Here is a 260,971-nt window from a genome sequence, read left to right as displayed (position 1 = left end):
ACCTCCCTGCTCCTGTACTCGAATCCTCTCGCTATAAATGCCAGCATACCATTCGCCTTTTTCACCGCCTGCTGTACCTGCATGCCCACTTTCAATGACTGGTGTATAATGACACCCAGGTCTCGTTGCACCTCCCCTTTTCCTAATCGGACACCATTCAGATAATAATCTGTTTTCCTATTTTTGCCACCAAAGTGGATAACTTCACATTTATCCACATTAAATTGCATCTGCCATGAATTTGCCCACTCACCCAACCTATCCAAGTCACCCTGCATCCTCCTCACAGCTAACACTGCCACCCAGCTTCGTGTCATCTGCAAACTTGGAGATGCTGCATTTAATTCCCTCATCCAAGTCATTAATATATATTGTAAACAACTGGGGTCCCAGCACTGAGCCTTGCGGTACCCCACTAGTCACCGCCTGCCATTCTGAAAAGGTCCCATTTATTCCCACTCTTTGCTTCCTGTCTGCTAACCAATTCTCCACCCACACCAATACCTTACCCCCAATACCGTGTGCTTTAAGTTTGCACACTAATCTCCTGTGTGGGACCTTGTCAAAAGCCTTTTGAAAATCCAAATATACCACATCCACTGGTTCTCCCCTATCCACTCTACTAGTTACATCCTCAAAAAATTCTATGAGATTCGTCAGACATGATTTTCCTTTCACAAATCCATGCTGACTTTGTCCGATCATTTCACCGCTTTCCAAATGTGCTGTTATCACATCTTTGATAACTGACTCCAGCAGTTTCCCCACCACCGACGTTAGGCTAACCGGTCTATAATTCCCCTGTTTCTCTCTCCCTCCTTTTTTAAAAAGTGGAGTTACATTAGCCACCCTCCAATCCTCAGGAACTAGTCCAGAATCTAACGAGTTTTGAAAAATTATCACTAATGCATCCACTATTTCTTGGGCTACTTCCTTAAGCACTCTAGGATGCAGACCATCTGGCCCTGGGGATTTAACTGCCTTCAATCCCTTCAATTTACCTAACACCACTTCCCTACTAACATGTATTTCGCTCAGTTCCTCCATCTCACTGGACCCTCTGTCCCCTACTATTTCTGGAAGATTATTTATGTCCTCCTTAGTGAAGACAGAACCAAAGTAATTATTCAATTGGTCTACCATGTCCCTGCTCCCCATAATCAATTCACCTGTTTCTGTCTGCAGGGGACCTACATTTGTCTTTACCAGTCTTTTCCTTTTTACATATCTATAAAAGCTTTTACAGTCCATTTTTATGTTCCCTGCCAGTTTTCTCTCATAATCTTTTTTCCCCTTCCTAATTAAGCCCTTTGTCCTCCTCTGCTGAACTCTGAATTTCTCCCAGTCCTCAGGTGAGCCACTTTCTCTGGCTAATTTGTATGCTTCTTCTTTGGATACTATCCCTAATTTCTCTTGTCAGCCACGGGTGCACTACCTTCCTTGATTTATTCTTTTGCCAGTACTTTTATCCCAGTACCCAGTATCCCAGTACTTTTCCTTCCCTTAGTAGAACCAGTGTGTGTGTTCTTATCTCTTGCAACCTTAGGCCTAGGCACATAGCTCAGAAACAGACTAACAGGCTGAAAGGATGAAAAGATTTTTCACCAGTATCTAATCTCAATGATGTGCATCAAAGCACATCTCCAGGCTGTCACCACATTCCGGGCTGACACTGTCCTGTCTTACAAAATTCCACTGTGTGGTACACGTCTTAGCAAATGCTGAGGAGAAATCAATTTTAACTCTTTCTTTACAGAGGATGACCTGGGTTGATCAGAGAGAGAAAGGGTCAGAGGGGAGGATTTAATCTTCATGCTATTGGGTTGTAGGCTACTCAAGCAGAATATGAAGCATCATTAAGCATAGCAACTAGCTTTAATTTATTTATTTGGTTTTTGGAGAAGCATTTTGTACCTATGTCCCAAGGTTTCTAATCCATTCCTATTCTGTTTTATCTAATAAATGCAGCTTAAAGACAACAACAAAGCCCGCACTCAAATAACACCTTTAACCATAGCAAAACATCACAAGATGCCTTGGAATGGAAATTCGAAACTGTGCAGAAGGCAGGAGGAATGAACAGTAGAAAAACATGAGAGAAAAAAAATCGTGTCGATCCCTGAGACTGCATGTGCTAGAACGGGGAGCAGAGGAATGAGCTGCCAGAGGAACTCAGTGGGTCAGGCAACATCAGAGGGAGGAACTGGACAGTCTACATTTGTACAGTCTCCTAAACATATTTATTGCCTTTGGTGCATTTTGCATAAGGTCATGGTTAACATTCAATAACCTCTTCTTCCCACTGGGTGTACTAATACCCTGTGGAGTGTGAAAGCCAATTATGGAAATGCATAGCAGTTTAGGAAGCAGCTGAAGAGGGAGAAAAACAGAGTGAATGTTTCACCAGAGATGGGAAAGGATAAGAGATTATGCCAGTGGGGGAAAAGCTGCTGTTGAACCAGCCTGATGGTGGCATCAAGGAGAGGTCACAGCACAGATGGTGTTGGTCCTTAACAATGGGCGTCCTTCCTGAGACATCACCTCTTTACAGTGGGGAGAGCTGTGCTTGTGATAGAGCTGGCTGACTCCACCACCCCAAACGAGGCCATGATGTAACCAGAAGAGCGTTTCATGCCTGGTCCTTGAGCTGTGATTCATACATCTTGCACAGCCCCATTCACTCGACTCTCAGACCTTCACTAAAAAAGATAAGTGAAGCTAAGTGGTTTGTATTTTTGGTTGGATAAATAATTTGCTTGTTTTAATTAATTTATTTAAGTTTATCAAACTTGTATCAAATTAATTATCCAACAAAAAGTACAAACCACTTAGCTTCACTCATTTAGTGTATTAAAATAAATCATAATATTTTTCAATTTTATTTAAGACATCCTTTATGAAATAATTTAAATATTCAATTCCTCCTCAGTGTCTCAGATGAAGAGATATTTGAGGGAGCTGGAACAGCTTTCACGAGCTAAGGAAGACCCTCAAGACAGTCTCTGGATTCATTGTCGGCTTGTGTGCCCGACAGCAAGTTGGTGCTTGCAGCCCGCTCCAACTTGAGGGATGCCTGTGGTGACAAGATTTCCAAGGTGTATATATAGATCACGGGGGTAAGTTCTTCAATCCACAATGCATGTGCTGAACACAATGCTGAATTAAACTGAAGATCTTCTGCCTGCACATGTCCCATATCCCTCCATTTCCTGCGTATCTGTGTGTCTATCTAAAAGCTTCTTAAATGCCTCTGCTACGTCTGCCTCCATCATTACCTCTGGCAGCTCATTCCAGTCAACATCCAATGTCTGTATATAAAAAAAAATAAAGCTTTCTCCATACATTTTCTTCCTCTCTTCTTAAATGCACATCTCTAGTGTTTTATGGGGTACCACTGTAGTGTATTGATTAGCGCAATGCTGTTACAGCTCTGGGCGTTAGAGTTCAGAGTTCAATTCCAGCGCCATCTGTAAGGAGTTTGTATGTCCTCCCCATGAATGCATGGGTTTCCTCCGGGTGCTCCGGTTTCCTCCCACAGTCTAATGACATACTGGTTAGTAGGTTAATTGGTCATTGTAAATTGTTCTGTGATGAGCCTACGGTTAGATAGGTGGGTTGCTGGGCAGCGCGGTTTGTTAGACCATAACAGCCTGTTACACACTGTATCTCTAAGTAAATAAATACATAATCTAGGATCAAAAATAGAACATGCTGGAAGAACCTAACCAATATAGCAATATTGACTCAAAATGTTGACTGGTTTCTCCTTCCGCAGAGGCTGCTTGACCAGTTGAGTTCTTCTAGCATTTCTGTTTCCACTTTCCAGCATCTGCAGTATTATGCGGTCTCCAGGATATGAGGCACCAAACAACCCCAAAATGTAAGTGCCACGGTGGACATCCTGCAGGAAACAAACGGATTGATCAGGCTGCGGGGGAGGCACTGTGTCTTATTGACTGGTCTTCTTTTTTTAAAAGAATGATGGAGTTTTACAGCTAATAATTCCACACTGACCATCACCACTCTTTTACACCCATCCCTCAATAATCCCATTCCGTACTGCTTGAAGACTATCTTCTGTTTTCATTTCAGATTTCCAGCATTTCCATAACTTGCTTTTGTTGTTAACCTATCCATGTCCCGTTGGAAATAGTCTGAAAATTCAGTTGTACTGGGAATTATGCAAGCGAGCCAGGACGTGCAAGTTTACTGGCACAATCACTCCTGATGTTTATCCTTACCAAAATTCCAGTCAGTTACAACTGTAGCATTTACAGCATTAGTGTAAATCCCGTGGGAGTCACTTGTAGCTTCTAAATCTACCTGCAGCTGATTCAATTAATGACTGCCACTGGTTAAAGGGCAGAAGTGCTGAACGTTCAGAGCACATGTGTTTGTGCTTCGAGTGTATGTGCCTACATACGTGCATGTGATAATTCTGTATTGCAGAGCCTGATCGCCAGCTGCCTCTCACCTCCTTGCCATTGGTGAAGAATTCAACTCTGTCACTTCCCTCATGAGTTTGCTGCTCCCACTTCCATTTCCAACCCCTTGATCACCCTCCAGTCCCTCAGGAACTCACCTTCGTTTCATTCACCCGCAAATGCCTTATTAAATTCTATGCATCTCTCTCACTCATCATCACACAGATTGCCCCAGAATCTGAACAACCACAAGGGCAGACATGATTTATTTACTGTGGTAGAGAAGGAGAAGAATGGAGGGAAGGAGATGATAGGGAGGAGGATTATGTAGGGGATAGAAACATAGAAACATAGAAAATAGGTGCAGGAGTAGGCCATTCGGCCCTTCGAGCCTGCACCGCCATTTATTATGATCATGGCTGATCATCCAACTCAGAACCCAGCCTTCCCTCCATACCCCCTGACCCCTGTAGCCACAAGGGCCATATCTAACTTCCTTTTAAACATAGCTAATGAACTGGCCTCAACAGTTTGCTGTGGCAGAGAATTCCACAGATTCACCACTCTCTGTGTGAAGAAGTTTTTCCTAACCTCGGTCCTAAAAGGCTTCCCCTCTATCCTCAAACTGTGACCCCTCGTTCTAGACCTCCCCAACATCGGGAACAATCTTCCTGCATCTAGCCTGTCCAATCCCTTTAGGATCTTATACGTTTCAATCAGATCCCCCCTCAATCTTCTAAATTCCAACGAGTACAAGCCCAGTTCATCCAGTCTTTCTTCATATGAAAGACCTGCCATCCCAGGAATCAATCTGGTGAACCTTCTTTGTACTCCCTCTATGGCAAAGATGTCTTTCCTCAGATTAGGGGACCAAAACTGCACACAATACTCCAGGTGTGGTCTCACCAAGGCCTTGTACAACTGCAGTAGTACCTCCCTGCTCCTGTACTCGAATCCTCTCGCTATAAATGCCAGCATACCGTTCGCCTTTTTCACCGCCTGCTGTACCTGCATGCCCACTTTGGAGTGAGTGGTCTTCAGAGAGAGACTTTGGAGATTCATTTGGGTAGGTGCTCGGGGAGTGGTGAAGGTTGAGGATGCTGGTAGGTCCAATGATGGAGGAGTGGAGTCAGGAGGTCTCTAGAGATTTCTTTGGGTCGACATGTTGTGTTTACATCTCTCCCTCAACTTCAACTTGAGCTTCTCTGTTCTCTGATATCTCAAAGCCCAGGATAATTTATATGAAACAATCTTCATTGCCAAGTCAAGACAAGACAAATTGGGCTTATTGTCATATTCTCAAGTACTGTGTATGCACAGATGTAGTTAAGAATTTACTTGCAACAGCATCACTGGCACATGGTATTAGAAGCATAGCATTTGAAGAAAAAACAAATTATTCATGAATTGTATAAGAAAATACAGCTGGAACCAAACAAAATAAACCAAGTTCCTTGAAGTGTAAAATGGTTATAGTAATGCTACACTGAGGTAGTGATGATGTTGTGGTTGTTGGTTCAAGAACTGAATGTCTGACGGGAAGTAGCTGTTCTTCAACATGGTGGTGTAGGAAAACAGGCTTCTGTACCTCCTAACAAACGACAGTTGCAAGAAGATGGCATGAACCAGGTGGTAGGGATCTTTGACGATAGATGCTGCTACTTTGAGGAAGCCCCTTATGTAGAGATCACCAATTAGTTAATTTTGCTGAGAGCAAGGCATTCACTAAGCAGTCAAGGTGGCACCGTGAATGTGCTAAATGGGATGGGCAATTCTGGTAGCACGAAACTGTGTGTAGCTGTGGACCAAAGGCATCTGGTAATAAAAGATGATAACATTGATAAGTTCCACATGAAAGCAGGACGCAGGGTTAATGCAGTTGTTGATATAGTGGAGAAATATCCCTCTTTGTCCATCTTTTGCAACTCCACCACATTATCTAGATTGTGTATCAGCATCTTATTGATTAAAAAAAAAGATGGCACCCCTACACCAGCCTCAACCTACGGTGAAATTTCTTATCCTGATTGTTTTCTATACGACCAAAAAACACTGCTGAACATTAATGATACTAAGATCGGCAGGTCTACCTCGCTAGAGAGCAGAATAATGAAGGTGCTGTACAGTTACGTACTAACATGGGGGGTGGGCTCCCGCTCTGTGCCTCAGTCTACTACGGCTACTTGGGGAGGCGGTGCCCTTGAACTCAGAAGCACGGTAGCACACCGGTATTAAAGCGAGACTTAAAGCAGACCCCTGCAGCCGCATGCCCTTGCCGATTCCTGTTGCTGGAAAATAAACTGGATTACCTGCATCTGCATCTGAACCAGTGGAGGGTGAAGGACCGTTGCACATTCGTCCTGACGGAAGCGTGGCTTCAAAACACCACTCCAGACCCGACCATCCAGCCGGAAGGCCTAATCTCCCGTCAGGCAGACAGAAATGCTACGGCCTCCGGCAAGACCCAGGGGAGGAGGTCTGTGTGTCTACATCAGTTAGAAACGGTGTGTGAACGCCTCAGTATTAATGGCCCACTGCTCAGCGCAGATAGAGTTTTCAATTGTATTGTGTAGGCCCTCCTACTTACTGAGGGAGTTCACTGACATTGTGATTACAAATCTCCACCCTTCACTAGTGCTGAGGAAGCATTACAAACTGCCACCCCAAAGCCACTATCCCCTTATGGTTCCTTCATTGTTGCTGGTGACTTCAGTCATGTCAACTTAAAGAACAATGCTGCCAAAGTTTTACCGGCGTCAACTTCACAAGCTGAGGAGAGAATATATATTAGACCTGGTTTACACTCCTGCCCTTGCCCTCACCATGGATACTGAGACCACATGTTCATTTTGCCAACCCCTGCATACAAACCACAGTTAAACGTGCCAAACCAGTTCACAGGAAGATTAGAACCTGGCTAGAAGACGCTGCCTTAGTGCTGCTGGACTGATTCGAAGACACGGACTGGAGCATAGTCGAGGAGGCAGCTACCTGTGATCATCATGGCAAGGTTGATGAACATGTGGGATCGGTGACTGGCTACATAGGAAAATGCTTTGAGGACGTTACTGTGATTAAACACTACACTGCCAGGGCAAACCAGAGACCATGGCTGACTGCAGAGGTTCATGCGCTGCTTGGGGTTGGAATGCTGTCTTCAGATCGGGGGGGCAGGACGACTCCAAGGTCAGCAAGAGCCACGCTCTCCCATACCATCAGGAAGACAAAGCGTGTGTACGCTTTGTGCCACCAGGGACCCACGCTGCATGTGGCAAGGTAAACCGATTACAAGTCCACTCTGCGTGTCAATGACAACAATGCCTCCCTTCCCGATAGGTTCAATGCACAATTTGACCAATTAAGCCCTCTCTCTTCCTGAGGAAGAAGCAGACGAGGTGAGGGGACCCTCGCCAGGGTAAACCACACAAAGCTGCAGGGGTCAGACAATTTACCCGACCAGGTGTTGAGGGACTGTGCAGCCCAGGTAACAGAGGTCTTAACGGACATCTTTCAGATCTCTCTGAAACAGTTCACTGTCCCAGCAAACTTCAAGGCAGCCACCATGTTCAGGGAGGTGGCTGCCTGTGAGGCTGTTCTCAAGAGAGCAACTTTAACTGGCCTAAATGAGTACCGCACAGTGACACTGGCTTCAACAATCGTGAAGTCCTTTCAGCGGATGGTAATGGATCGTATGAAATCCCACCTTCCAGCTACTTTGGACCCTTTCTAGTTTGCCTACTGCTCAAACCAGTCCATTTATGATGCCATAGCCTCGGCCCTCCACTCTATCCTGTGCTACCTAGAAAATAACGTCTCATACACCAGGATGTGCTCATTGATTTCAGCTCGGCGTTTAGCATGACATCCCTCAGAGGCTGGTGGGTAAGCTGTCCTCGTTGGGACTCAGCACCCCTCTCTGTAACTGGATGTTGGACTTCTTGATGGAATCAGTCTGATTCAGCAGCAATATCTCAAGCTCTGCCTTGCTGAGCACTGGTGCCTCCCCAGGGCTGTGTGCTCACTCCACTTCTGACTCACAGCTGCACTGCCAGATTCAGCTCAAAGTTCGCGGACGATATTACTGTGCTTGGCCTCATCAGCAACAATGATGCCTCGGCATAAAGAGAGGAGGTAGAGAGGCTTGTCAACTGGTGTGAGAACAACAACATGAGTCTCAGTGTGGATAAAACAAAAGAGGTGATTGCGGACTTCAAGAAGGTACAGGCCAACTATTCTCCGTTGCACGTTAGCGGCTCTGCCGTGGGGAGAGTGACGAGCACAAAGCTCCTTGGTGTGTTCATCACGGATGACCTAACCTGGACCCACAACACCTCGTCACTAGTCACAAGAAGCTGCAGTAGCACCTGCACTTTCTGAGGAGACTGAGGCACGCAAGGCTCCCCGCCCCCTTTCTAACAACATTATACAGGAGCACCATCCGGACTCGGGCTGCGTCATCGTGTGATATGCAAGCTCAAAGCATTGGACCGCAAGACTCTACAGAGGACAGTAAAAACTGCTGACAGGATCATCAGGGTTTCTTCCTCCCCCCCAACCCCCAAACCTCATTTGTGACATTTACCGGAGTGTTGCAGATGAAAGGCCCAAAGGAATTTTGATAATCCCTACCACCCATCCCATGATCTCTTTGACCCTCTACTGTCAGGAAGGAGGTATAGAAGCACCAGGATTATGACTGCCAGCCCGAGTAACACTGCCCAGGCAGTGTGACTAATGCCACCGCCAAGGTTGTGTCACTAGGACAGCAAGGATTTGAACTTGAACTGAACACATGACCCTCCCCAACCTGGTACTGTCTGTCCATCAGCTACACACTCACCCACCTGGGTTTCCTCTACCATTCCAGTCCCCTTCCACATCTGGTCCTACCCGCCCATCATCCCACCCCTATCTGATTCCATGGCCTCTTTCTCTAAATTTTCCCTCCCAATCCCCCCACCCCCTCTCCTCATCTGGTCCCAACCATCCATCATATTCCCAATCACCACAGAATTCTTTTTCACCCCTCTCTCTCTCTCTCTCTACCCTTCAATACCAGCCATCTTCCCTCTACACTGTCAATCCTGATGCAGGACCTTCCCCCAAAATGGTAACCATCCTTTTGCCTCCCCAGGTGCTGCCTGACCTACAGACGTCCTCTAGCATTTTGCTCTCTTTTTACTCCAGATCCTAGCATCTGTTGTCTATTGTATCTCTGAGCCATATAATTAGCATGACTACAAGAGAAGGTCAGAGGCTAATTAACAATCAGTGAGTAACTGTCCTGTGGGAGTGTGCCTTATTCTGACTGGCAAAAGCTGCTTCCATTGTGACTGGCTAGGTTAGAAGCTGCAGCTGCTTTTCCCATTGGATAGATGCCTGGTGTCCAGTTTCAGATATCCCAGGTATGTAAAATAGCACATGGAAGCATCTTTCTCTCTTCTTCCTTTGTTGAAGGCAAGGATGCACAAGGTCAATGAGAAGGTATTCTCTACACACAATTTAACTAAGTATGCTTGTTGAGTATTCAGTTTGGTAGTGTCTGTTATTGGGGAACATGAATGTCTGGTCGAATTTCTACTGTTTGTAAATGAAACAGTAAATATACCTATGTTTTCTGTATCACTTGGCAGACCCACGAACCTGATTGAACATTGCATTTGGCGTTGCGAGCAGGGTGTGGCTTTTGAGCAGAAAAGCATTTCTTCAAGAGGTTATTTAAATGAGAGGACCCCAGTATGAGAGATGCAGAGTCCCAGATAATAGCACAGGCTTTGGAAGTTTCGCTAACTTACTGATGGGTTGTGGAATGCCAGTAGATTGGTCAGACCAGTTAGGTTTCACCGCAGTTGAAATGGTACATCATGTTGTTTCTATACTTAAATCATTGGGTTTTCCCAAAAGAAAGGATAGCCAGCAAGATGCTTTCTGGCTGTTTGCAACAATTGTAAGCATCAGTATAAAACGATAGCGAGTCTCAACAATGAATTGGATTAATTCAGTCAATGCTGTATTTTTCTGAGCGAATCACTATTGATAGCTCAGAGCAGGGCAATGAAGTTAGAGGATATGAATATACAGATGGCCTGTCGGCTAATGAAAGTACAGAATTGAGAGACCTATTGAGAACCTGATCCCATTAAGATTCGAGACATGTTGAGACGGGGCGGTGATCCTACTATGGGACTGGGAAATGGGGATATAGAAACATAGAAAACCTACAGCACAACACAGGCCCTTCGGCCCACAAAGCTGTGCTGAATATGTCCTTAGAACTACCTAGGCTTATCCACAGCCCTCTATTTTTCTAAGCTCCATGTACCTATCCAGGAGTCTCTTAAAAGACTCTATCATTTCCACCTCCATCACCGCCACCAGCAGCCCATTCCATGCACTCACCAATCTCTGCATAAAAAAAATTTACCCCTGACGTCTCCTCTGTACCTACTTCCAAGCACCTTAAAACTATGCCCTCTCATGCTAGCCATTTCAGCCCTGGGAAAAAGCCTCTGACTATCCACACAATCAATGCCTCTCATTATCTTGTACACCTCTATCAGGTCACCTCTTATCCTCTGTCACTCCAAGGAGAAAAGGCCGAGTTCACTCAACCTGTTTTCATAAGGCATGCTCCCCAATCCAGGCAACATCCTTGTAAATCTCCTCTGCACCCTTTCTATGGTTTCCACATCCTTCCTGTAGTGAGGCGACCAGAATTAAGCACAGTACTCCAAGTGGGGTCTGACCAAGGTCCTAAACTCAATCCCACAGTTGATGAAGGCCAATGCACCGTATGCCTTCTTAACCACAGAGTCAACCCACATAGCAGCTTTGAGTGCCCTATGGAGTTGGACCGCAAGATCCCTCTGATCCACAACACTGCCAAGAGTCTGATCTTTAATACTATATTCTGCCATCGTATTTGACCTACCAAAATGAACCACTTCACACTTATCTGGGTTGAACTCCATTTGCCACTTCTCAGCCCAGTTTTGCATCCTATCAATGTCCCGCTGTAACCTCTGACAGCCCTCCACACTATCCACAACACCCCCAACCTTTGTGCCATCAGCAAACTTACTAACCCATCCCTCCACTTCCTCATCCAGGTCATTCATAAAAATCACGGAGTAGGGATCCCAGAACAGATCCCTGAGGCACAGCACTGGTCACCAACCTCCATGCAGAATATGACCCACCTACAACCACTCTTTGCCTTCTGTGGGCAAGCCAGTTCTGGATCCACAAAGCAATGTCCCCTTGGATCCCATGCCTCCTTACTTTCTCAATAGGCCTTGCATGGGGTACCTTATCAAATGCCTTGCTGAAACTAATATACACTACATCTACTGCTCTTCCTTCATCAATGTGTTTAGTCACATCCTCAAAAAATTCAATCAGGCTTGTAAGGCACGACCTGCCTTTCACAAAGCCATGCTGACTACTCCTAATAATACTATGCCTCTCCAAATGTTCATAAATCCTGCCTCTCAGGATCTTCTCCATCTTCTTACCAACCACTGAAGTAAGACTCACTGGTCTATAATTTCCTGGGCTATCTCTACTCCCTCTCTTGAATAAGGGAATAACATCCGCAACCCTCCAATCCTCCGGAACCTCTCCCGTCCTCATTGATGATGCAAAGATCATTGCCAGAGGCTCAGCAATCTCCTCCCTCATCACCCACAGTAGCCTGGGGTACATCCTGTCCGGTCGCAGTGACTTATCCAACTTGATGCTTTCCAAGAACTCCAGCACATCCTCTTCTTTAATATCTGCTTTTCAGTCCACTGTAAGTCATCCCTACAATCGCCAAGATCCTTTTCCGTAGTGAATGCTGAAGCATTCATTAAGTACCTTCTCAAGGCCGCTTCTGGCTCTCCTAATTTCATCCTTAAGCTCCTTCCTGCTAGTCTTATAATCTTCTAGATCGCTATCATTACCTAGTTTTTTTGAACCTTTCATAAGCTCTTCTTTTCTTCTTGACTAGATTTATAACAGCCTTTTGTACACCACAATTCCTGTACACTACCATCTTTTCCATGTCTCATTCGAATGTACCTACTCAGAACCCCACGCAAATATCCCCTGAACATTTGCCACATTTCTTCCGTACGTTTCCCTGAGAACATCTGTTTCCAATTTATGTTTCCAAGTTACTGCCTGATAGCCTCATATTTCCCCTTACTCCAATTAAATGTTTCCCTAACTTGTCTGTTCCTTTCCCTTTCCAATGCTATGGTAAAGGAGATAGAATTGTGATCACTATCTCCGAAATGCTCTCCCACTGAGAGACCTGACACCTGACCAGGTTCATTTCCCAATACCAGATCAAGTACAGCCTCTCCTCTTGTACATATTGTGTCAAGAAACCTTCCTGAACACACCTAACCAACTCCACCCTATCTAAACCCCTCACTCTAGGGAGACGCCAATCAATATTTGGGAAATTAAAATCTCCCACCACAATGTGGTTATTTCTACTTCCAGATTTTTTTTTTTTAAATGTGCTCCATACTTTCTTTCTTCCTTTTAGATGTTTGTGCTATTAATTTTCCTCTTATATACGCCTTGGATGCCTCCCATACTGAGGACAGTTTTACTGTGGTCCCTACGTTCAATTAAAAAAAAAACGAAGTCAGATCCTCAGCCAATTTATCACTGAAATCCTCATCTTTTAACAGTATAGTATTCATTTGCTATCTACCCCTCCTTCCCCTTTCAGTATTTATATCAATTTGAATTTCAACCAGTGCATGGTCTGATAATGCTATTGGGCCAATTTTACAGTCTATCACTTGTTCTACAATGGATATTAGAAAAAAAATCTATTCTAGAGTAGGATTTATATCGATAAGAGAAAAATGCACATTCTTTTCCAGATGGATTCACCAATTGCCATGACCGATATCTCTATAAGTTGATGTAAGGCAGCCCTGTCCTTAGGTACTGGTGATGTCTGAAATTTGATTTTATCTTTAACAGGGTCCATTACCTGGTTAAAGTCTCCTGCTAAAATTATTTTTCCTTCCTTGGTACCTAAAATTTCATTCACCTTGTTAAGAAAGTCTGGGTCTTCCTTATCAGGTGCATATATGTTTCAAAGTACTACTTTCACCCCATTAATAAGTGCATCTATACAAATTATCCTGTCTTCCTTGTCTTTAAATTCCCCAAGCAATACAACACTAAGTTTTTTGTTAACTAAAATCATTGTCCCATTTTGTTTGCTATTAAGTGATGAATAAAATACCTGGCCCACCCAATCTCTTCTAAATTTCAGTGCTTCAACATTTAAAATGTGTTTACTGGACAAATGCAACATCAATTCATTTACCTTTAAGGTATGATAAAATCTTTTTCCTCTTGATTGGGTTTCCACACCCATTAATGTTCCATGATATGAAATTAACCATTTTCATGTCCTAAATTTCATGCACACATGTGCAAAAATATACATTTACCCAGATGGCTGAGTCTGGAATGCAACAGAATGAAAACTCCAAAAAAAAACCTGCTGTACTCAAACCCCATGCTCAATTATTACCAACAAACACTGCAAGTGCTGCGCTCTCATACAACAGGTAAACAACCAACATAACCCAAAAACATAGAAATAATATATTCCTGCCAGATTAACTAACAAATAAAAACAAACAGGCAGGATAAACTCCACAAGGAAACAGAAAAGAAAAAGACACATGATATGGTCCGCAAAGTGCCGTGCCAACTAGTAAGCCTAGCACTAATCAGACCGCTTTATCCAGCTCCCCACCCACCTTGTTATACCCAAAGAGTTATCTCCACCTATTACTGTAATCATATCCTATCTCTCAGTCAGTACCAGCGCCGCAGTTTTCCTGAACAAATTCCTCTGCTTCTGCAACAGTAGTAAAGAACTTATCAAGACAATATGCCGATGACTTATACAAAGACCTGTACAATTTTAAATTCCAGCTAAATAACATATATAACAAAGCAGAATATGCATTATTTAGATGAAAAACAAGTTTCTACGACGGTGGTAACACTGACCAGGTTAGCTTCATTAAAGGCAGATCCCCAACCGACAATTTAAGGAGATTACTGCACTTAGTATGGCTGAGCTCCCCAAGTAGTTTCCCAGTTACTGCTGTCTCCCTGGACACCGAAAAGGCCTTTGACAGGGCTGAGTGGAGATTTTTAACCGCAGCCTTGTCATTCTTTGGGTTTGGCTCTATCTTTAAATCATGGATTAGAATTTTGTATAAAAACCCTAAGGCTGCAGTTATTACAAATGGTATCATATCCCCATTTTACAACATCTCACGGGGTACATGCCAAGGCTGCCCCCTCTCCCCACTGTTATTTACAATTTTTTTGGAACCGTTGGCAATGATGATTAGAGCAGATCCAGATGTTAGAGAGGTGAAGGGAGGCAGAAAGGAGCATAAACTGATGCTATATACTGACAACACACATCAAAGTTGCTGGTGAACGCAGCAGGCCAGGCAGCATCTATAGGAAGAGGCGCAGTCGACGTTTCAGGACGAAGGGTCTCAGCCTGAAACGTCGACTGCGCCTCTTCCTATAGATGCTGCCTGGCCTGCTGCGTTCACCAGCAACTTTGATGTGTGTTGCTTGAATTTCCAGCATCTGCAGAATTCCTGTTGTTTGCTATATACTGACAATATTTTATTACTGATTAGTGACCCTCCTAATTCCTTACCCCCACTAATGAAAACAATTCAATTATATTCTGAGGTATCTGGTTATAAAATCAACTGCAATAAATCTGAGGCTATGCCAATGTCAAAATTGTGTTATTCAAATTCAGTATCTCAGTTTAATTTCAGATGGCTGCCAGTTGGAATGAAGTATCCAGGGGTCAAACTCAGTCAGAATTTGGATGAAATAATTACTTGAAATTATGATCCATTATTGAGTAGGATAAGAAATAATCTGGATAAGTGGGGGGCACTGAGACTGTCACTCTGGGGTAAAGTCAATGTGGTTAAAATGGTCATAGCACCTCAGTTTAACTATCTTTCTATGATGCTTCCTTTAAATATATCAGATTTGATCTACAAGCAATACAACAAAATTATCAGTGATTTTCTATGGGATAAGAAGCAGCCCAGAATTTAAATGAGTAAGATGTGTATGTCCAGGGACATGGGTGGGCTCAGTCTACCCGATGCCAGGGCATATAAATTATCCTTTGAAATGACCAAGTTAGCTAAACATTGGGACAGGGCTGATGTTGATTTAGATTTGCTATAGAACGGAGCCTGGCTGCACCACATTCTCCCCTTAACATCCTCTCGCAACATGTGGAAAACAAGACTAATCTAAATCCTATACTGTTTCACTCAAGGAGTGTGTGGAGTGCAATTCATAAAGCTTGTAGATTGTTACATTTAAACCAGTTATACTCCTTGCTCTGGAATAACCCTGAGATACGCATTGGGAAAAGAATGGTGTATGGAAAGAATGGAAGATTAAAGGTGTAAATACAGTAGGTGATCTCTATGAGAATGAGATTTTTATGTCATATGTAGATTTGCAGAGGAAATATAACTATAGATAAAGGGAATTTTTGGAAGTATTTACAAATAAGACATTGCATTAGTAGCATATTCAAGAACGGTGACCCACAAAGTAACCCTTTAATTGAATACTTTACATTACCACAGGAAGTTCATAAAACTTCAGTGTTTTATAAAACGTTCAAGCACTCTGTGGGTGAATCGTGTAACAATCTTAAAGCAGTATGGCAGAAGGATCTTGGAAGCCATATTGAAGATAGTGAGTGGTCAAATATTTTATCAAATGTGGGTAGACATATTAGGGAAGCGAGAGGAAAATTTATTCAGTATAACATAGTAGACAGATGTTACTGGACACCAACAAGACATTACAAAATGGGGATTGCTGATAACAATTTATGCTGGAAATGTAAAAATGAGGTGGACACATATTTTCACATGATTTGGGAATGTTCCATGCTCCATCCATTTTGGTGTAAAGTTCTTGATCTGTTGGGGAATTGGTCGGGTTCCACACTGCCCTTGTGCCCACAGCTTTGTCTTTTGGGTAATAGGACAATGATACCTAATGTAAACAATGACAAATTTACTATTTTAAAGGTGGGTCTCATCACAGTTGCAAGAATTATATTACAAAACTGGAAAAAACCCAGATGTCCCATGGTGAAAGAATGGACTGAGGAAATGATTAAGATTTCATCATATGAACACATGTTGGGAAGAATTAACAGTGAGGGAAAAGTGCAAGACACATGGGATCAATTTTGGTTGTATGTTAATTTAAACTTAAATTAGAACTTCTTTCTGTTTCTAAGTTTTATTTGTTTTCCTGTCATGGGATGGCTGTGTAAATATGCTGTACTGTATCTGCTCTATGATATGCTGTGCTGCATGATAAAATAACAATAATAATAAAAATTTGAATTTTATAAAAAAAGTCTCCCTCCACAACAACCCTGTTAATATTACACCTTTCCAGAATCTTCTCCCAATCTGCTCCTCAATGTCCCTGTTACTATTGGGTGGTCTATAAAAAACACCCAGTAGTGTTATTGACCCCTTCCCCGTAGACAACCCCTCCATGACTTCCTCCTTTTCTGCAGCCGTGACACTATCCCTGATCTACAGTGCCACACCCCCACCTTCTTTGCTTCCCTCCCTACCCTTTCTGAAACATCTAAAGCCTGGCACTTGAAGTAGCCATTCCTGCCCCTGAGCCATCCAAGTCTCTGTAATGGACTTGGATGGTGCAGGGGCAGAAATGGATATCTGGATGGATGCTAAAATGAGGAAGAGAGAGCCCACTCCCTTATGTGTCCAAAACAGGATGGGCAAGCCAGTGATTCCATGTTCCCACATCTGCCGTGGTGGTTATCGATCCACAGGTTCTCCTTCTCAGGAGGGAGGGGACCAGGCTCAGGAATGTGTGTGGGGGATGGTGTAATGGACACCTTTGAGACAACAGAGCTCAGAATTCTCTGCTAATTGGCGAGTTTAGGGGATTGGTACAGACAAAAGGTTGGGATGTCTCTGGCTACATGCTTATTGAGGATATGGGATGAGGGGGTTACCAGAGTGATCCTACTTAACAGAGAGATGGGTGCTTTAGGGAGCCTACTGTCCCAAAATGCAACCAATAATGCTCTGAGAACACTGCTTGCTTCCCCTGAGCATAATGGATCACTATGGATTCGGGTAAGGGCAGCAGTTAAACTTGGGTATCTCAGTCTTACTGAATGGAATTTAAAACCCCGTGCAGAGTGGAGCACAGTAGAGGAGGGTACTAAAGTTCTACACCAGTGGGCTCTTACCGCAGAAATATTCCGTGCTGGTCGTATCCCACCAGAGAATGTTGAATAACTTCTGGAATCATGGGACACATGGTTACGGAGGCAGTTTTCCCAATAAAAGGGGTAGTGCTGTCTGTAATAGCAGCAGCCATTGGTCATCCTGTAAGTACAGTGATTCAATTATTACAGGTTTAGTACGTAGAAGAACGCTGCGTGTAGCCAAGTACGAAAGTTAGACAAGCAGACAGGAAGTGGGGGATCCCGCATGTCCCATAAAGACGCAAGCACGAGGAATTCTGCAGATGCTGGAAATTCAAGCAACACACATCAAAGTTGCTGGTGAACGCAGCAGGCCAGGCAGCATCTCTAGGAAGAGGTACAGTCGACGTTTCAGGCCGAGACCCTTCGTCAGGACTAACTGAAGAAAGAGCTAGTAAGAGATTTAAAAGTGGGAGGGGGAAGGGGAGGGGGAGATCCAAAATGATAGGAGAAGACAGGAGGGGGAGGGATGGAGCCAAGAGCTGGACAGGTGATTGGCAAAAGGGATATGAGAGGATCATGGGACAGGAGGTCCGGGGAGAAAGACAAGGGGAAGGGGAACCCAGAGGATGGGCAAGGGGTATAGTCTGAGGGACAGAGGGAGAAAAAGGAGAGTGAGAGAAAGAATGTGTGTAAATAAGTAAGCTTTGCTCAAAGCTGGGGTTCCAGAGGAGCAGCTAAATGGGGTTCCAACCCCTATCCTCTATGCAATGTGGAAATACTGTCAGGAAGAGCAAGAAAGGGAGACTGTTGAGGGGGAAGGGTCATTCTTCAAGTCCTCTGCAGATAAGTGTTCCTTTTGTCCTCTGCCAGATTTCTCACATTCCATTTAGGGTTTGCTGAAAAGGATATTGGTTTGCCAGCAGTGGGAATCGCGGGGGAGGTGAGGGTGGTGGTTAGTACATTTCTGCTTCGACTGTACCTCTTCCTAGAGACGCTGCCTGGCCTGCTGCGTTCACCAGCAACTTTGATGTGTGTTGCGTGACAAAATGAATGTGCTAGGTTCTGCCCAATTGCTTTTTCCTTATGAGTTGTTCTTTGATAAGTGCAGTATCTCTTTGAGAAGTTAGCCGTCTGGCTTTTGCAGTTCTATTGTAAGTTTTAAAGAGGAGTACAGCACTGGCTTTGTGATTTGTGTTTTGTGTTCTAATCTGTTACGTTGTTTCTTCTTTTTGTTTAGTCAGTTATTTTGTTCCTTGTTTTCTAAATCTATTACTTCATTGTGTGTTAGTATAGAAACATAGAAAATAGGTGCAGGAGTAGGCCATTCGGCCCTTCGAGCCTGCACCACCATTTATTATGATCATGGCTGATCATCCAACTCAGAACCCCGCCCCAGCCTTCCCTCCATACCCCCTGACCCCCGTAGCCACAAGGGCCATCTCTAACTCCCTCTTAAACACAGCCAATGAACTGGCCTCAACTGTTTCCTGTGGCAGAGAATTCCACAGATTCACCACTCTCTGTTTTGGTCCCCTAATCTGAGGAAAGACATCCTAAAGTTTTTCCTAATCTCGGTCCTAAAAGGCTTCCCCTCTATCCTCAAACTGTGGCCCCTCCTTCTGGACTTCCCCAACATCGGGAACAATCTTCCTGCATCTAGCCTGTCCAATCCCTTTAGGATCTTATACGTTTCAATCAGATTCCCCCTCAATCTTCTAAATTCCAACGAGTACAAGTCCAGTTCATCCAGTCTTTCATCATATCAAAGTCCTGCCATCCCAGGAATCAATCTGGTGAACCTTCTTTGTACTCCCTCTATGGCAAGGATGTCTTTCCTCAGATTAGGGGACCAAAACTGCACACAATACTCCAGGTGTGGTCTCACCAAGGCCTTGTACAACTGCAGTAGTACCTCCCTGCTCCTGTACTCGAATCCTCTCGCTATAAATGCCAGCATACCATTCGCCTTTTTCACCGCCTGCTGTATCTGCATGCCCACTTTCAATGACTGGTGTATAATGACACCCAGGTCTCGTTGCACCTCCCCTTTTCCTAATCGGACACCATTCAGATAATAATCTGTTTTCCTATTTTTGCCACCAAAGTGGATAACTTCACATTTATCCACATTAAATTGCATCTGCCATGAATTTGCCCACTCACCCAACCTATCCAAGTCACCCTGCATCCTCCTCACAGCTAACACTGCCACCCAGCTTCGTGTCATCCGCAAACTTGGAGATGCTGCATTTAATTCCCTCATCCAAGTCATTAATATATATTGTAAACAACTGGGGTCCCAGCACTGAGCCTTGCGGTACCCCACTAGTCACCGCCTGCCATTCTGAAAAGGTCCCGTTTATTCCCACTCTTTGCTTCCTGTCTGCTAACCAATTCTCCACCCACACCAATACCTTACCCCCAATACCGTGTGCTTTAAGTTTGCACACTAATCTCCTGTGTGGGACCTTGTCAAAAGCCTTTTGAAAATCCAAATATACCACATCCACTGGTTCTCCCCTATCCACTCTACTAGTTACATCCTCAAAAAATTCTATGAGATTCGTCAGACATGATTTTCCTTTCACAAATCCATGCTGACTTTGTCCGATCATTTCACCGCTTTCCAAATGTACTGTTATCACATCCTTGATAACTGACTCCAGCAGTTTCCCCACCACTGACGTTAGGCTAACCGGTCTATAATTCCCCGGTTTCTCTCTCCCTCCTTTTTTAAAAAGTGGGGTTACATTAGCCACCCTCCAATCCTCAGGGACTAGTCCAGAATCTAACGAGTTTTGAAAAATTATCACTAATGCATTCACTATTTCTTGGGCTACTTCCTTAAGCACTCTAGGATGCAGACCATCTGGCCCTGGGGATTTAACTGCCTTCAATCCCTTCAATTTACCTAACACCACTTCCCTACTAACATGTATTTCGCTCAGTTCCTCCATCTCACTGGACCCTCTGTCCCCTACTATTTCTGGAAGATTATTTATGTCCTCCTTAGTGAAGACAGAACCAAAGTAATTATTCAATTGGTCTGCCATGTCCTTGCTCCCCATAATCAATTCACCTGTTTCTGTCTGCAGGGGACCTACATTTGTCTTTACCAGTCTTTTCCTTTTTACATATCTATAAAAGCTTTTACAGTCCATTTTTATGTTCCCTGCCAGTTTTCTCTCATAATCTTTTTTCCCCTTCCTAATTAAGCCCTTTGTCCTCCTCTGCTGAACTCTGAATTTCTCCCAGTCCTCAGGTGAGCCACTTTCTCTGGCTAATTTGTCTGCTTCTTCTTTGGAATTGATACTATCCCTAATTTCTCTTGTCAATATGTTACTCTTTTACTTGGTCCCCCATATAATTGGTTTATGAATGACTCATTTCATAGTGGCCATATGAAATTTGAGTTGAAATTTGGATTTTTGTGTTTCTGGTTTTTTGTGTTGCCTCCGTGGTTAAGAAGGCATACGGTGTATTGGCCTTCATCAAATGTGGAATTGAATTTAGGAGCCGAGAAGTAATGTTGCAGCTATAAAGGACCCTGGTTAGACCCCACTTGGAGTACTGTGCTCAGTTCTGGTCGCCTCACTACAGGAAGGATGTAGAAGCCATAGAAAGGGTGCAGAGGAGATTTACAAAGATGTTGCCTGGATTGGAGAGCATGCTTTATGAGAATAGGTTGAGTGAACTCGGGCTTTTCTCCTTGGAGCGACGGAGGATGAGAGGTGACCTGATAGAGGTGTATAGATGATGAGAGGCATTGATTATCTGGATAGTCAGAGGCATTTTCCCAGGGCTGAAATAGTTGCCACAAAAGGACACAGGTTTAACCATATAACAATTACAGCAGGGAAACAGGCCATCTCGGCCCTTCTAGTCCGTGCCGAACACTTACTCTTACCTAGCCCACTGACCTACACTCAGCCCATAACCCTCCATTCCTTTCCTGTCCATATAGCTATCCAATTTTACTTTAAATGACAATATCGAACCTGCCTCTACCACTTCTACTGGATGCTCATTCCACACAGCTACCACTCTCTGAGTAAAGAAGTTCCCCTTCGTGTTACCCGTAAACTTTTGCCCCCTAACTCTCAACTCATGTCCTCTTGTTTGAATCTCCCCTACTCTCAATGAAAAAAGCCTACCCACGTCAACTCTATCTATCACCCTCAATTTTAAATACCTCTATCAAGTCCCCCCTCAACCTTCTACGTTCCAAAGAATAAAGACCCAACTTGTTCAACCTTTCTCTGTAACTTAGGTGATGAAACCCAGGTAACATTCTAGTAAATCTTCTCTGTACTCTCTCTATTTTGTTGACATCTTTCCTATAATTTGGTGACCAGAACTGTACACAATACTCCAAATTTGGCCTCACCAATGCCTTGTACAATTTTAACATTACATCCCAGCTCCTATACTCAGTGCTTTGATTTATAAAGGCCAGCGTACCAAAAGCTTTCTTCATCACCCTATCCACATGAGATTCCACCTTCAGGGAACTATGCACCATTATTCCTAGATCCCTCTGTTCTACTGCATTCTTCAATGCCCTACCATTTACCATGTATGTCCTACTTTGATTAGTCCTTCCAAAATGTAGCAACTCACATTTAAGGAGGAGGAGAAGATGGCAGCAGCCACTCCGGTGATGAGTATCTGTTATCTGTCAAGTAGGGTGCCGTGCACAATCCTGATTTGATGGAGACAGACGTGAGAGCACGGAGGAACATCTGGAGAAACTTCTGAAATGCCTTCTTCGCTGCCGCTGCTACTGTGTGATCCAGAATCTCCGGAGAAGGCCCCGAGTCCTCGGCTTTGCTTGTTGCTCGGCGGCCGGGGTGAGGTCAAAGCGCTCGGCAGAGGATGGTGCTCAGTGCCCGGTGTCGGAGGGCTGGTCAGAGGCTTGAAGTTTTTGGACAGACTCAGAGCTGGCTGTGGTCGGGTGCTTCCAATGCATCAGCAGTTGTCGGTGCCTGGAGGTTTATGGCAGGGAGAGTTTCTCCCTTTTGTCGCCTGCTATCAAGACTATTGGGAGTCGATCGGAACTTTGAGACTTTTTTTACCGTGCCCATGGTCTGCTCTTTATCAAATTATGGTATTGCTTTGCACTGTTGTAACTATATGTTCTAATTATGTGGTCTTGTCAGTGTTAGTCTTTGGTTTGTCTTGTTTTTTTTGTGATATCACTCTGGAGGAACATTGTATCATTTCTTTTTTTTTTAATTTTATTTTTCATTGTATCATTTCTTAATGCATGCATTTCTAAATGACAATAAACGAGGACTGAGTGTCCTCATAATCTAATCTAATAATCAGCATTAAACTCCATCTGCCATCTTTTAGCCCACTCTTCTAACCGGCCTAAATCTCTCTGCAAGCTTTGAAAGCCTACTTCATTATCCACAATGCCACCTATCTTAGTATCATCTGCATACTTACTAATCCAATTTACCACCCCATCATCCAGATCATTAATATATATGACAAACAACATTGGACCCAGGACAGATCCCCGAGGCACACCACTAGTCACCGGCCTCCAACCTGACAAACAGTTATCCACCACTACTCTCTGGCATCTCCCATCCAGCCACTGTTGAATCCATTTTACTACTTCAATATTAATACCCAACGATTGAACCTTCCTAACTAACCTTCCATGTGGATCCTTGTCAAAGGCCTTACTGAAGTCCATATAGACAACATCCACCACTTTACCCTCGTCAACATTCCTAGCAACCTCTTCAAAAAATTCAATAAGATTTGTCAAACATGACCTTCCACGCACAAATCCATGTTGACTGTTCCTATTCGGACCCTGTCTATCCAGATAATTATATATACCATCTCCAAGAGTACTTTCCATTAATTTACCCACCACTGATGTCAAACTTACAGGCCAATAATTGCTAGGTTTTCTCTTAGAACCCTTTTTAAACAATGGAACAACATGAGCAATATGCCAATCCTCTGACACCATCCCCGTTTCTAATGACATTTGAAATATTTCTGTCAGAGACCCTGCTATTTCTACACTAACTTCCCTCAAGGTCCTAGGGAATATCCTGTCAGGACCCAGAGACTTATCCACTTTTATATTCCTTAACAGCGCTAATACTTTCTTTTCTTTAATCATCATAGTTTCCATAACTTCCCTACCTGTTTCCCTTACCTTACACAATTCAATATCCTCCTCCCTAATGAATACCGAAGAAAAGAAATTGTTCAAAATCTCCCTCATCTCTTTTGGTTCCACACATAGCTGTCCACTCTGATTCTCTAAGGGACCAATTTTATCCCTCACTATCCTTTTGCTATTAATATAACTGTAGAAATCCTTTGGATTTATTTTCACCTCACTTGCCAAAGCAACCTCGTATCTTCTTTTAGTTTTTCTAATTTCTTTCTTAAGATTCTTTTTACATTCTTTATATTCCTCGAGCACCTCACTTACTCCATGCTGCCTATATTTATTGTAGATACCTCTCTTTTTCCAAACCAAGTTTCCAATATCCCTTGAAAACCATGGCTCTCTCAAACTTTTAACCTTTCCTTCTAACAGGAACATAAGGATTCTGTACCCTCAAAATTTCACCTTTAAATGACCTCCATTTCTCTATTACATCCTTCCCATAAAACAAATTGTCCCAATCCACTCCTTCTAAATCCTTTCACATCTCCTCAAAGTTAGCCTTTCTCCAATCAAAAATCTCAACCCTGGGTCCAGACCTATCCTTCTCCATTATTATATTGAAACTAATGGCATTGTGATCTCTGGACTCGAAGTGCTCCCGAACACATACTTCTGTCACCTGACCTATCTCATTCCCTAACAGGAGATCCAACACTGCCCCTTCTCTAGTTGGCACCTCTATGTATTGCTGCAAAAAACTATCCTGCACATATTTCACACAAACTCCAAACCATCCAGCCCTTTTACTGTATGGGCTTCCCACCCATTAGGTGGTCTATAATATACCCCTATAAGTGTTACTACACCTTTCCCATTCCTCAATTCCACCCAAATAGCCTCCCTAGACAAGCCCTCTAATCTATCCTGCCAGAGCACCGCTGTACTATTTTCTCTGTCAAGCAATGCAACACCTCCCCCTCTTGTCCCTCCAATTCTATCACATCTGAAGCAACAAAATCCAGGAATATTTAGTTGCCAATCACACCCCTCCTGCAACCATGTTTCACTAATAGCTACATCATCATAATTCCAGGTATCAATCCATGCTCTAAGCTCATCCACCTTTCGTACAATGCTCCTAGCATTAAAATAAATGCATTTAAGAAATTTTCCACCTCTTACCCTCTTTTTATCACTAACAATGCAAACAACTTTACTATCTCCTTTTTCTTCCTTCTCCCCTACATCTGTTCCTACACTCTGGTTCCCCTCCCCCCTTGTATCAAGTTTAAAATCCACTGGAGCCTCTCTAGCAAACCTAGAGAGAATATTCGTCCCCCTCCAGTTCAGATGTAAACCATCCCGCCAGAACAGGTCCCACCTTCCCTGGAAAACTGCCCAATTATCTACGTATCTGAAGCCCTCCCTCCAGCACCATGTCTTCAGCCACGTGTTGATCTACGCCATCTTACTATTTCTAAACCCGCCTGCACATGGCACTGGTAGCAATCCTGAGATTGCTACCCTGGAGGTCCTGTCCTTTAACATGGCGCCTAACTCTCTAAACTTATGACTTTAATGCAGTGACCTAGGTTGTGGGCTGATTTAAATTGGACATGAAGGTATTAACATATGTGTGGTGGTTGTCAACCATAAGTATGCAGAACAGGCATGTTATTTTTGAATAACACTGCCCTTAATCTAGCAAAACTGAACACACATTCAACATTAAGAAGGTATGAGGAAAATTGATTCCAGATATATTGCTGGAAATAACTTGGAAAATACGTAGCTCAGGTGGATTGAGTTGGTTTTCGATCATGGCAAACATTTCATATGGTGATGAAACGTTTGCAAATGGACTGCCAAGTTCAGAGAACAACTCAAACTAACCAGACACACTATGTTGCCAATTAGTTTACTCTGTCTGAGGCTAGAATTTTACAAGTGTTTTATGCTGTCCAGAATGTTTACAAGTCACAAAAGACTACAGGGAATATGATGACAAGTTCTGAGGGAATTTTTGCTGACATTGCCTTTTGCCACAATACTCCAATGATTTTTTGATAGGAGGGTGACTCCAGAGGACTGGAGAGAATAAAAAGTTCAACAAATAAGGATAACCTCAGCAACTACTAATCTCAGTGGCAGCAACATTTTTATAAACTTAATCCTGAAGGAAACTGGATTAATTAAGGCAAGCCAACCCAGATCTGTAAAGGGTAAACTGTGTCTAACCAAGATGCCAGACATTTTTTGACCAGAAAGCAGGTAATGTTGATGAGGAAAAAGCAGTCAATGACCCATGCCTGGATTTTTGGAAGGCATTTCATGAACTGCCACATAATAGGCTTATCAAAGTATATAATTTGGCAAAAAAAAAGTTTGATGCTATTGATATAAAGTTAACCAAGGTACAGACCACCAAGGAACATGGCAAGTGATTGATTGTCAGACAGAAGCTGTGTGTCTGGTGATGTGCCCCAGGTACTGATGCAATGGCTATTTTTTGCATCAGTATTAATTACCTAAACTTGGAGTGCAACCAAAGTTTGAAATTTCCAGATGACACAAAACTTGTCAGAGTCATGAATCATGAAAATTCTGGTGATAAATTGCAGCAGAATATAAAAGCTGCATGGGATAAAGTCCAATATAGAGACATGAGGTTGGTAGGAAACACAAGTGGAGCAATATGGAAAAAATATTCTGCTCTTAAAGGGATGCAGGAGCAGAGGGATAGCAAGATATGTGTTACAAATCATTGATTGCAACAGGGCATTTAAAGAATGTGTTTGGTAAAGCATATATATTTCTAGCCTTTATCAGTGGCAGGAGGATTAGAATGAAAACTTACAGTTCTCAACTGGTGTATTGTGGTCAATTCTAATCATTATATGTTGAGTTTGTAATGGATTTGATGACAGAGAGGTCATTCACTAATGGGATTCTTCATGAAGATCCTGACATCCCAAGTCTTAAACTTCAGACTTAGAGGTGAAAGTTAATGTGGGATAGCTGATGTACACAGACTTAATGCTACGTTAACTGGACACTGTGTTGACATTATTATAGACTCACTGGTGGGCACGTGCCTTAGGCAGCACTCAGTACAAATGCACTCACTACATATCGAACACCAGTCAGACCACACTTGGAGTACTGTGTGGAGTTCTGGTCTCCCTGTTATAGGAAGAATATAAAGAATATGGAAAGGGTGCAAAAAAAGTTTACCAGGCTGTTTCACAGATTAGCAGGTAGAGCTATAAGGGATGGTTGGCCAAAGTTCAGTTTTTCTTCCTATAGTGTCAGAGGCTCAGAGGAGTCCGAACAGAAGTTACAAAAATTAAGAGAAGCATAAACAGGGTAAACAGAATTTTTCTCCAGGGTAGAAATGTCAAACACCAGAGGACATAATTTTAATGTTAGAGGGGGAAGGTTAAAGGGGATGTAAGGGGCAAGTACTTTTTTAATGTAGAGAGTGGGAAGTACCTGGAATAGTGTGAGGGCACTGAAGCAGGGACCCAATCATAGACCAAGTACTGTGCACACTGTGATATTTACTGAGTAGCAAATCCAGAGAGGCAACAAGTCAGCGTCAAAGTTCAGGTGGAGATAAAAAATTCCAGGGAAATCCAAAATCCAGAATCAGGAAGCAGGCAGAGTTGATATTCGGATGGACAGAGTTCAGATACAAATGCTGGAAAGGCTCAGGAAAACTCACCGGCACAATCTGGCAACAAACAGGTGAAAAAACAGGATTAAAATACACCGAGCAATAAACAGAGAGGCAGATGATAGGTGGAGCACAATGAGACAGAAGTGGCAGCAAAACAGGTAATAATGCGAAACAGGTGAGAGATATAGGGGCTGGAGTGGAGTGGGAGCGGGGACAGTAATATAGAGCCTGGAGTGGAGCGGGAGTGGGGCAACAAAGTAAAGTAAAATATACTGAGCAATAAACAGAGAGGCAGATGATAGGTGGAGCACAATGAGACAGAAGTGGCAGCAAAACAGGTAATAATGCGAAACAGGTGAGAGATATAGGGGCTGGAGTGGAGTGGGAGTGGGGACAGTAATATAGAGCCTGGAGTGGAGCGGGAGTGGGGCAACAAAGTAAAGTAAAATATACTGAGCAATAAACAGAGAGGCAGATGATAGGTGGAGCACAATGAGACAGAAGTGGCAGCAAAACAGGTAATAATGAGAAACAGGTGAGAGGTGGAGTACTCAGTAATACAGGGGCCGGAGTAGAGCAGGAGTGGGGACAGGGGCATGAAAACAAACAAGAGCACATGGCAATACGAAACCACAGACTGACGACTGGGGGAAACACACAAAAAGACAAAGTTCAACTGGAGGTACTGACAAATAGTTACCAACAGTGGTAGTGACATCAGACAGTTTGGTGGAGTTAAAGAGACTCTAGAGTTTTAGGTAGTCACATGAATATGAAGGGAGTTCAGGGATATAGATGGAACACAGGAGAACATTGAGTATATAACGGTACCAAGATGGTTACAACATTATGGGCCCAATGATGTATACAGTGCTGCTCTGCACAGTTCTATATATGCCCAACACAGACTGACAGCAGAGAAGCTGACATTGTCATAACGGGGGCACTAGGAGGCGGACACAAATGCCAGACACAGATACTGAAGTACTAGGAACAGGACAGGAGTAGAGTTAAGGATGTGACTGGATGCAGACTAGGAGCCGGGACAAGAAGACAGACTTGGTCTAGGACAATGGCTAGGCAAGCAGGACCAGGACACGAAACTGGGAACTAGGAGCCTGGGCTTGGACTCTGAGCCAGAGACTGGACAAGGACCCAGAACCTGGGTCTTGACTCGGGCTTGGACCCCGGAACAAGGTGACAGCTGGGCGAGGCTTGGGTCCCTCGAGGCGAAGGCTGGGCGAGGCTTGGGTCCTGCGAGGCGAGCCGAGGCTTGAGTCCTGCGAGGCAAGGCGAGGGCTGGGCGAGGCTTGGGTCCCGCGGGCGAGCCGAGGGCTGGGCGAGGCTTGGGTCCCTCGAGGCGAAGGCTGGGCGAGGCTTGGGTCCCTCGAGGCGAAGGCTGGGCGAGACTTGGGCCCTGCGAGGCGAGCCGAGGCTTGAGTCCTGCGAGGCAAGGCGAGGGCTGGGCGAGGCTTGGGTCCCGCGGGCGAGCCGAGGGCTGGGCGAGGCTTGGGTCCCTCGAGGCGAGCCGAGGGCTGGGCGAGGCTTGGGTCCCTCGATGTGAGCCAGAGACTGGACGAGGACCCAGATCCTGGGTCTTGACTCAGGCTCAAACTCTGGAACTAGGCAAAGACATGACATGGTCTTGAGGACTGGTCGTGGCCACAGGACAAGAACACAAAACCTTGCCTTGGCTGAGGGAGGACGGGAATGCAGAGCCGGGACCCCTCCTTGGCAGCAGGACTAGGGGCCAGGACACATACACAGATTGTTGAACATGACGAGACAGTTCCCAACACTAGGTAGCGGCAAACGGCTGGGCCTACCTAGCAAAGGTGTGGACACAGAGACTGATCCCAACACTAGATGGCGGCAAACAGCCAGACCTACCTAGCAAAGGTGTGGACACGGAGACAGTTCTAAATAACAATAGACAGTTCCTTATCTTGCTCCAGCAGTTGAACTTGTCAGCAGAGCAGGCAAAGGTTGCAGGTGAGGCTTACAGGTGAGGCGAGGCTTCAGACACTGGCTACAGGGCAAGGCTTCAGAAGGAAGGGGCCAAGAAGGGATTCAGACAGGGAGTTTTGACAGGAACAATCCAGCAACTGATGCTGAACCAAGGAGCTATTTATGTAGCCAGCCCAAAACGTGAATCCGCTGCCTCAATTAGAGCACCCAACAGAACAAGTGAAAACCAGAAAACCTGGAATAAGGAGCAACGGACCGGACTGGACCGTGACAGACAGTCTGTTTCAAGCTCTATTACAAGAAGACCTCAAGAATCACTAGATTCTTGAATGATTCCAGAGGACTGGAAAATTGTAAATGCCACCCACTCTTTAAGAAGGAAGGGAAGCAAATACAAGAAATTGATAGAGTGGGCATCGGAAGAATGTTTCCTATAGTAGGGGGAGTTTAGGACCAAAGGGCGTAACCTAAGAATACAAGGATGTCCCTTTAGAACAGAGATGGGTTGGTGGGGGGAGTAAATCTGTGCAATTCATTGCCAGAGACGGCTGCCAAGGCCAAGCCTTTGGGTATATTGATTGGAGGTTGATAGGTTCTTGACTATCAACGGTCACAGGAAGGAGACAGGAGAATGGGGTTGAGATGGATAATATATCGGCCATGATGGAATAGCAGAGTGGACTCGATGGGCCATATGGCCTAATTCTGCTCCTGTGTCAGAAAGATTTATGAGATTAACAAGAGAAGATGCAAGGAGGTAATCAAAGCATCCCTGAACATACCCACATCCTCACCCTTCCTGCGCTTCCCTGGTATTCTAATTAGAGACGTAGTTTTCAAGGTGTGCTTGAGAATTTTGTGACCTTCCACCTGGACTGTGTAGGTGGTGGACCACCTTACAAAAGCAGCCACCGCCCTCCCCCAGCAACTGAGTACATTAGACTCCATCAGCGACAGAATGGACGACCCCACCCACAAGAGCCTCATCAGCAACTTTGGAAGCAAGGCATTCTCAATCCTGAGAGGCTGCTTCTAAATTCAAAAGGTATATATCTCCATTTACTACCACACAACCGACATGCATAAGTAGATAAACTGCAATTACAAAAAAAACAAGTAATAATAATTAGAAATAAATAAATAATAAATAATATCGAAAACATGAATCTGAGTAACGGTTTCACTTCTGGGGCGGATCTTGATTTATCAAAAACTGATTTCCAATATAAGAGTCAACTTACCCCAATTTTCCTTGTGGAAAATCCCATAACTCGTTTTAATTTCACCACATCGAAGTGTGATCCTGCTCCTCCGACCCTCGAATAATCTCTGAGTGGGAGGCGACCACTTTAAAAGTAACCACGAATGCTGCACATTGCTTCTGGGACCGGAAGTGTTAAATTTCCGAACACCTTGCCTCTGGGTGAAGTGCGAGAGCGACGGAAATTAGTGGGAGTGCGGGCTACCTGGTCTGGTCTGGTCTGCCCTGCCCTGCTCCGCAGCTCGCGTTAATGGGGTTCGCCTCGAGTGTCCCGCGCCGCTCCGAGTTACCTGCCCGAAGCTCCGAAAGCTGAACAATGAAGGTGAAGTACAGATTCCAAGCCGGTGTCTTGGCGTTGGTAGGGCTGGCTGTAGGCTGCGTCTGGATCTACGAGAATCATTTGGGCCAAAACCGGGGTAGATTGAGGGTCGGGCGCGGAGTTCCCGGCTGGAACCTGGAACCCGTCTGCGATTCTTTCTTCCAGGGGAAAAATGCCTTTCTTTGGGATGGGAGACGGGCTGCACCTGACGCGGGAGAAGGGGATTCCGCAGCAAATTACTGCCAGCGTCTGCAGCCGCGGCTCCACTACCACGGGAGCCTGCTCAGCACGGAGGAGACCGATTTCCCCCTCGCCTTTATCATCACCGTGCACAAGGAATTCGACACGTTCGAGACCCTCTTCAGAACCATCTACCGCCCCCACAACCTCTACTGCATCCACGTCGACGAGAAGTCGCCCGTGGACTTTCAGAGGCGCCTGCACCTTCTGCAAACCTGCTTTGGCAACGTCTTCCTCGCTTCCAGGATGGAGCCCATCGTCTACGCCGGCATGTCCCGCATGGAAGCCGACATCAGGTGTATGACCGACCTCCTGCAGCTCAAGACGGGCTGGAAGTACGTTCTTAACCTGTGCGGTCAGGATTTCCCCTTGAAGACAAACCTGGAGATCATTCGTTACCTTAAGAATTTCAAAGGAAAGAACATTACTCCTGGCATTTTGCCTCCGGAGCACGTCAAAATCCGCACCAAGTTCGTGTTCAAGCAGTTCCTATCTGCCAATAACTCCCACGTCATCAAAACTCGGGAACTTAAATCTCCCCCTCCTCACAACATAACAATTTATTTTGGATCTGCGTACTATGCCCTGACAAGTGAATTCGTAGAATTTATTTTGAAAGACCAGAGGGCCCTGGATTTATTACAGTGGTCGAGAGACACCTACAGCCCTGATGAACACTATTGGGTAACCTTAAACAGGATACCGGGTAGGTTCCATGTCTCTATTTTCCACGACCAGAAAGAGTTAGTTTAGGGTTTTGACCAGCAAGGACAGGTTCCAATCTTAACTGAGATGGTATCAAAATCGGGTTTATTATCACCAGCATATGTAATGCAATTTGTTAACTCTGCGGCAGCAGTTCAATGATAATAGAAAGAAACTGAATTACAGTCTTCTTATTCTTCATGTGCCTTGGGCGATTCTGTTAGTTCTTTCACTGTGTCCGGACATTTTCTTCTTTGCCTTCCTCTTCCGCGTTTCCCAGGTATACAGCCTTCTATTTCTCCCTTTCTGATGACATGGCCCAGGAATTTAAGTTTCCTCTCATTTAATGTTCTCATTAAAGATCTTTTTGTATGGGCACGTTGGAGTACTGTCTCATTAGTTACCCTCTCTCTATATGATATTTTCAACATTCTTCTAAGAAACCACATTTCTGTTGCTTCTAAGTTTCTTTGGAGTTCTGGTGTTATAGTCCATGTTTCGGAAGCATACAGCAAGATTGACCGGATGTAACATTTTAGTAGCCTAAGCCTTGTTGTCATAGAAATGTGTCTGTCAGTAAATATATAATAGTTAAAATTAAATAAGGAATGCAAAAAGAATTAGAAATAAAAAAAAGGCATGAGTTAGTGTCTATTATTTCAATGTCAATTCAGAAATCAGATCGCAGTGGGGAAGAAGTTGCTCCTGAATCATTGAGTGTGTGCCTTCAGGCTTCTGTACCTCCTTCCTGATGGTAGCAATGAGAACAGGGCCTGTCCTGGGTGATGGGGTCCTTAATGATGGGCACCACCTTTCTGAGGCATTGCTCCTTGAAGATGTCCTGGATACTACATAGGGTAGTGCCCATGAAGGAGCTGACTAATTCTACAACTCACTGTAGTTTACTTCAATCCTGTGCAGAAACCACCCCCCTCCCCACAATACTAGACAGTGATGCAGCCAGTTAGAATGCTCTCCATGGTACATCTGTAGAAATTTGTGAATGTTTTGGTGACATACCAAATCTCCTCAAACTTCTAATGAAATCTAGCTACTGTTTTGCCTTCTTTATAGCTGCATTGATATGTTGGGTCCAGGTTAGGTCCTCAGAAACCTGAAATTGTTCACTCTCACCAATTCTGATCCCTCAGTGAGGACTGGTGTGTTCCCTTGTCTTACCCTTTCTAAAGTCCACTATCAGTTCATTGGTCTTACTGATGTTGAGTGCAAGCTTGTTGCTGAGATAGCACTCAACTAGCTAGTATATCTCGCTCCTGTATGCCCTCTCGTCACAATCTGAAATTCGGTCAACAGTTATATCATCAGCAAATTTATAGATGGCATTTGAGCTGTGCCTAGCCACCCAGTCATGAATGTGCAGAGTAGAGCGGTGGGCTAAGTGCACCCCTCTGAGGGGTGACCGTGTTGATTGTTAGCGGGGTAAAGATGTTAATTCCAATCTGTACAGATTGGTAGGGCAGATGAGTGTCAAGTTTGGTCTCTTGGTGAGAGGATTGCATTCCTTTCTGGTTGCCCCATTATAGGAAGGGCGTGGAGGTTTTGGAGAGAGTGCAGAAGAGGTTCACCAGGATGCTGCCTGGATTAGAGGGGACGTGCTTTAAGAAAAGGTCAGAAAAATCCAGGGAGATATGATAGAAGTTTATCAGCTTGTGACAGGTATAGACAGAGTAGTCAGGAGATGTGTTTTCCCCTGGAATGTATCCTCAAATACCAGAGGACATGCATTTACGATAAGAGGGAGTAAATTTAAAGATGACGAGGCATTTTTTTTTAAACACAGAGGGTGGAGTGTGCCAGGAACGCGCTGCCATTTCCGGAAGTTGAGGCAATTGCAATAGAAGTACTTAAGAGGGTCTCAAGGTACAGAGGATGGAAGGTTCTGGATATTGTGTACAGTAGATAGAAAGGGTAGTTTAAACACAAGAGATTCAGCAGATGCTGAAAATCCAGAGTAACACACACAAAATGCTGGAGGAACTCAGCAGGTCAGGCAGCATCAACGGAAATAATGAACGGTCAACTTTTTGGGCCAAGATCCTTCATCAGGACTGGAAAGGAAGGGGAGCGATGCCAGAATATAAAGATGAGTGAGGGGAAGTAGGACAAGCTGGAAGGTGATGGGTGAAGCCAGGTGGGTGGGGAGGGGGATGGAGTGAGAAGCTGGAGGGGATAGGTGGGAAAAGCTGAGAAGAAGGAATTTTTTGAAGATGGACTATGGGGGGGGAAGGGAAGGGGGTCACCAGGGGAGGTAAAAGGCAGGTGAGGAGAAGAGGTAAGCAGCCAGAGTGGGGAATAGAAGAGGGAAGGGGGGAAATTACTGAAAGTAAAATTAATGTTCATGCCATTGTTTAGTTAGGCTAGTTCGGCACCACATAGTGGGCTAGAGAGCCTGCTTCTGTGCTGGATTTTATAGCAGGTTCAAATCCACTTGAGCAACATGGATATATATAAACCAAGCAACAAAAACCAAATCACTGGAGGAACTCACTGTGTCAGGAAGCATCTGTGAAGAGAAATGTTCGTGACTCCTCATCTGGGCCACACATGTTGTTTGACCTGCTGAGTTCCTCCCGTATCTTGTTCTTCTGCTCCACGTTCCCATATCTGCAGTCTTCCCAGATCTGTGTCTCTTTTATACGTAATACTCTGGTTTAAGACCATGCATTATATTATTAATACAGTTATGCTGTTGGGTATTTTGTTTTTTGCAGATTTTCTCAAAATGCATTCAGTGTTTCTTTAATTACATTTTGCAATCAATTTTTTTTTGCAGTTTAAAATAAATATTGAATTGATTAAGTAGGCTGGTTGGATTAGCCTATAGGATCTGTCTTATTAACATTATTTTTGAGAGAGTGTGCAGGAAAAATAGCAGGATAGCCATTTTCTAGAGAGAGAGAGAGAGTAGAATTGAAGGAGAGGAAGAATGGATATGGCAACAAACATTACAGAAGAACATGGTGAAACACTTAAAGACAGATAACACTGTGGGAAAATTCTCAGGGAGATTGTGCAGCTAACTTTTAGTTAATTAGCACATGACCTTGCAGAAAGTTTGATGCCTTTTCTTTGGACGCTGTGTGAATATTTGTTTCCTGGGATAGTGCAAAACCGTTTCAGTATCGTGAGTAAACTAAGTAAAGAAAACTGAATTGATTATGCTACAACGAGCTCCAATGATTCCATGCAAGATATAGACTCATATTTTATATATGAGTGTAATGCCCTGGTTAAGAATATGTTTTACTGCATTCTTACTGCTATGCTGTTAGTTATTTTATTTCAGCAGCTTTTCTGCGAAGAGCAGTGTGTTCTATTAATTATGCTTCATAGACTAGTATTTTGATCTCTGCTAAGATAAGGAGCCATCTGCTCAGTTTAGAAATGCTGTACCAGCCAGTTGGGTTCTGTAACATTCTGTTCAGTGGAGCATTTGAGACAGCTGGATCTGATCAGATTTCTCAGGGACACTGGGCTGGTTTTGGGTCTTTGGTTGACCGATGTTGGAAGAGGATGGAGTTGTGGGGAAGAGAACAAGGGAAGACGCTCGCAGTATCCCATCGGAAGGGGAGACCCTGTTGCTAGAAGTGCTTTGTGCAGACAAATGGTTCCGAGGAGGAAGTGCCAATACTTCTGAGTTAGATCAAACTGTGGCTGGTGTCATGGTTTCAGCGCCATGAGTAATTAAGGCGATGCACCCAACGAAATGAGCTCCAACGTATATGTGCACTGATTTAACTGTAATGAACCCTTTTACTTTTTCTATTAACTGTATGTTAAAGTCAAAATATCTGTAAATTTTATGCTGGTATACGATTTGTTATTTCCTGGTGAATGGTAGCTTTGCAAGGGGCAGTATTAATACAGCATTCACCTGAGATTTCGTTCCCTCAGCGGAACATTCCAGCTTTCCTGTTAGGCTGAGCCCAAATCATACCAAGCTTAGACGTGTGTTACTTATTGAAGATGGCCTTCTCCCTGTTACCCATGCAATACTGAGCCATGTGGCTGTTTGTCAGAGTTTGCTAAGGAGCCTAGTTTGTTACAAGCCTCTATGACAGACTTACATGAGGGGCCCTTTACTGTATTTTGTATTATATAGTATTATTGTGTTTGTTATAGTTTAGAATAGTTTGTCATTGCAACTTCAATTTAAGTTTATACTGGTGTGAGTTAAATTATTGCTTCCTAGCAAACAGCAAATTTGCATGTGCCTGTATTCATACAACTAATAGTCCTACTTCTGCTTCAAGGGCGTTGTGTTTACCCAAATAATATTTAACCTAGACTGTATTTGTTTATTGGAAATGGCCTTATCATCATTATTCCCCCTGCATTATGGAGTTATGATGCTGATAGGTTGAATTCACAATAATGGCTAACTCATTACAAGCCTATGGTGAGAGGGTTGCATTTTTGGGGGCATTGTTTGTGATCAGATGATGTATGAATGTTGCACTATGGCTGTATAATGATCGGATAGCCAGTTGATTTGTGTTCAAGCTAGTGTTTTTTTTGTGCAATTTAATGTGTGTCATAATTAAAGTAGTGTGATCTGGATGTTGTAAAGATTAAAGGTTGGTGTCATTAAAAAGAGATTATCCACTCGCGTTGCCTGTGTACTGACCAATGTTTCTATTGATGTTTGTATTGACACTTAAAGCCTTGAGTCTTCTGGAAGCTTTGGGCAAAGGTACGCTGATTTGCATTTAAACAAATCAGTTGGCAAATATTTTGTGCTAGTCCAGATCTCCAATAATGTGACTGAACTCTCTGCCTGATGTGATAAGAATAGTGGGAGAGGCAGGGCCATGGCCAGTTCATGTGTTTAGAGTTGCAGACAATACAATTCCAGATGCTGCTGAGGGTGAAGATTTTCAGTTCAAGTTGTTCTCTTTTCTGAGAACCGAAGAGAAAATTCTGACTGATGTTAAAAATCTACCAAGTCCATCAGCTGTTGATCTAAACTCTGAGCTGGTTTCAGAATTGACCACTGCTGAGATCCAAGGTTATTGTAAACTGAGAATATTCTCTGGAGTCAGGCCCACACCCAGTGGAGAAGAAGAATATGAGGCTTGGGCTGAGCAAACATCTCGTTTATGAGATGAATGGCAGTGCTCGGATAATATAAGGAAACAGACTTAACAAGTCCTGCCACTGATATAATGAGGTTCTTAAAGGCAGAAAATCCTTTTGCCACATTGCTAACTATGCACAGGCTCTGGAAAATGCTTTTGGCACTACTGATGATGAACTTCAGGCAGACATTCCAAGATGAAGGGGAGAAGCTCCCTGTCTACATTTGCAGGTTGGAGAAACTGCTGCGTTGTCTGTGCTGTAAAGGGGGTATTCAACTGTCTGAGATTAATCGCTTGAGAGTGGAGCAAGTTGTGAAGGGTGCACTGTCATAAGATATGGTTGTTGTACTTATTCAAATAACCCACAGGATGTCTGGTCCACCATCTTTTACTGAGTTACTCAGAGAAGTTAGAGAGGAGGGAAATATGATTGAGGAGTGAAGTGTTTGCAAAAGCCAAGTAATGTCGTCAGTGGTAGCCTCTGTTGCTAAAGTGACTCCTGATGCCACAGAAGTGGAGTTTTTGAGAAATGATGTGAAAAACACACAAGCTGAGATGACTCGGTTGATGTCAGCTAATGTAGCAGGTAAATGTAGTGTCCACTAGATAGGAAACTCTTCGGAAAGTAAACCAGCGGTTAATCGAACACAAAAAAGATGGGAATCTATGCAGGGACCCAGTAAAGGAACGGCTTGACACCCTGGAGCACTGTCAGAGTAACAGAGGACATACCTTTCCGAGAGAGGTCTTGCTGGTCAACACCTGGGGAGGTTGAAGATGTTAGGCAGCAACTGCTGAAATTTAAGGAAGCTGGAATTATCACTGAGGCAAAAAGTCCCTATGCGTCGCCTATAATTGTGAGGAAAAAGAATGGGAAAATACGAATGTGTGTTGATTATAGGACACTGAACAGACTTGCAATCCCAAACCAACATATAGTTCCATGGACTGAGGATGCTCTGGCCTGCTTAAGTGGAAGCAAATGGTTCAATGTGTTGGACCTAAGAAGTGGGTATTACTAAATACCAATGAGTAAATCTGATAAAGAAAAGACAGCATTCATATGTCCTCCGGGATTTTTTCCAGTTTGAAAGGACGCCCCAAGGCATATCATGAGCACTGGCTATTTTCCAGCGTGTCACAGAGCAGACTTTTGGAGACACGAACCTGCTTGAAGTACTGCTTGTGTACTTGCATGATCTACACTAGGAGAGCATGAGACAAGACTGCTGAAGGTGTTAGATCACTTGAAAGCTGAAGGTCATCTGGGATTTGACAAGATTTACAGATTAGTCAGAGACCATTTCTATTGGACACGAATGAAGCCTGGTTGAAAATGACTGTAAGTCATGCATTCATTGTTTTCAGAGGAAGACACTATCTAAAAGAGTTGCTCCCTTGTTTCACCTACAAAGCACGAGACCATTTGCTCTAGTGTATATCGATTTTCTTTACATAGAGCCCGATTCAAGTAACACTGCAAATGTCTTGGTCATCACTGACCACTATACCAGATATGCACAAGCCTTTCCCACAAAGGATCAGAAAGCATCCACAGTGCAAAAGTGTTGTGAGAGAATTACTTTATTCATTATGACCTCCCGAGAAGGATGCACAGTGATCAGGGAAGGGATTTGAAGGCCGTCTCATACATGAGTTACTGAGCATGCTTGGAGTTGAGATTTCAAGGACCACACTGTATAATCCTCAAGGCAATCGTCAGCCTGAGAGATTCAGATGGGCATTGTTAGACATGCTATGAACTCTGACGTCAGGAAAAAGAGCAAGTGGAGTCAGTATATTGGACATTTGATACACAGTTATAACTGTACTCAGAGTGAAACCACTGGCTACTTGCCATACTATTTAATGTTTGGAGGTGAAGCAAGATTACCTGTGGATCTTTACTTTGGAACCTCTAGTGAGGACCTGCCACAGAAAACAACTTTGAGGTATGTGTCTGATATGCAGAAAGAACTGCAAAGAGTTCATGAACGAGCAACGGTTTCAGGTAGAAAACAAAACCAAGAAAAGAAGAAGGGATATGATCAAATGGTTTCATTTTCTCAACTGATGCCTAGAGATAGAGTTCTAGTAAGAAATTTAGGACTACAAGGGAAGCATAAGTTGGCCTACTGCTGGATTTTTACACCTTATGTTGTGGAGAGTCAAAAATCAAATTTGACAGATTTTTGGTTGAAACCGGAAGATGGTTCTGTGAAAATTCTCTATCGGAACCAACTTTTACCTCTAGGGCAGGGAGTACATATTGACCCGGAGTATGTCATGGAACCTACACCTAGTAAAGGAACTCTGCAATGGAGAAGTAGAAAAGAGGAAAAAACAATCTGAAGATAGTGTCGTTTCAGTGGAAAGACTCGATGATCCATTGAATACTGTGAAGACTCAGAAGATAAGGAAATTGGAATGTGGTATGACTTGACCTAATACAAACTTCCCAAGGGGAGTTGATGAAGAGATGTCAGAACCTTTCAGTCTAGACCTGAGTATAGCGGGGAACACAACCACTGGACAATCGAAAGTGATGTTAGATAGTGAAAGGGAGCTGGACTTCAATATAATTGAAGATGAAGCCGAGTTTAGTCAAAGGACAGGGGGACTTGAATTGCAGGAAGGAACGAATGATGGATAGAACGAGACTTCTCAAAGAAAACATGAGAAGTCACGAGAAGAGACTCAAACTGATGAAGTAGTGACTGAGAATCAACTATTAAGTGAAGAATAAATTGAACCTATGATAAGAAGATCTCAGAGGGTTAGGAAAACTCCAGAAAGGCTGGTATATGATGCATCTGGAAATCAGAGTGTTGTGTCAATCCCAATGGTGAGATATGTTACATCCATTTACAAATTGATTGGAGTTCCTGTAATTACTTAATTTGAATGCTATAAACTGTACATCTGAATACTGTCAGAACATAAGTGTGAACATAGTAGTTATTGTTGCTGAGTATAGGTGTTGTGTTATTAATAATGAGTTTGAAAAGTTCCAAAGGTTTGCAAAGTCATGAGGACATGACTATTTTGGTTGGGGGGTGGGGAGAAATGTAATACCCTGTTTTGAGACCATGCATTATTTTATTAATATATTTATGCTGTTGCATATTTTATTTTCTACAGATTTTCTCAAAATGCAAAATACAGAATTTTAAATTACATTACACAATCGGGTATTTCATTTTTGGTTGGTTAAAATAAAATTTCAGTTGATTAAGTTGGATTAGCCAATAGGATTTGTTTCGTTAATATTTTTTTCAAGACCATGGGAATATAGCAGGGTAGCCATTTTCTAGAGAGACCGCTCGATCAAAGAAGGAGAGAAGGAAAATGGAAAGGGACCATGGACATTGCAGAAGAACATGGTGAAATGCTCAAAGAAATAAATTTGGAAGGACAGTTACTGTTGTGGGAAAATCCTCAGGCAAACAATGGTCTCAGGGAGAATGTGCAGATAACTTTTAGTTAGTTAGCACACAACCTTGCAGAAAGTTCCATGCCTTTTCCTTAGACGTGTGAATGTTTGTTTCCTGGAGCAGGTTCTTCAGCACAAAACTCTTTCAGTATTGTGGGTAACTGAAGTGAAGGAAACTGTATTGATTATGCAACAATGACCTCCAACGATCACATGCACAATGCAGACTAATATATATATAATGTATTTCAGATATTGTGTGTGTGTGTGTGTGTGTGTGTGTATATATATCTCTCTCATATACTGTAGTCATATATGCCACAAATCTCCACATAATATTTATCTGAGGTATACACTTATAGAAAAGAGTGGAAAGAAAGAACAAGCAAAAGGAGAAAACTATGTACAAGTAGGGAGTGATCTTTTTTTTAAAAAAATATATTCATTGATTTGTGAGAATAAAATCAGGCCTGTGGGGTGTTATGTAGTTAAACCACTTTTCCCAGTATGAATCAAATTGTTCCAACTTATGATTAACAGATGCTGTTATCTTCTCCATTTTGTAAATGTCCATTGTAATTTCCATCCATGTGTTTAAAGTTGGGCTCTCCTGTGATAACCATTTCCTTGTAATAGTCTTTTTACCAGCCACCAGCAGTATATTCATTAAATATTTTTTTTTTCAAACATTCTTGAGGTACATACCCAAAATATACGGTCTTGCTTTCTAGGGGTATTTCACATTTAAAGATGTCTTGTCGGGCATTGTGTATCCCACTCCAATAGTCTTCGATAATGGGGCATTCCCAGAAAATACAATGATGGTTTACATTTTGATTTCCACAATTTCTCCAGCAAACAGGGAGGTTACTATTATAATGAGATCTCTGAGAGAATGTAATAAAATACCTTATCAAGTTTTTCCATCCGAACTCCCTCCATTTCTGTGAACTGGTACACTTTCATTGATATCTCCATATTATTGTCCATTCTTCTTCAGATATAATTATTCCTCCTTCTTTCTCCCATTTTGTTTTAATGTATGAAGTCAAATTTGTTTTAAGATTTGACAAACCCTTATACACGCTTGAAATGATTCTACTACAGGTTTCCCCCGTCGTCCAAAGGTACAGCGTTCCTATGTAAGCCGGAATGTCGTAAAGCGAAGAAACAATTACCATTTATTTATATGGGGAAAATTTTGTGAGCGTTCGCAGACCCAAAAATAACCTACCAAATCATGCCAAATAACATATAAAACCTAAAATAACAGTAACATATGGTAAAAGCAGGAATGATATGATAAATACACAGCCTATATAAAGTAGAAATAATGTACGTACAGTGTAGTATCACTCACCGGAATTGGGAAGACAGTGCCGAGTACACTGATGATGGTGTGTTAGGCTGAGTCGTCGGAGGTTAGGGTGGTGCAGTGGACCTCACCTTCCTGGCCGCCGACTGATACCGATCTGCGGAGAATGCAGCAGTCCGACAGTGGCCGGGATGCACCCAGCACATCTTTAAGAAAAAAGCCGAAATAAACAAGCTAATTAATTAGGTGCCACCCGGCACCCAATTAATTAACTTGTTTATTTTGGCTTTTTCTTAAAGATGTGTTGGGTGCGTCCTGGCTATTGCTGCATTCTCCGCGGCAATGTATCGGTCCACGGCCCGGGGGTTGTGGGTGGGACACTGGGGTGTCATCGCATCATCATCTATTTCCATCAGGGCAGGCAGGTCATCTTCTATGTCTGCCTGCCTCGGTGTCAAAGGTCGAGGTTTGTTGTCTGCTGTGGCTGATGTGGAAGGCTTGCTTGACTGCTTAGCCTTGCGCATTTTTCTATCATACAGTTCTTTGTAAGCACTCAAACCATCTTGCAAATATGCCCTAAACCGACGTACCCTTTCAAAATTAAAGTCGTACTTTATCATTGCAGCGAAAATCTCATGCAGTTGCTTCACGTTCAGTTCCTGGACGACTTCACTTGCGGTCCGTTCGCTACTGCATTCAGTTTCGATTGTTATCCTTTCCTCTTCCAATTGCATCAGCTCTTCATCTATCAGTTCTTGGACATGGGATGCCAAAACCTCTTCAACATCATCTTCATCGGTTTCCACAGGCCAAACTCACTTTGTCCTTGCTTCGTTCACCACGATCGAAATGCTTAATTATGTCTAGTTTTACGCTAAGTATAACACCCTTACAAGCTCTTTTAGGTTTTTCTGATACCTTAGAACTCATCTTGCTAACGGCTGCGCACAGGCACGTGTTTAAGCAATGCCGGCTAGAATGCAGTTCCGGGGAGGGAGCTTGGCTGCTCGGGGTGCGCGCTGCCTTTTTTCGTAACCGTGAAAACACCTTCTGTTAGCGAAAACAGGTAACTAATGTAGGTCTTTCGTAACAGGTTTCGTAAAGCGAACGTTTGAAAAGTTGGGGACACCTGTACTCATTATCTGAATTGTATGCTTTTCTAAATAGCTCTATCAAACATGTACTTGCCTCGGTTACATTTTTAACCGTCCTATTAACATGCTGTCGCATCTGTAAATACCGATAAAAGTCTTGTTTTTTCTAATAAGTGTTTCTCTTTAAGCATTTCAAAACTGAACCGTGTTCCTTCTTTCATTATATTGCAAAGAACAGTTGTTCCTTTAGCTCTCCAGTCCTTAAATCTAGCATCCAGTTTATTCGGCGTAAAATCTGAGTCATATGCATACCATTTAAGAATTGCAATAACTCCCTCTAGTTTATATTCTTTTATAATAGTTTTCCATATTTTAAGAGTCCATTTTACCCATGGGTTATCAATAGTATTTATGTACCTTTGTAGGTTGTTATCAGCCAAAATTGCCTGTATGGGGATGGGATGTATCCCCTCCTCAATGTTTTTCCATTGAGCGTCATATGATGGGTTGCACCAACATATCGCGGCTCTCAACTGTGCTGCAAAATAATAGTCTCTAAGAGAAGGTAGGCCCCATCCCCCCTTTTCCTTGGCTAATTGCAAAGTTTTGAGACGAGCTCTAGGTCTTTTACCTTGCCATACGTATCTTGATAACATTTTGTTCCATTGACTTTGATTAATCTCTGTTGGTAGGGTCTGAAGGAGATGTAATAGTTTGGGCAGTATATCCATTTTAATAGATTCAATCCATGAACTGAGACTGAAAAAAGGAATTGGGTTCCATCTTGTTATATCTTCCTTAATTTTTTTTATCTACTGTGTAGGCTGATAATTGCATTCTGATAATTTTGCCAAATCTTTTGGCATGATGATGCCCAGATGTTTGAAAGACTCTGTTTGCCATGCCCAAGGATATTTACTTTCAATTTCTCTTGGTGGGCTATAGTTATATGAAAGTAATTGGGTTTTATCTATGTTGATCTTGTATCCTGATAATTGACCATATTGTTCAAAGGATTGCATCAATTTAGGTAAAGAGTATGTTGGTTGCCCTAGATAGATCAAAATGTCATCCGCATAACAGATCAATTTATGCTCTGTCCCTTTAATAGTAATTCCCCTGATTTCTTCATTTTGTCTGATGTATTGAGCTAATGGTTCCAGATGTAATGCGAAGAGTAACGGTGACCATGCACAACCCTGTCTCGTGCCCCTTTCTAGGGTAAAACTATTTGATAAATATCCATTGATTTTAATCCTAGCAGTAAGGTTGTCATATAGTGCCTGTATAGTTTTAATAATTGTGTCATGGAAACCAAATCTATGTAAAACTCTGTAAAGAAAATTCCAATTAACCGAATCAAATACCTTTTTAGCGTCCACGCTTATCACTATTGCTTCAATTTTTTTTGGTATATGATCCATAATGTGAAGTGTCCTTCGTATATTGTCCTGTATTTGGCATTGTTGTGTAAAACCTGTCTGATCATTATGGTATCAGTATGGGTAGAAACTCTTCTAATCACTTGGCCATGATGGAGGTAAATAATCTATAATCTACATTAAGAACGGATAGTGGTCTAAATGACTGACCCACATTCCATTTTATCCTTGCCTTCTTTCGGTATAGCTGAGATTATCACCTCCTTCCAGCTGGGTGGCATTTGTGCCTATTTTAGAGCCCAGTTCAGTGTGGGGAGTAAGACAGGAATTAACTCATTTTTAAATTCTTTGTACCACACTGCCATATACCCATCTGATCCTGGTGACTTACTTAATTTAAGCCTACTAGTTGCAGCTTTTAGTTCAACTTCAGGTATGTCAGCAGTCATTGTTCTATTTTGTTCTTCATTTAAAGTGGGTAACTGTAGAGAATTAAGGAAAGTGTCAATTTGGTTTATGCTTCCCCCCCCCCCCAGAACTTCGGAATATTGAGCTTTGTAAAACACTTCAAAAGCTTCTTGAATTTCACTTAGCTTATTTTTTGTCATTTTTGTTCTTGGATCCCTAATTCTATGAATTGTATTTTCTGCTTACTTGAGAAAAGAATAGCAACTCCTCTCCTATGTCCTGATATATATGAGGAGAAAAACAAATTAGTGAAGCCCATTCTCTTTAGTTTTCCATGCTCATTATCATTTAAATGAGTTTCCTGTAAATATACTACATAGGCTTGTTCTTTTTTCATTTTGGATAGAACTTTCCTTCGTTTGATTGGATTTAACAGCCCATTGACATTAAAAGAAATGAATTTTACTTTGTCCTTAGCCATGTGTATTTATCTGTCAATATATCATTGAAATTAGCAGAATAAAACTTAATCGATCTACTCCCTGAACAAATAAGAACCAAGAAACGTGAATAATAAAAAAAAGGCAACGAAGGTGTGGCTCCAAGGCCGAGGTCTCTAGTAGATGACCCTGGGTTGAGCTAGAGGAAATGTCTAGCTGTGGGGGATAGCCCCTCCTACTTGTGAGTTGAGGGCCCCCATTGCAGTACCCATAAAAGTAAGTGAACAAATCTATGTCCATTACACAGAAAAGATTTTCCTGTGTATTCCTCCCATATATATACTCTCATTTAGGTGGGTAAAAAGGAGTGAATGAATGAATTTTTAAAAATTGAATAATATAGGATCCACATTATAATGAGTATTTCTTGAGATGGGTATAGCACTGTCATGTACCCTGTGACGGGTTAAGGAACCAGCAGAAATGGAAAACACTTTGGAGTCTGGTATTGCTATTAACTAATGATATTTATTTGTAACTATGCAATACAGTAATATAAATGCAGATAAATCAAACAGGTTAGCAATGATTATATGTAAGTAAGTGTGGAATATATATGAAAACCAAGCTTCTTCAAGTCTAGGGGTAAATAGATACAATCTTACGATGATGAGTAAAGTTCAGTTCAGTTCGTGGTATTGAGTTGCGTAGTGATGGGGAGAGAGAGAGGGAGATTTGAGTCTTCACGTGAGCTGACACCGTGGATCTTCCCGTTGTGCTTCAAAATCCTTTAAAAGTCACCGACTGTGACCACAACAAAGGGGACCGTTCTTCTGTGGTGGAGCTATCGATCCAGGCGAGGGTTGGACACACGGACAACTCCCCACCGGTCACTTCCTTTTCACACTGCAAGAGCCACTGATCAATCCGCCTGATCGATCCTCCAAAAACCCACTTTTTCTGTGGGCAAAACAAAGCTCATTCAGTGTCCAAAATCATGTGTCGCAGGTCTATCATCTGACCTATTTATCTCACCGTACTGAGTACCAACTGTCTCTCAAATACCTCCTCCCTTCTCTGTCTGTGTAAGAATGTACAAGCAGGCAATGTCCCTGGAGAAAGTATAAACAATCCGTGAGCAGTCTTCGTCTCTCTCTCTTTTAAGCAAGGTGTTTGTGTTAAATAACTCTCTCTCTTTTTTCTGAAGCACAGTTCATAGGGGTAATCGTGCACAGTTTATAGGGGTAATTCAGGACCCCGTCACAGCACCGTCTAGTTTTGCTTCCGTTTAGCTTATCAACACTTTTAAAGTTGGCCAAACCTTATGGCTCTTCTGGTGAGGGTGTGGGCTGTCTTCAGAAAACTCAGTCTCTTCCTGATATTCTTCTCTCACCCTCCTCCCGTCCCCTGCTTTCTCTGTTCTTTCACTATTTCCCAAGCAGATCAGATAACTGTTCAGCCAGGCTTTCCCTTGGGTTGACCACGCTAACGGGCAGCCCTCTGTTCCTGATGTCTGTAGTCGCCTCTTCCACTGTCTGATACAGTTGCGTCCCATCTTCATAATACACTCGCAGTTTAGCAGGGTACAGAGTTTAGAATCCAATCTTTCCTTGTTTTAATATTCGCTTTATTTCAGAGTATTCCTTACATTTCTGCAGGACCGCCGGGGGCGGGGGGGAGGGGTAATCTTGTTTGAAATATATTAAGTTCCTGTTCAAAAACACCCTGTTCTCATCCCAGGCCCTTCATAGAATCTCCGCCTTGGCATTGTATCGAAGGAATCTAATTTCTATTGAGCGTGGCTTATCTTCTCTGTCTCCAGTAGGCCTCCGGACTAGCGCATGACGCGCCCTCTCAGTATCAAGCTCCATAGTGGAGGGAATCTCTAGCGCGTCCCACAGCAAGTTTCCTACAAACTCCATCATAGACAAACCCTCTGCTCCTTCGGGAATATTGTATATTCCTGATATTTTTCCATTGTGATCTTCCCTCCTGGTCAAGCAGTTTACTTTCTTGTTGATTTAGTATTTTTATCGTCTTACTTAGCATCCGTTCCGCGTTTTGCACGTGATCTTCCACCTTCTCAATTCGAGTCTCTGCCACTGCTATTTTTTGATTGACATTGGCGAGCTCTGACTTGATATCATTTAGTTGCTGTTTTATATCTTTTTGGAATCCCCATATCTCTTCCAGAATTTTTATGATATTTGCCGCTTCACCTAAACGAGGCCCATCGTCAGCCTCGCTACCATGCTTTCGGGTAGGAGAACCACTCATTGCGCCCCTCTCATCCATAGTCTCTGCAGTGGTGCTTTTTTTTTTATCTCCATTCTTTTTCCCCATTCTTGCCCCCTGATCAATTCAGATATTTTTGATCTTGTATTTGATGGATTAATGAGGCTAAATATGTGTTTTTCCAGAGGAGCTATTGATTTAAGCTGCCATTCTGGACGATGACATCATTGGAAACCCCTGTCAGTGTGCTTTCAATATAAATTTACACTGGTGTGAGTTAAATTATTGCTTCCGGGCAAACAGAAAATTTGCACGAGTGTATCGGTATTCACACAAGTAACAGACTTCTTTCACCTAAAGGGATATTCAAACTTTTATGTTTGCATTTACCTGAATCTTAATGCCCTAAACATGTTTATTTATTGGAAATGTCCTTTTTGTCACTATTCCCATGGCATAGTCAAGTTATGTCACTGTTAGCTTGTATTTACAGTAATTGCTAACTCATTACGAGCCTATGTTGAGAGGGTTACATATAAACCAAGGCTTTGGCACATTACTGAAGTGTCTTTCATGTTATATTTTTGATGACAGTTTAAGTTGTTGCCTCACCTAATTCAGGCCAAAATTTCCCATTTCACCATTTGAAAAGAGCACAGAAAATGGAAATAGCCTATGTTTATGAAAGTAGGGGATTGGAAAGTTTGAGAGAAGTGTACAGGGACGTTAAAAATAATGACTGTAAAGTTTCTAGAAATATGTAGTGAAAGCAGTGGGTGAAGGTAAAAATAGGTTCCCCACTGCCATTAATGGGAAAGTTGAGAACAAACAAACAGCAGAACAAGTGAAGTGAAATTTACTTCTGCCTTAATTAAGGCAATCACAAATAAAGTATCCTGAGAGGCAGGAGCTTGAAGAATAGTGCCAAAGGAATTAATGGAACAAAACCAGACAGTGGACATGATTGGCTTCTATGTTGTGGTTCTCCATGACTCTACCCTCAGGAAGGGTGGCATTACTAGTCAGGGAAAATGTCATGGCAGGCTTCATCAGGATGGACTGGAGAACTCGATCAGTGAGGTGTTATGAGTGGAACTGCGAAATAAGAAATGTATGACCACGTTAATGTGGCAATATTACAGACCACCCAACAGTCCTAGGGATTTATAGGAACAAATTTGTAAAGGGAATCCTGACTTTTGCAAGCAACATCAGCTTGTTATCGTAGTTGATTTTAATTTTCCACGTTTTGACTGGGACTCCCTTACAGTAAAAAGGACTAGATGGGATAGAGTTTGTGAAATGTGTTCAGGAAAGTTTCTTTCATCAGTACGTACGTAGAAGTCCCAATGACAGAGTATGCGATACTGGATCTGCTGTTAGTGAATGAGACAGGGTAGGTGACAGAAGTCTGTGTAGGGGAACACTTTGTATCCAGTGATCATAGAGATGTTGGTTTCAAAATAAATATGCAAAATGATGGGTTGGTCCATGAGCTGAAATTCTAAATTTGATAATGACCAGTTTTGATGGTATAAGAAATTATCTGGCTAGTGTGGATTGGGGCAGGTTGTTTTCTGGCAAAGGTGTACAGGTGTCCCCCACTTTTCGAACGTTCACTTTACGAAACCTCACTGTTACGAAAGACCTCCATTAGTACCCTGTTTTCACTGTTACGAAAAAATCAGCACGCGATAAAAGGCAGCGTGCGCCCCGAGCAGCCGCTCTCCCCCGGATTCGGAACGGCATTGCTTTAACACGTTGCATTGAGCAGCCGTTAGCAAGATGAGTTCTAAGGTATCGGAAAAGCCTGAAAGAGCTCGTAAGGGTGTTACACTTAGTGTAAAACTAGACATAACTAAGCGTTTCGATCGTGGTGAATGAAGCAAGGACAAAGTGAGTTTGGCTTGTGGAAGCTCACGAAGATGATGTTGAAGGGGTTTTGGCATCCCATGACCAAGAACTGATAGATGAAGAGCTGATGCAATTGGAAGAGGAAATGATAACAATCGAAACCAAATTCATTAGCGAAATGAACGTGAAGAAACTGCGTGAGATTTTCGCTGCAGTGATAAAGTACGACTTTAATTTTGAAAGGGTACGTAGGTTTAGGGGATATTTGCAGGATGGTTTGAGTGCTTACAAAGAACTGTATGATAGAAAAATGCGCGAGACTCAGCAGTCAAGCAAGCCTTCCACATCAGCCACAGCAGACGACGAACCTCGACCTTCGACATCGAGGCAGGCAGGCATAGGAGAAGATGAGCTGCCTGCTCTAATGGAAACAGATGGCACCCCAGTGTCCCACCACCCCAACACCCAGGCCACAGATAGATACCAATTTGCGGAGAATGCAACGGTAGCCGGGAGGCACACAGTACATCTTTAAGAAAAAAGCCGAAATAAACATGCTAATTAATTAGGTGCCGCCCCACACGTAAATGTCGGCCCAGAACAAAGGCGATGCAATCGGAAATCGGCACTGATCTGAGCCGACAATTACGTGTCGGGCGGCACCTAATTAATTAGCATGTTTATTTCAGCTTTTTTCTTAAAGATGTGCTGGGTGCATCCCGGCTACCGCTGGACCCCTGCGTGCTTCACGGCAATGTATTGGGTTGCTGCCCGGAGGGTGGGGGCCACTGCACCACCCCAACCTCCGACCCAGCCTAACACACCATCATCAGTGTGCTCGGCGCTGTCCCAATTCCGGCAGGTGATGCTAAACTGTATATACATTATTTTTACTTTATATCGGCTGTGTATTTTTATGTGTTATTTGGTACAATTTGGCAGCTTCATAGCTTAAAGGTTACTGGAGAGTGCTTGCGCATGTTTCTGCCAAGAGCGCTTGCATGTGATTTTCGCTACGGAGAGCAGTGCCGGCAATGATTATGGAAAAGTATTTCTACTTTATATAGGCTGTGTATTTATCATATCATTCCTGCTTTTACTATATGATACTGTTATTTTAGGTTTTATGTGTTATTTGGCATGATTTGGTAGGTTATTTTTGGGTCTGCGAACGCTCACAAAATTTTCCCATATAAATGGTAATTGCTTCTTCGCTTTACGACATTTCAGCTTATGAACCGTTTCATAGGAACACTCTACCTTCAGATGGCAGGGGAAACCTGTACTTGTAAAGAGGAAGGCCTCAAAAATGAAATCTTGAGAGTATAAAGCTTGTATGTGCCTGTCAGAATAAAAGGTAAAGATAACAAGTGTAGGGATCCTTGGTTTTCAAGAGATTTTTTCAGAGAAAAAAGGAGGTGCATAGTAGTTATAGGCAAGTAGGAACAAATGAGGTGCTTATTGAGTATAAGAAATGCAAGAGAACTCTTAAGAAAGATACCAGGAAGGCAAAAAGAAGGCATGAAGTTGCACTAGCAGATAAGGCAAAGGAGAATCCTAAGGGATTCTTCAGTTGTGTTAAGAGCAAAAGGATTGCAAGGGTCAAAGTTGATCTTCTGGAAGACCAGAATGGTAATCCATGTATGGAGACAAAGCATATGGGGGAGAACTTAAATGAATTTCTTGCATCTGTATTTGCTCAGGAGATGGACACGGAGTCTATAGAAGTGAGGCAAAGGGCATCAACTTCATGGACACTGTACAGATTATTGAGGTGGAGGTATTTTCTACCCTGAGGGAAATCAGGGTGGTTAATTCCCCAGGATCAGACAAGGTGTTCCCCTGGACCCTACGGGAGGCAAGTGCAGAAATTGCCAGGGCCCTAGCAGAGATAATGAAGTCATCCTTACATTTACTTGGTCCATCTCTGACACTTCCCTCCCCATCTCAATCTCTGTCTCCATCTCTGGAGGCAAACTGTCAACCGACATCTTTTGTAAACCTGCCAATTCCCATGGTTATCTTGTCTATACCTCTTCCCACCCTATCTCCTGTAAAAATGCTATTCCCTTTTCTCAGTTCCTTCACCTCCACTACATCTGTTCCCAGGACACAGCTTTCCATTCTTGGGCATTAGAGATGTCCTTCAAATAATGGGATTTCCCCACCTCTACTAGTGATGCTGCCCTCACCCGCATCTCACTGTTACCATCAAGAAGGAGGTACAGGAGCCTGAAGGCACACACTCAGCGATTCAGGAACAGCTTCTTCCCCTCTGCCATCCAATTCCTAAATGGACATTGAACCCGTGAACACTACCTCACTTTTTAAATATATATTATTTCTGGTTTTTTTGCACGATCTTTAATCTATTTAGTACACGTATATTGTAATTTATTTATTATTATTTTCTTGTATATTATGTATTGTATTGAACTGCTGCTGCTAAGCTAACAAATTTCGTGACACATGCTGGTGATTATAAATCTGATTCTGATCTCCTCCATTTCTTGAACATCCATGCTCACCCCATCTTCCTGCTGCCTCAACGGTGATAGACTCGCTCTTGTCTCAAATGTTGGTGTATGGATCCCTCTTGGTCCCAGTTGGTGATTCAGCTGTTATGATGGGATACATATTTAAACAGGAAGAAAAGTAGAAGCAGAAGAGTGTCTGAGTGATGGAGGAAAAGCATTTCAGAGGATAGTACAGCCAGTCATGTTAAAGAAAAATCAAGGATAGGGAACAATGACTTGTGTTGCCTGCATCTCCTAAATTTCCCATATATTTGCGCTCACCCCATCTTCCTGCTGCCATAATAGTGATAAAGTCCCTCTTGTCCTTACCTGTCACGCCATCAGCCCTCGCATCCAACATATCGTGTTCCACGACATTGGCTGTCTCCAAAGGGATCTTACCACTAAACGTAATTTTATCTCCTCCGCCCCCTTCCACTTTCTGCAGGGATTGCAGCCTCCGCAATTTCCTTGTCCATTCATCCATCCATCCCTCCCCATTAATCTCCCTCCAGACACTTATCCCTGCAAGCAGCCTAAGTGCTACAACTGCCATTTAACCTCCCCCCTCATCTCCATTCAGGGCCACAAAGAGTCCATTCAGGCGAGAAAACACTTCACTTGTGAATCTGTTGCGGTCATCTATTGTGTCCGGTGCTCCTGATGCGGCCTCCTCTACACTGGTGAGACCCAACATAAATTGGGTGACCGCTTCGTGGAGCACCTCCGCGCCATCCACCAAAAACAGAATGTCCCGGTGGCCAAACATTTTAATTCTCATTCCCGTTCCCGTTCCCATTCTGCCACCTTGGTCCATGGCCGCCTCTTGTGCCAAGATGGGAGGCCGCCCACAGGGTGGAGGAGCCTTGTATACCATCTGGGAAGCCTTCAGACTGATGGCATGAATATTGATTTCTCCTTCTGGTTTAAAAAAATCCCTCCCTTCCCTCCCCTCTTCCTCTATTCCCCACTCTTTCACCTCTTGTCACCTGCCTATCACTTCCCCCTGGATGCCCTCCTCCTTCCTGTTCTCCTGTGGTCCTCCAGCTCTTGACCTTTCCCACCCACCTGGTTTCACCTATCACCTTCCAGCCAGCCGCCGCCTCCTTCCCCCCATCGTTTTATTCTGATATCTTCTGTCTTCCTTCTCAGCCCTGATGAAGGGTCTCGGTCTGAAATGTCGACTGTTTATTCATTTCCATAGATGCTGCCTGAACTGCTGAGCTTCTTCAGCAGTTATGTTGCTTTTATTTTTGTTTTAGCAACTTTATTTTCTATTTAAAATAATTATAGAGCATCTTCAGTTAGATGCCAAATCTAATGCAATTTATTTTCCATGTTGTTGGCAACATACCTTTGGATGAGTAAATCAAGGCAATCTAATGTTCTATAAAGCTTTTATTGTCAGTATTAATTCAATGTCAAACTGCTGCAGTGAAGAACCACCAGTGAGAGACTCACATCCAATAGCATCATCTTTAGCTGAAATGCTGTCGAACAAAATCCGTAAAAAGTACAAATTTTATAAGCTCGTCACAACTTCACAAAACTTCATGTGGCATATCCATATTTCCATTATTGAAAATGGACATGAAAAATTCTTTATGTTTGTAATGTTTGTAATTTCTGTCGACTTTTAATACTACATTTTCATTCTGCAGGTGTGCCTGGTTCAATGCCTGCAGCAGGCTGGAAAGGAAACCTACGTGCTGTAAAATGGAGTAATCTAAAAGACCATGATGGTTGCCATGGTAATTTATTTATTCCTTTAATTTTGGTATTTCAGTAGAAGCTACTAACAATTTTTTGTATGTAAGTGTGCAATCTCATCCTGGATAGTTGGTAGTTTTATCAATTTTCTATAGTGAAGCTTAACCACAATTGTTTGTATGTAACATTAAGTCAATTGCAATTTACAGTTTTATTTTTCCTCTCATGAATTGGGAGATTTTCTGCTTTAGTTACAGACGTAAGCAGCTTTCGTTGGTCAAGATACATTGCTGTTGCTTGCTTCCATTTGTCTTCCAAATAACTCAAGTTGAATCACTTAAATCAAGTTGTGTTGTAACAATCTTGTGCTCTGATCAGAGGAATAATTCAGAGAGCTATCACCCATTGCAGTATATTGCTGTGATATATCTTACTATTTTGTGTCATGTAATCCATTTCAAATAATGAAACAATATTAACAAGGCATGTATATCTTTCTGTTGTGTAAAACATCCCTTCTCACTTCCAATAAAGCATCAATTTTTGTTTCATCTGCAGACTTCACCATTCCTCCTACATTAGGTCAAAATCATTTGTTTTACACCAGGCAAGGCCCTGGTACTTGACTGGTAACGGCCTTCAAGTCAGAGAAACACCCATCAATTATTAACAATTACTATACTTCCTTTTACTAAAGTCAAAGATTAACTTTATTCCATTATCAAGGTACATATACAGTGCCTATAACAAGTATTCCAAGTATTCCAAGTATTCTCTCCCCCCCCCCCCGGAAAGTTTTCATGTTTTATTGTTTTTACAACGATGAATCACAGTGGATTTATTTTGGCTTTTTTGACACTGATCAACAGAAAATGACTCATGTCAAAGTGAAAACATCACTTTGTAGAGATCTATTTTCACTTTGACACAAAAGAGACTTCTTTCCAATAAAACATGGAAATTACAGGGGTGGGGGGGTGAATACTACTTATAGGCACTGTATGTCACCATGTACAATACAGATTCATTTTCCTGTGTGCAAACTCAGCAAATCTATAGAATAGTAACTATAACAGGATCAATGAAAGAAGAGGATAAGCTATGCAAATGCAGATATAAATAAATAGCAATAAATAATGAGAACATGAGATGAGATAAGGAGTCCTTAAAGTGAGATCATTGGTTGTGGGAATATCAACATAGATGGGCAGGTGAGTGCAGTTATCCCCTTTTGTTCAAGAGCTTGATGCTCTTGAACCTGGTGGTGTGAACCCTGAGGCTCTTGAACCTTCTACCTGATGTTAGCAGTGCAATCTCTGATGAAGATGCTGCTTTTCTACAATAGTATTTCATGTTGGGAGGGTTTTACCTGTGATGTACTGGGTCGAATTCTTGAGTGTTTGTAGGATTTTCTGTTCAAAGGCATTGGTGTTTCCAGGTGGTGATGCAGCCAGTCAGTACACTCTTCACTACTCATCTATAGAAGTTTGTCAAAGCTTTCGCTGTCATGCCGAATCTTCACAAACTCCTAATGAAGTAAAGGCGTTGCCGTGCTTTCTTTGCAATTGCACTTGCGTGCGGGGTCCAGGACAGATCCTCCGAAGTAGGAAGTTAAAGTTGCTTCACTTCTGATCCTCCAATGAGGACTGGCTCATGGACCTCTGGTTTCCCTCTCCTGAAGTCTACAATCAGTTCCTTGGTCTTGCTGACATTGAGTGAGAGGTTGTTGATGTGATACCATGCAGCCAATTTTCAGTCTCCCTCCTGTATGCTGATTCATCACCACCTTTGATTCGGCCCACAACAGTGACGTCATCAGTAAACTCTAATATGGTATTGAAGCTGTACTTAACCACACAGTCATAGGTGTGAGGCGAGTAGATCAGGAGGCTAAGCACACAGCCCTGTGGTGCGCCTGTGCTGATTGAGATTGTGGAGGAGATGTTGTTGCCCTTTAGAACTGACTGGGGTCTGAAAGTGAGGAAACATGGTTCATTTGTATTTAGCAATATTTGCTCAAATTTAGGTCAAACTCTTAAAATACATTTAAAACTCACAGAGGATTTCCATTTTATGAAAGATTTTCCATTTACAAACTATTCTTAAAACAAAGGATTTCCAAAGCTAGAGTACAGTTTATATCGGCTAAAAAGACATTCCAATGAGTTATTGACAAAGGAGTTGTCCATTGCAGAAATGGAAGGCAAAGGAATGGATTCTAGTCACCCTGTATTTCTGTCATTGTAGTCATCCCCTGACCATTCCTAACAAGCCTGACAGCTCTTTTACAGTTTTACTGTTTATCTGCAACTTGGTGACTTCACACAGATGGTCTAAAAGCTTTTGGTGACAGAGATCCAAAACACCGAATTTTAATGCTGTGACGGTTGATTCTTTGATTGCAGTAGATCCCAACGATTGATAGATCAGCTATATGGTGTGCTAAGTGATACCAGTCTGGTCTGCAAGCTTCCTTGAATGAAGTAACTTAGCCAGTGTTGTCTGGTTTGATACAGGCCAGTTAACATAACCGCATTGTCTTTCACTGCGTCTCTGAAGTAGTCAGCCCTGTGCTGTGGGCCAGCAGCCTGTATGCTCTGTAGACAGTGCTGTTTGTTTGCTAAGCTGCCCTCTTAACCTCAGACTGATTATTGCTTGCATTTTACATGGAAAGCTGAAGACTGGTTCTTGTTTATGACAAGAAGCTGAGCAAAGAATAGTGGTTGGAAGTTTAACTAGTTCAAAAACAACTCTTTGATCCCTGGAAGTTTCAGCTGTGTTAGAAAGACGAGCTTGGCAAAAAACACCCCCATCCAGCATAGACAATGAATATCCATTACATAGTTTAACCTGTTATTTCCTCTCTCACTAAAATTAAATCATTTGTCTTAAATGTAACATCAGTATCATACTTCTGTGATGGTCACAAAGTTTTATCCTACCATTTCCTTTGCCTCTGTACATTATCATTTTTGTTCCCTAATAGCTCATTTTTTTCATAAATTATCCTCATGTTCTTTTTGTGTTTATAAAATATCCGTGGATTTTCTTTGATTTCACTTGCCAGCATTTTCTTCTATATACAGTATATTATCTTTGATCTCTTAATTTTCCAATTAATTTTTTATATTTTCCTGACATCTTTATTAAGCTCCAAAACCTGGGTCCCTTGTATCTCCTTCTGCAACTGGATCCTTGACTTCCTTATCGGCAGAATCTGCACAGATCAGAAATAACTTCTCTTCGCTGGTAACCAACATTGATGCACGTCAAGAACGTGTGCCGAGCCAACTGCTCTACTCTCTGTACACCTGCAGTTGTGTGGCTAAGCAGGTTAGGCACAGTTCAAATGCTGATGACACAGCAATTGTTGCCAGAATTTTAGATGGTGAATGAGGTGGTGTACAGGAGCAAGACAGATCAGCTGGTTGAGTGGTATCGCAACAACAAAATGCACACCAAGGAATTGACTGTGGGCTTCAGGAAGGGGAAGTCGAGGGAACACACAGCAGTCCTCACCGTTGAGGGATCATCAGTGGAAACAGTGAGCAGTTTCAAGTTCCTGCGTGTTAACATCTCTGAAGATTTCTCTTGGCCCCAACATTTTAATGCAATTACAAAGAAGGCACATCATTGGCTATATTTCATTAAGAGCTTGAGTAGAATTGGTATTTCACCAAAGATTCGCATATTTCTACACCGGTACCATGGTGAGTATCCTAACTGGTTGCATCACTGTCTGGTATGGAAGGGCCACTGCACAGGATTGGAAAAAGCTGCAGAAGGTTGTAAACTCAGCCAGCTTCATCATGGGCCCTAGACTCCCCAGCATCCAGGACACCTTGAAAAGGCAATTCCCTCAAAAAAGCAGCATCCTTCATTCAGGACCCCATCAGCTTGGACATGCTGTCTTCTCATTGCTTCCGTCAAGGAGGAGATACAGGAGCCTAAAGAGACACACTCTCAATGTTTCAGGGACACCTTCTTTCCTGCCACGATTGGATTGCTGAATGGAGAATGAACCCTTGAACACTACCTCACTACTTAAAAAATCTTTTTGCACTGCTTATTTAATTTTTTATATATGCTTATTGTAATTTTTAGTTTTTATTCTTGTGTATTACAATGCACTGCTACCAGAAAACAACAAATTCCATGACATGTGCCAGTGATACTAAACCTGATTCTAATTCTGATTTCTGTAGTGGGGGGAGGGAGGAAGGGAATTATTTTACCTGAACTCCATAAATCTCTTTTTAACTGTCTCTCATTCCTCTGGGACTGCTTTGTTTGCAAGCTGCGGTTCTTCATTTAGCAGTTCCAAATTACTACTTTGCCTAATGGGATTAGTCTTGGCCCAAATTGTCTTCCTGTTTTTCAAAATTACACTAAATTTAACTGCATTCTGACCACTAAACTGACACCACATTTGCCAAAATGTAAATCATTTACTGATTTTTTCCTTTCACATAAGCCACTGTGTGAATGGTCCAATGAGAGGAGGGATCATACTGGACATGGTGTTGGGTGATGAGCTTGGCTTGGTGACTGGCCTTTCAGTGGATGAGCAATTAGGGAACAGTGACCACAACTCCTTAACTTTCAGGATAGCTAAAAGGTAAGGATATGTATGGGCCTTGTGGGAGAGTTGTAAATTGGAGTAGGGCAAATTATGACGGCATTAGGCAGGAACTAAGAAGAGTTAATTGGGAACATCTTTTCTTTGGCAAATCCACATCAGACATGTGGAGGTGTTTAAAAATCAATTGCACAGAGTACAGGAAAGGTATATTCCTGTTAGAAGGAAGGATGGGGATGGGGAGATAAGAGAACCTTGGATGTCCAGAGAGATGATGAATTTAGTCAAGGAAAAGTATGTAAAGCTTCTGAAGTTAGGATCAAACAATGCACATCAGGCGTACAAAGAAGCCAGAAAAAAACTAAAGAAGGGAATGAGGAAAGCCAGGAGGCTTTTGACAAGTAGGATTAAGGTGAATCCCAAGGCATTCTATACATGCATCAAGAGCAAGAGGATAACTAGGGAGAGGATGGGACCACTCAAGGATAAATTGGGGAACATTTGCTTGGATGTGGAGAATGCGAGTGAGGGACTTAATAAGTACTTTTCTTCAGTATTTACCAAAGAAAAGGATATGGAGGGCCAGGGGATTAGTGCTGAGAGTATAAATATGTTATGGCATTTAGAGGTCAAGGAGAAGGAAGCGTTGGGATTCATGAGTATTAAGATGGAAAAGTCCCCAGGTTATTGAAAGAGAAGAGGGACGAGATTGCTGGAAATTTGCATGGGCATTTGGAAACTCATGGCCTAATTAGAGAGAATCAGCTTTGCAGTGCAGGTCGTGTCTTACAACTTGATTGACATTTTTGATAAGGTGATGAGAGAGATTGATGAGGGTAGAGCAGTGGAAGTTGTCTACATGGATTTTAGTAAGGTAGTGGACAAAGTTCCTCAGGGGAGGCTAATCCAAAAGATGAAGATGCATGGGAACCACTGTGAGTTGGTTGTTTGGATTCAGAACTGGCCTGCACATAGAAGACAGAGCATAGTGGTTGAAGGGATTAGCTCATGCTGGAGGTCTGTAATTAGTGGTGTTCTGCAGGGATCTGTGCTGTTTGTGATGTATATAAATCACCTGGATGAAAATGTAGATGGGTGTGTTAGTAAGTTTGTAGATAATACCAAGATTGGTGGAATTGTGGATAGTGTATGAGACTGGCAAAGGATACAGCACAGTATAGATTAGTTGCAGATGTGATTAGAGAAATGGCAGATGGAGTTTTACCCAGATAAATGTGGGCTCAAAAGTTAAGAGTTTATGCTGCAACTTTATAAAACACTATTTAGGTTACATCTGGAGTATTGCATACAGTTCTGCTTGCCCCACTATAGAAAGGATTTTGAGGCTTTGGAGAGGGTGTAGAAGAGCTTTACCAAGATGCTGCCTGGTTTAGAGGGTGTGTGCTGTCATGAGAGGCTGGATACACTTGAGTTGTTTTCTCTGGAGTGCTGGAGGCTGAGGGGAGATCTGATGTACGTTTATAAGATTAGGAGGCATAGAGTAGACGGAGGTCTGTTTCCCAGGGTTGAAATGTCTAATACCAGAGGCATGTATTGAAAGTGAGAGGAGATAGGTTCAAGGAGGATGTGAGGGGTAATTTTTTACTTAGAGATTCGAGGATGCCTAGTATGTGCTGCTTGTTATGGGAGTAGAAGCAAATACATAAGAGGCTTTTAAGAGATGTTTGGATAGGCACATGGATGCAAGGAAGATGGCAGCATATGGACATTGTCGGTAGGAGGAATTAGTGTTTAGATATATTTGCTTTGCTTTTTAGCTGGTTCAGCACAACATTGTGGACCAAAGGCCCTGTTCAATGCTGTACTGTTCTGTTCAATGTTCTATATTTACCCAGCCTCCTTTCCAATGTTCCCTCTAATTTGTAATGATCAGTGTGCGTAAAAAAAAAAGAAGAAATCTTGTGCTGTGAAATTTTTTGCCCAGTGACAACAACATGGGTGCACTGTATAAGTTCTAAATCATCACAAACTCCACATCCACGTCAGAAACCAGGAAAGGAAATGTAATTGTTGTGAATATACTTAACATGCCAACAAGGTAGAGGGTGACAGCCTTTTGTGTGCAGTTTAAATTCCTTTGTGTGCTAGTAACAAAAGATGTGTATGCGCACGTACTTTGGAGGAAGTATAGCTTATTTCCTGAAGTGAAATTTGATCCCTTTCACTTATTGCAGTTGTTATATTACTGGTCAAATAATTTAGTAATCCAACATCTTCTTTTCTGTAAGTAGTTCTTGCATATCGTGGGTGATTGCAAAATGTTAATGCACATCTGAACACTGAAGATTTTTGCCCTTTCTGAAAAGTACTACAGTTTTATTTACATACTGCATGCTCTATAAGAAGGAATGATATGGAGACCTTGGATAGGTTAACCAGGATGCTACCTGTTTTAGTGGCTATGAGCTGTAAGGAGAATTGGATAAATTTGTGTTGTTTTCCCTGAAGCACTAAAGTAAAAGGAGATCTGATAGATGTTTATAAAGCTGAGGGGCACAGATAGACAGTCAATCTTTTTCCCAGTGTAGAAGCATCAAATACCGGAGAACAAGTGAGAGTGGGAAATTTTAATAAAGATGTGCAGGGCAAGTTTTTCTGTTTGCAGAGTGGTGGGTGTGTGGAACGAGCTGCAAATGGTAGAGGTACAAACCAGGTAGAGGGTGAAATGGTAGAGGTGGCTTTTAAGAGGCTTCAAAATAGACACAGATATGCAGGGACTGGAAGGGTAGAGATCATGCACAGGCAGAAGAGATTCAGTTTATTTGTTTATTAAGATAGAGCACAGAGTAGTCCCTTCTGACCCTTTCAGTCACGCTGCCCAGCAATCCCCAAATTTAATCCTAGCTTAATCCCGGGACAATCACCAATTAACCTCCCAACTGGTACATCTTTGGACCGTGGGAGGAAACACGCGTGGTCACAGGGAGGACGTACGAACTCCTTACAGGAGGCGGTGGGGAATGAACCCGGGCTGCCTGTACAGTAAAGCGTTGTGCTAACCACTACGCTACTCTGCCGCAGCACAGTAGTGTAGTGTTTGAATTTGATGAAGAGCTCTTCCTGTGCTGTACTATTCAATGTTCTTAGCCACATTATCAATTCCATATCTGCCTGTTATAAAAAGCATCGTTGATTTTACTCCCTTTTCTGAGAATACACATGCTGATCCTTCAAATAGATGGGCCAGGAAGGGAGAGTTTACTTCTTAGTTGTTGTAATCCCCTCCAGGTCTGTGGCAAGCACAATGTTCCTTGTAGAGAAGTCTGGACTACGTAACTAATAGAACTTTACAGCACAGGAACAGGCCTTTGATCCACAATTCTGTGGTGAACTAACTAAGTTAAATCAAAATGCCCAACTAAACAATAACATTCATAACTTTCCATCTCCTGCCCATACATGTGTTTAGTTTCACAGTATGACTTGTTTTAATGTATTCAATGGTTTTATACTTTTTGCAGGAAAATAGAGTGGTATGAGGAAGTCTTAATGGTACCTCTTGCATAATTGGGAGGTTTATAACCTGTATGATACCTACAGTTAAACAAGTGCGTGTGCCTAAAATTAGATCTCTTTTTTATAAATCTTTACAACAAGTTGCAAAACTTAAAAAAGTTAGTTTTTATTAATGATTTGCAACCCTAATGCTCATACCAAAAGATAAAGAACAAATAGATGAATGTGGCAGACTCTCAGTTGTCACCTTCATGTAGATGGTTAAAAAACATTACCTATAAAGATACAAGAGAAACAGCAAATTGAGTTGATAGTTCTTTTAGTTGAATTATTTTCCCTGGATGCTATCAGCATAAGTAGCTTCTCTTATTCCTATTCTGAGTTTAATCTAAATTAGTCTAGCGAGAAAAGTCTCTTTAAGACTTGCAAATCAGCATACTCCAGAATTCATTAAAATACTTAGAACATAGAACACAGAACATAGAATAGTACAGCACAGTACAGGCCCTTCGGCCCATAATGTTGTGCCGACCCTCAAGCCCTGCCTCCCATATAAGCCCCCACCTTAAATTCCTCCATATACCTGTCTAGTAGTCTCTTAAACTTCACTAGTGAATCTGCCTCCACCACTGACTCAGGCAGTGCATTCCACGCACCAACCACTCTCTGAGTAAAAAACCTTCCTCTAATATCCCCCTTGAACTTCCCACCCCTTACCTTAAAGCCATGTCCTCTTGTATTGAGCAGTGGTGCCCTGGGGAAGAGGTGCTGGCTATCCACTCTATCTATTCCTCTAATTATCTTGTGCACCTCTATCATGTCTCCTCTCATCCTCCTTCTCTCCAAAGAGTAAAGCCCTAGCTCCCTTAATCTCTGATCATAATGCATACTCTCTAAACCAGGCAGCATCCTGGTAAATCTCCTCTGTACCCTTTCTAATGCTTCCACATCCTTCTTATACTGAGGTGACCAGAACTGGACACAGTACTCCAAGTGTGGCCTTACCAGAGTTTTATAGAGCTTCATCATTACATCGCGACTCTTAAACTCTATCCTTCGACTTACGAAAGCTAACATTCCATAAGCTTTCTTAACTACCCTATCCACCTGTGAGGCAACTTTCAGGGATCTGTGGACATGTACCCCCAGATCCTTCTGCTCCTCCACACTACCAAGTATCCTGCCATTTACTTTGTCCTGACGAAGGGTCTCGGCCTGAAACGTCGACTGCGCCTCTTCCTATAGATGCTGCCTGGCCTGCTGCGTTCACCAGCAACTTTGATCTGCATCCTATCGATGTCTCTCTGCAATCTTTGACAATCCTCTACACTATCTACAACACCACCAACCTTTGTGTCGTCTGCAAACTTGCCAACCCACCCTTCTACCCCCACATCCAGGTTGTTAATAAAAATCACAAAAAGTCGAGGTCCCAGAACAGATCCTTGTGGGACACCACTAGTCACAATCCTCCAAACTGAATGTACTCCCTCCACGACGACACTCTGCCTTCTGCAGGCAAGCCAATTCTGAATCCCCCTGGCCAAACTTCCCTGGATCCCATGCCTTCTAACTTTCTGAATAAGCCTACCGTGTGGAACCTTGTCAAATGCCTTACTAAAATCCATATAGATCACATCCACTGCACTACCCTCATCTATGTGCCTGGTCACCTCCTCAAAGAACTCTATCAGGCTTGTTAGACACGATCTGCCCTTTACAAAGCCATGCTGACTGTCCCTGATCAGACCATGATTCCCTAAATGCCCAGAGATCCTATCTCTAAGAATCTTTTCCAACAACTTTCCCACCACAGACGTAAGGCTCACTGGTCTATAATTATCCGGACTATCCCTACTACCTTTTTTGAACAAGGGGACAACATTTGCCTCCCTCCAATCCTCCGGTACCATTCTTGTGGACAACGAGGACATGAAGATCCTTGCCAGAGGCTCAGCAATCTCTTCCCTCGCCTCGTGGAGCAGCCTGGGGAATATTCCATCAGGTCCAGGGGACTTATCTGTCCTAATGTATTTTAACAACTCCAACACCTCATCTCCCTTAATATCAACATGCTCCAGAACATCAACCTCACTCATATTGTCCTCACTATCATCAAGTTCCCTCTCATTTGTGAATACCGAAGAGAAGTATTCATTGAGGACCTTGCTCACTTCCACAGCCTCCAGGCACATCTTCCCACCTTTATCTCTAATCGGTCCTACCTTCACTCCTGTCATCCTTTTTTTTTCTTCACATAATTGAAGAATGCCTTGGGGTTTTCCTTTACCCTACTCACCAAGGCCTTCTCATGCCCCCTTCTTGCTCTTCTCAGCCCCTTCTTAAGCTCCTTTCTTGCTACCCTATATTCCTCAATAGACCCATCTAATCCCTGCTTCCTAAACATCATGTATGCTGCCTTCTTCCACCTGACTAGATTTTCCACCTCACTTGTCACCCATGGTTCCTTCACCCTACCATTCTTTATCTTCCTCACCGGGACAAATTTATCCCTAACATCCTGCAAGAGATCTCTAAACATTAACCACATGTCCATAGTACATTTCTCTGCAAAAACATCATCCCAATTCACACCCGCAAGTTCTAGCCTTACAGCCTCATAATTTGCCCTTCCCCAATTAAAAATTTTCCTGTCCTCCCTGATTCTATCCTTTTCCATGATAATGCTAAAGGCCAGGGAGCGGTGGACACTGTCCCCCAGATGCTCACCCACTGAGAGATCTGTGACCTGACCCAGTTCATTACCTAGTACTAGATCTAGTCTGGCATTCCCCCTGGTCAGCCTGTCCACACACTGTGACAGGAATCCGTCCTGGACACACTTAACAAACTCTGCTCCATCTGAACCCTTGGAACTAATCAGGTGCCAATCAATATTAGGGAAGTTAAAGTCACCCATGATAACAACCCTGTTATTTTTGCACTTTTCCAAAATCTGCCTCCCAATCTGCTCCTCTTTATCTCTGTTGCTACCAGGGGGCCTATGGAATACCCCCAATAGAGTAACTGCTCCCTTCCTGTTCCTGACTTCCACCCATACTGACTCAAAAGAGGATCCTGCTACATTACCCGCCCTTTCTGTAGCTGTAATAGTATCCCTGACCAGTAATGCCACCCCTCCTACTGGAAAAAAAAAACAACTGCACACCATAAAATAACTCAGTTAAAACAGAAACATTAATGTTAATGGAAGTGTAATCTGAAGTTACCGAAGATGTGATATGAATAACAAAAATAGTCTTAGGGAAATGAAGCATGAATACCGGCCTTTCAGCCCAGCAAATCCATGCTAACCATGGTGCCCACCCTGCTCACCCCAGTTTCCTGCATTTGGCCCCTACCCCTGTGAGCCTCACCCTTCATGTACCCAGCAAAGTGCTCCTTAAATGAATCTATGTACAGTACTTGCCTCAACCACTTCTTTTGGCAGCTCATTCCATATGTTCAGCACCCTCTCCACATGGAAAAGCTGTCCCTCGGCTCCTTTTTAAATCTTTCTCCTCTCACACAAAAATCTGTGCCTCCTAGTTTTGTAGAAAAGACTGTTAACACCTACATTATTTCTGCTTTTCATCATTTTAAACACTTCTATCAATCATTCTCCTGGATTCCAAGGAATAAAGACAATCTCAATCTCTCCCAGTAACCTGGGCCCTCTAGTCCTGGATACTTACTTATAAATATATTCTGCACTCTTTCCAGTTCAACAATATCTTTCCTATCACAGGGTGACAAAACCAGTACACAGCACTCCAAGTGAGGCCTTACCAATGACTTGTACAATTGCAGCAAGATATCCCAGCTCCTGTGTTCAGTGCCCTAACAGGCAAAGGCGAGCATGCTAAATGCCCTTTTCACCACCCTGTCTAATGTGACACCTCTTTCAATAAACTATGCACATGTACTTCTCCAGGTTCCCCTGTTCCATCACGATCTTTAATACGTCATTGAGACCTCTGCATTTTGTAGTTTTGATGCTTAACTTCTGGTGTATTGTCTTTTCATTCACCCTCCTAACCCCCCTCCCCACACAGACATACAACATACACAACTTGCAAACTTTTTATAACTTTTTTTTAAACTTTAAATATTATTTCCTTTTTAACTCTAGATGATTATAAGCAGAACTATCATTGTGAATCCATGAACCCAAGACACTACCTTGTTATTCCTTTGCCACACACACAAACTGCTGGACAATTTGCAAGATTGCTATTCCTTTTTTTTACACTTTATTTCTGTAATTTATAATAATTTTGTTTTTGCATTTACTGCTGTCTCAAACTGCAAATTTCACATCATATTGAGTCAGTGTTAATATTTCTGATTCTATAAGACCATAAGATATAGGAGCAGAAGTCGGCCATTCAGCCCATCGAGTCTGCTCCAGAACTTGTCACACTGTCAACTGGGAATGTTTTGTCCCAAATGCCTAGCAAGCATCTCTCTCTTTTTCCCTTTTGACTTCAGAATCAAAATTCACACCCTTGACAATTTTATTGAAACAACTCTGGTGGCATGGTAGTGTAGCAGTTAGCACAACACTATTGCCATCCCAGATATCTGGTTTCAATTCCTGCTCTTGTCTGTAAGGAGCCTGTATGTTCTCCCTGTAACTGCATGGATGTCCTGCCACATTCCAAAGACCTGTAGGTTAGTAAGATAGCTGGACACTTGGGTGTAATTGGGCGGTACTGGCTCGTTGGATTGTCCTTTATCTCTAAATAAAATAGTAATAAATCCTTCCTTTTTGGTTGTTTATCATCTTAATTTGCTATTTGGCCATGAATTTGTCAATGTTCAAAGGCCAAATATTAGTACCACAAAGAGGCTTTTTGTTATGTTTTATGACGTCAAAATATTAAACTTGTTCAAATAAAGACACAGAAGTCTGAAAATGCAGGTCTAACCAAGTTTACCTTAAGCAAGACCCACACGTATCACAAGGTAGCATGATGACATATGCAATTCAATTATTAATACATATAACATGAATTATATGGCGGGAGGAGAAGATGGCAGGGCGCCGTGCGTGGCCAGCTCTCCGGTGAAAAATGGTATCGTATCCGTTAAATAGGGGCCGTGGACAATTCTGATTTGATGGAGAATGGGCGTGAAAGCACAGAGGAACAGCTAGAGAAATTTCTGAAACGCCCGTCCGCTGCTGTCGTTACTTTGTGGTCGGGAATGTTTCGGAGGGTAGGCCTCAAAGTCCCTGGCCTTGCCTGCTTTTGGCGACCGAGAAGGAGGTCGAATCGTTCGGCAGAGATACCGCTCAGTACTCGGTGTCGGAGAGCTGATCAGAGCTCGAAGTTTTCGGATGACTCAGAGTCGGATTATGGTCAGCATGGCAGGGAGAGTTTTTCTTCCTTCTCCCGTCTGCGTGAGATGTGGGACATTTGAGAAACTTTGAACTTTACTGTGCTCACGGTCTATCTTCATCAAGTTATGGTATTGTTACACTGTTTGTAGCTATATGTTATAATTATGTGGTTTTGTCAGTTTTTTCAGTCTTGGTCTGTCCTGTGTTTTGTGATATCACACTGGAGGAAGTAATGTATCATTTTTTAACGCATGCATTACTAAATGACAATAAAAGGGGACTACGTGTCTTCATAATCTAAAAAATTATTTAAACATGCAAGAATGCTTAATCGACCTATATATGTATATATAATTTGTGTGTATGTGTGTGTATATATATATATAATATGTGTGTGTGTGTGTATATACGTATATAAAATGTGTGTATGCGCATACAAGATTTACTGAAACATCACTTTGAAATACATAAGATTTTAGTTTATTTGCATTCTGAAGATTTCTGCCTGATATTTAGGCATAGGGATGCTTGTTAAATGCAGACTTGTTAAATACATTTCTACTGTTCTGTACTTGTTGGCACCACACAGTAAAGTTGATCTTTAGCTTTCTGGTTTGCATTAGGCAACTATCGATCAGTGATAATTTCTCTTTCTTGTGTCAGGGTTGTAGGATTCTATGTTGTAAATAGCCTAAAAGACCAGGTTTATAACTCAGCATGTCAATTTATTTTCAGAAGTAAACCAATTTACACTTGCAGTTTATTCTTCATTCCAGCTTTCCCTTTGGAATGCATCAACAGTACCAATATAACGAAACAATGTTTTACACAAAAAGTACCAAGTAAATTTGTTATCAAAGAACATATTTGTCACTATATATATTTTGTGTTTATTGACCATCTCAACTTGACATTTGCATCTGATTAACCTCCTCTTGTATTTGTACTAGCATTGGATCTAGCCAAATACTTAACTTTGCCTCCAACTTTCACCCTGCCCTCAAGTTTACCTGGTCCATTTCTGACACCTCCCTCCCCTTTCTAGATCTTTCTGTCTCTATCTCTGGAGACAGCTTGTCTACTGATGTCTGCTATAAGCCTATTGACTCTCACAGCTATCTGGACTATTCCTCTTCTCACCCTGTCTCTTGCAAAAATGCCATCCCTTTCTCGCAATTCCTCCGTCTCCGCCGCATCTGCTCTCAGGATGAGGCTGTTCATTCCAGGACGAGGGAGATGTCCTCCTTTTTTAAAGAAAAGGGCTTCCTTTCCTCCACCATCATCTCTGCTCTCAAACGCATCTCCCCCATTTCACGCACATCTGCTCTCACTCCATCCTCCCGCCACCCCACTAGGAATAGGCTTCCCCTGGTCCTCACCTACCACCCCATCAGCCTCCGGGTCCAACATATTATTCTCCGTAACTTCTGCCACCTCCAACGGAATCCCACTATTAAGCACATCTTTCCCTCCCCCACCCTCTGCTTTCCGCAGGGATTGCTCCCTACGCGACTCCATTGTCCATTCGTCCCCCCCATCCCTCCCCACTGATCTCCCTCCTGGCACTTATCCGTGTAGGCGGAACAAGTGCTACACATGCCCTTACACTTCCTCCCTTACCACCATTCAGGGCCCCAAACAGTCCTTCCAGGTGAGGCGACACTTCACCTGTGAGTCGGCTGGGGTGATATACTGCGTCTGGTGCTCCCGATGTGGCCTTTTATATATTGGTGAGACCCAACGCAGACTGGGAGACCGCTTTGCTGAACACCTACGCTCTGTCCGCCAGAGAAAGCAGGATCTCCCAGTGGCCACACATTTTAATTCCACATCCCATTCCCATTCTGATATGTCTATCCACGGCCTCCTCTACTGTAAAGATGAAGCCACACTCAGGTTGGAGGAACAACACCTTATATTCCGTCTGGGTAGCCTCCAACCTGATGGCATGAACATTGACTTCTCTAACTTCCGCTAATGCCCCACCTCCCCCTCGTACCCCATCCGTTATTTATCCGTTATACACACATTCTTTCTCTCTCTCTCCTTTTTCTCCCTCTGTCTCTCTGACTATACCCCTTGCCCATCCTCTGGGTTCCCCCCCCCCCGCCTTTTCCTTCTCCCTGGGCCTCCTGTCCCATAATCCTCTCATATCCCTTTTGCCAATCACCTGTCCAGCTCTTGGCTCCATCCCTCCCCCTCCTGTCTTCTCCTATCATTTTGCATCTCCCCCTCCCCCTCCAGCTTTCAAATCTCCTACTAGCTCTTCCTTCAGTTAGTCCTGACGAAGGGTCTCGGCCCGATAAGTCGACTGTACCTCTTCCTACAGATGCTGCCTGGCCTGCTGCGTTCACCAGCAACCTTGATGTGTGTAGCTTGTATTTCCAGCATCTGCAGAATTCCTCGTTTTAGCCAAATACTTTCCCTGTTTTCAATATCTGTGATGGATTTTAATTGACAATCTACAAGAATGGGTAAATGTGCCACAACCAGAATTCTGATCCATTCCATTATCCCTCTAGGATGAGCAGCCCTTCTTTCTGCAGCCCCACCTCTTACTTGGACATCCTTAACTATGTTAGGGTGGGTATTGTTCAATATCGTTTCATAGTGTTGCAAATCTTCTGGTTCCCTCACTCCTGCTGCTAAATTTGCCTTCATTCAAATGTGTGTTTATTGCAATTTGTCCTGGAATGGGGTAGATCAAAATTTATTGACCAATAATCCTTACAGGTGTACCTTACACTTGGTTTCAAGGTGCAACTCCAACTAACTGTGTCTGAATAAAGTCCACAACCTGATGAAGAATGGTTCATTGCTGAGCAAAGATTGAATGAGTTTTTACGTTAGGTCGGCATAAACCTAATCTCAAGAATCTTGATCGTGGTCTACAACCAAAATTTACCCAAATGTTAATATTTATCCTAGTTTGTTTAATTCTCCACAGAGTAAATTTCCTAAGCAAATTATCTTTGATTTCCAATATCCAGTGACATTTACTTCAGCAACAAAGTTAGTCACCTGGCAATTATTTCCTTAAATTTGTGAGCTTTATCTGTAAATTAAAAAAGAAATCATAGCTTTGCCATCACTCTAAAGCTTTCCATACTGTGATATAAGATCTTGGGTTATACAAATTACTCTACATCTTATCTGATACATTTGTCCTTCTATCAACAATTATATGGACCTTTCCTGATTACTATTTTTTCAGAATCAGACTTATTATCATCAGCATACAGTATATCATGAAATTTCTTAATTTTATGGCAGCAGTACAATGAAATGCATGATAAATAAATAGAAAAAAAACTGAGTCACATTGATATTTAGATATATATGTCTATTATATAATTAAGTTAAAGTAAGTAGTGGAAATAAAAACAGAAATAAAAAAAGTAGTTGGGTAGTGTTCATGGGTTCAATTTCCATTTAGGAATCGGATGGTAGATGGGAAGAAGTTGTTCCTGAATTGCTGAGTGTCTGCCTTCAGGCTTCCAGGCTTCTGTACATTAGGAACAGGACGGTGAATAGGCAGTTAGAGTAGAGCACCCTCTATAATAAGTATACTATTTTGGATACTGTTGTGGGGGGTATGACCTCCCAGGGGAAGTCACGGAGACCAGGTTACTGGCACTGAACATGGGTCCATGGTGCAGAAGGGGAAGAGGGAGAAGAAGGGAGTGATCATGATAGGCGACCCAATAGTCAGAGGAATAGACAGGAGATTCTGTGGAAGTGAACAGGGCACCCGGATAGTATGTTGCCTCCCAGGTGCCAGGGTGAGGGATGACTTGGATCACGTTCACAGCATTTTGGAAGGGGAAGGAGAGCAGCCAGATATCTTGGTATACATTGGTACCACTGACAGAGGAAGGGAAGGCAAAGAGGTCCTGAAGAGAGAATTTAGAGAGCTAGATAGAAAGTAGAGAAGCAGAGCCTCAGGGTACTAGTGCCACGCACCAGCAAGGGCTGAAACGGGATGACTTGGCAGATAAATGTGTGGCTGAAAAACTGGTGCAGGGTGCAGAGCTTCAGGTTCTTGAACCAATGGGGTCTCTTCTGGGGGAAGTACCTGTACCAAAGTGAAAGTTGCACCTGAATCCAGGGGGGACGAATATTCTTGCGGGCAGGTTTGTTAGAGCTGTTGGAGAGAGTTTAAAGTAATTTGGCAAAGGGATAGGAACCAGAGTGAAGGGACTCAGGATAGGACAGATGATAAAAAAGCAAAGGTAGCATGCAGTCAGACTGGCAAGAAGGGCAGACAGATGATAGGAGAAAATTGCAGTCAGCAGGGTGAGTATCAGTGCATTAGGGACACAGAATCAAAAAGGGTAGCAAATACAGTACTCAGTGCTATGTCTCAGTTCTTGGAGTATAAGAAATAAGGCAGATGATCTTGTTGTGCTGTTGCAGAGTTGTCAGGTATGATGTTGTGGTGATCACTGAATCGTGACTGAAGGATGATTGTAGTTGAGAACTGAATGTTGGAATCTTCATTGATGAAGATATTGGAGAGAAAGATGGGCAGAAGGGGTGGCATGGCTCTACTGGTAAAGAATGGCATCAGATTATCAGAAAGTTGTAACATAGGATCGGAAGGGCAATGTTATGATAGTCATGTGAGTTTTTGCCATGCAGGTAGTTTGGGAAAATCAGGTTGGTAACAGATGTTAAGAGAGTGAATTTGTTGAATGCCTATAAGGTGGCTCTTTAGATCAGCTTGTTGTTGAGCCTACTAGGGAATCCGCTATACTGAATTGGGTGTTATGTAATGAACCAGAGGCGATTATGGAGCCCTTGGGTACCCTTAGGAAGCAGTGATCACAATATGACTGAGTTCAACTTGAAATTTGATAGGGAGAAAGTAAAGTCAACCGTAGCAGTATTTCAATGGGATGAAGGAAATGACAGTGGTATGAGAGAGGAGTTGGCCAACGTAAATTGAAAGGAGATGCTGGCAAGGGTGACAGCAGAGCAGCAATGGTGTGAGCTTCTGGGAAAAATGAGGAAGGTGCAGGATAGATGTATTCCAAAAACAAAGAAATACTGAAATGGCAAAATAGTACTATAGTGGCTGACAAGGGAAGTCAAAGCGAATGTAAAAGCAAAATAGAGGGCAAAAAAAGCAACAAAGCAAAAATTAGTGTGGAAGCTTTTAAAAACCTACAGAAAGCAACTAAAAGATTCATTGGTGGGGGGGGGGAATGAAATATGAAAACAAGCTAGCAAACTAGCAAATAAGATTATTAAGGGATTGGATGTGCTGGAGGCAGGAAGCCTGTTCCCGCTGATGGGTGAGTCCAGAACCAGAGGCCACAGTTTAAGAATTAGGGTTAGGCCATTTAGAACAGAGTTGAGGAAAATCTTTTTCACCCAGAGAGTGGTGGATATATGGAATGCTCTGCCCCAGAAGGCTGTGGAGGCCAAGTCTCTGGATGTTTTCAAGAAAGAGATGGATAGAGCTCTTAAAGATAGCGGAATCAAAGGTTATGGGGATAAGGCAGGAACTGGATGATGATCGTGGATGATCAGCCATGATCACAGTGAATGGTGGTTTTGGCTCGAAGGGCCGAATGGCCTGTTCCTGCTCCTATTGTCTATTGTCTGTTGTCAAACAATATCAAGGAGGATAGAAAAAGCTTTTTAAGTATATGAAACAAATAAGAGATCAGAGTGGATATAGGACCACTAGAAAATGAGACCTGAGAAATAATAGTGGGGGCCAAGGAGATGGCAGATAAACTAAATGAGTATTTTGCATTCGTCTTCATTGTGGAAGACACTAGCAGTGTCAGATGTTGAAGGGTGTGAGGGAAGAGAAGTGAGTGCAGTTACTAGGTAGCAGTAGAGATTGTGGCGACGTTAGTAATGATCTTTCAAAAATCATTGGACTCTGGCATGATGCCAGAGGACTGGAAAATTGCAAATGTCACTCCACTCTTTAAGAAAGGAGAGAGGCAGCAGAAAGGAAATTATAGACCAGTTAGCCTGACCTCGGTGGTTGGGAAGATGTTGGAGTCAATTGTTAAGGATGAGGCTATGGAGTACTTGGTAACGCAGGACAAGACAGGACAAAGTCAACTTAAGGAAAAACATTGTCTGATGAACCTGTTGGAATTCTTTGAGGAGATTGCAAGTAGGATAGATAAAGGGGATGTAGTGGATGTTGTATATTCGGATTATCAGCAGGCCTATGACAAGGTACCACACACAAGGCTGCTTTCCAAGTTGGTATTACAGGAAAGTTACGAGCATGGTTAAAGCATTAGCTGATTGGTAGGAGGTAGCAAGTGGGAATAAAAGGATCCTTTTTCTGATTATTCAAGGAATGAAGGGGTTAACATATGAGGAGCGTTCGGCAGCTTTGCGCCTGTACTCTCTGGAATTTAGAAGAATGCGGGAGGGATCTCATTGAAACCTACCGAATATTGAAAGGGCTAGACAGGGTGGGGGTATCGAGACCTAGAGGGCACTGCCTCTAATTTGAGGGGTGACCCTTTAGAACAGAGGTAAGGAGGAATTTTTTTTTTAGCCAGAGACTAGTAGATCTGTGGAATGCTCTGCCTCAGAATGCGGTGGAGACCAAGTCCGCGCACATATTTAAGGCGGAAGTTGATCTCTTCTTGATTAGTCAGGGCATCAAAGGATATGGCGAGAAGGCAGGTGTATGGGGTTGAGTGGGATCCGGAATCAGCCATGATGGAGCAGACTAGATGGATGAAATAGCCTAATTCTCCTCCTCTGTCTTATGGTCTTTTCTGGTTGGCTGCCAGTGTCTAGTGGTGTTCTGCAGGGGTCGGTATTGGGACTGCTTTTTATGCTGTATATTAATGATTTGGATGATGGAATAGCTGGCTTTGTTGCCAAGTTTGCAGATGATATGAACATTGGTGGAGGGGCAGGTAGTGTTGAGGAAACAGGTAGACTGCAGGAGGACTAAAGCAGATTAGGAGAATGGGCAAGAAAGTGGCAAATAAAATAAAATGTTGGAAAATGCATGGCTGTGCACTTTGGTAGAAGAAATAAACGTGCAGACTATTTTCTAAATGGGGAGAAAATCCAAAACTCTGAGAAACAAACGGACTTGGGAGTCCTTGTGCAGAACACCCTAAAGGTTAACTTGCAGGTTGAGTCGATGGTGAGGAAGGCAAATGCAATGCCAGTACTCATTTCAAGAAGTCTGGAATATACGAGCAGGGATGCGATGACGAAGCTTCATAAGGCACTGGTGAGGCCTCACCTTGAGAATTGTGAACAATTTTGCACTCCTTATCTAAGAAAAAATGTGCTGGCATTGGAGAGGGTTCAGAGGAGGTTCACAAGGATGATTCTGGGAATGAAAGGGTTATCATATGAGGAATATTTGATGGCTCTGGGCCTGTACTTGTTGGAATTTAGAAGGATGAGGGAGGATCTCACTGAATCATTTTGCATGGTGAAAGGCCTAGACAGAGTGGATGTGGAAAGGATGTTTCCTGCGGTGGGGAGTCTAGGACAAGAGGGCACAGCCTCAGGATAGTGGGGTATTCATCTGAAACAGAGATGCAAGGACATTTCTTTAGCCAGAATGTGGTGAATTTGTGGAATTTGCTACCACAAGCAGCTGTGGAAGCCAGGTCTTGGGTGTACTTATGGCAGAGATTGATAATTTCTTGATTGGCCACGGCATCAAATGTCATGGGGAGAAGGCCTGGGATGAAAAATGATCAGCCATGGTGAATGGTGGAGCAGACTCAATGGGCCAAATGGCCTAATTCTGCTCCTATGTCTTATGGTCCTGAGGTCTGAAATATCAAGGAGAGAAAGCAATGGTAGAACAGTTAAACAAGTACAGGTTTCCCCCGCCATCCGAAGGTAGAGTGTTCCTATGAAACGGTTCGTAGGCTGAAATGTCGTAAAGCGAAGAAGCAATTACCATTTATTTATATGGGAAAATTTTGTGAGTGTTCGCAGACCCAAAAACAACCTACCAAATCATGCCAAATAACACATAAAGCCTAAAATAACAGTAACATATAGTAAAAGCAGGAATGATATGATAAATACACAGCCTATATAAAGTAGAAATACTTTTCCACAATCATTACTGAACTGTTCTCTGTAGCAAAAATCTCACGCAAGCACCGTCGGCAGAAAATCACACGCAAGCGCTGTTGGCAAAAACACAGCGCAAGCGCTCTCCAGTAACCTTTAAACTATGAAGCTGCCAAATCGTACCAAGTAACACATAAAAATACACAGCCTATATAAAGTAGAAATAATGTATGTACAGTGTAGTATCACTTACTGGAATTGGGAAGACAGCGCCAAGCACACTGATGATGGTGTGTTAGACTGAGTCGTCGCAGAGTGGGGTGGTGCAGTGGCCCCCACCCTCCCGGCCGCCAACCAATACATTGCCGCAAAGCACGCAGGGGTCCAGCGGTAGCCGGAAGGCACACAGCACATCTTTAAGAAAAAAGCTGAAACAAACATGCTAATTAATTAGTTGCCGCCCGACACGTAATTGTCGGCCCAGATCAGTGCCGATTTCCGATTGCGTCGTCTCTGATCTGGGCCGACAATTACATGTCGGGCGGCACCTAATTAATTAGCATGTTTATTTCAGCTTTTTTCTTAAAGATGTGCTGTGTGCCTCCCGGCTACCGTTGCATTCTCCGCGAATTGGTATCTATCCGTGGCCTGGGTCTTGGGGTGGTGGGACACTGGGGTGTCATCTCGTCATCTGTTTCCATTAAAGCAGGCAGCTCATCTTCTCCTGACTGCTCGCCTCGATGTTGAAGGTCGAGGTTCATCGTCTGCTGTGGCTAATGTGGAAGGCTTGCTTGACTGCTGAGCCTTGCGCATTTTTCTATCATACAGTTGTTTGTAAGCATTCAAACTATCCTGCAAATATCCCCTAAACCTACATACCCTTTCAAAATTAAAGTCGTACTTTATCATTGCAGTGAAAATCTCACGCAGTTGCTTCACTTTCTGCATTCGGTTTCGATTGTTATCCTTTCCTCTACCAATTGCATCAGCTCTTCATCTATCAATTCTTGGTCATGGGATGCCAAAACCTGTTCAACATCATCTTCGTCAACTTCCACAAGCCAAACTCACTTTGTCCTTGCTTCGTTCACCACGATTGAAACACTTAATTATGTCTAGTTTTACGCTAAGTGTAACACCCTTACTCTTTCAGGCTTTTCAGATACCATAGAACTCATCTTGCTGATGGCTGCTCAATGCAACGTGTTTAAGCAATGCCGTTCCGAATCCGGGGCAGAGCGGCTACTCAGGGCGCGCGCTGCCTTTTATCGCATGCTGATTTTTTCACGCACTGATTTTTTTTATCGCGAGCTGCCTTTCTTCGTGACAGTGAAAACACCTTCTGAAAGCGAAAACAGGGTACTAATGTAGGTCTTTCGTAACAGTGAGGTCTTGTAAAGCGAACGTTTGAAAAGCAGGGGACACCTGTACTTTGTGCTTATCTTCATGGAATAAGAGACCATAAAGCTGCCAGAAATATTGAAGAGCAGGTTACAAATGTAATCTCATTGTTTCAGAAAGAAAGAAGAGAGAAAACAGGATCAACTGTTTTATTCATCTGATACTGTAGTACAGATAAATTCAGCAATTTATATAATGCAGAATGTAACCACACAACTCTTCCAAGTGTAACGGGAACTTGCAGAATCAGCAAGAATATATGAAAAGAAATTCCTGCCTGACCCAGTCTTCTGGAAGTGAGAATGATGAACTGAAGGAAACAATATTTATTCCAAAAAAAAAGTACTAGAAAAGTTTGAGATTGAAAGCTGATCAATCCCAAAGTCCTAATGATGTACATCCCAGGGTTTTGAAAAGGTTTTGATGATGTGGTGCTCACCGAGCTTGGCAATCAGCTTGCAGATGGTTCATCTCCAGTCAAGGTGACATCCTCAGTGCGCAGGTTGTTGGTGTTTCTCTCTGGGAGTGCTCACATTTACGTAGCCCCCCCCCCCCCCCCCGGCACCTACCCATTCACTTGCCTCGGTCCTGATTGGCTACCCCTGAAGTTGACCCTTGAATTCTATTGGCTTGCGGTATTTTTTGCCACTTAGTGGTTCATAGATAGTGTCTATTTCTATGTGTTTGCTTATGGAATTATCAAAAGAGAACCTCGCCATATCTGAACTGACTATGTTACGAATCTACAGTGACTAATCTTATCTGACAGATTAGTCTGTAAGTCTCCATTTTCTGCCAGTTCACGTGTCAGTTTAAATGACTCTGAAATGTTGCTGCCTACATTTATGAAGAGTCATGCAGCAGACTATTGCGGTTTTACTGTAGAGGGCCCTCTAGTTGTTCTGTACGTTTCAGTAGTTTGGAGTTTAGCAAATGTGACCCCCTGCTTAAAAATACTGACTCGCCTGACATAAATCATAAAGATAAATTCTGTAATCCATATTGTAACAACAGAACATTTCAAAGAATAGTGAGATTTAGCAGAAGTCAGCATAGTTATATGAAAGGAAAATTGCTGGGATGAAAACTGTCAATAGTGACATTTCCAAGGATATTAAATAGATTTTTTGATGCATGTTTTGGCTCCTATAAACCCAGTTAATATTATGGTAGTTGAAATCTCCCTTTTAATACTGATCTAGTGCTTTTACACGTCAAAAATGTGCTTTCAAATTGGATGTCCTATCAGTACACTTCCAAATGGAGTGGAGGCTTTGTACTTCAGACAAGCTTTGTTGCAGAAGGGATTGTGTCAATATTTTGGGGCCTTGTGGCCTCAAACCTAGTGTTGTTACCTTGATGTGGTGGGACATGACATCTGTGAATGCAGGCTGAAGATGTAGATAGTGTGCAGGTAGATAGGATTAGTTTGGATTGGCATGGTTGGCATAGTCATGGTAGGTTGAAGATCCTTTTCCTGTGTTGTACTACTCAGTGAGACTGTGGGTAAGCTTCTTGCCCTTTTCACATTAGTATAATGGAATCATAAACTTAGAAACTGAGCATGATGTGACTAGGGATGGAAGATTTTTAAGGAAATCAAAGGGATACAGCAAAGGCTCTGGGACCAAACATCATCCCAGATGGAGTATTGACAGCTGTGCTCCTGAACTAGTTGTGTCTCTAGCCATGCTCTTCCAGTACAGTTATAGCTGTACACAGTGTTTTGTACCATAATGACCATCCTTTTCCTTGAAGGTACACTGTCTTTTTCCCTGGGGCTAGGGAATCAAGAAGCAGACACCATAGATTCAAACTGAGAAGCAAAATACGAAGAGTGATTGATAAGTTCGTGGCCTAGGGTAGAAGGAGTCAATTTTAGAAAACCTAGCACATTTAATTTGTCAACATAGTCCCCTCCTACATGTACACACTTAGTCCAGCGGTCGTGGAGCATACGGATCCCTTCTTTGTAGAAGTGGTCCACAGTACGGGTGATTGATAAGTTCGTGGCCTAAGGTGGAAGGAGATGAATTATTAACATCAAACTTTCTGCATTATCACTCAGAGTTGGAGATGAGTTATACAGCTCTTGTGACATGCATGTGCAGTTCAACTCTTTGAGTGAAACTGCAGAAAGTTTGAAGTTAATAACTCATCTCCTTCTACCTTAGGCCATGAACTTATCAATCATCCCTGCTCTGGACCACTTTCTGGAGGTCCAAGATGCCGATTTCTACAAAGAAGGGATCTTTATGCTCCACGACCACTGGACTAAGTGTGTAAATGTAGGAAAAATAAATGTGCTAGGTTTTCTAAAATTGACTCCTTCCACCCTAGGCCACGAACTTATCAATCACCCCTAGTATTCAATACCTTTTCACCCAGAGGGTGGTCCATACATGGCTGTCAGAGAAAGTCATTGAGGAAGTTTAGCTACATTGACAAGTTTTAAAAGATACTTGGAAAAGTACAGGGTTAGGAAAACTTTAGCGGGATATTGGCCAAGTGCAGGCAAATAGGACTAGTTTAGGAGGGCTACCCTGATCAACGTGGACCAGGAGGGTTGAAAAGTCCATTTCAAAGTATGTATACGTTATACAACCATGAGGTTAATCTCCTTACAGGCAGCCACAAAACAAGAACTGATTTTAAAATATGGGGGGGGAGGGGGAGAGGGAGAGGGAGGGAAAGAGAGGGAGGGAGGGAAGGGGAGAGGGAGGGGAGGGAGAAAGAGAGAGAACGAATGAGAACACACACAATAAAAAGGAGCAAATAGCCGCAGCCACAGATCTGCAGCTGTGGAGTAACACAGACACGAAGGCTGAGCAGGCTCACAGTCTCAGCCACAGTGCAGCGAGGAGCAGGGTACACATCCGATGTTGTAGGACTATCTTTAGGGTTAATGCAGTAGAATATTTTTCTCGGTGGTTGATCGGGACAGGACTGCGCAAGCGCGTGCAAGTCAGTCCGTGAGGCAGCAGGAGTATTTAAAGAAGAGCAGTTTGACGGAGCGGGTGACGGAGTAGAGGGAGACAGAGTAGGAAGGCTTTGGCGAGCAGAGGCTGAGGACGAGCTTCACTCCAAGTGAGGTAAGGCCGGGTAAGTTCCTTTAAAAGGAAAACGGTCTGCAGCAGTATTTTATTTGAAGCAAGGAAGGCGGTGAGACTGTAGCGTATTGGGTAGGTCATGACAGCTGAGATCGGCCCTGTGGTTGTTCCTCCTGCAGCATGTGGGAAATCAGGGATACTTCCAGTGTCCCTGACGACTATGTGTGCAGGAAATGTGTCCAGCTGCAGCTTCTGGCAGACCGCATTGAGTGGCTGGAGCTGCGATTGGATTCATACTGGAGCATCCATGATGCTGAGAAAGTCGTGAATAGCACGTTCAGTGAGTTGGCCACACCACAGGTAAAGGCTACACAGGCAGAAAGGGAATGGGTGGCCACTAAACAGCGTAGCAGTAAGCAGGTAATGCAGGAGTCCCTGAGGTCATCTCCCTCCTAAACAGAAACACTGTTTTGGATGCTGTTGGGGGAGATGTCTCATCAGGGGAAGGCAGCAGCAGCCGAGTTCATGGCACCATGGGTGGCTCTGCGGCACAGGAGAGAAGGAAAAGGAGTGGGAGAGCTATAGTGATAGGGGATTCGATTGTAAGGGGAATAGATAGGCGTTTCTGCGGCCGCAAACGAGACTCCAGGAGGGTATGTTGCCTCCATGGTGCAAGGGTCAAGGATGTCTCTGAGCGGCTGCAGGACATTCTGGAGTGGGAGGGTGAACAGCTAGTGGCTGTGGTGCACATAGGTACCAACGATATAGGTAAGACCAACATTAAAAGGTCCTACATGGTGAATTTAGGGAGTTAGGAGATAAACTAAAAAGTAGGACCACAAAGGTAATAATCTCTGGATTACTACCAGTGCCACGTGCTAGTCAGAGTAGAAATAGGAGGATATTTCAGATGAATACGTGGCTTGAAAAATGGTGCAAGGGGGAGGGATTCAAATTTCTGGGGCATTGGAACCAGTTCTGGGGGAGGTGGGACCGGTACAAGCAGGACGGTCTGCACCTGGGCTGGACTGGAACCAATGTCCTAGGGGAAGCATTTGCTACTGTTGTTCAGGAAGATTTAAACTAATGTGGCAGGGGGATGGGAACAAGTGCAGAGAGACAGAGGGGTGTAAAAAGAGGGTAGAAGCAAAAAGTAGTAAGGTGAAAAGTAAAAGTGGCAGGCCGGCAAATCCAGGGCAAAAATCAAAAAGGGCCACTTTTCAACATAATTGTATAAGGGCTAAGAGTGTTGTAAAAGCAAGCCTGAAGACTTTGTGTGTCAATGCAAGGAGCATCCGTAACAAGGTGGATGAATTGAATGTGCAGATAGTTATTAATGAATATGATATAGTTGGGATCACAGGGTGACCAAGGATGGGAGCTCAACATTTAGGGACATTCAATATTCAGGAGGGATAGACATGAAAGAAAAGGAGGTGGGGTGGCATTGCTGGTGAGAGAGGAGATTAATGCAATAGAAAGGAAGGGCATTAGCCGGGAGAATGTGGAATCGATATGGGTAGAGCTGCATAACACTAAGGGGCGGAAAACGCTGGTGGGAGTTGTGTACAGGCCACCTAACAGTAGTAGTGAGGTTGGTGATGGCATTAATCAGGAAATTAGAAATGCGTGCAATAAAGGAACAGCAGTTATAATGGGTGACTTCAATCTACATATAGATTGGGTGAACCAAATTGGTAAGGGTGCTGAGGAAGAGGATTTCTTGGAATGTATGCGGGATAGTTTTCTGAACCAACATGTCGAGGAACCAACTAGACCATTCTAGACTGGTGTGACGAGAATACACATAAAATTAAGATGTTTGCTGGCCTGGGCTAGCATCAGTGGCATCAGCAGTTGGTCTGCCACCTGCCCTCAGGGGAAGGAGAGATAAGGAACAATGGAGCAGCGTCTGGAGATGTGTAATGAAGGGACGTGGGAGAGAGAGCTGTTGGGAGCGGCTTCCCCTTTGAACCCTGAACTGTTTGAAGTGGTGGACAGGCGATGCCCCAGCAGGGGGATAAAAAGGGACAGGTTCGCTAAGGCAGCACACACACGCCACCCGAGGTAATGAGACCCTGGAAGCGGTACGCTTCTCACGAGTTGGTGAGAAGTACCGGACAACGCACAGGGTGGAAAGGTACGATCAGCGGGAACCCGGTGTGTGTCCGCCCTTGCTTGGGTGCCGGGTTTACTGCAGAGGATCGACCGCATCTGGAGGAGGGGTCACAGTCGGTGACCTCAGGTGACATCACCAAGGACCCGCCCAAAAGCTGCTTGTGAGCCATCTCGCCGGTCTGTGAGTGAAGCAGTGTCTGAATGATCAGTTGTTCCTGTTCTCTCTCTCTCTCTCCCCCCACGTTGTCCATCGCCATGGCAACGATTACTGCGAACTGAGCTACTAAACTGGACTGAACTTCGAGTCACTTTGAAATTTGGTCATTTACCCCTAGACAACGATAGAGCTTGATTGATGCTGTGATCTTAATTCTGTGCACATGTGTGACTATCATTGCTGAACTGTTGCATTTATTATCCTTTCGATTACTGTGTTGCTTGTTTCTTTAATAAAACTTTCTTAGTTCTAGTAATCCAGACTCCAACTGAGTGATCCATTTCTGCTGGTTTGGCAACCCAGTTACTGGGTACGTAACACTGGGTATTGAGCAATGAGGAAGGGTTAGTTAGCAATCTTGTCGTGCAAGGCCCCTTGGGTAAGAGTGACCATAATATGGTGGAATTCTTCATTAAGGTGGAGAGTGACATAGTTAATTCAGTAACAAAGGTTCTGAACTTAAAGAAGGGTAACTTTGAAGGTATGAGACGTGAATTAGCTAAGATAGACTGGCAAATGATACTTAAAGGGTTGATGGTGGATATGCAATGGCAAGCAATTAAAGATCGCATGGATGAGCTACAACAATTGTTCATCCCAGTTTGGCAAACTAATAAACCAGGGAAGGTAGTGCACCCGTGACTGACAAGGGAAATTAGGGATAGTATCAATTCCAAAGAAGAAACATACAAATTAGCCAGAAAAAGCCGCCCACCTGAGGACTGGGAGGAATTCAGAGTCCAGCAGAGGAGGACAAAGGGCTTAATTAGGAAAGGGAAAAAAGATTATGAGAGAAAGCTGTCAGGGAACATAAAAACTGACTATAAAAGCTTTTATAGATATGTGAAAAGAAAAAGATTGGTTAAGATAAATGTAGGTCCCTTACCGTCAGAAACAGGTGAATTGATCATGGGGAACAGGGACATGGCAGACAAATTGAATAACTACTTTGGTTCTGTCTTCACTAAGGAGGACATAAATAATCTTCTGGAAATAGTAGGGGACTGAGGGTCTAGTGAGATGGAGGAACTGAGGGAAGGAAGTGGTGTTAGGTAAATTGAAGGGATTAAAGGCAGATAAATCCCCAGGGCCAGATGGTCTGCATTCCAGAGTGCTTAAGGAAGTGGCCCAAGAAATAGTGGATGCATTAGTGATAATTTTTCAAAACTCTTTAGATTCTGGATTAGATCCTGAGGATTGGAGGGTGGCTAATGTAACCCTGCTTTTTAAAAAAGGAGGGAGAGAGAAACTGGGGAATTGTAGACCGGTTAGCCTAACGTTGGTGGTGGGGAAAATGCCAGAGTCAGTTATCAAAGATGTGATAGCAGCACATTTGGAAAGCGGTGAAATCATCGGACAAAGTCAGCATGGATTTGTGAAAGGAAAATCATGTCTGACGAATCTCATAGAATTTTTTGAGGATGTAACTAGTAGAGTGGATAGGGGAGAACCAGTGGATGTGGTATATTTGGATTTTCAGAAGGCTTTTTGACAAGGTCCCACACAGGAGGTTAGTGTGCAAACTTAAAGCACACAGTATTGGGGGTAAGGTATTGATGTGGATAGAGAATTGGTTGGCAGACAGGAAGCAAAGAGTGGGAATAAACGGGACCTTTTCAGAATGGCAGGCAGTAACTAGTGGGATACCGCAAGGCTCAGTGCTGGGACCCCAGTTGTTTACAATATATATTAATGACTTGGACGAGGGAATTAAATGCAGCATCTCCAAGTTTGCAGATGACATGAAGCTGGGCGGTAGTGTTAGCTGTGAGGAGAATGCTAAGAGGATGCAGGGTGACTTAGATAGGTTAGGTGGGTGGGCAAATTCATGGCAGATGCAATTTAATGTGGATAAATGTGAGGTTATCCACTTTGGTGGCAAGAACAGGAAAACAGATTTTTATCTGAATGGTGGCCGATTAGGAAAAGGGGAGGTGCAACGAGACCTGGGTGTCATTGTACACCAGTCATTGAAAGTGGGCATGCAGGTACAGCAGGCAATGAAAAAGGCGAATGGTATGCTGGCGTTTATAGCAAGAGGATTCGAGTACAGGAGCAGGGAGGTACTACTGCAGTTGTACAAGGCCTTGGTGAGACCACACCTGGAGTATTGTGTGCAGTTTTGGTCCCCTAATCTGAGAAAAGACATTCTTGCCATAGAGGGAGTACAAAGAAGGTTCACCAGATTGATTCCTGGGATGGCAGGACTTTCATATGATGAAAGACTGGATCGACTAGGCTTGTACTCTCTGGAATTTAGAAGATTGAGGGGGGATCTGATTGAAATGTATAAAATTCTAAAGGGATTGGACAGGCTAGATGCAGTAAGATTGTTCCCGATGTTGAGAAAGTCCAGAACAAGGGGTCACAATTTGAGGATAAAGGGGAAGCCTTTTAGGACCGAGATTAGGAAAAACTTCTTCACACAGAGAGTGGTGAATCTGTGGAATTCTCTGCCACAAGAAACAGTTGAGGCCAGTTCATTAGCTATATTTAAGAGGGAGTTAGATATGGCCCTTGTGGCTAAAGGGATTGGGAGTATGGAGAGGAGGCAGGTACAGGGTTCTGAGTTGGTTGATCAGCCATGATCGTACTGAATGGCGGTGCAGGCTCAAAGGGCTGAAAGGCCTACTCCTGCACCAATTGTCTATGAAAAAAAATATCAGCAGTGACATTATTGAATGGCCAGTCAGGTGAGAGGAACCCCATGGCCTACTTCTCATCTTCGAGTAGGGGGAGAAACAAGGTCTGATCTTCTTTGAAGCTTCCAACAATGCAGTGTTTATTTATTCGTAGCTCTGCGTGCCAGCCTAGAAGAGTCCCTGGAGTGAGGTGCCAATGTATGATCTATTCACTTGAGCATTCCATCAACCTGAGTTGTTGTTTATACTGGCTGTGGAAAGCTGAGTCATGTTTGTTTCCTGCAACAAAAGACATTCAAGTTGAAATAATCCATAGACACTTATCTTTTGGGATTTTTTTTCACCATATCTTGTTACATGAGCTTGTCAATTTGCACTTATTTTTGAGGACTTGGATAAAACGGTTTTTAATTTTGAAAAGAAAATTTTAAACTTTAAGAAGTCTAAACTTTATATGTTTATAGAACAAGGTCTCAGCAATCAAGCGATATTTTGGTGCAACCTCCTGATTTTGTTATTTTTTCATAAAATATGTGTTTTTCCTGTCATTATTTAGTTTTTGTCAACAAAGCCAGACACAATAAAAAGCTAATTATTCCAATTAACTTAGTCTTATATAGATTTAGAGCTTTTAAATCATTGTGTCTACACCATAAGTACACATATATGCTGTTAAATGTTGAATACAGTATTCACTTTTGTGGAGATGGACGGGTGGATAAGGGAGTCGCAGAGGGACCGATCCCTGCGGAAAGTGGAGAGAGGTGGAGAGGGAAAGATGTGCTTAGTGGTGGGGTCCTGTTGAAGGTGGCGGAAGTTGCAGAGGATAATTTGCTGGATCCGGAGGCTGGTGGGGTGATAGGTAAGGACAAGTTTAAGACTTTTTTACATGACATGCGTGAGTTGTATACAGGAGCCATCTTGTTTACCCTCTGTTGCTAGCTGCCTCTGTCCTCTACTTAAAATGCATAAATTTATGTTATAATTTAAAATAATTCTTTCTATACAAAAGAGACAGTGTTGACACATCATGGTTGTGACAGTAGCGACATCAATAAATATGTAAAAATTATTGAAACAATAACAAACTTACAAGTTTGACCTTGTTGCATTTAGCAGATGTGGAGGGTGGAAAGAGGGTCCTCAGGAATATAGTCGACCATGTGGTTGCCTGATTTTATTGCTTTTTAATAAATATCTGACAGTGTTGATAAGAACTTGGGACACGTTTTCAGCAACCATAAAATAGGAGTAAATATTGTTGAAATTTCACTGCTTTTAGTTTTAAGGAGGTTTTTTACTCTTTCATCTGTCAAATATATTATACATTTTAAATGATTTTTTCACACTTTATCAAATTGAAATGATAATCTCTGGTCTGAGGACAACTGATGTTGAGGGTACTGGGCTATCAAATAATCATATAATTTATAAAATTAAAAACAAACATATGAAAAAATGTTGCATTTGTGCGAAAGACCCTCAGATGATCAACCCTGATTATTTTAAATAAGAAAATTTTATTCATTTTAAATGGAATTAGCACTTTTCTTAGTGGGACATGTTTTCACTGAAGTCTCAAGAATCAGTGTTTGAATAGTTTGCTATTGGTGTGACAGTTTGTTTCCTGAATGTACTGTAACTCATCCAAACCCCTGTGAATAAGTATCGTTTCCAATGGCTTTGTTTATCAATTTCAAGTCAGTGATTGAACTTTTGAGAAATATTCAAAAGGCAGGTGTCCACTAGTGTCCATTTTCTGAAAAGGGACCTGAAATCTTAAATCATTTCCTCAAAAGCAATGACCTACAGCTTCTGCATGGTTTGTTGTGTGCCAATGTCTATTGTATGTTGCATTATATTATATTATATGAACTGGTAATTATAGAGATCTGCCTTATTATTTGTTGATTAACAAAATGCTAATGTTAAAGTTACTTCATCCATTCAGAATTATGGTTTATATCATTGGTTTGCAAATGCACCTCACATTTGTTATAATTGCCTTTGTTTTATATATATATATATATATATGTATGTGTGTGTGTGTATAAAATATATATATATATATATCGCCTTCATTACTTAGAAATTTTACTCATGCTATGTCCAGTTTCAATGACTTGATCATTGTAAGGATGCCGTTTACAAATGAGCTAGAGGGAGCTGTATTTCCCACTTATAAAGAGTTGCACATTCTGCATTCTGTTCTGGTGAATGGAAAACATCACTGGAAATATTCAGCAGCTTAGCTACCTTTATGGGAAGTAAAACATCAATGCTTCTGTGCACAGAACTTTCACTAGAACAGAAAGTGAGACAGAAGAAATTTGGTAAGTAGTAGGGAGGGTGGGGGAGGAGGGCTATATCCCTGATGGTCAGCACAAAATTACCCTGGGACTCAGTTGTAAACAAGGTTATCCAGTCAATGATCAACAAGAGAAAATCTACAGATGCTGGAAATCCAAACAACACGCACTAAGTGCTGGAGGAACTCAGCAGGTCATGCAGCATCTATGGAGGGAAATGATCAGAGGTTCATGATAAAAATACCTCAGCTGAAATGCTGACTGTTTATTTCCCTCCATAGAGGCTGCTTGACGGCTGAGATCCTTCAGCTTTTCATTTGTGTTGCTCAAGATTTTCAGCATTTGTGCTATCTTTTTGTCAAGGGAATAAAAGTGCCATTTCCTCATTCCACTCATACTTCCTGTTTGCTTTATCTCTCTAGGAGTGGTGGACATGCCCAGACTGACCTGTTGGGCAGGTCTTTCTGCTGTTCATTTCACAATTCCCACATCGTTTGGTGTTGGTTCATTTGTCAATGGTCTCATTTCCCCCGCCCCCGCTCATCTGCTCCCGTTCACTCATTTTCCCAAAAACCTTGTCTACAGCTTATCCCCGTGGTCATCCTGGTTTTGTCATATCACAAACATGTGCATTCTCATCAACCTTCCTGCATTTCTCTCCTTCACCTTCCTGCATTTCTCTCCTTCCTAGTTCTGACAAGCAGTCTGCAACCTGAAACACCAACTCTCCCTTGACACAGATGTAGTGTGTCTTGCTGAGTGTTTCCTGTATTTTCTGTTTCTTTTAAATTTCCAGCATTGAAAGATTTTGTTTAGGTATTCCAATGACATCTGAACTAACTTTATTAGAACCCTGGCTGACAAATATTAAGGCTCTGGGTAGGTAAAAGATGAGTTCAAGTTTGAATAAATTCCACAATGACTATAAAATGATTAAGAATACCATCAAGAGGGAAATGAGAAGGGCAAAGAGAAGGTACATAAAGTTAAACAAAATCTATAGAGGCTAGACCACCAGACATAGGAGCACAATTAGGCCATTTGGCCCAACAAGTCTGCTGCTCAATTTGATCATAGCTGATTCATTATCCCTCTCAACTCCATTCTCTTGCCTTCTCCCCTAAACCTTTGACACCCTTACTAATCAAGAACTAACCAATCTGCACTTTAAATATACCCATTGACTTGGCCTGTACAGCCATCTGTGGCAAAAAATTCCACAGATTCACTACCCTCTGGCTCAGGAAATTCATCCTTAACTCTGTTTTAAAGGGACAGCCTTATATTCTGAGGCTGTGCTCCCTGGTCCCAGACTCTCCCACTATTGGAAACACCTGTTCATGTCCACTCTATCTTGGCCTTTCAGTCCTCAGTAGGTTTCAGTGAGCCTCCCCCTCATTCTTCTAAACTCTAGAAGAATGGGAGAGAGTAAGTCCCAGTAGAGTTCAACAGGGCCATTAGAGACTCAAAACATTGGAAGTGGGTGGAATAATATTTCTCCTTGATGTATATTTTGCTCAAGAGATAAGGGGAAAAATGGAGATGTTTTAAAAAAACATTCATATTACCAGGGACAAAGTATTTTTAACGGTAAAGCACATTAAGATGGATAAAATCGCAGGAGCTAACTGGGTGCATCCTCAGATTTGGGGAAGGCCAGAGAGGAAATTTCAGAAACGCTGTTGGAGATATTTTCTTCACCATTACCCATGGGTGAAGTTCCCAAAACTGGAAGGTGGCTAATGTTCTTCTGTTGTTTAGGAAGTGTAGCAAGAACAAGAGCAAGAAGCAGGTCTTTCAACAAGGTCCCACGTGATTGGCTAGTCTGGAAGATTAGTTGCCATGGAATTTACGGTGAGCTGGTAGGTGGGTCAGAATTGACTTGGAGGTAGGAGGCAGAGAGACGGCGGTGGTGAAGATTGTTTCTCAGAGTGGAGGGTGGTGACTGGTGGTGTGCACTAGAGATTGCTGTTAGGACCCTTGTTATTTATGTAAGTGATTTGGATGCAAATGTACAAAGCTTCATCAGTAAGTTTGTGGATGACATGAAATCAGATGTTGTTGAGAGTGAAGGACGCTACCTTGATCAGTTGGGAAAGTGGGCAGCGAAGTGGCAAATGGTGTTGGAAACAGAACTATTGGGAAATACATTTTGGTAAGTCAAACCAATGTAAGACTTGTACTATGACTGGTGGGGCACTAACGAGTGTAATGGAACAGAGCTACCTGGGGGTACAGGTGCATAGCTCATTGACGGCTGTCACGTTAAGGGTGCTTAGCACACTGGCCTTCACCAGCCAGGGCACAGAGTATAAGGGTTCAGACATTACCTTACAGTTGTACAAGTTGTTGGTGAGGCTCCACTTGGAAAGCTGTTCACAGTTTGGTCACCTGTTATTGGAAGGATGTGGCTAAACTGGAAAGAGCACGGAAAAGGTGTGAGGATGCTGTCAGGGCTGGATGAGCTGAGTTATAGGGAGAGGGTGGCCAAGTTAGAGTGATGGGTGAACGCCTAGAAATATTTTAAAATATGAGAGGCATATATAAGGTGGATGGTAACAGTATTTTCTCTACGGTACAGGTTCCAAAACTAGGGACATGGATTTTGGACAAGAGGGGAAATATTTAAAAGGGGCAACTTTTTCACAGAGAAGGAGGTGAGGATATGCAATGAGCTACCAGGAGAGGAGGTTGAGGCAGATACAGAAGTATTATTTCGGAAGCAAGTGCAGGATATTCGGATTATCTAGGTGGGCACCATGCAAGGCACAAAGTCATTGAGCTGTATCGCTGTTTGACTTGAATCGGAGTATTGCTTATTTCTAAACTCATGACATTAAATTAATTGTTCTTGATGTTGTTTATATCTTATTCAGCACGATGGGAATAGCAAGTCAAACCTGTTCGTTCAAGTGTCATGTACCCGTAGCTGAACACAGATTGCTGAAGCTCTCAGGATGTGCTGCACAACGAGTGTATATTTTTTGAAATAGGTGGCATTATCACCTGGTTCAATGGTATTTCAAGTACACAGTGTACAATTCACATCATGGAAATGCCCCTCCTGAATTGATTGAGCAAATTAGCTACTGTATTGGCCAATTACTTCGAAGTCATAATTCAAAGTCAATTAATCAGTTCTGGAACTTTTGTATATCTTAAAGATGTGCCAGATCCTAAATAAATGTTCTGTTGCTCATTATGAAGGATAAAACATGCACCTGATGTTTGACTAGAGCAAATGTTCCAAAAGCTGTGTTGCACTTTTTTGTACTCGATCTCTCATCTCCAGACTGAATTTGTTGTTAAGTTCAGAGATTCCTCACAAGTGACTGTGCTAAACAATTAATTGCACCTGCCTCAGGGGTCATTGTTCTTAGTCAAATAGTTACATTTAGTTTTCTTTATATAAGTCTTCAACCAAACAATAGAAGATTATTATCAGAGATTCATGAACGGCTACGCCAAAGTGAGTCACCCTTGAATCAACTTCTGTGTGGTTATCCTCCCTTGGGGAAGAAAGGGAGGGGGGGGGAGGACCGGAGGGTGGAGAATTTCTAAATCCATCAAAGCCCTTTGGACAGAGGTGGGATATAAAATGTGAGGAGGTTTTTCGGTCGCTGAAGGATTTGCTGACCAAGGCGCCGGTACTGGCTTTTCCGGACCCCGAATTGCCGTATGTACTGTACACAGATGCCAGCCAAGAGGGTTTAGGGAGCGTCCTGTATCAGAATCAGGGCACAGGGTTGAGGCCTGTGGCGTTTGTCAGTGGGAGTATGTCGACATCCGAGAGAAACTATCCCACGCACAAGTTGGAATTCCTGGCATTGAAATGGGTGGTGGTGGATAAGCTGAGTGACTATCTCTACGTTGCCAAGTTTGAGGTGAGGACAGACAACAACCCCCTAACTTATATCCTGACCTCGGCGAATCTGGATGCCACAGGCCATCGGTGGTTGGCAGTGTTGTCCGCCTATGATTTCAGCCTAAAGTACTGGCTGGGGAGCCGGAACATTGATACGGATGCTTTGTCCCGATGGGTGCATGAGGGACTGGACATGGAGGAATGGGAGAGCGTTCCTGCCCCTGGGGTGAAGGCCATGTGTCAGTTTGCCATCACCGTGAAGGCAGAGGAAAAGGAGGGGTAGGATCGAGCAGTGGATCAATTGGGGGCTTCTGATGATGCCATACCGCAAGTTTACTGTAACCTGACTGCTCTGAAGACAAATCAGCCGCCGGAATTGAGTTCTTGGGAAGTGGCAGCTACTCGGTGAGATGATCTGGGCATTGGCACTACTTGGTCCACGGTTGAAAAGGGAGACATGCCTCAGGCGGAGAAGGTGAAACACGTTTCGGTGCCTCCATTACTGAAAGAATGGCCTCGGTTGGAGTTGAAGAACCAGATCTTATACTGGGTCACGTCATCCCCAGGCCAACCTCGGCGTTGCCAGCTAGTTCTGCCGGAGAAGTATCGGAGGATTGCATTGAAGTCACGTCATGATGCTTCTGGACATTTGGGGGTGGAGAAGACCTATGGATTGCTCAGAGACCAGTTTTACTGGCCCCAAATGAAGTCGGAGGTTGAAGAATTCTGCAAGTTGTGCATTCGCTGCATATGGCGGAAAACACTCCTACGCAGGCAGCTCCTTTGTCCCTCTTACAGAGTGCAGGGCCCTGGACCTGGCGTGTATGGATTTCCTGTCCATAGAACCCGATGCCAGCAAAACGGCGAATGTCTTAGTCATCACGGACCACTACACCAGATATGCTCAGGCTTTTCCTACCAAAGACCAGAGGGCGACTACGATAGCAAAAGTGTTATGGGAGAAGTATTTCCTTTATTATGGCCTTCCCAGGTGGTTACATAGTGACCAGGGACGGGACTTCGAGAGCAGACTCATCTATGAGTTACTGGGCATGCTTGGAGTTGAGAAGCCGAGGACCACTCCCTATTATCTGCAGGGTGATCCCCAGCCTGAGGGGTTTAATCAAACCTTACGAGACATGCTCGGGACCTGGAGATCAGCAAGAAGAGCAGGTGGAGTCAACATATTAGGCATCTGGTTCACTGTTACAACTGTACACGAAATGAAGCTACTGGGTACTCGCTGTATTATCTGATGTTTGGGCGCGAGGCGAGGTTGCCGATTGACCTTTGTTTTGGGACTGACGAGGGTGACTTACCACTGAAACCTTACCTGAAGTATGTGTCTGATATGAGGAGAGAGCTGAAAAGAGCTTATGAATTGGCTGGGGTCGCGGCCGCCAAGCAGAATCGAGGAAATAAGAGGAGGTATGATCAAAACTTTAGGTTCTCCCAACTCCTGCCGGGAGAACGAGACCTCATAAGGAATTTGGGACTCCCAGAGGAGGGGAATGGGCCTGTCAAGATTCTCCATCGGAACCACCTGTTGCCCCTGGAACAAGAGGTGCGGGTAGACCCAGAGCCCGACTTGGGCCTACACCTAGTCAGAGGAATCTGTGAAAACGCAGGGCGACTGCAGGGCCCACAGCAGGAGAGGCTAGGCCGGGCCCCACCTATGAGAGGGATACTGATTCGGAGGATGATAATCTGGATGTGTGGTACATGCTGCCTGTCGCTAACTCCCGATTGATTGAGGAAGAGACTCCTGGCCTCCCACTGAGTCAGGTGAAATGGTGGGGGGGGAGGCTATCTGTAGGCAGCCTGGGTTACAGCAGGACCCTGAAGTAGAGGAAGTGGGGCCTGGACACGGGACAGAGGGTTCTGAGTTGCAGGGGGACATGAGTGGTAGATCAAGGGAGGACTTGCCAAGTAGACCTGAAATATCCCCAGTAGTGTCTGAGACTGAAGAGTTAGGTGAGGAGGTACAGAGGTCTCAGAGAATTAGGAGACCACCGGATAGGTTGGCCTATGTAGCACCTGGGGAACAGGACGTGATCTCTACCATTTTGGGAAGCTACGTCACTGCCTTTTGCACCTGGATTGGGCTTTGTGTTTTGCAGAAAGGGTTGGCGAATTATCTCAACGTCATGAGGACATGACTAAATTTGATGGGGCGAGAGAGTAATGCACTGTAAGGTTTCACTGCTAATGTAATGGCTTCTCTGTAATGTTCACTGCCAAGGTAACGTTTTCTCTGTAGCAGCAATGTTTGGGTTATGGCTGGAGATAACAACATGTATGTTAGCCAATAAGAGATTGTTGCTGTGAATTGTGAGTCTGGAAAGATGTTTTCTCATGGTCTTTTGTCGAGGAGAGATGAAGAGGGAAGATGCGTGTGGAGGGAGCTGGTAGACCACTGGACGGAGTGGACTGGGACCTGAGGGTCCGAAGGTCGGCGACGTTCGGAGGAGACCGATGGTGGAAGAATGACGACTGAGTGAGATCCAACGTGACTTTGACTTGACTTGGACCCTTTTTAAAATTTTCATTACTAACCCTATTTTCATATTAAGATTCATAAGGTTCAATCATTTAATTGCATATGGTGTACTGTCTGATATTTTGCATTGTGGACTTGTAACTGGGAGCTACATTACACAGCATCCACACAGACGTGATTATCCAGTTTGGCGGGGCTGAAGGCTGTTTTCTCTAGACAAACATGTTACATTTAGATTTCCAAACTTATTTGAATGCTGATAAATGGCCAACAAGCAGGGCAAGAACAGACCTGTGCTGATTGAGATGTAAAAGTACAACACAGGGCCAGAGTAGAGGGGAGGGGACCAACAATAGTAGCTCTAAACAACAGTCTTCCTGGAGCTGCAGAGAGAGACAATGCTGATGAACGTTCATTTTGGGTGTCTGGAGTGTGGGTGCAAAGAAGGAAGTTTTTGAAAATTATATATAATTCAAAGGAAGCATTATAATGAAAGAATTGGTCTACTGTTACCGTTGATCTTTAGCAAATAAAAATTGTCATTTAATATTGGGTCAGGGAGAGGCCTCTTCTTGCAAGAGTGTCTCAAATGATGAATAAAGACTTCAATATCCACTAGCTTCAGTGTCTCTCCGGTGACTTTGTTCACAGTCAAAACATTTGGGGGCTTGTCCGGGATATGTTTGTATCCCATTGTGTGGCCAGCAATCTTTTTGGGTGAGTTTTTTTTTTAAAGATTATTTACACATAGAGACCTGTTCAGGTCAGTGGCTATGGCTCACAAAGTATCACGAGCACAGTGAACAGCTGAACTTGTAGATATACTGTGAAAGTAATGTGTGTGTGCGTGTAAGAGACTAGGCATGCCTGTGTTAATTTGGGGAGGCAGGGCCACCAGTTGTGAAGGGTGGTTACTGACTGTTTGGGTTGTCAGTTGGGTACATGTCAGGAATTGTTAAAAGTAGTGCAGATGCCTGAGGAGGTTGCAGTGATTAAAATAAAGGCTCACCACAGAGGGAATGGGAAGGAGCAGAATGGTAATGAGGGGGAAGACATCAAGGAGGGCAGCGGAAGAGTAAGAAGAGGCCCGCCGGACCCAATATTACACAACATATTTACGCGCTAAAGATCAAAAGTAACAGCAGGGCAATTCTATAGTCACAATGTATCCACAATGCTTCCTTTGAATTACATATAATTTTCAAACACCTCCTTCACACCCACACCCAAAATGAATGTTAATCAGTATTGTCTCTCTCTGCAGCTCCAGGAAGACTATTCTTCAGAGTTGCATTTAAAATTCAATTTACCATCCACATTCGGGTCTGAAGACTGGCTGCTGTTTGAAATTAGTATGAAGCATTGTAGATACATATAGAATTGTCCCGCTGTTACCTTTGATCATTAGCATATAACAATGTCATGTAATATTGGGTCAGGCAGGCTTCTTCTTCCAAGAGTGTCTCGAATGATGAATCAAGACTTCTATATCCACTAGCTTCAGTGTCTCTCCAGTGAATTTGTTCACAGTACTACAGGGGGATCTGATAAAGATCTTTAAGATCATGAGGCATGAATAGTTCAACCAGCTTCAAATCTCCAGTGAATTTGTTCACATTACTACAGGGGGATCTGATAAAGATCTATAAGATCACGAGGCATGAATAGTTCAGCCATCTTCAAAGTTCAAAGTAAATTTATTATCAAAGTACATATACATCACCATAAACTAGCCCAAGATTATTTTCTTGTGGGCATTCACAGTAAATACAAAGAAACACAACAGAATGAATGAAAAACTGCACTCAAAGATAGAGAAACAACCAATGTACAAAAGGCAACAAATGGAGCAAATACAGCAAGAAATTTCAGAACTACAGTTGTAGAGTCCTTGTAAGTTAGTCCATAGTGAGTGGAATCAGTTCAATTCTTTCACGTGGTGTCAAAATGCCTAACATTGGAGGACATGCATTTAAGGTGAGAGGTGGGAAGTTCAAAAGGGATGCATGGGCCATTTTTGTTTGCAGAGTTGTGGGTGCCAAGCTTGCACTGCAGGGGTGGTGGTGGAGGCAGGTACAATAGAAATGTTTGAGCCTCTTCGCTAGACATATGAATATACAAAGAATGAAGGGATGTGATCCATTTGTAGACAAAGGATTAGGTTTATTAGGTGTTACTAGTTTAGTTAATTCAGCACAGCATCATGGGCTGCAAAGCTTGTTCCTGTACTGTAACTGTTCTATGTTCTGTCCTCACTATAGAGAACATCAGAAAGGGTCAAAAGCTGAACCTGAACATCTAGTAGATGCAAAGAAAACAAGCTGGCAGTGGAACTCTGATGACCAAACCACCATGCCAATCTTAAGGGCACTCTAGAATTTCCCAGTAAAATATTTAAAATTTTGTACCAACCTATTGCTGCTGTGTATTCACATGATCTATAGAAACTTGAATTTGTTAAGGACCAAAGTAGCTGGGTGAGGAGACAGAAAGGACAGTGAGGTGAGAGTAAACAGGGAGGAGAACAATGCAGTCTGCTTGCTGTCAGAGGATTTGTTTATCTGTGGCACCTAGAAGATCTGCACAAACTGTAGAAAGAGTGCACCATCTCGCTAACTACCCACCCACTGGCCCATAAAGTACTTCCTGCCTTATTTCTGATGAATTCTGTCATTCCCATGCTGGCCTTGTCAGCCACCTCTGGTGCAACAGCACAGTATTGGAATCGGGTCATCCTCCAACGTGAGGACCAGCAGGTCACATGATAATAAACCAGTAGTCATTCAGGCATCCCTTCTGCTGTGACTGTATGCTACCAATACCACAGACTGGTTGGAGGGTATTGTTGTTCATGCTTCCCAGTTTTTAATGGAGAGCATGAATGAGTGAATCCTTACCAGGTTTCAGGATTCCTCCATCTTTAGTACTCAAGAATCTGAGTGATTTTGATTTCATTTTGTTTAAAAAGCTGCATTTAGGTTATTTCTTTAAGCAGCAATACAGTGAATGGGTGTGGGGAATAGGGTAATGGTAAGAATACAACATGTATGATGTTTGATTATCTTTCCAGAATATTGATACTATACTACTTTGACCCATTGCAAGAAAATATTAATTAGTTCATTGCATGTGTGACTTGCTGCACATTCGGCACGAGCCACTAAAGGTGATGAGACTTGATTCAGGTTTGGCGTGAGCCACTGAAGGTGATGAGACGTGATTCAGGTTTGGCGTGAGCCACTAAAGGTGACGAGACGTGATTCAGGTTTGGCGTGAGCCACTAAAGGTGACAAGACGTGATTCAGGTTTGGCGTGAGCCACCGAAGGTGACGAGACGTGATTCAGGTTTGGCGTGAGCCACTGAAGGTGACGAGACGTGATTCAGGTTTGGCGTGAGCCACTAAAGGTGATGAGACGTGATTCAGGTTTGGCGTGAGCCACTGAAGGTGATGAGACGTGATTCAGGTTTGGCGTGAGCCACTGAAGGTGATGAGACGTGATTCAGGTTTGGCGTGAGCCACTAAAGGTGACGAGACGTGATTCAGGTTTGGCGTGAGCCACTGAAGGTGATGAGACGTGATTCAGGTTTGGCGTGAGCCACTGAAGGTGATAAGGCTCTTGCGTTTGGTTGATTTGACTGAGATGAGAAGTGAGAAAGCTGACGGGCTGGGAGCCAATTTTGTGAGCAGTTCTAGTGCATGAGAGAGGAATCAAAGGTCAAGCTTAGGCTGAATAAAAGTATGTCGACAAAAATGACAAGAAGGCAGACAGAACGTGAGCTGTTTGAGGATGATTGACCAAACTTGGAGCAGGCCTTGACCACAAGAGTGTTGGTCATCAGATACATAGAGACTCACTTCATTTGTTATGAGGAGTGAGTTTTAAAAAAAGAGCCTAGGAGCAGAGTGGTATGATTTACAGCAAATGTTGCTCATCTTCTCTTGACGATTTTAGATAACATGGATCATTACTAAGTTCAAAGAGCATTTTGACGGGGATCTGGATAGTAAAGGTTTAGAGGAACAAGGGCCAAATTATATTGTGAAATTCTTATTTGTTTAATGATTCCATTAAAATCCTTTAAATAAGTTTGTGCAAAAGCAAAATTTGCAACACAAAAGGGAACATGAAGGCGAGAGCTGGATTGTTAATGAATCAACTCTCCACACTGGAAGCAATTTTTGAACATAAGCAATTAGTTATAAAGGAAGGCCCAAAAGCACCCACACTATTATTATAAACATAATAACATGAATTAGGATGAACAATCTGGATGACTTACATTTTCTAGGTCCCTTTGTTTTACAGAATGATATATCTAAACTCTAACTGTAAGGGACAAAATGTCTTTGTTATAACAGCCATGTTTTTACTTTTGAGGCACAATATGATCATGATGCTGACCATGTGGCATATTCAAAGTGCATCTAGAGTGGGTACAGACAAAGTTCACAGGAATGTTGACTGGTCCCCGGGGGACATGAATTATAAGGTGAGACCTGATAGCCTGGGATTATCTTCCCTGGAGTGAAGGAGCTGTGTGGTGACCACTTCCAGGTTTATCAGATTGTGAGGAGCATGGATAGTTAGTCTTTTTTCCCAAGGTAGGGAAATCTAAAACTAGAGGGCTAGAAGTTAAAGGTGAGAGGATAAAGATTTAAAGGAGATCTGAGGGGCAACTTTTTAGCACAGGGGATGGCGTATTCATAGAACAAAGTGGTAGAAACAAGCACAATTACAATGTTTAAAAGTTATTTGGACAGATATGTCAATAGGAGAGGTTTAGAGGGTTATAAGCAAAATGCAGGCAAATGGGATTAGTGTAGATGGGCATCTTTGGCATGAACCTCTCTAGCCAAGCAGCCTGATTCTGTGCTGTACAAGTCTGAATCTAGGAAATGGCTTCTTTAATTTATGCCAGGGGTTGAGAAATAAACTGTAAGGCTTTTGGCTCTCCTCATTCAAAAGGTGAGTAGAAGGAACTTTATACAATTGTAGTATTTAAGTTTTAGAAAGTGAACAATTTTCAAACAGTTCTATTGTGCGTTGCGATTACAGTATTTGCAATGTCTGTGGTGTGTGCATTTGTGCTTCGTGTTGATACTGCAATCAAAATATCAAGAACTGTTTGGATGAATCTCCCTACAAGGGAAAAAATGGCAAATATCCTTAAATGCTACCATCTAGTGGGTTGCCTCGTGGATTCTACCCCTTGGGGGAGACGATAGTTGTGATTTTCACCACATGACATAATTCAAGAAACATGTATGAAACATCATCAACCGGAGTGCATGATATCCTTTATTCTCAGCAACCTCTATGGGAGAGGCAGCTTGTTCTAATTTAACTCACGGCAAAATGTACTTCCTTATTCTCTCTATTCCATTAGGAATTGCAAGCCATGGTTCTCGTCAACAGAACCAAGTGCAGATGGTGGTTCAACAAGGCAGTGACATGCCAATTTTCTTCCACACTGTAATTCATGGTCAAGAGTTCTTCCAGCACTTTGTATACCAGAAAGAACAAAAGATTGGAATCACTCCTGATTCCCTTGTCTTTATTCCAGGGTCCTCTGGCGTCTCCTATTAGATTTCATCTTATTCGGCACTTTGCCATTTCCACCTATCACCTCCCAGATTCTTACCTCAGTCCCACTCTGTATCTTCCCCCACTCACGTGAAATTTGCCAGCTCATGCTTCACCTTATTCCCATCCACCCCCACTCTTTTACACTGGCCATCTCCCCTCTTTCCCATCCTGAAGAAGGGTCTTGACCTGAAAAACTACTTGTCTACTTTTGCTGCATAGATGCTGCCTGACTTGCTGAGTTCCTCCAGCACTTTGTGGGTTGCTAAAGATGATATCCTAACATCTTAGGAAGATCCATGAAGTATATGAAAACAGTGAAGAGAGCACCCATTACCAGATTTGCAAATGTCCTTGAACAAGTAAATTACCTCCGACATAAACTCCAGTCCCATATATTCACTCGTCCTTGTCAAATAATGTCATAAAAGGGTAAAAGCTTGGGAAAATGTGATAATTCCACAACTTCTGAAATTTAAAGTGCAGGTTAAGAAGTGAAGACCATAACATAATATTTTATAAATGTATTTGCTTCTCCCCAACTGGTCTCATTTCAATGTTAAAGTTCTTTTTCTTGTGTTCTTTAATTGACCTTGTTAACCTATCAACAAAATGGTGTCTGCTCTAGCTCATCCTCATGATAACTTTGGTGTTACCCTTTGTCCTATCTACTCTCCTCCCATGCCCTCTGCAACATTTCTCCATAAGCCAATTCTGATGAGTGAGCAATTTCAAACATTAACCCTGCTTCTCTTTCCAGGGATGTCACTCACTGAATATTTAAAGCACCTTCTGTTTTTATTTCAGATTTCCAACCCCTGCAGTTTTGATTTAGATATGTAATTACAGCTTTATCTGTCAAATAACTCTGACATTAGGTGCCATCCACTGCTGTGTTCCGGCAGGGTACAGGTATCGATAATAACCGACATTTCGATGACAAACTCCGTCATCTTCATCGATACCTCTACCTGCCTGGAGACCCGAGAAGAGTTTATTCTTAATTTTGTTTTTCATTTTGCAGCAGTGTCCAAGAAAATTACTATTTGTTTTAAATGGAATTCGAGTAAGTATACATCGGATTGCAGCTGTACAAAACCACACCTGGAGAATATGAGCATTCCAGGCACTACAACGTGTTGACCTTGACGACCGTGTCCATTTATTCGAAAGATATCCGCACTGCACCTGTACTGCGCTTGTTCACCCTGGATTGTGGAATACAGTACCAAATAATGATGTGTTCGAAGTTTAAGATATTAAAGGGAGCTGGTGGGTAACTAGAAAGAAACGATTTCCATCAGGGATAAAGATTCAAAGTACATTTATTACACTGGACAGCAAATTTTTTCCCAAAAGTGTTGCTTCCTCAGTTTTTTCTTGGTTATGATAGACAGCTTGAAGCTGAACACAAATACAATTTCAGACTATTTGTATCACTTAGGAATCTGGAGAAACAAGAAATTAACTTTTATTGAATATAATATGTTTAATTGCCTAATGATACTGACTTCAACTAAGGTAAAAATGTTTTGTTGATGATTTTCATTTGTACTCAGTGCCTAAGGCTTCTCGCTTAAGAGTCCAACACTAATCAGCCAGCATTGATGGATTCCAGTTGTCCTGATAAAGTTTCTCTATGACTGCAATGTCCTGGTGAAACCTTCCACCATGCTCATCACTGACAGTGCCAAGATTTGCAGGGAAGAATTCTAAATGGGAATGCAGAAAATGAATTTTTAGTGACATGTTGCACTTCATGGTTTTGTATGCTTGGAGCATGTTGTCAACCAGCTGCACATAGTTCTGTGCTCTGTAGTTGCCAAGAAAATTTTCAACAACTTCCTTGAGTGCATTCCATGCGATTTTCTTTGGTCCCACTAGAAGTTCTTAAATTTGCCTGTCATTGATGACTTGTTTGATTTATGGACCAATACAACTGCCTTTGTTAACCTTAGTATCAGTAATTTTGGGAAACATCTGTCTCAAATATCACAACCCTTCATGGAAATTTTAGCAGAGAAACCAGACACACTGGTCAGACAGAAGCCGAGTCTGTCATATGATCCTTCAGCTCTCGCCATATCACTGGGACGGTGAATGGCATTGACTTCCAAGACCCTCTGAGCCAAGCTCTAAGATCAACAGCACATGTTGTACAACAAACATGAGGAGCCCAGGCTTTGCTTTGGTCACCAATTTTACACCCAAAGTAGAGCTCATGGGCTTTCGTAATAAGAGGAGTCCTGCTCTGTTTTTGAGATTTAAGTGTATACTCGCCACAAATATAACAGAAAATATCTTGGCTGTTGTAGCATTAGCGAGACATTTTGTTACCACAAGTACTGCTGAAAATACAATAACTTCTTTCAATGAGTATACCAATATGCTATGCACATCAGGGAGTGGTGTCTCAGAAAGGCAGCGTCCATTATTAAGGACCCCCAGCACCCAGGGCATGTCCTTTTCTCATTGTTAGCATCAGGTAGAAGGTACAGAAGCCTGAAGGCGCACACTCAGCAATTCAAAAAAGTCTTCTTCCCCTCTGCCATCCCATTCCTAAATTGACATTGAACCCTTGGACACTACGTCAGTTTTTTTTAATATATAGTATTTCTGTTTTTTGCATGATTTTTAATCTATTCAATATACAGATACTGTAATTGATTTACTTATTATCATTATTATTTTATTTTGTATTTTTTGTCTTCTATATTATGTATTGCATTGAACTGCGGCTGCTAAGTTAACAAATTTCACGTCACATGCCAGTGATAATAAACCTGATTCTGATGATCACAAACCTATATACATGTGAACACAATGTATAGAACGGTGTGTGTGATGCCTTTTTAGCCTTTCTAAAATCTGTCCTGCCATGCAGCATCCGCCCTGCCTAAGCATGCCCTGGTATGCCTAGACAAAATAGAAACATTTTCAGTTTACATTCTGGGCAACATTTGAATCGACTTGAATTATGAACTGAAATAACAAATATAGGCGATTTCCAAATAATGGTGCATGACAAGGAAATTTCATGGGGATTTTCATGATTAGCAGCCCATAATCCATTAGATGCACTTAAAAGTATTCAGGAAGCAAAATCTTTGTTGTCCAGTGTTATCAAAGTATGTATGCAGAATACAATGCTGAGATTGGTCTTCCCCACAGACAGTCACAAAACAAAGAACCATGGAACCTGTACTAAGAATAAAATGTCAACCCACCTCCCCCCACGTGCAAAAGAAAACAAATCACGCAAACAGTAACAAAAAAAAACGAGCAAGAGCATAGGAAATAAAACACAAAATAAAAAGGCATATTCAGTCCAGCTCAGTGCTCGTTATCTGTAGGCGGCCTCGATGCAAAATCACCCAAACTAGCAACATAAACAGGGACATAAGAACATGAGAAATAGGGGCAGGAGTAGGCCATTTGGCCTGTTGAGTCTGCTCCACCATTTGATAAGATCTTGGCTGATCTGGTCATGGACACATCTCCAGCTACCTGCCTTTTCCCCCATAACCCTTAATTCCCCTACTATGCAAAAATCTATCCAAACTTGTCTTCAATATATTTACTGAGGTAGCCTCCACTGCTTCATCGGGCAGAGAATTCCACAGATTCATCACTCTTTGGGAAAAGCAGTTCCTCCTCATCTCCATCCTAAATTTACTCCCCCAAATCTTGAGGCTATGTCTCCTAGTTCTAGTCTCACCCACCAGTGGAAATAACTTTCCTGTCTCTACCTGGTCCATCTGTTTCATAATTTTATATGCTTTTATAAGATCTTCTCTCATTCTTCTGAATTCCAGCGAGTATAGTCTCTCCTCATAGTCTAACCCCCTCATCTCTGGAATCAACCTGGTGAACCTCCTCTGCACCGCCTCCAAAGCCAGTATATCCTTCCTCAAGTAAGGAAACCAGAACTGCACGCAATACTCCGGGTATGGCCTCACCAGTACCTTGTACATTTGCAGCATAACGTTCCTGCTCTTAAATTCAATCCCTCTAGCAATGAAGGCCAACATTCCATTTGCCTTCTTGATGGCCCGCTGCACCTGCAAACCAACCTTTTGTGATTCACAAGCACTCCCAAAACCCTCTGCACAGCAGCATGCTCCAATTTTGTACCAGTCAAATAATAATCTGCTCTTTAATTTTTCCTTCCAAAGTAGATGACCTCGCATTTAACAACATTGTACTCCATCTGCCAGATGTTGCCCATTCACTTGAATTGAATTGAGTTGATTTTATTTCTTACATCCTTCACATACATGAGGAGTAAAAATCTTTACATTACGTCTCTGTCTAAATGTGCAATGTGCAATCATAGTAATTTATAATAAATAGAACAGTCAATGTAACATAGAGTACACTCAAATCAGCATGAATTAATCAGTCTGATGGCCTGGTGGAAGAAGCTGTCCCGGAGCCTGTTGGTCCTGGCTTTTATGCTGTGGTACCGTTTTCCGGATGGTAGCAGCTGGAATAGATTGTGGTTGGGGTGACTCAGGTCCCCGGTGATCCTACGGACCCTTTTTACACACCTGTCCTTGTAAATGTCCTGAATCATGGAAAATTCACATCTACAGATGCGCTGGGCTGTCTGCACCACTCTGCAGAGTCCTGTATGGTTCCCATACCAGGCAGTGATGCAGCCAGTCAGGATGCTCTCAATTGTGCCCCTGTAGAAAGTTCTTAGGGTTTGGGGGGCCATACCAAACTTCCTCAACCGTCTTGAGGTGAAAGAGGCACTGTTGTGCACAGACCACGTGAGGTCCTCAGTGATATGGATGCTGAGGAACTTAAAGCTGTTTACTCTCTCAAAACCCAGATCCATTGATGTCAGTAGGGGTTAGCCTGTCTCCATTCCTCCTGTAATCCACAACCAGCTCCCTTCTTTCTGCGACATTGAGGGAGAGGTTGTTATCTTGACACCACTGTGTCAGATCTGACTTCTTCCCTGTAGGCCACCTTGTTATTGTTTGAGATAAGACCAATCAATGTAGAGTCGTCGGCAAATTTGATTAGCAGATTGGAGCTGTGGGTGGCAACACAGTCATGGGTATACAGGGAGTAAAGGAGTGCACTTAACCTATCTATATCTCTCTGTAAACTCTCTGTATCTTCTGCATAATTTGCTTTTCCACTCAATCTAGTATCATCAGCAAACTTAGATACACTACACTTGGTGCCCTCTTCCAGATCGTTAATGTATATCGTGAACAGTTGCGGGCCCTGCACTGGCCCCTGCGGCACATCACTCACCACTGATTGCCAACAAGAGTAACCCATGTATCCCAACTCTCTGCTTTCCATCAGTTAACTAATTCTCTATCCATGCTAATGCATCACCCCCAACTCTGTGCATCTTTATCTGGAGTGACCAGAAAAACTAGAAACACATCCTACCTGAGTTAGAGTCCACAATCCGCAAACCACGTTGATTGCTCCTGCACCATCCTCTGATAGCATCAAAGGAGAGAGAGAGGTCATTCAAACGTAAGGACCTTCCCTCGGGACCAGCGAGCAAGAGGGAGGGAGAGAGAGACTGTCACACACAGACATGGCTTCCTGACCTCCATGCCTTACGGTTTGGTCACAGCCTCGTGAAAACCTCTCAGAGACAGGGAAGCGTCAGATCACCCAATCAGCCCAAAAACAACACCAGAATGTAGATAGCAGGCTCCAACAGAAGCAGAACTGTACCTGAAATAAAAAGATGACGTAAAAGGAGTTGTTTTACAACCTGTCAATGATGTAGCCTTTGGTAGTGTTGTTTGCTGGCACCATCTTCTTCCGTTAGCAGACATGGTCTAAAAATCTGATGAAGTTATTATGACGCAAAGGACCATTGAATCTGCACTTGCACTCTGTAAAGAATTTCTTTATTGAGTGCATGTAGACTCAATATTATATCACAGATAAGTTCATATCTGTAACTGAAAGAGGGGTCCTCAGTTTATATGCCCTGCATTCTCACTGTAGTCCTACCTGTTCTGTTTTCCCTGGACGTCTTTCCAATACCCTTTGGGAATCATTAATTGTTTTCAACTCTACCAACCTCAGAAGCTAGAGTTTCTGAGTCATTATCATACGGTATTTAGAAAGAGTGTTCTTTTCCCACTTGTGTCTTTCATGTATTCCTGTATCCAGGACTAGCTTTTCTCTGTCCATCCTACCATAAGCTCTCACAATCATGTGCACCTCAATGAAATCTCTTCTCAAATTCCTTTATTCCACTTAGAATAATTGCAACTTCCCCCAACTAAAATATTTTGCCCATGGAACCACTCTGTAAACCTCTGCACCATCTGAAGTACTTCCTAGATTCTAGTGACCAGAACAAGATGCATTACCTAGTTGTGACCTAATCAGTGACTTGTAACATCTGAGGTTTTCTGTTTAGCTCTGAGATGGTTTGCTAACCACTCTTACCTTGTGCCATCTTCAAAGTTTAAACACATGAATCTCCAGGCCCCCGTCCCTGCACATTCCTTAGGACAATGCCTTTACATTAGATTTATTTATTACATATACATCGAAACAGTGAACTGAACCATTTGCATTAACAACAAACACACTGCAAGGATGTGCTGGGAGCATCCATTAGGTACTATTACCCACTCCAGTGCCAATGTAGCATGGCCGCAATGTTCAGCAGAACAACATGGAGTCAATATACAATAACAACGGGACAGAACAATAACAGCAAACAAGCCCTTTTCCCACTCTACCTTCCACACACACAGCCAGGCCTCCAACTCTAAGACAGGTCACCTCAGAGCCTCCAGTCCTTGGCCCAGGCCCTGGATTCACTGACATCAGGTCAATGACCTTCAGGCTCACTGACCTAAGGGCTGCCCAGGACTAACCAGCCCCAGGCTTCAAATTCTGGACTTGGTGAGTCCCCAGGACTCACTGGTCACAGACCTCTGACCTCCATTGTCACAAAGCTGTGGGTTTCAACCACACGACCTACCAGCCTTATGGAATCAATGGCCCTCATTCTCGGGGCCTCAGAGCTCTCTGTCCTCAACACCAATCTTTGGCTCCTTCCTCTAAATCTCCAGGTAGTGTCCTTGACCTCTTACTCCACTCACCCCTAACTTCCTGCTGTGTTCCTCAAAACCATTCCTAAAAACATTCTTCCAAAATGCATCACCTCATGTTTCCAAGTTGTATTTCATCTGTTCAGTCAAACACTTCTGCCTTTTAAAATTCCATGCTTGTACTCCTCAATTAATTCATTAATGCACGTGTTAATTTTGTTCCTTGATTATTGTTTCTAAAACTTTATTGACTAGTTGTGTTCTATGGAATGAATAATTATAGGGTCACCTTTGCTAAAATGAGGATGCCACATTTGACATTTTTCCATCTTCTCGTACCTCTCCTGAATCGCTGCAAGGTTGGAAGATGACAGCAAGCCCTCTGGCTATCTCAACGACACTTCCCTTAATAATTTGGGCTGTAAGCCATGTGGATCAGGCAACTTATCATAGCCAATCTTTTCAGTGCATCCTCCCTATCAGTTTCTACCCTAGCAGTCCATTACCTCTACCACCTTCTGTTCTAATGTTACATTATCATCGTCTTAATGAATACCAATATGAAGTACTTGTTCATTGTTCCAATTTCACTTACGGCTTTAAATAGCCTTTACCTTCTTTGCATAATATTTCATATTCAAGCTGTGATGTTAAAAAATGCTAAACTTGCAGAGGGTGCAAGAAATTTGGAAACCTGCCAAAGGCTAGTTCAGTTGTTAATATTAAACCTGAAATGGGTCTTAAGGGAATACGGGGAAAACATTTGTAAATAGGTGGTCATGTTCGCACAAAGCTGCAGAAGTGTTTTGAAAGACCAAATGACCTTTTCCTTGCCTTTATTCTTGAAAGTTCCTTCGTTATCCTAAAGGGCTAACAGACACACCTCAAATCCATGGCTTAAAGATTTATTTGTGCTGGACGTTAACCATTTTTCAAATTGTAACAGTAAAGCCAAACCAAACCAAAAGCAAAATAATTGCCACTGCCAGTGACTCTACATATTTGTTATACTGGCATGACACACATACAGCTCTAACGATTGCCTCAAAAGTCAAATCCTTTATCTGATCCCTTATTAAGCATTATTGAGTGGTTAGTAAAAGGTGCAGCATCCGCTGGTTCCAAGGTCCAAACAGCCACAAAATAAGCACAAAGATGTAACATTCCCCTAGCTTTCACTACGCCACCCCCCCACTCATGTGAGTAGTTACCCATAATAAACACGCGACACAGAATACTATGCAGATAGAGAACAGATGCATGGCACCTACACAAGTGTCTTAAAAGTATTTTAAGTTATTTGATCGGAAGCAGCATCTCCAACACCATCACACGGAGCAGCGGGGCCCCCCAGGGCTGTGTGTTCAGTCCACTGCTGTTCACTTTGCTGACCTACGACTGTGCTGCAACACACAGCTCGAACCACATCATCAAGTTCGCCGATGACACGACCGTGGTGGGTCTCATCAGCAAGAACGATGAGTCACCATACAGGGAGGAGGTGCAGCGGCTAACAGACTTGTGCAGAGCCAACAACCTGTCTCTGAATGTGAACAAAACAAAAGAGATGGTTGTTGACTTCAGGAGGACACGGAGCGACCACTCTCCACTGAACATCAATGACTCCTCCATAGAGATCATTAAGAGCACCAAATTTCTTGGTGTTCACTGGCAGAAAATCTCACCTGGTCCACACCAGCTCCATAGCAAAGAAAGCCCAGTAGCATCTCTACTTTCTGCGAAGGCTGAGAAAAATCCATCTACCACCCCCCTCCATCCTCACCACATTCTACAGAGGTTGTATTGAGAGCATCCTGAGCAGCTGCATCACTGCCTGGTTCGGAAATTGCACCATCTCAGATCGCAAGACCCTGCAGCGGATAGTGAGGTCAGCTGAGAAGATCATCGGGGTCTCTCTTCCCGCCATTACAGACGTTTACATCATACACTGCATCCGTAAAGCAAACAGCATTATGGATCTCATGCACCCCTCATACAAACTCTTCTCCCTCCTGCCATCTGGAAAAAGGCACCGAAGCATTTGGGCTCTCACGACCGGACTATGTAACAGTTTCTTCCCCCGAGCCATCAGACTCTTCAATACCCAGAGCCTGGACTGACACCAACCTACTGCCCTCTACTGTGCCTATTGTCTTGTTTATTATTTATTGTAATGCCTGCACTGTTTTGTGCACTTTATGCAGTCCTGGGTAGGTCTGTAGTCTAGTGTAGTTTTTGTGTTGTTTTACATAGTTCAGTGTAGTTATTGTATTGTTTCATGCAGCACCATGGTCCTGAAAAACATTGTCTCGTTTTTACTGTGTACTGTACCAGCAGTTATAGTCAAAATGACAATAAAAAGTGACTTGACTTGACTTGACTAGTTCTTGTATCCTTAATCACCAAAAAATGAAATCCTTCATTATTTAATCTTGCAGTTATTCATCAAATCTTTGTAATATGTGCGTATTTTGGATGCAGGATGAGGACAAGGCTGGGACTTACCTGTTGCCCTTATGCCGTTTGTGTTTAGGGTAGTAATACAGGTCCTGCATCTCTGGCAGTGTTCAGGGCTTCCTTCATCATGTCAGTAGCCTTCTCTCGGATTTCACTACTATCATTCAAGCAAGTTCCGGGTGGAGACTCAGGAATACCATTGCACTCAGATGTAGAAGGATTCCTTGTTGCTGTTTCTGGAACAATTTTGTTTGACTAAGTCAGGGTTGATGGCCCTGAGTTGAACCCCTGAACCTGGAGGACCGGTAGACCTCGCTTAGTTTGTCCTCTACCCTTTGACCTGTTTGGCATGGGTGACCCAACCAAGAGCCAAAGCATAACGCCCTGACTCCAGCTAACGTAGCTCTCCGGGTCATTGAGGCACGCAAGCATCCAAAGCCTACAACAAGGTTGTGGCTCTCTTGGAGGAAAAGGCTGGGAAGAGAGAGAAAAGAGGCAGTGAATCAGAACATTTAACTTTTTCTTTAAATAAGTAAACCATAAAGGACTGATGCGGTGCTTTTGTAATGACTTACTTTGTGTCATGTTTGCTTTGTGTTTATACAGACCAAGGGCTAGGATCATTGCCATTCAGTGCATCTGATGATTTGCTCAAACCTAAACAGAGATGCTATTCAGGGGGACAAAAAGTGCTTCAGATACTAGAAACTGCAATAGTTCCATTTAATATCAGAGAATGTATACATTATACAACCTGAAATTCTTACTCTTCACAGACATCCACAAAATCAAAAGAAAAAACCCCAAAGAATGAATGACAGACATTAGAATCCCAAATCCTTCTCCCCCCATGAATGAGCAGCAGCAAAACATCAACCTCCCCCCCACCTGCTTCAGCAAAAGCATCAGCCCCCCCCCACCATTTGTCATTTAAGCAACAGCAAAGCCTTCAAAGAGACCATGACCTAGAGTCCACTAAAAAAACACTGTTCATCCCAACACTTTGACATCCCACAGGCTCTCTCTCTCTTACTAACAAGGGAGAGAGAGGTATCACTCAGGCCACGGTGAGAGGGGAGACCAACAGCTTTAGCTTAAATTTTTTTTAAAAAGCTGGAGATCCGCCAGCACCTGTAGAAAGAGAAGCAACATTCTTAAAGGAAGTGTTGAATATACCCTTGAATCTTCTCTGTCCTACACTTCCTATAGCAGAGCTTGGAACTGAGTGTGTTTTAGTATCTAAGGTGGTGATACTGAGGATGTTAGTCTGGGAGAAGGCACTGACATTTGTCTATCCTTACACTGAAAATGGAAGATTTTGTGGAGATGACCTTGTTTTATTTTCCACTGCCATATTGCAACTCTTGATTTCTATGTTTAATTGCCTTGAAGTGGTTTGGCATATATGTCTTGCTTGTAGCTTTTGAGCCAATATCCTAGTTTAATACCTGTTGACAAAACTGCCCCATTGAAATGATCACATCAAGAGAATAGCTTTCAGCTCTGATCTGGCATTCACATAGAGTGGTTAAGTGTATTGCTTTATTTGGGGGCAGTTTCCATTCAGCATACTTAGAAAGAAGCAAGTATGTTAATTAAATTTGCTGTGATACCCAGCATATTTCCTATACCTTCTTCTGTTGTTCAGAATTTTCCTCTAATCTAAGTTTCTTAGGTCCATTATTGTTACACCACAGGATTGGAAATACAAAATGCTGCTGGAGGAGCAGGCTGAGTTACTGAACTTTTCATATCAATGGTTTTGTCAACAGATGTATTGTTATGTATTATTATGCTACTTTGGCTTTCATACAAGCTTGTTGTTTGAGACCAAGGATACAATAATCTTTATAAAATAGGTGTTATTAATAATTAAACTGCATTCTCATTCTCTTCTCTTTTACCTGAATTGAATAAGATTAACATGGTTGTGAATTTCAGACTGAGTGACATGTGAAACCATTTTGTGTCTTGCAGGTCATTATGTCAGACAGATTTGTATCTATGGACCTGGCGATTTGAAGTGGCTGAATGAAAAAGATGCATTGTTTGCCAACAAGTTCGAACTCCATTCCTATCCACCAACTTTAGAGTGCCTTGAATATAGGATCCTCAACCGCACGCTGAGGCAGTATATCATGCCTCTGCAGTAAGATTACTGGTGGTGACTAGAAACGAGCAGCAAGTTTCACAATGCATGAGGACAAGGGAAGGATCGTGAACCTGAGGCATGACCTGGGGTATACTTGATAATTTTACTTTCTGCTTGAGCATATACATCTATTTAAACGGGGTATATTGTCATCAGTGTGGCACTGAAAGTTTTGTATATGCATTTTCTTAAAGAAAAATGCATGAGCATTCTTTTTTACTTGAATATAATAGGTATAACCTATTGCCTACATTCTCAATTCATTTTTAATAATGTGGTGTGAAGTCAGGGTGAGGGTGTTGTGTGCACTTAAACATACTCACTTTATGCACTGGAAGGGTTCACAGTCAGTTGCACAAATACTTTGTTGGACTTCCTATGATTACTGAGTACGATCATGATGGTTTACCCCTCCCCCACCCCCACCTCCTATTACTGCTGTTTCATATGTAAACTGACGACTGTTTCTGAACGGTGGGAGTCCAGATCAGAAGCTGTGCTTGTTCCACCTTTCACTCTCTGCACCAGGAATAGAAAATACCACATTCCCTTACCTGCTTGCATTTTGAATAAACTGCCTGTGAATTGAAACAGTGTGACTATATGAAGATATTTGAAAATGATACTAAATGACCAGGAAACAAAATAGTTGCATGGAGATATGTGCTGCCTGCAATACTACCAAAAAAAAGGTAAAAGAAGGGCTTTTGCATTCTCAAGTTTTTGTATTTTTAGAGAAGTATTTTCAGTGGCAAGGAGCCGGAAATGAATGCGGGTAGTTTCAAATCATTCAACTGCTGATTAACAAACATGTTATGGGATGGAAGTATCCCACCTGAAGTCTTAAATACTGTATTAATGTCCTCTTCAAGATGTTAGCTGGGCACAGTGTACTTTGTAGGACTTTTATTCTACTGAAGCAAATGATTTTGTTTACTTGGTACATAAAACAAACTAATACAATTTGAACTTTCAAAAATTATCACTACCTTTTTTTTGCACATACATAGACCATAATAACTATCAATCTATTATGAACAAAATAAATCCAGTTCAGCCATTACAAAAACATGGAATAACAATTAAGGACCAATGTAGTGTATAAAGAAATTGCAATGTATAATTTATGAATCATCTTCTGAAATTTTTGTAATGATTTAACTTAAAAGGAAGTAATCTTTGGTAAGATTCTGCCATACAAAGATATTACAATGTTATTGATTTTAAAAGCCTCTTCCTGTAGATATTTTCATAGGGGATTGGATACAATGTTCATAATGAGTTCAGAAATAAAGAATGATCAAGAATTTTAAATGGACAGTGCATAAGAGTTGTATATTCAATGTTTGTTCATTTTACCAGATCTGTTCTTCAGCGAGGTAATATTCAAATTATTCATCTTTGTTTTGATCTGATTTAATCATTTTCACATAGCAAAAGAGACCATGGAAAAAAACTGGGATTGTTTTTTTATGAATAAACTGAGCAACTGAGGAAAACTGCAGATACTCACAATTATTGAGTCAATTCTGAGTACAAGAATAAAACTTGAACCTTCCTCATTACTTGGTATTTCCATCTGGATTTGGTGTTTGGGGAGCTCATTCCATATATGGGTAAAAAGGTTGTAATTAAATCTCTCATCTTTCAACCTAATCCTGTGTCCTCTAGATCTGATTCCCCATTCCTGGGAGAAAGACTGTTCATTTACTCTATCAATACTCTCATGATTGTCTACACTTCTACAAAATCAACTCACCACCTCCAATAATCCAGGGAATAAAATCCCTGTTTACTCAGTCTCTCTCCATAATTCAGTCCCTCAAGTTTGGATAAAATGCTCATAAATGTCCTCAGTGCTTTTTCCAACTTAATGGCTTCTTTCCTATAGCAGGGTGACCAAACATTCCAAATCAAAGTCATTACTACCGGACACCATTTTCATGGTGGTGTTGATTGCCTGAGGAGTGAGAGAAAGATCCTCAGATGTTGGTGCATGGGTTGTAAGAGGGTTCCAGTTGGTGATTCAGCTGTTACGATAGGATAGGTATTTAATCAGCAAGAAAAGTAGAAGCAGAAGAGTGTCTGAGTGATGGAGGAAAAGCATTTCAGAGGATAGTACAGCCAGTCATGTTAAAGAACTGCAGAAAAATCATGGACAGGGAAAGAGGACTTCTGCTGCCCACGTTCCCTCCATTTTCCATACCCCATTGTTCTGCCGTCGTAATATTGATAGAGTCCCTCTTGTCCTTACCTACCATCCCAACAGCCTTCAGGTCCAGCACATTATCCTCCACAACTCTGCCTTCTCCAAAGGGATCCTACCACTAAACATATCTTTACCTCCCCTGCGCACCCCCCGGCAATTCCCTTGTCCATTCATCCCTCCCCACTAATCTCCCTCCAGGTACTTATCCCTGCAAGTGGAACAAGTGCTACAACTGCCCATACACCACCTCCCTCACCTCCATCCAGGGACCCAAACAGTCCTTCCAGGCGAGGCAACACTTCACCTGTGAATCTGCAGGGGTTGTTTATTGTGTCCGGTGCTCTGGATGCAGCCTCCTCTGCATAAATTGGGGGACCGCTTCGTCGAGCACCATCCACCACAAGCGTGACTTCCTGGTGGCCAAATATTTTAATTCCCATTCCTGTTCTGACGCGTCAATCCATGGGCTCCTCTTGTGCCAAGATGAGGCCCCCTTAGAGTGGAATTTCATCTGGGTACCCTCCAACCTGATGGCACAAGTATCAATTCCTCCTTCCAGGAACAAGATTCCCCCCCACCTTCCTCCATTCCCCACTCTGATCTTTACATCTTCTCACCTGCCTTTTACTTCTCTACCCCTCCTCCCCCTTCTCCTGTTGCCCACTCTCCTCTCCTATCAGATTCTTTCTCCTCCAACCCTTGACCTTTCCCACCTACCTGTCTTCACCCATCACCTTACAGCTATCCTCCTTCCCCTCCCCCACCTTTTTATTCTGGCATCTTCCCCCTCCATCGTCAATCCTGAGGAAGGGTCTCGGCCCAAAACATCGACTGCTGCTTCATGACCTGCTGATTTCCTCCAATATTTTGTGTGTATTGCTTTGTAATGTGTGGTCCCTATGATTTTCTGGGCTATAATAAAGTTACATGCAGAATAATATGCAGAAAAACACAAAGTACAAGATATGCCCAAATTAATCGTAGTTCTTCTCAGACTGTGCTCATGCACAAATATTATGGTTTGCATGACTCATCTCTTCCTCAATGTCATTTCCCAAATTTCTCCACTTCCATTTTTAAAATTGTCAGGTTACAGACATGTAAACTGAGCTTCTGACCACATCTCCAATCTGCAAGGGCACCAGCTACAGTATCCTTTCCTCCCTCAGTATTTCTGCAGCTGAAACCCTTCATTGTGTTCTTGTTACCTTGAGTGTTTGATACTTTTTCACTGTACCTCCTGTCATCTTGAGATCATCAGAGTCTGCTTCCCTTGTTCCAGCCTGTCCCACTCACTTCCAAGCCCCACAACCATGATCGTTGTTATGGAAATCTAACTCCATACCGATAGGGTAAAAACTTCCTTAGCAGCCTTAATAGATATTCAGTCAATATGACCTCAGCACCACCAGATCTTCAGCTATTTGTCACAATCTGACAGGAGTTGTTAATTCATCCAGTTAGTGACTTTGCTCTTCAATCACCGTCGTTGTGGCTATCCCTCAAGGTCGAGGATGATGGTCTTCATTCTGTTGATCTACTTATGGGCTCTCAAGTGGCTTATAAGTCCAATCTTGGCTTTGAAAGTTCTTCTGCATTCAGGACAGGTAGTTCCAGATGGCAGATCAGGCTTTGGTTGTTGCTGCCTCTTTCCCTTTTCTTCTAATTCTGCACATCTGTTGGCTTCGAAAGTTGCTGTTCCTTTTTGGATGATGGCTTGCCAGAGTTTCCTGTCCTTGGCATTGGTTTCCCAATTGTTGATGTCGATGTTACATTTCTTCATGTTGGCTTTTAAGACGTCTTTGAATCTCTTCTGTTGTTCACCTCTTTTACGTTTGCCTTCTTTAAGCTGGGAGTAGAAGATTTGTTTCGGCAGACGTTCGTCTTTCATCCGAACAACATGACCGCTCCATCTTAGTTGGTTCTTGATGACCAATGCTTCAATGCTTCTTGTTTTTGCTTCATTTAGCACACTGACATTGGTTCTTCTATCTTTCGAGCCGATATTTAAGATGTTTCAAAGACAGCGTTGATAGAACTTTTCAAGTGCTTTCAGATGTCCTCGGTATGTTGTCCAGGTTTCTGATGCATACAGGAGCGTTGGGATTACCACTGCTTTGTACACTAACATTTTGGTGTCTGTTCAAATGTCATGATCATGAAAGACTCTTGTTCGGAGACGTCCAAAAACTGTTCCAGCGCATTTAAGATGATGTTGGATCTCATCATTAAGGTCAACAATGGAGGAGAGGTGACTTCCAAGATACGGAAAGTGGTTCACGTTTTCCAGGGTTGTTTTGCCAAGTTGAAATGATGGTTCTATCCGATTTGTCTCAATTGGTGATGGTTGATAGATGATCTGAGTCTTCTTGGAATTGATGGTAAGTCCAAGTTTTGTGTATGTACAGTTGAAGGCAGTCAGAATCTGTTGTAGGTGGTTTTCTGAAAGAGCTGCAACACTGTTGTCATCTGTGTATTGGAACTCGATGAGGGAACTTGTGGATGTCTTCTTTTGGATTTGAGAAGGGCAAGATTGAAAAGTCTGCCATCTGTTCTGTAGACAATTTGGATTCCTGTGTTTGTATGTGCGTTAATGCCATCTTTGGCTGCTGTCACTTGGTCTTTCTGCAGTCACTGTACATCCCCACCTTCTCATCCACTCCTCACTGAAACTGGTGTCGGCCAGTTTGCCAAGCCTGCATCACCATGGTCCCACTTACCCACACCCCCGCCAATTCTCATGCATTGAGAACCTTTCGTGAGGGGAAATGTCTTGGCTTCTATCCTGAAAGTTTTCATTTGCCCCAACATTTAGGGAAGAGAGTTACAGATTTCCATAAATAGATTGCAGTTAGATCACAAAGTCACATGCTTCCTTTCACGTTAACTGTTCTTGTACAACCCTACCATATGTCTGCAGAAAAGACCACATAAGAACCATCAATTGATACTTGTATTCCTCTGACCTCATAAATTCAACTAGAGCAGCCGCAAGTTGCCCTTCAGTGTTTTGCTGAATCTTCCTGATCAGCTCGTGTTTGTCCAGTGTGATTGGTGCTAGCACAAGTTTTTTTTTCTTTGTTTGCAGTTGTAATGCAGGATTGGACACCTGGAACATTCCTCATGAAGACCTGCTATGTATTTCAAACATCTGATGAGCTGGTTGGGTTTTGCTACTCCTCTTATAATATCTTTACCATCTTCTAGCCTGTAATTTAGAGTATTGAAGCCAATCAGACTTTCAAAACCTTTCACTCAGAAACAGTCTGAACAAGGGATGGAACTGGGAACAGTCAAGATCATCAGGTGCGAGGAGGTGGAAGTTATTGGTTTGTGAAATGTGCTTGAATATAGACCTCAGAAGAAGGCAGCACCTGGATCATTTATGGTGTTTTGAACTATGTATTCCAGGAAAATCCACCTGCTAAGTTTTTGACCACTGTACCAGAAGAAAGGAGAAACGTGATGCCTGTTATAGAGCTAGTGAATGGGATGGTAGAGCTTGCCTTTAGTGCCATCTAGTGGCTGACTCTGGTCAGCAGTATTTGCAGTGACTGGGAGGAACTTCAATAATCCACCACCTGAAATACTTGAATGATTTGGAATCTAGCTTGCTGGATGACGTTTCCCCACATTCCCTTTAAATGTCCAAGGCCCTGTTCCCCATCCCTATGTGCTCCTTAATGCAACCAACTAATTAGGCAACCATCTAACACCAGATACTGCAGATGCTGAAATCTGATGAGGGGGTGGCTAGAAAGGCAAGCTGCTGGAGGAACTCAGTGGATCAGGCAGTGTCTGCGGAGGCAAAGGGACAGTCGATATTTCAGGCTGCTGCATCAGCACTGAGAGTGGAGAGGAATGATAGTATAAAGAGTGAAGAGGAGGGGTGAGGCATCAATCACTGGGGGTGTGTGTGTGTGTGGCTCAGGATCTGCAGAATCTCTTGTGTTTTTCCAATCCCTCTCCACCAGGATTCACTTATCGCTTGGCAGCTGCTGTCTCACCCTCTCCTGTACTAGTCTTCTCCCCTTTACACTCCCAGTCCTGATGAAAGTGTCGACTCAAAACGTCTATTTTTGTTTTCTTCCAGCGTGCCTGATCCATTGAATTAGGGCGCCACGGTCGTGTAGCAGTTAATGCGATGTTATTACAGCTCAGGGCATTCTGGAGTTTAGAGTTCAATTCCAGCGCTGTCTGTAAGGAGTTTATACATCCTCCCTGTGTACGCGTGGGTTTCCTCCAGGTGCTCTGGTTTCCTCCCACATTCCAAAGACGTACCGGTTAGTAGGGTAATTGGTCATTGTAAATTGTCCTGTGATTAGGCTCAGGTTAAATAGATGGTTTGCTGGTCAGTGCATGGCTTGTTGGGCCCGTTCTGCGCTGTGTAAAATAAAATAAATTCCTCCTGCGTTTTTATTTTTGCTCATTATGCTACTATTTGGCGGGAATGAAGATGGGGATTCCCTGGAGCACCCTTTCCTATCAGTGGGAATGTCACTGACATCATTGACAGTCACAGCCTAGTCACATATCGATGGGGTAAAATCTCCTTCAGATATTTGTTCCATTGTATTCTGATAGGACGAATTTCCAATCAATAAAATAAAATTCCTTTATTGTTGGCGTTCTCTAATTTTGTTTCTGCAGAAGCAGTTTATTATTTGGAACAGCTGACAGAATTGACCTGCAGTTTAACTTACTATCTCAGAAACACACGAGACTGCTAATGCTGAAATCTGGAGCAAAACAAAAACATTACTGCTGGATGAACACAACAGGTCAAGCAACATCGGTGGTGGCAAAAGGACGGTTGACATTTAGGATGGGTCCCTGCATCATGAACAAAGCATGTAGAGAGATGTTAGCTTGTCATAAAGAAGAGAGAGGGAGGTGCATAGCAGAGACTGGTGGGTGATAGGTGGAACCAGGGATGATAGGCAGATAGAGGCTGGTGAGGGGGGAAGAGTTTAGAGACTGGCTGGTGGGTGATATGTGAGAAGGAAGTGGGCAGATGGAGCACGGGTGGGGAGGAGCAGAAAGAAGTGACAGAGACTGGAAGGTAGTGAATGCAACCAAATAAGGCCTCCGTCGGCTATAGCTGACCATGGATACTGCATCCTAGCTGTCTAGATACACAAGCCTGGGCAGTACAATATGGACAGCAAGCTGTTGCCCATGTAGCAAACTCCCCCTCTCCATGCATCCAATAAACCAAAAGGAACGGCATATCCTTTGTAAGATAACAGGCCCAAAGGGGAAGGGAACGTTGACTCAGACCTTGAGAGCCCTGCATTGGGCATTTTCATGCCTTATAAGGTGCAGATTGGAAGTCTGTGTGGGGCGCCATTCCTCGCACGGACACGAGAGCAATGTGTGGTTAAGTGCCTTGCTCAAGGACACAAACATGCTGCCACAGCTGAGGCTCGAACTAGTGACCTTCAGATGACTAGACGAACACCTTAACCACTTGGCCACGTGCCCAAAAGTGCACACAATACTTCAACTGAGGCCTCGCCAGTACTTTATAAAGTCTTGATATTACATCCTTGCTCTTATATTCTAGTCCTCTTGAAATGAATGCTAACATTGCACATGCCTTCCTCACCACCACCTCAACCTGCAAATTAACCTTTAAGGAATCCTGCATAATAACTTCGAAGTTCATCTGCACCTCAGATTTTTGAATTTTCATTCCATTTAGAAAATAGTCTACATTTTTATTTCTTCTACCAAAGTGCATGACCACACATCCACTGAACTTCATCTACCACCTCCTTGCCCATTCTCCCAATCTGTCTAAGTCCTTCTGTAGTCTCTCTACTCCCTCAAAATTACCTGCTGCTCCACCTAAATTGGTATCATCTGCAAACTTTGCAACAAAGCCATCAATTCCATCATGCAAATTATTGACATATAATGCAAAAAGAATCGGGCCCAACACAGACCCCTGTGGAACACCACTAGTCACCGGCAGCCAGCCAGAAAAGGCTCCCTTTATTCCACTCTTTGCCTCCTGCCAACCAGCCATTGCTTTATCCATGCTAGAATCTTTCCTGTAATACCATAGGTTTGTAGCTTGTTATGCAGCCTCATGTGTGGCACCTTGTCAAAGGCCTTCTGAAAATCCAAGTATATAACATCAACTGATTCTCCTTTGTCTATCCTCCTTGGTAGTTCTTCAAAGAATTCCAGCGGATTTGTCAGGCAAGATTTTCCCTTGAGGAAACCATGCTGACTACAGCCTATTTTATCACGTGCTTCAAGTACTCCAAAATCACATCCTTAACAATCGACTCGAACATCTTCCCAATCACTGAGGTCAGACTAATTGGCCTGTAGTTTCCTTTTTTATGCCTTTCTCCCTTCTAGAAGAGTGGAGTGACATCTGCAATTTTCCAGTTTTCTGGAACCATTCCAGAATCTAGTGATCTTTGAAAGATCATTACTAATGCCACCACAATTTCATCAGCCAAATCTTTCAGGACCTTAGATGTATACCATCTGGTCCAGGTGACTTATCTATCTTCAGACCTTTCAGTTTCCTAAGAACCTTCTCTCTAGTGATGGTAACTTCACACACATCATGACCCCTGACACCTGGAACTTCCACCATACTTCTAGTGTCTTCCACAATGAAGACTAATGCAAAATACTTATTCAGTTCATCTGCCATTTCTTTCCCCCCATTACTACCACTTCAGCATCATTTTCTAGTGGTCCGATATCCACTCTCACCTCTCTTTTACACTTTATATATCTGAAGAAAGTTTTGGTATCCTCTTTAATATTATTGGCTAGCTTACTTTCAAATTCCATCTTTATCTTTTTAGTTACTCTTTTAGTTGCCTTCTGTTGGTATTTAAAAGCTTCCCAATCCTCTAACTTTCCACTAGTGTTTGCTCTATTATATGCTCTCTCTTTGGCTTTTATGTTGGCTTTGACTTCCCTTGTTAGCCATGATTGTGTCATCTTGCCTTTAGATCTAGAAAGGGCAGGGAGGTGTCAGAAATGGACCAGGTAAAGCACTAAAGAGATCCAGAGCAGGCAGAAGACCAGAGCGGGGTGTCCATGAAGAGGAGGAGGGTTGAAGACAGGAGAAGGGGTCATCGATGGGGGTGGAAGAGTCCTTGCCGAAGAAGTAGGCTCGGAGATGGAGACGACGGAAGAACAGTTCCGCGTCATGGCGAAAGGTGTCCATTTTCGACACCTCCCTCCCCTCTCTAGATCTTTCTGTCTTTATCTCTGGAGACAGCTTATCCACTGATGTCTACTATAACCCTACTGACTCTCACAGCTATCTGGACTATTCCTCTTCTCACCCTGTCTCTTGCAAAAATGCCATCCCCTTCTCGCAATTCCTCCATCTCCGCTGCATCTGCTCTCAGTATGAGGTTTTTCATTCCAGGATGAGGGAGTTGTCCTCCTTTTTTAAAGAAAGGGGCTTCCCTTCCTCCCCCATCAACTCTGCTCTCAAACGCATCTCCCCCATTTCACGCACATCTGCTCTCACTCCATCCTCCCGCCACCCCACAAGGAATAGGCTTCCCCTGGTCCTCACCTACCACCCCACCAGCCTCCGGGTCCAACATATTATTCTCCATAACTTCCGCCACCTCCAACGGGATCCCACCACTAAGCACATCTCCCCCCCCCCCCCGGCTTTCCGCAGGGATCGCTCCCTACACGACTCCCTTGTCCATTCGTCCCCTCCATCCCTCCTGGCACTTATCCTTGTAAGCAGAACAAGTGCTACACATGCCCTTACACTTCCTCCCTTACCACCATTCAGGGCCCCAGACAGTCCTTCCAGGTGAGGTGACACTTCACCTGTGAGTCGGCTGGGGTGATATACTGCGTCCGGTGCTCCCGATGTGACCTTTTATATATTGGCAAGACCCGACACAGATTGGGAGATCATTTTGCTGAACACCTATGCTCTGTCCGCCAGAGAAAGCAGGATCTCCCAGTGGCCACACATTTTAATTCCACATCCCATTCCCATTCTGACATGTCTATCCATGGCCTCCTCTACTGTAAAGATGAAGCCACACTCAGGTTGGAGGAACAACACCTTATATTCCGTCTGGGTAGCCTCCAACCTGATGGCATGAACATTGACTTCTCTAACTTCCGCTAATGCCCCACCTCCCCCTCGTACCCCATCCGTTATTTATCCGTTATACACACATTCTTTCTCTCACTCTGCTTTTTCTCCCTCTGTCCCTCAGACTATACCCCTTGCCCATCCTCTGGGTTCCCCCCGCCTTTTTCCTTCTCCCTGGGTCTCCTGTCCCATGATCCTCTCATAGCCCCTTTGCTAATCACCTGTCCAGCTCTTGGCTCCATCCCTCCCCCTCCTGTCTTCTCCTATCATTTTGGATCTCCCCCTCCCCCTCCCACTTTCAAATCTCTTACTAGCTCTTCCTTCAGTTAGTCCTGACGAAGGGTCTCGGCCTGAAACATCGACTGTACCTCTTCCTAGAGATGCTGCCTGACCTGCTGAGTTCACCAGCAACTTTGATGTGTGTTACCCCATTTATTAGCCCAGTTTTCAACTGATCTTAAAGCCTTTTGTACCTGCCTTAATATATACTTGATGTTTCTTCCTCGTTTCCAGATTGCACCATTGTCTGCAAACAATGATTTGCCAAATCCTGTCCCTACCTGATCAAAGATATCATTTATCATGACATTAAAAAGAACTGGACTAATGACACTTCCTTGAGAGGTACCATTACCTATTTTAACTGACTTGGAGCTTGTTCCACCTATTCTTACTTGAATTGTCCTTTCCTTAAGGAAAACTTTGATCCAATTAGACATTCTACCTCTAATTCTCGCATCATAGAGTTTAATTAATAATCCATAGTGAGTCATATGCTCTTTCAATATCTAGAAATACACATACCATTACTTCTCTATTTTGAAACGCTTTTTGAATATCATCATCTCAAAGGGCAACAGATTCCACTGTTGATCTTCCAGTTCTAAAACCATTTTGATAGGCAGCAAAATGTCCCTTATTTTCCAAAAAATAAACAAGTCTGTTGGTGACCATTCATTCCATAATTTTACAAAGCACTGACGTTAAAGCTATAGGCTGATACGAACTAGCACTAGACGCATCCTTACCTGGCTTTTAAACTGGAACTACCACTGCATGCTTCCATTCTACTGGTAATTTTCCTTCTTTCCACTCTGAATTAAACAATGCTAGAATTTCTATTAATACAGAGTCATCTAAATGCTTAAGCAATTCATAACACAGTCCATCCCTACCAGGAGAAGTGTTTGAACCTGATTGGACAGCTTCCTGCAATTCCTGAAGGGAGAAAAACAAATTTATGGAGCTATTATCATCCAAACTCCTGTCCAATATCCAACTTTCCTTTAACATAATTTCCTTTCTCAAATCACCTAACACTCCAGAACTGTGTAACGCTTGGAACACCTCTACAAACATATCAGCCTTTTCCTTATTGGTTACAGCTTCACTATCTCCTTCCAGCAAAGCTGGGATAGATGGTTTCCTATATATCCCTGACATTCTGTGAATGATCGTCCATAGCTGCTTTATAGGTGTCTCAGGGCCCAGTGTTCCACAAAATCTTCTCCAACTATCGCTCTTTGCATTTTTAATTACTCTCCTTGCTACTGCTCTTTCCTTTTTATACCCCATAGCATTATCTAACACTGGGTACTTTCTTAATTTCCTGTAAGCTCTATTTCTGTTTCTTACTGCTATATCACAATTTTTATTCCACCACGGAACTAATGCTCGAGCCTTAAGTACATTCCGTAGTGGAATAGTCAACTGAGCAATTTTATGAATTATAGAACAGAGGGATTCATTCCAATCGTCTATGGATCCCTCACTATTATTGTCTATTATATCCACAGCTTTCTCCTGGAACTCATCCCAATGTGCCAAAGAAAAATTATACCTAGCAGACCTCTCCTCAACTTCTACTATCAAATTTCTACCAAATCTACATAATATAGGATCGTGATCACTTCCTAGTGTGTATCTGTCCATAACATCCCATTCCCCAACCCTAGCTAAGTTTGAGGAAGTGATAGATGAATCTAAGTGACTACAAGTATTCTTTACAATATTAAATCTTGTAGGCCTTCTGTCATTTAGTAGTACTATGTCGTATTTATCTAGAAACTCCTCTATTACCACTTCATTACTATCTTTACTTTCACTACCCCATATAGGATTATGGGCATAGAAATCTCCAACCCAGATTACTGGGGATCTTACCTTATTCATAATTTCATCCAAATCTGATAACATCATATTACCTGGATTATAAAAGTTAATCAAAGTTATTTGACCACGAGAGCTCCAAACCTCCACAGCCACAATTTCAAGGTTAGATTTAAAATCAAGTCTTCTAAACTGGAGTCCTGTTTTTATGAAAGTTGCACATCCTCCACCAGATTTACCTGCTCTGTCAGCTCTCAAACTATCATATCCAGGGATCACAAAATCTAAATGTGGCTTTAACCATGTCTTCTGTATACAGATCAAATCAGGTTTGTCTTTAAAAGTTCCAACAAATCTTTTTAATTCTTGACCATTCGCAGATAAACTTCTTGCATTCCATTGTAATATTAAAAACATCCGAATACTAATTATTGCCTCTTCGTCCACATAAAACTCCTCCGTACTCTCTGATCCCGACAACTGGGAAGTATTCAGTGATTGTTTGTCTGTCATATACTCATGTAATTTTTCCAGCAAAATCTGTTTTATATCAAGGAATCTCTCTGCAGTTCCAACAACTACTTTTATCACATCCGACCTATTGGCTGTAGTTCTAGCCCCGACCAGTACATCAACAACAAACACCAAAAAGCTCTTTAGTCATCAACAACATGCCTGAAGGAACCATAGTTGGAGAACTCGGAATGAACTGACTCCCCATCATTCCAATCTTTTCTTTACTTATCCTTTACTCTCTATCAACTTTCTTTACTGCCTCAGCATATGATATTTTTTGTTGGATACTAACATCCTGAATCTGCTTTGCCTTACTAAAATACTCACATTCTCTGAACGCCGCTATATGGTCCCCTCCACAGTTACTGCATTTAGGCACCGCTGCCTTACATGCTTTAATATCATGATCCTCTCCACATTTCATACATCTTCTGTTACCTCGACATGAACCAGCAACATGTCCAAATCTCTGGCAATTATAACAGCGTAAGGGAGGCCTAATGTATTCTCTAACTTGATCAGACATGCACCCAAGATAGACTCAGTTGGAAGAACATCACCTGCAAAAACCAGAAGAACAGGAGAATCCCAATTACCACCTTCTCTCAATTTTAATCATTTGGCTTCAATCACTCAACCACCTTTAATTTTGTACAAAATTTCCTTTTCAGTCATGCCAGACCAAATTCCATACACTACCCCCTTAACTCCCTTCCTTTCTTTCAGAGTAATACACTCCACTTTCATAACCAATTTTCCCACTATTTTAGCACTGTTATATTGGTCAATATCTTTGCAACAAATTTTCAGCAATCCATTGGACAAAATCTTGGCCTGGAATCCTTTACCTATTTGATTCTCTAACGCTGCTGCCACTTCCAAAGGATTAAGGGCTCTAAATCCTCCTTCCTCTTCCTTCTGACCTTTAATTTTATACAGAACTATAAATTCCTCCAATTTACCCATTTTCCTCAATTTGTTGTCCCCCATTACTTCAGGTCTTTCACTTGATGCACTCCTTTTTTTGGCTACCCAAACTACTAGGCTCCTCCACGCCAAAGTCCCCAGCCACTCAATCAACAGCCCCAACTGCCAGTCTAGCCCAACCCCAACTCAGCCAGCAGTTCAACTCTCCCACAGCATCCACCAGTCACCCCTCTTGGAATCCCGCACCAACCATGTTGATGAACTATTGAGCCCCCAGGCGAACCCATTAAGGGGTGAAGAGCCATTTATTTTAAGAGATTGATAAACGGTTGGGCTAATACCAGACGACAACGTTCTTTCTTTTTGCCCCTCCGTTTTAATGTTTTTTCCTCCAAAAATACTTTATTCAGAATTATTACAGAAGTAACGCAGCTGCTGGGCATGAATCTTAGCACTGTCCCTTCCATTCTCCTCCACACCTTCTTCGCGAACCCACAGTGTGCAAAGAGTGAGCCACCTACTCCACCCCATTACAGTCCTCCCGTGGGCAGTGGGGTGCGGAGACGACATTCCGGCCGTACAGGAGGGCTCTGACTGGGAGGGCCCCTCTCACCGCCAGCCAGGCGAGATCTTTGTGCCTGTTGGTGAGATCTGGCGATGAGGCATTTTGCCAGATGAACTGGACGGTCTGCTCAGGGAACCACCCCACTGTGTCCATCTCGTCCTTCTCCTGCAGTGCCTGCAGGACATTACGTGCCGACCACTCTCTAATGGCCTTGTGGTCAAATGCGTTGGCCTTGAAGAATTTTTCTACGAAGGACAGGTATGGCGGCAATGACCAGCTGACAGGGGTGTTGCGCGGGAAAGGGGCCAGACCCATCCTTCGTAGCCAGGGCGACAGGTAGAACCTGGGCACATAGTGGTACTTGGTGCCCACGTACCTGGGTTCTACGCACAGCCTGATGCAGCCACACACGAAGCTGGCCATCAGGGTGAGGGCGACATTGGGGACATTTTTGCCCCCATTGTTCAGGGACTTGTACATGACGGTCCGTCTCACCCGCTCCATCTTGGATCCCCAGACGAATCTGAAGACAGCTTGGGTGATTTCCGAGCTGTAGGAGCGGGGGACGGGCCACACCTGCGCCAAGTACAGCAGCCCTGAGAGCACCTCACACCTGATGACCAGGTTCTTGCCCGTTATCGACAGGGAGCGCCCTCCCCACAGACCCAGTTTCTGTTTCGCCTTGGCAGTCCGCTCCTGCTAGTTCTTGTTGCACGCCTCGGTCCCTCCGAACCAGATCCCCAACACCTTCACGTGGTCGGACCTGATGGTGATGGGGTCGCTGGATCGGTCGGGCCAGTTGCCAAAGAGCATGGCTTCGCTCTTCGTGCGGTTGAGCCTGGCCCCCGACGCTACCTCGAACTGTTCGCAGATGCCAATCAACCTGCGAACTGACCTTGGATCAGAGCAGAAGACGGTGACATCGTCCACGTACAGAGAGGTTTTCACTTGGGTCCCTCCACTGCCGGGCAGCGTCACCCCTTTTATACCCTCATCCCTCCTGATGGCTTCCGCAAAGGGCTCTATGCAGCAGACAAACAAGACAGGGGAGAGGGGACAGCCCTGCCTGACTCCAGACCTGATGGGGAAGCTGTCTGTTTCCCACCCGTTGACCTGGACTGCACTACGGATGTCTGTGTAGAGCAGTCTGATCCAATTCCGGATTCCCTCCCCAAATCCCATTTTGGAGAGCATGTCCGCCATGTACGTGTGCGATATCCGGTCGAAGGCTTTCTCCTGGTCCAAGCTGATTAGGCAGACGTTCACCTGTTTTAATTTTTTTTCTCCAAAAATACTTTATTCAGAATTATTACAAAATAAAGTTATTTACATATAAGAAAAAACATTCGTTGACTCTGAGTCCTTATTCAATAAAGTTATTTACAATAAAATTATGCGTTGACTCTCTGTTCATATACAAATGAAAGGTTTACAATAAACTGTTCATTTACTCTCAACCCTTGGTCAAGAGTTAAGACTTATTAACAATAAAATTATCAACAATAAAGGCAGGCGTTGGCTCTAATTCATTTCCCACATTAACAATTCCACCCACTCCTGGGGCACCATGTTGATTATCTGTCCACACCGCTGATCAGGGTTATTTTCCTCCCCACCACCCCCTCACACTCCCACGGGTGATGAACCTTAAACTGTGGTCCTTCCCCACCGGGCCTTCGCGGTGACCGCACCAAGCTTGAGTGCATCCCTCAGCACGTACTCCTGCAGACGAGAGTGAGCCAGTCGGCAGCATTCAATCATGGACATCTCCATCTGCTGGTAGACCACCAAGTTTCGAGCAGACCAAAGCGCGTCTTTCACCGAATTGATGATCTGCCAGCAGCACCGGATGTTTGTCTCCGTCTGCGTCCCCGGAACAGCCCGTAGATCACGGAGTCCTCGGTAACGCAGCTGCTGGGCATGAATCTTAGCACTGTCCCTTCCATCCTCCTCCACACCTTCTTTGCGAACCCACAGTGTGCAAAGAGGTGAGCCCCCGACTCCACCCCATTACAGTCCTCCAGTGGGCCGTGGGGTGCGGAGACATTCCGGGCGTACAGGAGGGATCTGACTGGGAGGACCCCTCTCACCGCCAGCCAGGCTAGGTCTTGGTGCCTGTTGGTGAGATCTGGCGATGAGGCATTTTGCCAGATGAACTGGACGGTCTGCTCAGGGAACCACCCCACTGTGTCCATCTCGTCCTTCTCCTGCAGTGCCTGCAGGACTGTCTAATGGCCTTGTGGTCAAATGCGTTGGCCTTGAAGAATTTTTCTACGAAGGACAGGTAAGGAGGCAACGACCAGCTGACAGGGGTGTCCTTCACCCGTTTTAATTGGGATATTTAAAAGCGAGGGTTGCGGCTGGGAATGAAGTGTTGCCGCAGTTCCCGGGGCAGTGTGCGCGCAGGCAGGCTTGGCTGACGTCCGGTATTGTAGTAACACGCCATGGTAACGGCGGAGTCCACGGCAACCACAGTGCTGGGCCGGGCGGGGAGAATGTAACCGGCGTGCAGAGGGGAGAGACAAGCCGTGAACCGGTCGCAATGGGATGTGGCACGTTCAGAGCGGTTTCCGCGCAATCGGAGGTCGACGCAGAGGACAGTCTAGAAAGAAAACGCCAGGTAACCGGTGCGGCAGCCACCTAGCGTCTGGCCTGTTTAGGTCTACCTGCTTAGCTTCTCCAGGATTTTTGAGTGTGCCTCTGGTTTGTCAGCAATTCACAAACTCCCATCTCTTCTACCTCAAAGTCCCTGGGATAGGTCCACTTTTTAGGCTAAGTCCTGGACTTCTATCGATGTTATTTATAAATTATCCTAAAATCACCATAACTGACTTCACGAATTGGCATATTCAGTACATAATTATGTAAATCCACATGAAAAGAAGATAACGCTAAGTTCAATTTGTGAATTTAGTTATGGCGATTTGGGGTAATTAAAAACACACAGATAAAGTCCCAAGAGTATGTCACTCTGCTGGGCTGGGACTTATCTATAAAAGTAGAGCAACCAAATTATCTTTGGTACTTGGTCAAGTATAGATAATAAACCTGCTAATCTCTCTGTGTGTTTGTGTGTGCATAGACATACAGTATACTGGTTTACAATCAGCTGTACCTGTGCCACATATGACAGATGCCCTTTATACATACGTATAAAGGGCAGGTATTTTGCATACTTATGTTTATATGCTCTTCTATAAGTATGTTTTTAATCTTTAATTTCTTAAGATTGTAAATGAACAATCCAAAGAGAATTGACGAGACAGGAATAGATGTAAGAGATGGTGTGATGTAGTTTGGAATGACATTTTAGAGGCACTTGCACGGCTACGTGGATAGGAAAAGTTTAGAGGGATATGAGGCAAATGGGACTATCTTAGTTTTACATCTAAATATGAAAGGCCTGTTTACTGTAAAATTTTTTGACTCTACTAATGTTACAGTGTAATGTGAAAACTGTGTGAAGGAAAGAACTGGCCACTGCAATGGAGACATGAGACTACAGATGCTAGAATCCAGAACTAACTGCTGTGCATTCGTTCAAAGTAAATTTTACTATCAAAGTACATATATGTCACCATACACAATCCTGAAATTCATTTTCTTGTGGTCATACTCAATAAGTCTATAGCAGAGGTTCCCAACCTTTTTTAAACTATGGACCAATTTCATCAATCAACGGGTTCATGGACCACAGGATAAGAACCCCTTGTCTACAAGATAATAACCATAACAGAATCAATGAAAGACCACCCAACTAGGACATTCAACTAGAGTGCAGAAGACAACAAACTGCAAATACAAAAAGAAGAAATAATAGTAATAAATACATAAGCAATAAATATCAAGAACATGAGATGAAGAGTCCTTGAAAGTGAGTCCATTAATTGTGGGAATATTTCAATGATGGGGCGAATGAAGATGAGTGAAGTTATCCCCTTTGGTTTAGGAGCCTAATCGTTGAGGGGAAGTAACTGTTTGTGAACATGGTGGTGGTGTGAGTCCTGAGGCTCTTGAACCTTCTTCCTGATGGTAGCAGTGGAAAGAGAGCATGTCCTAGATGGTGGGGGTCCCTGATGATGGATGCTGCTTTCCTGTGACAACATTTCACGTAGTTGTGTTCAATGGCTGGGAGGGCTTTATTTGTGATGGATTAGGATGTATCCACTACCTTTTGTAGGGTTCTCCATTCAAGGGCATTGGTGTTTCCAGACTAGGCTGGTGATTCAGCCAGTCAATATACTTTCCACTACACATCAATAGAAGTTTGTCAAAATTTTAGATGTCCTGCTGAATCTCCACAAACTCCGAAGGAAGTTGTATTAGCTGCTGTGCTTCCTTTGTAATTGCACTTACATGCTGGGTGCAGGGCAGGCAATCCGTAATAATAACACCTTGGAATTTAAAGTTACTGACCCTCTCTACTTCTAATCCTCGGATGAGGACTGGCTCATGGACCTCTGGTCACCCTCACCTGAAGTCTACGATCAGCTCCCCGGTCTTGCTGACATTGAGTGAGAAGTTGTTGTTGTGGCACCACTCAAGCCAGATTTTCAATCTCCCTCCAATATGGTGATTCATCACCATCTTTAATTCAGCCTTCGACAGCGGTATCATCAGCAAACTAGAATATGGCATTGGAATTGTGCTTATTTCTTTTAATGTATAACCCGTGTAGATTGTACTCTATGATTGATGTTCTTAAATTCTTCAAAAACTTTGTTTGACAAATAGGGATAACATGTGAAACAGTCATTAGGTGAAGAGCTTCAGCATAAAAGGGAAGACCAGCACTTGACATGGGAGATGATGAGAAAATGGAAGGCTCCACCCCTGTTTACAAGAGTTGTCCATTGAAGAGCAATTTAGTACAAAACTCCCTTACCCCCTCTGTCAACAACAGCTCAGCAACTGAGTCAGTATTTCCTCCTCAAATAAACTGCATGTACTCAAAAACAGTATAAATAATCAAATGAAATTATTATATAGGTTATTGATGTAAAATAATCAATTGATACATAAATACCCTGCACTAAACAGTTTTAAAAATGTTTATTGTTTTACATTTTTACATACTCTTTCTTCAGCCTATATTGAATGCTATTTTATCACTTTTCCTGTGTCTACAAATTACTTCCTTGAGGCTTCAGTGTAATTGATAAGAGGCTGCTGTGGTTTGATTAGGGAATCTGGGCAGGGCAGTGTCCAACTGCAGACTGTTGTAAATAGATAACTATCCCGGGCCATCAGGATTCTAGTACCAGGATGTACATTGGTAAAACAGTGACAAGAATCCATACAAAAAATGAGCAGGGGCAGGAAAACACCCAGTCAGGCAGCATCTGTGAAGGTTCACAGACAGTTGATATTTCAGGATGAAACCCTTTGTCTGGATTGAAAGATAGATGGGAGATACCCAGTATGTGAAGCTGAGGGGATGAGATGGGACAGGAGCCTGTGAGTTTGACGTCAGTGGTGGGTAAATTGATGGAAATTATTCTTAGAGATGGTATATATAATTATCTGGATAGACAGGGTCTGATTAGGAACAGTCAACATTGATTTGTGTGGGGAAGTCGGTTTGACAAATCCTATTTAATTTTTTGAAGAGGTTACTAGGAATGTTGACGATGGTAAAGTGGTGGATGTTGTCTATATGGACTTCAGTAAGGCCTTTGACAAGGTCCCACACGGAAGGTTGGTTAGGAAGGTTCAATCGTTAGGTATTAATACTGAAATAGTAAAATGGATTCAACAGTGGCTGGATGGAAGATGCCAGAGAGTAGTGGTGGATAACTGTTTGTCAGATTGGAGGCCGGTGACTAGTGGTGTGCCTCAGGGATCTGTACTGGGTCCAATGTTATTTGTCATATACATTAATGACCTGGATGATGGGGTGGTAAATTGGATGAGTAAGTATGCAGATGATACTAAGATAGGTGAAGTTGTGGATAATGAAGTAGGTTTTCAAAGCATGCAGAGATTTAGGCCAGTTAGAAGAGTGGGCTGGAAGATGGCAGATGGAGTTGAATGTTGATAGATGTGAGGCGCTACATTTGGTAGAACTAATCAAAATAGGACATATGTGGTAAATGGTAGGGCATTGAAGAATGCAGTGGAACAGAGGGATTTAGGAATAATGGTGAATAGTTCCCTGAAGGTGGAATCTCATGTGGATAGGGTGATGAAGAAAGCTTTTGGTATGCTGGCCTTTATAAATCAGAGCATTGAGTATGGGAGTTGGGATGTAATGTTGAAATTGTACAAGGCATTGGTGAGGTCAAATTTGGAGTGTTGTGTACAGTTTTGGTCATCGAATTATAGGAAAGATGTCAGCAAAATAGAGAGAGTACAGAGAAGATTTACTAGAATGTTACCTGGGTTTCATCACCTAAGTTACAGAAAGGTTGAACAAGTTGGGTCTTTATTCTTTGGAATGCAGAAGGTTGAGGGGGGACTTGATAGAGGTATTTAAAATTATGAAGGGGGATAGATAGAGTTGACGTGGATGGGCTTTTTCTATTGAGAGTGGGGGAGATTCAAACAAGAGGACATGAGTTGAGAGTTAAAGGGCAAAAGTTCAGGGTTAACTTGAGGGGGAACTTCTTTACTCAGAGAGTGGTAGCTGTGTGGAACGAGCTTCCAACAGAAGTGGTTGAGGCGGGTTCAATGTTGTCATTCAAAGTTAAATTGGACAGCTATATGGACAGGCAAGGAATGGAGGGTTATGGGCTGAGTGCAGGTCGGTGGGACTAGGTGAGAGTAAGAATTCGGTATGGACTAGAAGGGCCGAGATGGCCTGTTTCCATGCTGTAATTGTTATATGGTTATACAGGAGCTAACGACTGATAGATGGATCTAGGCTGAGGAGGGATTGATTGGCAGATGGAGTCAGGTGGGAATGGGAAGGATAGAGATAGCTACAGAGGCAGGGAGGTGATGTGGAGACAACAAAGGACTAAAGATTATGGAATATAATAAAAAGTAATCGAAAGATTCTCTTCAAAATTCTGGTAAAATATTTATATTTTTGTACGTTACACCTAGTGTTGTTATGTTCTCACCTGGCTCCATGGCAAGATTAATATTTAATGTTAAATGTTATTGCCCTTAAGGAGACAGCCTTCATGGACAACTATTGTATTTGCAGTGAAGATACTCCCAGTGTGCTTTTAGCAAAGGAGGTCTGTATTTTAATGATAAAGAAACATTTTTCCACGTCAGGCTTGCACGTGGCCTTGTTAGTTATATCATATAACTCAGCATACTGATCGCAGTGTTTAAAATGGACGCGGCCTTGTTAGTTATATCATATTACTCAGCATACTTATCCCAGTGTTTAAAATGCACCTGGAATTTTCATTAGAGTCCATCTCACTTTTAGCTACAACTGGTGTTGCTCCACACTAGCCCCTTTATTGAGGAAGGATTCTCTGCTCCCCCATTGAGCAGAAGATACAAAGGTTTGAGAGCCTATACCATCAGGCTCAAACATTTATCCCATTGTTATCAGACTCTTCAACACATCTTTCCTATTCTAAAGATGAATTCTTCATTCTACCTCATTGTGGCCCTTGGACTTTATATATCGACCTGCCTTGCACTTTCTCTGTAACTGTAACATTGTATTCAACATTCTGCTTTCTTTGTTCTACCTTGATGTACGGTATGGAATGATCTGCCTGGCTGGATGGCATTGCACTGTAGTTTGGTACATGTGACAATAATAAACCACTACCAAAACCATAAAATGGTAATACCATGCCATAAGATTGCAGACTATCGTGTTTGACAATTTTGCCTGTGCTCCAGGTCCACAGTACTTCATGTTGGATCTTCTTTTTAATGTGGAGCTCAAACAAAACATGATGGAAGTGTTATCTTCACTAGGACTGGACTGTGGTTACTCTTGCCAATGCAATCATGAGTTGATGCACGTGCTCAGAAGGTTTGGTGAGGACAACTCTTTCACCATTTGTAACAGATCCATAGAAACATACAGCACAATACAGGCCCTTTGGCCCACAAATCTATGCTGAACATATCCTTACCTGGGCTTACCCATAGCCCTCTATTTTTCGAAGCTCCATGTATCCATCCAGGAGTCTTTTAAAAGACCCTATCGTTTCTGCCTCCACCACTGTCACCGGCAGCCCATTCCACGCACTCACCACTCTCTGTGTAAAAAAACTTACCCCTGATATCTCCTCTGTACCTACTTCCAAGCACCTTAAAAATATGCCCTCTCATGCTAGCCATTTCAGCCCTAGGAAAAAGCCTCTGACTATCCACACGATCAATGCCTCTCATTATCTTGTACACCTTAATCAGGCCACCTCTCATCCTCCGTTGCTCCAAGGAGAAAAGGCCGAGTTCACTCAACCTATTCTCATAAGGTATGCTCCCCAATCCAGGCAACATCCTTGTAAATCTCCTCTGCACTCTTTCTATGGTTTCCACGTCCTTCCTGTAGTGAGGCAACCAGAATTGAGCACAGTACTCCAAGTGGCCTCTAACCACAGTCCTATATAGCTGCAACATTACCTCTCAGCTCTTAAAGTCAATCCCACAATTGATGAAGGCCAATGCACAGAGTCAACCTGCATAGCAGCTTTGAGTGTCAAATGGACTCAGACCCCAAGATCCTTCTGATCCTCCAACCGCCAAGACTCTTGCCATTAATGCTGTATTCTGCCATCATATTTGACCTACCAGAATGAACCACCTCACACTTACCTGAGTTGAACACCATCTGCCACTTCTCAGCCCAGTTTCCTATCAATGTCCCGTTGTAACCTCTGACAGCCCTCCACGCTATCCACAAAACCCACAACCTTTGTGTCATCATCAAATTTACTAACCCATCCCTCCACTTCCTCATCCAGGTCATTTAAAAAATTCACAAAGAGTAGGAGTCCCAGAACAGATCCCTGAGATACACCACTGGTCACCAGCCTCCATGCAGAATAAGACTCGTCTACAACCACTCTTTGCCTTCTATGGGCAAGCCAGTTCTGAATCCACAAAGCAATGTCCCCTTGGATTCTATGCCTCCTTACTTTCTCAATAAGCCTTGCATGCGGTACCTTATCAAATGCCTTGCTAAAATCAATATACACTACATCTACGGTTCTATCTTCATCAATGTGTTTAGTCACGTCCTCAAAAAGTTCAATCAGGCTCGTAAGGCACAACCTGCCCTTAACAAAACCATGCTGACTATTCCTAATCATATTATGCCTCTCCAAATGTTCATAAATCCTGCTTCTCAGGATCTTCTCCATCAACTTACCAACCACTGAAGTAAGACTCACTGGTCTATAATTTCCTGGGCTATCCCTACTCCCTTTCTTGAATAAGAGAACAACATCTGCAACCCTCCAATCCTCCGGAACCTCTTGCATCCTCAGTGATGATGTAAAGATCATCAGCAATCTCCTCCCTCGCTTCCCACAGTAGCCTGGGGTACATCCCATCCAGTCCCGGTGACTTATCCAACTTGATTCTTTCCAAAAGCTCCAGCACATCCTCTTCCTTAATATCTACATGCTCAAGCTTTTCAGTCCGCTGTAAGTCATCCCTACAATCGCCAAAATCCTTTTCTGTAGTGAATACTGAAGCAAAGTATTCATTAAGTACCCCTGCCATCTCCTCCGGTTCTATACACACTTTTCCAGTGTAACATTTGATTGGTCATTTTTTCGTCTTATCCTCTTACTTTTCACATACTTGTAGAATGCCTTGGGGTTTTGCTTAATCCTGTCCGCCAAGGCCTTCTCATGGCCCCTTCTGGCTCTTCTAATTTCATTCTTAAACTCCTTCCTACTCGCCTTATAATCTTCTAGATCTCTATCATTACCTAGTTTTTTGAGCTTTTCATAAGATCTTCTTTTCTTCTTGACTAGATTTACAACAGCCTTTGTACACCATGGTTCCTGTACCCTTCCATCCTGTCCCTGTCTCATTGGAATGTATCTACTCAGAACCCCATGCAAATATCCCCTGAACATATGCCACATTTCTTCTGTATATTTCCCTGAGAACATCTGTTTCCAATTTATGCTTCCAAGTTCCTGCCCGATAGCCTCATATATCCCCTTACTCCAATTAAATGTTTCCCTAACTTGTCTGTTCCTATCCCTCTCCAATGCTATGATATCGTATTCGTAAGTAGGAGGCCATGCACAATTCTGATTTGATGGAGACAGATGTGAAAAGCACAGAGGAACATCTGGAGAAAACTTCTGAAATGCCCGGTTCGCTGCCGCTGCTACTGTGCGATCAAGAATCTCCAGAGAGAAGGCCCCAAAATCCCTGGCTTTGCCTGCTGCAGGTGACCGAGGCTGGGGTTGAAGGGTTCGGCAGAGATGGTGCTCGGTACTCGGTGTCGGAGGGCTGATCAGAGGCTTGAAGGTTTCGGACGACTCGGAGTCGGACTGTGGTCGGGCATGGCAGGGAGAGTTTTCTTCCTTCTCCCATCTGCGTGAGATGTGGGACTTTCGAGAGACTTTGAACTTTTTTACTGTGACCACGGCCTGTTCTTCACCAAATTATGATATTGTTGCACTGTTGTAACTGTATGTTATAATTACGCGGTTTTTGTTAGTTTTTCAGTCTTGGTCTGTCCTGTGTTTCTGTGATATCACACCAGAGGAATATTGTATCATTTCTTAATGCATGCATTACTAAATGACAATAAAAGAGGACTGCATGTCCTCATAATCTAAAAAAAAAGGAGATAGAATTGGGATCACTATCTCCAAAATGCTCTCCCACTGAGAGACCTGACACCTGACCAGGTTCATTTCCCAATACCAGATCAAGTACAGCCTCTCTTCTTGTAGGCTTATCTATATATTGTGTTAAGAAACCTCCCTGAACACACCTAACAAACGCCACACCATCTAAATCCCTCGCTCAAGGGAAATGCCAATCAACATTTGGGAAATTAAAACCTCCCACCACAACAATCCTGTTATTGTTACTCCTTTCTGGAATCTGTCTCCCTATCTGCTCCTCAATGTCCCAGTTACTATTGGGTGGTCTATAAAAAAAATACCCAGTAGAGTTATTGACCCTTCTTATTCCTAACTTCCACCCACAGAGACTCCGTAGACAACCCCTCCAACTTCCTCCTTTTCTGCAGCCATCTCTGATCAACAGTGCCATACCCCCACCTCTTTTGCCTCCGTTCCTGTCCTTTCTGTAAAGCCTGGCACTTGAAGCAGCCATTCCTGCCCCTGCACCATCCAAGTCTCTGTAATGGCCACAACATCATAGCTCCAAGTGCTGATCCACACTCTAAGCTCATCCACTTTATTCATAATACTCCTCGCATTAAAATAGACACATCTCAAACCATTGGTCTGAGTGCGTCCCTTCTCTATCACCTGCCTATCCTCCCTTTCGCACTGTCTCCAAGCTTTGTCCATTTGTAAGTCAACCTCCCTTTCCTCCGTCACTTCAGTTCAGTTCCCATCCCCCAGCAATTCCAGACTGACAATTCAGCTGTTCAACACTTAAACCATGTTATCATGATGGTGCTTGATGTTGAAGTCCCCATGAGTGTACATTCTGTGCCCCTGTAACTATCGGGGCTTCTTTCAGATGTTCTATATGGAGGCATGAGATGGTAAACAGTATGATGTGATTTAATCCAAAGAGATTTCATGGGTTTCATAAGCCTTTTATGAAAATGCCATGACTACCATCTCTCGACTGTAGAACTGTGTCTGCACATCTCATCAGTGATGCAGGACATAATACAGGGGCTGTGATGGAGCAGCTTAAGAGGTTTCCTGAATGTGAAGATTTTACAAGGATGGCGATGTCTGGCTGTTACTTGTTCAGATTATGACACAGTTCTCACACTTTAGGCATGTCCCCTGATGTTCCCAAGGAGGATTTTACAAAATGAACTGAGTTGATGTGTGCCTTTGTATCTAGGCTGATGCAAAATGTTCTTACTATTTTTCTTGCATTGGTTTGGTATAGCTGAGAGACTTGTCTGACCCATTTTACTGGAGAATGAAGTTGGGAATCACATCCAGGTCATGCAGAGCTAGCATAGGAGAAATATTTCTCTGGGAGTTATTACAAAGCCAGGCAGGTTTTTACCACAATCCAGTAGTTTCACTATTGCCTTATTGGCACCATGTTTTTTATCGCAGATTATTTAATAAGTTATATTTAGATTCCCAAAGTGCCATGGTGAGATTCAGATCATGACTCTGGTCCAGTAGTTCTGTTGTAGCCCTATCCCTTGGAGCTATGCCTATGAAGCCACTCAACCACGTCTCCACATTGTTTCCAGCTGGTCTGACAGCACATCCTCTTATTTCAGGAACAGCATTTACAGGATTCAGTTCATTCAAACGATGTAGAAGAATGAAGGGCAATGTTTAGCACATCATGTGGCTCCTCATATTTAGTTACACTGGGTAAAGTTCTAGGTGTGTCCTTTACTGTTCTCTATTGGACAAGATTTGACGATAATGGTAGAATGAGGAAAATGCTGGGTTATAAAATAAAAGTCCTCGGTATGTTGCATCTGGATTTTCCAGTTGGCGGACGATTTCCTTTCACACCGCTCTGACATATTGGGAAATCATGTACGTGGCAAGTTACAACAGTTTGCCTTTGCCTTCTGCCGGGTGAGTATTTTTTTAAGAGATCACCAGCTCTTAACCCAGCATGGATGGAGAGCGTGTAAGGGAGCCGTCCGGATTCGAACTCAGGACCTCTCACCTCAAAGTCCAACGCTGATGCCACTATGCCACCAGCCAGGCAAGGTAAAAGTAGCCAAGAGAAAATGAGTAATTATGTGGTTTGTGTAAACACGAATCTTGTGGCTCTGAAGCTGTCTTGACTGTGCTGGCTCTATAAAACATCTATCAATTTGGTCTCAAAGGTCTCAAAGCTCTCTGCTTCCTTTTGGATTCCAGACCTAACCAGTTCCCCTCTACCACCGCTCTCCTCTGTCTAGCAGAATTAGTCCTTACTCTTAATAATTTCTCCTTTGGCTCCTCCCACTTCCTCCAAACTAAAGGTGTAGCAATGGACACCCGTATGGTTCCCAGCTATGCCTGCCTTTTTGTTGGCTTTGTGGAGCAGTCCATGTTCTAAGCCTGTACTGGTATCTGTCCCCCACTTCTCCTTCGCTACATTGACGACTGCATTGGCGCTGCTTCCTGCACACATGCTGAGCTCGTTGACTTCATTATCTTTGCCTCCAACTTTCACCCTGCCCTCAAATTTACCTGGTCCATTTCCGACACCTCCCTCCCCTTTCTTGATCTTTCTGCCTCTATCTCTGGAGACAGTTTATCTACTGATGTCTACTATAAGCCTATGGATTCTCACAGCTACCTGGACTATTGCTCTTCCCACCCTGTCTCTTGTAAAAATGCCATCCCCTTCTCGCAATTCCTCCATCTCCGCCGCATCTGCTCTCAAGATGAAGCTTTTCATTCCAGGACGAAGGAGATGTCTTCCTTTTTAAAGAAAGGGGCTTCCCTTCTTCCGCCATCAACTCTGCTCTCAAATGCATCTCTCCCATTTCAAGCACATCTGCTCTCACCCCATCCTCCCACCACCCCACTAGGGATAGGGTTCCCCTTGTCCTCACCTACCACCCCAACCAGCATTCGGGTCCAACATATAATTCTCCGTAACTTCCGCCACCTCCGACGGGATCCCACCACCAAGCACATCATTCCCTCCCCCCCTCTCTGCTTTCCACAGGGATCGCTCCCTACGCAACTCCCTTTTCCATTCGTCCCCCCCATCCCTTCCCACCGATCTCCCTCTCGGCACTTATCCTTGTAAGCGGAACAAGTGCTACACCTGCCCATACACTTCCTCCCTCACCACCATTCAGGGCCCCAGACAGTCCTTCCAGGTGAGGCGACACTTCACCTGTGAGTCGGCTGGGTGATATACTGTGTCCGGTGCTCCCGATGTGGCCTTCTATATATTGGTGAGACCTGACGCAGGCTGGGAGTCCGTTCGCTGAACACCTACACTCTGTCCGCCAGAGAAAGCAGGATCTCCCAGCGGCCACACATTTTAATTCCACATCCCATTCCCACTCTGACATGTCTATCCACGGCCTCCTCTACTGTCAAGATGAAGCCACACTCAGGTTGGAGGAACAACACCCTATATTCTGTCTGGGTAGCCTCCAACCTGATGGCATGAACATTGATTTCTTTAACTTCCGTTAATGCCCCTCCTCCCCTCTTACCTAATCCCTTATCTATCTATCTATTTATTTATTTATTTCCTTCTCTCTCTCTCTCTCTCTCTCTCTCTCTCTCTCTCTCTCTCTCTCTCTCTCTCTCTCTCTCTTCTCTCTCAGTCCCTCTCACAATAATTCCTTGCCTGCTCTCCATCTTCCTCTGGTGCTCCCCTCCCCCTTTTTTCCTCCGCAGGCCTCCCATTCCATGATCCTCTCCCTTCTCCAGCTCTGTATCCCTTTTGCCAATCAACTTTCTAGCTGTTAGTTTCATCCCTCCCCCTCCTGTCTTCTCCTATCATTTTGGATCTCCCCCTCCCCCTCCCACTTTCAAATCTCTTACTATCTCTTCTTTCAGTTGGTCCTGACGAAGGGTCTCGGCCCGAAACGTCGACTGTACTTCTTCCTATAGATGCTGCCTGGCCTGCTGCGTTCCACCAGCATTTTGTGTGTGTTGCATCTATCAATTTGTACTACATCCACTTTCTTTCCCCACAGCCCTGTAATTTGCTTTTTCTCTTAATACACTTGTTCAATTTTTTGTGAATTTGCTTTTAACTCCTTTCCTAGCAGTGCATCTCAAATCATTGTAACTTGCTTTGTGAAAGTAGGTTTTCTCGTCTGCTCTGAAGTTGTTTTAGCAGTTACTTTAAGACTGTGTCCTCTGGTTACTGGCCCTTATGTCAGTGGAAACGTTTTGTTATTTGCTCAAAAAACCCCTTTATAATTTTAAATGCTTACAATGAACATTCTCTTGACTTTCTGCTTGGACTAGAGAAAATTCCAGGTTTCTATTTTTTTTTCAAATTAGTGTAAAGTGAATTGGAAAGGAACTGATTGAAATGCAGTGTATCCAACCAGACAATTTCCTTTGCTACCCATTTTCTTTCTGGCAATTATTGCCAGTAACTAATGTGGTAACTCTGTTTTTTTGTGAACAAAAACAACTTCTTTACAGAGTGTATCCTATGACTAACTATTGGCTGGGGCACCACACTATTTATAGAAAGCTGAAGAGATGCATTCTCTGGGGAGTCCCTCACGAAAGAGGAAACACCTTGTTATGAGCTACAAAACCATTCAGATCAAGCCTGTTAGTGTGAAACTGCAAAATATGCTATTGTTGTAAGCAAGGGTTCATAGCCTCTGTACCCAAGGCTAAAGAGAGTACAGCAAACCTGAATAGGGGCAGTTCAGCAAGGACTCAATAAGAGGCAACCGATTACAGCACAAAACCAGAAGGCTGTTTACTATCAAGCAACACACATCAAAGTTGCTGGTGAACGCAGCAGGCCAGGCAGCATCTCTAGAAAGAGGTACAGTCGACGTTTTGGGCTGAGACCCTTCGTCAGGATTCAGCCCGAAACGTCGACTGTACCTCTTTCTAGAGATGCTGCCTGGCCTGCTGCGTTCACCAGCAACTTTTATGTGTGTTGCTTGAAATTCCAGCATCTGCAGATTTCCTCGTGTGAGGCTGTTTACACTGCAACATTAAGGAAGGATGAGCATTGAAAGGACCACCATTTGTGACTATATGTATTCCTAGAAGAAACCAAAAACTATAGTGATCTCAAAAATAAAATACAGGTTAATAATGAAGATATTGTATAAGTACTGACATAATCACTGTCCCATCAAGGACATCCCCCACCCCCCCGCCCACCATGGCTCTCAACTGTAAAAATTTTTATCAGGTTTCCTCTGAGCCTCCAGTGAAAACAACCCAAGTTTGTCCAACTTATTATAGTTCATATGCTCTCATCCAGACATCTCCCTAACAAACTACTTCTGCACCCTTTGCAAAGCCTCCATATCCTATAATCTGGTGACCAGAACTGCACACAATTCTCTAAGTGCAGCCTAACCAGTTATATACAGCTCCACTTGCCACATGAGTAATACTGACAATGCTAATTACCTTTATAGAATGACCCTGTTAGTAAGGCACTGGTTGAAAGAACTGGGCATTCAATTGAACTTGTACACCATGTATGTATGCTTCAGTATTCATACACAAGCATTAAGGGGCGTCAAGCTCACATACAAGTTAATCTTGTTACAGTAGTGACACCCTTTCATCAATTATTAAGAGGCATGGTGATGGAGTTAGGATCAGCAAAAGGCCTCCACCTTATGCAAGGAAAGCCTCTGTTATCAGTCATTTTTAGTACATCACAACATCATATTTGTGTTTGATCTGATTTGCAATGTTTCAGTTATCAAGGATGATGCATAGTTTAACAATACCATGGGTGGGGGCTGCAAATCCTATGCATACAGCATGCTGACTAAAAGTGAAGAAATAGGTATAAATTGTCAATAAATCTTTCTGGATTATATTTAGGAGCCAAAAATGTCAGCAATTCTTGCAGGGAGAACATGCACACTAGTTACAATCTACAGGCTGGATACAAAACCTGCAATTTCCACAGGAAGCAGTGTATTGCATGTAATATTGGTTGATTTTTGCTTTATCACTTTTCCTTTTTTAAGGATTATGCCATGACACCAAGTGTTGTTTGGATTGAAACAATAGAAAAAGATTTAGATGTATAGATGGGATCATACTACACAGAGACAGCCCTCCAGTTTACCATTTCTGAGCTGGCCATCAATAATCTAGCTATCTTCTAGCACTTCGCTTGTGGTCTTTCTAAGCCATGCGATTTTAAATGCATAGCTAAATCCGTATTAAATGTAGTGACACTACCTGCCTCTAACATTCCCTCAGGCAGTGCCTTTGAGATTTCATGCCCACTCTGACTGAAATAATTCTTCCTCAACTCTTCTCTTAATCTCTTACCATTTAATGTAAACCTGTGCTCTCTGGTTTTTGATATCTCAGCTCAAGGAAAAAGTTGCTCATTATCTACCTTAACTATGGCCTTCATAATTTTGTTCACCCCTCAGCCTGTTCTCTGCTCCAAGGGAATCAAACCCAGTCTAAATAGTTTTTGCTCACAAATATAACATTCCACCAATTTCCCAGTGTAATCACACCCTTCATATACTGCAGTGAACTGCATTGCACAGAATACTCTAGCTGAAGCCAAACCACTGTTTTATATAGTTGTACCAGTTTCTCCCTGCTCTTATATTCTATGCCCTGGTTAATGATGGCAAACTTCCCACATTGTCTGCCTTCAGAATTCCTTTGATATGCTGTGTACACCAAGGTCCTTCTGTTTGACCATACTCCCCTGGACTCTTCTACCATCCATTCTGTATATCTTAGCCTAATTACATTCCCAAAGTACATTATCTCACATTTTCAGAATTAAATTCCATTTGCCATTACTCTGCCCATCTTATCAACTTTTAATATTATCTTCAATTTAAGATTGTCCTCTTTACTGTTAAAGTGCTATTGATTTTCAGACCATCTGCATACTTAACTGCATTCACATCAAAATTGTCAAAGAATCTAACAACACTGATCCCCTTGGCATACCACTGGTTAGAGACTTCCATTAGCTAAAATATCACGTAAGCCTCCTAGTAGTATTAGGCCAATCTTAGATCAAATTTGCCTACTTTTCATGGATCCTGTGGCCTCTTAAACTTTAACCAGTCTTCCCTTGTCAAAGGCCTTACTGAAGTCCATCAACTGCATTGTCCTCGTCAATATGCCTTATTACTGTGCAACATTCAATCACATTAGTCAGACAGGAATCTCTATCTAACAAAGCCAGGATTAAATCCTATATACATGACTCACGCATATTACTGCCAATGAAATGTTTTTGGAGTGCAGTCATTGTCATAATGTAGACAGTAGGAACTCCAATTGTGCTTGAGCTTTGACTAAGATATGTAAGAACTCCCTAGATGTCTTTTATCTGCCTGATTTGCTACATCCTTAGTTATCTACCTCATCCAAAAGGCATAGTTTCATTATCTCACTATTGCACTGTGTTTTTATAGTCACATCACTGGAATAGGTCTTGAAGTCACTACTTTCTCACCCAGAAAAAAGGGCTATCTACTGTTACGTACCCCGTAACTGGGTTGCCAAACCAGCAGGAATGGACCACTTAGTTGGAGTCTGGATTACTGGAACTTTCTTTCTTTTTAAATCTTTTTATTGAATAAGTATATAAAAAGGTAAGCCATATAAACATTAATACAATGTTAAAGTATAATAAAATTCCAGAAGGTATCAATACCAAAAAAAAACTACAAACAATGTAATTTAAACATAAGAAACCAAGATAACATAATAGTATACTAAATTTTATATATATATCAATAGAAAAAAAGAAAAAAAAACCCCAAAAAAAAACCCACCGTGCGACTAACTAAAAGCAAAGCAAAGCAATGGGCTAACTTGAAACCAAACAGAGTTAAACTTAAAATCACGTCCTCAATCCCGACCTCCATTAAAAACAGTGAAAAAAAAAAGAAGGGTATATATTACATTAAATGAAAATATCGAATAAAAGGTCCCCAAATCTGTTCAAATTTAAATGAAGAATCATAAAGGTTACTTCTAATTTTCTCCAGATTCAAACGTAAAATCGTCTGAGAGAACCAAAAAAAGGTAGTTGGAGCATTAAGCTCTTTCCAATGTTGTAAATTACATCTTTTCGCCATTAAAGTAAGAAATGCAATCATTCTACGGGCTGAAGGGGAAAGATTACTAGAAATTTTAGGTAGTCCAAAGATAGCAGTAATAGGGTGAGGAGAGATATCTATATTTAATACCTTAGAAATAATATTAAAAATATCTCTCCAAAAAGTTTCCAAAGTAGGGCAAGACCAAAACATATGAGTTAAAGAGGCTATCTGCCCCGAACATCTATCACAAAAAGGATTAATATGCGAGTAAAAACACGCTAACTTATCTTTGGACATATGTGCTCTATGAACCACTTTAAATTGAATTAGGGAATGTTTAGCACAAATAGAGGAAGTATTAACTAATTGTAAAATCTGCCCCCAATCATCCACAGAAATGGTAAGCCCCAATTCCTGTTCCCAATCTACCCTAATCTTATCAAATGGAGCTTTCCTAAGTTTCATAATAATATTATAAATCATAGCCGATGCACCTTTCTGACATGGATTGAGGTTAATTATCGAATCTAAAATGTATGTAGGAGGAAGCATTGGAAAGGAAGAAAGTATAGTACTTAGGAAATTTCTAACTTGTAAATATCTAAAAAAATGTATTCTTGATAAGTTATATTTATTAGATAATTGTTCAAAAGACATAAGGGAACCATCTAAAAGTAAATCCAAAAACCGTAAAATACCCTTAGTCTTCCAAGTTTGAAAAGCGCGATCCGTAAAAGAGGGAGGAAAAAATATGTTACCTAAAATAGGAATCGCTAACCCGAATTGATTAAGATCAAAAAATTTTCTGAATTGAAACCAAATGCACAAAGCATATTTAACTATCGGGTTAGAGACCTGCTTAAGGCGTTTCGAATCAAAAGGGAGAGAGGAGCCTAAAATAGAGCCAAGTGTATAACCCTGAACAGATTGTAGTTCCAATGCTACCCATTTAGGAATAGATAGTATGTCCTGATCAAGTAACCAAAATTTCATATGTCGAATATTAATAGCCCAATAATAGAATCTAAAGTTAGGTAATGCTAAACCTCCATCTCTCTTAGCTTTCTGTAAATGTATTTTACCCAGTCTCGGATTCTTATTCTGCCAAATAAATGAAGAAATTTTAGAGTCAACTTTATCAAAGAAAGATTTTGGAACAAAAATTGGTAATGCCTGAAACACATATAAAAATTTTGGCAAAAAAAACATCTTAACTGCATTAATACGACCAATCAAAGTTAAATATAAGGGAAACCATTTAGATGAAAGTTGAGTAATATGGTCTACTAATGGTAAAAAGTTAATCTTAAATAAATCTTTATATTTACAAGTAATTTTAATCCCAAGATAAGAAAAATAATTATCAATCAATTTAAATGGAAATTTATAATATAAGGGAAGATGTTTATTAATCGGAAAGAGTTCACTCTTACTAAGATTTAATTTATAACCTGAAAAAAAACCAAATTGTGCTAATAACTCTAAAACAGCAGGAATGGATTTCTCAGGATTAGAAATATATAAAAGTAAATCATCAGCATAGAGTGATAATTTATGGGACTTTAATCCCCGAGTTATCCCAGTAATATTTGAAGATTCTCGAATGGCAATTGCAAGAGGTTCTAATGCAATATCAAATAATAGGGGACTAAGAGGACAGCCTTGTCGAGTACCTCGAAAGAGAGGAAAAAAAGGTGAGTTTAAAGAGTTAGTACGAACCGAGGCTACAGGGGAATGATATAACAGTTTAATCCAGGATATAAATTTCAAGCTAAAATTAAACATTTCAAGCACCTTAAATAAATAAGGCCATTCTACTCTATCAAAAGCTTTCTCGGCGTCTAAAGAAATAACACACTCAGGAACATTTTGTGAGGGAGTATAAACGATATTTAACAATGTACGAATATTATAAAAAGAGTAACGACCTTTAATAAAACCCGTTTGTTCTTCCGAAATAATAGAAGGAAGTACTTTTTCTAGTCTATTTGCTAATAACTTAGAAAAAACTTTAGAATCAACATTTAATAAAGATATTGGTCTATAAGATGCACATTGAGCAGGGTCTTTATCCTTCTTTAGTATTAAAGAAATTGACGCTCTATTAAAAGATTCAGGAAGTTTACCAAGTTTCAGAGAAGCCTCAAAAACCCTACAGAGCCAAGGGATCAATAAAGAAGCAAAACATTTATAAAATTCAACGGTAAACCCATCCGGGCCAGGAGCTTTCCCCAGATTCATAGAAAAAATAACATTCTTAATCTCATCCATAGTGATGGAAGTATCTAATAAAGAAGACATATCCTGTGAAATCTGAGGAAAGTCTAACTTATCTAAAAAATCATTCATATATTTAGAATCTCGAGGAGACTCTGATTGATATAAAGAAGAATAAAAATCACAAAAGGTTTGATTAATCCCCACATGATCCAGTATCAATCGATCATTTTGGTTATAAATCTGATTGATTTGAGATTTAACATAATTAGATTTCAATTGATTAGCCAGCAGCTTGCCAATTTTGTCACTGTGAACATAAAATTCACTTCTTGTTTTCTTTAATTGGTTTACAATCGAGGACGAGAGTAGTAAACTATGTTCCATTTGAAGTTCAGTTCTTTGTTTGTATAACTCCTCAGAAGGAGCCATAACATATTTCTTATCAATTTCTTTAATCTTGTCCACAATTGCCATCTCCTCCTGCTTCTGTTTCTTCCTCAAAGCAGCAGAATACGAAATAATCTGACCACGAATATAGGCTTTAAAAGTGTCCCAAAGAGTGTTAACCGAAATATCCTCTGTATGATTAATTGTAAAAAAAAGCTCAATCTGTTCATTCATAAAGTTAACAAAGTCCGAGTCCTGAAGCAACAGCGAATTAAAACGCCATTGTCTATTATTTGGTATATTGGCCATAATTTTAATAGAAAGCTTAAGTGGAGCATGATCCGAAATGGTTATAGAATCATAATCACATTTAATCACTGAAGGAATAAGACGAGAATCAATAAAAAAATAATCAATTCTTGAATAGGAATGATGAACATGTGAAAAGAAGGAAAAATCTTTTTCCTGAGGATGCAGAAAATGCCAAATGTCCGTCGACCCAGAATCAGAAAGGAAAAAGTTAATCAAAGTTGCAGATTTATTAGGTAAGGTCCGTAAAGGAGCCGAACGGTCCAAAGCTGGAGACAAACAGGTATTAAGATCTCCGCCCCAGATCAATGAAAACTCGTTCAAATTCGGAAACTGATTAAACAATGATTTATAAAATTCCGGACAATCCATATTAGGAGCATAAACATTAACCAAAACTACTTTTTTATTAAATAGTAAACCACTAACCAATAAAAATCTACCATTCGGATCAGAAATAATATCCTGTTGTATAAAAGTAACTGAGGAATCTATAAAAATAGAGACGCCTCGAATCTTAGCATTGGAGTTCAAATGAAATTGTTGTTCCTTCCGGATTACTGGAACTAAGAAAGTTTTATTAAAGAAATAAGTAACACAGTACTCTAATCGTAAGGATATGAATGCAACAGATTAGCAATGATAAAACACACATGTACACAGAAACAGGGTAATAGGAATCCAACAAGTTCTATCGCAGTCTAGGGGTAAAATGATCAGTCTCAAGTGACGCAGAGTTCAGTTCAGCTTAGTACAGTTCGCAGTAATCGCTGTTGAGCCGATGGAGAGAGAGAGAGAGAGATATGCAAATCTGATTCACATAGACCTTCGTTCTTCGCAGTTAGCTTTCAGGCGAACCCTTTTATGTCTTCTGTGGTCACCGACTGTGACCCCTCCGTTCCGGATACGACTGTTCTTCCGCGGTGAACCCGGCACCCAGGCAAGGGTGGACACACACACCAGGTTCCTGCCGATCGTACCTTTTCACCCTGTGCGTCTATGGTCGGTCCCACGACCAGATCTCGAAGCTCTCACCAACTTGTGGGGGCACGCCGCTTTTCCAGGGTCTCGTTATCTCCTGATCTTGTGGTGTGTCTCTTGCCTTAGTGAATCTGTTCCTTTTATCCCCCTGCTGGGGTATCGCCTGTCCATCAAACTTCAAACAGTTCAGGTTCAAAGCAACCGGTCTGTCAATACTCGGAACTGTGTCTCTTTTCGTTATCTCTCTCCTCTCTCATTAACATTTTGAACGTTTCTCCATTTGTCTCTCTTATCTCTCTCATCAGCATCAATCTTCTGATAACTTGGTTTTTCGTCACACCCCTACCCTTCAAAGGATTTTTACCGGGGTAAAAATTATAGGCATGAATACATTATTAGATACACACTAATATACAGGGTCATCAGCTATTCGGCTAATACAGAGAACTTTAGGTTGTCAACACCTTGACAGACAGTCAGCAATCACCTTTCCGTTCCTTTTATATGTGTTATTTTAATAATCTTCTAAGACCAGGCTCCAACCTAGCAAACTTCATAGTGGCCAAAAACACTAATGGGTTGTGATCAGTGTAAATTCTCAGCTGTTTCCGTCCCGGACAAAGATAATAAGGGTCGTCCCACACAAACTTAGCATTCTTTGGCAAGAGCTTAATAAGAGGGAGGGTAATATCCACAAAGTTTTTGCAAAACTTCCGATAGTACCCCACCATCCCCAAGAACCTTCTCTTGTGTGTCGGAGTGGGGACTTCAGCGATATCCCGCACCTTAGCCTGCATCGGTGCCAGCTGCCCCTGTCTTACCACAAATCCCAGATAAGTGATCTTCCCGAGGCCAATTTCACTTTTTGCAAGGTTCACTGTCAGGCTGCCTTCAAACAGCTTTTTAAACAGCTCCTCCCACGTGTCACTCCAGACCACTAAATCGCCAATATACGCTTCTGCGTTCTTTAGCCCTTTTGTCACTGAATTAATCATCCTATAGGGGTGTTGCTCACTAGGCTGACCTGATGTGACAACAACACCATGTCCCGGCTCTTTGCATCGCCTCGGGACATCCGGACATACGTGTGCGTGCCGGTTAATTAGCTTTCTTAGCGGGTTGCTCTGTTGGGGGGTTAAGTGAGAGAACTCATCAGCAAAGTTGGCCAAAACAATAGAGTTCTCCCATCTGGTCGGCACCATACTTATCTTTTCAAAATGGGTTTTCCCCTTATCAAGTGGCACCCTAGCCTCATTAATTTTCGTGATAACACCGACTAGGTCTGTTCGCCTATCGTGGCAAGCTGTTAGCATATCAATAGCCTGTAATTGTGTTAGCTCACATCTACAATAGTCAATAGCATCCTTTCTCCTGTGCAGCCAGTAAAACTCTTTTATGATTCTATTGACTGTCTTCCTCACCCCAAAATGTCCACCGAGGGGTATCTTGTGGGCCAGGTTAAAAACTCACCCCCATAAATTTTCGGCACCACCCGCCATTCCTCATCTGCGGGCACGGTACTTGGTCTCCATTTCCTCCTTGGTACTCCCTCCTTCACATAGTAGCCCACTGGCTCCCTTTTTAATTCTGCTTCGGAGAGAGCTGTCTCCGTCAAAACCATCAGCTCCTCGTTTCGCTCCTGTGCCTGTATAAATTCCTTCCTTGCTAATGATAAGTGTACCTTAACTTCCGTTTCACTACGCTGCTTCTCACTTTCTAACCCCTCCTGGTACAAGGCTGGTAAAAATGTCTCAGCTAAATCTATATTCATTTCGGCAGCCTTTCTAGACATGCCCCGAGTCACTGCGCAAATGGGATAAACCTGTGAGTCCATGGGCGGGGCCTCAATCCTGGCAGGTTGGCTTGTCAATCTTACTGCTGGGTACACATCTCCGCCGGCAAGGTCATTACCGAGTAAGACCTGCACATCTTCCATCGGTAGTTCGGGCCTCACCCCGATTGTGACCGGTCTGGAGACCAAGTCGCTTTTTAGGTGTATCTGGTGCAAAGGTACTGCTTCAGTCCCTTTCCCAATGCCTTTTATCACCCTGACCTCCCCAGTCTGGGTCTCTGAACTAAAGTCTAAAACACTCCTTAAGATCAGTGACTGACAAGCTCCAGTGTCTCTCCAGATCCGTACTGGAACTGGGTTTAACCCCTCCCTCACCGACACCAATCCGGCCGAGATAAACCTCTCGCGCCCTTCCTGAACTTTATCAGACCTCTTCTCCCCTAGCGGTTTGTTTACCAGCTCAATACAACCAGTCGGAACCGTCGTTTTCCCTTTCCCCGTCTCCTTTGGGGCAAAGCACCTGGACGCAAAGTGACCGGCTTTCCCACAATTATAGCATACGACCCCAGGAGACTTCCTACCAAACTGCTCCCGGTCGTCCTTATCCTTCTCATTAGCCCCCGGCTTACTTTCTGACTTTTCTGGCGGACTCTCCCCGCCCTCTTGACTACCCTTGTGGTAGCTTTTACTCGGGGTAAACTTCGCTTTGTGCGTCAACACGTACCCATCCGCTAACTTAGCAGTTGCAGCTAAGGTTTCTGCCTCTTTCTCATCTAGATAGGGCCTCATACCTTCAGGGACACAACCTTCAAACTGCTCAATCAGTATTAGCTGTAGCAGTCTGTCATAATCCCCATTGACCCCTTTCGAGGCGCACCAACGCTCACAATACATCTGCATCTCACGGGCAAACTCTAAATACGTGCGGCCTCACTGCTTCCTCGTATTCCGGAACCTTTGCCGGTATGCCTCTGGGACCAACTCATAAATCCTGAGTATGGCCTCTTTCACCACATCATACCTCTGTGCATCTTCTGCGGACAAGGCCGAGTAAGCTTGTTGAGCCTTCCCTTTAAGTAAACCCTGAAGCAAAACAGCCCACTTATCCCTCAGCCAGTCCTGACTTGCAGTGACTTTATCAAAATGGAGAAAGTACCGATCAACATCAGCCTCCTCAAATGGGGGAACCAGCCTAACCTCCTGGGTCGCCCTGAACCCTCCACCTTGGTTTGGCATGGGCCCCTGCGCTAGCATCATCCTTAACTTCTCCAGCTCAAATTCCCTTTCCTTCTCTCTCTCTTCCCGTTCTAACTGCCTGTCCCTCTCTTCTCGCTCCAGCTGTTTTATTCTCTCTTCGCGTTCTAACTGCCTATCCCTCTCTTCTCGCTCCAGCTGTTTTACCCGGAACTCGTGCTCGAGTCTCAATTTTTCCATCTGCAGCTGTACTGCTTCTCCACCAGGTTTGCCCATAGATACCCCCTCCAATTCCCCTTGGGGAAACACACCTTTAGATACCTAGTGCTCTATGATAGCTCTGTGCATCTCCGCTCTCCTCATTGTCGACTTCCCCTTAAAAAGATTCAACCGTTTGGCCACAGTTGCCAATTCTGATTTCCTGGCATCCTCTAATGCCTCCAAGGTCGGCGCCTTTAGAAATTCCTCAATCTCCATTTCTGCTGTTTGTCCTTTCTTTCTTTCGGGAATTTTAACCCAATCAATTTACCCAGTCCCAAATTTGGCGTTCAAAATCCCGGACGAGCCCCCACTTATGTTACGTACCCCGTAACTGGGTTGCCAAACCAGCAGAAATGGACCACTTAGTTGGAGTCTGGATTACTGGAACTAAGAAAGTTTTATTAAAGAAATAAGTAACACAGTACTCTAATCGTAAGGATATGAATGCAACAGATTAGCAATGATAAAACACACATGTACATAGAACTAGGGTAATAGGAATCAAACAAGCTCTATCGCAGTCTAGGGGTAAAATGATCAGTCTCAAGTGATGCAGAGTTCAGTTCAGCTTAGGACAGTTCGCAGTAGTCGCTGTTGTGCCGTTGGGGGGGGAGGGAGAGAGAGAGAGAGAGATAATATGCAAATTCTGATTCACACAGACTTTCGTTCTTCGCAGTTAGCTTTCGGGCGAACCCTTTTATGTCTTCTGTGGTCACCGACTGTGACCCCTCCGTTCCGGATACGACCGTTCTTCTGCGATGAACCCGGCACCCAGGCAAGGGTGGACACACACGCCAGGTTCCCGCCGATCGTACCTTTTCACCCTGTGCGTCTATGGTCGGTCCCGCGACCAGACCTCGAAACTCTCACCAACTTGTGGGGGCACACCGCTTTTCCAGGGTCTCGTTATCTCCTGATCTTATGGTGTGTCTCTTGCCTTAGCGAACCTGTTCCTTTTATCCCCCTGCTGGGGTATCGCCTGTCCATCAAACTTCAAACAGTTCGGGTTCAAAGCAACTGGTCTGTCAATACTCGGAACTGTGTCTCTTTTCGTTAATCTCTCTCCTCTCTCATTAACATTTTGAATGTTTTTCCATTTGTCTCTCTTATCTCTCTCATCAGCATCAATCTTCTGATAACTTGGTTTTTCGTCACACTACCAATTGGTCAAACTGTAATAATTTCCAGGCTAACATCTCCAGATGACATAATCTATCAGATTTACATTGAAATAAGCCTGAAGCTTCAAATCAACACACACAAAATGTTGGAGGAACTCAGCAGGCCAGGCAACATCTATGGAAAAGAGTCAACAGGACGCTTTGGACCGAGACCCTTCATCAGGACTAGAAAGGACTTCTTCCTCCTCTTCCCCCACATTCTTACTCTGACTTCTCCCCACCCTGACCTGCTGAGTTCCTCCAGCATTTTGTGTATGTTGTTTTGGATCTCCAGCATCTGCAGATTTTCTTGTGTTCTTGACGCATTAAGTCCAGTCAGTTGCCTTGCATTGGTAGATAACTGAAATGTGCACAAAAACATACACACTAATATCCCTGTACTCTTCAATAGTTGTGTCACCAGTGTTTATGACTGGGTGTGCTCAGTAGGGTGGCATGCGTGAAGTGTAAATGGATGTGTGTTGGTGATGAATTTTTCATGTCCTTATAATTTTAAATCAGGGGTTACTCAAACTTTCATTTATTTTAACCAGGACTTTGCAGATTTATTTGCTTCAGTTACTATTCTGGATGTTTCAGTTTTAAAGTGGTTATGCTGACGGAGTGTTTAAACTGACGGTTTCCAACTCTATAGTAATTAGCGTATAAGAAGGTTGTGAAACAAGAGGAGAAGGGGGAAGAGAAGGGAGGGAAAAGAAAGAGTAGGAGACATTGGAAATGCCTTCCAGGGTCCACCATAAGAGACAAATTGATAATATTTTGATTTCACTGAGTGAAAAGCTAAGAATGCTATCCCTAAATGCTCAAAGGATAGCCTCATTCTATATACAAAAAGACAATGTTTAGGTTTGGGCTGATAAGTAGCAAGTAACATTCACCCCAAAAATGCCAGGCAATATCCACTTACAGCAAGCAGGAGTCTAACCACTTGCAAATGATATGCCACAGGATTGTGTAACACACAAGGAAGATCACATTTGTTATCCACCACAAGTTAAGGTAAAAATAAACCTGTTCCTTGCAATCCGGCAGTAATTTTAATATTGGTGTTCTTGGACTGGCATTAGCTATGGAGTTACAAGATGTTAACAAAATAATGATAAAGTCAATACAACCAAGGACAAATAATGCTCTGATTGAGCGAGGGTTTGGGAGTTTGAAGTGTAATGGTTTAGTACAATAAAACTTGTCTTACTTCGCTCATTGGCGGGTAGCAAAGGGAAGATGCATTTACCCTAGTGGCCTTTGTGAGTGTGATGAAGGGATACCTATTAAGACAGATGACTGTGCAGTCACTGCTATGTTAATATCCTGGAGCCCCTTAATTGTCAGAGAATAGAGATCAGAGTTAACTCACAGTCCCGGTAGGAGTTGTCTCATGGTGGCCCGTGACAGGCAAAGCCCTCCCAACCATGTGCATTCATCCTCAAAGACCTCCAGCTTTCAGGCCATGCCCTCTTCTGTCTACATTGGGCAGGAAGTACAGAAGCCTTAGAACCTACATAACCAATTTCAGGAACAATTATTATCCTGTAATAATCAGGTTCTTGAACCGTCATGGATTACGTCAAACATCGCTCTTCTGAACTGATTCTACAAACTGCAGACTCGCTTTCAAGAGATCTTTATAATTCTTCATCTCAGTATTACTTTTATTTCTACAACTTGTCTCCTTTAGTTTACTGGTTGTTTGTCAGTCTTTGTTTCTGTTTCCACATCCAGCACATAATTCTCCTTAACTTTCACTGTCTCCAGCGGGCTCCCATCCACCACCAAGCACATCTTTTCCTGTTCCATCCACCCTCACTTTCTGCTTTCCACAGGGATTGCTTTCTACACGACTTCCTTGTCCGGTTGTCCCTCCCCACTGATCTCCCTCCTGGCACTTATCCTTGCAAGCAAAACAAATGCTAGACCTGCCCCCTGCACCTCCTCCCTCACTACTATTCAGGGCCCCAAACAGTCCTTCCAGGTGAGGTGACACTTCACCTGTGAGTCTGTTGGGGTCATCTACTGTATCCAGTGCTCCCGGTCTGGCCTCTTGTATATTGGTGAGACCCGACGCAGATTGGGAGACCGCTTTGCCGATGCACCTATGCTCCGTCCACCAGAAAAAGTGGGATCTCCTAGTGGGCACCTATTTTAATTCCACTTCCCATTCTGACATGTCAGTCCATGGCTTCCTCTACTGTCATGATGAGGCCACACTCAGGTTGGAGGAGCAACACCTCATATTCCGTCTGGGTAGCCTCCAACATGATGGCATGATCATCAATCTCTCGAACCTCCGGTAATGGCGACCCCACCCCAATCCTTCAACTTTCCCATTCCCATTTCCCTCTCTCACCTTATCCTCTTGCCTGTCCATCACCTCCCTCTGGTGCTCCTCCCCCTTTGCTTTCTTCCATGGCCTTTTGTCCTTTCCTATCAGATTCCCCCTTCTCCAGCCCCGTATCTTTCCCACCCATCAATTTCCTAGCTCTTTACTTCACCCCTCCTCCCCCCCTGGTTTCACCTATCACCTTGTGGTTCTCCCTCCCCTCCCCTCACTTTCTTACTCTGACTCCTCATCTATTTTCCTCCAGTCCTCATGAAGGGTCTCAGCCCAAGATGTCGAACTCTTTTCCATAATGCTGCCTGGCCTGCTGAGTTACACCATTTTGTGTGTGTTGTTCTTTATGTGTAGTTTCTATTGTAAAATTCCATTGTATTTCTTTTTTCCTGTAAATGCTGGTAAGAAAATAAATCTCAAGGTATGTGGTAACATAGACGTACTTTGATAATAAATTTACTTTGAACTTTCTGATCTTCTCTCATTTTTTTCTGTGCTTTTCCCTCTGACAGCATTAGTAGTAATAATTGTTGGAGATGGTGGCTCACAGTTACATTACCTAATACTTTACTTACTTTATTGTTGCCAAACAATTTATACTAAAGCGTATAATCATCACAGTGATATTTGATTCTGCGCTTCGCACTTCCTGGATTACAAATCGATAGTAAATATTAAAAATTTAAATTATAAATCAATAGAAAATAGAAAAGGGAAAGTAAGGTAGTGCAAAAAAACCGAGAGGCAGGTCCGGATATTTGGAGGGTACGGCCCAGATCCGGGTCAGGATCCGTTCAGCAGTCTTATCACAGTTGGAAAGAAGCTGTTCCCAAATCTGGCCGTACGAGTCTTCAAGTTCCTGAGCCTTCTCCCGGGGGGATGAGGGACGAAAAGTGTGTTGGCTAGGTGGGTCATGTCCTTAATTATCCTGGCAGCACTGCTCCGACAGTGTGCGGTGTAAAGTGAGTCCAAGGACGGAAGATTGGTTTGTGTGATGTGCTGGACTGTGTTCACGATCTTCTGCTGCTTCTTCCGATCTTGGACAGGACAACTTCCATACCAGGTTGTGATGCACCCCAGAAGAATGCTTTCTACGGTGCATCTATAAAAATTAGTGAGGGTTTTTGGGGACAGGCCAAATTTCTTTAGTTTTTTCAGGAAGTAAAGGCGCTGGTGGGCCTTCTTGGCAGTGAACTCTGCTTGGTTGGACCAAGTCAGGTCATTTGTGATATTGACCCCGAGGAACTTAAAGCTTTTGACCTGTTCCACTCGCGCACCACTGATGTAAATGGGGTCATGCGGTCCGTTACTCCTTCTGAAGTCAACAACTAATTCCTTCGTCTTGCTGACGTTGGGGGATAGGTTATTGTCTTCGCATCATGCCACCAGGTTCTTAATTTCCTCTCTGTACTCAAACTCATCATTACCCGAGATACAGCCTACAATTGTGGTGTCATCAGCAAACTTATATGTTGAGTTCGATGGAAACTTGGCTACACAATCATGGGTGTACAGTGAGTACAGCAAGGGGCTGAATACACAGCCTTGTGGGGTACCAGTGCTCAGAGTGATTGTAGAGGAGAGCCTGTCCCCTATTTTCACAGCCTGGGTCCTGTCTGTGAGGAAGTTGAAGATCCAGCTGCAGATCTGAGTACTAAGGCCCAGTTTCCAGAGCTTAGGAATCAGTTTATTTGGAATGATGGTATTAAAGGCAGAGCTGTAGTCAATGAAAAGGACCCTTACATATGCATCATTATTCTCCAGGTGTTCTAAGGAGGAATGTAGGGCCAGAGAGATGGCATCTGCCGTTGACCTGTTGCTCCAGTAAGCGAATTGCAAAGCGTCGAGGTTGACCGGTAGGCTGTGGTTGATGTGTGCCATAACCGATCTCTCGAAGCACTTCATAGCAATTGATGTCAGAGCCACAGGTCGATAGTCATTCAGGCATGCCACCTTGCTCTTCTTCGGCACCGGGATTATCGTTGCCTTCTTAAAACACGAGGGGATCTTACACTGAAGCAAGGAGCAGTTGAAGATGTCAGCAAACACTCCAGCTCGCTCGCTTGCACAGGCCCGGAGAACCCATCCCGGGACAACATCTGGGCCCGTTGCCTTCCTTGGATTTATCTTCAGGAAGGCCCTTCTAACGTCCTCCTCGGTGACGATGAATCTCGATTCCACCAGGTCTGGTTCATCCGGAAGGAGCGGGACACTCCTCTTCTGTTTGAATCTTGTGTAGAATACATTAAGTTCGTCAGGAAGAGAAGCGCCACAGTTACTGATATTCCCAGCCATTTCTTTGCGCCCAGTGATAGGCAGGTGAGGTGTGTGTGAGGTGAGTGTGGTTGGAAGCTCAACCAGCCAGACATGGAAGTATTAGAGAAACTACAGGTTTAATTTAATTTCCAACACTTAATGCTTCCACTGTTTTAATATATGCAAACAGAGTTACCGGATGTGTATAGTGGCCCAGTGGCATTTTACCCACTGCTATGGGAAACCATATTTGCAGATAGTGTAGATGCTCCTGAGAAACTCACAAGGGCATATTAGAACCCCAGGCAGAAAAAGTCCAGATTTTCTTTATTCTTAGAAACTGTTTTTCAGTCTCTGTCTCTCTCTGTGACTGACACACACACACACACACACACACACACACACACACACACACGCACACACGCACACACACACACACACACACACACCCCTGTACTGAGAAATAAATTGCCATGATGTCTTAATGTGTTTATGTCAGTAAAGGGGAATGGGTGTAAAAATTCTCCACCCCATCCTTAAAATCAGCATGTACGGTCTCTTATCATCAGAAAACGTAGAGGTAGTTTTTGATGTACCTACGACATATGACTGACAGACAAATAGTGTCATTGAAAACTTTGGCAAACTTCGATAGATGTGTGGTGGAAAGTATGCAGGCAGGCTGCATTATGGCCTGGCATTGGAACACCAATGCATTTGAGTAGAAAATCCTACAAAAAGTAATCAATTCAGCCCACTACATCATGAGTAAAACCTTCCCAACCACTGAGCACATCTACATGAAACATTGCTGTAGGAAAGCAACATCCATCATCAAAGATCCTCACCACCCAGGCCATGTTCTTTTCTCGCTGCTGCCATCAGGCAGAAGGTACAGGTGCCTCAGGACTCACACCACCAGGTTCAAGAACAGTTACCCTTCAGCCATCAGGCTCTTGAACAAAAGGGGATAGCTACACTCACTTAAGGACTCTTTTATCTTGTTATTTCATGCTTGTTATTTATTGCTATTTATTTATTATCTGTATTTGCACAGTTTGCTACAGTTTACAGTTCCTGATGTTTACAGTTTACAGAATATGTTTACTGTTACTGTGCTATAGATTCTATAGATTTGCAGAATAAGAATATCAGGGTTGTATGTGGGTTCATGTGTGTACTCTGATAATAAATTTTACTTTGAATTTTGAAATTGATTATAACCGAGTAAGTACGGTGTAGGTGTTGATAGTGCTAAATAGAATAACATCACTTTGAAATCTGATACTTCAATAACAAGTACATTAATTGATTTTTTTCCCTTTTTAGATAAAGAACAATTGGGAAAACAACAATTTAAATGTAATTGATGATCTACCTAGATCCAAAGTGTTGGAGAATGAATCAATTACTTTGCCCAGAGCAGTACAACATTCCTTGCCACCTTTAAGGAAAGCAAACGGGACAATACTGCGGAATGGATTTAATGATGGTGTGTTGTTATCTCATTATAACATAGTAAATTGAAGCATTTACCATGTTAAATACCCCTGCAGAGTAGACATTTGTTTGTTAATAGCTGAGACAGGCCAATCCTCTTCACCCTTTAAACTGCATATGTTAGCTGAAACACATTGTGGGATACTTGTGTCATCAGTTAAATAATGCTTCTATTCTACTGGGATTTTCATGCTAAAAATAGTTCAGGCAAGAATCTACTGGAAAGATGCTCACAATTAGTAAGGTCGGCTATTGTCAGATCAGATTACTGAAAAGGGACTCACACCTTCTTAGCTGGATTGATTTAGTGATCTGCTGAAAGGTAAATATTGAGATTAATTTGAGTATGTAGCTTATTTTGCTTGCCCACTGATGTTAGTTAGCATCACAAAGTATATCTATTTAATGTTCTTTTTATGTCACAAGATGGAGAGTAAATGAATATATGGGGCAAAATGCAGAAGTTGTTTAGGTGAGAATGCAAGGTCTAACTCTTTGTCTGGGTAGGCCCTGACTAGCAAGTATAAGGCAGGACTATGAGTGAATTTGGCACTGTTCACTCCCATTGTTAGGTTAGAAGTGAAAATGTTTATTGATGATTCTGCACAGTACGTACTTCAAAGCTGCAGAGACTCTTAGAAGTATCTAGGGCAAAATTAGCAGTAACTTGGACAAGTGTGGATTAATAAAGAAAAATGAGAATCAATAGTAATTGGGTGTTATGATGAGGACAGTGCAGTTGATATTCTCTAGGTGAATTTCTAAAAGGATACTGTAAAAATGATAAACACAAGAAAATCTGCAGATGCTAGAAATCCAGAGCAAGATACACAAAATGCTGGAGGAACTCAGCAGGTCAGGCAGCATAAATGGAAGTCAATAAACAGTCAACGTTTTGGGCCGAGACCTTTCTTCAGGACTGAGAGGGAAGGGGGAGATGCCTGAATAAAAGGTGGGGATGGGGGAGGGGAAAGAGGCCAGATGGAAGTTGATAGGGAAGCCAAACGGGGCTGGAGAAGAAGGAATCTGATAGGGGTGGAGAGTGGACACTAGCAGAGGGAAGGAGAAGGGGACCCAGGAGGAAGTAATAGGCAGGTAAAAAGTAAAAGATCAGAGTGGAAAATAGGGGAGGGGGGAGGGAATTTTGTCCACCGGAAGGAGAAATCAATATTCATGCCGTCAGGTTGGAGGCTACACAGACAGATTATAAGGTGTTTCTCCTCCACCCCGAGGGTGGCCTCATCTTGGCACAAGAGGAGGCCATGGATTGACATGTTGAAATGGGAACGGGAATCAGAATTAAAATGTTTTGTCACTGGGAAGTCCCGCTTATGGCAGATGATGCGGAGGAGCTCAACAAGTGGTTCTCCAGTTATAGTATGAAATTGAAATTATAGTACGAAGGGAAGCGGCAGGAAGTATATAAAGTTGGCTTGGCAGCAGGAAATAGAAATGAGTGATGAACATTTGTTTGGTCTGGAGATATCTATATAATGGTGTGACTCAGCAGTTGGTACAAGGACCACTGCACTTGTTTATATATAATATATGATAATCATTTGGACTTGGATGTGTAGGGGATAGTTTCATCATTTGCAAGTAACATAGAGAAGTAACACGGAGAAGTGTAAGGATGGTGACAGAATTTAAGGGGATAAAGGCAGCTTACTAGAATGGTTGGGCACATGACAGATGAAATTTAATGCAGAGGTATAGGAATGGGCGCATTTTGGTCATAAAAGGTGAGGGGAGGCAATAAAATCTGAAGGATGGTAGGCTAAAGTAGGATTAGGAGCACAGAAACCTGGTGTGCAGATTTTTGAAGGTGGCTGGGCAAGCTGAGAATGACTGCAGGATCCCGTGTTTAACAATAAATGTATAACATGCATAAGCATTTAGGAATTTTGCACAAGTAGAGTGCTATGTCCATCTCTAGGCATTAAACTGTAGGAGACAGTGGAGAAAAAAATAACTCTAATGTTCCCAGAGATGAGTGTTTCCAGTGACAATGATGGATTGGGAAAGCTGGAGTTGATTTTTTGAGAGGAAAGCTGATAGAAATGTTCATAATCATGGATGGTCCAGACAGAAAAACAAGAAATGATAATTTTTAAAAAACCAAAAGAAACGAAGTTTATTTAATGTAGCGAGTAATCTCGATCTGAAATTCATAAAGATGGTAGAAGCAGGTTCATCTATGAATGTGAAAGAGGAATTGAATAAAAACTTAGAAACATAGAAAAATAGAAAGCCTACAGCACAACGCAGGCCCTTCAGCCCACAATGCTGTGCTGGACATGTACTTGAAGGACACTTGAAGAAAAAAAATACAGTGCAAAGGCACTGAGAAAGGAAAAGGATTGGGACTGTATTTCATCTTGTCAAAAGCCTGCAGGTATTTGATGAGGTGAATGAGTATCCCCATCTGTGCTGTAAAGACCCGATTATTCCATAATTGTACTCCTAACACCTTAGAGGAATGCAAGCCAAATTTATGCAATCTGACATCATGTTTTAACCCTTTAAGCCCCAGTGTCATTCAGGTGAACCTGAGCTGCACCCACTCCAATCACAATATTTCTAGTAATATAGGTGCATGGAGCTTAGAAAAATAGAGCGCTATGGGTAACCTGAGGTAATTTCTAAAGTAAGTACATGTTCGGCACAGCATTGTGGGCCAAAGGGTCTGTATTGTGCTGTAGGTTTTCTATGTTTCTATCTCCTTGTTGAGATGTAGTGCCCAAAACTGAACATAGTATTCTGAAAGGCAACTAACTACAGGTGCATACAACTGAAGTGTAAATTCAAATTGTAATCCTGCCCCAAGTAGATATTCATTTTTCTCATGCATTAAACATTTAAGATATTAAGTACATTCTTCACTTTGATTTGATACCTTCCATTTTCTACAGACATGCATACTGAGTTACAGAACTGTATTCATCTCTAATGATAGGAAGGTTGGAATGTTATAGAAACATAGAAACACAGAAAACCTACAGCACAATTTTAGGCCCTTTGGCCCACAAAGTTGTGCTGAACATGTTCCTACCTTAGAAATTACTAGGCTTACCCATAGACCTCTATTTTTCAAAGCTCCATGTACCTATCCAAAAGTCTCTTAAAAGACCCTATCGTATCCGCCTCCACCACTGTTGCTGGCAGCCCATTCCACGCACTCACCACTCTCTGCATAAAAAACTTACCCTTGACATCGCCTCTGTACCTGCTCCCCAGCACCTTAAACCTGTGTCCTCTTGTGGCAACCATTTCAGCCCTGGGAAAAAGCCTCTGATTATCCACATGATCAATGCCTCTCATCATCTTATACACCTCTATCAGGTCACCTCTCATCCTCCGTCTCTCCAAGGAGAAAAGGCTGAGTTCACTCAACCTATTCTCATAAGGCATGCTCCCCAATCCAGGCAACATCCTTGTAAATCTCCTCTGCACCCTTTCTATGGTTTCCACATCCTTCCTGTAGTGAGACGACCGGAATTGAGCACAATTATAATAACTTTTTTGCATTAAAACAGTTTCTCAAACAAGGAACAAACTGTTGACCAGAATATATTGACACAATAGGTGAATAGGTGATCCACAATGCCAAGAGTCAGGTTGAAAATATTTTCCAATGACTTTTTTCCCACTTCAGATTGCAAAAGATATGTTGGATTGTGGAACTTTTACATCTTCCAGTATTTATATTGGAGGTACAGAGAAAACTGTGTGTGTAAAATGCAGGTTATTTTATTTTTTTCTCATCTAGCTACAGTATTCATTCCTGAGTGATTCCAAAAGCCTTTGATTAAACAGCTGAAAGTCATGAAATAAATGTTAGATAAGTACCTGAAAGAAAAGAATTTGTTCATCTATGGGAAGAAGGCAGAGGAGTGGGATTAACTGAACAGTTATGTATGTAAACAAGCCATGTGGTCTCCCGTGCTGCAACCTCTCCACAATTCTGTGGTTGCTGTTTATATTTTATAAAATATTGTAGTATGAATGCCATCATTACTAAGGAGTAAAAGAGCTTTGGCCAAATACCTCTAAACATAGAAACATAGAAACATAGAAAATAGGTGCAGGAGTAGGCCATTCGGCCCTTCGAGCCTGCACCACCATTTATTATGATCATGGCTGATCATCCAAATCAGAACCCTGCACCAGCCTTCCCTCCATACCCCCTGATCCCCGTAGCCACAAGGGCCATATCTAACTCCCTCTTAAATATAGCCAATGAACTGGCCTCAACTGTTTCCTGTGGCAGAAAATTCCACAGATTCACCACTCTCTGTGCGAAGAAGTTTTTCCTCATCTTGGTCCTAAAAGGCTTCCCCTTTATCCTTAAACTGTGACCCCTCGTTCTGGACTTCACCAACATCGGGAACAATCTTCCTGCATCTAGCCTGTCAAATCCCTTTAGGATTTTATACGTTTCAATCAGATCCCCCCTCAATCTTCTAAATTCCAACGAGTACAAGCCCAGTTCATCCAGTCTTTCTTCATATCAAAGTCCTGCCATCCCAGGAATCAATCTGGTGAACGTTCTTGGTACTCCCTCTATGGCAAGGATGTCTTTCCTCAGATTAGGGGACCAAAACTGCACACAATACTCCAGGTGTGGTCTCACCAAGGCCTTGTACAACTGCAGTAGTATCTCCCTGCTCCTGTACTCGAATCCTCTCGCTATAAATGCCAACCTACCATTCGCCTTTTTCACCGCCTGCTGTACCTGCATGCCCACTTTCAATGACTGGTGTATAATGACACCCAGGTCTCGTTGCACCTCCCCTTTTCCTAATCGGCCACCATTCAGATAATAATCTGTTTTCCTATTTTTGCCACCAAAGTGGATAACTTCACATTTATCCACATTAAATTGCATCTGCCATGAATTTGCCCACTCACCCAACCTATCCAAGTCACCCTGCATCCTCTTAGCATCCTCCTCACAGCTAACACTGCCGCCCAGCTTCGTGTCATCCACAAACTTGGAGATGCTGCATTTAATTCCCTCATCCAAGTCATTAATATATATTGTAAACAACTGAGGTCCCAGCACTGAGCCTTGCGGTACCCCACTGGTCACTGCCTGCCATTCTGAAAAGGTCCCGTTTATTCCCACTCTTTGCTTCCTGTCTGCTAACCAATTCTCCACCCACATCAATACCTTACCCCCAATACCGTGTGCTTTAAGTTTGCACACTAATCTCCTGTGTGGGACCTTGTCAAAAGCCTTTTGAAAATCCAAATATACCACATCCACTGGTTCTCCCCTATCCACTCTACTAGTTACATCTTCAAAAAATTCTATGAGATTCGTCAGACATGATTTTCCTTTCACAAATCCATGCTGACTTTGTCCGATGATTTCACCGCTTTCCAAATGTGACATACAAGACATACAAGATGTAAAATCAACATTATCTACATTATTTTCATCTCTGTCACCCCCCCATTCTCCCACTACCACGCCCCAGCTCATCAAAATGATCTCTAACTGGTGAAGAACACTTCCTACTAAACTGAATAAGTGGTGTGCCTCAGGGATCTGTCCTGGGAGCCCTACTCTCTGTGAGTTTAACAAATGACCTGGATGAGGAAGTAGAGGGATGGGTTAGTAACTTCGCTGATGACACAAAGGTTGGGGGTGTTGTGGATAGTGTGGAGGGCTGTCAGAGATTACAGCTGGACATTGATAGGATGCAAAACTGGGCTGAGAAGTGGCAGATGGAGTTCAACCCAGATAAGTGTGAGGTGGTTCATTCTGGTAGGTCAAATATGATGGCAGAACACAGCATTAATGGCAAGAGTCTTGGCAGCTGGAGGATCAGAGGGATCTTGGGGTCTGAGTCCATTGGACACTTAAAGCTGCTACGCAGGTTGACTCTGTGATTAAGAAAGCAAATAGTGTATTGGCCTTCATCAATCATGGGATTGAGTTTAAGAGCCGAGAGGTAATGTTGCAGCTATATAGGACCCTTATCAGACCCCATTTGAAGTACTGTGCTCAATTCTGGTCGCCTCACTACAGGAAGGACGTGGAAACCATAGAAAGGGTGCAGAGGAGATTTACAAGGACGTTGACTGGATTGGGGAGCTGAGAGGTGACCTGATAGAGGTGTACAAGATAATGAGAGGCATTGATCATGTAGATAGTCAGAGGCTTTTTCCCAGGGCTGAAATGGCTAGCATGAGAAGGCATATTTTTAAGATGCTTGGAAGTAGGTACAGAGGAGATGTCAGGGGTAAGATTTTTACGCAGAGAGTGGTGAATGCATGGAATGGGCTGCCAGCGATGGTGGTGGTGGCAGAAACGACAGGGTCTTTTAAGAGACTCCTGGATAGGTACATGGAGCTTGGAAAAATAGAGGGCTATGGGTAAGCCTAGGTAGTTCTAAGGTAAGGACATGTTCAGCACAGCTTTGTGGGCCGAAGGGCCTGTACCGTGCTGTAGGTTTTCTATGTTTCTATGAATAGTGCTAGCATTTTCTGTATCATCTACACCAGTGGACTCTCTGAGTATAGTTGCCTTATTAATATAAAAGCTGGTCCAGATTTGCCCTGTGGATATGGGCAGGGTGGAAAGACTACCCCTTCTGGACATTATTGCTCCAAAAGAGGAAAGTTAATCCTTTCAATCTGAATTGGATTTCTACGCACATTTCCAACATAAGTGTTAACAATCTCTTGTATTTTGTCATCAAGAATCTCACCTGTTTAGAATTAACTCATTGGATATGTGTACAGTTTCTGAAGTGTTCAGAACAAGCAAGTTTAGTTTAATTTGATAAGTATCACAATTTAGATCATTTGTCCAAGGCAGATTCACCTAAACAATTTCAAGCACTTTCACACAACAGAGCACCACCTTCCATCATATTTTGCAAGGAGAAAGAATGGCTTTAGTAAGTATCCAGTGAAATAACTAAACTAAAACTTGTTACATAATATTTACAGTGTCTGAGTCAATGAAATGTTTCATAATGTCTAATGATTGCAGACAGTATCCAGTGAATTCATGTAGACATGTTCCACTGATCACCCAGGAAATGAAATGTGGGTCATCAACTGCAGAAACCTTTACCATTGATCTTACACAACCTGTGCCTTCAGCAAATTTATGCAGCTATAATCCAGTTTCAATTGCCATTCCAAATATACTGGTACATGCAAATGAATAACGTGTGTTACACTCCACCTGCCAATATTAACTCAGTTGAGCACTAATTGTACTTATTTCCTTGTTTCTTTACCAGATTTAGCACTTACTGCAAGCAGCTTGCTGAAGAAGAATGGACCAATAAATGAAATCAGGGAGAGACCAAGATCTGCTGAAATCCTACAAGAACTTTTAGTCCAAGGGATCTTAAATCAGAGTCAGAATGAAGAATGGCAGGAAGCTGACAGTCCTCTGGTGGTACACGTTAATTTCTATCTACTGCATGTGGAATCATGGAAGTTTTTATTATTTTATGTGTCAGTGTTAAATCATATTAATGCAAAATTTTTTATAATGTATAATATGGAGCAAGAGAAAAGCAATTGTAATAACGTGATCTTGATTGGTTGTCTCCCCCCCCATCCCCCATCATACTTTGAGCTTAGCTTTTTAAAGTTACATACCAAAATTTTGATTTTGAGTATTTCTGGGGTTCCCTGATTGTGTTACACATGACCAATCCCTGAACACTTTTCCATTTCCTATCCAAGTGAATGTTTCCTCTCTTGGTCTCTGTGGCAAAATGTTGATATATTAACTCACATTCAAAAATGCTTAGAGTTTTGGCGTTTGAAGTTGCCCACTAAATTTTTTTTTTCATTTTCGGTCTCACAAATGTTTCCTAACTGTTCAAGGATCACCCTGTCCTAATTCCTTTACTGAATTGGCAGTTTCTGGACTGTCTTTGGGTTGACTTGTTCTTTAATTGCTCTGAGGAAGCCTAAACACAGTAATTCATATTGTACCTTGCCATTTTTTTTTGCAGATATACAGGAAACATAAGACTTACGCCAGTTTTTAATTTCCCTACTCTATCTGATGGGAAGACTATATGTTGCACACCCATCTGTCCCCTGGACTTATAACATTTCTGACAATTTCCTTCCTTTCTGATTTTCATTTGATATAAATATCCACCAGTTCCACCACCTTAGTTTTTAGTACTTCAAGCCTCTACACATTGTGATTTACGATAGGTTTATGCTGACCGGTGGTGTAATGGCATCAGCACCAGACTTCAAGTTGAGTGGATCACAAACAAGAGAAAGTCTGCAGATGCTGGAAATTTGAGCAGCACACACAAAATGCTGGAGGAACTCAGCAGGCCAGGCAGCATCTATGTTAAAGAGTATAGTCGACATTTAGGACTGAAACCCTTCAGCAGGACTGGGGAGAAAAAGCTGAGGAGTAGATTTGAAAGGTAGGGGGAGGAGAGAGAGAATCGCCAGGCGATAGGTGAGACTTGCAGGAGGAAGGATGAAGTAAAGAGCTGGGAAGTTGATTGGTGAAAGAGACAGATGGCCATGGAATAAAGAACAAAGGGGGTGGGAGGGTGGGAGGAGTACTAGATGGAGGTGATGGGCGGGCATGGAAATAACATGAAAGAGGGACAAGAGGATAGGAAATGGTGAAGGGGGGTGGAGGCATTACTGGAAGTTTGCGAATCGAAGTTCATGCCATCAGGGTGGAGACTACCGAAACAGAATATAAGGTGTTGTTCCTCCAGCCTAAGTGTGGCCTTATCCTGACAGCAGAGGAGGCCATGGATGGACATATCGTCTGTCCTTACCCCATCCTCCTGCCACGCTACCAGGGATAGGGTTCCTCTTATCCTCACTTACCACTCCACCAGCCTCCGCATCCAGCACATAATTCTCCAAAACTTCCGTCACCTCCAACTCGATTCCATCACCAAACACATCTTTCCCCCACCCCACTTTCTGCTTTCTGCAAAGATCACACCCTGTGCAACTTCCTTGTCCTTTCATCCCTCCCCACTGATCTCCCTCCTGCCACTTATCCTTGCAAGAAGAACAAGCGCTACACCTGCCCCTACACCTCCTCCCTCACTACCATTCAGGGCCCCAAACAGGTGAGGCAACATTTAACCTGTGAGTCTGTTGGGGTCATATACTGTGTTCGGTGCTCCCGGTGTGGCTTCTTGTATATCAGTGAGACCCGATGTGGATTGGGAGACCACTTCGCTAAGCATCTACACTCTGTCTGCCAGAACAAGCAGGATCTCCCAGTGACCATCCATTTTAATTCCACTTCCCATTCCGATATGACCATCCATGACCTCCACTGTCAGGATAAGGCCACACTTAGGTTGGAGGAACCTGATGGCATGAACATCAATTTCTCAAATTTCCAGTAGTGCCTCCACCCACCCCACCTTCACCATTTCCCATCCCTTTGTCCCTCTCTCATGTTATCTCCTTGTCTGCCCATTGCCTCCCTCTGGTGCTCCTCCCTTCCCTTTTCTTCTTTCTTCCATGGCCTTCTGTCTCTTTCACCTCTTTGCTTCATCCCTCCCCCTCCAGCTTTCACCTATTGCTTGGCGTTTCTCTCTCCCTTCCCCCCACCATTCCAATCTGTTCCTCAGCTTTTTTTTCCCAGTCCTGCCGAAGGGTTTCGGCCCGAAACGTCAACTGTACTTTTCTCCATAGACGCTGCCTGGCCTGCTGAGTTCCTTCAGCATTTTGCCTGTGTTTCAAGGTGAGTGGTCCTGGGTTTGAATCTAGCCAGCTCCTTGCATGCTTTCCATCCATACTGGGTTGAGCATCGAGTTAGCAACTCAGCCTTGTAAAAAACAGACAGAATGCTAAGGAAGCAGCAAGGTTGCCACCCGATATGCCACAAGTTGCGGAGAGGAATAACATAACACAGGTTTATGTCCTATCATATACACAATGTCTGCTGATTCCTAACGGAATGGTCTGAAATTCATTAGCTGACAGACTGTTATTTCACTTAAAGTTGGGCAATGCTCTAACACTAGAATACTTGGCCATTTGTCCCAAACGATAACAGAAATGCTTAAGAATGTTTGTACCCCTTATCTAAACTAGTATTTTCATATTGATTTCACTGTATACTTTACAAGGAAAAAGTTTTAATTAGGAGCTGTTCCATGATTTCAATATTCGCTCCAGAATTGTAGGTTAATAATGTTCTAAGCACATTGATTTCTCTCGAATAATTTATAGGCTATTGAAATTCATCCCTGCTGACAATTTTGCTTATTATCACATTAGCTTGTTGTGAAGGCAACTGTGGGAGTGCTAAAGAAGCTTCCGTCCAGACTCGCTAAGATAAGGAATGAAACAATTAAACAAGATAATGTAACAATAGAGGATATTGAAAACAAAATGATGGCAGAAGATGAAAGAAAAAAGGTAACAATTCATTTGCATTTATAATAATCTTTAACAACAAATTGGCCATTTAAATACTGCAGCTAATTGATTGCTAAATTGGAATACATTCAAAAGATTGTCACTGAGTATATCAATTTCCACCCACAGATAAAGAAATGTCTGTCCAACTGTTTTTTGTTGTAGGCCAGCAATAAGAATTCATGGATGAGTTGGGCCAAAGGGCCTGAGTTGTACTGCTCTATGACTCAATGATATATATATATATATATATACACACACACATATACACACACACACACACACACACACACACACACACACACACACACACACCGGCTGGTGGCGTAGTGGCATCAGCGCTGGACTTCAGGGCGAGAGCTCCTGAGTTCAGATCCGGCTGGCTTCCTTGCACACTCTCCATCCGTGCTTGGGTTGAGTGTTGAGCTAATAACTCAACCTCATAAAAAAAACCTGGAGACGGATGGGCTCTGCCAGGTTTCAGATGCCCAAGACACGCCATACGATGAGCATACCAAAAGCTTGTCATGGTGGTGCCCCGACGACTCCACCAGGAGTTAAGGGCGCGCGCACACACACACACACACACATATATGTTCATATCCATTGCATCACTGTTGACTATTTCAGCTATTTGCTACAAAACAGCCATTTTAGATAGATAGACAATGGCTTGGGATTCTCCAGTCTCCTGCTGTGGTTTGACATAAGATTGACTGAATCCCTGGACAAACAGGATAGAAGAATTCCACCGATATTGTACCAAAGAAACTTCCCTAAAAAGCAAAGAACTGTAGCATAATACAACACAGAAAGATGCTGTTTACCCTGTCAGTTCTCTGCCTTGGGGAATGTCATTTAAATGTTCCTGACCTTAAATGAATAACAAATTCACATTTTATATGCTATGCCAAAGGCAGAATCAAAATTATGTGGTTTTAAATTGTGGAATTTAATGAATGGGTAGGTTCCTAAAGTTGTGCTAACAGTGGATATTTTGCTCTACCAAAAATATTTTTATGAAATTTAGGGTGTGTATTTATCATGGTTTCTTTTGGAATTTGCACAAGTAATTGTGTTATGTTCTCCAATTAGATCAAAGTCTCCCCCTGGAAGTGTTTTTTTGTGAAATCTGCCAAGTAATTGAAACATTGTGCTTTTGATGGTATTTTCAGGAGTCCAAGTGAAACTAAGAATGAACAATGAACAAAGTTAATAGTAATACATAAAAAGTGGTGTTTGTTTTAGATGAAAGAAGTGAAGCTAAAGGAAAGATTGAATAAGTTTAATTCTTCAGTGTTGACAATCAAAGACCAATCTACTGGAAAGCCGACAGTACCTGACTCTGCAAAAATGGAGGAAAATGTTGAGGAAGTAACTATTGCACAGAAAGAAATTCAGCAGGAAATGCAGGAGGTGTTGAAGGGAGAAGAGAGCAATGATGAAGTGGATGCATCAAATGAGCAGGAGAACAAGGTTAATTCTGCACAGAGAGGGGAGGCAGTAGAGTTAGATGATGCCCATTATTTGACAAGACAAGTCGAGGAAGTAATTGCGAACACAAGCTGAATCAATTTCACAAATCATTCATCAATTTCTAAATGGCTTGCTTGTGTCTATGGATTTTTCTGTTCCTTTTTAATATGATCTTGCACAGTCTTAAACTAAGAATTGCCAAATTCTACAAAGCCAATGTGAAAAGAATTATTCTGAGTCAATAAAGATTACCTATGATGATTTTGCTTTTATGTTCATTGTGTCATGCTTTTACATAGATAACAAAGGCCAAAGATCAGATGGCCATTGCTGCATGGTGGTCGTGGCTGTGAGTTATCATGGACTAAGTTCTGTGAGCTTCAGAAGTGATATTTAAAATAACAATGATCCCTACAAGTGTCAAAAGTGAAGTAAGGTGAGGAGGCTTTAGAAGGAGAGGTATCCAGTTGGTATCAAGGAGAATATTTTGCTGTTTTCACATTTTATGTATTTATTGGGATACAGTGTGGAGTGGGCTGTTCAAGCCACACCGCCCAGCGTCCCCCGATTTAACCCCAACCTGATCTCAGGATAATTTTATAATGACCTGCCAAACAATTAGGAGGACCAAAACTAGAGGACAAGGTGACAAAGAAAACTCAGAGAAAAAGAAGAATGAGTAGGGTCTTGGGTTGTTTCAGCGATTCCTTCTTTCCACCATAAGTAGCAATGGTCACTGTTGCACACTTTTTTATTCCTTTTGAAATTCCTCAGAAAAAGAAGTAGTCCAGCTTGGCATTCATCAAAATCTACTCAACATTTAGGCAAGTGCTGATGATGATAAGGAAAGAATGTGTTGGACTATTCTCCAATGAGATAAAGTCTGAAGTTCAAAGTTGTAAAAGTTCAAGATAAATTTATTATCAAAGTACATATACGTCGCCAACATTGCCTCTTTGCCATTCAATGACTCCCACCATCAGTTTTCTGGTGAGAACAATTGTTCAAAGAATTAACTGAATGAAATCAAATACATAAAATATTGTGGCTATAAGATGGCGTCAGAGGCTGGGTATCCTGCTATAAGTGGCTCACATATTGACACTCCATAGCCTTTTCACTATGAACAAGGTCTAATCCAGAGGTGTTGGAATACTCTTTATTCATCTTAAAAAGTTTTATCGATACCATCCAGGACAAAGCTCTCAATCCACTAAACAAAAAATTTACCCATCAATCCCCGATACAGTATACGGTATAACTCTAGACTCGGTCATCTACAAATTACAGCAACATTCCAATAATCTGGTCTAGTGCACCATTTTCTGAGCTGCGGAATGCCAAACGAATTGCAGCCTGTTGTTTATTTTACACTATTTATTCTGTGGTTTTCTCTATGATATTGGTAAATTAGTACATGAAAGTGTGCTGGGTACTCATTTGCATTGCCAAAAATGCTGGGAAAATATTTAGCTTTCCTCAACCCCATGATTTTGGATGTCTTGTTGCATATTATTCCAACTTCATTAGTAGGTCCAATGGTGCAGAAAATGTGCTAATGCAGCTCAACAGCGTTAAGTTATCAAGGTTTCATCGTATGTGCAATATTTTTTTTGTCTGTATTGCCATTGTTACTTGCCCTAGCTAATTAAGCACTAATTTCTAATGAAAATAACAGTTCAAAGTAAACTTAATATCGAAGTACAGTACATATATGTTACCATGTATAACACTAGATTCATTTTCTTGCGGCCATTCACAGTAATTACAAGAAACACAATAGAATCAATGAAAGACCACATCCAGCAGGATGGACAAACAGTTAACGTGCAAAAGACAACAAATTGTGCAAATACAAAAGGAAAGAGAAATAATAAATAAAACAAACAATAAATATCAAAAACATGAGATGAATTATTGTTGAAAGTGAGCAGTTCAGTGATGGGGCAAGTGAAGTTATCCCTTCTGGTTCGAGAGCCTGATGGTTGATGGATAATAACTGTTCTTGAACCTGTTGGTGTGGGTCCTGACGCTCCAGCGCCTTCCTGTTTGTAGCAACAAGAAAAGAGCAAGGCCTGGATTGTAGGGGTCCTTGATGATGCATGCTGTTTTCCTGTAACAGTGCTCCTCGTAGATGTGCTCAATGGTGGGGAGGCCTTTACATGTGGACGGACTGGGCTGTATCTATTACGCTTTGTAGGTTTTCGCATTCATGGGCATTGGCGTTTCCATTCCAGGCAATAGACTTTCCACCACACATAAATAGAAGTGTTAATGTTTTAGATGACATGTTGAATCTTCACAAACCTCTAAGAAAGCAGAGGCACTGCCGTGCTTTCTTCCTAATGGTACTTACATGCTGGACCTAGGACAGACCTTCTGAAATAATAACACAGAGGAATTTAAAGTTGCTGATCCTTTCCAGCTCTGATCCTCCAATGAGGACTGGCTTATGGATCCCTGGTTTCCTCCTCTTGAAGTCAATAATCAGTTCCTTGGTCTTGCTGACATTGAATGAGAGGTTGTTGTTGTGGCTCTGCTCAGCCAGATTTCCAAACTCCTGCCCATATGCTGATTTGTCACCACTTTTGATTCAACCGATGACAATGGTGTCATCATCAAACTTAAGACCATAAGACAAAGGAGCAGAAGTAGGCTAATCAGCCCATCGAGTCTGCTCCGCCATTTTATCATGAGCTGATCCATTTTCTCCTATTTAGTCCCACTCTCCCGCCTTCTCACCATAACCTTTGATGCCCTGGCTACTCAGATACCTATCAATCTCTGCCTTAAATACACCCAATGACTTGGTCTCCACTGCTGCCTGTGCCAACAAATTCCATAGATTCACCACCCTCTGACAAAAAAAATTTCTTCGCATTTCTGTTCTGAATGGGCGCCCTTCCATCCTTAAGTCATGCCCTCTCGTACTAGACTCCCCCATCATGGTAGATATGGTATTGGAGCTGTACTTAGCCTCAAAGTCATAAGTATAAAGTGAGGAGAGCAGAAGGCTAAGTACACAGCCTTATGATGTAGCTGTGCTGATGGAGATTGTAGGGGAGATGTTGTTGCCAGTCCAAACTTACCTGTGTTTGGCCTATATCCCTCTAAAGCTTTTCTATACATGTGACTGTCCAAAAGGTGTTTAACCATCATAACTGCACCCACCTCTGCAGCTTCCTCCAGTAATTTGTTCCATCTACTCACCTCCCTCTGTGTGCAAGTTTCCCCTCAGTCCTCTTTTAAAGTTTTATCTCTCACTTTAGTGTCCTCTGGTTTAGCACTGCACCCCCCCCTCATAACCATATCTATGTCCCTCATTATTTTATAAACCTCTTAAGGTCACCCCTCAGCCCCCTTTCAGAGAAAAGGATCCCAGGTTAAACAGCCTCTCTTTATAACTCAAGAAATCCAGTTCGGAAACATCCTTGTGAGCCTTTCCTGTACCCATTCCAGTTTACAGATTAACCTCTGATTAACTTTCCCATTGTTGTCCTTAGGCTGGACATGTAATTATTTTATTTAAACAGTCCACTATTAGCACCACATAAGGCCAAAGAGAACTGGGAACCAAAGATCAGTACTCCTGCTTTTTCCTGCCTGGTTTTTCTTAATAGCATGAAATGTATTTTATATAAGTTTAGTAACTTACTTCCTTATAAAATGTTGGAGTCCAGGGTTAATAAATTTGCTGATGACACAAAGGTTGGGGGTGTTGTGGATAGTGTGGAGGGCTGTTAGAGGTTACAGTGGGACATCGATAGGATGCAAAACTGGGATGAGAAGTGGCAGATGGAGTTCAACACAGATAAGTATGAGGTGATTCATTTTGGTTGGTCAAATATGATGGCAGAATATAGTATTAATGGCAAGAGTCTTTGCAGTGTGGAGGATTAGAGGGATCTTGGGGTCCGAGTCCATAGGACACTCAAAGCTGCTACGCAGGTTGACTCTGTGGTTAAGAAGGCATACGATGCATTGGCCTTCATCAATGGTGGGATTGAGTATAAGAGCTGAGATGTAATGTTACAGCTATATAGGAGCCTGGTCAGACCCCACTTGGAGTACTGTGCTCAATTCTGGTCACCTCACTACAGGAAGGACATGGAAACCATAGAAAGGGTGCAGAGGAGATTTACAAGGATGTTGCCTGGATTGGGGAGCATCCCCTATGAGAATAGGTTGAGTGAACTCGTTGGAGTAACGGAGGATGAGAGGTGACCTGATAGAGGTGTATGAGATGATGAAAGGCGTTGATCGTGTGGATAGTCAGAGACCTTTTCCCAGGGCTGAAATGGCTAGCGTGAGAAGGCATAGTTTTAAGGTGCTTGGAAGTAGGTACAGAGAGATTTCGGGTGAATTTTTTATGCTGAGAGTGGTGAGTGAGTGGACTGGGCCTGCAGTGGTGGAGGCAGAAACAATAGCGTCTTTTAAGAGACTCCTGGATGGATACATGGAGCTTAGAAAAATAGAGGGCTATGGGTAAAGCCTAGGCAGTTCTAAGGTAAGGATATGTTCAGCACAGCTTTGTGGGCCAAAGGGCCTGTATTGTGCTGTAGGTTTTCTATGTTTCTGTTTCTTAATAATTGCTCGCTATTTTTATCATATCGTAGATTTTATGCCCATTCCCTGCAAATTCAACAGTTGCATCAACCCGTCCTTTAAGATAGTCACAAAAGTATCAATTAGATACTGTTCTGCATTTCACTCAGATTGTCATTTATCTTAGTTTGCTTCATATCCTTTAATATCCTTACCAAATGAAATATCTGTTGTACAAGCAGTTATGCCTTTTTTGTCTGTGAACAGTACCATGTTTGTTATCAGTTTGTAAGATATAGAAGATGACAGAGGTACTGTCTCTGATAGCTAGGTGGCTCTGTTGTTACATCGTCTTTGTACTTTTTCACACCATAAAGCATTTGGCTTTTATTGTAAAAATGCAATCAAAAATGCAGAATATCTCATGGTACCATAAAGGTAAATGAAAATAAACACACAGAATAAATAAGGGGTGGAGAAAATTACAAGTCATTGGCAGTTTAAAATACGAAACATGAATATAGTAAATTGAAATTCCATATGTTCTAAAAGCAGAAAATCCTAGCAGGCCAGGCAGCATCTGAGGAGAGAAAAACAGAATCAACTTATCATGTCAGTGACTTAACACCAGGAAAAGGTCTGAACAAATAAGAAAGATTTTCCAGTTCTGATATTAGTCATCAGCCTAAGATATTATCCCTATTCTGCTCTCCACAGAGGCTGCCTGGCCTACAAAATGTTTCAGGCTTTTCTGTTTTTATTCCAGATTTCTAGTACATACAACTCTTTCCCTTTGCAGCCTAGAAATTACAAGGTTTTTTTTATGGAGGCCAAGTTAACCTTACCAAGAACGTAAGCATTATACCTGATTTCTGTCGTCACTGTTTATTTCCAAATATTCTCTCTAGGACTTTTGAGCACCTGATATGGATAAGCAAGAAGCCGCAAATGTGAACAGTGCCTACAAGACATGAGAAAACTACCGGCTTCTGATAATAAAGCAAGTCCTGAGCAGTGGGCTGAAGGCTGCTTTGAAATTGCTCAGAGCAACTGACCTTACTTGGGCCACTGCCATGGAATATGAGGCCTCTCATAGAATAAGTAACTTCAAGGAATTAAAGTAGTGCTAGTAATAGAGATCATAGATTGTTGTAAAATCTTACCTTTTTTCCAATGTCCTTTATGGTTGCATCATGGTCTGGTATGGCAAATCGAATGCTCAGGAACAGCTACAGACAGCAGTGGACTCAGGCCAATATTTCATTGGCACATTCCTCCCCACCATTGAGTGTATTTACACGAGACACTGCCCCAAGAAGGCAGCATCTATCATCAAAGATGCCCTATCTGACTGTAACATACAGTATAGTGCCTGTTTTATATTGCACTGTACTGCTGCCACAAAACAACAAATTTCATGACATAAGCAAGAGAAAACCTGCAGATGCTGGAAATCTGAGCAACACGCACAGAATGGTGGAGGAACTCAGCAGGCCAGCCAGCACCTATACAAAAAAGTACAGTCGACTTTCCGGCCTGAAACGTCGACTACTTTTTTTCCATAGATGCTGCCTGGCCTGCTGAGTTCCTCCACCATTTTGTGTGAATTTCATGACATATGTCAGTCAATCTGATTCTTTGACTTTGATTCTAGTAAATCTCCTCTGCAGCCTCTCCAGTATAATTATGACTATTATAGAATGTGGCATGCAATATTACACATAGTATTTTGGTTGTATCTTAAGCAATGTCTTATATTGTTGTACCAAAAATTTCCTGCTGTTGTACTCTCCATAAGGTCACCAATCAGCTTCCTACACTCTGGGAAAATTTGTCCCAGACTACTGAGTACTGCAGTCCCCGTAATATCCTTGTGAATCTTGTCTGCTTGCTTTCCATCTTAATGGCATCCGTCCCATAGCCGGGCAACTGAATACTGTACTAGAAAAAGTTGAGAAATATAAATTTCAGGCATTTTGGACAGCAAACCAATATGGCTCAACGAATGCAGGATAGGTAAATGAAAATTTGTGTGTTCAGAAAAGATTTGGATGTGCTTGCCTTTTTGGAGTGTGGTAGAGGGAGGATGATCAGGAGAATATTGAAACCTGGAAGTATCAGAAATAGGCTAAAGATTTCAAGCGCTGATAGAAAACAGTGAGGTGCAGACTGGCAATATTATAGAGCTGGCAGTTGTTAACTTTAAGTTGAAGTAGGGTGTAGAAATGGTAGTCAGAATTCCAGCTGAGAAAACAAGGGGCACAATGTGGTGCCGCAGTGCACCAAAGATGGCAGATGAGATCACACATCACCATCTTGAAGATGATGGAAGAACTGCTTGTTGCCCTGAACAATACACATTTCTTAATCAACACTTAAAGGTAGATCATCTGAATATGATTTCTATGACTAGTGGGACTTTACAATGTTCCAACTGATATTCACTAGGTGACCTAGTAACTACATCTCAAATGTAAGTAATTAGCTATCGGGAACGTAGGGAGACGCTGAGCCCATATGCTGAGAGATTTTGCATGCCTTTCTTTCTACGCAGATTTTGACCTGGACAAAATAAGGCCTTTCCAATTCTTGGTTGATCTCTGGCTTTGCTCAGTTTCATTCAAGCATTCTGTGATTGTGCATGGACTACCATTAAATATGATAACAATCAATTCATTTTGAAATCTAGAGTCACGTTGGACTTTAATTTGTCTTAAAACTATTATTTCTGGGTGATGGTTTCTCTTTGCAACTCATTTGCAGTTTTCCAAAATTTCTCTATTACTACCAGTGTGGTTATTAACTTCCAAATACTGTAAAATGATAAGTTTTTAAAGTATATTCAGTACTCTTCCTTCACTCAAAACGTCAAAAAGGCTTAAGCTTCCCTATAACACAGCATTCACAGATTTTGCTGTAGATTTTTCATGTTAGTTTTAAAATTTTTTCCTGTGTGATGGAAAACTCTTCACCTGCCTGGAAGAGTGCAGCTTCTACAAGCTTTGAATACCATCCAGGACAAAGCAATCCATTCACCCCTCCACCACTGAATCATGGTGACTACAGCATATATCAACTACAAATGTGCTGTTGTTACTTCAGAACTACTTCCCAAACTCAGGACCTGTATCACCAAGAGATTTCAAAATATATTAATGTGCCTTCATCATCACCAGGTCAAGGTCCCAGAACCCACTTCCCAATAACAGCTTGAGAGAATCTTCACTAGAAATGTATGGAACTGCTGCCTACTATTTTCTCAAGAGAAGTTAGGTGTAGGTACCAACACAACCTTAGTGATATTTGCACATACAATGCAAGCCAGCTTCTAATATCGTTTGATGCCCTTGTTAATTAATAATAGAGTAGTCCTGAGTTTAAGATTACATTTTTTTTAGAATTAGCACCATGGAAACTGCAGTAGTGTTTAATTTAAGTGGATATTGAATCTGTGTATTTGGTTTCAATCCCAAAGATATCAAGTATCAGTTACTGATATTAAACCGCTCAGTATTTATCATGCTTTCTTTCAATTAAAAAGAAAACTTAAAGAAACACCAATGGCTATTTATTAATTTGTTTTTGATTTAACAATGTATTTGCTTCATTCTTACATTAATAATGTGTTGTAAACGTTACTAACTGATTTAATTTGAAATGGATAATTATAGCCAGAACATTAAGTTAAAGGAGGTTGGAATCATTTTGGAACTTGGCTACTTCATTCCATTAAGTGACCGGTTTTGGAAGTTGTATTTACTGCTCCTTGACCCATCTGGAAATAAAGAACTATAACAATAAACAGCATCTAAGTAAATGATCTTTATCAAATATTGCTTTATCCATCTAGAATAAAGAAACATTTGACGCACTAGACATTGTCAAGACATATCATTTATCAATCGCATTCTTGCTACATGGTTAAAGATTATTAGGGCAATCATGCCTAGTCTTTTTGTATGTCTGTTAAAAGTCATTGGGCCAATAAAACCTGGTCATTGTGTATTTCATTCACCACACTCAGCCTTACTACCTTCTTGGAGATGTTAATCAATTAACAACCGGAAATAAAAATATTGTTAATGCTACACCACATGCCATTCTGCTAACGATGAATGCAGAAATTAATACAATGTACTTCTTGCAGGGTTCAGTTCATAAACCTATATTAGAAATTCTGCACTTTTTTTAAATAACACGACTTTGTTGTACTTCACAATGAGCCAGGGCTGAATTTATTAAAAGTTGGAAGCATCCCTCAATAATCTGTATAAGCTGGGCTCAAAAAGCATTCTCAAGAATGTAGAACTCTCCTGATTTTCTTTGAATTAGTGGCATTGGAGAAATTATGACCACCATGAAAAAGACTTAATTCCCTCACTCTCACTGAGGTATTAGCCATGATTATACCTGTCATGAATGGTCTCTGTCGATACTATCATAAAGGCTTAGACCTTCTGAGGACCATGCCAGTCTATCGGTGGTTTCCTGTCAGTACTCTGTGAAACCAACAACAGTTTCTCCAGTAAGCACAATAAAATATAAAACCTGTAGTTTGTTTTCCGTGATTCTTTGCTGTGCCGTGTTCCAGCTTTCACCAATGCACTGAATGAACTCAGCAGTCATATTACCGTCAAGCAGCACCCAGTCACCACCATCCTTCACCACCCAACATATTACATCACCCTACGTCCACCGCCATCAACTATTACACCCATATATCTGCAGCATTTTGATAGTCTGCGTCGACTTCCCTCCCAATTGGCCAAAATCGGTTAACGAATCCCTGCTCCAAATAACGCCGAAAGAGGAGGAGAGGAAGGAATTAGGAATCATTAATAATTTTAATCGCTGGACAAAATGCTTTAAAAATAAATCAAGTGTTGGACGTGCCTTTTAGTCGCGATTCTGTCTGACTAATAACGACTTAATCAGATTCTAGCCGCCTGGCTGATGGGGGTGCCAGGAACATATGAATAGGATCTAAGCTGAATTCAAACCAAATTGATTCCAAGAACCCTTTGCCAACACGTTACCCCATAAGGTCATGATAATGCAGGATGTGAGGGAGGGAGCTCTATTCCCTCGGTGGCTTTATAAGTTTTTTTTGCATAGACAAATAAAAACAATCAGAGTTAATTATTTGTACTCAGCAGTGGACGAGATTGGTTCCTGCAAGGGGGAAACGCGTGTAAATAAGATTAGTTGGGGATTTTGGTATGCTGCTTGCTTTCTGTACAAGGCTGGCTGCGAGACGGGCGGTCGATAGGCGGCGCTCCGAATCCCCCTGTGCTCCGGCTTCACGCAAGGAAGAGGTTTCAGTGCAGAACTGCAGCTGATAGACAACGTCCAGACTCGCCCCTCGCAGCCCGGCCACCGGGCCACATGACAGTGCGACTCCGAAGAGATGCCAGGCGCATCTGGCGCTAATGAATAAGAGGCGTCCGGTTACAGCCCGATCGGGTAACGCTGTTCAGCTTTCGGCATTGGGTGAGTTCGTATCTAGCCCCAACATTTCTACTGGGACAACAACAGAAAATAGGTGTCATGAGACACAAAGAGATAGCTCGCCGCTCTAAAATAATCTGACTATATCCTCAACAGTATATAGCCTTTTTACATAATAAAATTCATAATTTCATAAACTATATATATATCATATATAACCATATGCATACCATATATAAGCTATAAATCTACCTATACACTATAAACTCAAGATGCTTGAATGTTTGTTGCTACATAGATTTTACATACATTTAATATTTATAAATATGTATTAATTAATTTATATATTTTTTCAACTTTGTAATTGTTGGGAATGGCAACTTGGACTATAAAATAATTTTACTTCCTTTTAAAGTTTCACTGTTGCGTGCTGAGATATTTGATCGAGTTATTTGAAGCTTGATCGTGAACTGTTTAAATGTGGGCTGTAGGTGTTGGTTGTCCCCGAACTTCCTTGCTGCGCTCCTGTCGCCGCAAGCTAGGCGTTGAAACAGAGAAACTGTCGAGTGTTACTCACATTGTTTCAGTAGTCGTGTGTGTGACATATTGCTAGCTGCCGATTTAACAGAGCCTGAGCACGGTGTTGACTGCGAGATCAAACGCGAATCTTGGCGGATCCAAACAAAATAGCCTTTCACCAAAAGGTCGTTAAATCAATGTGTGTGTGTGTGTGTGTGTGTGTGTGTGTGTGTGTGTGTGTGTGTGTGTGTGTGTGTGTGTGTGTGTGTGTGTGTCTTTTCGTTCATTTTTATTTTGTACCTTTTTTTGAGTGACAAGATCCAACGCGTGTCGATTTGATTAGGCTTGCACTTGATTTTGTTTTTAAACTTCTCGTCGCTTTTATTCGGCAAAACCAAACTTAGTTAGGCAAAGTCACAATGTTTAGCGAACTCCATGGCGACGAGGTCAGTTCGGTCACTGCAGAGTACAATCTCCAGTTCTTTCCGCCCCCTGCCTTTACATTGAGCCTAACTTTAACGGCAGTATCTATTTAAAAGATGAAGGCACCAGTTTAACCGACAGTTGCACATAGCTCTATCCAAGGGGAAAAAAAACTGCTGTACTTAGAAAAAATGAATGGCCAGTGTTCAGCTAACTGCTGGTTTAAGATTTGGATGAAACGAGTTTTCAGCTCTATTAAAACGGAGCAAGGAACTAATGGCCAACTCAGACTATGTTAAATAAACCTTCATAGTAAAGTTTAAAATGCGTGCTTCTTCGGAGTTTGACTTCAGCCCCTGCAAAGCTGAAAAAGGCCTAGGGGTGTTCTTTGAACTATTTACATGCCTATAGATTAAACTCAAACAAAAATTAGTTTGGCCTCAACTATATTTCATGTTCATGCCAAAAGTGCCGTGTAACTGCCTGGAGGACAGAATTAGAACATTACAGTACAGTACAGGCCCTTCGGCCCATGATATTGTACTGACCTTTTAACCTACTCAAAGATGAATCTAACCTTTAGCCCTACCTTTTTCTAACATCCATTGCCTAGCTAGATATCCTAAACGTCGTAATGTATCAGCCTCTTCCATCAGCCTGGCAGGGTGTTCCACACATCATTCTCTGTTTAAAAATAAAATCTTACTTCTGATATCCCCACTATGCTTTCCTCCAATCACCTTAACATTACACATCTCGTATTAGCCATTTTTGCCCTGGGAAAGTCTCTGGCTATACGCTTGATCTATGCCTTTTACCACCTTGTACATCTCTATCAAGATACTTTTCTCCAAAGAGAAAAGCCCTAGCTCAATCAACCTATCTTCGTAAGACATGCCCCTAGACCAGGCAGCATCCTGGTAAATCTCCTCTGCACCCTCTCTAAAGCTTTCACATCCTTTCTATAATGAGGCAACCAGAATTGAACACAATACTCCGTGTGGTCTAACCGGGGTTTTATAAAGTTGCAACATTATCTCATGGCTCTTGAACTCAATCCCCCAACTGATGAAGGTCAACACACCATATGCCTTCTTAAGAACTTTATCAACTTGTGTGGCAACTTTGAGGGATCAGTAGACATGGAACCCAGGATCCCTATGTTCCTCCACATTGCAAAGAATGCTGCCATTAACTCTGCATTCTGCCTTCAAATTCAACCTTCCAAAGTGAATCCTGTGAGGCTGTTGGAGTCACTTACTGTATCCGGTGCTCCTGATGTGGCCTCCTGCATATCAGGGATACTCATCGCAGATTGGGAAACCGCTTCACTGAGCACCTATGCTCCATCTACCAGAAAAAAAGGGACCTCCCAATTGTCTCCCATTTTAATTCCACTTCCCATTCCATTCCAATATGTCAGTCCAAGGCTTCCTCTACTGTCGCAATGAGGCCACATTGGAGTAGCAACAACTTATGTTCTGTCTGGATAGCCTCAAACCTGGTGGCATGAACATTGATTTCTCGAACTTCCAGTAATCCCCCCCCATCCCCTTCACAATCCCCATTTCCCTCTCTCACCTTATCTCCTCACCAGCCCATCACCTCCCTCCGGTGCTCCTTCACCTTTTCTTTCTACCATGGCATTTTGTCCTCTCCTATCTGATTCCTCCTTCTCCAGCCCTGTATCTCTTTCAGCAATCAACTTCCCGGCTTTTTACTTCAGTCCTCCCCGCTCCCAATTCACCTATCACCTTGTGTTTCTTCCTCCCCTCCCCGCTCCTTCTTATCCTGACCTTATCTTTTTTTCTCCAGTCCTGATGAAGGGTCTCAGCCTGAAATGTCGTCTGTACTCCTTTCAATAGATGCTGTCTGACCTGCTGAGCTCCTCCAGCATTTTGAGTGTGGTGCTTGGATTTCCAGCATCTGCAGATTTTCTCTTGTTTTGGGAAGTGAATCACTTCACACTTTTCCAGATTAAACTCCATCTGCCACTTTTCAGCCCACTTCGGCCTCCTGTCAATGTCCCGTTGTAACCTAGAACAACCATCTATACTACCCACAACTCCACCAACTTTCATGTCATCTGCCTTACACGGTGTCTTTCCTTTCCCTGTCAATTCACAAAAAATTTTTATCAAATTTATTACCAGAATCAGAATCAGGTTTAATATCACTGGCTTATGTCATGAAACTTGTTGTCTTTGCAGCAGCGGTACAATGTAATACATAATAATAGAGAAAAAAAGAACATGGATTACAGCAATTATATAATAAACAGTTAAATAAGTACAGCAAAAATAAAAGTAGTGAGGTAGTGTTGATGGGCTCAATGTCCATTCAGAAATCTGATGGCAGAGGGGAAGAAGCTGCCCCTGAATCATTGAGTGTGCGCCTTCAGGCTCCGGTACCTCCTTCCCGATGGTAGCATTGAGAACAGGGCATGACCTGGGTGATGGGGATCATTAGTAATGGATGTCACCTTTTTAAGACTTCGCTCCTTGAAGATGTCCTAAACAGATCAATCATAAAACATGCATGCTGAACAAAATTTCCATTGCTTTTATTGACATATGTACCAATGTGACCTCTTTCAGACCTATAATCTTTTAAAATCTCTACATTTTCAAAATCTTGCCTTTTCCTTCACTGCTTTTCTTCCAGTTTAAGACATTGCTTAAAGCCTACCTCTTTGCTAGCATTGGTTCCTTTCTTTGACTTGGTGACAATTTTTATTAAAATTAGATTGCTTATATTCATATTAGGATGTTCTACCATGCTAAAGGATATAAGTTCACGTTGATTGGAGATTAATTGTTCTCTTTTTACCTTAAACCATTTGTGAATATTATGTTCTGAGCAATTAGTTGAAATAAGTTTGAAGCAGCTTGTTAGATGAGATTTTAAAGCAGTTTTACACCACACAACTAAGATATGTTCTAGATCAGGAGGCATAAAATCCATGTAGTATTAAAATAGGCTGCACAATAGTGTAGTGGTTACCACTACACTTTAGAGTACAGGAGATCCAGGTTCAATTCTTGTTACTGCCTGTAAGGAGTTTGTACGTTCCCCCCATGACTGTGTGGGTTTCCTCCGGGTGCTCTGGTTTCCTCCCACAGTCCAAAGATGTACTGGATTGGTAGGTTAATTGGCCGTTGTAAATTGCCCTTAAATTGGGGGATTGCTGGGCAGCATGGTTCAAAGGGAGAGATGGGCCTATTCCATGCTATATCTCAATAAAAAATAAACTAAAAATAAACTGATCCAGTAGATGAGCACTGTAAATTGATCTAAAGTATCTTCATGTCTCAAAATGTACTCAGTGTAACAATTTTCACTGATGGGTCACTGTCTCTTAATGTAACAGCCACATAAGCAAGACTGACCTTAGAATACACTGCATGCCAGATATCCAAAATAAATTGGCAAATATGTTCAAGTTCAGTTTGATGTCATTCAACCAACGACATATCCTGTATACCACCAAATGAAACAATGTTCCTTTGGTTATGATTTAAAATCATAGCAGTACTGGGATGGTTATTTGAATCCAGCTTTAAAAATGCATATAGTCACTCACTCACTCTTCTGAAAAGCTTACTTATTATGATGTATAATGAGCATATGTAAATAAAGACCTTTGTTTGTTAAAAACACAGGAAATATTGGAGGAACTCAGCAAGTTGGGCAGCACCTATGGAGGGGAATAAGTGCTTTGAGCCAAGACCCTTCAGGGCTGGAAAGGAGGGGAGAAAAAGCCAGAGTAAGAAGGTGGGAGAGGAGAGGAATACAAGTTGGCAGGTGATAGGTGAAACCAAGTGGTGGGAAGGTAGCTGGGTTGGAGAGGGGGAGGGGATAAAGTCAGAAGCTGGGATGGGATAGGAGGAAGAGGTAAGATGCTCTGTCCGCCACAAAAAGCAGGATCTCCTGCTGACTACTCATTTCAATTCAACATCACATTCCCAATCTGACATGTCTGCCCATGGCCTCTTCAATTTCTATAATGAGACCAAACTCAGGTTGGATGAACAACACCTTATATTCCATCTGGATAGTCTCCAACCAGAGAGTATGAACATTGATTTCTCTGATTTATGGTAATTTCTCCCCCACCCTTCCCCTCTTTTTCCATTTCCCATTCTGGTCACCCTCACCCCTTCTCATCTCACTGGATACCCTCCTCCTTCCTTTTCTTCCATGGTCCACTATTCTCACCTATTCGATTCCTACTTCTTCAGCTTTTTACTCTTCCACCCACCCTCTCCCAGCTTCTTGCTTCATCTCACCCACCTACCTACTCCTCACCTGGTCTCACCTGTCACCTGGCTGTTTGTACTGCGTTCTCTTCACTACCTTCTCATTCTGGGTTCTACCCCCATTCCTTTCAAGTCCTGATGAAGGACCTAGTCCTGAAGCATCAACTGTTTATTCTCCTCCATTGATGCTGCTTGACTTGCTGAGTTCCTCCAGTACTGTGTGTGTGTGTGTGTGTGTGTGTTGCTCAGAATTCCAGTATCTGTAGAAACTCTTGTGCTTATGATTTGTTAAAAACATCTGCTCATTGGGAAATTTTAGATCCCCATAGGATTCAATATGAAAGTGTATCTGATTACCACTGCGGAAAACTGCGGAAATTTTTCAAATAACTGTAAAATTTATGTGCCATTGTGTACAATTATACTATTGGTTTGTTTGACCTGTATATACATACAAAAAGCAAGCATTTTCTAGGCTTTGGGAAAACTCCAAATGGGACTTTGACACACATGGTTCCTCTGAGCCTTTCTGTATCCTACAAGTGAAAAACTATAAATCAAGAGATGATCTATAAACACCTATGGGATACATGTCCTTATTACAGTAATCTTTCCCTCAATTCTATTATGTGAGCTATTTAAAAAGAGCATTACCTCCACAATTATAATTAGGGTAAATGTGTCTTTTAATTGTACAATTGATATCTTCACCAATACACAGAAGGATAAATGCAAGTCCCAGGCACATTTTTAAATTACAAACAAGAATGAACAAAAATTACATATTAACATGTCAAATAGATAAAGATAATTGCCTGAATCTAGTCAAAATGTATGCTGAGTGAACAGATGTATATAATTTTTGCGGGATGTTGACCTAGTGCTCTAATCAACTAATTAATGACACAATAATGTAGCATTAGCTTAATTAGTTTAGAGATTGTGTGAATATGGAAACTAAATATGAATGATAGTAGACAATTGGAGATAGGGCAATTAATTTAAAAATAGAATGAGAATCATTAGGCTAGGTTTGGGGGAGGGGTGTGATGAAGTGTGCAAAGAGACAATTACTGTGGCTCTGATATTTGGTGGTTGAGAGCTTCATCTAATGCAGAGGTTCCCAAACTTTTTTGGGTTACTGCCTCCCTCCCTTTCTGGCAATTATATAAAATTCTTTATTTCTCTTCCAACTCAGAGACTTTGAAATCGGGAAATGGTCTTGACGGCCAATGTTGCACCTGGGGTTATCTTCCACAGAAATGTGGAGATGACTGATTTGACTTTGATAAGATTTACATAATTTCCTTGTATTTGCAGATTGATTTCATTAAACTTTGCAAGTAATTCTGACAAATAAGCAATGTCATGCTTAATATTCTTGAGTTGATTGCTGAATGAAGCATTTGAGTCTTCATAGAATTCTATCACAGTTTCAAAAAGGGCATAAAGGCATCTCACAAACAAGAGAAAATCTGCAGATGCTGGAAATCCAGGCAACACACACAAAATGATGGAGGAACTCAGCAGGCCAGGCAGCGTCTATGGAAAAGAGTACAGTTGGCATTTCTTTGCTTGGCATAGTTGACTCATCCAACTGCAGGGCAAATTCTGTTGTCCTAGCAACACACATCAAAGTTGCTGGTGAATGCAGCAGGCCAGGCAGCATCTCTAGGAAGGGTCTCGGCCCGACACGTCGACTGTACCTCTTCCTAGAGATGCTGCCTGGCCTCCTGTGTTCACCAGCAACTTTGATGTGTGTTGCTTGAATTTCCAGCATCTGCAGAATTCCTCGTGTTTCTGTTGTCCTAAGTATGTTGCGCAGTATGTCACCACATTCTCCAACATTTCATCTATTTGTCTTTGAACAGAGTTGTTGCTGAGTGGAATCGTTTTAATTATTTGGTCTGCTGACTTAGGCAAAACGATACTCAGAACCTCCCTTACTTCTGGCAGAATTAGTTCTTCTCCAATTGTATGGAGCTTTCCAGATTTAGCAATGAGCAATGGATGTTGTGTGAAGCATACAAACCATCACTGTTCTTTGTGAAACATCTTTTAAAGTGTTTTCCATTTCTGAATGTTTTCATGAGGTGACTAAAAATAATTTAAGTTTTTGTTTCATTTATTGGAGTGTATTCTTTTCAAATGTTCAAGGAACCTCATTTGAAAAAAAAACATTTTCACACAACAGACACGTTGGCTGCTGTAGGTTGCTTGGTGCTGGTATAAATCCATATTTCAGATAGCCTGCACTATATTGTCTATACTTTTTTTGTTAGGTCTGGTTCTGCTATTTTTGTTGTGGATTAATGACCAGAGTCAATCGCCTATTGTTTAAGTCCGACCTCAAGTGCTGCAATCAATAAAGGAGAAAGTAATGATACCATCATAGCTCAGGTAAAACCTGACTCTCTGCCTGAAGGTACATAAAGTGGGGCAGCGATATCTTAGGCCATGGGCCAGAGAAATTCCATCAAAACCATTCAAAAGGGTATATTTTGACCTTTGCCCCATTGAATGCCGTGCCTTAACTCACAGGAATTGTGTCACAGTGTGATTAGAGTATGGGAATTGTGATAGCTAACACTGTACCACAGTAATGAATGGCAATAATGCATGCACCGGGCCCTGAGATATCACAATTTCTTCAGTCAGATTTCTTATGATGTGCCAAATACAGAAGTGTCACATTGCTTTTCAACAACTGTAACGTGCTTCAAGCAAAGTCTAAGAGAACAGTAGATTAGCAAGAGATGAGGTGATTACATGATCACTGTAATCAATGAGGTATTGATGATCAAATACTTATAATAATTTCTCAAATTAAGTCTGCAATCCCTCAGTAGTCCCCTTTCTACAGAGTGCCCTCTCCATCATCCTCTTTATCGATATTACCCCTTAGAAACTCCCACCAACCCCAGCAGGCTGATAACGCCCACTTTGGAAACCACTGGTCTAATGGCCTTTTTCTTCTCCTTTAATTGCTTCCTTATTTTGCTCTATAATTATCATTTCCAAATTACGTTAAGATAGCAGTGTTTAACACTGCACCCGAAACATTGCATGTTAGTAAACAAAGACCAGGCAGGTGGTATCAAAGCATCAAAATTCTTCACATAGAGAGTTGCAGAATTCAGTAGGCAAAGCTTAAACAGTTTCTATTGATTTTAGAATATACAACTTTGATGTGGATAGTCTGTGTTGGGCTGTGATTGATATAATGATGCTCAGTGTGGTTTTGGAGTCTACATTCATATGCAGGATGGATTTGATCTTCCAGCAGCAATGAGAGTGGTCATTTCTTCACTGGGTAGTCCAGCATTGTGTGATGACTGTCCATATCATCTCTGGTATTTTGTAGGATGGGTGATGAACCTCGTTGTTGACAATATTTCCCTTTTTGCCATGCACCTTCTGTCAGGCCCCAGTGTTAGCAATGGTGACTTGATGACAGAGCCTTACAGAGGCTTCCTTGATGTGTCAGTCATTGTGGGTTGTTGAAGATTTTGTGGATTTCAGTTCATGAAAACTGTTCCATTATTTATACTGCTTTCAAGTTGCTCCAGTCCTGAGGAAGTTTAATACATCCACATTCAAATAGACACACTATCAGATTTCATTTCAGCATCCCTAAAATACTTTTCAATGAAGTACCAAACAGAAGAACATATTGATGTTCTATTGAGGATGCTGTCGTGACAGGATAAATAGGTTCTGTGAGATTGAGCATCTTGGTATCATCTTCTCATGATGTTGGCCATTTGAACTTCCTTCATACTAAATGGGGCAATGACCAAAATAACAATGCAACCACTGGAATTACAAGATGGGGCAAGTCACTCACTCCCACAAGTCCACTTCATGACGTCGATTCTGATTGCAACATCGACTCTGCATTCCTGTCTACATGAGGTAACCATTCACTTCCTTCCTTAATGACTTTCTGTCTACCTTTGCCTTCAATTATTCTGTTTCCACTGCTCTTTTAAAAGGAGTGTTCCATAGACTCATGAGCCCCTGGGAAAAAAAAATCTTGTTTGAAATGGGCAACCCTAAAGTTTAAAGAGTGTTCTCTGGCTCTAGATTCCTGAGAAACATCGCCAGCAAGGATCATGTAGAATGGCTCTCATTTGGAGAAATATATTTTGAGTGAGACCCAAAATGAACTGAGTACTTCCACTTGACTAGCTGAGGAACCAACCAGGGGCTAATTGGGTCTATCAAAGCCAACGTTGCTCATTTATCTTATGAATGGTTTTCCTCTCCTCCAATACTTACAGACCCATTCCCCTGCTGGAACGTTTGAAAGGTCAGGAGATGTGGACATCAAGGCAAATGTAACAGACATTGATTTACCCGAAACCTTTGAATTTTCTGCAGCCTTAGTGAAATCTTGCTGTCCTCAGTATCCCCCATGGCTGGACCAGGCATCACCTGAGACAGTTCCAGAGGGCTAGATTCACCAGCCAGCAGCAATTTCCCAGAGAACCCCCAAATAAGCTTGGAAGTAGCAGGGAGCACAAGAACATAAGAAACTAAAGATATAAGAGACCACAGATTCTGGAATCTAAAACAACAAACAATCTGCTGGAGGAAATCAGTAGGTCAAGCAGTATTTGTGAGGGGAAAGAGATTACTCCGTGTTAAAACCTTGTGCATCCGGACACAAAGTGGGAGCAGACCTAGACCTAATGGCCCCTCAAACCTGCCCCATCATTCAATATGGCCATGGTGGATTCACCTGTGTCAGTTCCCCATTGCCCTCAATTGCCTGAACGTTTCAAAATGCACCTACCTGCTCTTTAAATGCCCTTGATGATCTGGCATCCACAACAACCCATTGATGTACTACATTCTGAAAGATGCAGGAGACTGCTGATGTTGGAATCTGGACCAAAATAAACTTGAGAAACTCAGTGGTTCAGGCAGCATCCATGGGGGGGTGGACAATTGGATATCGATATTTTGAGACACAAGTCATATTGAATTGAATTGAATTGACTTTATTTCTTACATCCTTCACATACATGAGTAAAAATCTAGATGTTACGTCTCCATCTAAATGTGCAATGTGCAATCATAGTAATTTATAATAATTTATCATAAAAAGAACAGTCAATGTAACATAGAGTACACTCAAATCAGTGTGAGTTCATCAGTCTGATGGCCTGGTGGAAGAAGCTGTCCCGGAGCCTGTTGGTCCTGGCTTTTATGCTGCAGTACTGTTTCCCAGATGGTAGCAGCTGGAATAGATTGTGGTTGGGGTGACTTGGGTCCCCAGTGATCCTATGGACCCTTTTTACACGCCTGTCTTTGTAAATGTCCTGAATCATGGGAAGTTCACAACTCCAGATGCGCTGGGCTGTCTGCACCACTCTCTGCAGAGTCCTGTGATTAAGGAAGGTACAATTCCCATACCAGGCAGTGATGCAGTCAGTCAGGATGCTCTCAATTGTGCTTCTGTAAAAACTTTTTAGGATTTGGGGGCCCATACCAAACTTCCTCTACTGTCTGAGGTGAAAGAAGCACTGTTGTGCCTTTTTCACCACACAGTGGATGTGTACAGACCATGTGAGTTCCTCGGTGATGTGGATGCTGAGAAACTTAAAGCTGTTTACCCTCTCAACCCCAGATCCATTGATGTCAGTAGGGGTTAGCCTGTCTCCATTCCTCCTGTAATCCACAACCAGCTCCTTTCTTTCTGCGACATTGAGGGAGAGGTTGTTTTCTTGACACCACTGTATCAGAGAGATTACTTCTTCCCTGTAGGCCACCTCGTTATTGTTTGAGATAAGGCCAATCAATGTAGTGTCATTGACCAATTTAATTAGCAGATTGGAACTGTGGGTGGTGATACAGTCATGGGGTATACAGGGAATAAAGGAGGGGCCTCAGTACACAGCCCTGAGGGGCTCCTGTATTGAAGGTCAGAGGGTGTGAGGTGAGGGAGCCCACTCTTACCACGTGCTGCCGATCTGACAGGACGTCTCGGATCCAGCTGCACAAGGCAGAGTCAAGGCCGAGGTCTCTGAACTTCTTGTTGAGCCTGGATGCAACTAAAGTGTTGAATGCTGAACTGTAGTCCAAGAACAACATTCTCACATAAGCATCCTTCTTCTCCGGATGTGTAAGGACATGAGAGCAGAATTAGGGCATTCAACCCATTGAATCTTCTCCACCTTTCCATCATGGCTGATTTATTATCATTCTCAACCCCATTCTCCTGCCTTCTCCCCATTACATTTCACTCCATGACTAATCAAAAACCTTTCAGTCTCCTCTTTAAATATACCCAATGACTTGGCCACCACAGCAGACTGTCCCTCTGGCTGAAGAAATTCCTCCTCATCCCTGTTCTAAAGAGTCATCCTTCTATTCTGCAGCTGCACTCTCTGGACTTACTCCCCACACTATGGGAAACATCTTCTCCACATCCATTCTATCTAGGCCTTTCAATATTCAATGAGAAGCCCCCTAATTTTTCTGAACTCCAGTGAGCACAGGTCCAGACCCATCAACTGCTCCTCATAAGCTAACCCTTTCATTCCTGGAATAATTTCTCATAAATCTACTCTAGACCCTCTCCAATGCCAGCACATCCATTCTTGGACAAAGCGGTCCACGATACCCCAAGTGAGATCTCACCAGTGCCTCAGCATTAGACCCTTGCTTTTATATTCTAGTTGTGTCGAAATGAATACTAACATTGAATTCACTTTCCTTATCATCTTCTCAACCTGCAAGTTAAATTTGGAGAATCCTGCATGAGGACTTCCAAGTTTGATTGCACCTCTGATTTCTGAATTTTCTCCCATTTAGAAAATAGTCTACACCTTTATTTCTTCTATCATACACTTCCCAACACTATATTTCATCTAACAACACACATCAAAGTTGCTGGTGAACGCAGCAGGCCAAGCAGCATCTGTAGGAAGAGGTGCAGTTGATGTTTCAGGCCGAGACCCTTCGTCAGGACCAACCGAAGGAAGAGTGAGTAAGGGATATTATATTTCATCTCTCTCTTCTTTGGCTATTCTCCTAATCAGTCTAAGATTTTGGCTTGAGACCCTTCATCAGGACTGAAAGACCAACTTAAGAGGTGAGGGAAAGGGGAAGGACAAGAGGGGTCCAAGTGAAGAGGGGTGAAAAGCAGTTGGAGCTGGGAAGAGTGGAAATGACAACAGAGGCTGGGAGATGACAGGCAAGATTTTCCACAGCCCCATCATCCTTTGCCAGAAGAAATCCAGAATCAGGTTTATTACCACTGACATTAGTCCTAAAATTCATTGTTTTGTGGCAGCAGTACGGTGCAGTCATAAAAATTTACCATAAATTACAATAAAAAATAGTGGTAAAGAGGAGTAGTGAGGTAGTGTTCATGGATTCATGAACCAATGCATTCCTGTCATGATGTGCACTGGCAATGTCGGAATCCAGGTGCGGAGGAAAGACAGACTCCAATGTAGAGACGGCAATCAAGGTTTATTCATAAGAATTCCAATGTGTCATAAAGGGGGCATTGGTGGCAGACCCAAATGCAAGACATAGACACTGAAGTACTAGTAACAGGACTTGACTAGAGAGCTGGGTTAGGGACGTGACTGGATGCAGGCTAGGAGCTGGGACAAGAACACAGACTTGGGCTAGGACTTGACTAGGAAAGCGGGACCTGGACGAGGAACTAGGAACTTGGAACTTGGAACCTGGACAAGGACTCCAAGCCAGGGACTGGACAAGGACCTGAAACCTGGGTCTTGACTCGGGCTTGGACCCCGGATCTAGGTGAGGACATGACGAGGCTTAGGTTCCTCGAGGCGAGGACAACGAGGCTTGGGTTCCTCGAGGCGAGGACATGACAAGGCTTGGGTTCAGACTCCAAGCCAGAGACTGGACAAGGACCCAGAACCTGGGTCTTGACTCGGGCTCAGACTCTGGAACTAGGCAAAGACAAGACATGGCTACAGAACAGGACATGGCCACAGAACAGGATGTGGAACTCCTGCACAGGACGAGGCACATGGACAGGACGAGAGTACAAAGCCTTGGCTTGGACAGGACGAGGTTCTTGGATATAGCTTGGACAGGACGAGAGACTCCGGCACAGGATGAGGGTACTCCTGGGCTGAGTGAGAACACGAAGCCTTGATTTGGTCGAGGCAGAGGCAGGAACTCAGAGCCTTGGTCAAGGGAGAGACAGGAACATGGAACACAGAACCAGGACCCCTCCTTGGAAACAGGACATAGGGCCAGGACTCATACACAGAACACTGAGAGACAGATCTTCTCTCAAGGTAGTGGCAAACGGCCGGACCTACCTAGTGAAGGAGTGGACACAGAGACAGATACCAACACTAGGTAGCGGCAAACTGCCGGACCTACCTAGCGAAGGCATGGACACAGAGACAATTCAAAACAACGATAGACACTTCCTTATCTTGCTCTGGCGGTTGAACTTGACAGCGGTGTAGGCAAGGGTTACAGGCGAGGCAAGGCTTCAGGCAGGGCTCCGGGAGGAAGGTGAAGGGAAGGAAAGGGAACAGTCCAGCAACTGAAGCTGAACCCAAGAGCTGATTATGTAGCCAGCCCAAGATCAGAATCATGTGCCTCAAATAAGGCACACAACCGGACAAGGGAAAACTGGAAAACCTGGAATACGGATCGTTGGACCAGACCGTGAACCGGAATGCGGACTTCACGGACCAGATCATGACACAATGGAACATCGGTGGCCCAGCCGAGCGACAGCATGAGACCTAACATTCACAAAACTAGGACCCTGTGATTAGTGTTAATCAGGAACCCGCTTAAATAAGGCAAGTAACACAGAATTTCGGAGCCGATCAAAATAACAAGATTAAGCAGAAAGCACCAGGAGACAGTGTTACAAAGAGCGAGTCACTCGAGAGAAAACACAATGAATTCTAAATGATTAATGACTCTCGGTAAACAATTAACCAATTCAGGTACTCTTTAAAAACCTCGAAGCCCGATGCTCTCTTGATCCCTGCACAAGTCCGAAGAGCTCATTACACATTCCTATGCACAACATGTTTTAAATTGCCTTTACCCCAATACTCTCTGCAAATTTTTGGTCTCTGGTCAGTTTCTCACATTTTGTGGGCTTTGCTCCAGATTACTGTAGTTAGAGAAATAGAGTCATATAGCATAGGAAACAGACCACAGGTCTGTCAGCCCACGTGGTCCATAGACGTCTTGGCCACCATGGCTGACCATCTGAGCTAGTCCCATTTGCCTGTGTTTGTCCCTTATCGCCTTAAACCTTTCCTATCCACACTCATCCAAGTATTTTTTTTAATGTTATTGTAGCCGCACCGATCCCTTCCACTTCTGATAGATCCTCGAATTTAGAACCGGGGTCGCTGTTTAAAAGAACTAGGAGTTGCCCATTTAAGATGGAAATGAGGGGAGATGTTTGCTCTCAGTGCATCACAAGTCTTTGGAATATTTTTCCTTAAAGAGCCAAAAGTACCAGAGAGTGGCGTGCTCCTGGATACACGATTAAGGAACTGTCATCTTCAACACCGCTGCTACTAATTTCTGGCGCTGCTTGTGAGACGATTGCCCGGGAACGGGTCAGAGAGCGGCCGATGATCCCGCGGGCGACCTCTCGTTTGTCCGCGGGCGGCAAATTGCCGGCTCCCCAACATCGCGCCGAGCCGGCCCGAAAGCATTCCTGACACACAGCGGTTCGCGGCCGCTGAATGATACGGATATCTGCCGCTGGGATACCAGGAGCAGTGCGTTGCTGCAAGGCTCGGTCCTAACGCTGTGAGCGGCTCCTACGATATCCCAGCTGCACCGCAGCGCAAGTACATCTGGGCTGACAGCATCGGTCTCAAGGACGCTGAATGACCCAGATCACTCACAGAAGACCTTGACACAACTCTTAAACTGCGGCAGGACCTCAGTTAAAGGTAATGGCGCTTACTAATGAGGAGAATCGGCCTTTGTAACAAATCTGTAATTAAATATCCACTAAGCTTTTAATTTTATAAAAGCATTGGCTAAAATTAAACTATTTTCTGAATGATACAAGTCAGGATTGTTTAATAGGGCTGTAATATGTAATATTTCATCAGTCTCCAATATCACGGCACCCAAGAAACGTTGCTAGTAATCTGCAAGTATAATGACATTGTACTGACATCTGATTTATGCTCATGAGTTCTAAAACATTGGTTGTAAGCATAAATGTTTGGTGCACCTCCCCTTCCCTTTCTTCCATGGCCTTCTGCCCTCTCCTATCAGAATTCCCATCTCCAGCCCTTTATCTTTTCCACCAATGGACTTCCCAGCTCTTCACCACCCCTTCCCCTCTGCCCATTTCACCTATCACCAACCACCTTGTACTTCTTCCTCCACTCCTCCCTCCTTCTTACTCTGACTTCTCATCTTTCTTTTCAGACAGATGAAGGGCCTCAGCCTGAAATGTCCACCGTTTATTCTTTTCTGCCTGGCCTGCAGAGGTCATCCAGCATTGTGTGTGTGTGTGTGTGTGTGTGTTTTGGTGTGGCTTGGATTTTCAGCATCCCCAGATTAATATTAATGTTAAGGTAACCTGCAAGACCACTTGCTCCAAGTTTGAAATCCCACCATAGCAGCTGGGGAATTAAATTTAAGTGATCCAATACATCTAGAACTGTTCAAAGAAGCTGACTTTACCGATCTTCCCCCCCCCCCCATACTGTACATAGTTGTAAAAATTCAGGAACAGAAGATTTGCTGGAAGAACTCAATGGATCAAGCAGTATCTGTGGGAGGGAAAGGAACTGTTGATGTTTCAGTTTGAAACCCTGTATCAGGATGGTTGTAAAATCCCATTAAAGTCCCTGCTCTCTTTACCTGGATCCTCTATTGTAGGTGTCCTCAAACCCTCCAAAGTAGTTGTGTTCTAACTGCCCTCAGGCCAATTTGAGATGGGTAACAAATGGAAGCATTGTTAGGCACATCACTGTTTTAATAATACTAGGAGAGAACAGTTTCCCTTTGGACCTGGCCTGTGGTTTGCAGGCTTTCCCCAGGGTAATTTCCACTCTATATCTTTGTTAATCTTTTTGTGGCTGCATTGCTCCCAAAGGCCTTAAGCCCTCCGCAAAGCAGAGCATCAGCCTGGCATCAGGCAGTGCAAACTGAGGCCTTGCCCACAGCTTGTGAAGATTGTCTCAGCGTTTCCAAATACCTCCAACAACCAGTGGTTTAGAAAGATTTGGGAAAGTGCATAGGATTTTGAAAACATTGGCAAACTATTAAATCTAATAAATTCACTCACCAACACAATGACTGATGTGAGTTAATTAAAATGTAATAGTTTGAAAATAAGGCAAACCACTCACCTTGGATATTCAAGAGACTGCAGATGTTTGAATCACGTAATTCCTTTCGTCCCACAGGCGCTGCTCAACTTGCCAAGTTCTTGCAACAGATTTTGTTGTTGAGCCACTCACTTTCATTAATGAATATCAGAACCCCACTCAGATGAATGAGTTTGTATCAGAGGGCAGTCTTTAACATAGAGCTGAAGGTCCATTTAAAAGCTTATCAATCCCCAGTCATTACAGAACATCCTGATCTAATGGAGTGCAAGGTAAATTGCATGTCACCGAATTCAGGGACAAAGTGAGAGGTCAGATGTAGGTGCAGGACACAGGTACAGAATTCTAGAATGCATCACGGACTCACTGTCACTTCTCTGTGAAGCCGCTGGCTATCCTTCAACACAATCTAGTCCAAAATAGTAATGAGTCACACACTTGACAAGGACTTTTTCAATTGTCATGACTCTCCCCATTTGTTTACATTACGTAACAAAACAAGCATTCATCAGTTTGTGATTCAATAGCACATTGGATTTTTCACCTTTAGTCATAGATCCTTCACCTTTGAGGCCTGGCTTTAAGTCCAGCATAAACTGATGGGATGCAGGGTTTTATTTTGCTTTCATATTCCAAGATCCGTTCCGTTTGTGAAATGAACCTTAAAACTAGTTCCCTATTTGTGATTTACTTGCCAGAGACCAATGGTTGTGTGGATTCTCTGTCAGACCAGCACATTCAGACTTCTCCCATTCTCTATCCGGCTAATAGGAGTCACCTGCCACTCATTTTGAACACATCACCTGCAGCTTATTTAAACCCAGCTCTCATCCACAATCTTTGTTCATACAAATCAGTCAGCCTCAACCAGTTGCTCCTAGCCTTCAGTTACCTTGTTGTGTTAAGTATCTTTTCTCTCTTATTTTGTGGTCCCTTCTGGCTTGTTATTTTGCGGTTTATTATTGAAGTTATTTCTCACTGCTAAATGTACACAGCTGCTTTGTGTTTGAGTCAAGCCTCTGCTACATTTCCTGACATTCTCATTTTAGCTAAATGTAATGAATTATTAGGAAACATGGGAAACTGCTCATACACAAGCATCTTATCTCCTTAACTCCACTTAACTGCACCGTGCATGTGCACATATGTAATATATTCACCACACAATTTTCCCCTTTTGTTTGAGGGAAATGATTCACCAATGTACAGATCTATTGAGTTTCTTTATTCATCTCAAATAATAGAATGGCTTGCACTGACCATGCAACCATATTTTGAAATTGTCCTGCTTCCCTTCATTGCTGCTTCGTGCCTAAGGAACAAACTGCCAGGGGAAGCTGTAGAGGTGGGGACAATGACAATGTTTAAAAGATATGATTGGAAGGGTTTAAAGCAGGGGTTCCCAACCTTTTTTTTAATGCCAATGAGCCTTACCATTAACTGAGGGGTCCATGAACCCCAGGTTAGGAACCCCTGGTTTAGAGGGATTTGAGCCAATCGCAGGCAAATTGGACTAGCTCAGGTAGACCCCCTGGTCGGCATGAATGTTGGGCCAAGTGGCCTGTTACCATGCTGTCTAATTCTGTGACTGTAGGTCCACTTCTCTGTTGTTCATTCTTCAGTACCGTGCAGTTCTTGCAGCGGATTTTGCCCATGTGATTTTCTTTTTTGTAGATAAATCATTCTACTGTGGGTTATTTGGTTATTGACTTGCACAGTGAAGATACGCCCATATATTTCCTCACAACACAGCTAGAAGTCATTCAGAACATTAAGTCCCTTCTGATTCTGAGCTATCTCATTACCTCATTCCCCCACCCATTTCCCTTCTCTTTCAAATGCCCATTAGCTCCCATCTGATTCTACTACCGCTCACCCACAATCACCCCGATCTATCAAACTACAAATATATGTCCTATTTTCTGAAAGAAGAACTTGTTTTGAATTGGTGTATGTGCAGTGAATGGCTTCCATTACATCTGGGCAGCTATCTACGCCAGCATTAACCATGAGCTGCGGTCATCACTACCTCTATACAGTAAAGAGCAGTAGTATTTGTGCCTCACATCAGGATGAATTGGCTGGCATTCCCTGATGCCAATTCTATTAGTGTAACAATTTTGCAGGCAAAGTAAAAAGTAAAATAGTGAGTTTTTAAAAAATACTTCAGCTGAACACTTTTTTATCAGTTAAGCCACAAACATGTTAAGGAGTGCATGGTCGAAAAAAGGGCCAAAGTATGGTGTTGAAGCTGCTCCTTTAATGAGACAGTGGGTCAAACTGTGGTGATCAGGACCCACAATTTACATCTGCCTTTTCTGCTGGATGTTCATCAGTGCACTTAACCTTTGCATCTAAATGCCTCCCATTAGTCAGATGCACTAAAGTGGCTGCTTTGCAAGGTGAAACCATCTGTGAGCAGAGTCTAAATCACAAGCCCATGTCCATGGACCACCTTATGACCATCAAAGATATTCAGAAAGACAGAAAGCAGAGCTGGAATAAACTGGCCTTTTTCAGTATGGCAACAGTTCAATGCTTGAGCCTCAGCTAATTAGGATATATTTCTGATTCTGAATGAAGGAATCAACAGCTGGTGAATCAAGAACTAGATGATGTTTGATTGGGATGAGAGGGCAGGGATTTAATTGGAACCACAGGGGCAACTTTTTCACCCATTGAGTGGTCTGTATACTGAATGAGCAGTTGGAGGAAGTGGTTGAAGCGGGTAAATTAACAACATTTAAAAGACATTTGGACAAGTACATGGAAAGGAAAGGGTTGAAGGGATTTGGGCCAAATGTGGGCAAGTGGGTCCAGTTAGATGGGAGCCGTCACTGGGTCAAAGGGCCTTTATTTGTTATGTATGACTCTATGGATGGACAGACCAAGTGTGGGCAGAATGTTTCCACTGGCTGAGAACTAGAACAAGTAGTCAGTATCTTAAATTATAGGGCAAGTGAATTAGGACCAAATAAAAAGAAGACATTTCTATACCAAAAGGGTGGTTAAACCATGACATATGCTGCTATAGAGGTCATGGATTTTAGGAGGGGATAGATAGGTTCCTAGTTACAAAACGGCAAGCAAAGGTTTGGAACTGCCGATAAGCCATGATAGCATTGGAAGTTAGTAGTATTGAAGGGATGAATGGCGTGCTCCTGCTCTTGTTTTCAATGAATTAATTTTGACATATTCAATGAACTTATTTTCAATAGCCTGGGGTCTTCCCCAGTTACGGATGCCTGACTGATGACCAACCTTTGGGAGACCAGTAGGATGCATTTGCCAGCTGTTCGGGGCTTTAGGCATCTTTTGTCGCAAGGGAACTTAGTTTGCAACCGTACTTCTAACAGAACGGTCCAGGTTACACACAGTTCATAAGAACTGAACACTGTCATAACATAGGAAAACATGTAAAACTTATACAATTCTATGTGAAAAATAACAAAACATTAATCTTGATAAAAGTATAAAATTAAACAAACTTCGCACCTTTACTAATGTGTTGTAATGTGTTTGGAGCCATGCTAGATGTGCTTCTTCTGGCTGCTGTGCTAATGAGGGGCGGTATACAAAATGTATCCGGCCCTTCACCTCAGACCTTGCAGAATGTCTCCAGGACCTACGGTTGAGTCTAGAACAAGAGTGCAGTGGAGCCCCCATCTGACCTCCAGCCAATTCAATCCGTCAGGCCTAATGTAGTCACTAATGCTGAGTTCTAAATTTGTAGCTCTCTTCAATTTTTGAGGTCTCCAGATTGCAATAGCCCTGAAACTTGGTGCATTATTTTGATAAGCAATGCATCTTTTGCTTTCTGTTTTTGATTTTCCTAAGGTGCTATACACTGAAAACCCCTTTTCAGTTACAAAAGTGGCTTGCTCTATTTTCAGGTTTTTGGACCACCACCAAGTCTGCCCCAACACATTTACACTAATCCCATTTTATTCTTCCCGCATTCCCATCAACTCACTCCATATTCTACCACTGAACTGTACATTACAGACAATTTGCAGGAGCCAGTTAACCTACCAACTGCACATCTTTGGGTTTGAGAGGAAACTCGGGTGAGACACAGACAGCATCAGACATCAGCACTGAAATCTGGTCACTGGTGCGTTGAGGCACCAGCTCCGATTGTTGTAACAATAGTTCCTTGTGCTCCTACACTCCCATAAACCATTAATTGTGCAGACATATTCTCACTACCAGTATCAGTTTATACTGTTATTTCCTGTTTAAACACTTCCCTGCATAAATTCGCAAACACGAGGAAATCTGCAGATGCTGAAAATTCAAGCAACACACACAAAATGCTGGTGAACGCAGCAGGCCAGGCAGCATCTATAGGAAGAGGTACAGTCGATGTTTCGGGCCGAGACCCTTCGTCAGAACTAACTGAAAGAAGAGATAGTAAGAGATTTGAAAGTGGGAAGGGGGAGGGGGAGATCCAAAATGATAGGAGAAGACAGGAGGGGGAGGGATGGAGCTAAGATCTGGACAGGTGATTGGCAAAAGGGATACAAGGCTGGAGAAGGGAGAGGATCATGGGACGGGAGGCCTAGGGGGAAAGAAAGGGAGAGGAGAGCACCAGAGGAAGATGGAGAGCAGGCAAGGAGTTATTGTGAGAGGGACAGAGAGAGGAAAAAAGAGGAAAAAAAGGGGAAAAAATAATAAAGAAAGAAAGAAAGAAAGAAAGAAAGAAAGGATGGGATTAGAAGAGGAGGAGGGCTATTAACGGAAGTTAGAGAAATCAATGTTTATGCCATCAGGTTGGAGGCTACACAGACGAAATATAAGGTGTTGTTCCTCCAACCTGAGTGTGGCTTCAGCTTGACAATAGAGGAGGCCATGGGAATCAGAATGGGAATGGGACGTGGAATTAAAATGTGTGGCCATTGGGAGAAAGCAGGACCTCACACTTCTCCAAGTTGAACTCCTATAGGTGCTTCCTGGCCTGCTGCGTTCCACCAGCATTTTGTGTGTGTTCCCTGCATAAATTGATAGGTTCACACACCTGATTATATCTTGCCTTGCCCCAAGAAAAATGGCTGCAGTTTGAGCAGACATTTTGAATACTTACTTTGACATTGTTCCAACCAAACTCATGATTTTGTAACCTAACAACAGAAATAACCTGCCACTTCTGCATCCCAATAAATGTTAGTCTAACTGATTAACTTGACTGCAGCACTTTGACATGATCCTCATACCGTTGACCTTGCGAGGCATGCTTCTATCCCAGCGTATGCGCACTTCAGAGAAGAGTGTCATGGTGTTTCTCTAGCCACATCATATCACTCTCCTCTGTAAGGATTATGAGGGCCCTAATCAGAAGAACTTGTCTTAGAGTTTCTAATGCCGTACTGTTCCGTCTACGCTGTGGTCACATTGACTGTTTCTAGATGGGGTACCTGCCACTTTACCAATGTCTCACTTTGCTGCTGTGGCCATAAACCCTAATTTTGAAACTTTTAAAAATTATTACTGTCACGTGCACCAAGATACAGTAAAAAGCTTTAGTTTGTGTGCTGTCCAGACAGATCATTCCATATGTAAGTACAGTGAGATAAAAAGGAAAATTCGAATACAGAATATTGTGCTGCAGTTACAGAAAAACTGAGGTCAAGTAACTTGAGTTAGGTTTGAGGAAAAAGGGTTCACCTTCACCGTGTAAGAAGTCCATTCGACAATCTGGTGATAGTGAGATAGAAACTTGTTCTTGAGCCTAAAGGTACAAACTTTAGCATCTTCTACCCAATGGGAGGGGGAAGGAGAGATAATGACCAGGGTAGGAAGGGTTTTTCATTACGACTGCTTTTCTGAGGCTGTGGAAAGTGTAGACAGAGACAATGGAGGTAGGCTGGTTTGCGTGGTTGACAGGGTGCATTCACAACTCTGCAATGTCTTGTTGGCTTGACACCATGCTACCAGGCTCTCTGTCTTCTTCCTGCACGCCATCTCATCATTTGAGATCAGTCCACAATGGTGTCAATGGAATTAGAGTAGAATATGGCCACACAGCAGTGTGTGCAGACAGTGTAGTAAAGCACTGAGGATGAAGCCTTGTGGGTCAGTAAGGTTGAGGATAATCATGGTGGAGTTGCTGTTGCCTATCCTTACTGATTGCAGTCTGTTGGTCGGGAAGTCAAGGATCCAGTTGCACGTTGTGTGCTGAGTTCTGTGGTCTACCAGTTTGGAGATGAATTTGTATAGAATTACAGCATTGAAGGTGATGTTATAGTCAATAAATATGAGCATGGTGTGAAGTTAGTTTTACCCTTTTTGTGAGGCCTGTTAAATCCTAGTTGTCATCCTAGATGTACGCATCATTTCTTAATCTAACTATATATTGCCAGGATTACAGGAATCATTAAGATATCAAGAGTTGCTACAACACGTGCATCTTGTTTATTCTGTTTCCTGACTACACCGTACTTGTGCATATCCATCATGCAGAGATGACATTTGGGATAAACATAAAAGTTGCTGGTGAATGCAGCAGGCCAAAGAGGTGTACCTCTTCCTAGAGATGCTGCCTGGCCTGCTGCATTCACCAGCAACTTTTATGTGTGTTGCTTGAATTTCCAGCATCTGCAGAATTCCTGTTGTTGACATTTGGGATAACTTGTTAGAAAATCTGAAATTTGGAGACTTCTTTGCACCCTTGCACAATCATTCATTCCCTCCCCCCCCCCCACATTGTTTTAAACCTATCCCCTTCTTTTCAACTCTCCATCTGGTTTTCATCCTATCACCCCTTGATACAAAACATTATTTCGCTAGCATTTTCCACACAACCATTTTATTCCCCCCTCGCTTCCTGTCACTCATCTTATTCTAAACACAATCAAAGTTCAAAGTAAATTATTATCAAAATACATGTATGTCACCATATACTACCCTGAGATTCATTTTCTTGTGGACATTCATAGTAAATACAAAGAAACAGAATAGAATCAATGAAAAATGACCAATGTGCAAAAAATAGCAGACTGCGCAAATACAAAAAAAGAGAAAAAAACATAAGAAGAAATAAATTATGGCAATCATAAGATGAGGAGTCCTTAAAAGTGAGTCTATTAGTGTGGAATCAGTTCAGCACTGGGGTGAGAGAAGTTATCCACTCTGATTTAGAAGCCTGATGGTTGAAGTGTAGTAACTGTTCCTGAACCAGGTAGTGTGGGACCTAAGGCACCTGTACCTCCTTCCTGATGGCAGCAGCGAGAAAAGAGCATGGATGGTTGGGGTCCTCGATAGTGGATGCTGCTTTCCTGCAATTATACTCCTTGTAAATATGCTCAGTGGTGGGGAAGGCTTTACCTGTGATGGACTGAGCTGTATCCACTACTTTTTGTAGACTTTTCCATTCAAAGGCATTGTTGTTCCCATTTCAGGCCACCTCTTACCTTTTGTATTGCAGTTCTGTGCAATCCCACAATGGCATTTAATCTGTTTAGAAGTTGAAATCTCAATTTCATCAAATCCCTCCCACTGACACTCTCCCCAATAAATTCTTGATTGCTAATAAAAGGAACTTTTAAAAATGGAATTTAGAATAATATTTTTCACTATTTCTGACTGCTCAACTGTCTCACACTTTTTGCCCCTCACTAGTTTTAGAATCTAAATGAAACTTTGACCTTCTCTGTCAACAAATCACTGGAAAGGTAACCACTTGGCTTAAAATGCACCTTTTTTATAAATTACATCATAAAACTCACTCTGTCTGTCTCTCACTTTTTTTCCTTCACTTCAGTCCGCCATGCACTATTCAATCATTAACTTGTCAATTGAATTTGTAGTCAGCAAACAAAGGATTTACAAGATCATAATTCATCTACTGACAAAACCCCAGCCTTTAAGGAAAAGATTAGATTTACAGATAGAAACATTAATAAGGCATAAAAAGAAACAAAATATAATTCTACCAATAGTTTTAAATATATTATTGCTAATACTGTACTTATTTAGAATTTTTAAACTTTACAAGAAAACATACTTCTGACTTCTGGAATTTAACTAATGGGGGGAAAGAATGGTGGATAACAACAATCTGCATTTATATAGTACCTTTAATATCCAAGAGTTCACAGGAGTATTGACAAACTTAATGTGACACCAAGCCACACAAGGAGGAACAGAAGAAAATGACCAAAAGCTTGGTTCTACTTGGTGGGCCATGGCCCATCCCACGGGGTTGCCAACTAGGAGAGGAGACACCAAAAAGATATACGTAGGTGATAGCTCTGTGCGGCATGCTGGAATCCATACTTGGGTTATGGTTGGCCCCTCCAGTGCTCGCTCGGTGGAAGAAAAAGTTGGACCAGAACAACTTACGATCAATTCTGCAGTTTGCCACACAGGGACTTAGGCTACACTATTTTTCTACCTTGTGGTTGTATGTTTTTCTGAAGTCATAACCATATGTGCTATGTGCTGTTGGTAATGTATTTTGCAACTTGGCCCCAGAGGAACTATTTTGTTTGGCTATATTCATATATGACTGAATTATAATTAAACTTGAATTTTAAATTATTTTGAAAAGAAGAAACAATAGAAGGTAACAATAGAAAATAACTTCCCTCTACAGTCTTATAAAGATTAAGAAATACATTTCCAAATATAAATTTTGTTCTGTAATCTGGTTGGCCTGTTATAAACATGAAAGTGTGTAAACATTTTGGGTATAATTTTTAGTTCTAATAAACAATATCAAAGGACATGGCAGAAATATTTGTGTTTTAAAGTTGATTCAATTTGAAAGGATACCAGTATTCAAAACAAGGAATAATAATTTGTCAAAGGCTATAATGCCACCTCTATTTCTTTATTGTGAAACTTGGCTTTTAGCCTTGTAGGTAAGACATTGTATTCTGTTTGCAGCTAATCCAGTAGTTTCTTTTCTCACATATGCAGGTGGTTCTCTTTATCAGATACATCAGTGAACAAATGTGCTGTAACAATTGCCTTACACAACTGTATAGATTAGTTAGGAGGCACTGCAAATGATGAAATCTAGAGCAGAAAAAACTGCCAAAACTTTTACCAGCCCTTTGCCTCCACAGATACTGCTTGTCTGCTGAGTTCTTACAGCCGTTTAGATTTTTTTAATAAAAAAAATAAGAAGATGTATAATATTCAAATCCAACATATATCCACATTACCAAAAATGAAGCAAGCAACTAGATTAGCTGCAAACAGATGTATGTATGGCTTGGTAATGAAGTGAGCAGCTTTGTTAGGTGCAGTTTTGATTTTATTAATCAAGTCTGGCGAGATTCCTGTGCCTTGTCAATGGTGAACAGTGTTCTTTGGATAACCAGAAATTAAGTCACCCATCAAAAACATCCCACTTTATAGCCGTTGTATTTTTGGACTGGTCTGCTTAAGGTCAAGCCAATGGTGATACCTTTTTGTTAACAGTGATCATTAATTGGTGCCTGTGTGGAATAACATTGTTTGTCATGAACAGCTGAATTTTGAACGTTGGGTAGGTTGTTCCTTATGCACGTTTGGAATGTTTCATTTGCTGAGGGTTTGTGAATGGAACTTAACACTGTGCAAGCTTTACCACTTCTAACCTGATGAAACAGTGGAAGATGGTTGAGCTTAGAACTCTGCAGCATTTCTCACTATTGCTTTTTGTCAGTCAAAACATTGATAACTGGGAGCTCAATAGCTTATTTTGTTGAGGGTTCCCCAAGATTCTATTTTTGTTTAATACTCCATTTCATTAGGACAGTGAGATGATGGAAGTGTTTTTTGTCAATTATGCATGGAATTGCGTGGAATTGCAAATGTTCTGTTTATCCTGATGATATTTTGTTGTACTTACAGGTTAAATCTTTCTTTTATTTAACACAGTGTGCAGATTAAAGGCCAAGTTGCAAGTTAGACTTGTACCATAATGGGAAAGAAACCTTGTGGAGGTTATGCAGATAATCTACTGAAGTCCCTTGATGGAGGAGTCAGCCACACACCTGGCAAGCCTTCTCACTAAATACTCAAGTTGGAAAACATACTTTTCAGTGATAAATAAGATCAAATGCAGATCACATAAACTACTTTTGTGGGTCCTTCACTATGCAGTTGTCCCTTCTGTACCCAACTTGAACAGAGATCATTTGGTTGGCATTTACTTACTGAAAGAAAAGGTGGTAATATAAGAAATGGGAGGAAAAGGCCATTTGGTCCCTCAAGCCTACCCTCCCATTCAGTAAGATCATGGTTGATCTACTCCTTCAACACCATTTACCTGTCCTGTGTCTAAATCCTTTCATTATTCTAATATCCAGAAATTGATCAATGTGTGTTTTGAATGAACTCAATGACTGAGTCACCACAGTCTGAGTTCTCCTATTTTGGTCCAAAATGGCCTGTCCCTTACTTTGAGACGAACCTTTTAGACACTGTTAGCATCCTCCCTGTATCCAGCCTGTCGGGTCTTCTGACTATGTCTGGGTGAGATAATTTCTTATTTCCCTCAATTCTGACCACATACTGATGTTCTTCTAGACTGAGGACACACACTCTTGAATCCAATTCCCAATTTCTGCTGTAATTGGCTGGTGAAGAAGCAAATCAGAAACTGAAAACTCCAGCCATTTTTTGTCACTTGTAAATGACATATTTATTCTTGCTCTTATTGCATTTAATGGTACATTTAGTCAACAACAATGCCATTTTTGAGGAGCTCTTGATACTTAATGTCCAAAAGAACTTGTACCTCCAACTTGTTGACTGAGAAAGAACCAATGACTATGAAACAGGGATACAAGTGTGTGGTGTGAAGTGGATGAGATTGCTACACAAAAGAAACAAGGTTGACCAAAATTTAATTGCATTTTACTAATGTAAGTGTTGCCTCAATACTTAATGACTTAAGTGACTTCATCAATAATTTGAAACATTTCGTTAATAATAGACTTAATAGACCTAGACATTAGGCATGGCTGTACTTTTCTAATTGTTGCTAACTTTTTGAATTTTAGGGCAATATTACAATAGTTTCATTGTCACTCTGCAGCAGGCCACAGTGGTGTACCTGATCATCATCATTTGTGTGGTGTCATATAACGTGCGCGATCGTGGTCATAACCATGATTGTTCTTGGCAAATTTTTCTACAGAAGTAGTTTGCCTTTGCCTCATTCTGGGCAGTATCCTTACAGGACAGGTGACCCCAGCCATTATTATTACTCTTCAGAGACTGTCTGCCTGGTTAACCAAGACTTGTGATATGCACTAGCTGCTCATACGACTATCCGCCACTGCTCTCATGACTTCACGTGACACTGACCAGTGGGCTAAGCTGGTGCTACACCTTGCCCAAGGGTTACCTGCAGGTTAGCAGAGGGAAGGCGCACCTTACACCTCCTTCGGTAGAGATGTATCTCCACCCCGCCACACAGGGAGTACCTGGTAGGACACAGAAAACCTATGCCAATCAACTGGCTGGAATTTACAAGGACATCTGCCGTCTCTCACTGCTGCAGCCAGAGGATTCTGCCTGCTTCAAAAGGGCATCAGTCATACAAGTTCCCAAGAAAAGCAGAGTGAGCTGCCTCAAGGACTATTGCCCTGCATTTACTATGATGAAGTGCTTTGAAAGGCTGGTCATCACCAGAATTAACTTCTGCCTAAGCAAGGACCTGGACCCACTGCATTTTGCCTACCGCCACAATAGGCCTACAGTGGATGCGATCTCACCGGCTCTCCACTTGGCTTTGGACTGTCAGGACAATAGTAATACCTACATCACGCTGCTGTTCAATTAGTTACCCTTCAGCATTCAATACCATCATTCTCTCAGTTCTAGTCAACAAATATCAAAACCTGGGTTTCTGTACCTCCCTCCACAACCGGATCCTTGACTTCCTCATCGGGTGACCACAATCAGTGTGGATCAGAAATGAAGTCTCCTCCTTGCTACAATCAATGCAGGTGCACCTCAAGGATGCAGGCTTCGCCCACTCTCTACACCCATGTCGCTGGCTCGGCATAGCTCAAACACCATCTGCAAATGCACTGATGACCAACTGCTGTCAGCAGAATCTCAGATGGTGTCAAGGCAGTGTACAGGAGTGATTTGAATCAGCTGATTGAGTGATGTCGCAACAACACATCTTGCACTCAGTATCACTGAGTCCAACGAATTGATTCTGAACTTCAGGAAAGGGAAGTCGGGAGAACACATACCTGTCCTTGTCGAGGCATCAGTAGTGGAAAGGGCGAGCAGATGTCAACATCTGTGTTGGGCCCAACACATTGATGCAATTATGAAGAAGGCACACCAGCAGCTATATTTCATTAGGAGTTTGAAGAGATTCGGTACATCACCAAAGACTGTAGCACATTCCTACAGACGTACCACGGAGAGCATTGTGACTGGTTGCGTCACCGTCTGGTGTGGAGGCCCCAAAACACAGAACAGGAAAAGCCTGAAGAGAGTTGTAAACTCAGCCAGCTCCATCATGGGCACTGGCCTCCCCAGATTCGAGGACACCTTCACAAGGCAGCTTACAAAGGTGGCATCCATCATTAAGGACCTCATCCACCCAAGATATACCCCCTTCTCACTACTACCAAGAAGGAGGAGGTACAGGAGTATGAAAGCATTTTGGGAACAGCTTCTTCCCCTCCACCATCATTCTTCTGAATGGTCCATAAACACTACCTCGTTTTTAGCAGTTATTGATTTTTACATATTTATTACTGTAACTTGTATATTTTACGTATCGCACTGTACTGCTGCTGCTGCAAAACAACAAATTTCATGACAAGTGTCAGCGATAATAGAACATAGAAATCTACAGCACATTACAGGCCCTTCGGCCCACAGTGTCGTGCCGACCATGCAACCTACTCTGGAAACTGCCTAGAATTTCCCTACTACGTAGCCCTTGTTCCATGTCCCTATCTAAGAGTCTCTTAAAAGACCCTATTATATCCCCTCCACCACTGTCACTGGCATTCCACACACCCAGCACTCTGTGTAAAAAAAAAACACTTACCTCTGACATCCCCCTTGTACCTACTTCTGCTGCCCTCTCGTGTTAGCCATTTCAGCCCTGGGAAAAAGCCTCTGGCTATGCACGCGATCAATCCCTCAAATAACCCTGATTCCAATTCCGTTTCAGTACTGTTAATTTCCTTCTTTAAAGATAATGTCAAAACAACAAATTATAAAGCTTTTCATTGTAGACCTATGCAAGTCTAGACAAGCTGACCTGTTGTTTTCAATTTGCCCAGACAATTTTCTCCCTTTCCTTTACGAATCATTGGGTTCTCTTTCTGCTCAGTGATGCTATCTCTAACTCACCAGATCCACAAAGTGCCCTAAATTGTCTCTACCTCATGACTTTAATCTGGGTCAAAGTGCAGACTGGTAGCACAACAGTTGGTGCTGCTGTCTCATAGTGCCAAGGATTTGTGGAGATTCCTATGGCTGTGTACTGTTAGCTGCTACTGTAGGCTCTTGACAGAAAGAATGAGAGGGTTGATGGGCATGTATGAGAATGAATTGTAGGGATGAGGCAAAATAAGGAGAGTTGAATGAGACTGATGAGATGACTACCCAAGGACCAACATGGATCCATCCTGCTGATTGGCCTCCTTAACGTCACCTTCCTTCATGGTGCCACCTTTTGTTGAAAATCCTGATTTGTTTAATAATGGGGAAGACAGTGAGTTAGATTATTTTTGATCTCTCTTCCCTCACGCATCATATCGCTTTTAAAAAAAAATTCACATGGTTCTCAACCCTACTCCAGGAATAAAGCCGAGGTTGCCTTCAATAATTGACTGCTCATTGTGGTGACTCATCCGTTAACTTCATTAAATTAACGCGAGGAGACCTGACTCATTTTGCGTTTCGTTTTGACTTCCAAACCCCGTTTCGCGTCACAGTTTCCAAACTGCATTCTTGCGCAATAGCATATCGTATCACACTGTTTCAAGCACTTCCTTGCTGAACATGCTGGGTGATGGTGTCTCTAAATTATACTAAGTAGGTCCACCCCTAACAACCCAAATCCCCCTGCAGCCAGTCTGCAAGCGATCCGATCGGGATGCGCTCGTCATGCCTCGGCCGGATGATTGACAGTTCTGCGCGCCTGGGGATGGTGGGCGTGGCCTCGCTGACGGCCGAAGACCGAGGGGTCGGGGGCGTGGCCAATTGCAAGTGAGTGACAGGAGAAGGCCGGCCAGCCGCGGGGCACTTAAAGAGCCCGGGCAGCGGGAAGAGCAGATTACAAGCGGGACAAGCACACCCGCAAAAGTGCATTTTGTATTTCATCTACCTCACACAGGGCGCTGGAAACTTGTTTATTTATTTATTGGGGGAAGGGAGGAGTTCTGATATAAGGCCGACGGGGGAGGTGCATTTAAATCATTTTGTTTCCTCTGCCGGCTCCTGTGCTTGTTGCAGCCTTGAAACGCGCCAGCCGCTGAATTTTTGCAGCCTGCACCGGGGGCGAGATGCACACCACTCAGAAGGACACCACTTTCACCAAGATCTTCGTCGGCGGGCTGCCCTACCACACCACCGACGCGTCGCTCCGCAAGTACTTCGAGGTCTTCGGTGACATCGAGGAAGCGGTGGTGATCACGGACCGGCAAACCGGCAAATCTCGCGGCTACGGTTTTGTAAGTACCCTAATTCAGGAGAAGGGTTTGAAGGTTAAACTGCAACAGTTAATGAACGATAAGGCAGCAAGCGAGCCTTGCTTGCGAGAGTCCACATGATGCTGCATTGTCTTATTGTCGCGGAGGATTCCTCGGGTGTTGTGCTTTTTTGTTTAACTGATGCTGGGTTGTATCCCCGGTTCCTTTACCTTGCATTCAGGTGACTATGGCTGACCGGGCGGCGGCGGAGCGTGCATGTAAAGATCCCAATCCCATCATCGACGGCAGGAAGGCCAATGTCAACCTGGCGTACCTGGGGGCGAAACCTCGGATCATGCAGCCAGGTGAGTGGACTGGAATCAGGAGCTCGAAACTCCGCCAAAAATGAATAGTTTAAATCAAATTAAGTAAACGTCTAGCAAACGTGGAATTCCGCCCCCCCCCCATTTTTAATTCACGTTAGGAAATTAATCTTGGCATCGTCATGGATGATGGGGTGTTTTCGTGTCAACTTCGTGCTCGCACTGTTTCCATTTGTAACGATTGAATCTGGTTGCTTTGACAGGTTTCGCTTTCGGAGTACAACAGATTCACCCCGCTTTTGTACCCAGGCCTTATGGGTAAGTGCCGTTCCTCTCCCGCTGCTGTTAATAACCGGTTTTCCGTTCCACTTAAATGCAGATTTATTTACACTTTTTAAATGTCTTTCGGCTCCACAGACTGCGGTTAATTAAACGCTACACCTCAACTCTGTACTTAAAGTGAAAGCCAGTTAGAAAGTGATTGTTTAGCTAGCTACTATAGGATCGATTATAGTTAAACATCCTTTACCAATGACTAGCCTAAACTTCTAGCGAGTAAAGGACGAGAATCAGGTTTAATATCCCTGGGATTATGTCGTGAAATTTGTGGATCTATTGTGCTATGCAATCTCTCAACGAGTCAAGTTCGGAAAGCGATTCCGTTCATCCAGCCAGTTTCTGAGACACAATAGCTTGTTGGTGCTGTGCAACGGTTTTATGTACTTATTTTTAACAGGTCGACTTTACCCCCTTTTGGCTTGACTCAATTCTATGTATTTCTTTCTGATCTGACAGGGATCGTTTACAATTAAGATAACATGATGATGAGAGAAGGATTTGATGATATGAGGTGGAATAGTTACCGAATGAGCAGATCTTAAACTGTAACCAGTAGACTCAAACAAGCTAAAAATGGTGATTAACTGTTGCATGTATGTTATTTCTTAAAGTGTAATAGAGCTGCGTGTGCTTTGTTTTACTTTTAATGAAGTGGTGTTTAGAGCTAAACGAGTAAATTGCGTGCTTTTTTTTAATGAAGAGAGCTGTAGTGAGGACTTTTCTGGAGTTTTCTTTGTTCAAGAGTGTTGATTTGTTTTGCCATTGTGAGCAAGAGGTCCCACTTTATTTTGCTTTGTTGCTGTAGCCTGATTTCCAGTTAACAATTCAGTTTCTGGGTTGTAGTGAGTGCTAAATCTTGTGTGACTTTATTTTTTGATTACCAAATCCACTCTTTGCGTGCATGTTGCAATGTTTTTTTTTAATTTATCTTGGTTTGATTGTTTTTTTTATTTTGTTAACACAAGTGCTTTCATTGTATGTTCTTGGACACAGCAATTGATAATTATTCGCAACATCATAATTAAGCATGATTTCCAAGTGCTACATTTCCTCAGGACATTTTGTATGTTGGGTCCATCTAATTCTAGGCCAGGTACCGTATCCCATCATAGTAAAAATAAGTGACTCCATACATAGCACTACACACAAAATGCTGAAGGAACTCAGCAGGCCCGGCAGCATCTCTGGGAAAGAGTACAGTCAATGTTTCAGGCCAAGACCCTTCAGCAGGACATAGCCCTTCTGAATTTACCCAACTGTATTTGATCATTTTAAAAGTTATAAGATAAATTATTTTAACGCCAAAATCTTTACATTTGTACTTGAAACAGTATGTAGAAGCATTCCCTGCATATTCTCTTGAATGACTACATTTAGAGTTTAGAATCTGTGCAAGAGGAAATATTTTCTTTTTCCTGGTGATTTTTTTTTGGTTAACTGCCATACTTTATCTAAAATGTTTTTAGGGATGGCCAAAAATAAGAAATGAATAATTGCAAACCATATAGTAAAAAAAGTTATTCCTAAAGTGTGTGCTTAAGAAAAGTGCACACACAGCCTGAGTCTGCTAATCTGCTTTTCTCCCCATGAATAAGTGATGCTGTATAACAATAGGTTCAGTAAATAATGAATGACTAAAGCAATGATGCAGGTGGAAAATACCAAGTGGCTTTAACTTTTAAAAGGTGGTGTGGTTATTTCATTATATGGTGTAATCTGAAGGTCTCATCTAATTTTTATAAGTAGAGCTCCAATTTAACACTCAAGCTCTTTTACATCAGTCCACCTGTCCAAATACATCTAGTTTACAACAGTTATTTGATTAATGTACTCAATGTCCATTTATTCAGCTCACTTCAAAATCTTTCCTCCCTTCCAAATGATAACTGTGCAGAATTTGGTGAGACCAGATCTAACTGGACTATTATTATTGACATCATATTGCAGTTGGTTTGCTTAAAAATGTTAATTCTGCACGTTCGCTATGACTTGCGAATTGGACAGTTTTTGATCGTGAACTTTGTGGGGAATGTTTTCCCATTTTACCTTATACAGATATTCCTCCTGTTTTGATAGATCCCTTAAGCAGAAAATTAAAAATAGAGTCGGGAGTCATACTGCAGCCTGCCTTGTCAGTCAGCAAGTGTGAAATGGCACAGGCTGGGGAGTGTGCTAAGAGTTCCCTTGAGTTTAAAAAAGAATGACCCTCAGCAGCTCAGGTTTCACATTCCAGCACCTGTTCACTTTTCAGTGGGTTTCAAGCAAAAGTCCTATAACTTTCACCCCTGCCCTACCAGTGTCTGATGAAGGGCTGACATTTATGCATCTAACACAACAGCAATGAGTACCAAAAATTCTGTCCAGTGTTAGTTTGTACATAGTATAAACTAACAGTGAATCCAATTGGGAGAGGTGGGGGTAGGTATCATTTAAAGTTCACAGTAAATTTATTATCAAGTACATAAATGCCACCATATGAGAATCATTTTCTTGTGGGCGTTCATAGTGAATACAAATAAACAAAAAACAGGTTTAGTGTGATGAAACCAGAAATAAGACACCGTTAGTATCAGGAGAAATGGATAGTGGTGGGGGTTTTTATTTTCCTTTCAAATGAAGATTAAATAGTTACTTTTTACATTAGATTGTTGTAGAGAGTGTAAATCCAAGGGCCATTATTATAAAGAGTTGCAGATGAGTTCATAAGATGTTAAAGGGAGACTATTTCCCTCAATGGTGAGAATCTGAAATTTGCCACCAATTGCAATGTATGAGGCACTGGTAAATCTTGTGGTAATCTAGATAAAAGTATGGGGGGAAAAAAAGCAGGAATATAGGGATATGTTGATTTTGGACTAGGAAGAGAGTGGTATGGAGGATAATAGAGCCAAGTAATCTGCTTGTAGTCTAAATTTAATGTTTATGCTCAAATATCATGGGTTCTTATTAGTGTGCCTTGATTACCACTTGGTTAATGTAACCCAAAAAAATTCTCACAAGTTCTGAAATGGGAGTTTATAATTTTCATCTGTCATGGAGTATTAAATGCCAAAAAGTATAAACCCTGTCCCAGCTGGTGGCATAGTGTCATCTGCTCTGGACTTTGAGGCAAATGGCCCCGGCTTTGAATCCGGTCAGCTCCTTGCATGCTTTCCGTTCAGCCTCGAGCTAGCAATTAGGCCTCATTTTTTTTTACATCTAAGAGAAAAAACAGGCAAATGCTAAAGAAATGACAAGGTTGTAGCTTGATGTGTCACAAGGCACAGAGAAGAACAACAATGTAAACCTGGCAGTAATGACTAAGCTGATGTACAGGGCATTTATAATTACTACAGAAAATGTTTAAAATGTCAGTTTGCACTAGGGAATGCGAACAGCATTTTATCTACATCTCATAACAAGTTACCTTTTTTTTGCAATAAGTATTTATTTACTTAAGTACTCACTGACTCTTGTTTCTGTTGTGCTCCATGAAGGGTCTATTTTGCTGCTCTAGCAAGATGGCATATTAGATGGGTGACTAAGTCTTTTCTGTTGTGTGGGGACGATCTGGGGTAGTGTTATTTAATTCTCAACCTCATGATTGGTATTCTTTTAACTCATGGAAGCCTCCTCTTTCAGTTAACTTTGGCAGTGTTGGATGATCTTGTAGATCAGCAATCAGATTGTATTAAAGTTAGGAAACCTCAATAAGAGTGCATCATGTAACGGAGGCAGTTAGCCTAGCCACTGTTGAACTCCACCTAAGCCTCAATAGTACCTGCTTCACTGAAGCTAGGCCAAGTGGAGTTGGGAAGCAAGTAACAGAAGGCCGGCATCCTCTTTATGAAATGGAGCATACAGGTTTAATTAGTTACTCAAAGTTAATGTCATATGCACAAGTGCAGTGAAAGTTTTGCTTGCAGCAGTACCACATGTGTACCACGTTATACAAGAAACATTCTTGAGAAATTGTATACCATTTAGCAATTTAAAAAAACTTAAATTAGAATTTTTTTAAAAATTCAAGTTCACTTTGATTACTTCATATCATAGTATTGCAAAACTGGAGTGATTGAAGGTTGTGCAGGCTGCTTCGGGAACCCAGTGGTTGAAGGGAAGAATAGGAACTTGGTGGTGTGGGACTTCGGGCTTCTGTAGCTTCTGCCTTATGGTAGCAGCAAGAATGTGGCATGGCCCGGGTGGTGGGGTTCCTCACTTAGATGTCATGTTCCAGAGGCAGTCTCATGTAGGTACTACTGGTGGTGGGGAGGGATGTTCCCATAACTCATTGGGCAGAGTCCAACAAATGGTAGAAAACAGCCATCCACAAGGGTTGGCCCTGACACCCCGATTCTTGGCTGCGTATACAAACAATGTGAACTTGGGAGCTGATTTTGTGCTGTTGATGCAGAGCAGAATGGTGACAGGATATTGGAAAGTACCAATAAATGCAGAAAGGAAAGGCAACTTAACACCAGTATAGCTGTATAAGTTGCCGGTGATGCTGTACTTGAAGTGCTGTGTATAGTTTTGGTCATTTGTTAGAGGAAAGATGTGATTAAATTGAAAAGGGTGCAGAAAATATTTACAAGGATGTTGCTAGGATTAGAGTTGTAGGGAGAGGTTGGTTAGGCTAAGCCTTTATTCCATGTAATAAGGGAGAATGAGGGGGTGACCCTGTAGAAATGTTTCGATGAAAGTTTTCTCCAGAAGACTTGAGGGGTAACCTTGCTTTAGAAGTAGGAGAGGTTTAAATAGATTCTATGTTCTACTTGGCTAGATCTGAAGAGAGTTATGAATTATCTAATAAATCTGAAGGAGAATTCAAAGCAGAGCGATTTATCCAGCATGTAGAATGTGGATTTTGCTACCATAAGAAGTGACTAATTGAATAGCTTAAGAGGTATTAAAAGGAAAGTGAGTCAATCTGATAAGGAGAAAGAAATTATGTTAGCACTGACAAAAGGTTTATGCAGTGGATGCCTTTTTTGTTCTATGACTGCATGACGAAATGCATTTGCCCATAGATACTTCAAAGTTCACCTTGGAATTTCTAGCGAGGGTGTCTACTATTGCTGTGACTCGAAGAGAACAACTCAAAGGGCTCCCTCCTGTGCTCAGAGATTGCCAGATGTACTGCTTGTTGTGAATAAAGTACATTGATGAGGAGATGAATGTGAACAAGGTACATTGTTAATGTGGCGATAATTGTGTTTTTACAGTATCTGAAGTAAGACATTTAATATGTCTACCAGTTCTTTGAGGTGTCATGTTTGCTAAAGTGAAGTGCTTGAGAGGCTGGTAATGCATTGTATAAAGTCCCACCTTTCAGCTACATTGGACCCTTGCCAGTTCACCTAATGCTCAAACTGCTCCACTGCTGATGTCATAGCCTCAGCCCTCACTCTGTCCTGTCCCACCAAGAAAATGATGCCTCGTATGCCAGAATGTTGTTCATCCACCTCAGCTCAGCATTTAACAAGATTATCCCTCAGAGGCTGGTGGCTAAACTGTCCTCGTTGGAACTCAATACCCCTTTCTATAACCGGATCTTGACAGAAAGACCCCAGTCCATCCAAGTCAGCAGCAACATCTGAAGCTCCATCACACTGAGCACTGGTGCCCTCCCAGGTCTGTGCTTAGCCCGCTGCTGACTCGTGACTGCACTGCCAGGTTCAGCTCAAACTGCATGATACTACATCAGCAACAGGGATGAGTCAGCAGACAGAGAGGAGGTAGGGAGGCTTGTCAAATGGTGCAAGAACGGCAATCTGAGACCCAACGTGGACAAGACAAAAGAGATGATTGTGGACTTCAGGAATGCACAGGTTGACCACTCTCCATTGCACATCAATCACTCTGCTGTGGAGAGGGTGAACAGCACAAAGCTCCCTGGTGTGCACATAATGGGCAATCTAACCTGGAAGAACAAAACCTCCTCACTAGTTAAGAAGGCACAGCAGCTTATACACTTTATGAGAAGGTTGAGGGTGCAAGGCACCCCGTCCCCATTCTAACAACTTTCTACAGGAGCACCATCAGAGTGTATGCGTGTCTCATTGTGTCGTGTGGAAGCTGCAAGACCCTAAAGAGGACGGTGAAAACCTGGACCATTGTAGACAAAGGGCTTAGAGCATCGTTGCTGATCCCTACCTCCTATCCTACAATCTCTTTGACACACTACCATCAGGAAGGAGGTCCAGGAGCATCAGGATTAGAACTGCCAGACTGGGTAACAGCCTCTTTCCTCAGACTGTGCGACTGATGCCACCACCAAGGTCTCGTCACTAGGACAGCGAGCTATTTACCGTTTGTTTGTGCTGCACGCTACTTGCATTTTGAATTGTATTTTATTAACTTGTAGTAATATTTTGGTTTGTGTGATGTGTTTTGTGGGTACACCATTTTTTGTGTGTGTTATACAGTCAGTTGGCAATAAACTTAAACTTAAAACATGAAACTCTTTTGTATTTTTTATAACTTGTCACTACGTATAGTGAAGGAGACGGTATTAAGGAGAGATCTGCAAAGCTCTGTGGCCTATGGAATTGAAGGTACCAAAATTGAAGCAATGGAAATCAAGGCTCTGTATATCACCATTCATTAAATTCTGATGTGACTTTGAGAAGGTTGGAGGTGTTGGTATGCTTGTAATTTTTTTTAAAAACGAAGGAGCCACCATAGGTGATTAAGAATCAGGGTTCTGCCGAAGACAATTTTATCTCTATTTAGTCCAAGCTAAGAACTTCAAGTTTAAGTTCTTCCATAGGATATCAGTTTCCCCTTTCACCTTATAGTACCTGCAATGTGAACCTGTTATCTCTTTGTAGGGCCAGAATACCTTAAAAGACAACATTGGCTATTCTGAGTCTTTTCAACTTGTACGTGAGAAGTTTTGAAATCTACAATGCCTTTTATTTTGAAAACCATTCTGCCTCATTTTGTTTACTTGTAATGAGCTTGCTGTTGCTTAAAGTAGTTGACAGGCTTTAGTTAGTTGGTGAAGAATTGCTTTAATGAGCCAGCAGAATTCCAGTTCGTCCATGTGTTGAACTGCCGTCATCTATAATTGTTGGGAGATTATTGAACCAGGTTGAAAGAGTAAGTTGTTGAAGCTGTATTCTAGTCAAACACTAAATGTATGACAGTAAATCTTTATAATAACTTTATAATCATAGTAATATCTGACATTGGTGTTTATAAAGGATTTTAAGCGACAGTTTGATTCCAACCTTGACATCATTTGAATACAGCTACTGTCATTCAATCTCTCTACTGCCCATTACGCTACTGGCATTTAGGGCAGCGATGAAGTCCTGTATCTCTGATAGTGTTCAGAGCCCATTGTCATGCTTCACTGTCAGTAGCCCATGTCGGTCATGCAAGCTCCAGATGGAGACTCAACAATACCATTGCACTCAAACGTAGAAGGATTCAAACGTAGAAGGGTCCTGACGAAGGGTCTCGGCCTGAAACGTCGACTGCACCTCTTCCTAGAGATGCTGCCTGGCCTGCTGCGTTCACCAGCAACTTTGATGTGTGTTGCAAGGATTCTTCATTGTCGTTTCCATAACAATTTTCTTTTACCAGTCAGGGGTTGTTAGCTCTGAGCTGAACCCCCAAACCTGGTGGACCACTTTTGGTCTGGCCTCTACCTTTTGACCTGTTTGGCAAGGATGACCCTACCAACAGCCAAAGCACAAGGCCCAGACTCCGGATAACAAAGCTCTCTGGGTCATTGAGGCACGCAAGCCTCCAAACCCTGTGACAAGGTTGTGGTCCTCTTGGAGGTGTCAGTAGCATATTGCATATTACTGTTTGGAAGATGGAAGAAGGAGGAAGATAAAAGCTGTCTTGGGTTGCAGAGCCTCTTTTTGATTGGCCTATGATATAGTCAGGCTAGAGTGCTCTTCCTGTTATTTGATCAAGGATGGGAGGAAAGGCAGCAGTGATCAGCAAAGAGTGTTTTTTTTAAAACAACTGTTTACATCCAGTAGATTCTGATGAACCCTTGAACTTTTTTTATTTTGTGGTAACTTAAAAGAAATTGTACTCTGTTATTGTTATTCAAAATGTGGTTTTTTTGCATGAAATGAATCAAAAGACATAACTTTAAAGTAACATCAGTTTAGGTACACTATATGAAGAGGATGATTCTGATCTCACTCTCTCTCTCTCTCTCTCAAGTGTGTTCATCAGACTTTGATTCTAATTTGGGTTCTAGTGTTCCATACGGAAGTCTTCATGACACAGTTCAATCATAAATGTGGATCAGATGAAAAAGGAACATTTAAGGAAAATAATCTTTTTTTTTTCCCCAGTCTCATTCAGTATTTTTGGCAGTTAACAGGCATGCAGTTTCCAGAGGCTTAGTGGTTAAGTGTTAGTTACCAATACACTTCAGTGAAGCTATGATCAAAGGTACTATAGCCACCTATGTTAAGATGAGAATGATATTGTGCTTTTTGGCTGTCACTGTGCATTGTTAGGAAAGGTGTTTTTGGAAAAAATAAAAACAAATAGGTATTCAATAATAACTCCTTGCTGCTTATGGTTTAATTTGTCAAGGATTAGAAAGTGCCTTAGACTTCTAGGCTAAAGGCGATTGATATGATTGGCCGCTAGTAGCTCCTCAGCATCTTCTATTCACAAAGCATCTGAGTATTTGTGTTCCTTTCATATAGATAACTTACAGAATTTTATTACACATGGAATAATACAAAGATTTATATCCAGAAGAGAAATTTTCATTGTCCTCTTAAAGTGAAAAAGTAAATGCCTTTGTGCCTCTGACAACACTTGTGCTAAAATGGACTTGCCAGCCAATTGCTAATGATCTTTATAGTCACATTTAGAACTAAAATATATCTGCCACTCATGAATAAAACAGGGCTGTAAGCCAATGCGATTGAAAGAAGTTGCCATGGGGTTTGTAACATATCACCTAATGTAAAATAAGCTTGTAACCATGGCCATCCAGGTGTTTGCTGACCAAATCAGTGAACTTCAAAGTTCAGTCGTTCAAACTCACAACTAAATGATAGAGATTGGTTACTGCTGAACTATTATGATCACCTTCTGCACTGGACCTTAAGATTTACATATTGCACTGTGTTGGAGTATGGAGTTCATAGAACCATTTGTTGAACTCCTTTCCGAGTACCTCATGGATTAGAGCGACTTGAAGATGCACATACAGTATACTTGCAGGGATAGATGGCTGGCATCATCTTTCTGAAAACAATTGTATAATCATCCTGTCGTCTCTGCAGTCAAGTTCTCGTTCTCTCTCTCTCTCTCTCTCTCTCTCTCACCATGACATGTTTTCTTCTCATCCCCCAATCTCTTGTCTTTTCGTGTCTTTTTTTTTCTTTTGCGTGTCATTAGGTGAATCGTTGCAGCCATCTGATGCGGTCCATGTCCTTAAAAGTTTTCGCTTTGCCCAAGGACTTCCTGTGACCTTTTCCTAGAATGTAATGCACATGTACTGGGGTTCAGTGCTGTGTGTTTTTTTTCCCCCAGTAGTGTCTGTTGCTCCCCTATTGGAGCCTCATTGGTAAAAAGTGAGAGCCTCAGTAGGTTTCTTGTGTAGAGTGATCTTGCCGTGTGACCATTTGTTTATCACCTTGTGGCCTTTTGTTTTGTACCTTTTCTTAATTTTTGTTTGTTTTACTTTTTGCCTGTGGTTTTTTTTTTAATTAGGGTGATGGGGCTGTGGATCTGTGATATGATATTAATGAGTGCTGAGACCTGCATAGCATCACATAGGGTTGCCATGATATTTTTATAACTAATAAGCCAAAAATGCCAAGAGAAGTTTATTAATGTTCCAGTGAACTATTGTCAAAGAAATTATTTGAAAGAATTTTGAATTTTCAGAAATTGTTCCAAACCCTGTTGGAATATGCAAGCTACAGAATGTTAATAATTTCCAGGGTGGTAACTTCTGTTCTTCGTTTGTGCTGCTGGAATTAGTTCCCGCTCTCTTTATAATTACCCATTTCATTTGTTAGTAAAATACAAAATACCAATATTAGTCACTTATGCAAGTGTTTCAATTTTCTGGTCATATTGTATTGTAAACAGTGGGTCAAACATTCCCATAACCTCTTGCACCCATTCAAAGGTTAGCAGGGGATAATTATGCTTTCTCTTATTATGGCAACCCTATATGCACAATAACATTTAGAATCCTTTTTTTAAAAAAAAACAGTGTGGACAAATTGAGCTGTAAGAGGTGCTGGCTGTTTCCTTACTGGTGTTTTTCTTCCTTATCCCACAGGATTCCTGCTCACTATGTCTACCCACAGGCCTTTATGCAACCTGGAGTCGTCATCCCACATGTCCAACCTGCAGCTGCTGCGTCTCCTTACATCGACTACACGGGGACTGCGTACGCGCAGTATTCTGCAGCCACAGCTGCCGCGGCCGCAGCTGCTGCATATGAGCAGTATCCGTACGCCGCCTCCCCCGCTGCTGCGGCGGCGGCCGCCGGTTACGTCACTGCCGCCGGGTACAGCTACGCGGTGCAGCAGCCCATGCCCAGTGCGGCTCCCGGGGCGGCTGCTGCTGCTGCAGCCTTCAGCCAGTACCAGCCCCAGCAGCTGCAGACAGACCGCATGCAATAACAATGGGACACTTTTAAAAACAAAACCTAAAAGTGCGCACTACTTCTAGAATCTGGAGAGCCACCATATATTCCATAACTCCCCAGCCAGTTACAATTACAGCAACAGAGATGATGGACATGGGGATGGGGGTTAACAAAGTATTCTACTTTCTGATAAGAGAAAAATATTTTTCCAGCTTTTGATTACTGTGAACAATTGTGCTATATATTGTCATATTAGAGAAGATGGAACAGCAGAAAAAAAATGTTTTTTGTGTTTACGATCAAGAGAATCTTTTAAGAATCAAGTCCAAAGCTTTCAACCAGTCTGCAACTTAACATGCATTAACAATGGGACATAACATAGTATAATTGCTTTGAGAATACTGTTTCTTCATCAGGGAAATCGCTGCAATACTTCAGCCTGTACCAATTGCAGGAGCTGCATGCAATAACACTGCGACATGCAATAATAATAATTTAAAAACATGAAATGTGCACATCAGGGGGTTAGTGAGATACAGAGACAATTCTTCACTATGGTAATGACTACAGTTTGAATTTTAAAGCACTGAATGTCATTCACTTTTTTAAAAAAAAAACTCTGACCTATGCAACGTATTTGGGATATCTGAAGTCTCTCTCGGGCATCGAACAATCAAAGTGTATGACCATGTGGCGTGATCGACGGGCACCGAAGTTATTTATTTCTTTTTATTCATTGTTCCCTGATATGCATGAATGGAACTCTGAGCAGGTGATCTGGATTTAATGCATAGAGCAGCTGTGCGGACAATCAATAAGGCAGACAGTTCTGGAAATACACATCACTCGTGCGTGTTTGATGACCTGTCACATTTTAATCTCTCCCGTCCTGTTACACTTCTCGGGAAACTTTAACCGCTGCTGTCAGCACATCGGATTCTGAAATTGGATCAGCTCCTGACAATGACAGTCTCTTCTTTCTATTTTATTGCATCTGTCCGTGGTCATTGATTGAAAAAAGGAAAGAAAATTGTGGATTTGAAGTCATTGGTTGAAACTGTGCCTTAGAAAATTATTATAAACCTATTTTAAAATTATTTATTGTAAATGTTTTTACAATCCTGCGCACTATAGAAGGGAAAATAAGTGCGAAACTATGTATGTATTCAGCTCATTGCAGATAAATTATTAAATAGGTATTAGTTTATATTGTTAAACTATATCAACCTTCAAAATGTTGACTCCAGTTTATTTAAAATATTTCTATGACGCACTATTCGGTGGTTTTATCTTGACAGTTGTCAATTTTAGGATATTAAATTAATATTTACTCTGAAGTGTTTCTTTCTAATGTTATTAGCTGCACACATACAGACCTCTGATAATAGAAACATTTAACTTTTTGAAGTATTTCAAACTGTTACTTAGCTTTGTGGATAGTTTTAACTGCCTCTGTTGCCTGTTTCTAATTCTCAGTTGCTTTGCTGACTTAAATATTTCTATTCTTACATGTGCTGCAAATGGATCATTTTTCTAAATTTTGATTTTTTTTATATATATATACTTGGGGGGGGAGAGAAATAATCTAAGATTTTCTTACAAGGGGGAAAAAAGGCAAGGATTTTGAAGACCTTTTTTCATGTTGCTAAACTATAGTATTCTTCAAATCTTAATCTTCGTAACACTATTACTATCATGTTTCTGTAACGGTGTAAACTGCTTTATAATATATCAATATTCTCCTCTACTAAATATGTTCAAAATAAAAAAAATTAAAAGTTGAATGACATTCTATTTGTTTTACTGGTAACTTTTATATCAGTTGTTGTTTTGAATATTCAATTCGTTTGATCATTGTGTGGATGAGGTAAAAAGTGAAAACTGACCTCTGGAAGACAAGAGAATTGTGAAGGGGTTAATACTGGCTTTGATTCAATTGCTATTTTAAATCTTTCATTTCTACTGGGTTCTGTGGAAGTTAATGGGGGGGGGGTTAATGGATGACTGCATTAGTTTTACCTGATTACCCAGTTAAAATTACCATCAAGCTAGTATTTAGTAATTCCAGAAATAGAAGCAAGCTACTAAAATCATAAGCCCCAATTCAATGTATGGGCAAGGGACAAAATCCTCTGAACACCTTGATAACTGAACCTATAAATTCAACAAAGAAGCAGCCAACTTGTATTTGTATAGCCCTATAGATAGTGAAATGTCTTTCTTCCTTAAATACAGCCATCATTGGCTGTCACATTTCCTATTTCACAATCCACACAGCAATACAACACAAAAAAAAAACAAAGAAAACTAAGTACAGACCAGGATATCTTTAACAGAGTATTATCATAGTATCTCACACACATATCCAACAGGGCAAACTGGACCTTAGTTTAGTCTCCTATAGCCACCATGTTTGACAATGCAACACTCACTCAATTTTACACCAGATTTTCATGTCTCAATATCAATGGACAAATATGTTTCCATCAGTTCTTTGTTTTATTCGTTTCACTGATTACCCTTAAAGCAAAAGAGTTCAGTTATGTTGAAGTTGCAAGGAAAAGAATCCCATATTATATTTCGCCTCTTGGTTTCATGGGTTCTTAACTACTCGGCTGCCATGACCAAAGCTAAAGAAGGATTTGGCCTCTGTTTCAAGACATTTTTGATGCCAGAGAAAGTGCAATCCCAAGTAAGCCTGCTCAAGAGGCAGTAGTAAACCCAAATCTAGGCAAAAGTCATTGTATTAAAATAAAAATGTATATTTTGAATTGTTAAGGTTTTTGGGTATTGAAAAAAGATGTTTCGAAAGTTGTGGGTAGTTCTAGAAGCTTTAAGGAGTATTTTCAAAACAATTTGCACTAATATCTGCACTGTATAATAGTGTGTGTATATATATTGTTTCTTTTTAATATTAGAAAAGAGGAAAATTATTGTTGTAATAATCCCTCTTGTACCCAGGTCTCTGGAATACAACAGCTATCCAGCTTAATGTGGAGTACACACACAAAATGCTTGACGAACTCAGCAGGCCAGGCAGTATCTATAGAAAAAAAAGTTCAGTCGATGAGATGTCAACTGTACTTTTCCCCCAGAGATGCTGCCTGGTCTGCTGAGTTCCAGCATTTTGTGTGTGTGCTCGGATTTCCAGCATCTGTGGATTTTCTTCTGTTTGTAATGTGGAGTGCTCTCAGTTGCCCTCTGTTAAGGAACACTGTCCCTAAGTAGTTATGTACTGAATTGTTTGTAGATGATGGAGCTTATCCAGTGTGGGTGGCAGCTCATGTAGGACAGGGCAACCTCCCATCTGAAAGCTCCGCTGCCTTGTGAGGAAGGCTGTGGAAGTAAACTCCGAAGAAAACCCGGGAAATGGAGTCCTTGAGGCAGCCCTACATTGAGTTCAACGCTGACTAGCAACTCTTCTTGGTGCCAAACTGTATCAGCCGCTGCTGTTCATCAGCTGCATGGAGAGGGGGAGTCTGCTGCATGGGCAACAGCTTGCTCTCAATATCTTACTGTCCCTGCTTGCATATCGACCAAACGTAGACAGCTAGGATGCAGCATTCGTGGTCGACCCCAGCAAATGGAGGACATCAAAATGATTCTAAAATTTTGCATAGATTGGCAATCTGATGAAATTTTACTTCATTGTACAATCTCTTGTGGATAGTTCATTTTGTAAACGAATGTTGTTCATTAAAGTTCCTCTCGATTATGATCTAAAATCAAATTGGGCACATTACAACTACTTGAGCTTATTGTTTCAAATGGAAAATTCCATTGATGAGCATGAGCCCAGCTTTGTAAAGGCATCCTTGAAATTAGTTAATGCCTACATGAAAGTAGACAGTAAGGGAATTGTGCATTTTTGTATAGTAAAATGTCAAATAATATGATTTCACCTCCCATTGTCCATGTGGAGGCTTGACTCTGCTGTTAACATTCTAGCAGTAGCCACACAATGTTGGTAAACTCTTAGAGTGCCACACTAACCCAGGGTGTTCTGAAGAGCATCCATGCTGGAAGATCTGAACTGTTCAACCTGCCATTTAAAATGTTGCCCTTGGACTATGATGACTGCTTGGGAAGAGATCTTGCAACAGTCACCTTGTTGAAGGAAATTCTTTTCATCATCCATATCATCATTAAAAACATTTTTACTGAATTCCCTAGAGTATTAAACTATTGCATATTGGTGTCATCTGCACAGAACATCTCAATTAATATGTTAAAGAATTAGAAATGGCTTAATGAACAATGTCCTAAGCCTGGGAAAATGATGGTGTTAAATGTTTCCATTCGAAAAGCAGGAATTAAGAACATAATGTAATCTGAATATTTAGATTTGACATAAAAATAGTGAAATCAACTTGTGTTTTTAAAGGTAGAAAATATTGTGCTCAACATGATCAATAACTGCTTTTTCTGCGTCATCACACAGGTTTTAGAGGAGGTGATAAAGATGACTGATGAGGGTTAGGCAGTGGGTGTTGTGTATGTATGTGTGTGTGTGTATATATATAGACACACACACACACACACACACACACACGTATATACTTAAGTAAAGCATATGAAAAAGCCGCACATAGTAGTTTGATCCAAAAGATTAAGGATTAAGGCACATGGGATTTATGGTGACTTGGTAGATTGGATTCAAAATAAATTTGACCATAGAAGATGTAAGATACTGGTGGAGGGGGATGTTAGTTTGACTAGAGGTCTGTGACTAAAGGTGTCCCACGGGGGTCAACGTTGATATAGATTTAGATGAAAATGTAGGTGGACTGAATATTAAATTGGCAAATGACATGGAAGTTGATAGAGTTGTAGCTATCGAGGAAGGTTATTAAAAGATACACAGATATAGATTGAATAGAAATATAGGCATTGAAATGACAGGTGGGGTTTAATCCTGAGAAGTATGCAGTGCTGTACTTTGGACATCAACTGTAAGAGGAAAATGTACCAAAAATGGTAGGACCCTTAAACGCATTCACAGAGGGAGGTAGAATGCAAGTGCATAGCAACCAAGAATGGTATGGAAAGTGCAAGATATATTTGCCTTCTTCAGTTGGGGTAGTAAGTATAAAAGCCAGGAAGTCGTATACCATCTGTGTAAAACTTTGGTTAGGCCACATTTGCATTTCTGGTTGCTGCATTACAGGAAGCATCTGGAGGCCTTAGCTATTCACTGCAGTGTTGCCTGGATTGGGGTGTATTAACTATAAGAGAGATTGGGCAACCTTTTCTTTTGAGGTTCAGAGCCCAAAATGTGACCTGATATAAGTATATAAAATTATGAGACGCATAAACAGAATAGATAGTTTTTTTTTCCAAGGATGGAAATATCAACTACTAGAGGTTTAATGTGAGAGAGGGAATGTTTAAGGGAATTTTACAAGGCAGGATTTTTTTTTTACATGGAGTGTGGTAGGTGCTTGACACCCACTGCCAGGGAAGGTGGTGGAAGCAATATTTAGCAGTATTTTAAAGGCACGTGAGCAGGCAGGGATTAGAGAGATATAGACCATGTGCTATCGTGTCAGCACATTCACCATGAGCCAGATGGCCCAGACCTCTCTCTCAACATCAGTAAAAACAAAGAAGTGGCTATTGATTACAGGTGGAGGAAACCGGAATCGTCATTAGGGGTCTGGAGGTGAGCTGGTCAGTAACTTCAAATTCCTTGGTGTTATCATTCAAGAAGATCTATCTTGGAACTAACACAAAAGGCAAACCGTACATCTACTTTCTTAGAAGTTTGCACAGATTGGGCATGTCATCCAAAACTTTGAAAAACTTCTAAAGATGGACCTTGGAGAGTATTCTGACTGGTTACTTCATGCCCTAGTGTAGAAAGACCAATGCCCAAGAACATAAAAACCTACAAAAAGTGGTGGATACAGCTCAGTCCAATACAGGAAAAGCTGTTCCCACCATTAAGCACATCCACAAGGAAATAGCATCCACAATTAAAGAGCCCCAACATCCAGGCTAAGGTCTTTTCTCACGGCTGCCATCAGGAAGGAGGTACAGGAGCCTTAGGTCCCACACCACCAGGTTCAGGAATAGTTACTACCCTTCAACCACCAGGCAACGTGGAGAAGTTTACTCACCTCAATACTAAACTGATTCCACAACCCATGGACTCTCTTTGAAGGACTCTATAACTCATGTTCCCAATAATTATTGATTGATTATGTTTGCAGTTTATCTTCTTTTGCACATTAGTCGCTTGTCAGTCTTTGTGTGTTATTTTTTATTGATTCTATTGTATTTCTTTGTTCTACTGTGAATGCCTGGAAGAAAATCAGTCTCAGGATATGACTTGGTGACATATATGTACTTTGATAATAAAATTACTTCAAACTTTGAACTTTGTTTCTTTGCCATATTGTTCTATATTCTATGTTGAGATCATATTCTCGGATGAAAAGTCAAACCATGGAGAGTTTTGTTTGACCAGGCAGAGTGGACTAAATAGTCAGGCTTAAATATAAAGGTTGCCCAAGAAAGGTAGGATTTAACTTTTGAACAAATATTTTACGAGGGCTCCTGAACTAGAGCGGATAACTTCACTCAACTTCACTTGTCCATCACTGAACTGTTCCCACCGAACTAGACTCAATTTCAAGGACTCTTCCACTGAGAATCAGACAGGAAGCCATTATTTTAAATTTATTTCTCAGGATCTGGATGCCCCCGGCAAGATGAACATTTCTTGCCCACCTATAACCACTCCCGAGAAGGTGGTGGTCAGTTGCATTTTTGAAATACTGCAGTCCTTGCGTTGAAGATATTTTCACACAACTTATGTATGGGGAGGGGCAGGTTTCCAAGATTTAAACCAGCAAAGTTCAAAGTAAGTTTATTATCAAAGTGCCTATTCTGTATGTCACCATATTCAACTCTGAAATTCATTTTCTTGTGGATAATCACAGTAAATACAAGAAATACAATAGAATTAATGAAACAGAATAGACAACTAAAGTGAAAAAAAAAACAACAAACTGTGTGCAAATACAAAAAGAAAGAGAAAAACAATAATAGTAATAAATAAATAAGCAACAAGTATCAAGACCATGAGTTGAACAGTCCTTGAATCTGAGCCCAGTTTAGTGATGGACAAGTGAAGATGAGTGAAGTTATCCTCTCTAGTTCAGGAGCCTGATGGTTGAGGGATAATAACTGTTCCTGAACCAGGTGGTGTGGGTCCTGAAGCTCCTGTACCTTCTTCCCGATGGACACAGTGATGACCGTGCATGAGCTAGATGGTAGGGGTCCTTGACGATGGATGCTGCTTTCCTGCGACAGCACTCTGTGTAAACAAGCTCATTGGCAGGGAGGGCTTTACCCGTGATGGACTGGGCTGTATAGTAATAATAAAGGACTACAAAACATTTTAATACGGAATGGGGTGTGCATTGGAGGGCTCTTGTAGGTAGTTGTGTCCCCATTTGCTGGCTGCTTTTGTCCTTCATGGTACAAGAAGTTACGATTTTGGGAAATGCTGTTGGAATAACCCAGGCAAGGAACTAAAGTATATTTTAAGGGTGATGCATACTGCAGTCACTGTGTACCATTTTTAACAGAGGGAATGAATATTTAGGGTGGCTCATGTGATGCATTCAAGGGAACTACCTAGTCCAGGATGCCATTGAGATTCCTTAAAGTTGTTGGAGTTGCATTCAACCAGCAAGAGTTCCAGCACACTTCTGACTTGTGCCTTCTAGATGTTGGAAAGGCTTTGGTATATGAGGAGATGAGTGACTCACCACAGGATATCCAGTCTGTGATCTCCTTTTGTAGCTACTGTAGTTATGCGGCTGGTCCAGCTGAGTTCTTAAATAAGCAGTGACCCTCAGGATATTGATGGTGGGGACTTTATTTTGTCAGAGATGACTATTTCTTGAAATGCTTCATTGACATTTCCCAACTATTTGCCTGTGCCTGAATATCATCTAGGTCTTGTGGCCTGTAAAGATGGACTTTACTGAGGAGCACAATCATCAACAGCAGTTCCATCTTCTGAGCTTACAATGGAAAGAAGTTCATTGATGAAGCAGGTGAAGGTGGTTGAGTTTAGCCCTATTGTCCTGGGGCAAACTGTTGACCTCTGACAACCCCAACCATCTGCCTGTGTGCAAAAAATGACTCCAACATTAGTGTAATTTACCTTTGGCTATTGACTTCAGTATTACCAGGTTTGTGCATTCTGAGCTGCTTGATGAGGATGAGAGTGGAGATGCATTCCGGTGTGTCACTAACAGAATTGTGCATTAGTGTCCTGGTGTTCCAGGTCCTGAACTTCATATGGTGGAATAGATGATGCCCTATCATGGTTAGTCATTGCACAAGGGCTTCCCTGAGCTGGTGGCAAGAGGGATAAAGACAACAGGAAACCAGGTTCTGCTGCAGAGTAGTAATGTACATACATTGATATAATCTCTGGACCCCTTACCCACTGACCCCTCATTTTCCAGCTCTCAAATATGAGTGCAATTTTGGCCCTTTACGTTCCCAGTTTTAGCCAAATGACTGGCCCATCTTCTGTTCACAGAGCTAACCGCATACCTGACCACCTTCCCAAATCCAGCCACACCACACATCTGACCATCAGCTCCCATCGCCATTCATTTTCAATTCTAACTGGTTACACAGACTGCCAATTAAGACAGCCCATAATGGCTGTCAGCTCAGGCCCATCACCTCAATACCGGGTGAACAGTGTGCTGCCGACCGTTGCAACATTGATGGCAGAGTCCTTGGCAGTCATTGAAATCGAGGCTACTACAAGTAAATATTTTCTTATATTTAGTCATCTTTCTCACACCCCATTTGCCTTTTATTCCTCTGCCTCTCATTTACAAGCAACAGATGGTAGAAAGGGGCACTTCGAACTTCAGCTGCAGTCAGCAAAATAACTCTATCCTTGTACTTTCCTTCTGTCAGATAGTCAAAAACTCACTGTTGGCCTGGTGGCAACATAGCACCAAAGCAAATACAAATTCAAATTCAGAAGTACATTTATTATCAGAGTATGTATGCGGTATATACAGGATGAACTTAGTCTTCTCAATCGCACATGGACTTACCTTCCTAAATCCAAGCTGATTCTTTTTGTCACCTGCAGCTTATCGAAATACTCAGTCACTGTCTTTAACAAGGACAACAGTAAATATTTAACGGCTGGCTGCCCTGAAGTTATCTGATTTCTCCTCCATTAATAATAAGGAGTAGTTGAACTTTTCCAACGACTTCTCCGGCATGCATTAAAGACCAGCGAAACCTTTCAGCCGAGCTCTGAATCACTGTTTAACCAATAATGGACAGTAACTAGCTGTGGCAGGAAGATACACAACTTATACATATGAAAAGGTGATAAATTCACTTTGCTAAAGGAAATAGAACTCTGACCATTTATATTCAATAACAGTATCTAGGTGCTTAGTGAGGGTCTTGATGTGCAAAATTCAGAGCCTGTTCAGGAGCTTCAGATTCTTATCACAATTTGTAGTAACAGTTATTCCTAATTTCACTCCACGTGTTCCAGTTCTAATGTTAAAATTAACTCCTGCCCCATCTCGAGTCTTACTTCTCCCCAGCACAGGAAATAGTTTCTCTGAAATTAATTTATTGCTTTAAACAACTCGGTTAGATGACTCCATAGTTAATACAGGCAACATTTATGCAAGATATCCACCTTTGTACAGTATTTTGATGGTTTTCTTTTGCTTATCTGTACTTTGGAGTTTTACAGTGCTGAAGGAGGTTATCAAGATGTGGAATGGATGCCCCCCTTGTGAGGTATTAAGAACAAGGACAGGATATTGGAGGTATATCATAAATAAAAAAATCTAGGGTCAACAAAGCCACGGATGAAGATCCCAGCAGTACATAAGGCATGGATTGTGTGGTATGTATTTAAAGAAATAATTGGTAGAAATAACTAGTGTTCCAAATCTCAATACCAAGTCAAGTCTGACATCAAGTTTGTAAACACTCTAGATCAATGTAAAATAGTTGTCAAAGAGGATAACAACAGCGACTGAGGGATGAAGTTGGTATTAGATGATGCTTCAGGCCATTCTGATATCTGTTGATAGTAATTTCAGCTCATCCAAATCACCCAATAGTTTGATGAAAGCAGAGGGATAGATTTGGGTCATCAGCAAACATATGAAAGCTAATGTTGTGCCAGCAAACAATCTGCTGGGGAAAATCAAGGCGTCTATCAGCACCAGTGGAGAAGGGGTAAGAATTATTAATGTACTGAGTTGAAACCCTACATCAGGACTGATACTGTATTTTCTGATGATGTTGCCCAGGGGCAACATCAGAGAGCAGTTATAGGTAGAGACATCAAGTGACTCTTTTACTGCATCTGGATCCCCTTGGTGGAGTTTTATAAGCAGCAATATATAATTTCTTTTTAGCATAGCTTGGGTATAGTATTTCTGTGGCCATTTATTGTATCTGTTTCAAGATGAGCATAGCTACATGGTAGCACTATCTTTCAATCCTTCCCATTTTTCACTGGGTAAAAAGTTAGCAGGTGCTAGCCTGAAAGTGCACAATAAGAAATGATTGTATGATCAAGAATGATTACTAAAAGTCCCAAAAATCCCACAAAGAAACCCCACCTTTTTGAATCAAAGCTGGAGAGAACTGGAAAACATGCATAGATTTTCGAAACAGAGTTAACCAGTGCTAGTACGAACCAGTACAGGATTCACATGAAGTTCATGCCCACTTTTTATTACGATTGTAGCTTCTAGCCATCAACAACTGCTCTGCATAGGAAGCAGTCTGATGAGTAGCTGGAGCTAACCGGAGCTAGTTGAAACATTGACTGCACAAATTAAAAAGGAGGTACTGATGTAGGTTGTTCCAAATATCCGGAGCCTTTCTAAAAGCCATGGTGCAATATAGCTAGTGGGCATTCCATGCTACAGACTAGCTTCTGGAAACCTCGGTCAGAAAGTGGAGAGAAGGAGAGATTTCCTTTTTCATCATGGAACCCAAGTATCCATCTAGATCCATCAAATGGAAGCAGATTGTCATTGAGGTCAGCTCCAGAAGTAAAGTACGTAGGATACAGATACAGTGTTAGAAAAGGTATGTGGGATCACCTGGATGGTAAAGCTTACAAACCATGGCACCATATACAGTACCTTACACTTTGCACCGAGCTCTCAGCAACTATAACTCCTGCCTAATACTGATGTGTCCACCACATTTATACTTTCTGCTAATCCAGCACACACCCATAATTAGCAACCCAGCTTTTCAACTGTAGCTGTCACATCACGCACACACCCCAAGACACTCCTATCTCTCTCAGCAGAAGTAGGTGGAGCATAATTACTGCCAGTGGCAGCATTTATTTCCATGTCCACCAGCTGTGAGGCAGAGGAGAAAGCGAGTAAGAGTGCAAATCAGTAATGAAGCAGCCTCTATAGAATCCCTTCCAGTTGTGACAGACATTGTTGATGACATTGGTATGTTTATATTTGATCTGTCTTCCTAATTGCTACTTCTGCCACACCCATCTTCACTTCTGCTTTACAAGCTGCAGATGGTATGAGCGTGCACCGCTTACACTAGGCTTCCTTTCACCATCACTATAACTTTGTGCTGTCCCTGCTTCAGATAGCCAAGAGCTCCAGCCTGCTGAGGAAATAAAAAGTCGTCAGCCACCAGCTCCCTCTGGCTCTGTATTCCATTTTGCAATCTTCCTCATGTCATAGAAGGAGTTCTCTCTGCCATTGCATTGAGCAAGCACATCCTCCCCGAAACTTCCCCTGCAACTTATGTTTCTCCCATTCCCAATTCCTCCCAAGTCACTCTCTCACCTATTGTCATGTACCCCGTGACGGGAATAAAGAACCAGCAGAAATAGAAAACACTTTGGAGTCCAGTATTGCTATTAACTAATAATATTTATAAGTAACTAGGCAATAAGCCCTAATGACTTTATAAACCTCCATCAAGTCCTGAGTAAATAGTTCCAACCTATCTTGTTTCTCCTCATAACTCAAGCCAGTCCTGGTATATCCAGCACATCTGTTAACTTCCCACTATTCAGGACATTTACAAAGACAGGTGTGTAAAAAGGGGCTGGAGGATCATTAGAGATCTGAGTCATCCCAACGACAAGCTGTTCCAACTGCTACCATCTGGGAAATGGTACTGCAGCATAAAAGCCTGGTCCAAGAGGCTCCAGGACAGCTTCTTCCACCAGGCCAACAGATTGATTAATTCATGCTGATACAACTGTATTTCTATGTTATATCAACTGTCCTGTTGTACATACTATTTATTACAAAATTCACATTTAGACAGAGACGTAATGTAAAGATTTTTACTCCTCATGTATATGAAGGATGTAAGTAATAAAGTCAATTCAATTCCAGCCTAATCACAACTTTCCTATAACACAGCAACCAGAGTACTCCAAGAGCAGTCAACATCTTGTACAGCTGTAACATGACATGCCAATTTTTTTATTCTGTGACTTGACCAATGAAAACAAGCTTGCCATATGCCTTCTTCACCATCCAGCCTAGCTGTGTTCAGAGAACTATGTACTAGAAGCCCTCTGTCCCTCTGTTCTACAACACTCCAAAGGGGATTGCCATCCACTGTGTACTGTATGTCCTGCCCTGGTCTAGAGTCCTAAAATGTGTCACTTCCACATTTGCCATTATTTTTCCCACTTTACTAATCAATCTAGATCCAGTTATAACCTTGTCAGTCAGTGGAAAGAGAAACAGTTAACCCTTCACGCCAGAATTTCTTTGTCAGAAATACAATTGCACACTGCACTCTGAAAGTGAACCACCCTACTGAGGCCATTCGCAGCCTCCTCCACTGCACGCTTGTAAACAGTCATCCTTTAACTCTGCTTAAGCCACTTAGGAGGCGTGCAAACAAACAGTAAGACAGTTAAGGGCTCAGGTAGATGGTCACTAAGGATATACAGGAGAGTGATTAGCTGATGTTTATGTGTATTTGACAAATCTGATCAGCATTTCATGATTATCCCCAACATCCCCCTTGGGAATACGGCAAAGAACTACCTTTTTTGGTCCACTGTGGTACTTGATGTGATGGTACTCCCATTGTTCTGTGAACTGGGGCCTGTGGTGGGGGTAATGGGGGGGGGAGAGGGTTATGGCTTTTGGCTCAGTACATTCGAAATCAGCATAAACTCAAATGTTGCTTACCACTTCCCAGTCCAAGCATGGGTATTCCCTGATTCTTGCTGCTTCCAGACTCTGACTGCCTCGTACTCTGAGCTGTTGATCATGCTGATATTCCCAACCAAAAACAAAGGGGTCTGACCAGAACGGGCCTCTCATTGTCACCTCCTCCCTGTTGTGTTTTGTAACTTCAAAGCATTAAACTAATTCAAAGACATGCGAGTCCAAACAGTAAGGCTAACTTTATGTTTACTCTAAGCAAGGTGTGTGCATATCACAAGGTAGCATGATGACATATGCAATTCACTTATTTTTACACATAATCTGTAATTAATTATTTAAACAAACAAGAATGCTCAGTCACCAATATATTTACAATATTATTCAAACGATACTTAAATATTAAATGCAAAGCACTCCTCCCTGCTTAGCTATAAACTCCAACTCAATAGAGAATGTATCGCAACTACACACACAGTATACTATATAATACAACTACTATATAGACATCCATAGCATTTAAATTTTAAATTGTCCCATACAGGCCTAAAGATTTAATCGCTGTGGAGGATTTCTTACTCTTGTCAGATAACGTCTTTCCTGACAAAGAGGATCACTGTGCTTGGCGGGTGAAACAGCCACAAGCCTCAGATTCTGGGGCCTTCTCTGTGGTGGTTGTGGGAGAAGTCTCTGAGACTGCAGGAGTGGTTCTGAAGTGGTAGCCACTTTCTTCTCCTTCCTTTTTCTTCTTCTAATTTGTGCATCTTGATCTTCGAAAAGCCCATTTAGTTTTCACTAGAATATTCTCTTATTCCCTTTATGATTTAATCTCTCCTCTTCATTTTCCTCAACCACAACATCATCTGATAAATCACCTGTGTTCATATCTCCATTGACTCCTTTCTTTTTGGCCTTGCATTCATCCAGCTGGGTTTTGGCCTTTGCATCTACTTTTACAAGCAACTTTTTGTTTCCTGCTTGAAGTTCGTGCAATAACCTTAATGCACGCAGAGTTCAGTCTTGTTCTTTATATTCACAAAAGCTGAATGGTTGCAACTTTCCTGAAGCTCCTTGAACTCTCTTCCAGATTAAAACCAAGCTACATTTCACAAGTAGCTGTCTGAGTAACATATCAGAAGCTATTCAGATATGTTGCCTATGAAAACTGTTGCAGTCAGACCACTGCTTTCATCACTTTCACAATTCCTCTGAGCAGTATGGTCCTTTCCTGGTCCAATATGCTTTCCATCCAGAGGCACAGAGATTGGCACCAATGTCTGTTATCCCTCTGTTGGACAATGGTTCATGGTGTACAGCATGGAAATAGTTGTGGCATCATCCAGTATCGTTCTTAATTCACTTTCAATTGACTCTGTCATAGGGGATGTGGCATGCAAATGGTGGATGGATCTCCAAACAAGTTCTAGTTGGCTCAGCTACTTATGATCCCACATTGCTGGCCCTCCTGTTTTTACCACATACAAGCCCAATGTGGCTTGTTGGTTGTTGTATTTCACAATTACAAATGTAATTCCCACAGGAGTTATCTTTTCTCCAGTATAAGTTCTTAGTTGGATATCTGCAGGCTTCAGTATCTTTGAAGTGCCACCTAAACTCATTTTGTGGAATGACTGAAACAGCTGAGCCAGTGTCCAATTATATTTTAATTAATTCGCCATTCACTTCTGGTGTAAGCCATATTACTTGTCTATTGTTAGTTCTCACACTGTAAATCTCAAGGCTACACAGTCCTGTGACATTCTCATCATTTATCAGATTTCTCATTGACAGTGTGCAGATGAGCGCTCTTTTTGAAACTGCAGCTTGAATTTTTATATTTTTCTCTCCTCTGCACAGTCCATTTATTCTGTCTGCCTGACATGCTCTTTGTGTGTAACTTACTTCGTTGCATTTTCTTCAGGTTTTACCCTTAAACCTGCATTGGTCTGGTGTGTGTGAGCTCCTGCCACAACGGTAACACCAGGCCAGTTTCTGTTTAAAAGTTGCAATTATGTTCTCACTCAATTTCCTTCCTGATTGTCTGCTGTGTTTCCATTGATACAGCAATTTCAATTGCTCTTTTAAATGTGAGCTGTGCTTCAGGTAGAAGGCATTCTTGAATGCTTTCTTGTAAGATTCCACAAACCTAATGAAATTTTAGCGCATCATTAAACCCATTGCTGAACTGACAACGTTCAGACAATCTCTTCAATTCAGCTACGTAGGCTGAAATGCACTCCCCTTCCTTTCGATTCCATTTATGAACCTGAAGCATTTTGCAATCAACAATGGGCTTGGTTCTATATGTTCCTGCATTACTTTCATAACATCAGCAAAACTCATTTCTACTGGTTTTGTTTGAAGCATACTGTGTGCCTTTAAACCCAATGCACTCAGCTAAATTGGTACTCATTTCTCATTTGTGATTTCATATACTTCAAAATGCTGTTCAATTAGCACAGTATACATGAGCCAGTTACCTGTTGTGTAACGAAACTTGTCAATCTTTCTGATGTAGCCAGCCATTTCTGATTTTTTTATGATTACTACTCACAGTTAATGAACTCTCAAATTCTTTCATTTTACGACTTCTTTAAAAAACTCGATCGTATGTTCCCTTCTGAAGAACACATACCACACAGCACTGTTTTAACTCTACTGTCTCTGCATGTGCTGCACTATTTGTTACTCACTGATCCTCGCTGCACTTCAACAGATTGGTAGTTGTATGGGGTTTGTTTTAAAAATACCTCTTTATCACTGTTATGTTTTGTAACTTCAAAACATTAAACTAATTCAAAGGAAGACACGGGAGTCCAAAATGTGAGTCTAGCTATGTTTTACTTTAAGTGAGGCATGTATGTATCATGTGGTGGCATGATAATATATGTAATTCACAAACTTTTACATAAAACCATCAAGAATTATAAAAGCAACAAAAAATGCTTAATCAAACAATATATTTACAATATTACTCAAATACTACTGAAATATTAAATACATAAATACATGAGGAGATTTGGAATAGCGGTAATTACCACTGGATCAGTAATCCAGAGACACAGTTATACACTGGGGACATGAGTTCAACTCCTACCATGGCAGATGGTGAATTTGAATTTAATAAAAATATCTGATGACCATGAAACCATGTTGATTGTCAAAAAACCCATCTGGTTCACTAATGTCCTTTAGGGAAAGAACCCTGTCGTCCTAAACTGGTCTGGCCTAAGTGAGACTCCAGACCCACAGCAATGTGGTTGACTCTTAAATGCCTTCTGAAATGGCCTAGCAAGCCATTCAGTTGTATCCAACCACTAAAAAGAAAATAATAAGGAATGAACCTGGACAGATAACCCAGCATCGACTTAGGCACTAGAAACGACAACAACAAAACCAGCCCTGTCGACCCTGTAAAGTCCTCCTTACTGACATCTGGGGACTTGTGCCAATGTTGGGAGAGCTGTCTCACAGCCTGACATGGTTGTACTGACTGATCAAACCTTACAGTTAACATTCTGGACTCCATCATCACCATTCCTGGGTATATACTGTCTCACTGGAAGAACAGACCTAGCAGAGGTGGGCACAGTGGTATCCAGTAGAGAGGGAGTTGCCCTGGCTATTCCCAATGTTGACTCTAGACCCCATGCTGATTACCACTTCTTGCTGATTACCACTTGCCGTCCTCCTTCAGCTGATGAATCAGTACTCCTTCACGTTGAGAGGCACTTGGAGGGGGCATTGAGGGTGGCAAGGGCACAGAATGTACTCTGGGTGGGGGACTTCAATGTTCATCACCAGGAGTGGCTCGGTAGTACCACCACAGACTGAGCTGGTCGGGTCCTACTGGACAGAGCTACTAGACTGGGACTATAGCAGGTGGTGAGAGAACCAAAGAGAGGAACAGACACACTTGACCTCATTCTCACCAGCCTGCCTGCCACAGAAGCATCTGTCCATGACAGCACCATTAGAAGTGACCACCGCACAGTATTTGTGGAGACTAAATCCCGTCTCCACATTGAAGAAACCCTCCACCACGTTGTGCGGGATAGACTTTGAACAGATCTAGCAGCCCAAGACTAGGCATCTATGAGGTGCCGTGGACCATCAGCAGCAGAATTGTACTCAACGACAATCTGTAACCTGATGGCCTGGCATATCCCTCACTCTAACATTACCAGCAGGCCGGGGGATCAACCCTGGTTCAATGGAGAGTTCAGGAGGGTATGCCGAGAACATATTGAGGTATGCCTGGTGTTGAAGTGTCTCCCTGGTGAAGTTACAATACAGGACTACTCTCATGCCAAACAGCATAAGCAGCAAGTAACAGACAGAGCCAAGTGATCCCACAGCCAACAGATCAGATCTAAGCTCCGTAGTCCTGCCACATCGAGCTGTGAATGGTGGTGGACAATCAAACAGCTCACTGGAGGAGGAGGCTGCACAACTATCCCCATTCTCAATGATAGAGGAGCCCAGCACACCTGTGAAAAAGGTAAGGCTGAGGCATTTGCAACAATATTCAGTCAGAGGTGCCGAGTAGATGATCCAGCTCAGCCTCCTCCAGAAGTCCCCAGCATCCCACATGTCAGTATGTAGACAATCCGATTCACCCCACGTGAAAACGGCTGGAAACACTGGATACTGTGAAGGCTATGGGCCCAGACAAAATCCCGGCAATAGTCCTGAAGACTTGTGCTCCAGAACTTGCCACGTCATTAGCCAAGCCATTCCAGTACAGCTACAACACCGGCATCTATCTGGCAATGTGGAAAATTGCCCAGGTATGTCCTGTACTCAAGAAACAGAACAAGTCCAACCCAGCCAATTACCGTCCTATCAGCCTACTCTCAACCATCAGCAAAGCAATGGAAGGGGTCAGCAACGGTGCTATCATGCAGCACCTACTCAGCATAACCTGCTTACGGATGCCCCGTTTGGGTCCGTCAAGGCCACTCAGTTCCTGACCTCATCACCTCCTTGGGTCAAATATGGACCAAAGACCTAAATACCAGAGGTGAGGTGAGAGTGTTAGCCCTCAACATCAGGGCAGCATTTGACAGAGTATGACATCAAGGTGCCCTAGCTAAAATGGAGTCAATGGGAATTAGGGGAAAACCCTCTGCTGGTTGGAACCATACCTGACACAAAGGAAGATGGTTGTGGTGGTTGGAGGTCAATCATCTCATGCTCAGGACGTCACTGCAGAAGTTCCTCAGGGAAGTGTCCTTGGACTAACTATCTTCAGCTGCTTCATCGATGACCATCCTTCTGTCAAAATGTCAGAAGTGGGGATGTTCGCAGATGACTGCAAAATGTTTTGCACCATTCGTGACTCCTCAGGTAGTGAAACGTTCATACCCAAATGCAGCAGGACCTGGACAATATCCAGGCTGGGGCTGACAAGTGGCAAGTAAAATTCGAGCCAGCTAAGTGCCAGGCAATGACCATCTCCAACAAGAGAGGCTCTAACCATCGTCCCTTGACATTCAGTGGCTTCACCATCACTGAATCCCCTACTATCAACATCCTGGGGGTTACCACTGACAGGAAACTGAACTGGTCTAGTCATATAAACACCATGGCTACCAGAGCAGATCAACGGCTAGGAATCCTGCAGCGTGTAACTCACCTCCTGACACCCCAAAGCCTGTCCACCATCTACAAGGCTCAGGTCAGGAGTGTAACGGAATACTGGCCACTCGCCTGGATGAGAGCAGCTCCATAAACACTCAAGAAGCTCGACACCATCCAGTCCAAGGCAGCCCACTTGATTGGTTCCCCTTCCACAAGCATCCAATCTCACCACCTTCGATGAACATTTGCAGCAGTGTGTACTATTACCAAGATGCACTGCAAAAACACACCAAAGTTCCTAAAGCAGCACCTTCCAGATCCATGACCACCACCATCTAGAAGGACGAGAACAGCAGATACCTGGGAACACCACCACTTGGAAATCCCCCTCCAGGTCACTTACCATCCTGAGTTGGAAACATATCTCCTTTCCCTCATTGTCACTGGGTCAAAATCATGGAATTCCCTCCCTAACAGCATTGTGGGTGTACCTGCACCTCAGGGACTGCAGCGGTTCAAGAAGGCAGCTCATCACCATCTTCTCAAGGGCAACTAGGGATGAGCAATAAATGCTGGCTTAGCAGGCGAAGCCCACATCCTGTAAATGAATAAATAAAAAATAACACTCCCTTCATTCTTTGACTCCACTTCCTTCTCCTCCTCCTTCTCCTTTTCTTCTTTCACCACCTCTTTCTCTGTACCTCCCAGAGTAAGAAAAGACTGACTGCATGATAAGAAGATCAGAAGGAATGCCGTACGGATTGGTGATTGAAAGGATCTGCCTTGTGTGAATTTGGAAAGTCCTCTAGACCAGACAAACCTTTAAGATCCCTGCTTCTCGACTCCAATGGTGCCCTCAGTGTATTTTAGATAGTTCTGTACAACTCTTTGTGTAGAATGTAGAACACAGAGCAGTACAGCTCAGGAACAGGACCTTTGGCCCACAGTGTTTTGCTGAATCAAACACATTAGTAATTAAATGGTTAACTAAGCTCTGCAAACAGGAGGAAATCTGCAGATGCTGGAAATTCAAGCAACACACACAAAATGCTGGTGGAACGCGGCAGGCCAGGCAGCATCTCTAGGAAGAGGTACAGTCGACGTTTCGGGCCGAGACCCTTCGTCAGGACTAACTGAAAGAAGAGATATTAAGAGATTTGAAAGTGGGAGAGGGAGGGGGAGGGATTGAGCTGAGCTGGAAAGTTGATTGGCAAAAGGGATACGAGGCTGGAGAAGGGAAAGGATCATGGGACGGGAGGCCTAGGGAGAAAGAAGTGGGGAGGGGAGCTCAGAGGATGATGGAGAGCAGGCAAGGAGTTATTGTGAGAGGAACAGAGAGAGAAAAAAATAGGGAAAAAAAGGAGAGAAAAAAGGGGGGATAATAAATAAATAAGGGATGGTGTGTGAAGGGGAGGAGGGGTATTAACAGAAGTTAGAGAAATCAATGTTCATGCCATCAGGTTGAAGGCTACCCAGACGGAATATAACATGTTGTTCCTCCAACCTGAGTGTGGCTTCATCTTGACAGTAGAGGAGACCATGGATAGACATATCAGAATGCGAATGGGACGTGGAATTAAAATGCACTGGGAGAGCCTGCTTTCTCTGGCGGAGAGAGCGTAGGTGTTCAACAAAACAGTCTCCCAGTCTGCGTCGGGTCTTGCCAATATATAGAAGGCCGCACCGGGAGCACCGGACGCAGTATATCACACCAGCCAACTCACAGGTGAAGTGTCGCCTCACCTGGAAGGACTGTCTGGGGCCCTGAATGGTGGTAAGGAAGGAAGTGTAAGGGCAGGTGTAGCACTTGTTCTGCTTACACGGATAAGTGCCAGGTGGGAGATCGGTGGGAAGGGATGGGGGGGGGGAAAAATTAACAAGGAAGTCGTGTAGGGAGCAATCCCTGTGGAAAGCAGAAAGGGGGGGAGGGAAAGATGTGCTTGGTGGTGGGATCCCGTTGGAGGTGGCGTAAGTTACGGAGAATTATATGTTGGACCTGGAGGCCGGTGGGGTGGTAGGTGAGGACAAGGGAAAACCTATCCTTAGTGGGGTGGCGGGAGGATGGGGTGAGAGCAAGTGTGCGTGAAATGGGAGAGATGCGTTGAGAGCAGAGTTGATGGTGGAGGAAGGGAAGCCCCTTTCTTTAAAAAGGAAGACATCTCCTTCATCCTGGAATGAAAAGCTTCATCTTGAGAGCAGCTGTGGTGGAGATGGAGGAATTGCGAGAAGGAGATGTCATTTTTACAAGAGACAGCGTGGGAAGAGGAATAATCCAGGGCTTATAATAGACATCCATAGATAAGCTGTCTCCAGAGATAGAGACAGAAAGATCAAGAAAGGGGATGGACCAGGTAAATTTGAGGGCAGGGTGAAAGTTGAAGGCAAAGTTAATGAAGTCAACGAGCTCAGCATGTGTGCAGGAAGCAGCGCCAATGCAGTCGTCAGTGTAGTGAAGGAAAAGTGGGGGACAGATACCAGTATAGGCTTGGAACATGGAATGCTCCACAAAGCCAACAAAAAGGCAGGCATAGCTGGAACTCATATGGGTGCCCATGGCTACACCTTTAGTTTGGAGGAAGTGGGAGGAGCCAAAGGAGAAATTATTAAGAGTAAGGACCAATTCCGCTAGACGGAGGAGAGTGGTGGTAGAGGGGAACTGGTTAGGTCTGGAATCCAAAAAGGAGCGAAGAGTTTTGAGACCTTCCTGGTGGGGTATGGAGGTATATAGGGACTGGACATCGCTGGTGAAAGTAAGGCGGTGGGGGCCAGGGAACTTAAAATCATCGAAAAAATTTAGAGCGTGAGAAGTGTCACGAACATAGGTGGGAAGGGATTGAACAAGGGGGGATAAAACAGTGTCGAGGTATGCAGAAATGAGTTTGGTGGAGCAGGAGCAAGCTGAGACAATGGGTCCACCTGGACAGGCAGGTTTGTGGATCTTAGGTAGGAGGTAGAAACGGGAAGTGCGGGGTGTGGGAACTATGAGGTTGGTGGCAATGGATGGGAGATCCCCAGAGCTGATAAGGTTGGTGATGGTGTGGGAGACAATGACCTGGTGCTCCTTAAACTGATCTCTAATTAACTAAGCTAATCTCTTCTGCCTACACAATGTCCATATCTTTCTATTTTCCCTGCATTCATGTGCCTACCTAAACATCTCTTAAAATTCTCCAATGTATCTCCCTCTACCACCACCCAAGCAGCATATTCCAGGTACCCAGCCCTCTGTGTAAAAAAAAACACACCCCTCTGGTATTAGACATTTCAACTCTGGGAAGACAGTACTGTTAGTCTACACTACCTATGCCTCTCATAATCTTATAAACCTCTATCACATCTTCCCTCAGCCTCTGCCACTCCAGAGAAAACAACCAAAGTTGTCCAACCTCTATTTATAGGACATGCCCTCTAATTCAGAGGGCATCCTGGTAAACCCCTTCAGCACATTAACTGCTTTCTTTTAGGAGCTCAGCGGGGATAGCAAGAGAAGCAGCGAGCTAAGTTGTGGTCTTAGGTGCCTGAAAATTTGCTGATGATCAGCATTTCAGGAGATCCAGCACAATAAAGCTTCAGAAACAGCGAGACAAGAGCATCAGCTGGGAGTAAGGAAGCACCGAGGTGCATCTGACCTGCCACGCGTGCAGGAGTTCTTCACTCTGATAGTTGGAACCTTAACTAAAATCAGGAATCAGGTGTCTAGGATGTGAGGCTCACATTGAGAACTACACATTTGTCCTGCATGGTAGCAGATAAACAACAGGCACAGCAGGATAACAAGGTCTCAGAGAATCCTGCAATCTCGCTGATGAAGGATATTGACCACCACGATATTACTCATAGACTATTTAATCATTAAGAGTGTGAAACCTCACACTGATCTGGATTACTTAAGTGTTCTTTAATGGAAACATTGAAGTGTGTAGTTAATCACCATTGCACCCCACAAAAGCCCACGATCCTATTCTGGTTGCTGCTCCCTACCCAAGGATTGTCCTGTCTTTCAGCTGTAAGTCTCATCCATCTGTCTGAAGCTGCAGTATGCTGGGAATGTGGCCAATTCCTTTTGCAGTTGCTTTGAAAGAGCCAGAGGCTAGCGTGAGGGCCACTATGGCCTTCATTACCATAGAGGGCCCAGGCGTGAATGGCTCTGTGAGGTTATAGATTTCAATGACTACTTACTCAGAGAAGCTTAACCCCCAGCCACATTACTCCACAGTCATCTACATGTAGAACTTATGCTCCCTGAGTCTTTGTGGAGGATAAGAATTCCTGGCACAAGCCTTTCTCCCCCTCTTTCCTGCACCAATGTGCCTGGTCTTCAGGCCCTCCCCTCTTCCTCTGATGTGCTAGAGACACAGTCCAAGTACTTGCTGATTCAAGCAGAAGTGTTCCCTTGAACCTCAGGCAGGAACAGGTGTCTTCTTTCAGTACAAGCCTCATTTAGCACAACTCTCTTGGAAGTTGCCAACAATCTACTCAGTTTCCAACAAACTTGCAAATCACTGACGATCCCTCTGAAAAGCAGAGATGGAGAAGACCAGCCTGCTATAGAGGCCAGACTTCCCATGTGTGGTTAATCAGATGGCTTAGCTGGCTTGATCTGGCATGACCTATGTCAACTGCACTGTGCAAGGACTGATGATACCAACTGCCAAGCCTGCATACAGCAATGTGCACCTATAGCACTACACTATTCAATTTATGGAGCATCTTAATAGTTTACTTATGATGAACGGACAAATAGAGAATAAGCCACCATTTGCATCTCCTTAAGAAGAATGTCACCACTGGGGTCAGTTTCAGAGCTAGTGAAAGCAATGTCCTAGTATTTACCTGACCCGTACAAAATTCTTTGAATTAGATATTATTGTAGGCTCATTGGTATTGTTCCTAATTAAATGTGGTCAGGATCTGTCAGCAGTACACTAATAAGTGGAGAAATTTGGTGTTCATGTACCCTCCTCTGAAAACCAAACTAAACAGAGGAGGGGTGGAAATTGCTATTCATGTGAAATAATAAATGCTCCATGAAGCTTGCAATTTTCCTATGTATCGATAGTAAGCAGTTCCAGGCTCAGGAATCCTCTAATGATCTTTTTGGGAATTATTTTTGTCCCAAGTTTCAGGTAGTTTTGTGTGATGTGATGTAAGAAACAATTGACCCTATCTAAAACAAAGGAATTTCATTAAACAGGTGGATGGTTTTCTGTGCATGCAAATCAACCAATCAGAAGTAAACATGAGAGAATCTGCTGATGCTGGAAATCCAGGCAACGCACACAAAATGCTGGAGGATCTCAGCAGGCCAGGCAGCACCTACACAAAAGAGTACAGTCGAAGTTTCAGGCCAAGACCCTTCATCACGACTGAAGAAAAAAAGATGAGGGGTCAGAGTTAGAAGGTGGGGGAATGGGAGGAAGAAACACAAGGTGATAGGTGAAACTGGGAAGGGGTGAGGGGTGAAGTAAAGAGCTGGGAAGTTGATTGGTGAAAGAGGGACAGGGTTGGAGATGGGGGAATCTGATAGGAGAGGACAGAAGGCCATGGAAGAAAGAAGAGGGGAGGAGCACCAGAGGGAGGTGATGGGCAGGCAAGGAGATAAGGTGAGAGAGGGAATGGGAATGGGGAATGGTGAAGGGGGGTGCATTACTGCAAGTTTGAGAAATTGATGTTCATGCCAACAGGTTGGAGGCTACCCAGATGGAATATAAGATGTTGCTCCTCCAACCTGAGTGTGACTTCATCATGGCAGCAGAGGAGGCCATTGACTGACATATGTGAATGGGAAGTGGAATTAAAGTGGATGGACACTGGGGGATCCTGCTTTTTCTGGCAAATGGAGTGTGGGTGCTCAGCAAAGCGGTCTCCCAAACTATGTCAGGTCTCACCGATACACAGGAGGCCACACTGGGAGCACCCGATACAGAAGATGACCCCAACAAACTCACAAGTGAAGTGCCACCTCACCTGGAAGGACCGTTTAGGGTCCTGAATGGTAGTGAGGGAGGAGATGTAGGGGCAGGTGTAGCACTTGTTCTACTTGCAAGGGTAAGTGCCAGGAGGAGGGTGATCAGTGGGGAGGGGCGAATGGACAAGAGAGTTGAGTAGGGACCGATCCCTGTGGAAAACAGGAAGTTGGGGGGGGGAGGAAAGATGTGCTTGGTGGTGGGATCCCATTGGAATTGGAGGAAGTTTGGGAGAATTATGTGCTGGATGCAAAGGCTAGTGGAGTGGTAGGTAAGGACAAGAAGAAATCTATCCCTAGTGGATTGGCAGGCGGTAGAGTGAGGGCAGATGTGTGCGTAATGTGATCTTCCATTCTGAAGAATGTTCTTCCATTTCCTGCACTTCTGCCCTCACTCCATCCTCCCACCACCACACCAGGGATAGGGTTCCTCTTGTCATATAACCATATAACAATTACAGCACGGAAACAGGCCATCTCGACCCTTCCAGTCCATGCCGAATGCTTACTCTCACCTAGTCCCACCGACCCGCACTCAGCCCATAACCCTCCATTCCTTTCCTGTCCATATATGTCATGGTCGGGTCCGTGAAGTCCGTATTCCGGTTCACGGTCCGGTCCATCAACCCTTGCTCCAGGTTTTCCTGTCTACCCTGAATCTGTTCTTGTTGAGCTCTAACTGAGGCAGCTGATGCTCGTTGGGGCTGGCTGCATAAATACCTTCAGAGACCAGGGTGTGGCTGCTGGATCATCCTTGTCCTTACTCCTTGTATCCCTTCCCCTGCCTTCTGTTTCCTGGCCTGAAGCCCTGCCTTGTCTTGCTGGTAAATCTCGCCTCGCCTGAAGTTCCGTCTTGCCTTGCATTGCCTGAAGCCTTGCCTTGTCTTGCTGTCTTGTCCTGGAGCCGCCCCGTACCTAGCTCCCTTCCTGTCCCTTGGCTCCACCAGGTAAGTCAGGCTGCCTTGCCATTACCCTGTGGTTAGTTCTGTCCCTTCCTGTCCCTAGCCTCCGTCGGGTATGTCAGGCCGTATTGCCATTACCTACAGTTGGTTTCTGTCCCTTCCTAACCCTTGCCTCTGTCAGGTAAGCCAGGCCATCTTGCCGTTACCTACGGTTGGTTCTGTCCCTTCCTGTCCCTTGCCTCCATCGGGTATGTCAGGCTGTATTGCCATTAACCTATGGTTGGTTCTGTCCCTTCCTGTCCCTTGCCTCCATCGGGTAAGCCAGGTCATCTTGCCGTTACCTGCGGTTGGTTCTGTCCCTTCCTGTCCCTTGACTCCGTCAGGTGGAGTACCGCGCCCTGTCCAGGAGTACCGCAACCTGCCCAGGGGAACCACGCCCTGCCCAGGAGGAGCCTCCAGCCCCAAGCCTCGCCTCAAGTTTCCAGCCTCCTGCCTAGCCTCAAGCCTGAAGACTCCAGCCTCCTGCCTCCTGCCAAGCCTCGCCTCTAGCCTCTAGCCTCAAGCCTGAAGACTCCAGCCTCCTGCCTCCTGCCAAGCCTCGCCTCGAGTCTCTAGCCTCAAGCCTGAAGACTCCAGCCTCCTGCCTCCTGCCAAGCCTCGCCTCGGGTCTCTGGCCTCTAGCCTCAAGCCTGAAGACTCCTGCCTCCTGCCAAGCCTCGCCTCAAGTCTCTAGCCTCTAGCCTCAAGCCTGAAGACTCCAGCCTCCTGCCTCCTGCCAAACCTCACCTCACGTCTCAGGCCTCTAGCCTCAAGCCTGAAGACTCCAGCCTTCTGCCTCCTGCCAAGCCTAGTCTGTAGTCTCTAGCCTCAAGCCTGAAGACTCCTGCCTTGTCCTTGCCTAGTTCTGGGGTCCAAGCCAGAGGCAAGACCCAGGTTCTGGGTCCTTGTCCAGTCTCTGGCTCAGAGTCCAAGCCCAGGCTCCTAGCTCTCTTGTCTAGTCCTGTTCCAGGTTCCCAGTCTTCCTGTCCATGTCCCTGCCCTTGCCCTGTGTCCTACTCCTGTCCCTAGTACTTCAGTGTCTGTGTCTTGCACTTGGATCTGTTCCTAGCCACCTCCTTATGACAATATAACTATCCAATTTAACTTTAAATGACAATATCAAGGCTGCCTCTACCACTTCTACTGGAAGCTCGTTCCACACTGCCACCACTCTCTGAGTAAAGAAGTTCCCCCTCGTGTTACCCTTAAACTTTTGCCCCCTAACTCTCAACTCATGTCCTCTTGTTTCAATCTCCCCTACTCTCAATGGAAAAAGCCTATCCATGTCAACTCTATCTATCCACCTCATAATTTTAAATACCTCTATCAAGTGCCCCCTCAATCTTCTACACTCCAAAGAATAAAGACCCAACTTGTTCAACCTTTCTCTGTAACTTAGGTGCTGAAACTCAGGTAACATTCTAGTAAATCTTCTCTGTACTCTCTCTATTTTGTTGACATCTTTCCTATAATTCAGTGACCAGAACTGTACACAATACTCCAAATTTGGCCTTACCAATGCCTTATATAATTTCAACGTTACATCTCAACTCCTATACTCAATGCTCTGCTTTATAAAGGCCAGCATATCAAAAGCTTTCTTCACCATCCTATCCACATGAGATTCCACCTTTAGGGAACTATGCACCATTATTCCCAGATCCCTCTGATCTACTGCATTCTTCAATGCCCTACCATTTACCATGTATGTCTTATTTTGATTAGTCCCATCAAAATGTAGCACCTCACATTTATCAACATTAAACTACATTTGCCATCTTTCAGCCCACTCTTCTAACTGGCCTAAATCTCTCTGCAAGCTTTGAAAACCTACTTCATTGTCCACAACGCCACCTATCTTAGTATCATCTGCATACTTACTCATCCGATTTACCACCCCATCATCCAGATCATTAATGTATATGACAAACAACATTGGACCCAGTACAGATCCCTGAGGCACACCACTAGTCACCGGCCTCCAATCTGACAAACAGTTATCCATCACTACTCCCTGGTGTCTCCCATCCAGCCACTGCTGAATCCATTTTACTACTTCAATATTAATACCTAACGATTGAACCTTCCTAACCTTCTGTGTGGAACCTTGTCAAAGGCCTTACTGAAGTCCATATAGACAGCATCTACCGCTTTACCCTCGTCAACTTACCTAGCAACCTCTTCAAAAAATTCAGTAAGATTTGTCAAACATGACCTCCCACGCACAAATCCATGTTGACTGTTCCTAATCAGACCCCGTCTATCCAGATAATTATATGTACCATCTCTAGGAATACTTTCCATTAATTTACCCACCACTGAGGCCGATAGTTGCTAGATTTACTCTTAGAACCCTTTTTAAACAATGGAACAACATGAGCAAAAGGCCAATCCTCCAGCTCCATCCCCGTTTCTAATGACATTTGAAATATTTCTGTCAGAGCCTCTGCTATTTCTACACTAACTTCCCTCAAGGTCCTAGGGAATATCCTGTCAGGACCCGGAGACTTTTATATTCCTTAAAATACTTCCTCTTCTTTAATCATCGTAGTTTCCATAACTTCCCTACCTGTTTCCCTTATCTTACACAATTCAATATCCTTCTCCTTAGAGAATACTGAATAAAAGAAATTGTTCAAAATCTCCCCCATCTCTTTTGGTTCCACACATAGCTGTCCACTCTGATTCTCTAAGGGACCAATTTTATCCCTCACTATCCTTTTGCTATTAATATAACTGTAGAAACCCTTTGGATTTATTTTCACCTTACTTGCCAAAGCAACCTCATATCTTCTTATAGCTTTTCTAATTTCGTTCTTAAGATTCTTTTTACATTCTTTATATTCTTCGAGCACCTCATTTACTCCATGCCGCCTATATTTATTGTAGATATCTCTCTTTTTCCGAACTAAATTTCCAATATTCCTTGAAAAACATGGCTCTCTCAAACTTTTAATCTTTCCTTTCAACCTAACAGGAACATAAAGATTCTTACCCTCAAAATTTCACCTTTAAATGACCTCCATTTCTCGATTACATCCTTCCCATAAAACAATTTATCCCAATCCACTCCTTCTAAATCCTTTCATATCTCCTCAAAGTTAGTCTTTCCACAATCAAAAATCTCAACCCTGGCTCCAGACCTATCCTTCTCCATAATTATATTGAATCTAATGGTATTGTGATCACTGGACCCAAAGTGCTCCCCAACACATACCTCCATCACCTGACCTCTCTCATTCCCCAACAGGAGATCCAACACTGCCCCTTCTCTAGTTAGTACCTCTAGGTATTGCAAAAAACTATCCTGCATACATTTTACAAACTCCACACCATCCAGCCCTTTTACAGTATGGGCTTCCCAGTCTATTTGTGGAAAATTAAAATCTCCCACAATCACAACCTTGTGCTTACTACTAATATCTTCTATCTCCTTACAAATTTGCTCCTCCACTTTTCGCTCCCCATTAGGTGGTCTATAATACACCCCTATAAGTGTTACTACACCTTTCCCATTCCTCAATTGCACCCAAACAGCCCCCCTAGAAGAGCCTTCTAATCTATCCTGCCAGAGCACAGCTGTAATATTTTCTCTGACAAGCAATGCAACACCTCCTCCTCTTGTCCCTCCGATTCTATCACATCTGAAGCAACGAAATCCTGGAATATTTAGTTGCCAATCACACCCCTCCTGCAACCATATTTCACTAATAGCTACCACATCATACTTCCAGGTATCAATCCATACTCTAAGCTCATCCACCTTTCTTACAATGCTCCTAGCATTAAAATAAATGCATTTAAGAATTTTTCCACCTCTTACTCTCTGTTTACCACTAACAATGCAAACAACTTTACTATCTCCTTTTTCTTCCTTCTCCCCTACATCTGTTCCTACACTCTGGTTCCCCTCCCCCCTTGTATCTAGTTTAAATCCACTGGAGCCTCTCTAGCAAACCTACCTGCAAGAATATTCGTCCCCCTCCAGTTCAGATGTAAACCGTCCCGCCAGAACAGGTCCCACCTTCCCTGGAAAACTGCCCAATTATCTATAAATCTGAAGCCCTCCCTCCTACACCATGTCTTCAGCCACGTGTTGATCTGCGCTATCTTACTATTTCTAAACCCACCTGCATGTGGCACTGGTAACAATCCTGAGATTGCTATCCTGGAGGTCCTGTCCTTTAACTTGGCGCCTAACTCCCTGAACTCACCTTTCAGTACCTCCTCACTCTTCCTACCCACGTCATTGGTCCCTACATGGACCATGATATTTGGCTGCTCACCCTCCCCCTTGAGAATACTGAGAAGTCGATCAGAGATATTGCGGACCTTGGCACCAGGGAGGCAACAGACCATCCGGGATTCTCAATCTCTTCCACAGAACCTCTTATCTGTCCCCCTAACTATCGAATCCCCTATCACTACTGCTCTCCTCTTTTCCCTCCTTCCCTTCTGAGTTGAGGGTCCCATCTCGGTGCCAGAGACACAACCACTGCATCTTGTCCCTTGTAGGTCGTCCCCATCAACAGTATCCAAAATGATATACTTATTATTGGTAGGAACGGCCACAGGGGTGCTCTGCTCATTCTGTCTATTCCCCTTCCCTCTCCTGACAGTCACCCAGCTACCTGTCTCCTGACTCTTAGGGGTGACTATCTCTCTGTAACTCCTGTTTATTTCTGCCTCTGCCTCCCAAATGATCCGAAGTTTCTCCAGCTCCAGCTCCAGTTCCCTAACTCGGTTTGTCAGGAGCTGCAGCTGGATGCACCCTTTACAGGTGTAGTCATCAGGGACAATTGTGCTTGCCATAACTTCTCACATACTGCAAATGGAGCACTCAACTACCCTAACTGCTGCCTCCATTACCTACTCTTAAGGTAATTAAATTAATTAAAGGAACTTACCCAGCCTTACCTCACTGGGAGTGAAACTCGTCCTCAGCCTCTGCTCGCCGAAGCCTCTCGAGCCAAAGCCTTCCTACTCTGTCTCCCTCTACAACATCGCCCACTCTGTTAATCTACTCACTTTTTAACTCTCGTGCTGCCTCACGGTCCGACTTTCACGCGCTTGCGCAGTCGTGCCCTGTTCAACCGCTGAAGAAGTGACCTCACCTACCACCCCACTAGCCTTTGCATCCAGCACATAATTCCCCGTAACTTCTGCCATTTCCAACTGGATCCCACCACAAAGCATATCTTTCCCTCGCCACCCCCCCACCCCCTTTTTCTGCTTTCCACAGGGATCACTCCCTACTCGGCTCCCTCCTCCCTCACTACCATTCAGGGCCCCAAACAGTCCTTCCAGGTGAAGCAACACTTTACCTGTGAGCCCGTTGGGGTCATCGACTGTATCTGGTGCTTGCAGTAGGGCCTCCTGTATATCGGTGGGATCCAATGTAGATTTGGAAACCGCTTCGCCAAGCACCTACGCTCCATCTGCCAGAAAAAAGTGGGATCTCCCAGTGGCCACCCATTTTAGTTCCACTTCCCATTCCGACATGTCCATCCATGGCCTCCTCTACTGCTACGATGAGGCCTCACTCAGGTTGGAGGAGCAACGCCTTATATCTCATTTGGGTAGCCTCCAACCTAGTGGCATGAACATCAATTTCTCAAACTTCCAGTAATGTTCCCCCCCACCTCTCCTTCACCATTCCCCACTCCCATATCCCTCTCTCACCTTATCTCCTTACTTGCCCATCACCTCCGTCTGGTGCTCCTCCTCTTTGCCTTCTTCCATGGCCTTCTGTCCTCTCCTATCAGATTCCCCCTTCTCCAGCCCTGGATCTCTTTCACCAATCAACTTCCCAGCTCTTCACTTCACTCCTCCTTCCCACCCCACCCTCAGTTTCTCCTATCACCTTGTGTTTCTTCTTCCCCTCCCCTCACCTTCTAACCCTGACTCCTCATCTTTTTTTCTCCAGTCCTGATGAGGGGTCTCAGCCCGAAACATCGACTGCACTCTTTTCCATAGATGCAATCAGCAGTAAGGTTGGTTGATTTGCATGGGCAGAGATGCAAATTTACATGCATATTATTAATGTGAACAACCATGTGGTAACTTGGCCAATTTTTTCTCATTTCCATTCACTACATGACTTGTTAATAGTTTAGCACAATGTTTTGCAGCAGTGGTGTGGATGTTGTAGATAAAGATACAGAACTAACATAGTACATTGCCCATGAATTCTACTTGTAGCTGGAGGGGAGTTCAAAAGTCTGGATCAAAAATAGATTTGAGGTAAGAATAAGGGGGCAGCAAGCATCTATACATTACATATCATACACTAGTCAAACCTGTAATTATTAATTTGAGTGTGTGCCCATCAGCAGCTGATTTTCCAAGCATTTGCCTGCTGTCAACAGCTTTCCTGGGTCACATGAACAAAGGTGGACCAAGCCCCCTTTTGATATAGTTGCCCAGCCCAGCTGACCTGACATCGTAGAATATTAAGAATCACATTGTAAGAACCCAAGAGCACTTTGCTCCAAGGCATTAGGACAGACATTTAAGCAGGTAAGACATAGAAGGATATAGTCCTAATGTGCACAAGTGGGATTAGTGTGGGTGGCTAAAAGGGTCAGTATGGATGCTGGGTTCGAGGGCACATTTCTGTGCTGTACAACTCCATCACTGTTTTATACTTATAGGGAGGCTAATAACCAAAGGAAACAGATTTTCGATACTTGGTGAATATATCAAAAGTGTGTGCTGAGAACTCATTTTAACACAGTGGGTATTATGATCTGTAACATATTGTCTTACAAATGGCTCTATCAGAGAATGATAGATCCTATCATTCTATAAGCAGGGTACATTGCAAAGCTTCCATGATAAGTAATTGAAATGGCTGCATTAACTGCAGGAAGGACCCCTGATTGATATTTATCAAGAGGGTATAATTAATGGACGTGTTGGACGTGTTAATCGTGTTGACACGTGATCAAGTGGTTAAGGCATCGGTCTTGTGATCTGAAGGTTGTTAGTTCGAGCCTCAGCTGAGGCAGCATGTTGTGTCCTTGAGCAAGGCACTTAACCACATATTGCTCTGCGACAGCACCAGTGCCAAGCTGTATCAGCCCTAGTGCCCTTCCCTTGGACAACATCGGTGGCATGGAGAGGGGAGACTTGCAGCATGGGCAACTGCCGGTCTTCCATACAACCTTGCCCAGGCCTGCGCCCTGGAAACCTTCCAAGGTGCAAATCCATGGTCTCAGGAGACTAACGGATGCCTAAAAAAAACTAATGGATCAGTAAAACAATCAAAGGAGTGACAAATCAACACATAGGAAGAAGATTGAAAATCTGGTTGAATGGTGCCACCACAACAACAACCTCTCACTCAACATCAGCAAAACCAAAGAGCTGATTATTGACTACAGGGAGAACAATGAGTGTCAGCCATGTTCTCAATAGGGATTAGAGGTGGAGGGGGTCAGTCAATTTAAATTTCCTACCGTCCTGGTAGCAGCACATAATTTCCATCACAAAGAAAGCACAATGCCTCTCCTCTCTTTGAAGTTTGCTCAAATACACCATGTCTACCAAAACTTTGAGAAACTTCTATAGGTGCATGGTGGCTTGCATCATGGCCTGGTACTGAAGTGGTGGACACAGCCTAGTCCATCAGAGGTAAAGCCCTTCCCAATACTGAGCACATCTACAAGGAGCGTTGCCACAATAAAGTGTGTAAATTACAGGAAGGCAAAAGATAGCCTGGAGCAGTTGTAGTCAAGCCAAGCCTTTGAAGTGAGACTGCTGAAGACACCTCTGCTGCGGCAGTGCAGTATGTACTCAAGACAAATGAGTGAGGCCACTGTAATGAGATTTTTCCAGAAAGGTCTTCCTATACAGTACATAGCTTCCCTTGACATGATCGTGGTCGTGGCTATCCGTCGAGGTCGAGGATGCTGGTCTTCGTTCCTGAGTGAAGACGCCTGTGCGTGTATTTGTTTAATGTGTACTTGATGTTGCACTCCAAGAAGCACACGATACTTCACAAATCAACCAACTGATTCCAATGGCATGGAAACCACGATGATTGGGGCTGATGGATTTGTTGCAGCCTTCATCCGCCTTCACAGCTGTTGAATTCGAAGTAACTTCGTCCGCCTCTTCCACGGTTGAGGTCTTGGTTGGATTGCTCTTTGTCAGGGACCTCACCCTCGACCTTACCGCCATGGGTGACCCTACCAGGAGCATAGCTCCAGACGGCATCGCTCTCGGGATCTCAGGACCGCACAAGCTTCTCCACCACGACAAGGTGACAATCCATGGAAAAGTGACATAATAGAGGATTGCCAAAGACAGACAATATAACAGAAGGATGTGAAACATACCCAACAACTGACTTCAAAGTATCATCGAAATTCTTCCTGTACGGAGCTGTCAAGGTAGCTACCTTAGTCGCCGACATGAAAAAGTTGCAAAGTTAAAAAAAACGGAACTGCCGTGGTCCAGGTTGGAGCCCGCACATAGGAAAATTCAGTAAGAGAGTTGTTAAAAAAGGAATTCCAAATTGTGTGTCTGTCTGTGTGCGTGCGCGCCCTGATTGTGTGTGCCTGAATGGTAGTGTGAAAGTCTCCTGTCCCCGAACACTTAGGCGCTTTGGTAGCGTGCATGTTCTTACCAGAAAGTCTGTTGAAGTGTGTGGAATGGACCATATGAGAGTCTACAGACGGGTGTGAAAGAAAGGAAAATGGGAAAAGACTGTAGGATGGTCTGTGCTTGTTTAATGTAGATGTGAAATGCAGAAACGGTTAGATGAATCCCGTATGTAGAGAAAATGAACAAAAGTTAGAGACGGAAAACTACAGAAAGAGTAGACAAAGGTGATAGTGTGTGCGTTAAGGAAACAAAACAAATTAAACAAACTAACAGAATCTGAAGACGAATTGGATGACTATAATCCTCTGTGGCCCCAGTTACCATTACCACAGAGCCCACACCAGGCGCCGCCTCCCGATCCGATTATCATTGACCGTCAGCGCCAGCTTGTGCTGACTGAGATTTTGCCCACCACTTCGAAAGGTAGAGAACAATAGCGGGGTGCTGGGGGGCGGGGGGTGGTGAATTGGTTCATTAAATGAAGGTCCAGTGGCAGAACGTACTAGATCTTATGATTCTAGTGCGGGTCTGTACCCCATGTGCGTATTTCCAGGACCATGAAGTTTACAGACCATGGTTTAGCTCTGAATTACTGGCTATAATTGAGTCGAATCCCGATCCTAAGGAGGATGTAGAAAGATTTATCCAAAAGACAGAAATCCTCCGTTAATGTCATAAGTCAAATGCTGATGATATGTATGTACAGTATGCGGTAATGGACGCCTGGCTGTCAGTGGAATCAAGAGACCACATTGAATATCCAAGACAGACTCAAAATGTTGATTTGAACTCAACTGTGGCCTAATCTACTAAAACCACTGAGGAAATGTTTCCCTCACATCGTAGATTGGCATAAGGTACACAATGTTGTGCAGAAAAATAGACGAAGATGTTGATACATTCATGGAACATGTGCATGGTGCGAGGACGCTCGTCTTGGTAAATGTTATTGTGAGAGAGCCCGGGTTAAAAGTTCACTGAAACTTGTGCGGGACGGGAGGAGGAAAAGTTAAACAAAGTAGTGAATGTTTTACAACAATGTCAGAGGCAGAAACAATATCAAAATATTAAAATTATTGAAGGAAATGAGAATAAAATACTCCTATCCTCAAGGGCTACCTCGCAGATTTGGGCGATGGATGCGGTAGCGGGATGGGAAGGAGATGCTCACAAGGGTTGTGTTTTCTTTGCGGGCGGCCGGGCCATTGGGTTCAAAGATGCCTTTGGCGCCCAGGCAACTTTGAAAACAGTCGGCTCCCGCCTCCGCTGCCACCTGCACAGCGAACTACACCGTTTATTGTAAATAACCCATTTGGACAACATACCCAGCCTCCACAGCAGAGCTGCCACGTTCAAATCCTGCCCGTAGTAAAGATTTTGGAGCATGTAAATGGACTTTTTGATTGATACTGGGGCGACTATTTTCTACAATCCGAGCCATAAGTGAAGTATCAATAATCGCGGGACAACCAGTTTCTCTTGCCCTTTCCCATAATGTCAATTATCAGCATTTTGGACATGAAGGGGACCATCAGTTTCTAACAGCACCAGAATCGCCGATTAATTTATTGGTCCAGGATATTCTTTGTAATTTGGGGTGTCTGGCAATATGCTCTCCAGAAGGGGTAGAACTGGAGGAGCCTGAGACAGTGCACCCAATTGTTTGTGCTTTATTGGAAGACTCCGTTCGAAGACGACCAGAGGTCTGGTGGTGGAAATAATAGTGGGGAAATAGCCACATATGACGCCTGAGCGGAACACGACCGCCCACTGTCCCGCTCAGTATTCTGCTGAGGGTCCGGACCACCCGTGGGAGAAAGCGGCGTAACAGTGAGTCTTGTTTCTGCCCTCTGAGTGGGTTCTGAAGGTGATGCTGCTGTAAAACAGCCACCCGGTACTGAACCGTTTTTTAAAAGACGCTGCCGGATGTGAGCCCGCGCGTTACCATGGATATTGCACCATCGAATCGCACACGGGAATTGGGACGCATGGTTATCGTCTCCTGCGTAAACTATCAGAGGTTAACTATTCTCAATCCGATGGAACTCCTTCAGACACACGTACCATCCGGTTGGAGGCTACCCAGACGGAATATAAGGTGTTGCTCCTCTACCCTGAGGATGGCTTCTTCTTGGCACAAGAGGAGGCCATGCATCGACATGTCGGGACACAGATAGGAATTGGAATTAAATATCGGAATTAAAATGTTTGGTCACCGGAAAGTCCTCCTGGTGGTGGATGTACCCGACAAAACAGACGTGTCTCAGCAATGTAGAGGAGGCCGCATCGAGAGCACAGGACACAATGGACAATCCCAGCAGATTCGCAGGTGAAGTGTTGCCTCACCTGGTAGGACTGAATGGAGGTGGGGGAGGAGGTAAAAGGACAGGTGGAGTACTTTAATCACAAACACGAGAAAATCTGCAGGTACTGGAAATCCAAGCATCAGGCACAAAAAGCTGGAGGAACTCAGCAGGCCAGGCAGCATCTATGGGAACAAGTATAGTCGATGTTTCGGTCCGAAACCCTTTGGAAGGATGGAGAAAAAACAGATGAGGAGTCGATTTAAAAGGTGGGGGGAGGGGAGAGAGGAACACAAGAGAGAAACCGGGAGGGGGAGGAATGAAGTAAAGAGCTGAGAAGTTGATTGGTGAAAGAGGCACAGGGGCTGGAGAATGGGGGAGTCTGGTTGGAGAGGACAGAAGACCATGGAAGAAAGAAAAGGGGGAAGGAGCGCCAGAGGGAGGTGATGGGCAGGCAAGGAGATAAAGTGAGAGAGGTAAGTTGCAGAAGTTGTGGAGGATAATGTGTTGGATGTGGAGGCTGATGGGATGGTAGGTAAGAACAAGAGGGACTCTATCACTATTATGACAGCAGTGCAGATGTACAGGAAATGGAGGAAATGCGTCAATAGCAGAGTCAGGGAAACCCCATTTTTAAAGAAAGAGGACATCTCAGATGTCTTGGAATGGAGAACTGCATCCTGAGAACAGATGCAGTGGAAGCGAAGAAAATGACAGAAGGGTAAGTTTTTTGTTCAGATTGTTTAGTGCAGTGAGAATGCCAGGCAGGATGTTGGAATGCTCCTCTTGCAGGATGTGGGAAGGCAGGGAGCCCTCCGGTGTCCCTGACAACGACACCTGCAAGAAGTGCATCCAGCTGCAGCTCCTGACAAACCGCGTTAGGGAATTGGAGCAGGAGCTGGATGACCTGCGGATCATTCGGGAGAATGAGGAGATTATAGATCATAGCTACAGGGAGGTAGTTACGCCAAAGGAGCAGAGGACAGGAAATTGGGTCACTGTCAGGCGAGGGAAGAGGAAAGGGCAGGCAGAGCAGGGTTCCCCTGTGGCCATTCCTCTCAACAACAAGTATACTACATTGGATACTGTTGGGGGGGATGACTTACCTGGGACAAGCAGCAGTAGCTGGATCTCTGGCACTGAGTCTGGCTCTGCAGTGCAGAAGGGAGAGGGGAAAAAGAGGAGAGCGGTAGTGATAGGGGACTCGATAGTTAGAGGTGCAGATAGAAGGTTCTGTGGTCGTGACAGAGAATCCAGGTTGGTTTGTTGCCTCCCAGGTGCCAGGGTCAAGGATGTCTCTGATCGATTGCATGACATTCTGAAGTGGGAGGGTGACCAGCCAGATGTCGTGGTGCACATCGGTACCAATGACATAGCAAGGAAGAGTGAAGAGGTCCTGGACAGTGAGTATAGAGAGCTTGGTAGGAAGTTGAAAAGCAGGACCTCAAGGGTGGTAATCTCAGGATTGCTACCTGTGCTAGGTGCCAGTGAGGGTAGGAATAGGATGCTCTGGAGGAGGAACAAGTGGCTGAGGAACTGGTGTAGGGGGCAGGGTTTCAGATTTCAGGATCATCGGGACCTCTTCTGGGGCAGGTGGGACCTGTACAAGAGATACGGGTTACACTTGAACCACAGGGGGACCAATATCCTTTCAGGGAGGTTTGTTAGTGCTATTGGGGAGGCTTTAAACTAGATTTGCAGGGGAATGGGAACCAGAGTGCCAGAGCTGACAGTGTGGCTGGGGTGAAAATAAATGATGTTGAAAGTTTAAGCAAATCCACTGAAAGGTTGTGAGTGGTGGTAAAAATCTTCTGAGGTGTATATATTTCAATGCTAGGAGTATTGCGGGGAAGGCGGATGAGTTGAGGGCGTGGATTGACACGTGGAATTATGATGTTGTAGCAATTAGTGAAATTTGGCTACAGGAGGGGCAGGACTGGCAGCTTAATATTCCAGGGTTCCGATGTTTCAGATGTGATCGAGGCAGAGGAATGAAAGGTGGGGGAGTAGCATTGCTTGTTAGGGAAAATATTACAGCAGTGCTCAGGCAGGACAGATTAGAGGGCTTGTCTACTGAGTCCTTATGGGTGGAGCTGAGAAACAGGAAAGGTATGGCCACATTAGTGGGATTGTATTACAGACCACCCAATAG

The 260,971-nt window shown here is 42.7% G+C and overlaps 3 protein-coding genes and 1 long non-coding RNA gene across 11 annotated transcripts; 3 read left to right on the top strand and 1 right to left on the bottom strand.

Moving 5' to 3' along the window:
* The first annotated feature begins 30,940 nt into the window (after positions 1-30,940).
* On the top strand, positions 30,941-111,805 carry LOC134358036 (N-acetyllactosaminide beta-1,6-N-acetylglucosaminyl-transferase-like). 3 transcript variants are annotated; one of them, XM_063069913.1, is made up of 3 exons: positions 30,941-32,042; positions 53,479-53,568; positions 99,677-101,439. In XM_063069913.1, exons 1-3 carry the CDS (start codon positions 31,094-31,096, stop codon positions 99,793-99,795), a joined length of 1,158 nt encoding a protein of 385 aa, XP_062925983.1. In that variant the 5' UTR covers positions 30,941-31,093; the 3' UTR covers positions 99,796-101,439. The 3 variants fall into 3 exon arrangements, with proteins under 3 accessions (XP_062925983.1, XP_062925984.1, XP_062925982.1); XM_063069912.1 differs by lacking the exon at positions 99,677-101,439 and adding an exon at positions 110,142-111,805 and having other exon boundaries at positions 30,948-32,042; XM_063069914.1 differs by lacking the exons at positions 53,479-53,568; positions 99,677-101,439 and adding an exon at positions 110,142-111,805 and having other exon boundaries at positions 30,942-32,042.
* Positions 111,806-126,592: 14,787 nt separating this feature from the next.
* On the top strand, positions 126,593-175,832 carry LOC134358033 (stathmin domain-containing protein 1-like). 4 transcript variants are annotated; one of them, XM_063069907.1, is made up of 5 exons: positions 126,593-127,033; positions 157,838-157,947; positions 165,218-165,378; positions 168,219-168,359; positions 169,608-170,086. In XM_063069907.1, the coding sequence occupies exons 1-5, from the start codon at positions 126,981-126,983 to the stop codon at positions 169,926-169,928; spliced, it is 786 nt and encodes a 261-aa protein (XP_062925977.1). In that variant the 5' UTR covers positions 126,593-126,980; the 3' UTR covers positions 169,929-170,086. The 4 variants fall into 4 exon arrangements, with proteins under 4 accessions (XP_062925977.1, XP_062925978.1, XP_062925976.1 ...); XM_063069908.1 differs by lacking the exons at positions 126,593-127,033; positions 169,608-170,086 and adding exons at positions 127,063-127,369; positions 175,289-175,832 and having other exon boundaries at positions 157,785-157,947; XM_063069906.1 differs by lacking the exon at positions 126,593-127,033 and adding an exon at positions 127,068-127,369 and having other exon boundaries at positions 157,785-157,947; positions 165,218-165,375.
* Positions 175,833-178,475: 2,643 nt separating this feature from the next.
* LOC134358034 (RNA-binding protein 24) lies at positions 178,476-223,794 on the top strand. 3 transcript variants are annotated; one of them, XM_063069910.1, is made up of 5 exons: positions 178,476-179,870; positions 210,796-211,013; positions 211,213-211,336; positions 211,558-211,612; positions 221,898-223,794. In XM_063069910.1, the coding sequence occupies exons 2-5, from the start codon at positions 210,846-210,848 to the stop codon at positions 222,241-222,243; spliced, it is 693 nt and encodes a 230-aa protein (XP_062925980.1). In that variant the 5' UTR covers positions 178,476-179,870; positions 210,796-210,845; the 3' UTR covers positions 222,244-223,794. The 3 variants fall into 3 exon arrangements, with proteins under 3 accessions (XP_062925980.1, XP_062925981.1, XP_062925979.1); XM_063069911.1 differs by lacking the exon at positions 178,476-179,870 and adding an exon at positions 194,864-194,967; XM_063069909.1 differs by lacking the exon at positions 178,476-179,870 and having other exon boundaries at positions 210,213-211,013.
* LOC134358035 (uncharacterized) lies at positions 187,319-196,410 on the bottom strand. The gene is made up of 3 exons (XR_010020781.1): positions 196,387-196,410; positions 189,828-189,920; positions 187,319-188,600 (listed from the first exon to the last, which is right to left on the bottom strand). It is a non-coding gene; the product is annotated as an uncharacterized LOC134358035 (long non-coding RNA).
* Positions 223,795-260,971: the final 37,177 nt, after the last annotated feature.

Source organism: Mobula hypostoma, chromosome 17, assembly GCF_963921235.1.
Source record: "Mobula hypostoma chromosome 17, sMobHyp1.1, whole genome shotgun sequence".
In the NCBI taxonomy this organism is placed as follows: domain Eukaryota; kingdom Metazoa; phylum Chordata; class Chondrichthyes; order Myliobatiformes; family Myliobatidae; genus Mobula; species Mobula hypostoma.
Note: the sequence above shows the minus strand (reverse complement) of the source record. Positions and strands in the feature narration are given on the sequence as shown.

Coding starts and splice junctions, on each gene's coding strand:
- LOC134358036 (XM_063069912.1), top strand. CDS start 31,094: ATGAAGGTGAAGTACAGATTCCAAGCCGGTGTCTTGGCGTTGGTAGGG. Junction 32,043..53,478: donor AACCTTAAACAGGATACCGG/GTAGGTTCCATG, acceptor TTCATTCTGCAG/GTGTGCCTGGTTCAATGCCT. Junction 53,569..110,141: donor AGACCATGATGGTTGCCATG/GTAATTTATTTA, acceptor TGTGTCTTGCAG/GTCATTATGTCAGACAGATT.
- LOC134358034 (XM_063069910.1), top strand. CDS start 210,846: ATGCACACCACTCAGAAGGACACCACTTTCACCAAGATCTTCGTCGGC. Junction 211,014..211,212: donor AATCTCGCGGCTACGGTTTT/GTAAGTACCCTA, acceptor CCTTGCATTCAG/GTGACTATGGCTGACCGGGC. Junction 211,613..221,897: donor TTTGTACCCAGGCCTTATGG/GTAAGTGCCGTT, acceptor CTTATCCCACAG/GATTCCTGCTCACTATGTCT.
- LOC134358033 (XM_063069904.1), top strand. CDS start 127,292: ATGGGATGTGGCACGTTCAGAGCGGTTTCCGCGCAATCGGAGGTCGAC. Junction 157,948..165,217: donor GCGGAATGGATTTAATGATG/GTGTGTTGTTAT, acceptor TTTCTTTACCAG/ATTTAGCACTTACTGCAAGC. Junction 168,360..169,607: donor CAGAAGATGAAAGAAAAAAG/GTAACAATTCAT, acceptor TGTTTGTTTTAG/ATGAAAGAAGTGAAGCTAAA.